Below are 219,870 nucleotides of genomic sequence, written 5' to 3' on the forward strand. Positions count from 1 at the left end.
TGCAAGCACTGAGGTCGTGAGCTTTTATTGCCTCTAGACCCCACCTCGTGAGTAGCTGCGAGGTCTTCTCACCAGCACTTTGTCCAAATATTTTGAAGACAGTGGTGCTCCTGGAGGAGCCGGCTGCAGTTTTGTCAGAAGCCCTGTATAGATGCTACTTCTGCTATCAACCAACATCAACAAAACATCTGGATCATAGGTTAGATAGGAACAAAAAAGGGACGATTAGTATCTTCTCTCATTTATATAGTTCATGACCTCACTCACTGCTACATATACGTTTTAAAATACATATATTTTAAAATATTTTTAATTTAAACCCCATGAAAAAACTAGAGGCAGGTATAAAGTGCTTCATGATCTAAAGATGCTCAACTTCATTCCATATTTAAATTGATATTATTTGTGGGCTTCCTGCCCCATAAATCATGGTTGTGTGGAAAGCCTGCAAGTGGATATGCCTTCCCCCTTGTTAGTCAGATGTTTGTTCTCCACCCAACTCATACCGTCTACACCCCTACACCAAGTGACCCATTTCTCTTGCAGTAGCTCCCAAATCCCTCCACATCTATCAAGCTTTGGCCCCCTGTCATTTTGCCTTACCAGGGCACTACACATCATCTCCTCCAAGGCAGGGAGCAGAACCTCCAAAACAAAGTGGGCATTCAACTGCTGGCTCCTTTCTTAGTTTACATTACTCACCACTGAGAGGGTACTTTTGAGTTCTTTGGAGAAGGTTATGAAAAATATTTAATAGGTAACAGTTTTTAGCAGCTGTTTAAAACCTTTTGAGGGTCTCCAAAGCCTTTGCCCGAGCTCCCCTGGGTGACATACCAGGCCCTCCATCCACCATCAGGCCTTCGTTTCCTGAGTCCATCCCTGGCTTTTGCTACCTGTCTCTCCACTCCTGCTGCATTAAGCACCTTGCAGTTATCCCAGTAAGGGCTTGTGGCTTCACATTTTTTCGTCTATGCCAGGGACTTGATAACCACACAGCCTGCACCTTCACACCAGCATCTATTATAGCAGCTACTACACTAAGACACTCACCTATTATGTCTGCCCTACCCTACTGGCATGTAATCTACAGCACACCTTTCTTGTATCACTGTTCTGTACCCTTCACTCCCTTCAAGGTTAAGTCCCATAATCTTAGTGGCTTAGACTGAACCACTAAGAATAACCATAACATCGGCCCGGTAAAATGAATTACACCAACTTCTTCCTATAACCATCTCTTCCATTTTTTTTCTTTTTAGAAACTCCCATCACCTTAATAATTTAAACCTTTGAAAATAATTTTAAATACGTGTGTAGACTACATTACTATTGGCACCACATATTCCAATGTGGACTTATTCCCCTCTTTTCTAATGTTAAACTATAGATTAGCAGTTTTATTTAATAAAAGCTCTTGCATTGAAATCTAGGAGCTGGCTATACATAATAGGTTCCCTCATTCCCTTAGTTTTCCAATCAGACAAAAACTGTTACATTAAAGAGATCAAAAGTAATCCAAATTTGTACCAACAAACTAGCAACAGGAATTGTCAAGTACAGGTGCTGTACTGGTGCAGCTAATAAAATCCGGGGAGAAAAGAACCAAAGCGGTTGATGAGGGTTTAAATAACTAGTTAAAACTGGGGATGGAAAAAGTACAAACAGATCAGGAGAAATTAACCCCTGACTGTGACACAGCACAATAAAAAGAATCCCTTCCGTTGGTACAGAAGAGCCACTTTCAGTGTGATCCCTGTATGTAGTACCTGCTCCACAGGTTGGAGAGATGACATACCCATGTTAGTCACAGCAATGGGACCCCAACCCTGAGACGGCTGCCGGGCTAAAAATAAGAAACCCTTTCATGGCTTGTATAAAATGTAAGTCGACCCTATCAGTTTCTCAGGATGGTTCTAGGATAACATATCTGAAACGCCTTTGAAAAAATAAGTACTAGACAAAAGCAATCTATTATCAATCAAGATAACGACAGGCATGGGCTGGTGTGGGGTTTAAGTATAGGATAGAGCTCGTATGGGAAAAAATGTCAAAAAATGATACAAAAGAGAAAAATCACTTAAAAAGAGACAACCCTTATTTGTTAATATTCTTTCAACTTCCTATACACTTTTTTTTTTCAAAATACAAAGTTGGGGGGAATCTCAAATTTTAAATGCTTCAATTCAGGGGTCAGCAAACCATGGCCCACTGTGGTGGCTGTCACATTGGAACATGCCCGCACGGCCATACTTACTAGTCAGTACTGCCTGCTGCCGCGGCCACACAGCTGCAGCAAAGAGCACATGGTGCTCGAAGCCTCAAACGTTTCCTATTTGGCCCTTTGCAGAAGAAGGCCTGCTGACCCCTGCTTTATCCAAGTGTGGAAAGCTATCAGTAATCTCTGCATATGCATGCCAGTAGTAATGGGTTATCCCTTACTCTTGGTTCACCTGTTTCAAAAAGGAAAGAAAGAAAGGATTCAAGGGGAGTACATTTAACTTTTTATTACTTCTTAAAAATCCAACTTCAGTTAAACAGACTAGATTAGAACCTCAAATGAATTTGATACATTATATACTGGACTCTATTACTAAAAAGCCAGTTGGAATATGACCTACACAAACCAAGGGTATGTACAAAATGGAAGTAATTACCAACAGTAACTATTTCCTTCCAACTCTGTTACTAATTACCTGTGCTCTGTGGGGATTTATAGACTCAACTTTGACAGAGTTGAAAAGCCCAAGTGAAACTGCGTTTTCCAGGTGTGCTCTGTTGGCATTCAAACAGAATTCCGTGTTATTTCTTCCTTGCCCTAAGCTCTATTTAAAATGTTTAAGACTTCAAATGACTTAAACTGATAAACTGAGGTAAACACACAGAATGCTGCTTTATCAGTAATTATTAGCAATCCTAGTTCATCAATACTTCAATATAAGCAGCTTTCACAACAGTTCTTTATTCCACTTCCTAGCACAGTGAAATAACTTAGTTTTTATTTTTGTCTCTGCACCATTCCTGCCTAGGGCTCCAGTAAGAATGTCAAATCAGGCAGCTTTTAGAAAATGTGCACAGGAGGGCCTAGGCATTCCTCACGCTCAATTCAAATCTTACAAAATTCCTGCAGCTGTACGTTAACTTTCTGATCTGCCCTACCTCGCAATCTAGTCTATTTCTGAATGCACTTCCAAACAATCTTAAATTGTCCTTTCTCTTATCTCTAACATCTTGATCGCTAAACTATAGCTTCATAACTGAAATTTTATGAAGATATAAAACATTAATAAATACTTGTATTTTCATACATCATTATTCCTATTTATTATGTGTTCCAATAAATCAATAAACTGAAGCACAAAGACACACGAAAATCTAAACTTAACACCCAGATGGAACCACAAGCACAGTGTACAGATGACAGAAGGCTTTTCTTTCCTGGACTTCATATACAGAAAGAAGCCCTTAAGTATGTGGTTTTTCCTGAACCAATTACATTAATGCATCTTTCCTTTTACATTTTGTAAAAATTCAGGAAACTTTAAAGTAACATTTATTTGCAAGACATTCGGCATAAGGTAGACAGTACACATTTAAGAAGTAAAAGTTTTATCAAAATGAATACAATTGGTGAATGAACCCTAAATAAAGTGGCTTTTGGAAGAACTGGATTTTGTGGCAACCACCTTTATAAAGAGGTCCATCCACTCCCAATGGAAAACACCCAAGCATACCATTTGCTTGGAGAATATACCATTCACCACTCAGGTACCACCACAGAATAATGGGTTCTAAGAGTATGGGGCTTGGTTTATGGGCAAATCCAGTACAATCTAGGAGCCCAACACAATCTACTAGAGAACATTTTACCATCCCTCCAGCCATTACATTTCCACCTAATCCTACTCTTGTAGGATTGTCAATTACTGATGTAGCTAAATTTTAGGAGAAATATGCTTATAGGTACAAGAGGAAAGTTTCTTTAGTTTTTTATAGTATTCACAAAGCATCAGTTGGGAAGTTGAGCAAATAATGTTAACAAATGAAAGACAGGTACTCAGCATTAATAAAGTAGAAAAACCCCACCCTTTAATTAACTTTAAATAGTACTTTATTTTACTAGTCTACAACTGAGAACTAGGGAGCCAAACCATTTGTGAATTACATCTCCTTCAAGACACACCACATCCAGCCATCATATGAAGCCATAAATCAATAAATATTTTCTAAAGGACTTTACAAGGTGATTTATATTCATTTTAATGGAGCTTTTTATATGGAAATTAGAAAATTATTTTTCACTGAAAATTCCAGGATTTCAAACAGAGCTCAATTTAATAGAAAATGGTGTACCTGAAAGCAGCTAAACCACTCCTTCTCTAAAAACCCTACATCTTACCTGCAAGACTCATGAAAAACAAATTTCATTTTATTACAACAAAAGTTTGCTGTCCAACTTACACTCCATCAGACAGACTATATACCGTTATATATACTTTACACGTAGTTAGAAATATAAGCCATTCAATACTGACTTTTAGTTTTCCTTGTAAGATCTTAAAGGCAGGTAAGAAGAAAAAATGGAAGAACCAGTGTATTATATTTAATAGAATATTTTGGCATGAAGATTTACCTACAGCTTCTGACTAAATTTGTCAGCCACACATACGTGGTTAAGAAATCAAACTTTTCACTCATTATAGTCCTTACATACCACATGATTGAATGCAGAGTCCATTAATTTATAAACATATTTTGTAATGAAAACATCTTATGTAACTATCAATGGCATGAGTTTCACAATAAGGTTTAAATATAGCTGTTTTGACTCTTTCTAAAAATACCAATATACAGTATTATTAGGTGGTCATTTGCATAGCAAACTATTAAACTAGAAACTCAACGGTTCTAGGAAAACTTCACATTATGAATAGTTCCAGAAAGATGCGTTCAAAATTAAAATCACTTCTCTTAGAAAAACTGTGACCTTTATTTGCCCACCCGATAGTAAGCTAACCACTCCTACCCCTTTCCCACTTCACACAGGACACCAACCTGGACAGATCTGTGTGCCACAGTTTCATGCAAAGGGTTTGTCACTCGGTCTGTGACGGTACTGGATAACCTATCAATAGGTGTGAGCAAGTTTGAGGACTTGAAAGTGTGGGTTCCCTGTATTAGAAAAGCATAATTTATAATATACTCAAAAAATGTATTCAGTAATACTGCCTTTTGAAAAGATAGCTTTAAATTGCAAACACATCTATTTTCACAAAACAATTTGGTCAGGAAATTTTATTTTAACACTCTAAAGCAGTAATGCTTTAGATGTTACTTAAGTGCCCCAGACAGGATTAACAAAATTAAATGTTTCTAAATTACAAATTTAGCTCCTGTAGGAGTCTCAGAAAAGAAACAGAAGAAAACAACCCCCCCAAAAAGAAGACACACACATTTTGAGGAAACCCCAATGTTTCATGCAGTGGTAGGCAAGATGTAAAAAGCCGCCCAAATTCACAAATTTCTACACCAATCATCATCAGAAAAAAGTACTCCGAAGTCGATCTGTACATCCAAATGCTTTGGGAATCTACACCTACATTACATTATTTAATGTTATATACATTTATTAACCAACCCCCTTGTTTTTAATAATTTCTTATGTAAAACCTTCATTCAAACCCAAAAAAGATGTAAGACTAACTTGGGGAAGAGGGAGAAAAAAATAATCATTTTAGACATTCAGTTAAAATGTAGTTTATCTAAATCTCAAAATGTTTAATAAAAACAAATATCTTCTCCATTTAACACTTTGCTTTCTAACTGTACAGTAAATTGCATTGTAGAGAGTACACCTCTATCTTCAGACTGTATCTTCTTTGGATGGAATTAAGATGTAACTAGTTAGTTTTAAGATAAATAAATGGGAAGTTGGTCCAACTGTGATGACAGCAGATATATTACATGCAGAATTTAATATTTTTAATTCTCTTTTAAAAAAAGGATGCAGTTGAATAAAAAAAAAAAAACACAACCAGGTCAAAAGCAAACCCCGATTCAGTATATAAAAGTGTCCCACAATAGGCTGATGATAGCAGTAAAAATAAGAGACAAAAGTAATCTTTCTGGAACATCATTTTTCAGTAACGTAGAAACACTAAGTGCCAGGAAGATTTCTATTTATGTAATTTTAGCATCCAAGTCTCCCTCTGTTTATTTTATTGGAACAAATGCTTTAAATAAACTATTTGTCCTCTTCATTGAAGAGAGCTGGTCTATCATCTTTAATGAGCTAGTTTTGGGGAAGATCAGCCGTGTACTGTAGTAATGCCTACTGCATAAAATCCAAGCATTTGCTGTGAACAGTTGGAGAAAGCAGTCAGTAAGAACCTAGGATCAATGGAAATAGATGTTACGCCGTCCATGAAAGACAGACCCACAAAGTACCCAGTGTTAACGCCCAAATCTCTTCTTGCGCTTTTTTTTTGCTGTGCAAGTTCCACCCCTGTGAAAGAGAAACTGATCCAAAGTTCCAGGTTTTCTTGGGTTGCTAGTCAATTTTCACATTAGTATAGATTTTTCGGACAAAGGCACTTGTTCCCATGTAACCAATTGCTCCTGTAAAGAGAAAATAAGATGTTTTGAAACAAATACATACAGTACAGTATCATTTAGAAACACTAATTGCCCACTGCTTTGGAAAGTTATTTATTTTTTAAGATGTCTTTAAGGTTAATATTCTCTCTGAACTTATTAAAATGATACCGTTTGTTTGGGAAATTGCCTGTTAATGACATACACCAAGTGTGGCCTAATATATTTTTAGAATTGAGTATCTATTACATATGTAATCAATAAATATATCAATTAAATTGCATCTCATAAAACAGGAATAATTTGATATTGAAAAAACCTGTTAATAAAAAATACATGTCTTTTTTTAAAGTTGAGCATATATTATTCTAGGTCATTAAACCAATATTAACATGTTCCCTAAACCATATGAAACCTTACAGGTAAGAAGTGACCGAAAATTCTCTTAGGGAAGGTCTGAAGACCATGGCTCAGTGGCATTTGCAGCTCTAGAGAAGAAGCATATTCTGAGGGTTTCTTTTTTATGTTAAAATTGTAGAAGCTGTGTAGTTTGCAGAATGGAAGACATATTTGAGCAAATGGGCACAAGACACACATAAGTAGGTGGGAAGTTTTGAAATGTTGTTTTTGAATATTCAGCCTCAGATTGGGGCTCAAAACACCAGGAAGCAGGGGTACTTTTCTGTTTTGTTAATTAAGTACACATTTCCAACGCTGCAGTGCTTGGCACATGATAAAGTACCCCCAAAATATTTGTTGAATGAATAAATGAACTGAATAGTTCTTTACTGCAAATACTAAGGGATCTTTATCTTTAGTGTAAGACAGCTGGTCATTTAAGTCATAGAGAAGATTCTCCTTGGATTTAGGAATTTAGCATCTAGCCCAGTATTATTGAAAGCTTAAAAGTAAGTCTTCCATGAGTTAATAATGATACACACACACACACGTGCCTAAATGGCTGCCTTTGAACTAACTTTTACAGCAAATGTATATGCAAGGAAACACACAAGTCTATTCTGCCTTTCCTACATATAACTGGACCTCAAGGTAACCAAGCGGTTGATGGAAGAAGTTTCTCCTCACAGAATTATCCCAGATAATAAGTATAAAAAGAACAACAAAATTAAAATATTATAATCACTAATGAGCTACTCCAGCTAGCAATAGTTACCAATGCTGCTAACCTCACAGAGAGAGACAGCCAGACATCAAGTGCCTCAAAAGTTTAAAAACCACAAAATACTCTTAGGTAAGTATTCTTTAGTATGATCAAGCCGACAAATCACTTTAAAGGAAATATGAAGAGAATCAGATGGAGAAACATTAAACGGCACCTCAGGGCTACCACCAGCAACCCAGAGTGTGAAAAACTCTACAGGAATTAAAGCAAACAAACCCCAAAACCCCAAGTTTCTTAAATAAATTGGAGGGGAAAAGAAAAGGAATGTCAATAGATTAAAAGAGCCTCAGACATGTTAACCAGGCACTGCATGGACCATAACCTGATCTTGACCACAATGAGCTGAATGAGAAGAGAAATGGGGATAGGTCAGGTAAATTCTAATACTGAATATCTGAGCATATTAAGGAATTATATTTATATGTATACATTGAAATATTACTATATGTAAAAGTATACTTCAAGTATATTTTATTCATATATCAGAATGTAATATAATAATATTTTAGAATTATACATAATATATTCTTATACATAGAAATGTTTACAGTTGAAATGACATGATGTTCGAGATTCATGTCAGAATAAAAGAGAGGTAATGTGGAAATATAAACAAGATGAGAGGGCTGGGAGATATTACTGACACTAGGTGTGTTAGGTACAGAGGGACTCATTATAGATATACAGATACATAGACAGATAAATTATCCCTCTTTTTGTATATATTTGAAAATTTCCCACAATTAAATATTAAAATTTCAAAAAGAAACCCTCATCTAAACAAAGCAAACCTACTTCCAACTACTTTTGCAATGAATAGACATTTATTTATATGAATTATTACACTTCATGATCACAAATTCTTAGAACATAAAAGTATCTGTAAGATTTTAACTAGAATCAAAAATTTAACTGGCATAATGTAACACTAGTCCAATAATCAAATCTAATTTCCTAGACTTACAAAACATTTTTCCCCTTTGAGCAGATATGCTTAAAACCAAAACAGTATCAAATTAAGAGAATCATTTCGCATAATCTTATGGGAGTACTTCAAGAATAAGCTTATAAAAATATGACTTTATAAGAAAAAGATACTGAATATGCTCTGTAGAGAAGTAAATGTCTTGGGAATAATATATAGAGATACACTTTTAAAGTTAATTTCTTTAACACTAAAAGGCTATGCTCAAAATATAAAGACTGTAACAATCTTCTTCCCACCTTAACAGATACATCTATTTCCTTTTCTACATTAAAAAAATCAACAAATATTTTTCTTTCAATTACTGATACACACATAACCTGATGAGTATGTGTAATTCTGTATTGTGATGACATGTGAGTCAGTCACGGCCTGACTGTACCTCCTCTGCCCCCAAACTGATCAGCACTGAAGGCATACACACCCATTCAAGAATAAAGACGGAGACACTGCCAGAACACCAGGGAACTGTACATGTGCCAAGATCTCCAGGCAGCCAAATGAAATTTCAAAAGGAAAAGCACTAAAACATTTTAGCTAAATTCATTCCATTTTCTTTGTAAACGTCAAGATATTACCTCTCTAGTTCACAGATCACATATCAAGTCAAGAAAAAAATTTAACCCTCTGTCTAATCCCATAATTCTATACCTCACTGCATGGTGTGATAATCAAGAAACATCTAAGATTACATCAAGAGGCACTCAATGAGCAATCTTCTGAAGGAAGGATGGCCAATAATACTAAAGGAACCTTCTAATTGCCTAAAGATACACCAGGGTGTTCCCCCAGTGACACAAATCTAGTTGTAACCTTCAAGTCCCACTCATCTTTCCCCCAAAGCTGGCTAACTATCACAGAAAAAGGTTATCACAACAGCTGTAAATAAAACATGTGATTGTAACAGAGAGAGCTGTCTTCCCTTACAGCCTATGTATGGAATGAATTTTACTACTTGACAATAAAGCACATCTTTATTGATTTTAGAGAGAGGAAGGGAGAGAGAGAAAGAGAAACATCAATGTGACAGAGAAACAGCGACTGGTTGCCTCCCATCTGCACCCTGACAGGAAAGGGACTGAACCTGTAACCTAGGTACGTGCCCTGACCAAGGATGGAACCCTCCACTTTTTGGTGTACAGGACGATGCTCCAGCCAAATGAGCCACGCAGGCCAGGGCAGAACAGATTCTTTCTGTTAACTGACATAAAACATACTAGTTTCAGGTGATATATCACATACCAGTTATGTGATATAAGAATATACTGTGAAATGACTACCACAACACTTCAAGTTACTCTCCATCACCATACAGTTAAAACTGTTTTTCTTATGAGAACTTTTAAGATCTAATCTCGTAGCAACTCTCAAACATACAATACAGTATTACTAACTAGAGTCACCATGCTGTGCATTACATCCCCAGGACTTATTCATCATATTACTGCAAGTTTGTACCTTTTGACCACCTTCACCCATTTTGCCTACAGCCACACCTCACATCTCTGAAAACCACCAATCTGCAGAAGAGATTCTTCTGATGGAAGGAAAAAATGCAATCCTGGTATACTTAAAGGGTCCACAAATGTCATACCAGGACCTAGCTTTTAACAAGATGATCACATCTGCCTTATTCTATTACCCACCCCATAGCTAAAGGCAGAACTCAAAAAGAAAAAGAAAAATGTCCTGGCTGGTGTGGCTCAATGGATTGAGTGCTGGCCTGTGAACCAAAGGGTCGTGGGTTCAATTCCCAGTCAGGGCACATGCCTGGGTTGTGAGCCAGGTCCCCAGTAGGGGGCATGCAAGATACAACCAACACTGGTGTTTCTTTCCCTCTCTCCTCCCTTACCCTCCCCTCTAAAAATAAATAAATGAAATGTTAAAAAAAAAAAGTCAGTCAGACTCTGGAATTTATTTTGGTGTTCCTAATCAAACAACAGAATGTCATTTCTTAATTCCTCATTACTGTGTTTTTCTGATCCTGAAACACTCAAAGATTTACTCACGATATTCTAAGAATTTCAGAACTTACCACACATTATCCCCAAGGCTGTGCTAAATACCGCCATATATCCAAAGTAAAATGATGTTTGAAATAAGCCATACATCCTGAAATAAAACAAAATAACTACATATATCAATTTTTACTTTCAACATAAGGCCTTAAATTCTAGTATTTAAATGACAAGTGCAGTTTCCTAAATACAAACAAAAATGTGTCAACTTACTTTGTTTTGAAAAAATAGTAGTAAAAGGAATACATGTAAACATAGATTGCAGTTGATGCAGCAGAGAGAAAACTTGTCCATTGCCTGGGGGGAAAAATACAGCTCTTTTGAATGAATGGCACTGAAATGAGGATTTTAAAATGCAAAGAATTTTATTTTAAAAAATCCTTTAAAACTTTGTATCTTTAAAAACAAATGCATGTATTTTGCATTTAAATATATCAACAGGGAGAGAACCTAAGAACTGAAAGAAGAGATCCTCAATTTTGTCAGATTCCCTAGTATAAGTGACTTTAAATAACCATTTCCTTTTCAGACCTATCTCCTTCTGTTTAATTAACACAGAGCAATACTTCCTCATAAAGCTCTTTTCACATTAAGCACTTTGTAAAAATATTTCTAACATAGTGATCCTCATTAATACAAAAGAAAATGATACTACTTTTCATCATTTTATAACAGAAAATCATCTTTATCTTCATCATTTTTACAACTGAAAAAAATTCCCTATTCTGTCTTAAGTAACAAAGCTCCTATATGTATCTTTTACTTCACTTGATATACTTCAAAAGGAAACTTATTTTAAAATATTAGGGTCCCCCGAGGTTCTCCTCAGAAATAAGCACTCACCACCTATAATCCTCTGCGTTTAGCAGGAAGTACGTGCACACGATGGTCACACAGACGGTCACAATGCACAGGATGACCAGCACCAGCATCATGAAGCCATAGACATAATAGATCTTATATGCCCAGAAAGATGTGAAGATGAAATACCTAAAAAAAATGCAAAAAAGACAGTTTTCTAGTCTCTACCTTGAAGTTCACCTTGCTCTTGCTAAGTTTCACATCTTAGTTCTCACTTAAATTTCAACATTTTTCTTTTGAGTAACTTCCAACAATTTCCCTCACCTTTTTTCATCTATTAAATAGTCTAAAATGCTCTAAAAATATTCTTGGATAATCTTTCAAGAACAATCGCTTTAGTGGGGCACTTATATCTAAGGAAACTGAATAAATTAGAAGCTTAAAGAAGTAAAATATGGAAAAACAAATGAAAATAGCAAAAAATTCGTGTTTATAAAATAAAGTCAATTCCCTCATTCTTTCACTTTTTCTCTAGATACAACACTACTCAAGCAATGCACTTTGTATTTTAAACAAAATCCTATTAAATAAAACACTAGGTTTGATAGGGTAATGATGTACATACAATCAGGTGGGACAAAACTAGGACAAGAAAGGCTGAAGAAACTTCACGCTCTCTTCAAAGGGCAGTAAGGAAAAGAGTGAAAGGATTTTACACTAAGATCCAGAGTGAGAAGAGAACACCGTCTCCGCCCAGCAACTCCCCTCGTGCCTCTGTAACGGCCTCCACCTTTTACACAGAGTGGTCCCCACTCTGCCACTTAAGCCCACAACCCTCAACACTACACTATAGTTCTGCCTGTGTTTTGTATTTATATTAAAGAAATCACACAATAGGAATTAAAAAAAAATTTTTACACTAAGAAAAAGGCCATTCTAATTCTATTACCCAAACCATCATTCAATTAGAAAGGGTCTTCTAGCTTCTTTCTCCTGTTCTCTAGATGTTCGCTGGTTGATCTGTTCATCGTTCATTCTTTCAGGATACTTACAGAGTCCCCACCACATATCAGGGAAGCAGTGAGAATACAACTGTGAAGACGACATGGTCTCTACCCTCAAGGAGATTACTGTTTGGCAGGGAACACCAGTAAAGGGGCAATCACGATGCACTGTGACATGTGCTCTACCAATGCATGTAAGAAGTGCATCTTACTGGTTTGGCTGGGTGAGATTTGGGGGGGGGGGGGGCAGCAGGGTGAGAAAGATATGTCAGGGACAGGGTGTGAGGGGCAGGAGATAGAGGGAGCTAGAAGAATGTTCCAGGCATAGAAACAGCAAAGGCAAGGGCTCACAAATAAGAGAATTCTCTGTATTTTGAAAAAAATCAAAGGTCAGTATGGTCAGAACCTCAAATGAATGGTGAGTGCCAAGAGATGAGTTTGGAGATGTGAACAGGGCCATGTGGTAGAGTTTGGACTTACCTCAGTGAAAATAAGAAGTCTTTAGCAAAGAAATGATATGATCAGATTGATACCTTAAAAAGATTAGTTTGACTACCAAGAGGAGACTGGGTGTGAAGGAGGTCAAAACAGAAGTTAAAGATAAGCAGAAAGACTATCTAACAGAACAGAACAGAGGACCTGCAAAGCATGAAGAGATGTGAATCGGAAGGAAGAGAGGATGGGAGCAGAATGGCAAAAATAGTCAGGGGCCAAATCAGGGCGAGGACTCACAGCAGCACCGGACTGAAAGGGCAGAAGCTGTTCCTGAACTAGCTTTCTTAAACCACGGGCTGAAGTGACACACACCCCGTCCTATCCCTCTCCAAGGTACTGACTAACTCCCACGGCGGGTGGGTGGCCACCCACAGTTTGCCCAAATCTATGTTGGCTGTACTTGTTAGTGTAATTAGACAATTTAATTACATCTCATAGAAACCAAGAAACACACATAAGACCAAAAAGGATATGTGATTTCTATAAAAATTATTTTGAATGCTTTGGAAAACTTCAGTAAGGTGAACTGCTAAAAAAAAAAAAAAGAAAAAAGTTCCAAGACAAGGTGTGGGTGAGATGGCTATAAAAGACTGAAGGGCAAGTGTTCCAATCTAGAAGGACTTCAGACAGGACTTTATGTTCTTGTCCCACTTTAAAATGACTAGAAAACACAGAAGATGTATAATGAATGTTAAAGGAAAAATGATGGAAACAGCAACTAGATACAAATCAAAGACCTGGGGTTTACATTTTAAAAAAAAATCAGTGAAGAATGTACCTTGAGTTGTTTTGTAAAATAAAATGTTAAAAAATGTTATGTGTGTATCTTTTTTAATTGCTTTACACGAGCCAATTTTTTCAATTAACCAACTATCAGATCCATTCATGTCTGTTAAGGAGGCATCCACTGTACAGGAGAGAATCAGCAGTGGGGCACCTGGAAGGAAACGTGTAGAGGAATTTTGAGCAGTTACAATGACTGGCATTTCATGGGCAAGGGCCAGAGATGTATGGCTGCAGTTCTGGACAAAGTCCCACACAAAGAACTGTCTTGCCTAAGATATCAGAGCATTCCCATCAAGAAGCACCAGAACACAGGCTGAGAAAAGAAAGGCTGACATTTGCAGTGGTAACCAAGGATGCAGTTGTGAAGCATGGTAAACTGGGCACACGGTGGCATACCTCTCACCCCCAAACACATACATATTTCCCAGTGCTCCTGCAAGTCTCTATGGAGGGAAACTAGGAATGGCTATGCATTCAAAGACATCAGAATAGTCTGACAGGTAGGAAATGGTTTACCTAGTTCTCTGAACCCTCAGAAAATTTAAAAAATACAATAAAAGCCAGTAATTCCTTATATAATTCATGTGATCAAAAGGTGGTGGGGTCTAGCATTCTCTACAATGCATGCTTTGATTTCTACGAATTCCTGTAAAATGACAGAGATCTAGAACATAATACAAAAAAGTATAAAATTCACCTGAATATTTAAGAACAGAGCAGAAAACTACTTTTAGAAAGACATACAGACCCCCTTTCTGGAAGCCAGGAACTAGCAGACTAACTCTGTTAGATGCTTTCCTATCCTACTCCAACTCCTAAATTCTCTAATTACAATTAAACCCCTCAAAGCATAAATACATTGCCAAAACTTACATTTCAATGAAGATTGAGCCAAAAGGTAAAATTCCTCCCAGGCAAACAATAACTGCCGGCTCCATAAACCTGGAAAATATTAAAATTAACAGTAAAGTTCTAGCATGATTTGATTTTATGTTATACCATATAAATCCTGATATACAAAGCAGATGCTTGACACTTAAAAACAATTTAAAGGATAGAAACAAATCGGTAAGAGAAATTAAAATCCAAGGAGGCACAACACAGAGGAGCGACTTCAAATTAGTCCTAGAATATAGTCAGAATTCTTTCCAGCATTAAAGGCTGTGTTAAGAATTTGGGGAATACCAATTCTTGCCGGCAGAATTCAAAAAAGACTCTTAAGTGTCTGCTTATTTCTATATCTCTCAGTAACTTCTAAGAACTTTACAGGCATTTACTTTACAGAAAGCAAGAGAGAAATAAAGTCTTGAGACCCCTATCTGAATAATGTTTCCCAGACTGTGGCCTTGCCATTTCTTTGCTCACTCTCTCATTGGTTCAGGAATTCCTTTTGCTATGGATTACACAATTAGGATAGTATGAGTTCTGAGTTACAATGGAGCCAAAGAATCAAATAAATAAATTTCAAACCTTATTCATTAAACTCAACAAACATGTACTAATTGCAACTGGTAATTCTCTACCTGGAATGCCTTATCTTGTCTCATACTTCTCTGCAAGTGCCAGCTCAAGTGTCTCCCTGTAAAGCCTTTTCTAAGTCTCCCAGGAAGAGGTGGGTTGTTCCCCCATTCTTCCATTACCCTCTGAACCCTAGTCCATCATGACACTTACCAGGCTACACTGTAACTGTTTGATTACATGCATACCACACTTCACTGGATCATAAACACTGGCAGGCAGAAGCTATTCATCCAGCTACATCCAGGGCCCAGCACTGTGTCTGGCACATAAAAGGAAGGTACTAAACTACTACCTCTGGAATGAATAGACTAAAGGACTGAGAAAAAAATCAAAGAATTTAAGAATTCTTTGGGAAATTCTGGGGAAAAAACCTTAAAAATCATTTTAGTCTTCCTCATTTTATAGAAAGTCAAGACCTACAGAGGTTAAAAATGATCTGCCCTATGTGACACAGTGAGAGCCAGATCCAGTAATCAATGCTGGTTCCCATGTGTTCATATAAAGCAAATGAAGATACGGGCCTCCCTACACCTAAATGCAAGACATGGTTGTTCCTTCCTCCCCTTTTCGAGCCCTGGTGACCGAGAGGAACTTCGGTTATTTCTGACTATGCTTTTCCCATCAACTTATTCTCCTCAGTAATAGGTGAAGATCAGGATAGCCACAGGCCTTAACAATCAAATTTGAAAAATATAGTTGAATTAAAAAAAAAGACTACAAAATTCTCGTAAGACCAATCTAAGAAAAGAATATGAACAATTTCTAAGACTAGAATAGATTATTCTCCTTTCAACTACAGAGGGTATTTTATTCAGCCTCAATTTCTATAAGTGTCTATATACCTCCAAGTCTACAAAAGACTATATTAGTATCTGAACAGAAGCTATATTTACAATGTGGTTAAATATCTGAGAACAGAGGCCTCAATATATATCCTTTGTTATGAACATGTATAATCTGTATAGCTATTCTTATGAGATGGAGAATGTAGGAGATGTATAGTAAGACTGTTCTATTTCTGTTTGCAAGGAAGGGCTAGGAAAAAAATGCAGAATAGAATGAATCAATGTAATAAATTTTACATTTGATACTGTTATTAAATATAATATTCAACTTACTACTTTTAAGACACACTATATATATACATTGAGTTCCTGTTCTGCTCAAATTTGAATTACAAACCTATTAATGACATCTTTTATTTCCAAAATTTGAAAAAAATGCAAATCATCTCAAATTAAAAACCCATCAAGAATCATAAATTAAAAGCTGAATGGCCAAATAAACTGTAAACTATGTTTACATGGTGGCAATAGAAGAGTCTCTTCGCCTGTTAAACAGAAGTACTTGTCATCCTTTGACAGGATTAATCTTGAGTTACAGCAGGTCCTCAAGAACGTATTTCGTACATACAATGTGACAATGTATTTATTCTATACTATCCCAAAAGTGAAGATAAAGATGGCAAGTTAGCAAATTACAACTGGTCTCATACCTAATTAATCTCTCAAATGGTAGGATATATATGACTATAAATGTGTGTCAGCATTGTTTAGACTAATAAAATATCTGGAAAGGAAAATCAAATTATAAATGAGGGACTGTCAAACTTTTTCTGTAAAGGTTCAGACAGTAAATACTTCAGATTTTGCAGGTGACATGGTCTCAGATATAACTACTCAATTCCAATGCTGCACTGCAGAAGCAATCATGGAAAATGTGTGAACACACAGGCATGTTCCAACAAAACTTTTTTTAGTAAGAACAGCAGCAGGTCAAACTTGGCCTATATGCTGCAGTTATAAACTGAATGCAGCTTTAGTTCTCACCCACCTCTATACACAAGTGTACTTATCAAAGCATTTGACTTATCTGTATGGCACCAATATTCAGAAAGTGAAGTCAGGATAAAATTTATTACCACTTCTAAAAATACAAGATGAAAAATACCAAAAGACAAATTCTTAAGTTAAAACTTAAGAGAGTCATTCTTACAAATATATGATAATTCTAAAAGTTAGGTATATATAACAGCCTTAAGAAATTCTACATTGTGAGAAACAATCACGTGAGATTCGCGTTCTCTTTACCATTTTTTCTCCGGTATGGGACGAGGCACAGCATTGACACGACAAGGGAAGTTGGGCTGACCTGACAGATTTCGGCCAAGTATTGTACCAACGAGGTTTAGAGGAAGAATAACAAAAAAACAGATGCAACAAACGGCCACCTGTAAATTAAATTAAAATGTGTGTGATTACTCAGAACGATAACAATAATAAAAATAAATAAAAGGGACACTTAAAAATTTAAACACAATTGGATCACAAAAGAAAACATTTAGGTTCAATATGGGTTAAAATTATACAAAATATACACTAATAAAAATAAGAAAAGAATGTGTTTTAAAATATTGGTATCAAACTAAACATAAGTTGAAGTGTTTCTACTTCATTTTCCCTATTCTTCCATACGGTCTCTGCTATAGTCCTTTTCTCTCTTCCTTCACTTTTCAGCTGTCATTCTTATAACATATCCTTTATCTTTCCTCATTATAACCAACTTATTTACTTGGCTATACTTTATTGAGCTCCTAATATGCACAAAGAGCTTCACATACATTTCACTAGTTTACAAATGAAGAAAATGAGGCTTAGAGAGACTAAGTAACAGCCATGATATCACAGGCTAGCAGGCAGCCAGACGAAAATTTCAGTTCAGATCTGCCTGTCTCAAAGACCATGCTCATCTCTACTCTAGACTACCTTAGGTTCTTAACAACAGACGCGTAGCTCTATTTCTTACATGTGTGTCATTACTAAAATAGTATGAATATTTTTCTCTTAGTAATTCCAAGTCTAAAGTTATAAGGAAGGCCATGTCAAGATTCTGGAACCAAAGTTGTCAATTGAGAAAATACTTATTTTTGTGGCTTTTTTTCTCTATATAAATCTGGGTACAGAAGGACACAAACTCAAATGCTTTGCAAGCCAGCATTTGGTTAAGATCATTTCACTCTGAACTTCTGAAAAATGAAGTAGGATCCTATCACCTCTAAGATCTCTTTCAATTATACATTTTGGGGTTCTAATAAATAGAAAGTAAAAGTAAGAAAAAAAGTGTAATGAAAACCGAAGAAAGAAATGAAGAACAGTTAATACAAGAACCTATAAACAGCCTCATCAAGATATTATTAACTGTTTATCATGTGTTTTTTCCCTTTTTCTTATCTGACTTTTTAAATATAAGATTAAAAAAATATGAGCAGTTTGTTAAAACTGTTAGTGATTGAACTGTGAAAGCAATTTTCTACTTCTTTATGCTCAAGTTTTGGATGAGTTTACTTGAAGAATACTCTGAAATTGCAAGGGAAGCTGTTTTACAAAATGTCACAGGGAACTAAATCATCCATGAAGTCAGAATTTCTCTCAATACTGATATTCAACCAAATAAACTGGTTACTGACGAAGAGAGGACTGGACTATTATACTCCTTGATATTAGATTTGTATTCATCACAACTTTATTGCTCTCAGAAACTTAAAATGTTAAAATACTCAATTTATAAAACTTATTTATGCTAATAGAATCACGCTTGTATCTCTTCTGTATTTTGCTTCCATATTAAGATTTTATTTTAAAATTAAATTTAGCAGCTAAGAGTTAAAAAAACATTAGTCCAATGCACTGGTGAAAACTCTGGAACACAAACCAATACGGGCCCTCCCCTAGCCTGCAGGTCTCCCACTGTTCATGAACCAGTGGAGAGTGAAAACAGGCAGGGGGGAGACGAAAGACGGAGTCCAGGTCGAGGGCCTCTCACATCTACATAAGACCCAGTTACCAACAAGCACTGCCCAGCAGTACTCAAAAACCCACAGAGGTACCAACTGGCCGACTCGTCTCAGTCTCAGTCACAAACCAACAATGTGGCTATTACTCATTCTTTTGCTTCCAGACTGGCCTTTTGGGAAATCTGTAGTGTGCATAGGGCAGAAAGGGTTAGCCTGAAATTGACTATTTTAGACTTAGCCTAATGCTAAGGATATAAATTTTATTTAGTGTTATAGAGGCAGTAATTGTTCATAAGTAAGGTGAGTCTCAGGAAATAGAGTCTTGTTAGCCATTATGCTTATACATTTCTTCAATACCTGCTCAGAGTAGACAATTTTATCATCCATATCTAGCTCATACATTTTTATGACTTTATATCTATATAAAAATGATTTAGCTTCAATTTAATTGACAGTAGTATCTAGTAATCACGGCACCGCCAACTCAAGCACAAATACATATAAGAAACCTACTTTATCAGATATTTTCGACATGCTAATAAATAACTCGCATTCTGTTTCTTGGGTCATTTTAGTACTATAATAGAACAAACGCTGGATTTGAAGTTAAAAACTTATTCTAGGCTTTCATTTTCTTTGAATAAATACCCAGGAGTGGAACTGCTGGATCATATGACAGTGCTATTTTTAATTTCTTGAGGAACCTCCATACTGTTTTCCATAGTGGGTGAAGCTAGTATTATCCTGATATCAACACCAGCAATAAAGATATTATAAGAAAAATATAGACTCTCATAAATATTCTCTCATAATATAGATTAAAAAAAACCCCAACAAAATTTAACAAATAAAATCCAACAATATATAAAATGAATAACATATCAAAACAAATTGAGGATTATCAAAGGAATGAATGCAAGATTGAGTTAAGATTAAAAAATCAATGCAATTCACATTACCAGAATGCGCCCCCCCAAAAAATCATAGAACACTTCAAAAGATGCAGAAAAAGCCATTCACAATTTTAAAAACCTCAGCAAGCTAGGATTAGAAGGGAACTTTCATGAAGGGCATCTGAAAAACAAAACCACCTCTTACTTGAGGACACAAGCCTGAATACTACCCCCTAAGGTAGGGAGTAAGTCAAGGATGCATGTTCTCACTGCTTCTATCCAACACTGTATGGAAGGAGGTTCTAGCCAGTGCAATAAAGAAAAAGAAGCAAGAGGCATACACAGGTGGGGAGGGGAGAGTGGGGGTGTATGTCTGTGTGTGTGTGGGGGGGTAAAAATGGAGATAGCTGTACTTGAACAACAATGAAAAAATAATAATACAAAAAATTTTATAAATGATCATTAATATTAAAAAAGATTTGAAAGGCAGAAGAAGCAAAAGCGTTTTTATTCACAAATAACATAATTTATATAAAAAGATCTTTAGGAATCTACAAAAAATTAGAATAAGTGAGTTCAGCTAAGTTGTAGGGTGCAAAGCCAATATACAAAAATCAACTGTTTTTCTATACATTAGCAACAATCAGAATTTGAAATTTAAAAAATACCATTTACAAAAGGCATAAAAATATGAAATTCTTAAAGTTGACAAAAGATATACAAAACCTAAACACTAAAATCTATAAAACATTACAGAGAAGTTGTGTTCATTAATCAAAAGACTTTCAATATTATTAAGATGTCAATTCTTCCCAAATTAACCTATAGATTCAACACAATCCCAATTAAAATCCCAGCAGGCTTGTTGTAGAAATTAACGATTTGATTCTAAACTCTATATGGAAATGCAAAGAACCTAAAAAAAAATCCAAACAACTCTGCAAAAGAAGAACTGAGTTCAAGACTTACAACTATAAACAGGACAGTGTGGTACTGGCGAAAAAACAGAACAAATCATTCAACAAAATAGAACAGAATCCAGAAATTGATCCACACATGCGGTCAACTGATTATCAACAAAAGTGCTAAGGCAATTCAGTGAAGAAAAGGTAATTTTTTTAACAAATGGTGCTGGAACAGCTGAACAGCCATAAACAAAATAAAATCCTTGGCCCTTCACTCACACTATATACAAAATTAACCAAAAATGGATCAAAGACCTATCACCATAAAATTTCCAACAGAAAACATACAAAGAAAGCTTACTGATCTTTGGTTTAGCAAAAGATTTCTTAAATAGAACAGAAAAGTAAGAACTATAAAATAATCAATAAATCAGACCTCAAAATTAATAATTTGTTCTTCATGCCCTGGCTAATGTGGCTCAGTGGATTGAGAGCTGGACTGCGAAGTAAAGGGTCACTGGTTCGATTCCCAGTCAGGGCACATGCCTGGGTTGCCAGCCAGGTCCCCAGTGAGGGGCGTGTGAGAGACAACCACACACTGATGGTTCTCTCCCTCCCTTTCCCTGTCTCTAATAATAAAGAAATAAAATCTAAAAAAAATTCACTTAAAAAAAATAATTTTTTCTCCAAAGGACACACAAGGGAATAAAAGGACAAGCCACAAAATAGGAGAATATACTTGCAAAATATGTGTAAGACAAAGGACTTACATCTACAATATACTAAAAACTCTTATTACTCAACAAGATAATCTATTAAAATACCTGCAAAAGTTTGAACATTCAATAAATATATGGATGACAAATCAGCAAACAAAAATATGTTCAATGTGATTAGTCATAAGGGGAATGCAAATTAAAACCACAATGAGACACCACTACACATCCACCAGAATGGCTCGAATTAAAAAGACTGAAGGATATAAATAGCACCATTATCAAGTACTAGCAACATTATCAAGAGATAATGGAGCAACTAGAACTCTTATACAGTGCTAGTGCAAATGTAAAATAACAAAATCACTTTAGAAAAACATGGCAGTTTCTTGAAAAGTTAAACTATCATATGACTCAACCATTCCACTGTGCTGTTTATCCAAGAGAACTCAAACATGTGTCCACACAAAAACCTGTACATGATACTCACAGCAGGATGGTGTAATAGCTCAAAACTGGAAACACCCCAAATGTGCATTACTGAGTTATATCCACACAACAGAATACTAATGAGCAATACAAATGAACAAACTATTAATACATGCAACATCACCAATAAATCTTAAAATAATTATCTGAGTGAAAAAAGAACTTATTGTGTGTTTCTACTTATATGAAATTCTAGGTAATGCAAACTAATCTATAGTGACAGAGAGCAGATTGGTGGTTACCAGAGAATGGGGAAGGGAAGGACAGAGGAGGAAAAAAGGGATGATTCACTTCAAAGGTAAAAAATGAAACCTCTGGATTTGATAAATACCTTTTTTTATTGTGATGATGGTTTCCCAAATATACACATATCTCAAAACTCATCAAATTGCACACTTTAAATAATGTACCATATGTTAATTATACTTCAAACTTCAATACATACAAACAAAACATACAGATGGAAAAAAAAGGGGGGGGGCATCAAATGCTCTCCAAAGGCTGTCTGTCACTCTCAGAATAAAGCTAGAAGTACTTTTGGCACAAGGGAAAGAAAAAAGATTAAAAAAAAAAAAAAAAGTCCACCAGTACCATAACAAAGAAAATGTGATTTTTCTTAATTACTACTAAGTCCTGGTTTTCTCCTCTACAAAACAGGGATGATGCATTTATCACTAGCTCTGCCTACTTCTTTGGGTTTTGTAAACTACAAAGTACTATGCAAATGTATCTGCCCTTATAATTCATCTTGTTAGATCTGGCACATCACTTCAGTCAGCTAAGTCTGTTTTAGATGCTGTCTTCACCATTCCATATTGCTAGCTTCCTCCCCGGTCCCCTGTCCTTTCAACTTAATCATCAGATCATTATGCCTTTAGTCATTAACTATTACTTGAATAGGTGAAAGTCAAGAATATCTGTCACATTCTACTAAAAAATAGTATGCAACATATTATGGGTAACATCATCCCAATATTTTAATTCTGTAATTATTTATTACATGTCCATCTTGTCCAACAAGATTAATTATCTATAACTCTTCGTTCTTCCAGCCTACGAAAGCCTACGAAAAAGGAGAAATTAAGTTGTCCTAGCATTTTTACTTCACCAAATCTGTAATGCCCATGTATAATGCACACATTTTTTTGCCTAAATTTTTTAGAGAAAAATAAGGATGTACATTATATATGGGTAGTACCTGAAATAATCTGTATCCATTCCTGTGTTTTGTAATTATTTGTTACATAAAATTTCTCATATCATATTAAAAAATAAATGCTAAAATTCCTTTATAATACAAAAATCAAGTATCTAAATATATGTGAATAAGAAATTAAGTTAAAAAATTAAAACAGCCCTGGCTGGTGTGGCTGAGTGGATTGAGTGCTGGCCTGCAAACCGAAAGGTTGCCGGTTCGATTTCTGGTCAGGGCACACGCCTGGGTTGTGGGCCAGGTCCCCAGCTGGGGGTGTCTGAGAGGCAATGGATCAATATATCTTGCACACTGATGTTTCTCTCCCTCTCTTTCTCCCTCCCTTCCTCTCTCTCTAAAAGTATTTTTAAAAAATTAAAACAAAAGATTTTCCCCCCTGAAAATTTGGGCCAAAAATGTGGCTGCGCTTTATACACAGCAAAATACAGTAATTTTCAAAAACATTCCTCACCAAAAGTTATTAAAGACTTAGTAAAAGTGTATATGCAGATGCCTATAGAAAACCTGGCCTGGACTATAAAACAACCAAAATCATATGGAATGTCTGTGAACTATTCAGTAACTCCCATACAATAGAAAGAAAACCCAAACAAGATTAAGATTCAGAAAGAGATATGGGCTCCAGCTGCAGTTCTGCCATTAACTATCTCGATGACCCTGAGCAAGTTCTTTAGCCTGTCTGAGTAGCAGTAACCACCCTGCAACCGGTATACGTGTGGGGACATGTGTGCATGTGTGCACAAGTCTACATTAAGGCTACAGTCTACTCCATACCTAAAATTCTGTTTCTTGTAAAAAGGTTAACAACAGAAAGAATTTGGAGACTGTGGGTTAAATCTGTAAAGCACCAGTACATCTGTGTTTTAGTTTTAATATATTTAAATAACTCAAAAAATTTCAGTCTGCGACTACAGATATGTGAAAAGATGTTAATATCTACAGCAACATATATTACTGATATCAATACATAAATGATTAATGAGATTCTAAAAATAATACAGTTTCTGGGGAAAAAAACAAAGTGCTGTGGAGAAACTTCACTTCCTACCACTGCACTCACCTATTCCTTTAAAACATCCAAGTTTCTTGCTATGTCATTATTCTTTCTCTAAAATATATTCATCAAGTTTTTTCATCTCTTTAAAAAATTACAGTGTTCTCTTCTGTCATACTCACAAGACAGACTTTTTTCACTTTATTGGCTCACAGAATCAAGAAAAAAAAGGTGCAAATGTAGAGTTGTGAAGGCTAACAAGAACTTTCTGCTTCACCTAACTTTCTAGTACTGGGTAAGCACTGGCTGCAACTATCAAAACTCAGGAAGAAGTATGCCCTGGCTGGTGTGGCTCAGCAGACTGAGTGCTGGCTTGCAAACCAGAGGGTTGCCTGTTTGACTCCCAATTAAGGGCACGTGCCTGGGTCGAGGGCCAGGTCCCCAATTGGGGGTGTGCGAGAGGCAACCACACACTGCTGTTTCTTTCCCTCTCTTTCTCCCTCCTTTCACCTCTCTCTAAAATAAAATCTTAAAAAAAAAAAAAATCAACTCAATAAGAAGCAGTTGGGAGACAGCAGGCCTCGTATTAAAATACTTATACTTTTTCAGTTTAAAAGTATGACTCAAGCAACGTACCATTGTACCAAAAGGAATGGCTCTTGAAGCATGGTAATAAATGGCTATAAAATTGATGAAGAAGGCAGTGCCACACACCATAGCTGGGATAAGGAATGCCCCAATGAACATCTGCTTTATCCATCTCCTTCCTGGAAAAGAAGGAAAACAGTGAAAATCAGAGAAATAGACAGACAGGCATATATTAATATTTAAAAGCTGATTATTTAGTTCCAAATTATTTATCTAAAATTTTAATGTAAAAAACTTGAAATCTGACCTCCTAATAACTATTACAAAACGATAGCTAGTTAAGACCAGTCTAGCTGGTAAAGCATGTCTAATGGAAACACAGGTTCTGAAGTGGGTGTACTGAGTAAAATATTCTAATGGTTTGTCCCCATTCTGCCACTGAACTGCTGTGAACTTGGGTAAGCCTCTCAATCTTTCTGGACTACAAGATGCTTGGAGTTCTGAAGCTTCTTGGAGGTGCCCATGGAGCCACTGGAGAAGGAAGAGTCCACATCCCCAAGCACAGCTTCAACCAGAACAAGTCCATTTTCAATAGTTTTACACATTGGGGTTTCACGGAAGCTTCACTGGAAGAGAGGTTTCACCACTTAAAAAAAAGTTTAAAACACCCTGGGTGAAATGGTCCCTAAATTTACTGTTTGTTCTCTGATTATGATTATAAATAAATGTTTAAATTTATTTCTGTGTCTTAAAAGGAAAAGGTAATGGCATATGCTTCCTGAGCTCTCTCAGCAATAAGAACTATAGATTTATAAAGTTTTATTATTTCTTTACACCTCTTTGGATTGCTAAAATTCTATGTGGTGAGAACCTATTATTTAAATAATAAAGGGAAGGCATTTTTAAACTATGTAATCGAAAAGTTTAAGTCACGTTCAGTGACTAACAAAGCACCAAGGAGCTCATTCCAACACAGCAGAGTGCACAAGCAAGTGCACTGCTGCGGAAGCACCTTCACAGCGCTCAGGAACGCACTATGAGGACTGAACATGGGATCACTGCCCAGTTCAGCCCCGCAACCACACACAATAGTGGCCCAAACACACAATGCTACAGGAAAAACAAGTGATAACCTAACTTTTTTTTAAATATAGAAAGCTGTTTTTAAATATCTGTCTCATGGAGTTACTGTTCCAAATCTTGACATTTCTCCAGAAAAACTCCTTGATTCTGATCTCTCTCCTTTATTTAGTTTCTTTCTCAGGTAAGTTTCAAGAACCCCTCCTTTCCAAACTAATATCCAGAATTTGAATACCACCAAAAGGGTAGCAACTGATTAATGTTATGTATTATTTCTCCTATTTAATTCCAAGTCTTTCCTAGCATTCTCTTTCCTATACTATTATTTTCTCAGATTCAAGCAAGTATTAGTAATTTCCATATTCACCTCTATCTCTTTCCCTCCAAAGGTCACGAAGAATCCCACCTACATTCCACTGGGTATAATTGGTGGCCCAGGAATCTGCACTGCAGTACTTCCTACCACTCCCCACCGAGACTCTGCTCAAATTCCAGGCTACCTGGGCTTCAACCTTGGTCTAGAGCATTACCCAGTGACTAAGGACAGTGTGAAGACCCTGGGCCTTGTTGTAGTTCAAATCCTGAGATAACTCTGAAAATTCTTGCTTCTCTGGGCTGACCTCTAAATTAACCTGGTTTTTAGGGATAGTTCAGATCAAATATCAGGACATGATCAGACCTCCTCAGGGCACTGTCAGTCAGACAAGAACCTTTAGATTATTCTTTGTAAGATATGATTCCCCTGGGGCTTTAGTCTGAACTCTGTCAGCTTTTAAATATAAGTATAGCCAAGTTTGGCTGTGTGTTCTTAATTTACAATCAGATTAAAAGAAAATTTTTGTCCAAGTAGAAATAAATCTCCTGTTTTAAATAAACCTGTTTCTGCTGTGGAGACTTTTCTGGGGCTCATAAACTGTAAACTTCTCAGCCTAGCTAGTTTCCATGTCAAATTCAAAGTAGAAGCTGCCTTAGGCATCCTTATTTCCTTAGGATGGTAGTCCTGTAGGATAAGTCTCTCGTTTCTCCCGACCTGAAATGTAGAATATAGAGACTGAACACCTCACTAAAATACTCAGGAATTCATAATGATACTGCCTCAGGCAAGTCAAAGCATTACCTATACTGAAGGTACAGACCACATTAAGTCTAGAAGGAGCAATAAAAAGAAAGTAGTAAACCAGGATACCCCGGAGGAATTTTTAATGATCCTGTGCTCTGAGCTTCTATAACCTGTAAGTCTGGTGTACTAAAACAAGACAGGATCCCCTAGTGCTGACATTGCTTAGGATAGGCTGGGAAAATCACATTAGGAATGTGAATTTAAGGTCTTACAACAACCCTTCATTCATAACCTGAAATTGCAAATCTACTACTACTTTCAGCACTTTACTGACCCCAGACAATTACAAGGAGAACAACTTAAGAATAACTTCAATGCCATCTATCACAGAAAGAAATAGCAAGAAACAAGTACCCTGGTATCATCCATGTACCCTTCATCATTCTAGGTCCCATTAGTAGAAAAGCAAGGGAGCATTTAAGATGAAGCGCTCTTAGCAAGAGTTTGTGACACAGAATAAAAGAAATCTTTCTGCAGAGTCCTTTGATAAATATTTAAGAGTCAACAGAAATAAAGAGCTCTCCTTCCTATTCTCCTTCCACTGTTCAGAAACTTTATACATAAACCATAAACATGCCTTTATATTCAACTCTAAAGCTATACACTCTATGAGGTGGTCTCCCATGGAGCACATGGGGGGAGATAGGTACCTCAGAGCAAAATAATATCAATGACTTAAATATATTCTCCTACATGTTCCTCAGGCCTAAATGCACAGTGGACAATAATCTATCAATTGTTCACAATTTTAGGAAATAAAATGCAGGGGTTCTATAAAAGCAAGATAAAACATAATAGGTTTTGTGGAGATTATGTGAAATGAGATGGCAAAGGATTTTCCAATGCCTGTACTACCCACTTTAAATTCCAAATACCTCACCACAAAACATTAGCAATATAATTAAAAATACACAGTGATTAACTTGTAAGTTACCTCCTTGTCTAGCATACAGACTTCCTCCAAAGTAACCATTCACTGGAGACGTAGCAGCATAGACAAATATGGCCGTACTGAGCATTGATCCCCTCCTGAAAAAGGCAAAAAGACGTGTAAGATAAATTAAAACCAACAACTTAAAGAACATATCATATAGTCTATCATATTAACATTAGCTTAACTTCGAAGATAAATTTAACAGGAACACACACACACAAAATATTCTTTTAAAGACAAGTTACAAGAGCATTGCCCTAATGTGTGCACTGGGAGGATATACAATTTTCATACACTAACCACCTTCTGGGCAATAATTATTACTCCTCTGCCCAAACACCTATACTTAATTTCTTAAAAGTGGATGTATAATAGTTGCATCGCAACATTTAATTTCCATCAATACACAACTAAATATAAATGCGGTAGTAAATAATGTGTCATTCCCATCTTTAAAAGATCATGGGTCTCGGAGTCAGTTTAAAATCCAAGTTCATTTTTTCAAGAACCCAGTTAAACAATGCAAGTGTTCACTTATTCCTTCCAGACTATCATTAACAATTTCAACCCATTTTCTATTTATAACTGGGACTGTGAGGCTGACATAGACTTAACAATGCTGAAAACTGAAAGGCTGCTTTAGTCTAAGACCAGTCCAATACCAGCCAGAAGTCTTGCTATTAGCAGAGAGGGTTCAGAAAGGCTGCTCATGTGACTGAGAGACCAAAATGACCACCAGGAATTCAAGTTTGCAGTCCCCAGAGACATTTCCACTAAATGGAAGTATATCAGTCACAGCTTTAAAAACTCAGACATACTCTCAACCTCTTCATTCATAAACATTCTATGGACATTTCCTACCCAAAACAGACCATTTTCATCTACACTGAAACATCCACTAAGGTAGATAGGACAATGCCCTCCTTGTTCATGTCTCCAAGGCTAGAAGGAGAAACACCTGAGGAGGTGCTTTACCTCCACTTGCTACTTCCCCACACCACAGAAACTTTCCGAACAGTGGCAGTGGTGGAATTCTACCGACTTCCCCACACCTTCTCACACACTATGCCTTCGCAAGAGTTAGTATCACACTAATCGGCCTCACACTGATGCTGAACCTCTACCTAACTAAATATTTTTTTCTTCTCTGATTGCTATGGTCATCACTGAGACCAAGTAATTTTCTTTTACATAATCTACTTTTAATCCTTTAGAATCAATCCTATATTTTATATGCAAGTTTTTCATGTTCTCACCACTCTGTATTCTTATCACTGGATCTCTATTTTAATTTCCAAAGCATAGCAAATTAAGAGACAAATTCTAGAGTAAGAATACCTAGAGTCAAACACCCCATACAAAGAGCTGTGTAACCTCAGTCAAATTATTAACCTTTACAATATTTACTCTTCTCATCTGCAGAATAAAGACAATAGTCTCTTCACAGGGCTCATATGAAGATTAAAGGAGTTTACGTGCATAAAGCACTTGACATGGGGTCTCAATAATGTTAGTTATTTGACAGCATAATAATACTCACAGCTTTAGTACTTATCATGTAAGTAACTGAGTACGTTCATATCAAATAAGCACAACATAGAACACCCATCAATACTAATAACAGGCTAAAATACCAATGCATGCTTTTTCTGCTAATACCATCTACACAGAGGCAGTTTCTTATTTCCCTATAAGCAGAAGAGCTGCCATATTAAAAAATGAATTGCCAAAATGTAACACTAACATCTGAGAAGAAACAAAGCAAAAACTTGGTTTCTGGGGAAGGTTACCCACTAGTAGGTCCTAAAATTGTGACTGTGCAGTCAGTGTCAATTCAGCAGCGACGAATTTAACCCAGTGTTTAATGTAAAGTGTGACTTCTTGGTAGATTTGAAATGCGTTCCTTGTATTTGGGATTTAGTTAATCTGAAATATTATATTCTAAAATATGAACTAACTAGAACACTGAAGTTTAGGTTTTGGTCAATTAGCTTAAAATGCTTATATGGTAAATAAACTGCAAAGGTTACATTAAAGAAATACAAGAGCAACTACTACAGGGAAATAGCTTTGTTGATTAATACATGTTTACTTTAGTTCAATAAGCATTGATTGAGTACTTTCCACATGCCAAGTTTTTCAAGCAGGTACTTTGAGAATTCAAAGATAAGTTAAAACCTAGTCACTGCTCTCAGAGAACTTACCGTCTAGTGGGGAAAAAACGGCTATTTAGTTAAATAATTAACATAGAACCATAAAGAGCCATTCTGTGGACAATAATTTATTGTTTGTCTAGCAAATGCCAGGCATACGTAAGAAAGAACGCAGTATGAACTGAAATAGAGGAGTAAAGTAGAACTGGAGGCGAGTGTCGTTCTGACTGAGGACTTCACGGGGCATCATCCGAAGAGCCTGCATGATGACCTCTGCCGCTCGGGCTCAGAGTGCGCCTGCCCCGCTGGGGCCCTGGTGCTCTGAGCACAGCGTTACGTAACAACTCTACAGAGACCTGAGATGATGGTAAATGTACTTTTTTTTATAATCCAAAAACCTCGAATCAGAGTTTCCTGCAGTTGGTTTTGTTTACAAAGAAAAATGTACCATAAACCATGTAAAGATAGGATAAGAAATTATCCACTTATTTTTCTAACCTCATATGCCTTCTCCATCATTCTTTTAACTATTACTTATACTACTTTCTTCTGTTCTATAGTCTCCCAGTTTGGGAGGTAAAAATGAAGAACTTAGTTAACTGTGAAAGCCTTGTGCTTCTAATGAAGTCCTAATTGGATCTTTGGCTTTCAAAAAAAGTGCCTATTCACTTTGTCAAAGAGTTCTGAACTATAAGAAACTCTGCTCATACCACTAAGGGACGTAACCTTTATAACCGAACAAAATGTTCACTAAGGCTACTAAGTTTTAGCATGTGACAAAATACACTTATACCTGAGGATTACTGTTCATTATTTAATTTGTCTGCCATAATGACATTTATGCTATTTAAATTCTAACTATTAAAATAAGCAAATATTTAATTATGATTGACTTAAAAGGTTCAAATGATTTAAACTATTCAAAAACAACAAAACTGTAATAAAGTACCAAGCACTTACTCTGTATATAAGTCTTCTATCATTGCAACAACAATAACAATGAGAGACACAGCAAATATCTGACATCCAGAACCAATGAGAGAGGAAAATATCAGTGGGTGACTTGATGGTCTGAACACATCTCCGTGCACCTGCTTCCATCCATACTCATCTCCTAGGTCTCTATCCTATATACATAAATACGTAACGAGAAGAGAAAATCATTAAAAAAAAAATTGAAGTACAGAAAATAGTGGATTATAATTTTACACTTCCTCTCTCCAAACATAGCTATTTTAAAGGGTTCAAAATGCCAAGAAAAGAAATTTCAAATTTAAAATAATCACTGCCTTAGTAATTTTTACCAAGGCCCAGGAAGTTGGTTCCCCATTGTGCTCAGAAAATCTCTCAAGAATGAAAAAAAAAGAAATGGTTTACAAACAAAAAGAAATGGTCAAATTGGAGAATAGTGCACTGATACTTTGAAGATACTTTCAGACACTATTCTTGCCATTTGACTACATCATGACTGTGGCTCCTACAGCACCAGGGCCAGGTGGAGAAGAAATGAGTGTCAACAACAGGACCAGATGCCCTGATAATACAGAAATGTCCTTTAGAGCCTGGAACCTAAGAAAACATATGGGGAAAAAATCAAATGGTTAAATAATAGTATTTTCAAATAAACGGTATTTTTTAAAAAGGATTCAGTTTTTCCTTTCCTTTTTTTAAAAAAAAGGTTTTATTTATTTATATTTTAGAGCAGGGAAAGTAGGGAGAAAGAGAGGGAGAGAAATATCAACACTGGTTGCCTCTTGTGCGCCCCTCCACTGGGGACCAGGCAGCAACCCAAGCATGTGCTCTAGACTGGGAATCAAACCCACAACCCTTTGCTTTGCAGGCTGGTGCTTAATCCACTGCACCACAACAGCCAGGGCAAGTTTTTCCTTTTCAACGTGAAGTACCTAAAACAGTGTTTTTAAAGAATTATCAGTCCCCTGGTATAATGTATTTTTTGGGGTGGGGGGGGAGATCCTGGTCAGATATGTTTGAGAAGCACCAAACAGTTTATCTATCCTCTGATACTTCACAATGCATATCAGCATATTAAAATTTAAATCTGTTTAAGTGTTTCCCAGCTTATTTAGTGATGGAGCACATGAACATGGAATAACCATTAACATTCTAAAGAGTACTTTCTCCCACAACATTGTTCTACAATTTTTTTTTTAAAAACTTAAAAAACAAGCTCCCATCCCAAACTATTAAACTAAACCCTTCTACCCATTTCCTGAATTTTATGCAATATTTAACAATATTAGAAAGATACCAACACAGGTATACAACCTCCTAGCTGAAATTTTGAAATCAAAAGCTCTAAAAACTGAAAGTCTGTTTCGTAAGTTTGACATATTCATTTTGTGGCAAACCTTGGACTGAACTAACAACAGCTTATTTATCTGTTTAATCCCACTTGTGGTAAACATTCATATGTCTTCCTGAAAAAAATTATTAAGATTTGATTCGAGACCCTCCGACAGTTTTATACCTTTATAAAACCTGAAAATTCTAATTTCTGAAACTCATCTGATCTCAAGGCTGTGGACCTATTATTCCAACATTCAAAATAATACTGACTTAAATTGTTTTTATAAATAATATATAAATGTTTACTCACCATGTCATCCATTTCTTCTTCTTTACTGTACCGGGCATAATCTTTTCTTAAAGTTCTCATTAAAATCATTGAAACTAAGCCCACCAAAAAGATAACCATCATGAAGGAGTTGAAAATTGAGAACCAATGAATCTAAAATAACAGAAAATAAATTATTACCTACATAAAATATCAGTCACAAAATTCACAGGTTCTATGATAACCATAGGATGTTAATGCAAAAAAAAACCCTTTAAAATTGTGCCATAAAAATCCAAGCTTCAGACACACTGGGGATGAGTATTCACTATACAAAGTGATAGGCTTTCTTTACAGTAAGCTTCAGGTGCCTAAAAAACATGCTGTTTTATAGACATTACAGGGGAAGGACATGGTGCTTTAAAGTCTTTAAAGTCAAAAAGGCCTCGGTACCACAGGCTCTGCCAATTTCTAGCTATGTAACCCCAATTTTCCTACATTAAAAAATAAAGGAAAGAATGGTATGTTGTGGTATGTATGGTTTAATAACATACATAAAACATACAGCACCAGGCTTGGCACAGAGCAGTAAATAATTAAGTGTTAGCTTCCTTCCCTCTAACTGAGCAACAACTTGAAGATCTCCTTAGACTAAACCATCACAGTTGGCTGCCACGGCCTAGGCCACCTTCTGGAATGATCTGCTTCACTTCCAGTTCGTCCTCCTCCACTCTGTACCATCACTGTTCACTCTTTTCCAAACTGGCCATCCATGTGCAGAGAACGCTGAGGCACCCCACAGTTTCGTAATGCTCCCAATGCTCCTGACTTTGATTTCACCCACACATGTCACAAAATTATGTCCAGATTCTGGTTCATATAACCACAAGGTACTACTGTATCTGTGTGTATCTCAGAACCGAGTGCATCTGGCTTCAACTAAGTCTGCAGCACTGTCCAGTAATTCCTTTGTATTTTAATTCCCCAAAGTCCCTCAGGAATAGATCCAAACTTAATCTTCTTTCTTTAAGGCACCATGTTCACTTATTTTTCTATATTTATCTTATCTCCTAGAAGTTGTTTTTCCTCTTAAATCAATCCTCCTAGTAGCCTCTAATCTCTTCCACTCCTCAAGGTGTCTTCCCCTCGTTTTACACCCCTGAACTTACACACTTCTCCAGCATCAGCAACCTCCACAGGTCCCTGCCTAAACAGTACCTACTCCCTGGGGCTGTTATATGGTTTAAGCAAGATAATGAATCTAAAGCATATAGCATATGGCCTGACATATAATAAAACACTAAAAAAAATGAAAACTTACTAGTTTTTAAAGTGTTTGCTTGATCTTTTGTCCACTCACTCTTTCAATCTTCTTAACTCCTTCCTTTCAATGCCAACATTTTTCAAATGAGGAGACTATAGGTTCTACTTCCCTCACTTATTCCTAAACACAGTATCATCTCACCCTGCCTCCCAAAGGCCTGCAATGAACTTCTAAATGGATTCAGAAGTCAATTAGCTGCCCTCATTCTCCTCTTTCCCTGTCATGTTTGACCTTTGCTGACACTCTGCCACCCGAATCACTGACTGCTGCTTCTCCTCATTCATCCTCGCTGCCTGCTCCTCCCACCCTTTGTGAACTTTTCCAAAAGCTCAGTCTTGGTACTCTGCAGAGACTTCCCCTGGCTCTCAGAACTTTTAACTAGCATTCCAATGATGACAGTAACACCCTCTTCCACCTACCCCCACCCTGGCCCAAATCTCTGTCCCTCTCTCTCATTCATGGGTCAGACTTTTGCTAACCATGGTCACTGCCACCTGAACGTCTTTCTGGAATTTCAGACTGCCCTAAAGTAAACTACTACTCTTTGGCCTCACATATACCAACTCGCTTCTGATTTCTAAGTTCTCTTAATGGTTCTAAGTTTTGGCTTTGAAAATTTGAAATTACCTCTGGTTCCTTCTACTCCTTAATCCTACCTTGGTAATAATTACTAGGCTTTTATTTTCCCTTGATGTCTCTTATATTATCCCTTCCTCTCCATTCTCTTGCCATCACCTCACACCCTGGTAATTCTAATAGCTTCCTATTTGGCCTTCTTTATTTCTGGTCTTTCCCCTTCCTTCAGTCTGTCCTGTAAAATGTTACCAGTGAATCTTTCTGAAGCATCATGCTCATATGTCACTACTCTAAAACCTAGTGACATTCCGTTTTCTCACACAACAAATCTAAACTGTTTTCCCTAATATTCTGTACACTTTGTGATACGACCACCTCACTTTATCTAGCCAGCCTTTCTTTCCATTGTACCCTACATTCCATTCCGGCTGATGCTTCTTCAGTGACCCACAAGCACAGCATCCCCACTTCCACCTGTGTGTCCTTCTCATGATTCCTTCTCACATGGGACCTACTTCTTTATGCCTTTGCCAATTCTATCGACTGTTAAAAACCCAACTCAAAAACCCTCTCTTTCATGAAACCTCTCACTGACAAATTCCAGTTATTCACAGGTACAATCCTGCTCTGCCCTTCTGTTAAGTACATACATAGAATGTTTAACATGAAGGATGTCCTGTACAATTAGGAGAGATTCTAACTTGGGCTAACATGCCGAGTTGTGCACTAGGGGAAAGGACAGTCCTGGCTGTTACCCACTCTGAGGATTCAGACAAGTGACAGAAGCTATGGCTCTCCCTGAAAAACAGGAGACAGCTGCCTCTGCCTCTTCATAAGACCATTTCTTTCTTCAGTCAACAATTTACTGAATACTTACTGATATTATAAAGAAAATAATAAATGCGTATTTTGAAAATTTTGCAAACAAGTTATATAAATTTATCATTAAAGTATCATTCAAAATTCAAAATCATTCAAAAGCAGTCTATAAGTGCAGGTTTTCCCCAAGATTTCATTTTGTTCCCACCGTGGGAAATCAATGACCCAAAAAGAGGACAAGGGAGAAAAAATTATTTATGACTCATTTCTGCTTTCAGTTAATTTATCAAATTTTTTAAGAGAAAAAACGTTTCACATAGGTACTATTTAGTAATAAGGAAGATTTCCTTATTATATTAAAATGTTTAACAAACTCTCTACTCTTTTCTAATTGAAGATATGAACTTTAAACCAATACCTACTATAATGTACTATTAATAACCTGACATTTTATAATGTCCCTTTATTCAAAAATTTATAAACTGTGTGATTTTTAAATTATACCAAGGAAAATATTTCTTTTTTTAAAAGATGCTAACTCTTTTTTCTTTTTTAAGGATTTTATTTATTTTTAGAGAGAGGGGAAGGGAGAGAGAGAGGGAGAGAAACATCAGTGTGTGAGATATACCTTGCCTCTTGCAAGCCCCAACTGGGGACCTGACCTGCAACCCAGGCACATGCCCTGACTGGGAATCAAACCAGCCACCCTTCAGTTCACAAGCCACTACCTAATCCACTGAGCCATGCCAGCCAGGGCCAAGGAAAATATTTCTTAAAAATAGTAAATCAGATGTCACCCTGGCTGGTATAGCTCAGTGGATTGAGCACGGCTGCGAACCAAAGGGTTGCTAGTTCGATTCCCAGTCAGGGCACATGGCTGGGTTGTAGGTCAGGTCCCCAGTGGGGGCCGCGTGAGAAGAAACCACACACTGATGCTTCTTTCCTTCTCTTTCTCCCTCCCTTCTCCTCTTTCTAAAAATAAATAAATAAAATCAATAAAATCTTAAAAAAAAAAAAGAGGAAGAAATCAGATGTCACAAAGGGGTTACTAGCCCCACAAACTACTGACTCCAGGACCCGCCCCCCCCCCCCCCAGTGTTACTAATCTTAATGCAGCACCCCAGGTTTGTCATGGATTTTAGAATACTGGAGATAAATAGCAAACTACAGCACTTGTGCTACCTCTTAGTGAGCATCTACTGTATGTCAAATGCTGAACTACGTATTCTATACACACTATCAAATGGATTTTCACAGCAGCTCTACAAAGTATTATAATCTTTGCTTCACTACTAAGGAGACAGAAGCTAAAGAACTGAGTAATTTGACCAAAGTTACAGTAAGTGGCAGAGACACACTGTATTCAGCTAGAGCTCCTAAACCTGTACTTGTAGTCACTGCATTAGAACTAATCCCTGAATTTGTGCAATAGATCCTACCCAATCCTGCTACTTAAGGAAAATCTGTAGTAATTCTCCTCCTGTTCTCCTTCATTGTCCATTTTCGACTGTCTACTGAACCCCATGCAACATACAAACAAGTTTTTCTTACCTCTCAAAAAACACAATCTCCTGATTCCATCTTTTCCACTTGCTACTGCACCATTCCTTTGCCCCTTAGCAGCCAAGCTTGCTATCTCCAATTCCTCTCCTCCCATTCCCTCTCCCATCGGCTCTGTTCAGATTCTGCCCCACTACCGCACCAAAAGCACTTTGTCAAGTTCACCAGTGACTCTAGAGGAATTCAGTAGTCACTTTCAGAACACATCCTACTTGACCCATCAGCAACAATTCAGAACCAATCTCTCTTTCTCTCCTTCATTACATACTTTCTTGACTTCCAGAACCATATAATCTTTCCCACCTACTTTACTGGTATCTTCTCAGAGCCCTTAGCTGGTATCTCTTTTCTCTGTTTTCCCCAAACTTTTATTATTGCTGCCCCCACAGCTCAGTCCTTGGTCCTCTTCTATTTCTACATACTCTTCCCTGGAAACTGCACCCAATCTCATAGCTTTAAATACTATTGGCATGCCAATGGCTGCAAAATTTTATCTCTAGCCCAGATCTCTCTCCTGAACTCCGGAGTGATATGTCCAAATAGCTAGTCAGTAACACTATCTGGATGTCTTATAGACACTGCAAACTAACATGTCCTAAGCTGTATCTGACCTTCCCCTCCAAAGCTCCTCTCATCACCCTTATGATACTGAGGTCATCAGTTAAATCTTTGAAATCCACAGCCCTAACACAGTGCCCTACATATGGGAGATGCTCATTAAAGTTTGTTAAACTGATTGGAGCACATACTGAACATCTTAACACACACAGTTTACCTACCCTGTGTTGGAAAAAGGATGGATCAAGATATTTGTCGAATCGATCTTCAAATTTCACATCTGACTTTTTCCATTTTACCTGAAAAAAAGTTTTCACTTGAAAATCAAGGCCAGTAAACATATTAATAATCTTCCGACAAAATTCTGAGCAAAATTTGAAAAGATTGACACACAGAATAAAAAACTAGAGAAATGGTGGAAAATTACTACAAACTTCAGAAGTTGAAACATGTATGATAAACTAACCAACTTTCCTCTCTGTAATAACAAAACTTACAACTTTACTTGGAGGGACCCTTTCAGTTTATAAGAATTATTAACTATTGCTGACTTATATACTCTATAAATGGGATAAGAACTCAATTAAACTAATAAAATAAGAATCTGTACATCATTATCTTTAGATTACAATAGTTTTATTACAATGATCAAATTTCTTCATTAGTTCAGTTGTGCAAATATTATTTGCACTGGGTACATATGTACAAAGCTTAAAAAACTTTCAAAATTGTCTATTAGCAATTGACTCATTCCAGGTACCAGGAAAAAAACACTCAGAGAAGAGCTACCTACATTGGATTTCTCTTCTTTCCACTATTTTTAATCTTAAAGGAACAGAATTAACTTGACAGTTACAAGGGACTCTGACAAGCTGTTACTCTGCAGGAGTATCTTATTCCAACTGATAAAGCAAAATATGATAAACTACACCCATCCAGTACTTTTCAATACAACAATAGTAAAGAGGAAAGAAAATAAGGAATGCTGCAATCTAAAACCATAACCATGTTCAGGGCGAGGGGTGGGATGGAGGTGGAAGAGGGTATAAGGAAGATAAAAGGTAATAGAAAGAATACAATAAAAATAAACTACTAAAAAAATATATTGCCACCTGATCGTTAACCCAGACTATTAGATCAGAAGCTACGGGGCTGGAGTCCACTAGACCCTGGTAGTTTTTAAAAGCTCCCCAAGTGAGTCTAATGTGTAGGCAGGACTGAAAACTAATGCCCATATCATAAAACTTATCAAGTGTGGTATCAGGAATAAGCATGGTCTCCTGTCTCCCACAGAGAGATCACGCTGGCACATGAGGATGGTGCCTAGGAAACAGTGTCAGTGACAGCAAACAGTGACACCCAATGGGAGTTAAGTATCAGGCCCAGCTGCTTGGGTAGGAAGTATGAGGCACCTACCTCTTTGCCTAGTGCAGGGGTGTCAAACTCATTTTCACTGGGGGCCACATTGGCCTCGAGGTTGCCTTCAAAGGGCCAAATGTAATTTCAACTCCTTAAGAGTTAAGGAGTAGTTAGTTACATTTATTCAGTTCTAAAATTACTTCAGCCCTTTGAAGGCAACCACAAGGCTGATGTGGCGCCTGGTAAAAATGAGTTTGACACCCCTGGTCTAGTGGCTCTGTCATTCTGTCTCATGCAAAACACAACCTAGTTTTTTGGCATTTCTTGCCTGACAACCAACCATTCCTGGTCCCAGAGCCCCACTAACATTCTTAAAACTAGTCGGTTGAAATGTTCACGTTTACCAATGTAACAAAAGCTCCTTTCATCAAGAAGTGACTGTGAATTCAGGAGTTATTCCAAGACAAGAAGAGGTAGAGACAGTTTCTATGGTAAATTTTAAGAGGCTTTTAAATATTGTAAACTCTTTACTTTAATCAAGAAACTCACTGGGGTAGTTGGAAAAAAAAAAAGGTAACCATGTTAACTAGCTGCCCAGTTACAGCGGTACATGGTAGCAAATGGAAGGTGCTGCAGATACATAACTTGTATATAATACTATAGACCTGAAGCAAATCTTCTCCGTGTTTTTAAGAAGCTTACTTATATACATCGAGGAAATACAGTTTTAATAATAGTACTTGTCATCCCGTTTCAAACTGTATTCTCATTTACTAAAGCTACAAAACAATTTTTGATATTAGGTCACAAACACTTCTCCCTGTATACAATTATTTTAATACTTACTGAATATGACATCTGGATTTTAGTATTGGGAACCAATTTCACCTTTCCTTCACTAGTTAGATTAACATCAACAATTCGATTTCCATTAAACCCTATTTCAAGTTTTTTGTAGGTCCAAAGATAGTAATCTTCTCCATTTTCATCTGCTTCACCAACAATACCTACAAAAGAAATAACACTTTATATAAGGTAATTTCATTTAATGTTTAAAATACATTAGAACAAAATGTCTTGAAATGTTTTTATAAAAAAGTAAAATTATTATTCTGCATGGTTAGAATGCGGCAAAAGTGCAGGCTGGACGTCTACTCTTTGTTAACTACTTGGCAAACACAAATCATGGTCACACCATGGTTTTAAAAAAAGTGATGACATAATCTATCATTAATTTGATCCTTGAAGTTCATGCTTTTTCATTAGTATGACCTTCAATGTAGTATTTATCACCTTATCTGTGTATACTCCCTAATTCAAAATTTCAGCTAAGTGCTATATCACCATGTGGCAAGGTCATCTATTGATTTAGCAGTCGTAAACTAAAATTAAAACTAAGGTCCCCAGAGGCCCACTCCAGTACTTTCTCTACTAACCTACAATTTATCATTCCTAGTAAGCTGCACATATGTGCATATTAGTACCAAAACTTAAAATGCCTCCTTTCTTTATTCTTGAAGTTCTGGATCTATCCCTGGGAAGACATAAAATGAAAGAAGACCTGAAACCATAAAAATCCTAGAAGAAAACATAGATAGTAAGCTTTTTTAAACATCACTCTTACCAGTATTTTTTTGGATATGTCTCCTCAGGCAAGGGCAACAAAAGCAAAAATAAACAAGTGGGAATATACAAAATTGAAAAGCTTATGAAGAGCAAAGGAAACTATCAACAAAACAAAAAGGCAACCTACTGACCTGGAGAAGATATGTGCAAATGATTTATCCAGTAAGGGGTTACTATCCAAAGTATATAAAGAACTCATGCATCCAGATGTATCAAAACACAAACAATCCAATTAAAAAATGGGCAGAGGACCTGAACAGACATTTTCCCAAAGACACACAGATGACCAACAGGCACGTGAAAAGATCACTAAGCATCAGAGAAATGCAAATCAAAACCACAAGATACCACCTCACACCTGTCAGAATGACTACTATCAAAAAGATAGGAAATAATAAGTATTGGTGAGGATGAAGACAAAAAGGAATTCTCATACATTGTTGGAGGGAATGTATGTAAACTGGTGCAGCCACTATAAAAAACAGCATGAAGTTTCCTCAAAAAATTAAAAACAGAACTACCACAAAACCTAGCAATTCCACTTCTGGTATTTATTCAAAGAAAACAAAAACACTAATTCAAACACACGCACTCCTATGTTCATTGCAGCATTATTTACAATGGCCAAGACATGGAAACATCTGAAGGGTCCACTGATGGATGGACGAATGGATAGAGAAGTGGTACGTATCTATAATGGAATACTATTCAGCCATATAAAACAATGGAATCTTACCACTTGCAACAATATAAATGGACTTGGAGAGTATCATGCTAGGTAAAATAAGTCAGATAGAGAAGATTTTACTTATATGAGGAATCTAACAAACAAGACAGATGAACAAGTAACACAGAAACAGACTCACTGATACACAGAACAAACTCGTAGTTACCAGAGGGACAAGGGGGGGAACATGGGCAAAATAGGAGCAGGAAATTAAGGAGTACGAACTTCGTCCAGTTATAAAATAGTAAATCATGGGAAATATACCACATAGAGAAACTGTCAATAATACTGTAATAACTCTGCATGGTGACAGAAGATAACTGGACTTATGGTGATCACTGCATGATGTATATAAATATTGAATCACTACACTGTACACCTGAAATGAATATATAATAAGTCAATTATACTTCAATAAAAAAATGAAAAAAGCGTTGAAGATAAAATGTAATGAGGCAATAGCTTAAAATAATCATTTTGATCACAACTTGCGATGCTGGAAGGGGAAGACCAAACAATATGAGGGCAACAGATGGTAGCTGAAGACCTATCTCTTATGCTCATATACTGTCAACTATTTACCCAGTGTTTCCTACCCAAGCCTGTATTCTTCCCAAAAGCCTTATATTCTAAAAGTTAATCCTTAAGGCCTTCTATGATCAGCGCATTTCGTTCAAGTATTACAGGGGGGAAAAAGGTTATTTCTTATTAAAGATTGTTTATTAACTAAACTTGTTCTCTCTAATTGGTACAAATTCAAGGAATATAGTTTTGTTTTATTTGGGGTTGTAGAGAAATAATGAAATCCTTCTAATAATTTCATCAAGGTTTATTCAGCTACCTACTCTGAAAATTCTGGGGGTGGAGAGACAATTACATGAAGTGAGAACCTATTCTCAAAGGGGTTCTCAAGCCTTGGCCAGGTGGCTCAGTGGGTCAGAGCATTGTCCTGCTATGTTGAGGTTGTGGGTTTGGTCCCCAGTCAGGGCACATACGAGAAGCAACCAATGAAAGCATAAATGAGTGAAACAACAAATCAATATTTCTCTCCCAAATAAATAAAATTTTAAAAAATTTTTAAAGCACACTTTTAAAAATGAATACAAATAGAAAGTAAAATAAAAGATTCTCAAACCTTACCCTAAGAAAAAACAAATACAATGTTTCTTTGGACAAGGATTCCTATGGTTCAGACATTCTAGAACACCCAAAAACATCTCCCTAAACATTGCAAACCCTATAATCCCAAAGCTAAAAAAGATTTAAAAAAAGAAAGCACAATTCCCACATTTTAAGGAGGCCCACAGAAATGACTGAAAGAAACCTAAGGTCCCAGACAAGAAACCCATGAGCAACTGAAAACACCAGGAGAAGGGCCTGCTCTCTCATCAAAAACAACAACAATAAAAAGGAAACCTAGGCTAATGGGTTGGTTCTCCTGAACTACAGGCTCAGAAATCACCAGCAAATGTTGAACATATCTTCTTGCTGCCCTCAGAACTGATCACAGAAATGTCTGTTAATGTAATACTAATTACAGTCATTTATATGAAATGCTTACTATTTATCCTAATTAACATGCAACACAGTAACAATGATGCATATATCTTGAGATGAACTTCCTTGTAAATTTCATCTTAGTACCACACTAAACTCTGATCTTATGTATTCAGTCTTTGCGTTTGCTGCTAATGAATAATATAGTAGTCTGCTAAGAATTTTAAGAATCAGAATATTAATTTTACATAAGAACAGGTGTCCAACCCTCCACCCACCAAAAAAAAAAAAGGCTAACATAAAAACCACTAAGAAAAATGTGATCGAACATGCTGAGTATAATAGCTGGTTGTGCTTTGCACTTTGAATAACTTAAGTCTAACACAAATAATGTTTGGATTATGCATAAGGTTGTATTAACTATGCCATAGCTCTTCTCCATTAAAAGGGATAAACAAACTAAACATAAAAAGTTAAACATAAAAACTAAAAAGCTAAAAATTTAAAAACATTTTAAACATAGAGTTCTGTAAAATAACACAGAAACTAGCAAAACAAGTCATTTAAAACCTACCATATCGAAAACCCATCTACCACAGTTTCATATGAGAGAAAACCAGAACAAAACTTCAAAGTCCTATTTCATTCCTTTAACTGCACTTGTTAATACAAGTCAAAACAAGGTATGAGAAAAATGGGGGAAGGGGGAATAGTTCGAATCGTTCAAAGCACCTTTTAATCCCTTAAATATTGAAATTTATACTACATAAAAACTGTATTTTAAGGGAGTTTCATGTAAGGTTTGGCTATGTCAAAAACCTTTCGAGTAACAAGGGACCATAAAACCGGTATTAAAATCCTTCTATGGAAAGTAATGAAAATATATTTACTGATTCAGTATAAAATCACCTTAACAGAGCTATTACATAAATCTTATTTATTATGCAAATATTCCCAAACTTGAAATACAACATACAATACTTACCCCATATTGGTAAGTCATCTATGTACATCTGGTACCAGTAGTGATTTTTGATAGCATACACAAATGCATCTCTCTTTTCTTTATCTAAGTCAATTTCACAGTAAGTGGCTGGCATTACATCATCTGCATAAAATAAGAATGGCAAATTAACACACTGGTTTGCAAAATAGTTATAGGAAAAATAACAAGAAAAAAATCAACATTTCCGAAGCTATACTTTCTATTTATAATAGTTGAATATGAGTGATAAATAGTGGGGGTTCAGTACACAGTTCTTTCTTTTAGGTGTGTATGTTTAAGACTGTTAGGAGGGACAAAGGGGGAAAAACTGGGACAACTGTAACAGCATAATCAATAAAATATTAAAAAAAGACTTTTTACAATAAAATACTTTTAATCATTTTTATTTTCAAAGATTATCTTACGAAGTGAAGAAATCATTCCTTACGTAGAGACAATTATACAAAAACATTTACAAAGCAACTTAAAAATGAATAAATTGTTTTAAAGAACAAAAATTTGAAAGCTTAAATACACAGGGAAATTTTCATTTACATATACAAAAACCTAAGAACATAATCTCACAGAGAATTAATGATTTCTAACTGTAAGAACTCTGACATAAATATTCATTTGAACATTCTTAGAAATGAAAGTCACTGGAAGCCACAAATTCTATGAGGAATCACAGTAATTCTTCATAATCAGCAAGATTAAAAGGCAAACCTCTATCTAGCAGGCAGCACTGTTTATAAATTACCCGAAAGTTCCCTGGAGATGAGTCACTTCTACTCCCCAGTGCTTTAAAATACTGCTACCATAATACTGCTCATATGGTCTTTAACATAAACCTTTCAAAAATGTGCTTATGATTGTTAGTTTCTAAACAAAACAAAATCTGAAAATACCTCAAATACCCTAGATGTTCATCAAAAAGATTGAATTGGTTTTGTACATTACTTAAGCAATTGGGAAAAAAATCAATCTTGACAACAACAAAAGAACAGTTGTTTGTTAAGTTTCCTTGTACTGTTAACATTGGTTACTCAGAACTTGAAATGCAATTTCCCACAAGAAACTCAGCTAAATAAATTTTTCTTTCTTTCTTTTTCTCTCTTATTTATTTAATATATTTTTAGAGACAGGAGAAGGGAGGAAGAAAGAGAGGGAGGAAAACCTTAATGTGCAAGAGAAACACCCATCAATCAGTTGCTTCTTGCCCACCCACAACTGGGGACCTAGCCTGCAACCCAGGCACATGCCCTGAGAGAAAGCTGAACCAGTGACCCTTCAGTTCACAGACTGCCGCTCAATCCACTGAGTCACACCAGCTAGGGTGACAGTTGTTCAATTTCTTAAATGTTGACTAAAACTTCTTACACATAAATTAATAGCCACCTATAATATTATTTCTAAAAGAAACAGCAATCTGCACTGTAACTCCAGACACCAGCAACAAGAGAACAGCTCCGCCTCAATACAGCTCAGCCCAGAGAGGGCCCGCCAAGACCACAACACAGAAGATGGCAGGAAACACTGAAGTCCCACAAAAGACAAACATAAAAATACTCTCATTCTTAAAGTGGGGAAAGAAAATTGCTTTATCTCCAACAACAATAGGTCCCACACAGATTTTCTTTCTACCCAGGCCCTCTGAGGCACCAAGGAATTTAGGACTTTCATTATGGAAAAAACTGAGGGCAAGCGGAGAAGGAAGGAAGGGTGAGGACACAGACTGCAACAGAGGGTTCCTACAGGAGCTGGGAGAACTGGCAGCCAGAGGACCCCGAATGGGATTTCCATGGACTGTGAAAGGCACAAAGGGCAGCAGGCAACAACAGCTACAGTGGGGAGGGTGCAAACCAAAGGAAGGTCCAAGTTTGAGCAGTAACAAATGCCCACAGAGGCCGTGGGAAACCTCATAGCAACCTCTCTGGAAAGCAACCGAACTCCTTGCAGTTACAAGCGACATTCACTGATAACTGTCCTTAACAACGACAATATGTAGTTTTACATATGAAGTTCTGAGACCCACAATATGACATTTACCTATAAAGCCTTTAAAAGATTCCTCCTCACAGGGTGAATTTAAGTTCAACTCTCTCTTCCTAAATTTCTACCATCCCCTCTCCCCATTCACTCTACCTAAACTCAACTGCCTCAAGTGCTCACACACCTGTGCTCTCTTGGCCTCTGGACTTTTTTGCTTATGCTGTAAACTCCACCTCAAATGTCCAATCTTAATATCTTTCCCATTCCCTACACTCTCCCCTCCACAGAGTAATCCCTGACTCCCCACCCCTCACACCTCCCCAACCCCACAGCCTGCCCCCTTCTCTGAAGTCCCAAGGCTTTCTCTCCACACCTCCCCACGGCAACTAGGCCTGCAGTACTTACCACCTCTTCTAGAATCTCTGCTCCTCAAAACCACTACCAGGTAGTGAGAGCTATGTTTACAACTGATTATATCCTTTTTGCCCCCAGCTATGCCTGTTGCAGTACCCTTCACAAAGCAGGTACTAAAACAAAAAATTTTAACAAATTTTAAGAGCATGATATTCTATTTATTTGGCAAAGGAAATCACTAAGTATACTAAGTATGCACATTATATGCACCTGTGTGTGAATGGCGTCTGTGTGTATAAGGAGAAAACGAGCAGAGCATTGCAAAAGGACAAGAAGTCTGGAAGAGTCACTCTCACTGATGTGAAGCCTAGAAATGTGGTGCAAGGAAAACCTACCATGATGCCAGGCTGTAGAAAGGGCCTTGGTTAGTCATGTTTTAATGAAATTCCTCTTGCAGGCATGCAGGCAAATACAAACACCAGAAATAATTGAAGAGGCTGGCTGCTCAAGGGAATAGCACTTCTCTCTGGGGGGAGTCACTTACAGATAAGAAGACAACGTGTCTGAATGTGCCAAATCATCATCCAGCATTCTACGTAACTGAAAACAAGCTGAAACATCTATCATCATAAATCAGTGCTTTAACATTGTAATAGGCTCTACCTTTCTCAGATGAGATACACACCTATGAACTTTGAAGAGAATGCAATTAAGATTTTACTAAAGTAAATACTTTTTATGTGGAAAAAAACAAAACCAAAGTTATAAAGTGGAAAATGTTAATACTGATTTTTCAAACAGAGAGGAAGGGTAGATTATGGAAGCTACATACCAGTAAGTCTGTCGTCAATTCCCAGCAACACTCCATACTAACAGTTGAATTGATAGTGAAAACATTGAGAAACGAATGTGACTGTTTATGAGTTCTCTAAGAACATTATCATGCCTTACTTTGTTTGCTCTCTCTTGATGTCATTACTAAATTGGAAAAATCACAAACACTCTACCTCAAATTCAGCAGTTTCTCTTGAAGTCAATATAGAGAAATTTACTAGTTATGTGATTAAAAACAAGTCATTTTAACCTCAAAGCAGAGATAACGTCTATGATATCTCTTTCCCATAGTAGTACTAAGAATTAAAAGTACCAATGTATTCAGCGTTAAGTTTCCTTGGGGCACACATTTCTTTAGAATCCAACGAAAGCACCATCTTCCTGGCCCCCATCCCAAAATTCACACAAAACTATGTGTACAATTTCAGAGGGCCCATGGACCCCTGAAGCCAGAGCTTCTGATTCAACTTTATATACCCAGAGCCTTCCATGGTGCTGAAATGCACTAAGCACTCGAAAACGGCTAAACAGATTTTTTCAAAGGGGAGAGGGGCCCTGGCCAGAGGCTCAGTTGCTTGGAGCATAGTCCTGTACACCAAAAAGGTTACGGGGTTTGATTCCTGGTCAGGGCACATACCTAGGTTGTGGGTTCGATACCCAGTTGGGACATGTACTGAAGGCGACTGATGGATGTTTCTCTCACATCGATGTTTCTGTCTGTGTGTCTCTGTCTCTCTTTCGCTCCCTCTCCCCCTAAAATAATCAGTGAGCATATCCCCAGGTGAGGATTAAAAAAAAGGGCAGGGAGGGACTAGGAAAACTGGTATATTCACAGTTAATTAACCAAACATATATAAAGAGTATTAATTAGGTAACTGACCAACCTGAATGGCAGTATAAACTGTACAATTTTGTCTAGATGGCTATTTGGCAACATGTCAAGAACTGCCTTCCAAGGCTGGCCAACAATGGCCCGTGGGCCGCGTGTGGCCCAGGATGGCTACAAATGCGGTCCAACACAAAATTGCAAATTTACTTAAAACATTATGAGGTTTTTTTGTGTGATTACATGTCACAATATATTTCATGTGTGGCCCACAGACACCAAAAGGTTGGACATTCCTGGTACCCTTTGATTCACTAATTCCACATCTAAGAATTCATCATAATAATAGATTCAAGATGCATTAAAATACTTATGTTCTAGGACAGCCAAAAGCATTGTTATTTCTAATAGAAAAAAAAAAACCAACAAGAAAAGCAAGGAAGGGCATAAGTCAGAATATCTTGTAATCAGAAAATGAGGGAATTTACAACACTCAAGCTATAGAATACTACATAAACACATTTTTAAAAGAGTAGCCCTGGCCAGTGTGACTCAGTGGACTGAGTGCCAGCCTACAAACCAAAGGGTCGCCAGTTCACTTCACAGTCAGGGCACATGCCTGGGTTGTGGACAAGGTCCCCAGTTGGGGACATACAAAAGGCAACCACACACTGATGTTTCTCTCCCTCTTTCACCCTCCCCCTCTCTCCAAAAATAAAATAAATAAAATCTTTAAAAAAAAAGAGTAATTAACAATATGAGGACAATCTTATAAGATGTTGAGAAAAGAGTAGAAACTAATTTATATAGAACTTAAATGAGTTAGTAAGGTGCTTAGATCAATATATAATCACATAATAAATACTACATAAGAGCTAAACAAATTTTTAAACTATATATATAACATAAACCCAATTTTTAAAGATTTTAAATAATGTGGATGAATATAAAGAAACAAGGATGAAAGAAATGTTAATGGTAATTATAACCAGGTGACTTTTATTTTCTTTATATTTCTCTGTAGTTTCTAAAATTTGTATACTGATCCCTACATCATTGTTAAAATAAGAAAATATATATACACATACATTCCTTTGAAAACAACAAACAAAAAAATGGCTGACCTCAATCTGGAAGAGAATAATGTTTTCCATGGTTTAAATATGAACTTATAAAAAGTCCACGCTATATAAATTTACAGTTGGTACAAAGTTTAAGGAATTGCTAATACCAAAAATTTAAAATACCTAGACTCAAGATTCAATACAATATTCAAATTATATGGTGTGGCTAAAACACTTTGGTTGAAACCAACAGGACAAAACATTGCTTTAAGTTCCCATGCTTCCAATTAAACAAGAAAGATTAACCACAAATGTCTTTTCTATCTTGAAACCCCATTAAAATGTCAATACAGGAATAAAAAGAAAAGATTTCAACAAATTTTTGAAAAATGGAAAACAAACAGAAGAGGGCAAATGACTAATAAGCAGAGGAAACCGTAACAGAAGGGAGGCAATTGGTGTCACAGAACACAAGAGGCATTCAGGACTTGGAGACACCCAGATGTCAAGAGGTAGAGGACAGATGTAGGACTGAACACATGGGGCAACTGTATGAAAGTATGTTTACAATGGACTGAATGCCTGGGTCCCCTTCTCTGCCATCACACAGCTAAATGAATAATAATAGCAGCCTGCGGCAGACCAGAGGCCCTTTCTAGAGGAAAAGTCTTTCCAGACCAGAGTGGCTCCAGAATCAGGGAGTAGAATCTAGGGACTGAAAGCAGGGTGGAGGGATTACCTAAAGTAAAAATCTTCAGGTTGGATGAAAAGGACCTGCCACCCTCCCAAGCCCTTTCCCCACCCTTTAGCAACCAGGCCTTTCCACCCAGGCAGAGAGCTAGAGGAAAATACCACACTGTGGTTAAAAGCTCAAACTCCAGTGTTGAGCTGCCTGGGTTCAAATCCTCACTCTGCCACTTTCCCCTTCTGAGAATCCTTGGATACCTTACTTCACCTCTGGGCTGCAACTTCCTCATCTGAAAAATAGGGATAAAATACCTCATATATTTATTTTGAGAATGAAAACAGTCAAGATTGAGAATCATTGAACTAGAGCCATATAAGACTCTAAGGAGCCCTTGGCATTTCTCTGTCTCTGCAGTACTCTCAACTTAACCGTTCCACTCTAGAGAAACAGAAGAAATACTTGTAAAATAATTTCATCCTTCTGTTAAGTTGGGTTATTCACAGAAAATTCAAGGGAAAGGCAATAAAAAAAAATGGGAGTAAGGAATCCTCTAGAAGTCATAATTCATTATACAGCAAGAATTCTCAAATGAGGGAGAAGGGAAGTGGGTAGCGATCTCCCTTTGTACAAATTAGTATTTCAAAAAACTCTAATAATCACAGTGAACCAATTATCATAAAAAAAGAAGTAGGCACAAACTGCCTAGGTGCTAGACAATTTATTGGGAGCTTACTATGTCTTAACAGCTAAGGATGCAACAGTGAACCCCAATGCCACTGTCCTGCCCTAGCAGAACTAACTAAACTACCCAGAAAGCTACTGCAATAACTCAAAGATACATCAAATCCTATAATCAATAAACTAATGTAACATAATTGCTTATACAAAATCAAGTTGGAACTACAGACCCATACTATGCGCTATTAGTATTCATATCAATGACCACTTTTTGAATGTAAACTATGTGTCAGGAACTTTCCTAAATGTTCTACATACATTACCTCATATAAATCTGATGGTTCTATCAAGTGGATATTATTTCCCTCATTTCACAGACGGGGAAAATGACATCAAAGAGTTCAATAATTTGCTCACAACTACACAGGCAGGCAGAGGCAGAGTTTAGATGCATTATGTCTCTCTGACTCCAAAGCATGTGTTCTTTCCACTCCACAATGGCAAGGTTCCATCAGGTACCCTCTAAAAGTAGGGTGTGAATTCAGGCCTGGTTCAAAGATTTAATTTACGTCTGCCCTTCTCTTTCTAATTATCTCTAAAGGGTCTGAATTTAACATTTTGCCTAATGATAGTATATAAGACTATTAGGAAGAAAAAAGCAAAGTTGTACATAAAATTTCAGTGAGAGGCATCCTACATTACATTTAAAATTATCACTAAGTCCCTAAAATAGTCTATATAGTGACTATAATCTTATGAAATAATACCAATCCACTTAGCTGACAAAATCTACTAGGTTAAAAAAACTGTGGGTATATATGTGTGTATGCACACTGAAGTGTTTATACATACCACATATGTGTATATAGAGAGAGTTCTTTCTAGTTTCTCAATATTTCCAAAATTTTTTCTTACTTGAAAATACTTTCAGAAGAACCTTTAAAAATCAAATACTTGAGGGATAAAGTATCAGCAATAACGTAAATATTTCTACAGTTCATACAGGGACAGAAAGTTCATGCTTCCATGACTTTATTAGTATGCTGTGATGTACCTTAGACAAATCATTTCATCTCTGGGCCTCCCCAATAGGAAATCAAATGACACAACTCTAAGGTGCAGCCTTAAATAATCAGGAAACCTTATAAAACAGTTTTCAAAGAAGGATCAACTTTATCTTTGAATGAGGCAAGCAAGGGGCTACAGTAGAAAGACAAATCTAATCAACATTTACTACTTCAGCAGGACCACTTAATTTAGCAGCTCCCTCACTGCATATCCATGCTGGAGGTACAGAGTTGACAAGACTCCAAGGAACTGCCAACTCTCAGGGAGTAACACCTGGCCAATGCTTGTTCTTTTAATCTATAAGTGCTTAGTCTGAAAGGAAAATAAATCCCACTTTGACAGCCCATGAAAACGGGTCCCATCTATCTAAATAATCTTTCCATCTCAGTCTCAAGGAACTAATGAAAGAAAGGTTAAGACGGCTGAATGAGTACTCTTCTTCAAGTAAACAAGGGTAAGACTATCAAAAAGTGATGAAATTTGTCCATCACAGCGAAGTAGGACTTGGGGTTTTTGCCTATTCTCTCTCTGTTTCCTCTTCAATAAACTAGAAATATGTGCCAAAATAGAAAAGGAGAAAGTATGTGAATAAATGCAAAATTGAGTTTCTCAAAGATCACACATTCTAGTCTATTTTCTCCATATTTGTGATCAGATATTTAAGTTACCTGATTAAATTAAAACATAAGCCTCAGGGGATGCTATAATTCATGAACTTACAAGATAAGTGACTGTGGTTTCAATTTACAACTTAATTTTATAATTAAGCCCCACGGAATACAATGGGGGAGTGCAAATATGTATACCTGTTTTCAACAATAACAATAAATATTCTAAAAACAAAAATAAAATTTAACAAAGTTAAACATCACCTTTAAATTATTTTCTTAAAATATACCTCATTTCATACCATCCTCCCCAAAGTGCTAAAAATACCAGAAGTCAGTTACTGTTCATTTCACAAATGTAGGCAATACAGTCAATTCTGGAGTACAACTTTACTGAAATTAATACAGTAAAAGAAACAGGATTAAAATTCAAAGCTCCTGATTAAAAGATCTATGCTCTATTCAAAAATCAAGACACCTAATCGAATATCCTGCAAAAATTCAATTATTCAAGCTTTTGCTCACTGGATTAAAAATGTCTGTGCTGAGAATACACTGTCTGACAAACTTCACAGAGAAAAACAAGAAGTATAAAACACACTCAAAGAACCTGACAAAACAAATACCTGCATAATAAATAAGGAGGCTCTTTTTCAATTTTAGTATGTCTTTGACTTATTTAAAACCATACTATCCTAGGCCCTGGCCAGTTGGTTAGAGCATTGTTCCACTATACCAAGGTTTAGAGTTTAATCCTCAGTCAGGACACATACAAGAAGCAACCACTGAGTGCATAAATAAGTGGAACAACGAATTGATGTTTCCCTCTCCCCCACATCTCTCAACTTAACACATTTTTAAAAAGCATACTATCCTATAAGTACTGAGAGTAAATTTATACAACACTTTTCAATACATTCTAAGCCAATGGTACAAGTTTAAAACTGAGGATTTACACAAATAGTTAAGTATCCGTACACCCCATTACAGCCCCACACCTCCAGAAATTACTCCATTATTAATCTCTGAAGGCCTTCTCCAACCACCTACATCCAATCACTAGAGGGTTTAGCAGAAAACACTTTTGAGAGAAATATTCTAGGAAAATGTAATTTTATTAACATTTATTTTATTATTTTAAAAATATTCAAAATAGATCTGTGTTGGTTACTAACATACTTTTCTAAATGCAATACACTTAAGTCATAGATTAAAACATTTCTTAGAATCTAGAGCAGTCGTACTCAACTAAGAGTGATGAGCAACACGTGAGGACTTTCTGGTTGTCACAACTGGAGAGTGCTACTGGCACCTAGCAGGCAGGAGAAGCCGGGGACTCTGGTGACATTCCACAATGCACAGGGCAGCCCTCACAAAACGAATGATCCAGCCTCAATGTCTACAGTTCCAAAAGCTGAGAAACCTTGGTCTACTATCTAACTTGTATTAGAAGGATTACGAAGGTTTACCTACCTTTGAATTTAATATCCAGCCCACTAAATTCCAATTCGACTCCTTGAAGTGCTTCTCCCAGAGTTTCATGGTAATGACTGATGCTTTTTTTTGACCCCACACAAAATGGAAGTGAAAAGTACTTATACGTCTCTTGGCGATTATGGTAGGGCCCAACAGTATTCATCCATAAAACAACTTCCTCTTTATCTTGATACTGAAACAAAAAAAAAGCAAAAAAAAAAAATTTTTAAATGTAATTCAAATTAAGGGAATATTTTTTATTTGTTCTAAGCAAAAAATGTACTGTCTCTGTTTAGGAAGCTTCAAAATAAAATACTGGAAGTTTATTTTAATCTGATGATTAATGACCATACCTTAAAAGTGAAACTTGGTGAATTTTAAATTATATCCTTTGATTGTGATCTCAGGCAGATCCACCTTTTCCAAACTTTGTTTTGCAGGTGGTATTGTCTAAACTGAGTCTACTAACTCATACGAATATGTTTATAATTATTACTTATACTTTCAAATAATGGTAAACCTATGACCAACATGATTCACCATGCCAACACAAACGAGGAAAGACGAAACAAAATCAACAGCTTATCCAAACCTTGTGTTAATCATTAGAAACTCCAAAAACCTGCTGCCAGCAAAGAGCGTTTCATCTCCTTTCCAAACTTTCCCGTGGCACTGGTCACTTTATGGAGAGGAGAGAAATGACTGAACAAGAGAAAGAGAGAACCATACTATGAAATCACCAGTCTATTCAAACCATCATTCTATCTTCCTCTTTATCAGCCTGAAAGACCATGTATGATATTTATACTTCTTTGATTAAATAACTATTCACCCATCAGTTACCATACAGAATACCATACTGAAGCGTGGTTTAGTAACTCTGGGTAGATGACCTCACCTTTCCAGGGTTCAACTGGGGGATTTGCCAAAGATTTCTAAGACTTCCCACTTAAATGTCCAATGATTCTATGAAAAGCAATTTACCAAGTAAATTAAAAATTAGTAACCCTAATTAGCAATATAAAGTCAACATAGGATATAATTTAAATCAGCTCATAGTGCACAAGTAAATCACTGAACAATTATTTACCAAGTGCCTACCATGGGTCACACAGTAACTGTGTTTGTAACTGAGGATACAGCTTTAAATAAGCAAGTTCCCTGCCCTACTGGAGCTTAGAGCCTAAAGGGAAAGACGGACATTGAACAAGCAATTGTAATCAGGTAAGGTGCTATGAAACATTTAACAGAGGAAGCTCTCCAACTAGCCCAACTACCAAATCCTTAGCTCTGATCCTCCATCTGACACTAATAAACAAACATTTTCAATCAAAACCCAACACCTCCAAAACTGAACTCATCCCACCCAAACCTACCCGCTTTTGTTTTTCTAACGGTACCACCAATCTCTCAGACATGGAGCTCAAACACCAGGTCCCTCTGCTTTCCAAAAAACACTGACTTGTCTACTCCGAAGTCCAAATCATTTGCCTCTTCCTTTTAATTTACAGTATCATCATCCTAGAACTTAGGTCTAATCCCCTCATCTTCAAAAATAATACATTTCTCATTGCTTATGTAAGACATCATCCACGTCATCAAGGAAATAACCATCTCACTTTTTGGCTACATGAGACATGTACCAACACAGCGTTAGGTGTTAAGGACATACTGTCCTTACTGTCCTAAGATCAATTAAATACTTTCCTTTCCTTCAATATCACAATCCATAGAGAAGCCAGACAGGAAATGATTAACAATGAAAAAGTAAGTGTTATAATTAAGATAATAAAGGGCTAACGTAGCAACAATAAAGGAATAATTAACTCTTTTGTGACAAAAAAAAGGTCAGGAGGAGTAACAGTATGGAAAATCATAAACTGTTTCAAGTGAATTCAGAAAAACAGCTGATGATCTTCATGTATGAAGAAATGAATCCCCATTCAGTTGACAAATATATGTATGCCACGACTCTCCCATCAATGCTTATGGTCACATAGCACCAATCAATGAAGGTAATCCTTTCTGCTAAACACAGACACAGACATTATATGGATATAGTGTCAGAATTCTCTAAACAGTACTCTAAACCAATCACTATCAACTGACTGAGTTGGTATTAGAACTGAAACCTGTGCAGTAGGCAGGACACTCTCTCCATAATACAATGTATACAGAAAGTATTTAATAAATATGATGGAAAAATGCTGAAATGTGAAGTTTCTTAACAACTTAGTAAAAGAAGTTTGAAGAATGTGCACTGGCTGACATGTGCAATGGCTGCACTAGTACCCTTTCAGAGAAGTAACAAAGGGGAGGTAACAAAATACATCCATTTAAGATTAGAATGCTGAACGAGAAGACCTATTAATAAGGACCTTGCCATTAATCCTGCTGAGTGTGCAAAAAGGTTTAAATGTAACTCATAAGAATTAGCACAACACACTTTCCCTATAAATCCTAATACTCATATTCTTTAAAAAGACAAATATTTGAATAAAGAGATGATTGCGGAAGTAGGGTGTCTAATTATGTTATTCAAACTGAAACACAGGGCTGAAATAATTTAAGGGTCGCAGTGTGTGTTTAACTACACATTCTGAGATCGCTCATTCTAAACATTCATAAAACCGATTAAGAGAGTAGAGTTGTGATGACATGATGCAAACTGTAAGAGAATATATCCCATTTTGTAGTCTAGGATTCCATCTGGAAAGAGGACTGAAAACAGTAATTTAAAATATGCATATAGTATATATACAACAGCGGACCCTAATAAAACAAGAGTTTATTAAAAATGTGTATTTATTCTTACACGTTTAAACTTCAGCCAACTTCAAAGTATTCTTCATTTCATGCAATACACCTATCAAGATGTTTTTTCCACTGCTCAAAACAGTTTTTGAAATCATAGATTTTGATGCCTTTTAGTGTTTCTGCCATTTTTTGTTTCACCTCTTCCATATCAGAAAAACATTTCCCTTTGAGGACTTTTTTCATTCAGGAAAACAACAACAAAAGAAAGTCACACGGATGCAAGAGCAGGTGATTACGGAGAGTGGGGCACAGGAAGGGGGCAGTCATGCCATTTTTTGGTCAAAAACTGCTGAATCCTCAGTGCTTATAAATCATTCATCATGAAATGGGCAAACTCTAGTCTTCAAAAAAAAAAAAAATCACTGAAGCCAAATGCAGCCTCTCACACCACCATCAGCTAGTACACTGATAAAGATGGGTTCCTAGAACACTCACCTGGGGGGGGGGGGAGCCTGTATTACAATGGGCCCGCTCTCCAGAAGATAATTCTGGTTTTTGGGGGGGTCCCTCCTCATATATGTAATATATTCACACATTTATACACATATAATAACACCATATACACGTACATACACACACAAAGGTTAGCGTAAATATTAAAGCAAAAGTGTTTCTTTTACAATGCTCCTTATGCAGACCATGATCAGATAGGAACTTAAAATGTTTACTTTTCTTTACAGTTCTTGATTGTCCCTAAGAATAAGCACTCTCAAGACAAGGTCAAAACAAGAATTCTTTTTCAAAAGAGAATATGTATCTTAAAGTATCTTGAAATTAGAAAATACCACCCTGACTGGTGAGGCTCAGTTGCTTGGACATCATCCCACAAGGCGAAAGAGCACCAGTTCGATTCTGTCAGGGAACATGCCTGGGTTGCAAGTTCAGTCCCTGGAGGCAACCAATAGGTGTTTCTCTCTCACATCAATGTTTTTTCCCTGTCTTCCCCTCTCTCTAAAAATAAATAAAATCTTAAAAAAAAATACCAAAAGGAAGACTTCACACAATTTTTTAAGGAGAAAAAACCTTTCCTTTCCCCACAACTGCTGAGGAAGCCCCTGAGCCCCACAATTCTGTGGGAAGAAAGCCACAGGTAGGAACTCTTCCCTCTATCCTGAGGAGTGTTAACCAGGAGACAGGGAGGAAAAAAGTCAAGGAAGCACAGCGGTGGGATCGGGGTCCCTAACCTAAGCACGTCTGTAATTCCTTCCAGGAAGCCTCGCAGGGAGTAGCTTAGAGAGGCCAGTTCAGGCCACCTGCATTCTTCATCTCACCGTTCTATTCATTTTCCATCTCTCAGAAGTTCCACTATTACACCCCATTTTTGAGCTGTCTACTCCAACCACAAGGGTCTCTAATGCTGTTTCTCCTTCCTTTCCTGCCCTACGTACCTTTTTTCTCATACTGTTCCCCCAAATCTATAATGCCCTCCCCTTCTCTCCACCTAGCCAACTTCTACTTATCCTTCAGAACTGTTCAAATCCTTTCTCCAATCCTCCAATCCTCAAGCCAATCCCTAATTTGCATGATCTCATCATCTTTTCTAATACTATCAGTCGATAACACTTAATAAGCACATACCATAAGCTAGACATAGTTCTAAGGCTTTTATATGAACATGTAATTCTCTCATAACTTTAAGATAGGTCCTATTATTTTCCCCATTTTACAGATGAAAATAAACCAAAGAACAGAGGTGTTAGGTAATTTGTCCAAGATCATATAACTAGAACCTAGTTTACAACTTTAGGACTACACTTTTGCTAATCCCTGCTCAGCTTCACTAACTAAAGAGCAAAACCTACATGAAGGGAATATGAACAACATACAGTTGTACAAAGCAACTAAAGACATACTAAATACTGAACAACTTTTTTTATCTGAGCCTTTAATCTGCCCTAATGAAAAAAAAATCTTCCTAAGAAGCTACTTGTGCTCTCCAAAGGACTGACTTTGTTCTCCAGGTGTCACCGAAGTTGGGCCTTATTTAAATACTGTTTATGTGCTGGGGAAAGAGAGATACTGAAGTTTCCCTACTTGAAGGAGATCATGAATTAATTTTTCTCAGAAAGAACACTTTAGGAGATGTTACTGATGTACTTATGTAAAATCTGAACAATGGTATCAGAATGTATATAGATAGGCAAAGAACTGAGGGCTCAGAATACACACCCATACACCATCATTTTCATGGGATGAGTGTTTGCTTTAAAACAGGTATCTGAGGAAGCAAAATCCCGTTCTGAAAATGTTTCAGAAATCATAATTTCAATGCTTTTTAATTATTTATTTAAAACACATACATCAGATTTCAAATACAAATCAGAAGGCTATTTTTAGATAAGTCTCGAAATAACTGCGATCGCTCTCTCTCCCCAACAGCTTTGTACCTAAATAAACTTTTAGTCTATCACAGAGTACAGCTGAAAATAGGACAATGAATTATGGCATTTCCTAAAATTAGATCTATATTAGAGCACTCACAAATTCACTTGTAGTAAACAATTTATTCTCTTTATAAAATCTTAACATAAGTTTTAAGAGTTGCCATACTCCCAACAAAGACAAAAACAAAAGGCTGCCATTTGTGAAAGTAATGCAAACAAATAGTTTCTGAAAACACTCGATGGTACAGTAAGTGTTTATGGCAGAGGCTAAGAGCAGGCTATCCTAGACACAGATCAGGTCCTTCCAACGCCACCTACCAGGAGTATAATGGGCCACAAAGAAATGTGGTTTTAGCCTAGGTAAGGCCCCCAAAGCACAACAGGAATCCTCCAGACTATGCATCTTAAATGAACAATGGTCTGGGTTTGTTCACAGTGCTTGAAGCAACAGGATTCCATGCTTCCAACATTGCATGTTCTTGTCCCTAGTAGCTCCTAATTACTTGAGTCACTCAATAAGCACTAATTAAATACCATTTCTTGTGCCAAGCACAGAGCCTCGATATGTAAGACAAAAATTTTTTAAATTGACTTTACAGCCTTGAAGAAACAGAACCCATAAAAACTCAAGACTACAGTACAAATCATAAAATGCTTTAACATTTCTGTGCCCTTGATCTTTTTTCTTTTCTTTTTCCTTTTTTGTTTTTTTAGTGCTGACATCTTTACATAGCATTACTGTGAAAATTACACAGACAAAACAAGGACAACAGAGATCAGGAAGCTCAGATTCTTTGTGTCCTTGAGCCAGTTGCTGGGCCTCTTCACACCATTAGAAAAATGAGTGTGTTGGACACAATGGTCTTGAGTCTTTCCAGTTCTAAAATTCTATGATTCTCAATTTGAAATATTTTTAATGGAGTACTCTGGAATCTTAGGAGACATGATAATCTAACTACGCATTTCCAAGTGCCCTGAGTTTCAGAAAACCAAATAAGCATAAACCACATCCTATATAGCTTTCACTCATTCTAAAGAGTCCTTTTTATGACCCTTCAATCACATATTAAGAACCTGTCTTTCATCAAAGTGTTTTTTAATTTTTATTTCAGACAATGTCCTGTAATTCACATGATTCAACTTTCAAAAAATGAAGGGAACACATCTTTATATATTCTAGATGTACGTGTACTCTGTAAGTCAACACACATTTTCTTCTCATTACTCTTATGAGACTATTAAAAGGGCTCTGGATAAATAAGCACATAAAAATACCACATAAATCTCAATGGTCATATAAGTCAAATCCCCATTCAGTATGTAAAGTAAGAGAAATAAGGGGCTTTGTGGAACTGAATAAAATAAGTATTCCTTGTTAGGACCAGCTACATAATTTGTGGAGGACAATACAAATAAAAATGCAGGACTCTGTGCTCAAAATTATCATGAATTCCAACACAGTAACAGCAGAGCATTAAACCAAGCAGTCCTTGCGTGCCTGCACATATCTTATGACTGCCCGAGTGACATGCCCATTAAGTTGGCACTACCCCTCTTTAAGGCTAACCCAAATATTTTATCAGTAACGACCCATATGGATCTAGAATTATCCAAACATTTCTTTAAGCACTTAAAAACACTATCAATACAGAGAAGTACTCAATTTAATACCAAATGTTTTACTGGCCTGTTTTTAGCATAAAGGACTGTAGAGAAGCACATCTTTTGAGAGTGTAGAAGACTATTAATTCAAATCGCCTGAGTTCAAATCCTACCCTCTACCCCTACTGCCTGTGTGGCTTTGGGCAAGTAACAACCTCTCTGGCATTGGTTTCCTCGTTAATAAAAAGGGCGTATCACCCTTTTAAATACGTGTATTAATGTATGTTTAAGGCTATTAATATGTTTAAAATATGAGTTAGTATATATAAAGTACTTAGAACAATGCCTAGCACATATTGCTTACAAAAGCCCTTTTAGTTATTATTCTAAATGGAAACTGTCTTAACAGAAAGTTAATCTAAAGGGTAAACTTAAACTTTTGAAAACTGTTCTTTATTAATAATTCAATTCCACAAGAATTTTTAAACACCTACTCAGCAACCTTCCCTTGGCAATTTTTCCTCCTCCTTTGGTATCATTCTTTCTTCAATGGCTACTTCTGCCTTCCTGATGGGAAAAAAAATTCACTTGACCATAGCCTTTTCAGCACTGTGATCTGGCTAGGATGAACCACCTCATTTCCAAAATATATTTTCAAGAAATTTGGAAGTAAAATATTAGACAAAAAAATGTGAATGACACTTAAATTTTATACTTATATCTTAATGCTATTCTTCCTATAACTTTTTTTCTTTTTTTTAAATAATTAACAGCTAACCAACTGAGAGCAGTCCAATGGAGACACGAATGAAACGTATTCCAAATTTTTTGTCTAGCAATTACCTCATACATATATTCTCTCAAAAATCTTTCATTAGCCCTCACTGGTGTGGCTCGAGTGGATTGAGTGTTGGCCTGAGAACCAAAGGGTCGCTGGTCTGATTCCCAGTCAGGGCACAAGCCTGGGGAGCAGCCAGGTCCCCAGCTGGGTGCACGGGAGAAGAAACCACACATTAATGTTTCTCTCCCTCTCTTTCTTCCTCCCTTCCCTTCTCTCTAAAAATAAATAAATAAAATCTTAAACAAACACCAAAAAACCTTTTATCAGCCTTAGCTGGTGCAGCTCAGTGGACTGAGTGCCAGACTGAGAAGCAAAGGGTCACCAGTTTGATTTCCAGTCAGGGCACATGGGCCAGGTCTCCAGTTGGGGATGCCCAAGAGGCAACCACACACTGATATTTCTCTCCCTCTTTTTCCCTCCCTTCCCCTCTCTCTAAAAATAAATAAAATCTTTGGTGGGGGGGGACCTTTTATCCAGTATTTTATATTCAAAATTAAAAATGTTCCTGGCGCCCTGGCTGGCATAGCTCAGTGGATTGAGCGCGGGCTGGGAACCAAAGTGTCCCAGGTTCGACTCCCAGCCAGGGTACATGCCTGGGTTGCAGGCCATAACCCCCAGCAACCGCACATTGATGTTTCTTTCTCTCTCTCTTTCTCTCTCTCCTTCTCTCTCTCTCTCTCTCTCTCTCTCTCCTCTCTCTCTCTCCCCCCTTCCCTCCCTAAAAATAAATAAAATCTTTAAAAAAATAGTCACAAATATTTAAAAAAAAATGGTCCTGGCAATAAAATTTCAGGAAAATTAGCATTTACATTGTAATTATGTAAATTAATCTAAGGCCATTCTATATACCTCCAATTTTTGAAATTTTAATTGTTTTCCCTATTTATAGCAGTTCATTATACACACAAGATAAAAAGCATAATACTACTTTTAAGCTTATAAGCCTATATGATGGAACTACAGTTAAGAATTCTTAGTTTTACATGGTAGCTTTCCTTAAGTGTTCAAAAATTAGAAAAATAGCTGTAGCCTTACCGCTGACTAAAAGATTGACCATTGGAAAGGAACAGTTCTTACACTTTGAAACAAGTTACCTGACAGAACAGGAAATCATTTTTTCATTTAACTGTTTAACCACTGAACAAAATCATCTTGAGGTAAAAACTCCCAAATATAGCACAAAACCATGTCATTGACATGGGATTTATCTCTTAAAATAAAATAGAGGTAAGAAGTTTCTGACTGTGATTCAAAGTAAAGTAGCCAAAAGTTTAGAGCTTTTATTAGCTAAAATGAGAGCCCAGCTAACCCTGGGAGTGGAGAAACGAAATCTGGTTATGATAAATAAAACCTAAACTAGGATGCATTGAATAAGTAAGATGATTGCTTCATTGCCTCGCTTATCAGGACAGGAGACACCGCCAAATCTTTCAGATTTAGTACATAAACAACGTTCATGCAAAATCAAACCAGTAATGAGTTAAGATATAAAAAACAATTATTCGCCAAGCAACCTGTCCATTTATGACTTTCCTGTCTTGCTCATGTCTACCATCCTGAAAACCTCCGAATTATAGCGCAAAGTGAGTCACCTGAAAGAGTCGTTAATATCTATGACAACTAAACAGCCAATGAACTTTAGTATAAATGCAAAAGGGACTGCTCCCAACAGACAAGACGACTGGGAAACTCAAGATCCCTTAGTCAGTCAGAAGCTGCCCTAGTTAGAGACCACTGGGATAGAAGCTTCATCTACAGGCTGGCTGGAAAGGGTACAGAGAAAGTTACCAAAAAAAGGCTCAGAAGTGAGTGCGTGTAGGCTGACAGCATGTACACATGTACACCGCTCTTCACCCCAAGTTCGTCAATGCTGTAGCTACGCCAGCATTTTCGTCCTGTTTGGGGTGGGATGGGGTAAGAATATAGGCCAGTGCGGACCATACAGCGGTGGATATTTCCTGGTTGGGTATGACGGGTAATCGTGCTGCATCCATCTTCCGCTGCGTCGTAGCCCCCAGTAGCCAGAGTGCAGCTCCCTTCCCACGGGCCACTAACCCCGAACTAGGCATGTCTACAGCCCCAACCCCAGCGGTGAAGTGAGCGCCATCCTGGACCACACGCCTTCCCCGGACTCCAGGGCCCCCAGACCCAGGGGTGGGGCGCCATTTAGGTCCGGCTTGGGGAAAGAGGCCCAAGCACTCGCGGCGCGCAGTCCTGTCCCAGGAGCGCAAGGAAATGCCTCCTCCCAGTTCCCGGGGTTCCTGCTCCGCCAGGCCCAACCGGAAGGCGCCTCCGAGGGCCGCGCGGCGCGACCGGGCTGCCGGGCTTTGCAGGCCGCACCGGGCCTGCCGGGGTGGTGATCCGGAGAGCGGGCCTGGGACTGCCGTGTGGGACCGGAACGCCCCTCACCGTGTGCTCGTGCTCGTCCGCCCGGGCCCGAGGCAGCAGTAGCAGCAACAGCGCGGCGGCCGCCGCCACGCCGGGAACGCCCGGCAGCGGCCTCATCCTCCGCGCTCCCACCAACTCCTCCTCCTCCGCCGCCGCCGCCGCAGCCGATTCGCATCCACCGGGCGCGGACAGACGCACGGAGCCCGGGGCCCAGCCGCTGGCTCCTCGGCGCCGCCGCCGACACCGCCCGCTCCGTAGCCTCCCCCGCCCCCCGGCACCTCCTCGGCCTCTTCCTCTGACTCAGCCACGTCATCCGGCCACCCCGGCACACGCCGGAAGTGCCTCGCGACGCGGGGCCGCAACTGCCGCCAGGCGCCCCGCCCGGGACGCGCGAGTCTACGCTCCCGAGGGCCGGGCTGCGGCGGGCCGTGCTCCGCAGCATTCCCAGGCAAGTTCTGCCGGCCACCCGGAGGCTCCGGCGCGCAGACACGGCACGACCACGGCGTGGGTGACTAAGCTTGATCCTCAGGGCCCGAGCCGCTTTCCCGCGGAGCTCGGAGTTGTGTGACATTGGCCAAAACGCTTAACTTTTCTTGGCCTCCTTTTCCTAGACTATAAAATGGGGTCTGACCTGCCGCCTCTCAAGCTTGGGAATTCAGATCAAATGACCCTTTCCAGGCACCTGTCGCTGTGAACGAATCACGAGATCGTATAATCATCATTATGGGAGATTGTTAAATTTGTGCAGAGTTGAGTAAGTATTTTAAAATAGCCAACTACTTAGTGGACCGCTAGTATTCAATCTTGTTCGAATTCTTGTTCACTTATTTATTATGTGCTGGTCTCCTGTCCACAAGCATAAATATCTCCTGGAATCTAAGCTCCTCCCCTAAGCCGAGGTCCTGTCCTCAGCCTTGTTTCCTGTGCCTAGAGCAGTGCCAGTCTAAGAGTAGGAACTCAAAAAATGTCAAATAAATACATTAATATGGCACCTCCATCTACACTGTCCTCTAAGCCAAAAATCTGGAACTTGCAGACAGATTGCCAGTTATCTCTCAGCCATCAGCAGTCAACAGTTCCAGCACTAGGTCTCTTAGAAACACTTCAGGAGTTAATTTTTCTTCTTTCTTCTGCCAAGAGCAGCCAGTCTCTGCCTCCCTATATATTTTAACAGTCTCCAGCAAGATCCCTGCCACCAGTCTCTCCCTGTTTATTCTCTCCAACATGTGCCAGAGGAATTTACTGAAAAGAAACCTGATGATAACACTCTTGCTTAAAACGCCCCTTGAATATTGTTTAAATATATGAAATCACAACTAAGATTTTCATCTTCCAGGCACTGTTCTGAGCCCTTTGCATGTATTGATTCATTTAATCCTCACAAAAACCTTAGGGGGCAGTACTGTCAGTATGTTCATTTTACAGATATGATAACTCAGTCACAGAGTCATTAAGTGGCATGCTAATAGACAAAACCCAAGCTGTCAGTTTCCAGAATCCATCTTACTACTAATGGATTATCATCCATACAGCCGTTTTAAAAAATGAAATAGCCCTGTATGCCATGGCATGGAATGATACCTAATACTTTTAAATGGGAAAAGTTGAAAAAATAGAGCATAACTCCATTTTAGTGTACCCATGGAAAACAGTCTGGGAGATTATGACTCAACTCTCAACTTTGTATGTGCCTAGGAATATTCGGATGTTTTGTACAATGAGCATGTGCTACATATGTAATGTGAAAAAAAAATCCTTGCTAAAGGACAGTCCTGTTAGCATGCAGCTGCACAAGCAGATCCTGATTTATCTCTCCAACTTTATATCTCACTGGTATCCATCCTGTATTCTCCAAATACACCATATTCTTTTATACCTTCGTGCCTTTGTGCTCAATAGTCCTTCTGCCTAGAATGCAAATAAATGGACAGCCATTAGATGGTCTCTTTCCAGGCCTACCTGAATCACCACCTCTCAGTGAAACCTTGCATGACATCCTCAGGAAGTTGAACATCTCTTCGTCAGGATTCCGATAGCATTTGGCATGTTACATTACGATTACCATCTAGTCCCACTTCCTCTTCTGTACTATATCCTGACCTTTTCTGAAGGTGTGCATGTACCATCATTTGCTTATATCTGTCCCAGCTGCAGGGACAGTGCTTGTCACATCATAAACATTCCGTAACTATTTGGAGAATGAATGAAAACAGTGAGCGAAAGTCAAATAGCATACACGTATTTAAAGAACGCTTTCTAGCTAGTCTAAGAGATATTACAAGGCAGTACATGATCAATTACTGAATGAATCATATGCCACTAATTGCTATAGAAATCAGAGGAGGCTTCTTATACATCTTTGTATATCCCCCTGAGCACCTCATGTAGTGACTTGCTCATGGTGGAAGTTCAGTAAATACTCTGTGAATGAATAATCACTGCTTTTGAATCAAGTGATGATGGGCATTTGAAGAATAAGCCATGTAAGTGCTGATTAAGATAGATGAGTTTTTTCTTGCTTAAACATCCATCACCAGCCCCACATATTCAAGTCAGTAAGCTTTGCTAGGTGTGGGAATCACTGGATTGGTAATTGCTTGGGGATGGGGAGGACACAAGAAAAGCTATATTCATTTAACTTAAAACCAGGAAACATTACATATACAACACAAAATAGGCATAACAGTATACCAAAAAAAAAAAACAAAAACCCACAAATGTGACCAACTGTGCAAATGTTCCACTGGGGAAAGAGCAGCGGGCAAGGAGAGAAGAGGAAACCCTGTTTTGGTGGAATAGATGGGAAAGTTTAAAGGTGTGAAGAGCATGTAGGGTAATTAATTCAATGACTATTTAATAAGCATCTACTATATGCCAGGAACTCTAGTAGGTACCAGGAAATAATCATGATAAATGGATTTAAATGATAAAAGTCTGATAACAGTGTGAGAAAGGGGAATGGGGGATAACGTAATTGATTAGAGGAAAAGGAGTGTAGCTTCGAAGATCTTTGGTATCTGATGATCTCATGGCTCAAAAAAACAGAACTCAGGAGCACCATCAACATCAGGGCTGTTCCTTCAAACTCAGGAGTGGAAAGCATTGATATATCTTATTTCACCAGTTTCTTCATCTAACAAGGTCATTCCCTAATACCAAAAAGGGTGGCAAGAAATGACCATGAAACCTACACCCCAGCTGTACAGCCTTTTTTATGGTAGTTATGATATAGAGCCTATTGCCAGCAAATGATCCAAACACCCACAGTTTTAATATGTTCTTCTCATTCTTGATAAACATGATCATCAAAATCTTGGTCTGTAGATGACAATATATCTTCTGATTTCCATCCCCCACTACCTTTTCTTGGAAATTCTATTCATTCTTCTTACTTTGTTACGTTCATCTTGCTGGGTACCCTACCTCTGGGCTGAGCGGTCCTTCTATTGCTATTACCACCTTTCACCTCTACCTTTTCTGCTCTAGCTGAAATGTCATAGGCACCAAAGAACACTGTCATTGGTCTGAGCTCTTTTCTTTAGGAAGCAACCACTTACAACATCGGGTTCTTAGACTGAAGAGCAACTAAGGCTATGAATTTCTTTGTACAGTTCCCACTTCACTGTTTCTCACACATTTTAAAAAACTGATCTTTTCTAACAATTATACAGGGCAAGAAACAGCAGCTGCCTCCCACATAATAAGATCCCTTGCCAATTAAGCAGCAGTAAGGCTGCCTCCCTGCTTCTTCAGTTTGAGGGATTCCCCACCCCTTGCCTTAAACTTGGACTTAGAGAGTTGAAGGGACCTGGAATATAACTGAACACAAAACTCTTCATAGATGTTGAAGTGGACCAGGGTAGTCAATTTATGTGAACTCCAGGCTTCCCGACTTCCAAGCCGACGTTCTCTTGCTACACCATACGAAGTCTTATGCATAGCTAGCTAAGACATTTTCTCCTACATGTTGTGTGTGTGTGGTTATGTGTGTGGAGGGGTGTGTTAAATGGGCTTTGGCGGGCTAGCCTGAGAATCTACTATTTATTACAGTGTCTCTAAGAAAACGAATTCTGAGTTATGCCTCAGAATGCAGAACATACCTTCCAGCCTCCTACTCTTCTGTTCACCACCCTGGGGAACAGAGTATCTGGCCATTAGGAATAGATGAAGAAGGCCACGTTATATTCTTAACTCACTTGGAAATAAACAGAACACAATCTAGTTATAAAACTGAAGAAAATATTTATATAGGCAGATTCCTCAGAATTGAGGTTTGATTGATTGTTAGGACGAATCTTTTAGAGTTGTCCAAATTAGTCACTTGTCTCTCCTAGAAAGAAATCTGTTACTAATGCTTACTCAGCCAGCCAGCTGCAAAACCACACATTATTCTTTGAAAGAGGAGCACAGAAAACCGACTTCCCAGGGCCTTTGGGAGAGGAATCTAAAAATCCCAGCTATTGCGGTGATACAGGACAGACCAGGACCTCTCAATATTAATAACAAAGCAACACAAAGGGGTGGGGCATGGGTAGATAATTTAGATTGACTTGAAAAAATACTCATTGATGTCATTTACACTTTGCCTAATTATGGCAAAGCATTGGGGATTACTCACATCATTAAATATGTCAAGTGAAATTATTTGAATGCAACACCAACCTCCTGTTCATAGTCTCTCAGTCTTCACACTTTGTTGCTTATACAGTTGAGTTATGTGCTCCCATGTTTTAATGTAAGACGAGGAAACAATGCTCGCCTAGAAACCGGAAGTCAATGGACCTCGTACAGTTAGAGGCAAAGGCAACGGCAGTGCATATGACTAATAATTCACTTTCTATTGAGCCAGCTTGTAAAATCTTGGGGAAAGATGGTGATAGCAGAGCTGTCTCCCAAAGCACCTTATAAAAAGCTTTTTAGTGGCCTCTTTGGACACCTTGTTACAATTTAGTTTCTGATCCCCATTGTATTGATACCCATGGTTTTGTTCATAATGTATTCCTTAAAATGTATACAAAAGTTGGGTATGTGGAAGTTGAATAAATTTGTTATAATGGGCGGTTTTGTGTCTACAAAATGAATTTTTTTTTACCTCATCATTAGAGACATTTGATAACACAGTACCAGTGTTTCATCCAATTTTTTTTTCATTTTGTTCTTTTACTTTTACACATGGCCAACCATTTGCGATGTTCAATGAGTACCTAGTGAGGGTTTGAGACTTGTCACCTTTGACTTGACACTCTGGGTCATCTCCATCCATGTCTCAGGTGTATCACATTAATGAGTCCCAGGTTTTTCACCACTTTCAATTTTATGTTTTCCATATATTTTCACACATGAATAAAATGCAGTAAGATATTCCAATATAGCACAAACACTGATGTTCATACAAAGACACTAACACTATTGACTGGCAGTAGGTTTCACCATGTTATTGATCTAAATGTTTGTCAATCAAGGAATGTACAAAAATATAAATCTGGCATCCAAAATGGGGATTAGAGGTACTGAGTACTTTAAAAGTGTAGCTTTTATCAAAATCAAGTGTGCTGAATATGGGGACTATCTATAAAGAACAGGAAGAGCAGCCTTATCAACATTACAATTTCTTGTTCTCTTTCATCTTGCATTACTCCATTTCTTCCAAGTAAGTGACAAGGAGAATAAGGGGGCCATTGCAGAAAGGCTACTATGTGCCAGGCATTGTGGTGGGTAATTTGCATAAACACTCCCTTGTCAGCCATGGCCAATAGTGTATTTTATGTCCGAAAAAAAAACCCAATATCTCAGAAGCTATTAAGTCCAGTAAGAGTTCTGATTCACTGGACTGAGGAATGAGATTGCAAAAGCACTTTTAATCATTAGGAAAGGACCCAATAAAACTGTACTTAAATGATCATTAATAGTGTGCCTTTTACATACCTGTGTGGGATGGAGAATAATTTCCTGGAAAACCGTAAGATTTCTGATATTTTTTAAAGAAATAGGTCCAATACTAATTTATCATATGTTTATTTTTAAATTATTTATTAAGAGAGAGGAGAGGGGAGGGAGAGAAACATCGATGTAAGAGAGAAACACAGACTCATTGCCTCTCGCAAATGCCTTAACTGGGGACCAAGCCCACAACCTAGGCATGTACCCCAACCAGGAATCGAACCAGCGACCTTTAGCTTCATGAGACAAAGCCCAACCAACTGAGCCACACTGGCCAGAGCTTATTAGACATTTAAACATCATATTAAGGACTTGGGTTCTGAAGGTAGATTTATGTGCCAGGGAGTCAAAATTAATGACATACATTAGGCTCTATGTTCTCTGCACAAACACATTTCCCAAGCTCAGTGGTAGTAGTAACAGGTATATAAGGAAATAGATAAATATTTTTATTTTAGGTTTTTTCTTCCTTTTCTGAGCCCTTAGCAGAGAAAATGTCAAGGATTCTCCTCTCTTTTTATAGCCAGAACTAAAATCTATGAAGACTGCAGAGCAATAAATAGGGTCCCTGGCATCCCAAGCTTCTGGTTCCAACCATTTATAAATGTTCTTTGGCAGCATCACTGTTTTGAAAGCATTCTCAAGTACTGATGCCCAAATTGGGGGAAAAAAAAACCCAAAACACCAACATGATACTGTAGTTCCATATCTGAAAGATAATGGAAGAAGGAAATTTCCAGAAGACCAATGGTCAGTCACTGACGGAATTTCTACACCTGGGCATTTCTTGAAGGGGAGAGCTTGGCTACTTGTAGCTGGAAAGTGTGGAATCAGCAGGCCCAGATTCTAAACCTGCCTCTTCCTCTTAGCAACCAAATACTCTCAGTCCCAGACTTCCCTGGAACCTCAGATGTGACCTCCTTTTAAGGGGAGTTAGGACTAATCCCCTTTTAAAGTCTTTCTCAGATTGTTGTCTGTAACCAGCCCTGGCATTTAAACAACCTCCTGCATTTGACTGCAATGCTAACCTCCTGTTCACAGTCTCCCAGTCTTCATACTTTGCTACTTACATACTTTTGTTACATGCTCACAGGTTTTAATATAAGATGAAGGAACAGTATTGGCCCATTCAACAGAAAAGTTGAAGAATCATTTAAAAATTAGGATGTGTCTTCTTACTCGAATACTGTAAGTACTAAATCATAACCACTTGTAGAAATTAGTCTGGACGAACAAATAAGTAAGGCCTAATATAAGTGCATTTTAGTAAAATCTCCTGTAAAGTACATTTCTAATCAATCTTTCAGGCTTCTGATGTGTTAAATTAGAGGTAAGTTATTTCAATTAAGTCTTCACCTTTTTGGCAAACAAGGATAGGGATCAATGTGCTTGGCGATGGTGAATAAAGTCCTCAGGTTTTCACTTCTTCGTGCCTTAATAATCTCTTCTTCAAGGGAAGCCCAAACCAGCAGGGCCACAGCAATATCAGCAATAAGGGTAGGTCTTAATGCCAGCACCCATGCCATCAAATGCACACGAAGACATCATTACCAGGCTGAAAATCGCTAGTCTCTAAGTCCTGAAGTAGGCAGTGTTCAGGAGGTGGAATCAACGACCCCTGCGTGGAACAGGTGGAGGAGGAGGGAAGGTCTCCCTGGTCAGAGGCCTGAAATGAAAGACAAAGCAAGAACATGACCTTACAGATCAATATGTCAACAGGCTTTCCTGGGTCAAACACTGTGAACGGGAAAGTACTTGTCCTTCCAATTTGCAAATGCACTGCATTTCCTGTGCTATTTATTGGAGTCATTCTTCCAAGGTACTCCGTTGTGTGTGTAATTATTTAAACAGCTATTTTTATTTGAGATGGAAGAGTCTTTAACCTTTTTAATTACTGCATAATAAATGTTTTAAAGAGAAAGATAAAGCAACTATTTTATAATGAATCTGACTAACTAGTTCTGAGTCATCCATTATTTTCTGCAAATGTGGTCTCCTGTACAAAGGATATGTCCCTCAGTTAATGAAACTGGCCACACACAGGGACAGCCATGCTGGCTGTGGCTCACAACCCTCCTTGCATGTTAGAATCACCATTGACCTTTGAAAAATACCAATCCCGAGGCTCTATCCCAGACGCATTCTATCATAATTTCTAGACGATGGGGCTCAAGCTTCACAGCTTTTTAACAGCATCTGTCTTCCAACCAGTCATATTAACCAAGTCTTTTCTGATGCTTTGACATCCGAGCTTTGCTAATCTTGGCCTGGAGAGGCTGCCCCTCCCAGGGTAAGCTAATTCCTAGGGATAGCAAACAACTGTGTCTGCGAGCACACCTTCCATATGCAAACCAACCAACCCAGAGCCCACATCCCAGCCACCTTCTTTATGGGGCTGCCACATGTGCTCACACACGCACACATGCGCACACGGGGTGGCAGGGACGATCCATTGGCTCTAATCACCTTGGGGCCACGTGACAAACAAACAGAGCCAGCCCCTTTGCTCCTGGTCTGCTGAAATTATTCAAAACAGTCCATTCTAAATCAGTTACCCCTGCCTCACTTGTTCCTTTTTGTGGGAACCCCTACTCTTGTCCACATTTTCTCCTCCGCTTTCTCCTAACTAACCCCGGGTGCCCCATCCTCTTGGGATCTAAGGGTATAACAAACTGTCTTTTCAATGGCAGTCATCTTCTGTTCTGGGGACCTCAACATACCTGAATAATGATAAAACCTGTATTTTAAAACACCCAGGATTCAAATGTGCAGCCAGGCAGGAGACACACACTGCAGCAGGAAGGCCCCTTGAGAGAGGAACTGAGAATCTCTGGTCTGCTTCTCGCAACTACTTCCTCATGGGATTCCGAAGTGCGTTATTCCCAACTCCATGTTTGCTTTTCTAAGAAGCAACCCCCTTCATGTTATCTGGATGGTTTTTGAATTGTCTTGAATGACACTCCAGATAGACCTGGGTGACTCTATTTAAAGACAGGTTCAATGACTACAGGTGGTAGTTCCACATGTGTGCTGCAAAACCAATATTAATTCCCTCGGAAGCAAGTCAGTAAGTCAAGAAAGAGAGCTTTGTCAGGTGCTGTAATCTAACTGTGTTACCCTGGAGTTGCGTACTTGAGGATTAAATGAATCAATGAGTAAATGTTTACTAAATGTCTCTTGAATGCAAGCTTTGTATAGGTCAAGGAAATGACAAAAATGGTAAAGGAGGGGGTGTCTCAGGAACAAGAGAGGGAGGCAGAAGTAGGGAAGAATAACCACAGGGATCCTCAGGAGGTCCCACTATGGCCCCTAGAGGAAATGGTTTTATGTGGTTGTCTCTTTATCCAGAGAAAACAAATGGACAGTCTCCTTCATCTCCCCAGTCTGCCCTGTGAACTGTGGCCTTATAGGAGAAAGCCAGAGGTCAGTCAGATGATACAACTTCCTCTCTCCCTCTCTCCTTCCCTCCCTCTGTCCCTCTTATCCCTTCCTTCCTTCCTTCCTTCCTTCCTTCCTTCCTTCCTTCCTTCCTTCCTTCCTTCCTTCCTTCCTTCCTTCTTTCCTTCCTCCCTTCCTGAACAGATAAGACAAACATTTATCTATTATCTGGCTACTCCTGGTGTAGGATGAAATAACAGCAAGTAAAATGGGCAGAGACCCCACCCTCAAGATGCTGAGGACATAATGGATGACAGTCAATAGGGAAAATCAGTCAACTGTACCGAGTCTTTTCACCAGGGAAGTCATAACCGATGGGAACATATAGTACAGACATTTACGCACAAGTCTGAAGGCAAGTTCAACTTCTCTGAACCTACCGAACAGAGGTAATGATACCCACATTTTGTGAGGCTTGGAGATGACTGTTGGAAAGTGGCTAGCACAGTTTCTGGCTTAGAACAGGCACTCAAGAAGTAAAGGTAATAATTTCATCAATATAATTAAGGGTTTATCCTTAGACCTTTTTCCAATGTATGCCCCACGAGCCTTACATTTTATCTTCCACCACAAAGATCATCATGATTCCCTCCAGGCCCCTCTTCCTCCCTCTGCTGCCCCACACCACAGCTGGGGTGGGTCTACAAACAAACCATCTCTAAATTTCATTCTGATGAACAACCACAGCTAAGGATTAGCAGTCCCATCTCAGGGAAACGGATTTGTGATTATAGACACCTCAGAACCATGAGAGCAAAGGGTGATACACCAGAACCAAAGGGTGGCCTGTGGGAGACAGCGTCTGCAGGACACGGGTGTGGGGGCTGGAGACCTCCAGGCACTGGCTGCTTTCTCCTCCCTGTCAAGGGTGAGGTCTTCCTGATGATGAGTTTAGTTCAAGAGCCCAAAAATTGGATGTTGGTTAATGGTCTTTGAAAACAGGACTGTTGTTTAGCTGGTAGGCTTTTGTGTAGTCATAAAATTGGATTTAAAAAATCTTATTAAGCTTCTCTATTAGTTAATAAATAGCCTCAGTCCCAAGTCCCCTCATTCCTGGCCACTCCAGCCCCTCCTAGAAACGCCACAGACTTCTTTACTAGTCAGCAGCTGACGGGTTAACCCTGTTACTGCAGGAGGCTTCCAGAAGCCTGTTCTGATTAGGCCATACCTAGGCTACGCCTTAAAGGGGAGTACATAGATTGTTAGTGACTGGCAAATTGCTAGTAAATGGCAAAATAAGTTCAAAAAACAAAGGGGGGACTGGGCAAGACTACGCTGCAATCACGCAGCAATTCTTGCCTGGGCAAGAATTGGCTTTTTTCCCCCTCAACCTGCAGGACCTTACCTATGAAGAGGATGACATTGCCAGATGCCCACCCTCCAGGGACTAAGGAACAAGAGAAACACTATGCAAAGATAGAGTGCATCTGCTCCTGTTCTTGTCACCACCTGCCTTCCCTGGGAACTTACAGCAGGAGGGAGGGTAAAGCCCCTTCCTAATCCACGACCCACTTGCACTGCGGCAGATGACTTGACAGCTGTTTAACAGGTAGGTAGGCAAACCGAGCAGTACCAATCCATCCAACCATCCATTCAGGCATTTACATGGTGAATATAAATATTTGCTAAATTGCTAATATGTTTCAGTTATAGTGCTAAGCACTGGGGATAATAGCAAAAAAATATTTTTTCTTTTTTAAAAAATTGTATTTATTTATTTTTAGAGAGGGGAAAGGAGAGAGAAAGAATCATCAATGTGTGGTTGCCTCTCACATGGCCCCTACTGGGGACCTGGCCCACAACCCAGGCATGTGCCCTGACTGGGAATCAAACCTGGGAGCTTTTAGTTTGCAGGCCGGCACTTAATACACTGAGCCACATCAGTCAGGGCAAATAAATTTTTTAATCGAAACAGTTTCTATTCTCTTGAGGTTCACCATCCACTTGAGGAGGCAGAAATATAAATAAGAGCCACAATGCGGAATGGATTATAACAGAGGTGTCTGGGGGATCAAAAGAAGATTCACCCAAGAACATCAGGGAAGGCTTCACAGAGGAGGTGATATTTGGACTGAGTCCTAACAGTTGTGTAGGAGTTTTCTAAGCAGAGATTGAAAGTGAATAGGAAGATGGCATTTCATGCAAAAGGAACAGATTGAGCAAAGACACAGTACAAACTGGCACAGCTCTCTGGGGATTCTTAAGAGGTGGGGCACTGGTGCATACAGGAGGGAGGCGGGATCTGAGGCTAGATGGGGCCAGAGCATGCTAAAAATACAGAATTAAATTTGAAGGCTTTTATTTCAGGAAGTGACATCATCAGATATTTCTGCACTCTGGTTGCAGTGTGGGGGAGGGACTGAGTGGAGGCAGGAGGTAAATATGAGCCTGTGTGGATGAACTTGGAGACTGGCAGATGGAGGGGGGGTGCATGTGAGAGCTGAAAGGGCAGCAGGATGGACAGGGCCTGGAGACACACTGGGTGTGGGAGCTGCAAGGAGGCAGGGGTGGAGTTAAACTCAGCTGAGGCACATGAATGTTAAATAATTCATCTACGTTCACAAGTGACTGCCAGTGACTTGTCCCCAGGTAGTGTGGTGCCAGGGCCATGTTCCTCACTCAGCACCATACCATGCTGCCTCTCACCTTAATTTTCATTCCCAATTCCTTCTGGTCTCCTGGTCCCCAAAGGCACTGCCCCCACAATACAGCCAAGGGAATTACTTAGTAGGGAGCCAGGTTCTAACCAAATAGATAAAAATTATTCAACAAGTTGATGTTTGCCAATGTATTTCATTGATGAAATATTTCATTTGCTATTAAGAGTGTATGCAACTGAATAAAGTATCACTTAAATGAATGCAGAGTCCCCACTGAAATATGTCAAAAGTAGGCATTTCCGTTAGCGCTGCACGCATCCTTAGGTCATCTTAGATGTCCCCAAAACCTACTCTCTCCTGAAATTTAGAGAGTGAGGAAAACTTTCCAACCAGCGTCAATGTTACCTCTGTGAGGCAGCTCGGGGAGGCACCCTGGGGGGCCTCTCGATGGGCGGCGGGGGTGCTGCGTCCACTTGTGGGGGGGCTGGACTCCGACTTCGGGGAACCTCAGGGACTTCATTATCCTACAGCAACACATGAGAGCAGGACAGGTGAAAATCGCGTCGAGCAACCAGCACAGATGGACACCACCTTCCCCAAAGCCCCTCCGCCCTCCTCAGGCTGTGGCTGAAGGTTTTATTCACAAACTGATCATTAACCGACCAAAACCAGGGCAGCTTTCCATCTGCTCCCGGAGCCTCAAAGGAAACAATCAAGCCACGTTATTGTTAATGGTCCTCACTACTCAGAGCACGGTCTGTGGGCCGTCAAGGTCGGTGTTACTTGTGAGCTTGTGAAACATACAGGCTCTCGGGTTCCTCCTCAGACCTGCTCAGTCAGAACCTGCATTTTAACAAGATCCTAGGTAATTCTGATGTATATTAAAGTTTGAGAAGCGCTGCTCTATGGAACTAGACAGAGCTGGAGAAATCTTAGTTTTAAACAAAAGTCCCTTTTGGGGACAACAGAACCGTGAGTGGTTGTCAGTCACAGGGCAATATAAAGTGTGCACTGGAGGGGCAGCCCACCCCTAGGACCTTCTCCCAGGGAGTCTCCTGGGTGATCCCCTCCCATGTGCCCCCTCCCACTCCTCCCTGCCCCTGGTCCCTGGGTCAGGATAGAACCATAATCCAAATCGGGCCTCAGCCTGAGGCAGCCAGCCACCCTCTACTGGGAGGCCTCGTGGCTCTCAGGGGACTGTTTGCCACGGTACACACGGAGAGGCAGGAAAGGCCAGGGTAGTTTGAGAACAGAGAGCAGATGTGCACCGAGAAGCGCAGACAAAGGAGCTTACGGCCCCAAGAAACACAGACCAGGGCGTCGGCTCTGGCACGTCTCCCCACTCCCGACCCAGGCCCGAACTGTGATCGCTGTCCCCGGACTCCCCGAGACTCACCCAGCTCCTCCTCATAGATGCCCCTTTGGCTAAAACTAGCCTGGGTGGATTTCTATTCCTCCCTCCTCCCCTCCCTTCCTTCCTAACTCCCTCTCTCTTTTTATTGAGATAAAATTCATATGACATCGATGTAACCATTACAAAGCTAACGGCTCAGTGGCACTTGGTACACTCACAATATTGTGCTACCACTAACTGTCTCTATCTAGTCCCAAATCATTTTCATTGTCCCAAAAAGAAACACTGTACCCATTGAGCCGTTTCTCCTCATTTCCTCCTCTCCCCACCCAGTCCCTGGCAACCATCAATTTGCTTTCTGTCTCCGTGGATCTACCTGTTCTGGACATTTCATGTAAATGGAGTCCCACAGTGTGTGACCCTTTGTGCCTGGCTTCTTTCACCTGGATTTCACTTTCTTGCAATGAAATGACCTCTAGGAGAGGACTGATGGGGGGCAGGGTCCCGGCTCTCACCTCATTGTCCCCCTCCATCCCGCTGCTCACACTGAGGAGGCTCCGGGTGCTGGATCGGTTACTCGCGCTGCCTGAAGGGAACAAGGAAAATCAGCAAGACTGGAGACTCTCTCAGGCTAAAATACAACGCACAACTCTAGCTCTTAATTTTACCAATAGAACCAACACATAAGCTGTGAATCTGGGAGTCTTCAAAATGCTGCTGTCTCATACCATTTTATTAGAGGCCGATTTTTCTTTCAGTAGAAAACAAAATGGTTCACCTTTTTATTATATACTTTGCTCTACAGCTACTATTTACTGAGGGCTTCCCACATACTATGTGCTTTAAAAACATGATCATCCAACCCCTTTGAAAATCCTGTCTGACATTAGTGCTCTGATGTGACAGACGGACAAGAAGAGACGCTTTGTTTCTCAGTTTGTTTCTCACTCCTTCGGGGCTGTTTCTAAGAGCCGCAGACAAGGCACCTCGTTAGCACAGTAGGGAGCCCGCCAGTCTGGAAAAAGCCGCACATTTTGAGGGTGAAGTTTTTTACTTATTTAGAAATTATATCAGATATGTGCGTGTATCACACATGTATATACGCCTCCTCATGAGGGGCCAGTTTGACACACAACAAAATACAAAGCACAAGTTCAAAAATGTACTTTATGCTCATGTTAGAAACTGTGACTGTGTGTTTAGGTACTCGAGGCTTTTGAACTGGGGATTTATCACCTATATCGTCAGAGCAGCACTATCCGATGGAACTTTCTGGAAATGTTCTATTGTATGCTGTCCAATATGGGAGGTAGTGTGAAATGTGGCTAGTGCACTGGAGGAACTAAATTTGACCTTTTCCTTATTTTTAATTAACTTAAATATAAATAGCCGCATGTGGCCAGTGGCTACCATATTGGACAGCATAGCATGGCACAAGCTTAAGCACATGGTGATCTAGCAGTGAAGAGGGAGCAATAGCTGTTAACCAGGTCACACAAGGACATTTTAACTTTAATTTACCAATATTTCCATTAACACTATTGCCAGGTCTCAGGTTTGCTAAATTTCCACTTAAACAGCTCCTCATCCAATTAGTTTATAGGTAAATAGTCTTGAGTTTTGACTTCCATATGGTATCGACTTTGATGTAATTTAGATGTTCACTTAAATAGAGCACATTTAATCCTATAACCCAATAATCATCCAATAATTTTGGATTATTTCTCAGGGGTAGATTTTACAAGTTAAAATAATATGTCAAAATGTTTCTAGAAAGCAGGGGATTTAGAATTTGTTTATTAAGGAGCATGTGACCCTGTCCCTTCCTATTCAGTTACCCACTATAACACTGTCCACTCTGCCAGAAGGCCCCCTAGCCCACCCCGCATCCACAAGTCTAAAACCTCCTCAGTCTCCAGTACTCAGGACAAATGCTATCGAAACCTTTCCAGATTCCCCCACATGGAGGTAACCCCGCCCACCATGGGCTCCCATCCCTGCACGGCGAAGCCTCCCAGGTCATTCATCGTTGCTCATCCCACTTCCTCACCATGAACCATCTTTGTGCTGAAGGTTACCCACTAGGAGGAAGCAAAAAGCTGGCCAGGCACTGGCTCCAGACCCTGAAAATTCACACCCCCCCAGGTCCTATCGTCCCTTCCCTTGGTGTTCTTAAATCTTTACCCCCTAGTGTTTGGTGTTGAACCTTGGCTCCCTGAATTGGCTGCCCTGGCCTCTCCCCTGTCCAGGCTGACCACTTGCAACCCTTCTGGACTGTGTAGTTGGTAGAGACCTCAGCCTCCCTCATCTGCAGTCTTGCCAGTGGGGAAAAGGGCAATGCCCACCCTTACCAGGCTTCTGCCACCAGGGAAGAAGGATAAGACAAGCATCTAACTTGTGCTGTTTTTGTACTTTCTCTCCTCCATTACTGTCACCCTGAAGACAGGACCCATTTCTTCTTCATTGTTATGTCTCCAGTATACAGTCTAGCTCAGTGTGTACAGGGTGGTCTTCAGTGTTTGGTGGAGGAATGAATGACAGCCAAAAATGACCAAACATATAATCCTTAAGAAGCTAGGATCAGCCTTGGCCAGTGTAGTTCAGTGGATTGAGTGCCGGCCTGTGAACCAAAGGGTCACCAGTTTGATTCCCAGTCAGGGCACATGCCTGGGTTCTGGACCAGGTCCCCAGTAGGAGGGGCATGAGAGGCAATAACACATTGATGTTTCCCTCTCCTCTTTTCTTCCCCTCTCTCTAAAAATAAATAAATAAAATCTTTTGGGAAAAAAAAAGAAATTTGGATCAGACAATCTAAGAAAAGTCAACGGTCTTTCTGTGATGCAATTCCTGTTCTCTTAAGCATAACATCACTATTCTGGAGCTTAAAATTTTAGCTATAACCAGATTTAACCTACAAGTGTTTGTCTGTGGTTCCCAAGACATGACAGCTACATTATAATAGAAATAGTGCTGTTTTCAGGGGTGACTTTGAGGGCTGAAAGGCAGTGGAGTGTCAGAGCTAGGTCATTCTCACTCTCCCTCCTTGCTCAATAAGTACTGGTACATTGGGGCTTGTCCTTCTGGAATGTTCCCTTTATGGATCTGGTTGCTGTATAAGAAGTTTAGGCTGTGGATAGAGGCCATACACAGAGAGGCTCTGAAGGACGACAGGCCATCTTGGATGTTCCAGCCCAAGCCAAGGGTGCTGAACACAGCACCTTGAGTGACCCCAGCTAACCCACATGGAGCGGAGAAAAACCATCCCCAGTAAGTTTACAATCAGACATAGATGAATGGTGGTTCCAAGCCTCCCCATTTGGGGTGGTTTGTTAGACAGCAACACATAACTAAAACCGTGTAACAGGGATGAGATGCAGTCTATAGCCACAGGGCAGGGTGAAACCCACTGTTCTGCCATTTAATAACATTTTCTAACCAGATGAACTAGAACTGAATGGAAAGTTCATGCTTTCCATTCAGTTCTCACCCCGAGCTAACTCAAGGTAAAACACACGCACAAAGCCTTTGAAATCAGTCCGCTCTGAAATGAGGACTTTGCATTTGCTTTGTTAAAATCCCCTCCTCCAAACCTGGAACACACTGCCCGCACCCTCAGAGGGTGTATACCACTCCTCTCCTCCATGCAACGTCTGAGAGACGGGCCACGTGTCCCTTGCCTCCTCAGTCACTTAGGATTGCTGGAAAAACCTTTCCCATTTCTAAACATGTCAGAATTCTCTAAATTGCCTCAAGGGGATTTTTAGCTATTCATTGTCGCCCTATCACGTAAGGGGGAGTTTTCTCCTCTGTCCAGACTAGATTTCCCATGTGGCTGTGTGGCATGCTTTGGGTCTGTTCTGACAGGAAATAGAGGCTGGAATGTTATAACTGAGAGGTGCTGGATTCTACTCCCACTGGCTGTGTGACCTGGAGCAAAACTCCTTCCCTTTCTGGGTTTACAAATACTCTCTGTATAAAGTAAGGACGGAGGCAAGTTCAGAGGTTCTTGGCCTAAGTCCACGGATGAGCTGAAGAGTGTGTGTATATATGTACACAAACGTGGATGTGCATTTTTTCAGGAAAGTGCATCCAGCACATATATCAGATTCTCAAAGGCTGGTCTGGGACGCAGAAAAGACTAAGAATCCTTGGGTTGGATGCCCTCCCTGTTCCAACATCCGAAGCCTGACATTTAAGGAAACGCGTCCTGAAATTCAGCTTGTCTCTTGCTTTTTTATGGCACTCCTGTTTTGATAACACTAAAATGCATGAAAGGGAGGAAACTCAGCCGACGTGGGTGGTGCAGCCAGCTAACACCGCGGTGGATGCGGAAACAGAGTCCCCAGCTCCCGCCTGCACATCAGTGAGTATTGTCTGCTGCAATCAGATTCCTATTCAAGCCTTCAAGCCAAAAGGAAGACATTTCCTAATTAAATCCTCAACCTACATTGTTGGAATTCTCAAATTTGAGTCCATTGTTTTCTGAGCTTTCTGACTTTGTGCACTTTCCCTCTCCTTAACACAGCTGAGGAAGCAGAAAGAATAATGGTCAAAGTCTTGGCCCTGGATCCAGTCTACCTGAGTTCAAATCCCAGGTCTACCACTTATGAGCTATTTAATGAGGGCAAGGCACTTAGTCTCCAGTACGCTCCCATAGAGTCACTGTGACAATTAAATCAGAGGATCTATAGGAGACACTTAGCATGTAGTAAATGCTCAATAAATGTGAACCAGTATGATGACTAGGTGTTTCTACTTGTGAAAGAGATAGAGTAATAATTATCAAGCAATCTGCCTTCAAGGGATTTTTGTGTCATGGATCTTTGGTCCCTGAAAAAAGGCAAAACTCACAGGTTAAATGTTCCCCATTTCTTACACCGCCCAAACCCAAATCAGACTGCAGCTGAGATGGGCTGGACTCATAACAGCATGTTTCCAAGGTCCATAGGCTCAGCCAGCTGGAGTCCAGCTGTGATGGCACCACACGCCCCAGCCTGTCAGCCTGCTCACTTGCTGTGCTGGAGGTACTGTCTGTCTTCCAGTCTCCTCGTCTTAGCTCCGTCCTTGGGGGGAAGACGCTTTTCCTGGGGCCACTCTCATAGACTCCAAACTCCACTTTCCCCGGCAGGTGCTGTGAGTGCCGGATCGGCACGGTGATCTCCAAGGCTGAAATTAGATGAAAAAAAGATAAGCTTCAAGGCACTAGGGACTGCCATCTACCAAACTTCTTCCCTGCTCCCTCTCCACCTGCCTCCCTCATCAGAACCTGGGGGGTACCAGGAGGAAAGGGAAGGGCATGAGAGGGGAGAGGAGAGAGAAAAGAGGAAGGAAAGAGGAGAGAGAAAGGACAGGGGCCTGCCCAATTCAGCACCGAAACTCCCCAGAATCCTGTGAGACATGTGTTGGGGGACAGAAGCGAGGGATGGGGGAGGCCAGAAAGAGCAGAGAAATGTTCCCCTGCCAGGTGGTGGAAAGAACGCTGGATTAGGGAGAGGTGTGGGGCTCCAGCTGCTGCAGGGAGGCATTCCGTCAGCCTCTCTGAATTACGTCCCTTTCTGAGGAGGAGGCGTGAGCATCACTGTTCCTAGTAATAGGTTATCTGGTGAAGCAGGCAGAGTTCTAAGAGCAGCCATACTTTTAGTTCCCTGAAAGCTCCCAACATCATGAAACAAATACTATTGTCATCATTCCCAACAGAAACTAAGGTGCAGAGAAGTAACGCAGCATGCCTTTATTATACACCTGGTAAGCGGGACAGCTGGGATTCAAACCAGGCTCCAAAGTCCAGGCTCTTCACCACCACTCACACTACCTCTCAGTCCCTTAATAAATGATGGATGATAGGGGGGTGGTCCACAACCAACAACAACGACCCAGAGGGTCATGAAAGGAGGTCCATTGGGCCTGTGAAAGATTTTCTGACTTGCAAAACTGATGGGTGGCATTAGGCCCCACAGATTCGGTGCCTTGCAAAGCACTGACCTGATCTCTTTGTTGACTTAGCCCTGCCCAGTGGTTGGTCTTTTCCCTCCCTAGATTTTCACCCCTCGGTTCTATGGCCAGAAAACTCCTGCTATAAACAGAATAACTTATCTGTGGGTGGCACATCAGCTTCCTCCCCGGAGGAGTGTGAAAGCCAGGTGAGCTCCCCTAGCTGCCCCAAGACAGAGAGCCTCTGGGAAGAGGTATCAACTCTGGTATATGTGGCCTTTATCTTCAAGGTACCACTTCCTCCTCCACCCTGCTTTTCCATGGATGGGCACAGCAGGAAGTTCAGGGAGTCCAGGAGTAGAGGTAGCTCTGCTTATGGAAGCCAGAAGTCTGCCAATAAGGGTAAATGTAAAAGCTAGGGCGGTGTGAAGGAGCAGGGGTGAAAACAGCGTACACCAGGTGTATGGTAAACATTCTGCACAGAGAATGACAAAAGGGTGCATCGCTGGCTTGTGCAGGCACAAGCTCTCCTCATTCTAGAGACTCCAGTTCCAAGTGCAGCGTATGGTCCTAGGGCCAAACCAGCTTTTGAGGCCTCTGTGTGACACTGGTGTTTTTCCCGTCCTCAGGGGCTCTCTGTTACAACTGAGCAGTGGGAGCGCCTACTCACCCTTGGAGCTACAAGAGCAGAGACTAGCAGGTGTATGTACCTGCACATGGGTGTGAGCCCACAGGTTCTCAGAACCCCAAAAACCATCATACTTTTTTACCCTTCAGCTTTGACCTAGCATGTTTTTTAAACAACAACATTTTAAAGAGAAACTCCTGTCTACTTCACTCACTTCGGTGAGGCAATAGTTTCCTCTCGACCAGTTCGAGGAGGAAGAAAAGTAAAATACAAAGGGAAAAAAGGGAGTCAAAAGTTCAAGAAAATCAAGTAGAGCCAGTCTAAATGTCTACAAAATCCTGATAGTCTTTGAATAAAGGAACAGTTCCAGGAATAATCGTTATCGTTATTGGATTGTGTAGGACTTTTCCTAAAGTGTGTTCATACGTGTTGTTGTATCTCCTTTGAACTTCACTACTTCTCCATTCAGGAAATAAGTCAGGTGGAACCATGGATGAGGAACTGGAGGAACAGACTGGCTCCAGGAATTGCCGTGCATTACAAAGGCAGTCAGTGACAAAGCAGGAGATCAGAAATGAGGTTTCCGGGGAACCAGCCTGCTGTTCTCGATCCTGCCCCAGACTGGCCACAGACACACCCAGAACACAAATATTGGTTGTGTTCTCTGTGGGGCCGACGTGTTCGACAGGGCAGGGGCCACGCCAGCCCTCCTCTGATTTCCCACACCGTCAACACTCTGCACCATCCCAGCAAGAGCAAAACGGCTCCCTGCACCTGAAGAAAGACTGGCAAGTTATATGAATAGATTCTTATTTTTAAATTATCCTTAGTGTGCGAACCCAAATTAAAGAAAAAGAATCATTGCTTTTCTTTTCTAAAGCAAAGGAGGTTTCTAAATGAATAGAGGCAATCCTCATGTTAGAATGAGTTCTATTTCTTGAAAATGTCCTTTAAAGAGAAATGCCACTCATCAACTCTAATTTTCCCATAGATCAATATCATCTTATGCCAGCGGTTTTCAAATGTTTTGTTTTGTTGTGAAGCAGAATTCTTTCCTCTAGTGAAAGCAGAAGCTCAGTGTACAAAACAGATACTTTTAAAGGAGCTGTGATGGCCAAGATAGAGTCAACAGCCTCAAACCCTGTCCCAATGCTAATCCACTCCCCCATGCCCCACCCTATTCCCCGGTCCAGCCCCGGACCCCCACAAGTACACACACAGCAGTTCTGCTGCACCCCGTGTGAAAATCCCCGGAATAGGAAATTACAAGTTAGTGTGTCACTAAATATACATACAATTAAGTTTTATGGAGTTAACTAATAGGTCATATTTACTCAATGATACATAATGCCTTCTCCTTGACAGGTGCTCTGAAGCCCTGGGGCCATGCTGTCAAGTGCAGGGTCCAACTTCCAACCACTGAGGCTTTCTCTGGGAGCCAGAGTACAAGCACCCCTCCACAAGCACCCCTCCCCAGCAGGCTCCACCAAAGACCTGGGAGCTGGTGTCTAAATGCCCAGCTCTCTTATCCCTCCTGCATCACCATGTGCATCACCAAACTGCAGCTTTCTGGAAGCTGCCTATATTTAAAAGCATGAACATTTTATTTAATTAAGGCTTCTTTCTTTGGGTCCATGTGCTCAAGTTTTAAGAAGCACTTCAGTCTTTTTATACTTGTAGCCCTATTGTCCAATCCAAGGTTGACTTGCAGATCTTGAACCTGATTTTCCGCATTTTCTTCCTTCTCTTCCTCTCAACCAGGAGGGCAGACAAGTGTGAACTTGACTAAGGGCAGCATACATTTAAAACCTAGTCACTCATGCACACATCTAAGGGTGCCCTCTCTGACCTGCTGCCTCTTTACCCCTCTTCTCCCAAACAGTCAAAATCATTAATATTCACTAGGCTACTACTATATGCAAAACATTGTGCTAGGCATTGTGGGACAGGCTCTAGTTGGGGAAAATGGATCTTCACAAATAAAAGACTAACTTGTAAGCTACCAGATGGTGAAGATTGCATCTTAGGGATCTCTGTATTTGGCAGGGTGCCTGGTGCTTACTAAGTATTTGTGCAATGAGTAAATGACGTCGCCAAGCATTTCCCTGAGATCAGCCATGCCCACAAAGGTTTCCTGAGCTCCAACAATGTCCTGTGCTTCACACATGGGATTCAGCTGACTGCAGTCTGTGATATGTGAAAAGAGGGGTAAGCAGTGGCATAGGAGGCGACTCTGGAGGAGGCTTCTCTGAGGAGGAGGGAGAACTTACAGCGAGCACTAAAGGTGAAAGGAGCCTGCCAGTGAAGATGTGGGAAAAGAAGCAGAGGAGGGGCAGCAAGTGCAAAGGCCCTGGGGAGAATGCTCCTGGCTTGGCAGAGCAACGAAAAACAGTCCATTGTGACTAGAGAGCGCAGGGTGGAGGGAAAAGTAGGGGAAAGCTCAGAGGTCAGAGCACGTGGGACCTTGCAGGCCACCGTGAGGAGTATGGTTTTCCTCTAGGTGGGACGAGAGGCCCTGGAGGGTTTTGAGCAAGGGTTTTGAACAAGAGCCCCTGGAGGGACTGTTTATTTTTGAAAGGGCTTTGGCTGTAGTGTGTAGAATTGACCATAGAAGAGCTCAAATGGGCTTGGGGAGGTGACTGAAGAGGGTCCTGCATTAATCCAGGGAAAGGTGATGGCAGGGTGGCTGCAGCTGCGGTGTGAGAGATGGTCAGAAAGGAGCAGATTTAAGTTGTATTCGGGAGCCGCTGATGGTATGAATAAAGGAAAGAAGTAACAGCGAGATCAGAGGCAGCAAGAAAAAGAAGTATCAGATGAATGGAGAGGTAGTAGTTCTATAGATGCTGAAACGAGGGGGGAACACAATGGGCTGGAGTGTTCCAGGAAGGCTCCACTGGGAAGGGGTTGCCAGGCTGGGTTTGCAGCACAGTCGTGTCCATACAGGTGAGAAGGGAGATGAGCAAGGTGTGTGGCAGGAAGATGTCTTGTTTGAAGACTAGGGTGTTACCAGCCTGACCAGGTTCATGGGAAGTTGGGCCATTGATGGCGGTTGGCGACAGACTACGGAACTTATGCACAAACTTAACTCTTTATGTAATAAGGCTCCATTCCAGATCTGAAAGCTTTTTTCCCCAGCTCCTCTTGGTATAAGGCTGATCAGCATAAACCAGAGACCCACCATGCCACAGCTTCTCACTGGGAATATGCAGGGTGAGCAAATGTCCCCTCGTCACTTAGGGATGACAGTGCCACATGGGTAGATACCTGAGGGCGGATGGGTCAAGGGGGATGGAGGGGCACCACTGGAATTCATGGCCCTGCTATTGAACCCCCACAACACAGGGCAGGAGCCCTGCTAGGCCTAGGTCCTGGGCTTCTGAAGGAATATATGGTGTGGATACTGATGACACAATTCCCTGCTTGAATCAAAACAGATACTCTGCACATGGGATTTTCTCCTTTTTCTGCTCAAAAAAACATATCTTCCTAAATGCGCTGGGGAGAGCTGGTGCCTGGGGAGAAAGCATGACCATCCTCTTTGAGTGGGAGAGTAGAGGGATGCAGAGTTCAAGTCATTCATTCATTCTCTTGATGATATGTCTTACGTTCCAGGTACAAGACATACAGAATTAACAAGACAAAGCTGTGGCCCCAAAGGACCTCAGAGTCTGGTGGGGGACCCAGATATATAAACAGGGTGACAGGTGCTGGACAAACAGTCTGCCCACTCAGGCCCCAGCAGCAAGGAGAGTCAAGGACAACAGCTGACAGCAAAGTCCCTCACAAGGTAGCACCCCAGGGAGCCACATACCTGTCTGCTTTCCTGATTTTTGCTTTTCTCTCTGTCTTCGGGTGATGCTATCTCTTAGCCGCTTCAGATTTTCCTGGAAAAAAATTAGTTTGTCTTTAAAGTATGCATCAGAATTATACCCTCTAGGCACTAGAGCTTCTTTCTGGTTTTATGCTATTTGTAAGACACACCACAATGCAATAACATCTCCAACATGCAAATGAGGCTGAGTTCCTTTGCATTTGACTCCCAGAGAAATCCAAATACTTTTAGAAGTTGTGCCCGAAGAAAAGATAGAGACACCTTGTCCACAACAAAGTGTCTTCCCTCCCTGCTGGGTCCCAGCTCCTTCCCAGCCTTATACTCACTGCCCTCCTCCTTGTGTGCCCCTTAGCCAAGCTAGTCTGTTACCTGCTCATGAACATTCCTTGCACATTCCTGCCTTTGAAATTGTGTTCTCACACCATTTTCCTGACCTTGAAGGACATTGATTGCACTCCATAAATCTGTTGCAGGCCTGGGTCAAGGTTCACCTTCTCCCTAAAGCCTCCCCGCACTGCCCCAGTCCTTAGTGCTGCCCACGCCATCTGGCACTGGGCTATGCTGCCTCTCTCTCTCTCTCTTTCTGTGTGTTTATGCGCATGCTCTTCAGAGGTACTGTGAACCCTTGAAGGGCAAGAGACCAGGTCATGCGTCTGTCTGTAATCCTGCAGTCCTGCCTATGACAGGCATTTGATAAATGTTGAATAGACGTGTGAGGGTTGAAATGTGTTGCTCTTTTAGTCCATAAACAACAACCACCTGGAAGTGAAGCGCCTGAACACTCTGAGGAAAATGCCCCTGGAACTCACATCCAGATGTGCAGAAGGTCCACCTGAGAGAGCTCAGACTGGAGGGGCTGACTGGGTTGTGACTGAGAGACTGAGCCTGGCCCAGGAAGCGGTAGGGAAACACTGGAAGCACTGTGTGTGTGTTTTAAGTTCAGTGGTTTTACATCTATGACTTGTTTTGTTCATTTAATCATATTTCTTGGGAGTTTTCCAAGTTCTGTTTGAGTTCTGAAGTATGATAGTTCTGTAGGAGTCTTGCCACTAGGAGTACAGAGAGGGACTCTGAAAAAAAAAGCTAGAAAGCAAAAGTACACAACCACAGAACTTGGGCTCACAGTTGAGTCTTTGTTCCTGACCTCCAGCCTCTCAGTAACCAGCAAAGCCGTCCAGCTCTCAGCCAGAGAGCCATGGTGGTTACAGACTACAGGTGACAGAGGCACTGACTCACAGTAACACTCAGATTAACATTCACAGTCCCAGCCACTGCTCAGTTACAGCCATACAGAAAACAGCCGTGGGCTTGGCTCTCCACTCCTGTCTAGGAGAAACAGACATGAAACAGATCCACCCCCAGCCAGTTACCTGCTGGAAGCGAAAAGATTCAGACCGCCTCTTCTGGTTGAGCTGCCACTCTTTGAAGTGGAGCACAGCTTCGTCCACGTTGACAATGCCCAGCTTCACCTGCTCCTGGAGAGTAATAAGCTGCCGCTGGCCTGGCGTTTTCATCCCAGCAAAAGGGTCATATATACTTGACTGGGGCCTGTCTCTCCACGGTCTGACGGCAGGCTCTGGAAAAAATGGCAAAATTTATCTAGACAGCTCCCCCACCAGGAGGCAACTGGATGGGTGGGGTTGACAAGGCTGGTCGGGGGCTCAAGAGAACATGTCTCAAAAGCACAATTACATGGGAACCAAGAACGGGGACAGATGACATGGAACCAGAGAGAGGGAAGCAGCTAATAATTTCAAAGCGTATTACACTAAAGTAGACAAGGCCACAACACTTTAGGGAGGTCAGAAATCTGCTGATGAGTAAATAAAATCCTTGAAGCCTGAATCACAGAGATACCATTAGACCAGCATCTCCCAACCTAGGACCACTGACATTTAGGACCAGATGGTTCTTTGTTGTTGGGGGGCTGCCTTGTGCACTGCAGGTTGTTTAGCACTGTCCCCGTCCCCTACCTACTAGATGCTAATAACACCCCCTTCCTCAGCTGTGACAACCAAAAATGTCCCAGATGTTGCCAAATGTCCTGGGTGGCTGGGGGAGAAGAAATCACCCAACTGAGAACCACTGCTTGAGGCTGAAATCCACTCCCAGAAGAGACTAAACAGGAAAGTCCCACCAAGATGCCTCAGGCCTTTCATGCCCATGGGTCTCACCCTCCCGGCTCTCCCTACCCTCCCTGCCTCCGAGCAGCGTGGAGCACAGTGATGGTGGACCCATGGGCATGAAGGGCCTGAGGAGACCAGAATGCCCATGGAATTATGACACAGGTCCAACGTCACCAGGTGCAAATTAGGCGCTGGGTCCCAACTGGCTCTCCTTGGTCGGTGCCAAGCTCTCCTCCACATTACAATTCATAGTTCCCTGCTTTGGAGGTTGGAGGGAAATAGGAAGCCCACCCCCCTCTCTCCCCAGGCTGTGACTCCACTAAATTCCGTGGGGAACAAGCTACATGCAGAGCTGATGGGCCCCTGGAACATGGGAAGGCAACTCGACATTTCACTGCTCAAAATCATGCTGGGCTATCTTTGAGTCTACATTTCTCCAGTAGGACCCAACTTGGGCATGATGATTCAGGGATATGGCAAGAAGGGAAAAGAGAGGTGGCTTCCTCAGTGGGTATTAAAAAAGACTCAAAGAAGCTTATCTATCAGTCTTCCCAACTATTCACTCATCTGTCTGCCCTCGCTCACCTGCCTTTCACCCAGGTTTGCCCTCTTGAAGTGTATTGGGAGATGAAGTGTAGGGAGAAAATAAAATGTCCAAGCCAACCAATTCCCATCTATAACCAAAGTCCCTTGGGAGGCCTCCCAATGCTTAGATGGTATTATTGCTCTTTTTTCAAAAGAATCATCAATGGGATGATACCGAACACCTCTGTTCAGCACGAGGAAATTAACCAAGAAGAAAAGAGCACTCATCTCCTCAAACTTCCTTAAAAAGTCTTTTGGAAATAAAAGAAAAATGTTACCTAATGGCAAGCAAAGTGTCTTTTTTTTAAAGATTTTATTTATTTATTTTTAGAGAGGGAAGGGAAGGAGAAAGAGAGAGAGAAACATCAATATGCTGTTGCTGGGGGCCATGGCCTGCAACCCAGGCATGTGCCCTGACTGGGCAAAGTGTCTTTTAAATAATAGTTGAATTCATGTACAGCTTAGTGAGAACAGAGAGGGTAAGTAGGAAGCATGGTGGGCCTGGGTAAAGGCTGGGGGCTGGGCCACCCACGTTCGTCCTGATCAGTGTTCAGACTGTACTTCTGTCTGTGGTGACAGACATTTTCCAGTGTATTAATATCCTTGGTGTGATCAATTTGTACAACAGTCATGGGCACCCTGATCTCCTCCTCTTCCTTTCCTGTCAGCACAGGATTCTCAGACAGCCCCACACAAAGCACCTCTTGGACCTCTCTGTTTGTCTGTGCCAACTGAGGAGTTGCTGCGACACCTGGAAATCACCGAAACGTGAACACTGCTACCCCCGGAAGTTCAGGTCCTACGAAGGGAAGCCGAGGACGTCTGGCTTACCTTTCTTGATGCTCTCAGAGGAAACATAGAAATTCCCAGGCCGTTCTTGGCTTTTTTCTGCAAAAACTGTGAGATAAAGAGTATTTTAGGTAAAAGCCAAATCAGATCTCTTTCTAAAGGGCTTTAAAATATCCTGCACATTTACCCCAAATTACCAAAACCTTGGACAAAAGTAATAATCATAATGACTGCACACCTTGGAGCGCTGTATGCAAACTCTCACAGGGGCAGCTAATGGGCCGAAGCTGCAGGGGTTATAAAATGAGGACCGACCACACAGGCAAAGCCAGCCAGAGGACGCGATGGGCGTGTTTTAGATCATTATGGAGAAGGGAGCTTTGAACCACGATGTGTACTGGATCCCGAATGCCTGAGGCTAGCTGTGGAACACCTTAAAGCTCGAAAAATAAAAGGAAGTGCCATGTAACATGTCAACAAGCACCATAAGACAGAACTTGGAGTGGTGGGACAGGTACAATGTGTGCACAGCTCCGAAGGAATTCAGTTAAAGTCGCTCATGAGCGGCAGACCCTTAAAGGCTAATAAGGAAAACTGGGAACTGACCAGTATCCAGTTAGTGGTAGGACTGAATAGTGGTTAAAGCTCCCTGGGCTCTGCATTTATTCTCCCTGGATTCAAAATCTGGCTCTGCCACTTTTGAGCAAGAGGCTTGGCCTCTTCTGGACTCAGTTTTCCTAACTGTATAGTGAGGATGACAATAGTAGCTTCCTCATTGAGTTGTTGTGGGGATAGCATGAGTTAGTAAGTGGAAATTACTTAGAAAAGTGTCTGGCATGTGTAAGCTTGTAATTGTACCTTTGATTATCATGATTGACACCTAAACCAATAGGACGGCAATACCTTGGCATGCTAATTACCACAAGTTTGGTCAGTACAGTGCTTTAAAGTTTATAAAGCAGCTCCCCATGTATTATTTCAGCTGACTCTCACAATAAGGCTATGGGAGATTATTATTATGTATTATTATAATGTAGGCATCAATGCATACATATATTATTATGATATTCATTTTATAGATGAGGAAGCTAAAGAGGAGGAAATGACTTACCCAATGTTCCATGCTGTACAGATAGAAAGTGCAAAAAGTAGGACAGAACTCAGGTTTTTGGGCTTCCAAACCATTGCCCTGTTTGTCATCTCCTGCCTCTCTCCCTTCTTTTGCTTCCCACAGTTTCTTAGCACCATCGGAGCTCTTTAGGAGTCACCTGTCCCAAGTGCTTCCCCACAATGAGCTGTGCCATCGACACCCCCTCCTTCATCCCTCTACCATTTAGGCATATTTGCATGCCTCTTCATTGGGGTTCCCTTAGAAGCATCCCAGGGACAAGGACCCAAGTGCAGGTAGTGTATGTGGGAAGTGATGGAGGTGAGACAGGGAAGTAGACAAAGCAGTAAATGGTAAGTTACCATGGTAGGCAAGCTGGGGGATTCTGGAGAGCAGTTCTGAGGGTGCACTTTGGCATTCTCCCAGGAGAGGTGCAAGTAAGTTGGGGTACTCATCCACCAACCCACATCAGGCATTGGTTGAGGGCTATATCTAGGGCTGTTAACCCTCCCACTCTTCCAGCCTGTCCTGCAAGGGATCAGGAGGCTGTGGCTGCCAAAGAAAGCCATCAAACTAAGAGACACAGGTCCTGACGGGCAGGGTCCAGCCAGTGGACACAGAAATGTAAAGAGCTAGGAGGATGTGGGAAGGGCACCAATAGTATCCGCTGTACATGCCAAGGAAGGAGTTTCCCAAGGGGATGGCAAACCAGGAGCACTGACAGTGCTGGGCAATGCAGAGTATCCCTCAGCTGCATTTCTACCCAGTTTAGGGTTGCCTGATTAACAAGCCAAACCAAAGCCAAAAAAATGAGTGCAATATTTGGGATATTCTTATAGTAAAAATTATTTGCTGTTTGTCTAAAGTTTATACTTAACTGAGCATCCTGTACTTTATCTGACAACCCCAGCCAAAGACCTGTGGTGGAGGGCTCCCTCCCCCAGGATGTGATCTCCTTCTGCCACATCTTCCACACCCTGCCTACACTATTAAAAATGGAATGAACACCAGGTTCATGGATCCAGTCATTCTTGTATTCTTACAGTACTTGTAATCATATTAATACCATCATGTCCCAAAAGACAGTGAAACTGACAAGACTATAAGCATCTGATGTCACAGGGACTATTATGAAGAACTCAAAACCCAACTCTCACCAATTTTTACTAATGTAGATAGGTAGACAGCCTAGCATAATGGCTGAAAGTCTGTGAAGACAGCCTTCTTGCGTTCAAATCTTGGCTCTGCCAAATGGTAATCAAGTGACCTCTGTAAGCCTCAATCTTCCTCATCCATAAAATGGGGATGATACTGGTCCTAGATTGTTGTAAAGATTAAATGACATGTTCTGGATAGGGTACTCTTGGTGTATTGCAATAAGTGTTATCTATTAAAAATTAAAAAGAATAACAAGAAGAAGAGTTTTAGGAGATAAAAATTTAGCAGCATTCTTATAATGTGGAATAGAGGAAAATCTTGTATCCCCTCTGTCTTCATACTGTGTATATAAATGCCTCCAGGAAGGTGAGATCATTGCCCCTAGCCTGGTGCTCGAATCTGCCCCGAGCTCCGACCCTGTCTCCTGGGGCTGGTTGGAGACCACTCAGACCGTCCTCAATGATGACGGTTCAGAAGCTGAGGTATCCAGGGAATTCCTCCTGAGAAGCTCTGAATACCCCACTCGGCATCATTCACTGCCACACTTGCCTTTAGAAATGTACGGTTCATTGTCGGGCAGATGGTGAGCACCAGAAGCACTGGCCTCTGGCCTGGGCACTGGGACGGGGGGCCTGTTGGCTAGGTCCATGGAAAAGGCCTCGTCGTCATCCACTGTGTGATAAACATCTTCCGAATCATGACGGTACGGCTCCCTCTCCAAACTGGGAATTTCCATGTTGTTGCCTAGAAACATGGGAAAAGGTAACTGAAAGCGGCGACTGAGAACCTCACGCAAAGCAACCGAGACAACACGGTGTCACCTTCCTTTGCCCCCATCAGTGCAGCCAAAGGAAGTGTTAGGCTCTGTCTTCTCGGTTTTACTGCTGAGATCCAGTTATTCATCCCATCAGAACTAGGGGAAAGGGGGTACAGCCCCAAAAGCCCAGGGACACTTAGAACCTACCCCTGGGCCTGGGCAGCACTGTGAGGGTGGCCCCGAGTCCTCACCACCAACAGCTCCAGCTGAGGACCCTCATCCTCAGCATCAAAAGGACTATAGCAAACCCTTCCTGAGGACTTCCTCTACGCCCAGTGCTGCTCCAAGTGTTGTACCTACACTATTTCCTTTGATTGTGTAATGACACTGTGGAGTAACTACAATCATTATTCTTATTTTGCAAATAAAAAAACTGGGGCCTTGAGGATTTAAATCACTCGCTCAGAGTCACGTGGAGCCAGATCAGGGCCCAGGAAAGCTGGTTCCACAGCTTGTGTTCCTAGCCAGCACTCTCTACTGCTTCCCTTGCAAGGTTTTCACCACTCTGCTCCCCATGGACCAAAAGATTTAGGGCTGAGGCTTGCCTCCCATTCTCCGTCCCTGGAGTCTCACAGCCCTCGGATTTTCTCTGCTTCCTTCCTGGTGAGAGGCTGAAATGCTCTGAGCTGGGACCCGCACACAAGGTCCTCTTGGCTTTGAGAATCTCAGCAGACCTATGCCTCTCATACACAAGAGCTGTGTGACCTTGAACATGCTATATAACCTCTCTGAGCCAGATCTCCCTCTGAGAGCTCACAAGAGCACTGTGAGGACAAAAATGAGATAAGAAAAGAGAAACACCCAGCACAGTGTATACACATAGTAGGTGCTTTCCTCTACCTTCCCTCTCCTCCCTAGCACCATTCAGCCAACAAATCTTTATTAAATCCCTGCCTGAGATACAGAAAAGAATAAAGCTTAGGCCTTCTTTCTATGGGATTTCTAATCCAATATTTATTAGGAATTTTTCATTGCATCTTCTAAGCTGGGGGGAGACTGCTCTTGGTGTCCCTGTGGTTTGTCTACTACTGCTTACAACTTGTCTTTGCTCTTTACTGTCAAAATTACTTCTCCCATCCTGAGTCGTATCCTCTTAGCACCCCTCTTTCTATACCTATTTGCTCAATAGACCCCACCATAATTTATAAATGATTGAACAGAGTTATAGAATTACTCATATAACACCTTCCACCTTTGTCATTTCCAATAATGGTGAGAAGAACAATAGCAATAATTATAAACCTCTATTACTTGTTCTGTGTCTGGCCCTGCTCTGAGGCCTAATGTACAATAACTCACTTAGTTCTCGCACCATTTATCTCAGTGTACAACTGGGGAAACTGAGATCCAGCAGAGCTGAGGAACTCGCCCATGGTTCTCCAGCTAACGGAAGGAGGAACTGAGTCTGCATCCTTAGCCACTACGCAGTGCAGCCTCCACTTAAGAACGTGGTCTGTATCCCCCATACTCCCCTCCTTCCCCAGAAAGTAAAGTCTCTTGAAGCACTAATCAGATCTCATATTTCTTTGTGTCCCCAGCCCAATGTCCTCAATAGTGCTTTGCTCATCTTAGGCACTCAGTGAATTTTGGTTAAAAATAATAAACATGTGCATTTAAAAAAAGGTCCACCCAAATGAGTGGCTGCAGTGGTGGAAACTTCTGGCCCCTCTGTCACAGGCTGCTGGGGCAGCTCATGGGGATGAGTGCCTCCAGTCACCCCCACATCACGTGCGTGACAGCTCACTCCCTGCATGGGGCGGCCTTCACATGGAACCAGGCAATGTCTGACATGTGTTTTTCTTTCTTGCTTTTGCTTCCCTGCTCACAGCTGTAACTTACCTTCTAGAAACTTGCGGATCATAGAGTCCTTAGTGGCCTGAGAGAAACCCTGTGCGGCAATTGGGTTGGATGTGCTGGCCTGAAGCATTTCGACATCTAGAAGGAAAAGGAGACTGAGAGGTTAAAAGTCGCTCTTCCACACAAGCAAGGAGACTTTGCAGATGGCTATATAAGGCTTAACAAATGAAGGGATCTGTACCAAGCAATTCAAGAATTCGTCCACCCATCCACCCATCCACCCACTCAGTAACCACACAGAGTGAGTGTGGAGTGTAAAGGAAAGCACCATTTACAATCCTCAGGCCCTTTCCTGGACCACGGGAATCCAAAGGTATGAATGTGGTTTGAAGTTAAACAGTATACAATCTGATGAGTTTATATTCTTGGGAAATGTGATATAAAAAGTTGTAAAGAATTCCTCATACAAATCCACTAGATTGTATTTAACTGGTCCCCAAAGATCAAAGTAGTAAGGAAATAGTATATTTGTGTATAATAATTAAATTCAAACCATTTTTTCTCAAAGTATACTATTCAACTTCAAACTATGTATTTTGCTTAAGTGAGTCCCCAGTAATTGTATGATATGACGTAGTGAGTGCAACCTCTCGATAATATCAAAGCTCTACTTTCAACACAAGGCTCAAATTCTGCTCCCAAAACACCTACTTCAGAATCATAAACACACACACACACTTGAGAGTCATAAAGTAACAGGGCACCGCTGGCTACTCGGGTCTCAGCAGAATCTGCCGAGGCAACCGAATGGTTTTTGTACAGTTCTAACCTCAATGGGCTTATGCTTCACAGTAAAAGCCAAAGGTCAATGTGCTCCCTCCTAGCAAATGACCAATTACATGGTGACCTAAAAATTGAGTTCTTGTTACATTTTTGAGGCAGTATTATGATTTTGAGGTGGTACTATATTGACAGAAGTGGCTTTAACACATTCTTTCCAACTGTTGCATAACGTTCTATTGTTTAAATAAACCACAATTTATCTACTCTTTGTCGTTCCTGATTCCATTTGTTTACTGTTAAAACAATGCCATGGTTGTATGTTTTAAAATTAAGCCTATTCTCTCAAATGCAAATGCCTTTTGAGTCTTGTGGTCCAGAAAAGGGCCAGAGGGTTGTGAAGGAGGCATGGACTTGGGTATCCTGGAGACTGAGGTTCAAGCCCTGGCTCTGACTCCTATTAGCTCTGCATCCTTGGGCAAGGTACTTGATATCACTGAACTTCTATATCTCCGTCTGTAAAGTGGGGATGAATAACGGTACCTATCTCAAAGGAAGACTATGTGTGCCAGTTGAGACAATGCCTATAAATGCTTAGCAACAGTACCAGGGACTAAATGTGAGTGGCTATCATGATGGTTATATTGAGATAACCTTGATGGTGTATTGATTTCTTGCTACTTTAATAAATTAGCACAAACACAGTGGCTCAAAACATCAAAAGTATATTATTTTATAGTTTTGTAGTTTGGAAGTCTGAAATGGGTCTCACTGGGCTAAAATCAAGATTTTGGCCAGGCTATACTTCTTTGCAGGGATGCTAGCAACTGTCTCGTTGACCTCTCCAGCTTCTAGAGGCTGCCTTCCTTCCCTGGCACCAGGCCCTCTCCCTCCATCTTTAAAGCTGGCAGTGCTGGGTGGCAACCTTAGCTGAGCTGAGTCCTTCTCATGGTGCTGTCTCTGATTTCTTCTACTTGTCAGCACCCCTGTGGTTACACTGGGCCCACCCAATAATCCAAAACATTCCCTTTATCTTAAGGCCACCTGATTAGCCAACTCAATTCCACCTGCAATTTCATGTATTATTTTTACCCTCATCCAAGGACACTTTTTCATTGCTTTTAGAGGGAGACAAAGGGGGAAGGAGGGAGAGAGAGAGATCAATGAGAGAAAGAAACATCGACTGGTTGCCTCTCATATGCTCCCTGACCAGAGATTGAACTCACAACCTAGGTATCTGCCCTGACTGAGAATCAAACCAACAGCCTTTCAGAGTACAGGATGATGTTCCAACCAAGCGAGCCACACCAGCCAGGGCTCCACCTGCAATTTTAATTCCCTATTTGCCATGTAATCTAGCACGTTCACAGATTCAGGGACGTTATTCTGCTTGCCACACATGGGACCAATATCAGCAGAGTCAGCCTGGGAGCAGGGCACAGGGATGAGGGCACATCCAAGTCAGGCGAGGCCACTGTGTCCACACGGGACTCAGCAGCCCCGGCCGGATATGGGCGCCGGCCTTGTTGAGTCTCTGGATGTGCACTGCCTTAAATAGAGTTGCCTCAAAGTGATTTCATTTACATTTGTATTTTAAACAGAATGATTCTTTTTATGCTGAACTGAACATAAATGTCTTTGAAGTAGACCAAGAACAGCAAACATGTACATTGGCCTCCATGTCCCCATTCAATACTCAAGGCAAACATTACTAATCAATCGAAGCATTGTTCCTGGCCTAAGAATTCTCCTCGGCACAGCTCCCCAGGCACTGGATGTCAGCTGACATGAAATTATTATTTTTTTAATTTTAATCTTCAACCCAGGATAGGTTTATTAATTTTAGAGGGAGAGGAAGGGAAGGAGGGCTGGGGTGGGGAGAGAGAAAAGGAGAGAGACAGAGACAGACAGACAGACAGACAAACAGACTAATCTTGATGTGAAAGGAAAACATTGATCAGTTGCTTCCCATATACACCCCAACCGGCGATTGAACCCACAACCTTCTGGTGTACGGGATGATGCTCCCAACAACCGAGCCACTCAGCCAGGGCTGAAATTATTTTAAAAACACTACTGCTATGCCTACCTCAGTCGGTGGTTAGTCCTAATAGTAGCACATACTACCTTTGTACAAACGCGACAGCCCCTCGTGCACACACGGCCGAGGCGCACAGTGAGTAACACAAGTGACCGAAACACAGAAAATTCCAGAGGGGAAGGAACAAAGGATATTTTGTAAAGGAAAGCAGCCTAATAAATCCCTGCGTTCCTGGATGCTCAGGGTTTGTACTTCAGGTTCCAAGCACTTAACCTTTACCACTTGTCAGTTAAAACTGAACTGAAACGCGCTGAAACCTGCTATCTGTCTAAGGAGAAAGTGCAAAGTCCTTTGACTTTGCTGGAGAGAAAACGAGAGAGAATCTGGGAGCACAGTCTCCTCTGGGAAGAGGCAGCTGCAGAGTTATATTATACTTTTTTTAGGGAGTCAATCAGAAATAACCCATTCCTGGGAAGAAAGAAGCTTGAACAGAGGAGAGGAGGCTGGGCAGGCACTTACTTAGGGAGTCAGTGAAGAGCGATAATGAATTTGCAAAGAAGCCCACAGGATACTCCCCATGGGACATAAATCTAGATCACTTAGGAGCGGTAGAAACTCCATCCAGATTACGTGTTGTAAATTTAATATAAAACCTAATCTGAGTACCTAATACAGTAAAATGTCAAATACTGAGAAACTATTCTTCTGGAAAGGCTCTCAAACCCTGGAAGCAGGCCAAAAGAATTTTTCCCCCACTGCTAAGTATTTTTGTGGCCAAAAAAAAGGCCTCAGGTCTGAGCGGCATGCTCTCGCCTTTGAAGGTAACCCGAAACCTGATTGGTTCCACTTGTACCCAGGTGGGGTAGATGCTTTGACTGACTGTGTCAATGAGAAAGTCCAACCTTCCCACACCCGAGTGGAGCAGTAATGAGAAGGAGACAGAGAGAGAGAGAGAGTCACACACATACGGAAGAGAGAAAGTGGTGGAGGGTGGGGGGAGTTGGAGTGGGAAGAAACAGAGACACAGACAGGCAGAGAGAAGCAGAGACCGAGAAGAGAATGACAGTCTGAAATTCGAGGGGCTAAGGAGCGAATGGCAATGAAAAAGAAGGGGCTAAGAATGAGAGGGCTAGGAGAAGCAACAAGTTAAGATTTCTTATGCAGACAAGCGCTTCCCATACAGCCCTCCTGGGAAGCACACAGACTCTCGGCCATGCAGAAATCAGCCTAGGGAATGAGTTCATGGCGGGGTGCAGTGGGTACCCTGACTTATTAAGTCATCGTCTCCTTCTCCACCTCCATAGCTGGCCTCTCGGGGTACTGTGTCACAGTGTGTAGTTATGCATTCAGTTATGTGGTATTTTTGTTTAACATCCAGCGCTCCCACTGCAAGGGAAGCTGTGGAAGGCAGGGATCACTCGGCCTGTGTACTGACTATACTCATCACCTGGCCAGGGGCTGAAACACGGGAAGAGTTCAACAAATGCTGTCAAATGAATGAATGAATGTGTGAATGCACAAACTGATGAGGAGGAAATAAATGAATACCTGCGCAAGAGCTTTGTGAAGGAACCTGGGCACCTCCAAGCTGAGAAAAGACAAGGGCAACTCACACAGCAGGAACAGCACAAGCAAAAGTACAGAGACATGAAGGAGGAGGCCGCCTGGAGCGGCCGAGGAGTTGCTGCCACCCTGAGACGTCCCATCTCGGGGACATCTCACAGATGTCTCACTACCGCCTTTGGGGCAAGTGAAGTCTTCGCACTGGAATGTCTACAAACTATTCTACACCACAAAGTCTAGGATTACTTCTCATTTGCTGGTACTCTCAAATTCGAGAAACAGCTGAGTAACTACTGTGTATGGCACTGTGGATAATACTCAACCTGCTCATGAGGTAGGAGCAGGTGACCAGAGAAGCGGGCGCAGAAGCTGAGTGCATGGTGATTAGCACACAGTGCCCCGAGGAAGCGAGACCCGCAGCTGTGCAGGTCCAGAGGGGAGCAAGTTCCCTGCTGCTGGCGGGGATTTTATCGTATTAACTTTAAAACATGCAATCTAGTATGCTTGCATGTCCCCATGTCCCCCACCCAATTCTTTGTGCATTTGGAGGCTCAAAAAGCAATAGAAGTCAGGAAGTGCCCTGAGCCTTCCTTTGCACCTCTGGGTCAGTTTCAGCCCTGGACAGGGACAGGAATAATGAGATCCTTGCTGGTAAAAACTCATGCACTGCACCCAACCCCACTGCCCATGAAGCATTTCTTGGGTCTACTAGCCAGGGTCTTCCCAAGATGGGAAGCAGAAGGATGACAGAGCCTCAGTGGCCGACGGAAGGAAGACTCCTGGGAGAAAAGGGTGCAGATGGGGAAGGCAGCATGCCACTTAACAGTTTTGCTTGTAAATACTCCTTCAGCTGGGCTTAGACCTGACATGGCTGGTCTGCGAAGCCCTTTATTGTGCTCAACTGTGTCCCCAGCTCCGAGGGGCCCCAGCTGGCAGAGAGGGGCTGTAATCAGAGGGCTCAGGTAAAGAAAACACTGCTGGAGATGATCTGTTACAAAGATGCCAGTTACCAAGGAGGTTGTTAAGGGCTAAGTCAGCTCTCTACCACACAAAAATTTGAGCTACAGAACTGGGTGGAGGGAGCAAGGGTACAAAAATAAAAGTTCAAGGTGAAGGAAGAAAGAAGGAAGGAAGGGAGGGAGGGAGGGAGGAAGGAAGTTGAAGACAGGAGCCACACGAAGAAGAACACCCTTGGGGATGGGTCAGGCTGGCTCTTGTGAGTTTACAGTTTCTAGTAGCGGATATTACACGTTTCACCCTTTGCTCCTTTCTCCTTTGGGAGGAAGACAAGCTTCTGAGATATTTAAGCAAAGCTAAACCCATAAGCAGGTTACCTTGGAAGCAGCTGGACAGGGCCTCCCTGAAATGTCTCCCAAGGCATTAGCACCCAGAGCCTCAGGGAAGGGGCCATTGCGTGAGGCTTCCCACAAGGAATGCGTGACCTGAGTCAAAGGGTCACCAGGACCAACGTGTTGTTCTCTGACGGCAAGGACAAGGGCACAAGAACTAAATTGAAAAAAAAAATCTAGAGATAGTGAAAACACCCAAAGAGATGTGTGCCTTGGTTTTTATTAGTGTTTGCATAGCCTAACCTTAATAAAGACATTTATTTCTTATATAGTTAAATGAGGGCATTGATGATTTAAATCTGTGGGATCTTGAACAGAAAATTCTCAAGGGAATTGGGAGCAAACTTGAAGGTTTGATAGCAGAGACTTGCAGTTGCCACTTGGGGGCAGCATATCTAAACTAAAGACCCTGAGTGTGAGGGGGTGTGTGTGTGTGTGTGTGTGTGTGTATACGCACGCACCCACGCAAGTTCAGGGGGAAGGAAAGATTAGAGTGGAGTCATAAAATCTCAGGGTCCTGGCCTTGCTCCTCAGCCCCCCTTCACTCAACAGGGTGAGTTTCCCTGGCAACCTTCCTACTTAGTGGTTGTTCTGAATTCCCTTTGCAGAAGAGGGCCTGGTTACCATCCCCTTTCCAAAACTCAAGCCAGAAGGGGCAGATTGAAGGTGTCAGTGGTGAGGAGCTGGCCTGAAGCCAGCACTCCCTGGTTGCCCTGAGAGTGAGTGAGTGAATGAACGAGCGAATGAACACTACTTTCCTTACCCTTACTTCCAGTCCCTGGGGGTTGAATGCTAACAAAGGTGGCACTGATAAACTCGGGTACATTTAGAAACAGCTCCTGTCTAAGTGTTTGCCCCAGAGCTGGCAAATGCAGACCCCAGAAAGACAGGCCATGAGGGTCCTCTGTCCCAGTAGGGGAACAGACAGATTTGTGCCCTGGGAGTCTGCAGACCCCAATTCCTAACCCAGTTCTCCTGAGAGATATAAGTGAGTTACTGAATCTTGGACTCTTCATTTTCTCCCTGGTAAAAATTAAGATAATTCTATCTGCCAAGCTCAAGGACAGTCAGGTGAAATAACAGAGATGAAAACTGTCTGTTGACTTCACAGCTGGCAGGTATTTCAAGTTATTAATGGGCTGGGTCGTGCTGAAAATATGGATCTTATGTTTGTCAGTTTGTCCTCCTCACTTATGAACTAAACTACCTTCTCCCCTAGAGAGTCACTGGCAGTAAAATGAATGTTGTCCCTCTCTGGGTTACAAGTTGCTGCTTCTGACCAGCCAGTGGGTGAGTGGTCATGCTCAAGGTTAACCCACAGAGACAGAACACAGATAAAATCATGTCAAGAATCAGAAAATCCAGAGTTTATGTGATCAGGCAAATGAAACATGCAGTGTGTTTCCTGTCCCCATGCCCAAAGCTGCCAAATTCTACAGCCTGCCCATGAGTGGCCTCCTTCCAGTTCTGTGGCAGCCAGAATTGCCCTGACCCTAGGCAACTTTACAAACCACCAACTGGGCACAAACCAGGCCAGCCGTGGCACCCGGCCACCTTCGGAAGCACGGGAGAGACTCACTGTTCCCGCCTCGAGGAGTAATGGAGTGGTTGCCCTTAGCACTCCCCACAGTTTCCACTCATGTGGTGGGGGAGTTTCCCACAGTGGCGCACCCGGGGGATCACAGCTGTGAAGTCTCTGTCCACACTAAACTGCCAGTAAAGTGGGGGATTCTTTCACTGTTTAAGTGCCTCCCAGTAAGGACCCAGGGCAGAGTTTTGCATGGGCGTGGTCTCTGGCTTCCCAAGTGGGCAGCGTTTGTTCTCCCAATGCTCTTTTGTGAAGGGGTCTCTGTCCCAGACTGGGAAAGACTGTGTCTTGGCTCCCTTGTCCCCAATGCTTGCCGGGTAACAGAGCTGGGTAGGTGTGCAAGGGCAGAGGCACCAGAGGCTGCTGTGTGAGCTCAGGTCTGGGCTGCAGAAAGAGAGAGCAGGGCTGCAGCGATGTCATGGGTTTTCTAAGAGAAACCAGCACTAAAATTTGTGGTGGTAGATGGACATTTGTGGCACAGAATAAAGAATATGGCCCTAGAGACAGAGAGACCTGGGTTCAAATCTGGGCTGTATCATCTATTAACTGTGAGACTTTGGGAAATTTGTATAATGTCTCTGTGCATCAGTTTCCTTGTTTGTAAGCTACAGGTTAACAAAAACATCTTCGTACTGCTGCTTTAAGGATTTGGCAGGGTAGAGGATTTGGACAGTGTCGATGCTGCTCTCTCTCCTCACCTCCCTGCCAGGTCATCAGGTCTCCGAGCTAGGTGCTGGAAGGGAGCTCCTGCTGCCCTTTCCCTCTTTCCTCTCACTCCCTCAGAGGAGCAGCCAATATCCGACTGGCAAGCTCCTAACAACCAGCAGACCACACCTTCCAGGTGCGGGGCTGGCAAGGCTGATGGGCTGCTAGTGTCAGGGTCCGCCTCTGGCCCCCTTACTGCCCACACCTCTGTTCCAAGGCACCCTCCTGGTGACTCCTTCCCGTTCACAGATGGGAAACCAGGCCCACTGCCCTGTGGGCCCAGGGTCCTGCTGTCTTCTTCCCAGGCTGCAAGTTGGCAATATGCAACCTAGCCCATTCAGAAAACGTCTCATCAATAAAGCTATGTTGGTGGGTATTTTGTCTTATCTTAGTTAAATCTATTAAGTAGACCAGAGGGAAGGAGAGCTAAATCTTAGGCAGGGTTTCGGAGTGCTTAGCACTGGAGAGCAACAGTGGTAACACACCGAAAGAGCCCTTAGCCAGGCCGCAGCACAGCCCTGCTGCTTCAGCCCTGGCGCACACACGGGATCTGCCTGACTCAGCCCAGTGGGTCTCAAGGGGAGCGGCACTGCCCTCTAGAGGGGGTTTGGAAATATCCGTAAGAGTGTTCAGGTTGTCACCAGGGTTGAGGGACACTGCTGGCATTTAGCAGCACAAGGGAGAAAGATACCAAACACCTTGCAGTGTGCGGGGCAGCCCTGCACAAGGAAGTGTTTCACGTCCCTTGTGGCTTTTAAATATTTCCCCACGCATACAGATAGGTTCAAAACTGCTTATGATATGTATTTCTACACATGTATGTGTTTGTACATATCTCTCTCTATATATGTGTATATTTTTATCTAATATTAGAAGGCATAAGGAAAAGCATGGAAAAAATGGGCAAATATACACCAAGTTATTACAAGTGCTGTACCGGTTGGTTGGGTGGAGTCATGTGGACTTTTTAGTAACAACTCAGTTATATATTTCTATTTTGTTTCCAGTTTTTGCAAGGATGTATTACTTTTACTAAGGGAATAAAACAAATAATACAACAAAAAATGGGGAAAATTTGTTAAGCAGTTTACCCCAAGTCATGTCCTGGAGATACGATATTTTGAAAATAAGTTTATTATATATTAAGCCAATAAAATCAGGTTACCATAAAAAATACCTGCTCATAATTTTCTGAGTCCTGAAACCAAACTACTTTGTATATAAATACGACTTGTGTTTTTGCAGGGTATTAACATGCACTGAATTTTCTAGGAGTTTAATTATTATGACATGGAGAGAAGGGAGTGCAGAATTGTTCACCGTTTAGGAAAACACAGGCTCTGAGGCCAATGCCACGGGCAGCACCAGAGTCCCCAATACAACAGACACGTGTGGGTCGGCATTTGCAGCCATGACATTGGCAGTGATTCTGAGCACAGGTGTCTGGATCTAACTGTTTCATTACATCCTCCTGTGCAGGCACGCCTGGAAATTTCCTCTCCTTTTTAATATTAGTTCTATTTTATATTTATAGTTCTCTTTTACATTTCAATTAGGGTGTGTATTTGATTTCTAGAAGTTTCTTACATTCTAGAGGAAGCTCACATCAGGGCAGTGACGGGGGCGTTCACTGCAATTGTTTGCTACGAAAAGGGCCCGTGGGCACAGACAGGGGTGAAAACCACTGATCTCGCTTCTCGGGTCACAAGGCAATGCCTGTCTCAGCTCCGACTTCCAGGCCCTTGCTTAAACTTTCCAGTCACACAGCAGTCACAGCAGAGGAAGTCTGGAGAAGGATTCTGTTTGTCTCAACACATGATGACAGCTCTAACTTTGTGTAAAACAGGATCTTCATCTCTCTGGGGCAAGGTGGCAGTAAGCAGGGACTTCCCCCTCCACCCCCCACTGTCAGAATGAAGAAAGCTTCTGGTCAGCACAACGACGTAAGCAGAAGTGGGCTGCGCTACTTACAGAGGTCTTCGGTGGTAGCCGGGACGAAGGCGGCCATGGACTCGTACAGGTCGTCGTCGCAGCCGGGGTTGAGGGAGCACTTCATGAGCAGGTCTGTGGAAAGGTGGGCCATGGACTCGTACACGGAGTCAGCCTCCTCCCCTTGCATCAGTTCCTCTTTAATGTGGCTCTTCAGCATGTCCACAGTTTCCTGAAAGAGAACACGGGCCCCACAGGCACACTGAGACACCCTGAGTGGGCTGGCGACCCGTGAAGGAAAGGCTCCTGTGGGTCAGGGAGGCCACTGTGCATGCCCCTCTGTTTCCCAGCAGACTGAAAGCTCCTTGAGGCCAGGCTACAAATCTGTTTTTTTGTTTGTTTTGTGTTTTTTGTTTTCATCTTTGTTTCTTCCCCCAGTACTAAGCACAGAGTGTTGCACACAGGAGACACTCATTAAATGTCCAATGACCAGATGATGCAGATTCATGCCTTCATCATGAGCACCTCCTACATGTCGGGTATGGCTCTAGGCATCTGGTTGTACGTTATACGCCACTTTTTTCACCACTGCTTGAGAAAGATGTACCGCCCCTCTAGTTCACAGATGAGAAAACCAAAGCTCCGAAAAACCCAACACCTTACCTTATACACGGGCCTGAAAACCTGGCTTCTGACCTTTCCCCTACACCCTAGTGGATCCTCAGAAGGTAACCAGTGACACGCAAGGATGTGACCCTCACTGACCAGTCACAAGGAAGTTAAAATGGGACCAGCGGGGCTGTGGCTACCATGTGCTCGCCTTGCGTGCAGGCAGAGGCCCCTCGGGAACCCTGTTTGCTAGCCCCCACTCCTTCCAACAGGCTGCTGCAGGGGCCTGATAGTGCACTTCTCCAAAGTGCCCCCCTCGGCTTCGTATCCCGTGTGCCAAAGAGGAGAGACCGTCTTGGATGAAGGGCCCCGAAGTCAGGCCAGCTGCCCTCCATCATCCTGTCTCCAGGTGATTGTGAAGCCAGAGAACTGGCTTCTCTGAAACCTCTGCACAACTTTCCTGGTAAGAAACTTTGGCGTTTCACAATCCTTATTTCATCATCAACCGACAAAAAATACTCATTTTCATCATCGCTGCCCCAAGAGAGCTAATCTGCTATTGACACCCCTGTTGGTGTCCTTATGAGACCCAAGGAGGAGACCAGGTGGCAAGTGAAGTGCTGGAGACTCAAGGTCTGGCATTTAGTTTTGAGGCGGCGGAAAGAGGAAATGGGACATTTCTTAGAGGTCCTCAACAACACGTAGGGATGACGCTAAAGGTACACTGGTTGAAGGGGATTACAGTCAGAGAACAAAGATATGAGAAATGTGAGCCAAGTTCACCTCAGGGCAAGCTGGAGGCGCACCTTTAACCCTCCCTGTTACCTACAGTGAGGACAACAAGCCCCAGCTTTAAGAGCAAACTGGATCAAACCCCATGTCCACCCTTACTAGTGTGTGACTCAAGACACAGTTACTCCACCCATCTAAGCCTTTTTCCTCATCTGTTAAAGGGAAATAACAATACCATCAACTTCAAAGGATTGTGGTGAGGATCAATTGAGATGATGCATTTGGCAATCAAATAAATTCAATAGATAGCAGTGATTGCTATGAACATAGAATTGTCTTTAATAAAAACTTCTGGCATGAAATGAAAGACTGCATCATATACATTTGTTACTTTAAAGTAAAGCTGAGTAAATACTCCCAGACTGGGAGCACCTTGAGCCTCATTTATGTCAATAACGCCCAAAACAGGCACTCAAGCTATTCTATTCATTCAACATACTTAACCACCCCCCCAAACTTTGGGAAGACCCCCTCTATGTGCAACATGGAGTCAAATACAGAACAGAGAGTTAAGTTGCTGGGCCAGTGTCAGGCTCACTCCTTTCTGGACGTAGAGAGCAAGACAGGATTGCATTTATTGTTCCTTTTGAGGTCAGCGCCCTGTTCCTGAGGCTGAGCTATTCCCACATCCCCACTGTGAAGTGTGAAGATGAAGGAAAACCAAAAGCAGGTAGAACAGAGTCTGGAAGAGCTGCTGCCTCCAAGACAATGGAAGCAACACTGGGGCATGGAATAAAGCCTGGCTAGGGGTCAGATCACACTCAAAGAAGGACCGGAAGTCATGATGAAATAGAGTGTGGAGTCCAAAACCAGATGAGAAGACAAATCTTATCATATCTACAGATGAGCAGATATCCCCAGATAAACTGGGGATATCTATCTTAAGACAGCCAAAGTCTCTGAAAGAGACAGACTGTCAGCAGGTGGGACTTCACAGTCAGGCCCCCTGAAACCTCAGGTGCAGAGCTTTATCGTGTCTTCTGCTAAGGGAGGAACCAATCCTACACAGTTCGCCTGGGCCTGATGGTGGGCGAGGTAGCTGGAAGCATCCCACTGAGGTGCCTGGGAAATGGGTGGGAAGGTGACTGGGGAAGAGGAATCAGCATCAAACCTGCAGCAGATTCGTTCCATAAACACCTCTTTAAATTCTTTGCAGGTGGACCTCAGTGTTTTACCTACATTGTTTTCTTTCATCCTCAAAAGAGCCTATAGGTAGAACTATTATTATCTGCCTTCTGCATACCAGGAAACTGAGAGAGAAGAGAGGACACACAATTTGCCCAAAATCATGTGGCTGACAGGCATTGGTGCAGGAACTTGGACCCAGGTCCTTGTGACTCCAGGGCTCATTTCTTTAGCCCACACATCCCAGCACCACTGGAAGGGGCACACAAGGACATGCTAGAGGTGAAATCCACCCACATCTTTGGTGAAAAGTCCGCCCTAGGACCACACAACACATTCCCAGTCCCAGGGCCTGTCCCGCCGCCTTGGCCTTACCACATACTCGTCGATGAACTGCCGCAGGTCCCTGAAGCCGTGCTTCTCAGCAATGGTGTTGGGGTAGTGGCCGTGCTTGTTGGCCACACTGTATGCTTGTAGGGCTCCTGGGCAGGTGAGCAGCAAGGCAGTGAGGTTCTTCAGTCCATACTTTGCAGCAAAATGCAACAAGGTGGGCAGCTCTTCACTCCTCTGATCTGAAAAATCAACAAGGAAACCTTAGTGGACAGATAACAGTGAAGGCAGAGGGCAGCCTTGTTCCAGGAGACAAAGCTGGCAAGCCTCGCACAGCAGCCAGCAGGCACTCAGTCAGCATCTCTTGGTGGATTGACCCAACATCTGACAGCTTCCTCAGGGCATCACTGAAGATTATGCCCTCACATGACAGAAGAAATGATATGCTAACTAATTAGCAAATCTAGTAGTTAATATTCTATCTTCTTTCTCTAAAAGGACCGGAGATCCCTGAGAAATAATACTAATTCAAAATGTACTGATTTTTCTAAAGACTTAAATAGCAGCCACGAAGTATAATGTGTTTTGACCTTCTCTGCATATTTCAGTGTACTTTAAAGCAATTGCTTTGTGCTGATTAAAAGAAAGAAGTCCATCTTCATAGCTCTTATTCCCAATTTCATAAAGTATGTCAGGTAATCCTGAGTATGTTACTTAGCCTTTCTACAGACAGGTCTTAGTTTTGAACCAGAAAGTACTTCTAGACAATCTCAAAGGGACTTGGGAGGATTAATATGATGGTATTCAGTAAGTGCCTTGTTTAAAACAGGCTTTAACATTGGTGTTAATGCACATGAACCCTGGGAGGTGTGCTAACCTCTGGTTTGTGAAAGACAAAGTTGGCTTGAGAATCACTGGTTCCCCGTGACCTCCTCTACCTACTAACATCTGAATGCAGCAAGTTAAATTTGACCAAGAAAATAGACATGTTTGTTGTACAGTGGAGGCAAATATTTTGTCTTATTTTTATAAAAGTTGATTTCTAAACCCGAGTGATACATATACATATAGAAAGATAAATACATATATGTATTGATACATACATGTATAGTTTCTATACAAACATTTTATATGTGTATATATGTATGTACACACATATTTGTGTATAAATATATATTAATATATTTTATATTATATTTTATAATATACATTTATGTATAAATATATATTTTTTTAATAGGACAAACCCAGCTCCTTGGGAAGAAGGGTCCGAAAATATCCCCAGGACCTCGCATCGTCAGGCTGACAGACTCCCTCCTGAGCCCCAAGTTGAAGAACAGAGAACATTAACACCTGCTGAAAGTGATGCAAGGACATTCCACAGCAGGAAAATGGGGACAGGCAACAGGAGACTGGCCCCAGGAGAAGGATTTGAAGGTAGTATAACGTCATCCTATGGCTCTCTTAGGCTATGAAAGGATGGAACCCAGGCAGAGGAAATCAGGAAGCAGGTCCCACCATGCAGTGTAACTACGGCACAAAAGAAGAGTGGTGTCCACAGAAGCAAATAACAGGCATCCTGTCCAGCATGCCAAGCACCATCCCCATGCAAACGGTTCTCCTAGTTCCAGCCATGTCGCATGCACACACGAATCTGCTCCTCCCTCACCAAACAAATATTTATTTCAAGCCTACAGTGAACCACTCAGCTATAGCCTCAGCCCTCACTGAGCTAGCAAAGAACACAGACACAGCTGAGGAGCCCTAGGGCAGTGGGTACCCAACATGCTGGGGAGTCTGCAGCATGTAGGCGGAATCAACTAAAGGTTGGAGATAATCTTCCAAAGAAAGTGCAAATGAAGCACTTGCTGCAGAGGAGCAAAGAGAAGTTAACCAGGTACATGGCAACCAAGAAAGGGAGGCAGAACTGTACTCCCAAGAGTCCAGGTGGCAAGAGGCAGGGTGGAATTTTCATCAGGCGACAGGAGTCCATACCTGCTGCAGAGCAGAGCACAGAAGCCAAGGGAGAGAGTGGAGAGAGACGAGAGCAGAAAGGCAGCAGGAGCCCTTGGGAAGAACTCTGCAAACAGGTTAAGGAGTTTGGACTTTACAAAGGGTTTTTAGTAAGGGGGTGAGGTACTCAGATTTATAATTGAGAAAAACCTCTGGCTAGCCAGTAAAGAATGATTCCTTTTCAAAGGAAGGGCTGTGGAGCAGGAACCAGGAGCAGCATGTAGGGGTTGACTGGACGCTGAAGCGGCAACCTGGAACCCACCCACGGATGGCCTCCTGAGGCGGGGGCTCCTGACTCACTTGTCATCATGTCTTCCTCTTCCAGCTGGTTGATCCCGAAGAGGTGCAGCCCACTTGCAGGGATGTTGTTCTTCAGGGACTCAGTCAGCAGTTTATCGAGGGTTTCTGTGTTGTAGGGCACAATTTTAAAGGCCTGAACACAAAAGTGAAGATAGTCAGATTTTAAAACCAACCTGTCTCCCACCCAGCAGATCAACCATGGGCAGGAATTCCATGCCCAGAACACCCAGGTTTCCTTTCAAATCCTCACCTGACACATGAACTCCACAGGGTTCGCGGCACTGGACAATAAATTCCCAATTTCTTCCATGTCGGTGTAATAGCTTACAGTGGCTTCGCACACCACTAAATCCCCGGAATATATTTTGAGAAAGACATTCCCAGAGGAAAGGTCTGGAAGAACAAGTGTCCAGGGAAAAGTGTTTATGGACTAATCTTAATGGTGAAGAAATTCATTGAGGGCTGGAAGAAAGATCTTGAAGGTGAGCTGGCGATGGGGAAGCGAGGGAAAGGGCAGAAATAGAAGATGAGCAGACTAAGCAGCATGTGGCAGAGCTCTGAGTCAGAGGAATTGTTCTCATTGGGTCTGAAATTTGATTTTTGAATATTTTTCATGTTTTGTGACTAGGGCTGCCATAAACAAGGAGAAGAGTTGAATTTAAAGCACTTTCTACAGAGGCCAGTGGTTGCCAGAAGGTGGACCCTGGCAGGCGCAACCCCGCACTCCCACCACATCAGGCCAGTAGAACTGATTCACTACTCTGCTGTTATTACGTTGCACTCTCTCTGCATGCTCTCTTCTATACCACAGGAAGGGGTTTTGAGGGGAAAAGAAAAAATTAAAAATATACCAACCACAAAGATTCGATTCACAAAAGAGGAAATGCAACAAGTAGAGAACATGGAAAAATATTCAACCTCACTAGTAATCAAAGAAATGCAAATTAAAACAATGGGTTACTTTTAAAAACATCAAATGAGCAAAAATATTTAAAATGCTAACACCTAGTGTTGGCCTTGTGTTGGCAATGGAATAGCAAACAAACTTGACAGTAGCAGTATTTCAGAGAGCAATTAAGCACCATTTTCCAGGATCCTTAAAAATACCTATTGTTTCAGGAATTCCATCTTGAAGAAATAATCCTAAATACAAAAGGGGGAAAAAAACCCCTGCTAGCATAAGGATGCTCAATATATCATGATTTAAAATAATAAGAAATCAGAAATTACATAAATATGCAACAATGAGGAAATGAAAAATTAAAAGATAAGACTTCTTTTCAACTGAATATCATGCAGCTTTAAAAATTATAGTTATAAGATACAAGTCCAACACAAGGAACTGGTTTTATGAACTGTGGTACATCTATACAATGGATCACCTTGCAACCAGTAAGCATCATTTTGTAAAAGAATATTTATTCATGTGAGAAAACACTCAGAGGTATTTTCTAGGCAATGAAAGTGGGCTATGAGACAGGATGAAGCCATGTACACAGATGTGGAAAAATACAGAAACCAGTGATTTCCCATGGGTTGGGCATATGGGTAACTTTCTATTTACTTTCATTTATGGGTATTCTATTCTTTAAATTTTCTGTACTGAACATACATTACTTTCGTAATGTAATGTATGTAAACAGAAAAAAATGTGTTATAAAAAATGAAAAGAAAAAATGTGTTATAAAATGCAAAGTTACAAATCCCACATAACACCATGGGGGTAAAGGTGTGGAGAGAGAATAAATATAAGATTACATGAAGAGAAACAGACTATCAAGTCATAGATACTAGAGAAAAAACTATGTTTCCAAGAATTGTGAGCAAAGGCCCAAAAGACTGAATGGTAGTCTGATGACTTTTTTCTTGGCTTTCCTCTAATATCCAGAATTTTTTAATATATGAATTTTATAATAATATAGCCATTTTCTCCCATCATGCATAGATGCTTCTATCATTCCTTTCCAAATCCAAATCGCGGCTGTCACTTTGCTCATTGCTGCGTCAAGGCAGGACACGTAGAAGAAAGCAGGAGGGGCCTCCACCCTAGCAGGATGCGGACTTCCTGGAGGGGCCTGGGGCTACTCACTGGGTGCCTTCACGGACACGGTGTACTCATTCTCCAGCCTGGCTTCCACCCTTACTGAGGGAGAATCCTCCGGGAAAAACTCTGCTTCCGTCGTCACTCTCTCGTCCAGCTTACATCTTGCAATGACGTAGACCGTGGTCTCCACCTGGAAAGGACACCAGTCATCATCCCCGCCCCCTGCTGCGGCTCCTGCCAGGGGGCTGAGTCAGAGAGGCTCCGGCTCCCTCGGCCCCAGCCTTATTAAGGGAAGCTGTTCTAGAGTGGGGCTGGGTGGGGGTGGGGAGGGGGCGCTGTAGTCCAGGGCCGGGCAGCCACTGTTTGCTGCAGGTCCTGATGACACCAGTTACAAAAACCAGGAGTAAATATATATAAACCATTACGATAATTTGATGGAGTAATCTTATATACGTTGAACCTAATAGTAATACTTTTTAAAACTAGGTCTTATATTTTACCAGTCTTATTATTTCATTTGTATAGCATTCCTTTTTTATTGTATTTGATAAAAGCATCAGTCCATCAGCCCCCCCCCACCCCTGCCCCCGGACCCACTGAAGCAGAATCTGCATTTCACGGAGACCCCGGCTGACCCGTACCCCTTACAGCGTGAGAGACACCAGCCTAGAGCAGCTCTCTTGTTCTGTAGCTGAATGCTGTTCTCAGAAGGACAAAAATAACTTTCTGGAGGGTTAATTTTCCAAAGGCACTGAGCAACCTGCATAGCTCTTTTGCCTTGCTTTAAGATCTCTTGCCAAGCTGGCCAAATGGAATTCTCTTGTTTTACTGTGCTGGGGAATGGTCCTCCAAGGCAATGCACTGGTAAAGATATAGGCCTCCTCAAAAAAACATGAAAAGATGTTTCTGGCCAAAGCTAATCCCCATATGTTCACCCTAAGATTCTGCTATAAAGTCCTCATACTGCCCTTCATGACAATGGCTGTAATTTCACAGCAGATGAGGGAGGGGCACGATCCTGGCTCCTGGGGGCCTCTGAGGCTGAATATGAATGTGTTTGTGGTTAACCTGACTCTTGCTGCAAGCCCAGCCCTGTCCCACCTGCTCCTTCTCGCAGGGAGCACGGGGAGCCGACAGAACGAGTGTGTCTCTTCAATGGACAGTCAGGATCCAATCCCAGCCCCACTGCCCCAGGACCCAGAGACCTCGGGTAGACAACACAGAGTATCCCAGGTGAGTGGAAGCCAGAATGGGAGAAGGAATGAAAGCCTGGAGGATCAGGGAGGCATGGGAAAGGCATTGTTTTTTAGTTCCAGCCCTCCCTGCCACCCCGACAGGCACCCACCAGCCCCATCATCCCACCAGGATGAGAGGCAGGAGGGAGTATGGAGCGGACTGGGAGATGCATGCTCCGTCTAAGGGCTGCCTGGCCCAGCCAGCATCTCAGGCTTAGCCTGCATCTCAGGCTTGGCATTACCAGATTCTGATTCAAAGAAAGTTGGAAACACAGATTCTCAGGCCTAACTTTTATAACACTGAGCGGTCCAAAACAAACGTGTCTGGGTTCAATCCAGCCCAAAGCAGCAGTGTGTTGGCCTCATGTAGGGAGTCCTTGCCTTGACTTCAGGCAGCACAAGAAACCACTCTATAGGTCAGAGAAATTAGTTGTTCCCATTGCCACAGCCCTTCTACCCTCTTGTCTCAAGGGGCCCGGAGTGGCAAACTTAGCAAAGGGCTGTGTCTGCAGGAAAGCATTTTGCTTCTCTAAACTAATATCACACGTTCATCATGTTATTTGTGAGAAACCATGGGAGGATTTAAATGACAGTGGCCCTCCCCACAGGCAAGTCGCCTGTTAACTTAAGTCTCACTACAATATGAATATCACCATAAAATGATATTCATATTATGCTTAGGCATCAATCTTATTCCTTTAGCAAGCAATGTTTGCCAGCAAGTTGAAGCCGTCAAGCTCCATAGCACTCCTTTAGGCCATGCCAGTGGCCAGTGGACAGAAAAGCAAGCTCTCAAAACACCTCGAGTTTCCTTCCCCCGAGCACTACGCAGGAACAGAGCTGGGCCTCTGACTCCACGGGTGGCACGAGTGAATAGTGAAGCTCATGTCTGCTGGTCTCCCACATGTTCTAAGTGTTGGATCCATGAACTAAAGGTCTTACATTGATAGCACATACATTCCTGGGCTTGTCTCTCTTTGATGAAAAGAAGTGAGGTGTGCCCGAGACCCAGATACTGGGATTCCCAGGGCAGCTACTGTACAGGAGAAACCCCACAAGAAGTCTGGGATTACACCGAGGTGCCATGGGAGAACCCGGCTCCCTCTACTCTGACAAATGCATCTGCTGAGAAGCCTGAAAGCCCTTGCTCTGGCATCGGTCCACCACCCCAGAAGTGCCTACCCCACAGCGAATGCGGTCTGGCTGCACCACCATCAGGTTCCCAGGTGAAGTCTCCAGTGGCAGGCTCTGCTGCTTCGAGTAGGGCAGGACCTTCTCGTCCTCAGTCTCAGTGTCGGTGACCGAGTCACAGCCAGAATCTATGAAGCAGAGAATGCCGTTGAATGGGACAGAAGGAAAGAGAACTGATGGGTATGTTCCATACCATGAAAACCCCAAATATTACCAAATAGGAAATGGCTCTGAATGTTAAACAAATACAAACTGACGGGAGTGACTCAGGAAATCATGAAAGAGGACCTAATGGGGAAAAGCCAACCACCATGTAGGCCACAGGGTAGGGTGACAGTAAGAGGGTGATGTGGAGGAAAGTCTGAGGCAGGCTGCTGTCTGAGGCTGGCACATCTAGTCTCAGCCAATAGGCTTCTGGCAGCCTCACCTCTGCACTTCTTGCAGGGCTGGCCTTGGCAGTTGTGAAGAAAAGAGGTGCCTTCTTCTTGGGCAGGGCCAAGAACGAGCGGTCCACTTACAGGTCATCTTTTGAACATCAAGTAAAACCTGTGCTGTCCTGGAAGCCATGATTCCTCAGGGTCATGGTTAGGCCAATGTACCCCCTCCAGAGCAACAGTGAAAAGCAATCATTGTCAGCAAATCCGAGATCAGTGTAACCGAGTTCCAGATCAGTACCACAGCCAACACCTCTATTGTAGAAAGACCAGAGCATGCACAGCTTCAGAACAGGTGAGCAGGGTGTGTAGATGTGTGGGCCGTGGCACCATGAGGTGATGCTGAGATGGTGTAAGTGAAACCTGCCAGAACTGTAAGGCAGGGGCTCTTCGCCAGGATCCATCCACTGCTAGGCTACCTGTGTGCAAGATTCTGTGTGTGCATGTGTGTTTGTGTTTGCCTAGACTTCTCCGGAGGTAGTTCAAAGATTTAATCAGATCCTCAAAGAGAGACAAATGGTCAAGAATGGTTAAGAGGAGAGGGGAGGTTCATTGTCCCTTTCCTGGGCTTGCTCTTCTGCATTCCTGAACCACTTAGAGAGCCAGCCAAGTGTATTAGGCACTGAGAGGATATGAGGATGAGTCAGATATCACTCCTTCCTTCATAGACCCTGCAATCTTAAAGGGTGGCTGGGTGAGAGGTCAGGGTTGGCTTGGCTGATTCTTACAGGGCAGCCTCCCAGGGAAGGAGCTGACTTCCTATGGAGCTCATGGTGATCAGTCCTGGTAGAAGGCTAGAACAGCTGGTGGATCAGTTCACTGAAATGTCCCCACAGAAAGCTGTAACCACAGGCTTACACCCTAGACCCCAGTTCATGCCAGCAGAGAGGCTGTGCTCCCATAGTCTTGAAGGCTGAGGTGGTGGGGAGCAGAGCTAGGGACAAGGTCCTAGGCAAGGATGCCTAAGACCTGCTTAGGCTGGGGGAGGGGCTGAGGCTTCCCATTCCTGTCCTAGGAAAAAAGCTGTGCTGACAGATGTCTACTCACGACCCCAGAGCATGATGGGCACTGAGACACGCAGTCCTGCTGCTCCTCCCTCTCTGTGTTTACTCCCAAGATGCATTATTCCAGAAGGCCAGGCTGAGTGAGTCTGGTCTCTGATCTTATTTGTGCAAAAAGAATCCAGGCAGAATTCAGGGCTAAGAGATGGGGCAAAGGACCCTGGGATTTCCAAGGTGGGTAATACTGTTTTTTTGCTAGGCATCAGAGCCATTGTTTTCCTACATCTCTCCTTTCCTTTCCATTCCCACTGGCTCCCCTCACTCAGTGCTAATGGCCCCTGCAAAGGCTAAATGCAGACCTCTCCCACCTCCCTGCTCTCTAAGCCAAGTCAACTGAAGGCTGCCATTCTCTCTGCTGGATCTGCCCTTTCCCACACCCTTCTCTCCTTGATCAGTTACTTTTAAAACGTTTAGGGCCCATCCCCAGGGACTGAGCCACACATGCTGCCCAAGCAACCCCCACTCGTCATGGAGCCTGTGAATGAAAGAGCCAAAAGATCAGGGATAATGAATATCTTTCTTCATAATAATTACATACTATCACATCAAGCTTCAATTTTTTATTATTAGATGCCTGAACATCCCATTTTTCCTTTCTGAGGTTCTTCCCGAATGGGAAAATAACCCCACTGATTTAAAACATTCAATCAGTTACTTTAAAACTGCAAAAAAGCTGCCCCAAATTATTTATTTGTCCAGAATTATTAACTCGCTCTCTTGCCGACTACCTACTCTAATTTATTATACAGGCATCCTCTCCTTGGGATAGACCCACGGGACAATCTGCCATTGCTTCAAAAAAGAAAAACCTCCTAATTTCTTCCAAATTGCTGACCCATTCATCTGCTGGCCGCAGAGTGAAAGCTCTAGTAAATATAATTAATAAAAGGATAGAGAAAACATAAATAAGCCAAATGAGAAAAAGATGAAAATGACAGATATGATGAATTTCTAGAAACACACTGAGGTGAACCCTCTGTGCTAAGATTTTGAAAATTTCAATATAATTTTTATAGATAAATATACATTACCAATATTATCTCAAAATACATAGAAAACCTAACTAAATCAACAATTATGAAAAAAACTTCCTCAATTTTCAAATAAAGCTACACACCCTTCCTTGCATTTTTTTAAAATTGTCATTGCAAACATGTTCTTCTTTATGATATTCAATTTTCCTATATAAGGAAATTCTATTTATGTAGGTATTATGTCTCCAACTAAAGTTTAAAAAACAATCCAGGTAGTCCTACATTATATTGAAGCCATAAAAACTTAAACAGAGCAGTTAAATACAATGAACAGCCCACAAACCAAGCTTCATTCTCATAAAAGCAATAGTGTGTGATGAAGAAAGCACTAAAAACCAGCACAGGATAAAGAAAATGTTTGGTGAGAAGGACAACTCAGCCGATGGTGCTGCGGAAACTTGAGCTACTTGGGTTGGGAGTGGATGGGATGGAACGGGCGGAGGGACTAGTTAGAGCCTTCCTAAATCTCATGAACTCCAAAGTTAAATTGAGATGAATTATAGATTAACATAAAAATAAAATTTAAAAATTTTAAATTTTAAATAAAATAAATTTTAAAAATTGAAAAGATGAAAATGTAGATGAAACATTTATCATTGGTTTGGGAAAATATTTGTTAATCTTAAACAAATGAAGAAATACAACCCAAACAAGAAATAGAGTTGATGGCATGAATTTAAAATTTCAGTAAATAAAAACTTAAAAACTAAATCGTAATGCTTATAGAAGCATTAGGCATAACCACCAAAAGGTGGGAACAACCCAGATGTCCACCAACTGATGAAATGTATTATTCAGCCATAAAAAGGAAGAAAATATTGAAACATGCTACGACAGGGGTGAATACTGTACACACGGTGCGGAGTGAAAGAAGCCAGCCACAGAAAAACACACGTCATATGACCCCGAACACATGAAACGTCTGGAACAGGCCAGTCTACAGGGACGGAAAGCAGGTTAGCAGCTGCTGAGGGCTGGGGGACTTGGGGGCAGGCGGGGGTTGGGGGGGGGCGGCAAGGCCAGGGAGGGAAAGCTGAAGAACATGGAGTTTCTTCTGAGGTGATGAAAATATTCTAGACTTAACTGTGGCAATAGTTGCACAAGCCTGTGACTGTACAAAAAAAAATCATTGAACTGTATACTTTAAATGGGTAAATTGTATGTTATATAAATTATACCTCAGTACAGCTGTTACCCAAAAAATGCTACGGCAAATCAGAAACTGGGTAACATCTGAGACAAATATGCCAACGGGCTGATCTCCTTTATATTAAGGAGTTGGGGAAATCTCTGTAGAAACACCTAAAGCCCAATAAGGAGATAATCCACAAAGGAAGAAATATAATTACCTCCCATCAAAGAAAATGTACACATATCATTCATTATCACCAACCACCATGGAATTACAAGTAAATAAAAATAACATACTCCTGGCTGGCGTAGCTCAGTGGATTGAGCATGGGCTGGGAACCAAAGTGTCGCAGGTTCGATTCCCAGCCAGGGTACATTCCTGGGTTGCAGGCCATAACCCCCAGCAACCGCACATTGATGTTTCTCTCTCGCGCGCTCTCTCTCTCTCTCTCTCTCTCCCTCCCTCCCTTCCCTCTCTAAAAATAAATAAATAAAATCTTAAAAAAAACCCATACTGTTATTTTACCTTTTCAAATAGGAAATGTTTGAAGCTGAGGGAGGACAGATACCCTTATTTGCTGTTGAGGAAAGCAGAAACTCGCATGACCTTTCTGGAAAGCCACGTGTCTATATACTGAGAAAGAGAAAGCCTTTAAAATGTTCATACCTTTGGCCACATAATTCAACTTCTAAAAATCTCTCTTAAGGACAAAAATAAATGTTCAAAATGTAGACAAAGGTAATGAACCAAGATATCTGCTAAATCATTCTTTGCATCAGTGAAAATCAGAAAATAACCTAACTGATGAAAAAAAATTAAAAATATTATTTTCAAAGAGTTTTAGGTAAAAGCTTATGACATTAATGTGAAACAAAAAATTAGGATATAAAATCACACACGTTAGAGCATAGGATCTCAATGATATAAAGAAAACTTGCATTTTAAGAGGCCAGAAGAAAATGTGCAGTTGGATGGTGCATGGCCCTTCCCTCCCTCCCTCCCTCTCTTCTTCCTCCCTTCCAACCTTTCATGTGTTTTCATATTTTCCCCAGTGAGAAAGCACTTTGATAATGAGGGTGGGGTGAGGAGAAAGAGAGTAACTGAATGTTGGCTAATTATTTCACCAGCTTGGCATAAATGAGATCGATCCTAATAGTGCAGCCCTTGACAGATACTCCCCAGAGCTCTGATGGTCTGTGTAAACACTGCCTTGTAGCAGGTCTGTTCTTTCAGTGCCCTTAGGTGGCCACCAGCAGCTAATGCACTTCAGAAAGCCAGGCAGAATGCCACTCACTCTGCGGGGTGGTTCTGGTGGTGCTGATTGACAACACCATCACTTCCGCTCCTCCCAGCCGCATCGGCCTCTTCGACAGCACACCGCAGACTGGGCTGGGGTCCAACCACTTCAGCAGATTCAGTTTCCTCCGAAGGAAATGCCAGCCCAGACATAAGCGAAACTCATCTGACAGAGTGAGGTGGCCCCAGACTCTCTTACTTAAACATGTACGCCCCTCTTCACCCCCTCGCCACCTTGAAGATAACACCACCTTTGCTGTCCTGAGACTCAAAAAGTAACTGTTTGAGTGAAGGCACTCTGAAAACCCCAAGGATTCTCCCCAATATCAGGTATTATTAAGACACCAATAGTATACTCACTGCTTTAAAATTTAACAATATACCCTTGGCCTTAATGAGGTCTAGAAACACTGTGAAGAAATTATAGAAAAAGACTTTCTTTGTGCATTTGGCTCCCCAGAATGTCATCTGTAAAGGACCCCTAGAATTCAGAGGCAGAAAAAGTTTGTCTCTTCAGAGAAGTTGGCTGCTTTCTTTCGACAATAAGAATACATTAACATGGTGTGTTTCGCCTTTTGCCCCTGCTGCCAGGCAGCTCAGTGACAATTTGGTTCTTAACTGCTATTACACTCTCATCCGGGTCCTTGGTCTTGCTTATTTCTCTTTTTTTTTAATATTATGTTTAATATTGGAGCCTGGTGCAAATACTTTGGGGATCTAGGCAGGATGTGAATCATTATTTCTCAAACTGGCCAAAGGTCCTCAGAAATAGTCCATATGAGAATCTGTGCTTGGGTTTTTCATTAGATAATAAGACCATTAAAGTGGGGTGCAAGGGCAAAGATAGTTCAGACTGTCTGGGTGACCACGTCACAACTGGGTCCTGCCCCAGGACTGTGGTGCCTGTGTGTGCGTGCGATCATTTTGCAGCTAAGGCCACGCTGTGCTCGATGTCAGGGACCAATGAGGAAAGAAGAGGGGGCAGGGTGATATCTGGATGAGGCATGTGTGACAAGTGAATTCAAGGTCTCCCCGCACACTACTTCATACAGGGAACTGTGGGGGGAGAGCCAAGTCCCCAAACACGACCCCTGCGCCCGACCGAAGGTGTGAGCACTACAGCCCGTGCCACGTTCCGATGCCGCGTGGATAAGCCAGCATCGTCTAGGACATGGATGTGGTCAGTTTGCCTTTTATTTTATGCCTGTATCTGTATCTTGCTTGTTTTGCTTTCAGAGTTGGGAAGGAACAATAAGCATAAGAAGTTGAATATGTGTATACATAGTAAACAACGTCATAAGAATCTGTCAACAACTGAAGGATATTTTGTTTTCCTTTACAAAGAAGTCTACATTATTTGGATCTCAAAAAAACTATGAATTTTAAATAAAATGAGTATATGTATGCACTTGGATTCACAGCCAGACACATGAAGCCAGCATACTAGGTAAGGGGACTGGCGACAAACTCCTTATATTACTAATAATGATAGCAATAAAAGTTACCATTTATTGAATATTGTGATGACTGCTTAATAGTCTTAATCTCATTTAATCCTCACAACATCCCTGTGATATAGAAATCAACATCCTATTCCCATTTCATAGAAAGAAACACTGTGCCTGAAGGATCAAAGTAACCTGGTCAAGGTCATGTACCAAGTAACAAGGGAAAGAGCAGGAACTTGCCCCACGTGTCTGTGACCAGCCTCCTTGGTGGATGCGGTCCAGGGCAGGAAGCAGAGTCACTTGCTATTCCTGGTCTGCTGGGGTTGTGACTGCAGTTCATGAGATGCGTGGGTTTTCACTAACCAACGCCTGGTGCTGCTGCCTTGTTCTGAGCAAAGCCACCTTGGTTAGGGATACTGGGACCCACCACCAGGGCCAATGAGCATATCCCAACAATGGGGTTTAAGTCAAGAGACACGGAATGCCAACTGGTCCAGCTAGGGTCTCACATGCTGGAGGGGTCTCTGACCCAAGGCCGCACTTTCTTACTTTCCAATCACCTTGTCAGACTACAGTGCTTCCTGTCTCTGTCCCACAGGCTGCACTAGGGTGTTCTGACAGCCTGTGGGAGGCGTAAGGTAAGGAGAACAAGAGAATGGCATGTGCTGATTTTGGACAGCTTTTTTCAGAGTACACAAGCTAACTTCTCTTTTAAGGGTATGCTAAGCTTTGGGGAAAGTATAAACAAGGAATGTTCTTAAAAACAACCACATTTGCCATTTGCTGAGCAATGCAAAATCCTTAACATATATGATTCCATGTTATCACAACTGAGAGACTAGTAATTCTGCCCATTTCACAGATGAGAAAACTATGGCACTAAAATTTAGGTAAGTTACCTAAGTCATACGGTACACGCTGTACGGAAATTTCACCTCCAAATCCACGCTCTCATGAACTCTGACAGTATTTCCCACACTGTGGGCCATGCACCCTCGTGGTACAGGAAGTGATTCGAAAGTGTACAGCAAACATTCAGTGACACTGAGCCACACTGTGAAAAAGCAGTTCCCTTTCGTTTCTTTTGATCCCACTTATATCAAGAAAAAAGACTCCACTTGAGGAGGGTGCTTTTAACACCTCTTTAACGACCGACCGTACCTCCCTTCGCACCACAGAGAGAACACGGCCAGCAAGCCCACAGGCTTCTGTAGGCTTGAGTATCTAATGAAAATTACAATAATACACTGTTTAGTTTCCATTGTTTTATTTTTATAGTTACCTTCTTTCTATATCAAGAGATGCTGGTGTTTCATTTATAGTGCCAGTTTCCTTTTAAAATAAATTTATTTAAATAAAAAACACAAGTTGACTTAATGGAAATATTATAAATAGTATAACGGAAAAATTATAGAAATAGTGGTGCTCATTGTACAACATTGTGAATATAATTAATGTCACTGACTAGTATACTTAAAATTGTTTACAATGGCAAGTATTATATTTGGCCATAATTTTTAAAAATTGATAATGTAATAGACTCCCCCCAAATCCACTGAGCTATATACTTTAAATGGGTAAATTTCATGGCATATAAATTATATGTCAATAAAGCTGTTTTAAAATGTAAGCCAAAACTATGTTGATAATTTTCATATGACTGAAGTTTGAGAAAACCTGAACCATGCTATACTGCTGTGTTTTGGTGAGCTAAATTTATTAGTGATTTTTAAAAATAGGGTAAAGTGAAGGTGGAAAGGGGGAAAAAAGCCTGTATCATAAACATGTCGATTTATTTTCTCTGAACTTCAAATGCCAAGGAAAAAGGAAGTAAACAGAGAAGAAAATTAAGGAGGTAAATTTCAACAGAGAATTAAGAATTTTTCACCAATTTAGCCCCAAATGGAATGAAACGGAAATGGTCATTGGGATCAGACAGCAAAACATGGTGTCTCTTGGCTGGAATGAAGTAGGAAGGGGTCACTATTTTGTGTCCAGAATTTCTAGGGTGGCCGATAAGAGAGAGTGAAGAAGAGCTGAGATTCCCTGGGAGAATGCAGAAATGCACTGACAGGCAACCTAGGCAGTGAGGCCCACAGAAGAAAGGGGCCGTGTGCCCTCCCCATTCGCATCCCGGGTCCAGGACCTACATTGAACATTTAACAGCTGGGACAGGAATATAGAAAGTTTTGAGGTCTGAGAAACTTCCACAGGCTGATCCACTCAGGATAAAATTTCTCCTCTACTGATTCCCACCTTTATCTAGGCCACAAGGATGAAATCATAAAACACTTTCTCAAAGCCCAACATATAATGTGCTGAAATGAGCTTTCTCATCGCCTAGCAAGTGTCTGTTGAACGACATGCATCCCACAGGGGATCCCAAGAGTGTGCCCACTTTAGTCTTGGCCTTATGGAGGTTACAAATGAACTGGAAAGATGAGGCCCCACTTTAAAGGACTGAGAGCTATAGCCCCGGCCAGAGTGGCTCAGTGGTTGGAGCATCGCCCCATAACCAAAAGGTTGTGGGTTCGATTCCTGGTCCCAGCACAGATCCCTAGTCTAGGTGTGTGCGAAGGCAACCAGCTGATGCTTCTCTTGCATCAATGTTTCTCTCTCTCCCTTCAAAAAAACAAATGAAAATGTCCTCAGGTGAGTATAAGAAAAGTAAAATAAAATAAAATTTAAAAACTAAGAACTATGTGATACCTTCCCCACAAGCACTAACCTGTGTGATGAGACCATAAATGCCACTATTTATGGAGTGAGTTATGTTTTAAGTATTTAGAAAGTGCCGGCATAGAGGTTTTGAGAAATTGAGAAAGACTTCCTCAAGGATAAAGAAGACAAGTTAACTTACTTTAATTAAGTTAAACTGCATTTGGGTACTGAGGTTAGTTACCCTTTTGTGAAAAAGGTATCTTTTTCATTTAAGTTAATAAAATAGTCCATAATTTTTTTTTATTTTTCCATCGCCATTTATCCCCCCATACCCTCTTCCACCTCCACCCAATCCCCTCCCCTCTATGCATTTCTTTATTCCCTCAACAAATATTTGTTGCCTATCAATAAATAACAAACTGCCTAGCTGCCCCCCCAAAGAAATGTTAGGGTAAGAAAATTCCTGGTCTCACTAATTTGGGGGGACCACACAAGAGAGAAATAGCTTCTTTCCAACTTCCAGAAACAAATAAGGACAGAAACAAGTTTAAAACAAGACCTGATGGGAAATCAGCAGAGATTTATAAAACGTAGTTTATGGCCACCAGAAAATCAAAGAAGGAAGGCCATCCCACAGCAGCGACAAGCAAGACCTGGACAGGCACAGAGAACACCGACATGGGGTCAGGAAGGCTGGGCCGGCAGAGGTACAGGCATGATTAAGGGCACAGGGGCATTTGGGCAAATGATCTGCTTGGGCTACTGGCAGCCAAGTGGGGGGCACCTTCTACATTGGGGGGCGGGTCAGAGGGGCAGGAGAGTCTCAGTATCAGAAGAACCCTGAATACCATTCAAGGAGTTTGGACTTTTTATTGAAGACCTGTCAGCAAAGAGGATTCATGAGAACAGGAAAGTCTATAAAATATAAATTAAAAGGTATTTTTATTTTTTAAAGGTTGAAGAATTTTCTTTGCTTGTTTTTGAAATAATTCCAGACATACAAATAGAATACCTCAGCTCTTTTATAAATCTGAGTCAGAATTGAGAAGGGGAGCAGCTGACCACCTGTCACAACCTGAGCGAGCAGTGTCTCTGAATATCTAGAACAACATAAACTAGCGGCTAACAAAGTGTTACCAAGCCAACATCCTGCTCTCTCTGCTTTCATGAGTAAACAAGAAGCTATAATTAACCCGATGTCCGAAACTGTACCACGAGCATGGTCCACAAAATGCTTAGAAAAATGGTTCTTAAGTAGATTAAATATTTCTCCTACCACATATCTTGTTTACACCAGCTAGTAGTGAAGAAAATCAGTGTCATGTCCATTGCTGTGTGCTTGGACGCACACAGGGAGACCTCAGACCTGACCTTGTCCCCAGATTCCAAAAGTGCAGATCCAGTGGAGGAGCTTTTGCTCCACTGCACAAGCACGTAGGACCGAGCAGGGAGCGGACAGGCTTGCAATGGTGGGACTCAGATCTTGAGTTTCAATACCCCCCACCTCCTGCCAGCTTCCTGGCAAACATCAAGACTGCTTTTTCATTTTAGTCATCACCCATAGGTCTTTTTTCTTCCTTGTTCACTTGCCTTGGTTAATGGGTGTCGCATTTCCCGTCCATTTAAAAAGTTCCCGTCCTCTCATTTAAAAAGTTCCCGACACAGTGACAAGTGTACCCGACCTACAAGCTACCAGCTGCCCCCAAAGCCACAGACAGTTATCAGTCAGGATGATGTCAACAGAGTCAGTAGAATGCCGGACTCTTACCCACCACATTCCCACAGGTGTCAAAGCCAAGGGAGGAAGGGGGTGGCGATTATTTAGTGACATTAGTGGTGAGTTCATTAAAGTGACATCAGTCATTGTCCTTGTCACTTTTATCATCATTAACATCCTCATGATGCCAAAAAGGTAAGGAAGAGAGTCCTATGGACAGATCCCCTTCGGGCTTTAGATAAACTTATGGTGGCCACTCTGCCTTCATAGAGTGGCCAACAAGAAGGAAGGAAGAGAAAGGAGGAGGAAAACTGAATCCACTCCTCCCACAAGGCCACGCTGACTTCCTTTCCCACTCCCGGCTGGCTCACCTCTCACATCCAACCTGCTTTGCCATCCAGATGTTCCATGCCAGCTGCAGATTCCTGAGGCTGCCCCGCTGCACTACACATCAGTGGGTTTGCAGTGCTGGGTAGAGGATTCTGGATCAAGCATCTACCCCAGTCTTTTCCCGCTTACATACACAAGGAGCTATTTTTCCTTTATTTACCAGGTAATTCCCTTGACCTTCCTTGAGACACTTAAAGTTCAGGAAAAGGGAGCAAGGCGGGAGGAAAGCAGACCTCAGGCCACTGAGATCTTTATCCAGCACCCATCTGGTTGCTACAAATGAACTAGTCAAAGTGTTAGTTTTGTTTTGTTTTTTTTTTTAAAGCAAAGGATGTCTGTTCTCCCCTTCCCCTCCCCAACTCACCCTACTTGCTCTTCAGCTTGAATAAAAATAGTCCCACAGCTGAGGCTGCCATGACAACCAGTATGAGATGGTTGTCCACCAGTGATAAAATCTGTCTGCAGCCCCATTACCCTCCCAGCTGGGGCTGCAGCCCTCCAACCCTCTCCTGAGAACTGGAGCCATCTTCATTCAAGACGCCAAGGGCCAAGGGGAGTTCTCGCACTGCCCAGTATCTCAAAACTTTTTAATTTGTTCTCATTTGTTCCTTCCAGTGTCCCCAGGCACATGCGACAGACGTGACTATCTCCCTTTTACAGGGAAAACTGGGAGCTTGGGATGTGAGCCGATGAGCCATAAGTCATCACCTGCTGGTTTAATGATAGAGCCACATTTAGAATTCAAAGTTCCTATCCTCTGACCGGTTCCCAGACAGAAAGAGGAGCTGATCTCAGGAAACATGACCCCAGCGGAGAAATAATTCTCCTGTGTAACTTCCTGGCCGCAAACGGAAGTTCCTTTCAACCAATCTCTGGGATCAATCTGGGAAGGAGTGTGCAAAACCTGCTGCCCCATCATGGGAATGGGTTGCACAGAAACCCACCTCTCTCCCGGGCCCCGCACCTCTGGGACTGCCCTAACCAAGCAAGCTTCACGGGCCAAGACTGTCAAGATCCTTCAGAAGCACTGTCCATACCTGCATTCCACTGGGGAGGAAGTGCTCCACTAGGACTCTCGGGGCTGGAGGCCCGCAGGCCCCTGTTTCATCGATCAGGAAACCCCAGTGTTGCTAATAAAGCTGTAGATACCACAGCTCCGGTGAAGGCTTCCTCTTTCTTCATCTCTTTCCGACACTTATAAATGTGCTTCCTCTCTCTATGTAAATTTCGTTCAAATGGCGTGGCACAGGCTTGTAATGAGGCCATTAATAACAAGTCTTTAAACAGCCTCTTCTTGGTTTCCTGGTTCAGGAATCAATTCTAATCTAAACAGACACTGGTGTCTGGGTTTACTGGTGTCAGGACAGACAAATGGGCTTTGTTTAGGGAAGGCCACGAGAATGCGATTCATTTTCACCCAACCAAGGACTGAGAGGTCAAAGGCAACTCTTCATAATAGAACCGACCTTAGGAAATTGCGAAGAAAACTCCCTTCTTTTTGTTTCTACCACTCAGCCCTGAAAATTGCAGGAAAGGCTGGGGGGGGGTGGTTCTTGCCTGCCCTCCCCCCTTCCCGCCTTGTGCTGACCGTTAGCATGAAATTATGAAACTATGAAATTGGACTGGTCAGTTTCACTTTCCATTTTTATTGTAGGAAAGGTAACTTTCTCTCACTCTTCACCCTGAAAGCTGTGTCTGACTTCACAGTGTGGTCAAGTTGGGGTTGGGGGTATGATCCTCCCGGGTGATGGGCTTAAAGAAATACAAAACAATAAGATGGCACTCCAAATTTTGCTTAAACAATTTTGGACCAAAATAAAATCTCTTTTAACTCTGGGCTGCTGATTACCCCCATAATTAAAAACTGAGTTATCAATACTAAAGGCAAGGCTCTAAAGATATTGTAAAATATTTCCTAGCAACAGAAATGCAGCTATGGAGGGGTTCTGGAAGAGTGCAGCCAGCAAAGTCACAGAAGGCATGGACTCAAGCCCCACATCTACCGTTTAGTGGTGATCACGAATTCTAAGCTTCAGTTCTCTCTCCTTCAAAATGAGAAGACTGCCCCGGCCAGTGTGGCTCAGTTCGTTGGTGCATCATCCCATAAACCGAAAGGTCACGGGTGGGAGTCCCAATCAGGGCACATGCCTGGGCTGGGCATGCAGGAGGCAGCCTATTGGTGTTTTTCCCTCACATCAGTGTTTTCCTACCTCCCTTCTCCTCTCTCTAAAAATCAGTGAGCATGTCCTTGGGTGAGGATAAAAACATTTTTTTAAATAAATAAAATGAGAACATTTATTCCTGCCTAGCCTGCTGCAAGCTTGTTGGGAGTAAATGTTAAACACACAAAGGTCCTTTGAAAACTGAAAAGTATTAGAAAAAGTTAAGTGTTAGTTATTGTTGTTATTATTCATTTGCCAAACGGTCAGTTCCTACGAAATTATTTTCTCCATGTAGAAAGGGGCAGGCACATACCCCTGCATCTGGCCATCCAGAGCCAGACAATACAGTGTGGCCCAGGGATGTTCCAGGTAGCCAAGGAGACAGGAAAGAGCCGAAATCCAGGCACCTCCATGTAGGAGCAGCGAGCCATGATTCCCCACAACATAATAGGTGTTCTGTACCTAACAGATGACCCAGCGAGACTGTTCTCGCTATGGTAGCCAGTGAGGGAACCAAGGGCTGTGGGCTCAGTGCTTCTGTTGCCGTGGAAGCCTGCACTCCCTGCGCACAGCCACATTATCTCAGAACAGGCAGCACAGCACGTGGCAGCGTAGCAGAGCAGTAAGCCCCTCTGCCTGTGTGCAACCCCAGCTCGGCCACTTTCTATCTGCCACTTACTAATGTCTCAGTTTCCTCGTGTGCAAATGGAGATACTAATACCACCTACCTCACGCAATAGCTGTAAGTATAAAATGAGTTGATTCTTATAAAATGCTTAAAAGAGTACCAGGCAGAGAGGAAGCGCTGAAGAGTCATTAGCAATTAGTGTTATTTATCTGTTGACCAAACTGTTCTTCCACCAGACAGTGATTTCCCTGAGGGCAGATTCCCTAACATTCATCTTTGGATCCCCAGAGCCTAGAACACGGTGCGAAGTCAATAAATGCTTCTTGCATGGATAGATGAGTGATGGATGAGATAAGACCAACCACCTAACTGACTAACAGGAGAAAGCACAGCACAAGAGAGGGCCACAGCAGGGCTTTGTGCCTGGAGGATTGTAGGGTGGAATCTGGAGAGAAACAGGAAAGTGACTTCCCAATTCACACCAGCAGGCTGAACTCGGCTGCCCTGAAAATTCGTCATGGTACGCTGTGTTCGTCCAGGCCTCTGAGAAGCAAACGAATGCTAAAACGGGGTGAAACATGCAAGGATTTTACTAGGAAAAATGCAGAAAATGGGGAGGGAGGCTGGGAGATCCATGACATGGTCTGGGCCCAGATGAAGGAGGGGGGAAGGAAGGGTGGATGGAAGGGTCCTAGACCACTGAGCTGTCTATGGAAAGTTCTGCAAGTCTGTCAGGGAATCCTTGAGCTGAAGCTGACCCTTGGGAGACCAGTGCCTCCCAGGAGCCGGCCTGCTCCAGTGTCCCTGCTGTGCCCACTCATGGGATGGGAGCACCCCGTGAGAAGCGTGGCCTTGGTCCAATCTGTGATGGTTTCAGAGCACAGCCCTGGGGGCCTGGGTAGGTTCCACTTCCAGCGGCTAGAGTTCTGCCAGGGGCATTCTCACCATGGCCGCATACAGGGTAATCCTTAACAGCAAGGGATTCGGGGTACAGACAATGTAGGTTGGATCTTGGCTCTTACTAGCTGGTCATCCTAGGCAAGTTACTCAACTTCTCAGGGCCTCGTTTTCCTTTTTTTGTGAAATGGAAATTATAATTCCAACCTCTCAGAATTGTTGTTGTCCAACATTCTCTAATACAATATAAGGGCTCTATAAAAGGCAGTTGCCAAGTCCCTGACCATTATGATTAATAACAAAATACTTCTATTAGCAACCAGGACATGGGAGCCACTCCCACTGCTGTATCATGTGTTTGAGTTTTGTAAGTCTACCCCCAGGACATGGATCATAAAGCTGGAACCACGGTTTGGCAGTATCACAATTCAAACAACCAAACCAGTTTGTCTACAAATACAAGGTCACAGGGGCTTTCCTAGTTGCCTGTTTCCTGGAGGGGAGGCCAAGGTGGGTTGTACTGTGTCAGAATCCATCTATAGCCACAGACCCCTCTCCTTTCTTCTGTTTGCAGTGGTGTGTCTGCAGGATCCTCAGCCTGTCCCCTGGCCGCGCTCTGCTTCCCAGGAAAGTATGGTCAGGAAACCCTCCCCCAGGAAGAGGCTCACCACTGGGCTCTTTGCTACACGGCATGTTTTCTGAGCACCTGCTTTGGAATTCTGCTTGCTTTTTGTCTCTGTGGCCTTCATTTCTTTTTAAACCTTGGCCAATGTTCTGGTAGTGTCCATTGCCTAGCTATTGCAGCCTTCTGACAAGTATATCTGCCTGGAGTCACAGACTTGTCCACTTGTTAGTCTGGCTGTGACCTGAGGAAATTACAGCTTTCGTGGCCTCAGGTCAGCTGGCTCAGACCTCTCCCAGCCTTGCTGACCCTTGTGCCTTGGCAGCAGTAACAACTAAGAACCTGCAAGGAAAGGAAAGGAGGCCCCAGACAAACCAAAAACCACACTGTCACCTCTTCCTCTAGCACCTCAGAGGCCATTTCTGTAGGCCCCATTTCCCAGAAAGCCACCAAAAATACACATTAGGATTTCTGGTGGGGTTCTTTTGTTGTTGCTTTTGAAGAAATGACCTTCAGTTTTTCTAACTGAAAAGAGTAAAAATTAAACTGAAAAATATTGATTTTGCTTAATAATTAACAGCTTAAGAAAGCTGATCAAACTAATACTTCTAGAATGATATTCTCCACTTTACAGGGACTTTTCCAGGGAATTTTAAGTTTCCACGTTGGCACCAGAATCTAACCCTTGAGCTGCTTCTTTTCAGCCTGAGTTTGGAAAGCAGAAGGCAGAAAATACAGGAACTGGTCGAGTCCTCCCAGCCACGCTGAACTGGGCTTTCCCATCTGAGGGGCAAGAACGTCACTCTCTGAAGTGGAAGTAAATCCACAAAGCAGAACAGGCCAGCCGCTTGCTTATCGTCCTTCACCATGAACAGTGAGGCCGTATCTGAACAGTGGCTTGTTTTTCTCCATCCATCCTCCCAGCCAGAGCTGGCGAAGCGCTGGGCCAACCTGACACCAGGCATGTGCAGTGTCTGAGACAGAATCCCTGTCACCAGAGACAAGCACTGGTTGGGTCACCTGCCCCATTTATACACAAAAAACATTTTACAAGTGATCAGCCTCTCGACACCACCTTTGCCTCTTACTTGCATTCATTCTCCTCAATAATTTCAAAAAAAAAAAATCAGTCAGATGTTGTATCCTTCAAAATCCAAATTCTTACAAAAAATGATACCCTGAGATGAAACTAGGCCTTGATTGTCACACTCCTACCTGCGCAGGTCAACGGTCCCTTAGCCACTTGAGGCCAGGTGAGTCACTTCTCTGTTCCCAGTTGTCCTCCTCTGTGTTAACAGAGTGGACAATACAATTTGATTTCACAGGCCCTGTCCAGCCCTGCCACTCTGTGAGTGACACCCCACCACACGCAGAAATGCAGTCCTTTGACCTTCTGTGAACGTTTCTCCCGGACAAACCCAGTCTGGCTGTGCATAGCATGAGATACTCAGCTCGAGAGCAAACTTTCTGGTCCAGATCCACAGCATCAGGACAAAACATCATCTTCGCTGTTATTTTACATTAATTACATGAACCCCTTGAAACCTGATCAACACTGGGGTCGGAACCAAGAAAAATCTGTTCCAGTGATTTGCATCTTCTCAGAGGGGAGGTGGGAATGTTTGCAAATGTCCTGCCAGCGTGATGAATTAGAGTGGACAAATTGTATAGCTTTCAAAGTTTAATCAATATTCTAATATGATTTTGTATTTTTAATTTTTTTAAACTATGATTTTTTTATAATATGAGCCATGGATGGGGACATTTTGAAAAGAGAGCATGAGTTCAGACAGGTGGGAAACTCTTCCCTGTCATCCTTGCAACCTTGCGTCTACCTGTCTGCCACTCCCCTCGGCATCTGTGCCCCTCCCACTAACACGCACAGCCTGCAGGACCCTGCTCTGTTGCACTCTTCCTTCCCATGATAGCGCAGTCCCTTTGTTGTGTGTTTCAAATCCAGCAGTCACAACATGGTTGACTTCCCCTTTGGTCAGGGTTCAGCAACCCTCCAAACGTGGGAGTGCCGGGCACAGACCCCCGTGTGGGAAGAAGAGAGCGCTTCACTGGTATGAAGTGGGCAGTGAGCACCTGGGAGGCTCTCAGGCTCAGAAACCTCCCCCACCTCCACATTCTACTAATAAAAGCTTCAGCAGAGTTATCACACGGGGGATAATGCAAATGTCCTGGGGAAAGGTTCAGCTTCATGGTCACTTACACCTTAGAAGAAATTATTTTTGAATGTTAGGTCATCAGGGCTTGAAAGACACTTAAGAACCATTTAGAGCAAAATTCCACTCAATGCAGGATTTTTAAAATCATAGTCAACCTCTATTTGAACACTCCTTTCTTCAAAGGGTCTGTGCCACTGATGGGCGTTTGGAATTTTCTGTGAAAACTCATCTTTATCTTCAGCACAATCCTATAGAATCTGTTCAAATGATTCTTCCACAAGCAAAGGAAGTTCTAACTTAATGTTAAGGACACTCATCTCTCATAACAGAAAGTATAGCAATTGGGTAGGTTTTGGGGTTGCCTAATATGAGTTCAATGATGTCATCTAGGCCCCAGGTTCTTTCCATTTCTCTATTCCAGATTCTCAACCTGTGTGCTGCAAGAATTTTTAAAACATGCAGTGCCTGACTATATTATAGTCAGGGAGACTGACCTCTTTTCCCTTAGATTGTCAAATAACAAAGTGACAATAGCCAACACAATAGCCATACAGTGTGAATGCCCTGTCTTGGACCACAAATACATAGGTCATACAATAGAGTTTCATCTTACTGGTCATATCACATAATAAGGTTGTGTCTGATTGGTTAATTCATGGTCTCAGAAATCCTTATGCACAGTATAGACCCCTGATGTTTTTAAAAGTCACTTTGGAGCAACAAGGATAGGTAATTACTATTATTATTTTTTTGGTAAATCAATAAAAATTATACCTATTTTTTGTTAGATCAGCAAAAAATAGAGGTTTCAGTGTGTTGCAGAATTTGAGTAATTGGTTTATGGGTGCCAGGTGATGAACAGGTAGAAACTTGCTGCTCTATCCCATCCTCTTCAGCATGAGTTTCATTCTCAGATTCGTACTAGCAATCTGCAGGTTCATGTTAGACACAAAACAAGGACTAGAGGAAAACGTGAAGACTATCCCCCAAGCATGAAATATAAACTCTTTCCTTCACTCTGACTGTTCCAACTTCTGTCCCATGCACAATAACTATCACCAGGGGGTCATGCAATCATTGACTCCGCCAATCATCCAGGCTGGAAAGAATGTTGGTACTTCCACCACAGTATCTGGCAGTGCTGCCTTCCAGGAAGCTCTGCCTCGAACACAGTTCTCCCTTACCCCACAACTCTCCCTTACCCCACAGTTCTCCCTTACCCCACAACTCTCCCTTAGCCCTTTCCGCAGAACAGCTCATACAACATGTTTCCCAGCATCCTGGTGGTCTTTCTGTGGGCATATACTAGGTGGTCAGTTTTCTACTAAAAAGGTGGCACTCAAAAGGAAACACCATACTTGGTAGAATGCAGTGAAATTACAATATCCTTAGACTAGGGATTTATATTTTTATTAATGTAGCTTAATATTGTAATGCTTTCAGTGCTGACATCATCCAGTTGGCTCCTTATGAATCAAGTAGTCATCCATAACCTGCAGTTCCTTTTCACAAGTTAACGCCACAGGGGATTTCTGTCATGCTGTTCTAGTTGAATGGCCTTTATGAACTTAGAAGCAGAACTTGGGATCATCCCAATTGAACTAGATCAAGATAATTCTAAATAATGCTTCTGCCACTCAGTGTAATAGCTACCCAGCCACCTACAGATGTAATCCACTTATAAATCTGTGTTAGTTTGCCAAAACTAAGTAACACAGACTCGATGGCCTAAACACCAGAAATCTATTTTATCATAGTTCTGGAGGCTAGAAGTCCAAGATCAACATGTTGGCAGGTTTGGTTTCTTCTGAGGCCTCTTTCCTTGGCTTGCAGATGGCTGGCTGCCTTCTCGCTGTGTCTTCAAATGGTCTTTCCTCTGTGCACACACAGGTCTAGGTCCTAATCTCTTCTAATAAGGACACCAGTCATATTGGATTAGGGCTTGTCCTAATGACCTCACTTTAACCTTAGTTCCCTTAAAAGACCTTATCTCCAAATACAGTCTTATTTTGAGGTACTAGGGATTAAGATTTCAACATAATTCAGCCCAAACAAATTTGAAATCTGACTTTTGTATTTGCCTCAAAGTCACAGAAAAACTGGACAGGAAATCTGAGGCCAGAGTCCCTTGCACTCTACTAAGCAATCCTTCATGGACAACCATTAAAGGACAGCGATTAATCCAATTACCTCTTGTGTTAGGCTGAGATTAGCGTCTCTGGAAGGGGGATTTTGACTGAGTTTAGAAGAGTGTTGAAGAGAAAGATCATCCTGGGAACTGGGGTATTTCTAGCTAAGCAAAATGAGGGTTCTGTCAGGGTGTTTCCACAGTCAGGGTGGTTGACTTTGGACGTGATGGATAAGCAGTGAATCGTAATGGAAAAGGTTGAAGGAAAAAGCGCTAGAAGGTTACCAAATTCAGTTACCTCTCAATTTCACTTAGGACATGGGCAGTGGCAACTGAAATCGAGACACTGATAAATACTATGAGTGTTCATAGCATTGACTGACTATGCCCATCTCCATTACTCTGGTCTGCAATTAGCCGGGTAGGAATAGATGACTTGGCATTTTGCCAAGTCACCATACATATACTTGAAGACTTATGTTTCTATAGACATGATGATGGAAAGCAATTGGTACGCTGTCTTAATCTCATCCTCTTTAGAAAGGAAGGGCAGATAAAGTCCTTCCCAGATAAGGTCAAGTTAAAGGAGTTCATTATCACCAAACCCTTATATGACATGTTAAAGGAACTTATCTAAGAAACAGAAGATGATTGAAAATATGAACAGTAAAATGACAACAAACTCACAACTATCAACAATTGAACCTAAAAAAAAAAAGACTGACCTAACAACTAGAACAGAAAGATAGTCACAGAAATGGAGATCACATGGAGGGTTACCAGCAGGGAGGGGGAGAGGGAGAATGGGGGAAAAGGTACAGGGAATAAGAAGCACAAATGGTAGGTACAAAATAGACAGGGGGAGGTTAAGAATAGTATAGGAAATGGAGAAGCCAAAGAACTTATAGGTACAGCCCATGGACATGAACTAAAGGAGGAGGGGGAATGCTGATGGAAAGGGGGTGCAGGGTGGAGGGGAATAAAGGGGAAAACTTTAATAGCATAATCAATAAAATGTATTTTTAAAAAGAGAAAAAATATGCACACACAAATATAAATAATAAATACATATATGGGGGAGTACTATTAGAGCAACTACACAGAAATACTAAAAATTAGGTAGGTAGCACTAAAGAGTAGGATTTAGATAAACACCTGTTCTTTCATAGTTAGCTCAGTTACTCACTGATCCTTAACTGTTCCTTCTTAGATGAAATTGATTAATTTAAGATGCAAAAAACCTGCTCTCCAGGTGGATTTACAATTCTAATGTCTCAAGCTTTAGTGATGTTACTAACCCCTCTGCCAGGGTCTGTTTGTTTGTTTGTTTCCTCCTTGCTGGTTTGAGAAAGAATTCAAAAGATGATAAATCCAGGTTGGATGGCCTTCAAAGGTCACTCAGCCCGGCTCCTGTACCAGATGCTTGAAATCTCCTCTCCCACTCCTAACGCCCACTGAAAGCCAATGGTACTGCACTTGGGAGCTCACCTGAGCAAGACCTGCCTCCTCTGGAGGAAGCTCTGTCATCTTCAATTTCCTCGAAGACAAAATTGTCAAGGGAGAAGAGAAGCTCCATTTTTCATTCCCTGCTCTAATTTGTGTTGCCTTGGTCACCATTATGAAATTAGTCTGCGATAACATGATACCTGTGTGGAGAGAGAGCTGTGTGACCCCTTCCCTTTTTGGGGGTGGGGTGCTCATTAACAGATGCTTTTTAGCCACTTTACCAGTGACACCAAGCCTTGTCTCTGGTCTCTAATCAAACCCTTAACAGGGTTTTATATAAACTAAAATTTACATTCAATCATTGCCATAGCAACCATCACACAGAATTAGATACAACTCCTTCCCCTCTGACATAATCTACTTTTTTAAAAGAGCTGCTTTTCTCTTCGGTTGAAAATCCAAGCTATTCAGAAGATAACCATTAAAAATCTATTTTGAAAAACTACATTTAAACAGAATGTAACAAGGTTCTAAAAACAGGCATTTGAAGTGGTTTCTAGACACTTAGTACAATACACTTTCTCTCTCCACTGGTTGGCCATAAATTGCTGAAATCTCAAGGACTGGGTCTTGTGCTGGAAATTGTTTAAATCAAAACAAGGCTTTGCCCTGAAGTCTGACAACCATCTCTTGAAAGATGCTCCAAAATAATGACCCCGAGCTGGGCAGAAAATCCTAATTTCAAAAGGACATTCACACCCCTCTCATCACTCCTGTACATCTCATGCCCTTGCTATGTCCAGTCCCAGAAATCGGGCAATTCCATTGTACTGAAAATTGAGACAATCAAATAAAGTCATTTTTCATAAGCCAAATAATTTGATCTTATTTATTTAAAGCCAAATAATAAAGTACCAATGCCCTAATCATTCATTTATTCATTTGTCAAATATTTATTGAGCACTAGATGCTACCTTATGCTGACAGAGGAATCTCGTAAAGATAAGGAAGACTTCATCCAAACCTCAAGATCTTTACCTTTCCAATTCTACAGTATTCCAGATGTTTTATACCCAAATGTCAGAGAAATCATAACACATTTTCTCTGAATGAACACCCAAGGTTGCGTCTACATATGTAGGAAATGAAGGCCACCTCGATCTGAATGTCACAAACTAGACTGACAGCTAATGGTTCACTTGTATCACTGAGACCCCATAGACCTCACCAGAGGACACTCACTTTGAGATTTCTGAAAATGTCCTGAATTGCTCCCAGTACAACTCTGCCACTTAGGACTTTTGGCTAAATTTCACCCCGAATGATAAAGGCTCCCCCAAATGCTCCTAATAATCAGGTGTTGTGAAAGGCAATGAAAGATAGCTTTGTAAGGTTCTCAGTCATTCTTTCCCATTCAAGACCATTGACAGAGCTAGTAGGCAAGGTGGGGTGGGGAGGGGCAGTGGAAAGAGGGGTATTTACAAATAGTTGCCAAAATATCTCATATGCCCAGAAATAAGAAATCTTATATATCAAGTGAAATAACATATGTGGGCAAAGTGCTAGACCAGGAAGAGAAAACTGGCTTTATCTCAACTGCCAACACCAGCAGAGTGGGGTAGATGCCTAGAACCCTAAGTGAGACAATTGCTGAGGTCCAATCCCAGCTCAGTGAGAACAGGTGCCTTGACCCATCAACGAAGTTTAGTCTGGGAGCAGGCAAGCTGCACCCTACAACACGACCCACTATTCCAGACCATGGGAGGAGGAGCCCAAGCCATGCTGGATGGGAGGGGGGATGCAGGGGAAGTGGGGAAATACATGCCACTGAATTAGTTATTGGGAGTTAGTTATTGCTGAGTGTGTAGCAATAATCAAAAAGAAAATCCCAATGCATTCACAGACCAATGAACCTGTGTCAGCAATCTTAAGAAAAACTTTTGAAAGGCACGACTGGCAGAATTTAAGGCAGAATGGGTAACTTCCAAGTGTCTGAAAAACAGCCAACCAAACACATTCCATATTAGAGAAAATGCAGTGAGAAGCACAACAAAATAGAAAACCTAAATATGATCACAGAAATCAGAGACTAGAACATTTGAGGTAACACCCCCTAACAAATACGTCCTGTTGCCAATTAAGAAGACAAGCTGAGGATAAGATTTAAGTCCTTTTATGAGAGATAAAGAATCTCACCAATAAATGCATGCAACCAATAGGAGTTCTTGGCTTTTTGTTTGTTTTTGCTTTTTTAAAGATTAGTAGGAAGGTTGCAATCTCCTGAACACAGCCTCTGGATTAACGATGCAGATGTGTGGCTTTTGTAGTCAAAAAAAGCAAAGAATGCCGTTTTTCGTATGTTAGGGCTGTAGGCTTACTGCTTTTGAAAAATATAAATAAGTTTATTCACAGAAGCCACAAAATTCATCCTGTGAATTATTTATGTCTTCATTTTTTTCAGTTTCTTAAATGACCAATATGCAATCTAAAGTGATCCCCGCGTGGTTTTTTGTGTGGTCAATCCAGTGGTCATCAAGTTCAAGATGCACAAACCTATTACTGGTGTGAATTAAGCAAAGAGAGAGCACCCACTCCTAAGTCTCCTCAATTCTGTTCAGTCCCATGAAGGTCAGAGTAGAGGCAGCCAGGTTGTGTAGTTCAGCAAGAAAGGATGCTGACCATCCTCACCTGCATCTGGCCCCTAGTACCCCTTCCAAAGCTAAATTTGGAACCAATGATGGGCTTCGTATCTTCTGCAATGGGAATACATTACTGCATCTCCTCACCCTCCTTGTGGAGGGAAGTGTCATACTGACACACATTCTGGGAATGAAAACTTTATTGAGAATTTACTATGTGCCAGGCAGTGAGCTAGATACATGGATGATCCAGCTAGATATGTTTCCTTTTGCAGCTTGCTTTCTATCTTAGCTCATGGATAGTTGTCCTCTAATTGGTCTTCTTGCTTCAGTTCTCAAGGACCTCACTGTCTCTGGGTCATGAGATCTAAACATAAAAACTCCAGAGCAAAGAGAAAGCGTGAACAATAGGAGAACGCTTAATATGTTCACCCTGAAAAAAGACAGAGAAGTAACAAGGATGAGCTCTCCAAATCTCCACGTCTGAGAGAGGACCTCTTAGAGTCATTCACGTATGTGAAGAAAAACTTCTGAAATTCATTTTCCTCCAGGAAAGAAGGTTGACAAAAAGTTTCCAGAGGCTTTTCTTTTTTAAGTACCAGGTTGCAGGCCCATAATGAATAATGAGTGATTGAGAAGGTTTGTTATATCTTTGACTTTTTGAGGCTGATCTCAAGAAGGACCAATATTCCCTAAGACAGAAAAATGCTACAAGATAAAGAATTGGGCTTGGGTGACAGGGGAGGGTGCCTGAGCCGGCTGAGGTCTAGAGGCCCCACGTATATACACTGAAGCCCCAAGAGCTCCATGTTTACCTGTTTGATACATGGGGGGTATACACAGGTTTTGTGCAGAATACGAAAAGCTTCTGCTGCTAAATATATATATATTTTAATTTATAAAAAGAAGTATTCCAAGAAAACTGCAGAAGTCAGCAGGGCCCAGATGGTAGAGAGCTTTGACCTATCCTATGGTCAATGGTTCCCCAACTGGGTTTTTGGAAAACTAATCTGGCAGTTTGGTGGAGGAAGGGCTGGAGAGGTGCGAGATGAGAAGACCAATGAGAAAGCAGGTGTTGATGAGCTAAGGTAAAAAGCAAGGTACATAATAAAAGGTATACAATAATCTATTTAAAAATTCCCATATGCGCATATATTATAAATTCACAGAAAAAAATTAATTGAAAAAATGAAGTTGCAGGGCAATATGTACAGAATGACTCTGTTTACAGTGAAAAATGCCTGTGTGCATGTTTTTATAAATTCATGAAAATGGTCTAGTGAGACGCACACCAAATTGTTCATGGTAGTTAGCCATTACCAAACAGAATAAAGATTTGGGGAAACGAACAAATATTTTTACTCTTTCCTCTAGTGACTTCTGATAGTTAGAAAAAAAATGTATAACGAGCATGTATTGCTTGTTTTATAATTTTAAGAGATTTTTAAAACTTAAAAAAGAAAAGATTACCATAACATAAAAGACACAGTTTCTGTGACAAGAAATGATCAGGGCTTAAAACCAAGCCAGTAGCCACGAGAAAGTGGAGAAGAAAGCCGGCAGGCAGATGCTGACAGAGAGCAGAGATGAGCCTGGGGGAGGCTGGAGTCAGTTTCACTTCCCGACAGCCCCAGAAGGTGGGCATCTCCACCTCACTTTACAGATAATGAAATGGGGTCTTGGAGAGCCTTGCCCCCAAGCCCAGAACTGGTTACCAAAGCCAGACTAGAACCTTGGCCTACCCGACTCCAAATCTTAGATTTCCTGCCTTGGCCAGCTGATTTCCTTCATCCCCAGGGCCCTCTGAACTTCCTTTTCCGTGCTCACTGCCAATCCCATGCAGCAGTAGGAAACTAGGGAGCTAGTTCTGAAAGCACAGGGTAGGCCCTGGGGAAAATGGTAAGGCTGAAACATGCTCCCACCTCCCCAGGGGGCGGTAAGTCCCAGATGTTAATATGGGCCATCAACAGACCATCTTAGCTCACGAGGATTCCTGAGTGCATATTTCTACAGAATCTGAAATGCCTCTGCAGCATCTCATACAGCACTGAGTCCTCGCTGAATTCACTGAGTGGGTGTTTAATAAATATATATTAACAGGAGGGCAGCAGGATCACCTGAAGCAAATACGAAATTGCATTTGATTCCTTATTTAGATCATGAGTGTTCTGAGAGCATTTTTTTCTCAATAATTCAGGATGTAGGCAGTCAGTGCACAATTGTGACAGATAATGGCTGCGATCCTGCCGAGAGAGTAATTTAACCACTCTGTTATAAAGCTGCTTCAGTAGAAAAGTAGCAATAATATCTGTGCTCCAAGACTTCAGTCAAACAGCCAACCAAGCAGGTAGCATTTACTAACATCTCTGTGTGCGCACACTGTTCCTAGGCTCAACGGACAACCCTGCAGAATGATAGTGCACGGCCCTCTCCCTACAGCATTTAACACTCCAGGGGGAACCAATGACAAATTCAGAAAATGATTAGATAAATGCCTGTTACCTCTGGATGTCCAGCAAGTGAGTTCCCTAGAACTCTAGAGAGAGGAGAAACCATGGATTCTAGAATCTAAAGAAGAGGGACTTGGGTGGTAGGGTCAAGAATGAAGACAAAAAAGACAGGGCTTCTCCCCAGCTTCTTAGGAGCATAACGGAATTTCACAGTATTCAGAAAAGCACCCATAGCTTTCAGGCTATTCCCCTTCCACCCCCCAGCGTGGCATGGCTGCTTGGCCAGAACTGCTGAATGCCCTGACCACCACTCTGTATATTTACGTGCCAACAGGCTATTGCAGATACAGGAACAAACAACCCCACGCCACCCGAACACCCCTTGGCTTTTCCACTGTTTATTCCATAGGCAACACTGAACGTCAGAGTTTTGTCATTCCAGCCAACCATCGTTCCCCACCCACACCACAAAGCAGAGGAAACCTTGTGCAAATACACTGCCTAAGATCTTGAGGGTAAATAACTACTGATAGTAAGGGGGGTTGGTGATAAGAATCAAAGGGCAAGGATATGTCAGAGGAACTTCGCAATTGATGCTATCTCCACAAAATACACTAGCCCATGGAAACTTACTATGACATCTGATCAGAAAATCTGTGTGCAAGATGAGCTCCATTTCTCATTTCAGCAGGGTCTATATATGGATTCCTCTCTACGTCCAACTGACATCGGGGAAAAGGCTGCCTCAGAACCTAGGGTCAGCCTGTGGCTGGGCGGAAACCACCTCCCCAGAAATGTTTTTAGTTATATCACTGTACCAGCCAACAAAAAGCCCTCTGAGAAAAGAGGGCCAAAGCACGCTTAAATTTTTTTAATTTTTCAGTTACACTTGACATACAATATTATATTCATTTCAGGTATACAACATAGTGTTTAGATACTTATGTAACTTACAAAGTGATCATTCTGCCAAGTCTAGGATTCATTGGGAGATTGGGGGAAAGCTCTTTATCCCAATAAAGGTCCTTATTCCACTAACTCGAGTTGCTCTTTATAATGTTTTTCCTCACTGTCCCTCCCAAACCACTTCTTGGCCCCAGTTCAAACACATTCTGTGCTTCCTTAGCCCCCTGCCCAGTCTATGGAGCCCCCTCATCCCAGGACGTCATTCCCTCCCATTCTCCCCAATGCCTCTTAAATCCAACCCCCTACTCCAGTGCTGTCTCCTCCATGAAGTTTCCAACTGACCACCCTGTTGAAAGTGCCTTCTTGTTTTCTGAATTCTACATGCATGCCAGTCCCACGGGAGGCACCTCTCACTCTTATGGTCTGAACTCACCCACTAGGCTACATCTTCTTTCTCCACCCTACAATCTAGCACCATGTCCTGCTGGCTCTGCTTGCATTTCATCTCTCCAAAGTGTCTCTTTCTCTCCACTTTCACTGCCTCTGTTAAGTTCAGGCCCACCTCACCTCTCCCCTGAAAAATGCAATAGCCTCTCCCCAACCTCCAATCTCCAGCCCTGCCCAAGAGCCATGGGACTGAACTTACTGAAAATCAGTTCTGATGATGTCGACCCTGACTCTCAGCCCTTCAGTGTCTCCCTGTGGCCTTCAGAGCAGTATGAGCTGCTTAGATAAATAAGAGGCTTTTTAGGATCTGATCTTCCCTCTAACCTTCCCATGAAAGCATTAGACCCCTTCTAAAACTTTAGTGCCCAGCAGAATCTCCCAGGAGATTGTTGAAAAATACATGTGCCCAGTCCACTTCACACAGACAGTCTGGTTCATTAAATAACTGGGAGAGCCCAGGAACATGAATATTGGGGGGGGGGGGAGGCATGTGGGGTTCATATATTCATGGGAAGCATGAATATTTACAAAAATATAAGGTTCACATATTAGTTCTTCATCAATACCAAAAACACATGGTTTTGATGGCAGCGTTGTGAGGGCCACACTTTGGAAACACCTGATAGAGACGTCATGCAAATGGGACTGGAAACAACTTTTGAGACACCAGTGAAGGCAGTGGTTAAGGTTAAAGGCTTGGGGCAAACCTGAAGTTCCCATGAGCCATTGGGAAAGTAACTTACTGATTCTGTGTCTCATCTGCAAAACAGAGATAATAACAGTATTTATCTTACAGGTTAAGATGAAATAAAACCATCATTATAAAATGGCAAGCACAGCGTTTAGCACTGTAAATATCCTACAATTGGTGGAAGCTGAAGGAAACCAGTAAAAGGCAACAATGTCCAGGTTTTTATTCTGCAGTGCCTCTGGGTTGGAAAAGACTTTAGAAATTCCTTCTTCAGTATCACTGGCAATGTCTATCCAACTTCAGCGTGAAGACTTCCAATGACCCAGTCTCTGGCCACGACCTCCTGAGGCAGCCTCTCCATTGTTAAGCCATTCCAGATGTTACGTTAACTTCTTCCTTAAATCTACTAGAATTATATTTGTCAGTTACCACTGTCCATGAATCCTAATCTGTTCTCTGGAGCATCATCAAACACTGTTCTCATTTCCATAAGAGTCCTTCAAATGTTTGAAGGTCATTATCATGGCTTTCCTCAGTATTTCCTTCTTTAGGAAGGCAAAAGGATAGGAGGTGAAACTGAGTTCAGAGTCAGAGTCCTGGGCTTTTGTCTCGCGCCAGCTGGGTGTCCTTGGGCAAGTCCCTTGACAGTGCTGGGCATCACTTTCACCGTAACCCAAAATTCTATGATTCTACAATTTCTTCTATTTTTCTCTTCCTCGGACACAGACATGTTTCCAGACCCCTCACTGTAGCAATTGCCTTTGCACTGTTTGACAAGAACAGAACAGCAGCCCCACTTAGGGAAAATTCTTGATCTGTCATTCTTACCAAGTGGTTTGAAAGGAAGATGCCCAGTTTTTAGAAACCTCGCACCCCAGGCTATCACCATGGGCCATTCATAGTCCGCCCACCCCCTGGCCACAGTCAATCAGCCTAGAGTTAGGCAACTTACCCAAGTTTAACTAATTAGACCAGAGAGAACAAGTATTAATTCCTCTCTGGAGTTGGACTTGGAAGGAGGTAAAAGCTCCTAGGAGTTGTAATTCTCCTTCTTGGAGATGACTTAACCAGAGAACGACACCCACATGCAGAGAAACACAAAAGAGAGAGGTGGAGAGGCAACCTTGTGAAGCTGAAATCCTTGGTTCCAGATTATCTCTGAGGACCAACAGCACCCCTGCCCTTCCCATACTTTGGTTAATCCCCCTTTTGACCAAGCTGGGGTTCTCTCCTTACAAACAAACAAGTCCAGAGTAATAACACTCACCTTTCTAAGCAGGCATCAACAGGAGATAGCTCTGATTTATCCTTCCCCACTCCCAACCCCTCCACCTAATTCTCCACTCCCCCAACCTTCTCCCAACGGCTATTCCAGATGGGTAACTAGAATCCATGTATATAACCCAAAAAGGGCTGTCACTCCTTCCAGCCTGGCCACTGTTCAGAAGGGCATTTGAAGGCTTCATCTTAGAGCAGTCATGCCACTTTGCTGATTCATCTCGAGCATGTGGTCCCCTCACACTCCCAGCTCTTTTTCCATAAACCATGGAAGCCAGGACTTTGCCTTTGCTATGCCACAATTGTACAGTTCAGTTCATTTTGTTTTGTTTTGTAGCGGGGGGCTGGGAGGGGATGAGGTTTGAGTCTTAATTGCACACAAACACTTAGCCTTGTTAAATATTACATGTTGGATTGGGGTCAGTGTTCCAGCCTGCTGAGATGGTTTTGACTCAAGATTTCATCATTGGTGACAAAGCTTCCCGACTGGCCTACCAAATGCACTGGGTCACGGATGTGCCAGGATAGCCACTCCCTCAGTTCTCTGCTTCACGGCATGAAGTATGGGGCTCTGCACCCATGTTAGCAGCTTCTGACTCTGTCAGCCCCATCATTTTCTGAGTATTCCTATTGCAGGTCTCCATAGTTATAGTAACATAAGGAAGTTAAATTTTGTATAACATAAAAGTATCTGTGTCACTCACAAGTAAAGCCACTGTCTGCTGGAAAGGTTACCAGCTGAATGGGAGACAGTTCACAGAGACGCTGCCCAAAAATCAAAAGCCAATGATAGGAATACATAATGATTGAGAGATGGCCTTGAAAACTGTAAAAGTCAAATGTGTTGTAAAATATACTTCAACACAGCCATTTTTAAAGCTTTATTTATTTTTAGAGAGAGAGGAAGGGAATGAGAAAGAGAAGGAGAGAAATATTGATGTGCAAGAGAAGCACTGATCGGTTGCCTCTCACATGCCACCAACTGGGGGCCTGGCCAGCAACCCAGGCATGTGCCCTGACAGCCATTTTTAAAAAGTCAAATGTGAACTAAGGAATGTTATCTTGTGCAAGCATAAAATTGTGTTAAAAAATGGGCTCAACCTTTTTTGCATACAATCCAACAATAGTTGATTCAGTCTCTGGGTGGTTTACTTAAAATAGCATATGGCCCTGACCAGTGTGGCTCAGTTGGTTGGATATTTTTCCACAAAGTGAAAGGTCACCCATTTGATTCCCAGTCAGGGCACATGCCTGGGTTACGGCTTTGGTGCCTGATCAGAGTGCATGTGAGAGGATGTTTCTCTCTCAGATCAATGTTTCTTTCACTCTCTTTCTCCCTCCCTTCCCCTCTCTCTAAAAATAAATAAATAAAATCTCTTTTTTAAAAAAAGAAATAACATACAGCTGAAATTATGATCAAACTGCTAATATGGTCAAATCAATTTACTTTCTTAATTTTCAGTTTTACTTTTCAAAATAAAGCCCCAGTGAATTGTTTCCCAGGATCAGTATGTCTTTGGATTATGAGGGCATTCTAAACCTGAGTTGTTGCCATTGTTGCAACTTTTGTGCACTGTCCTTTGTCCTCAGAAAAGCCCTGCCCCTCTGCTTTGCCACGTGACGAATCTTTGACACTCAGAAGACAGTTTCCATGATTCCAGAGGAACTTCTTTTCTCCACAACAAGGTTTATTTTTTTCAAACATCTATCATCTGACAGAATTTAAAATCCCCCTATTCATTCTAGTCATTCAATAATTTACTAAAGGTCAACTATGTGTGAAGCTCTGTCCTAGGCACTGGGGACACAGCAGTGAAAAAAATCACCACTCTCTTGAGGTTTACATTCTATTGAAGGGACACTAAATAAAAGAAAGTGATTCAATGGATGAGTAGATGAATGAATGAGTGGATGGATGGAAGGATGGATGGATGGATGGAAGGATAGAAGGAAGGAAGGAAGGAAGGAAGGAAGGAAGGAAGGAAAGAAGGAAGGAAGTCTGTATGTGCCCACCATTGAAAGAGGGGACACTTCATGTATGCTGACCAGTGCAGGGCAGAGGAGGAGCCTCTTCTCTGACACCAGTACTTCTGTTCATAAAACCTCGATGTGGCATTTCCTTTTTTTGGAGGTGACTCTGCTCTGCTGACCACATCTAACTCATCTTCAACAAAACCCACCAGACCTTCTTACAAATGCTGCTCTTACACTATACATCCCTTCATCCTGTTCTCACACAACAACAGTTTCATAATTTTTTTGGATCCTGAGCAGGATTTTTATTGATTGTTATTAATTTTAACTTATCTTTAGCCCATCTTTCTAACCACCACACACTTAGATGAACTAGAAAGTGAAACTTTCAAATTGTGGGACTATATTAATATACACACCTCTACAACACTGCTGTCTACAAACTTAAAGAAAAAAGAAAAATGTTCATTTTAGAATTGAATGCTTGAATAAAACTGAACTACTCTAAAATTTTAGACAGTCCAAATTATGACCCTGAGAAAATGGCTGCCCTTCCTGAAAGCCATGGTTAACTTGGGCTCCATGTTACCATTAGATTATCACGTACCGTAACTACAGGCCATGCCTTTTCTTCTCTTTCCCAAGATGGGTGCCCAGGAAACTCATTCTTTCCTCAATGGATGCTGTAAGGAACTGTTGGAGGGGCCTTCAGGATACCTCAAGTCCCTATTATTATTCAAAGGAAGATCCCTAACTTCTGTTTCAAAGCACTGCACACTCCTGGCATTGAGTAATTAATGGGACAACTGCTGTTTGTGGGCCCCTCCCTCTAGGACACACAAACTCTGCGAGAGCAGGAACTAGGTGTAGCTTTTTCATCCAGTCTTCCCACGACCTTGCAGAGTATCATCCCCGTGGCAGCCACAGCATAAGCTCAATAAATATTTGTTGACTATGAATATAAGTTAACAGTCTCATCTCTGCCACTAATTGTGTCACATTGGGCAAATTCTCTAGCCCCTCTGGGTCCTAACTTTGTTTCCAGAGCACTGGCAAATTTTGATCACGTGAACATCATAGACCACAGAAAGAGGGATGTTGAAGGATTTCTGTGACCTATGGAACTCTGAATTCTTAGTGACTACAAAATAAAAATAAACATTTAGGCTGCCAAATCACCGTATGATTATCTCGGCATTACATTCTCCTGAAAAACATTTAACACATAAATCTATAATCACAGTCAGAGACCTCCTTTGGCAACAAAGCAAGCCTTTGAGAAATGATATTTATGAAGTTTTGTAAAATGAAAGGGGGAATCTATTTCAGAATGAGTAACAGGTTGACTCCGTTTGGAATGCTAAATGCCACATCCTGCCACAGAAATGGTCTCCCACATTTTACATGCTCAAAAAAAAAATGAGTCAAAAGCTAACTCTAATATTCTATTTGCAAGCTTTAACTATAGCCACAGCCTCAAACATTATCTGTATATGTAAAAGGAAACTTATTTTAGTCCACTTTAGAAGTAGAGCATTTTCATTTCATCATCAGCCTCCCCTCCATTTCCTGTGTTATCAGATGTTAGAGAGAGAGAGCCAGCAGTCTGTTTGTGAAACTGGCAACTTCGCAGACAAAACATGCACATTCAACGAGCATTCTTTTCCACAAGAATGTGGTATGGATCTAAACTTGCAAGAGTCATAGGAAAGATGCACATATGCAGAAGGCATAAACCCAGAACAAAGAACAAAAAGGTACCGAGGAATTCCTGAACCAACTGAGCCAATTCTAGAGGTCTCCTCTGAACCTTACGGATTTCTTCAATTCAATGCTCTCCCTCAAACAGGACACACCCAGTCTAACCTTGGCTCCTAACAGACCCGCACACCCCCCATGGAGCTAACAAGTCCAACTGTTAACTAGCTTCCATGATGGCACACCTGATTCTTTCGTGGGACCAGCTGTCCTGTCCGGTACATTTTAAGTACAGAGACAATAAGAAGGATGCTCTCCATGGACCCGGTCTTGCTCTGAATTAACTTGAAGGGTTTCTGTTTAGTCACATCCTGACTATGTGGCCACAAGACAAACCTGCCATGGAAATAGCTGATGATCCAAGTGGCACCTGCAGCACAGGCCACTAAGAAGGACGCTCATGGGAAAACAGCTTTCTCTTTCCCCACCTGGGACATTCAAAATGGGCTCAAAGGTAAGGAAAACAGACAAGAATCCAGGGGTGCACCTACCCAATGAGTAGCATAGGGTCATCCACCCATCCGCCATTTACTAAGCACCGACCACACATAAACACTGTCAGTAGGGACCAGCATTTTCTTTAGAAACATAAACATGGTGAAAATGAAATAGTCTCCAAATGTTTTTCCCCCACAGAAAAGACAATTTTTCCAATTACTGATTTTGTCCATTTCTCTGTCTTAGAAAACCAATTGACCACTGTTTGTGTTTCCATGTTACCAAATTTTGTCTAAATTAGGAAGTTTTCTGCTCATAAGTCCATATGACAAGTCTTTTGTGGCTTCAATAATTTCTCCAATGAGCAGATACAAAGTCATTTACAGCACAAATCATCCTATTGCCTTGGCCACCTGACACACTCTTCGTCATGTGAATGGCACTGGAAACAAATTAAAAAGCTGTCAAAACATCCTGTAATATAGGGAAACTAACAGACCCATTCTGTCATGCATATTTGCCCCCATTTCCCCGTTACCTTCCTGTGAACCCATAAATCTACATGCAGACCCTAACAAACAGTATGGGGAAGAAGTTAGACACGTGCGCGCTGTCATTCTCACACGAGTACCAGCATCGCGTTATATTCCCCTAAGACTGCATTTGGGCTCATGTACACAAACAGAAAGCTATTATTATGCCGTTTAAGGTCCAATTTAAAAATTATGCTGTGAAAGATAATCTGTTAGCTGAAATATAACACACTCTATCTTGATGGGATTTTGAAAACTATCAGATTGAGACCCAACAAAGCAAAGTAACATATGTAAACATCACACATAATTAAAATGAAATATCATGGCTGTAAAGGTTTAAGATGTTCACCTGTGCTCTTCCCAGCATTTTAAAAAGGAGAAGAACAGATCCAGGGCGGCCACATGACTTGCCCAAGGTGGCAAAACCAGTCAGCGTCAGAGTCTGTGAAATATACACCCCTATTCTCTCACTTTTTATCGTAAAGACTGTAGTAACGCAAGAGACATCAATCCAGATTTGACTGGACAAGAGTAAAAACAGGACTCAAACACAAGCAGCTGTCCCTTCCTTGGAGTCATTAGCCCACACCAGTCGGTGACGGTGACGACCATGCAGCAATCACACACACCGATATCACGCCACTTCCCCTCCCCCGGAAGAGCAGCCTGATGAAGTGGAGAAAGAGGCTAAGGCGTTTACGCAGAGGAGCTTCACCTGAAGCTTGGCCTTTTTGGACTAGCTGGGTGCGAGCCTCACTCCTTCCTCTAGATCCACAAAACCCTCAAGACTCCATCATCTTTCTCTGTTAAAATTCCTAACTGAAAGTCAAGCATGAGCACAGTAGAAAAATTAGAACAATGGAGAAATGTCCAAAACAAAAAGTTCAAAATGTTCTTCATTCATCCAAAAGCAACCACTACCAAAAATTTCTTGTGTATCCTTTCAGGAAAAAAAGTCACACACACATAGTTTTAAAAAGTTGTATGTGTGTGGTGACATCCTGACTTGATTCTGTCTTGACATAGGTTGCCAAGAGATCAGTCCCACTACCTCAGATGATAAGCTGGTCATTTCAAGGACAGAAAGAGACCCTGTTGTTAATCAAAGCTAATTTTGTCTTAATTGCCACTGTATTTGTGGAACTTGGGAAGGTAGTTAAACAGCTGACAAAATATCAAAAGGGACAAAGAAAGGGGAAGTATAAAGAGGAAGCAAAGGACAGAGGAGATTAGTGAGAAAAGGAAAGAAAAAGATAAGGAGAGATTACATACGGACCAGCACCTGGCAGATGCTCATTCAGTTCTTTCTGAATGACTGACTGACCATATAAATGAATGAACAAAGAAATCAGGACAGGAATATTTTTACACATGCCATTTAACATATTAACTGATATGGCCCCAATCCTCTGAAAAGTAAGCATCCTTCTTGATCTACACTGTCTATCATGGTAGCCACTGGCCACACGTGGCTATTGAACATTTGACATGAAATACACATCAGATTTCAAAGACTAAGTATTTTTAAAGGATGTAAAATATCTCATTAATAATTATATATTGATTAGATATTGAAATGATATTTTATTTTTTGGATATATTGGGTTAAGTAAGCCATATTTTAAAATCAATACACCTGTTTCTCTCTCTCTCTCTCTCTCTCTCTCTCTCTCTCTCTATTACTGCAGCTACCAGAAAACTTTAAATTTCCTATGTAACTCACCTTACACATTTTTTGGATAGCAGTGGTCTGGACTGTAGATATTATTACAGCACTGACTATGTCTGTCTTTCCCTGATCTATCCCAGCCCCTAGTACAGGGCCTTGAGAATAGTCAATGCCCAATAAACATGTACCAGATTAAAGGCTGTCTGGGGTACCTACACAAGGCAATAACTAAGCTTCAGACTGCAAGGCAGGAGGCCCTGACCCTGATCCTAGCTCTAACTTAAAAGCAGCTATGTGACCTTGGACAAGTCATTGAACCTGGCTAAGCCTTGTTTTTCTCATTTTTGAGTTGGAGATAACTTCTGCCTTTTAGAAAAATTGCATGGACCAAATGAAATAATGTCCATATAAGGGCTTTGAAATAGGAAAACAGATGTCCAGTCCCTTCGAAGTTCTAGTAGTCTCTTCGAGCAACAGTACCAGGAAAAGCAAGATGCAGAAAATACTGAAACTAACCGATTAAATTCCTATAGCTCATGTTTCCATTCTGGCACATGTTAGACAGTTTAGATCAGGACACGTGCAAACTTGAGAATTCTCATACCAGTGGAAACTTCAGCATTCATCACTCCCTTTTCACTGCATCTCACCAACCACAGGTGGCAAAGGGACTTGCAAATACTTTCCTTGAGGGGCCACAGAAAGACTAATAAACTGGAAGGAGAAGGCTGTCTCTGGGCAGCTGACTGAAGCAGCAGGATGGCCAATTTCACTATGCCATCTGGGGCTCACAGCCTTATAGGAAATTGATAACCCCAGGAGACTCTCAGGCCTCAGTGGAAAAGTCCCATAGGCACAAAAATCTACTGTGGGCATTTGTCTTTAACAGTTCCAGGCACAGCTAGGAGAATGGAGGCGTCTCATTCTACAAGGCAATCAGGGTACCTGGCGAGGGAAATCCAAGGGACACTTGGACAGACTTGGACAGGCTATAGCTTTTTAGCGACAGTCAGATAGATTTTACCATCTCAGTTGAGCATCTTCCCCATCGTCAAAGATCACTTCAAAAGAGAAGGCTGTGTAAAGAAAGCATCCTTCAGCAGGAAGCACTTAAGGAGGAGCTTAGGGGAGCCAACTGCAGACTCACCCACAGCAGAGAAAAAGCAGACCTAACAACCCACAGCCACAAGGCAAGGGGACAGCAGAGCAAAAATAGTCCATTTCGAGGGGCCCATGGTCAGATTCTTTCATTATTCTCTGCAAGGCCCCACAGAAGCCCCAGAAGTCAATGGCTTACCATCAGTGAGGCTACCACACCAAGGACAGCAAGGAGGGTGCAGTGACTTCCCCTTTGCTGTGAAGTTCTGACTCTCTTCCCCTCTCTAAAGGCTGCTGCCTGTGACGTGGAAGTGAGTTGTGCCATGGGCAAGCTCTGAACCCATGGGACCAGTGCCCCGTGACCTGCATCCTAACAGCCCATAGGGCCCGGGCTGCTGCCGGCTCGTCCAACCAGAACACCAAGGACGTCACAGCAGGCATAGAGCAGAGCCTGGAATAGGGCTTCACAGCAGAACCAGCTGTGGAGCCTTTTTGAAATTCATATTCTCGGGACTAATGCCCCGAAATCTGGTTCAGTAGGTCTGAGGTGGGGCCCAGGAACCTGCACTTTAAACAAAGTGCAGGGCAATGCCAATGCCCAAACTGACTTGGGAACCTGAGGTGTAAAGAAACTTTATTGTCCCTAATCCTTTCTCTTCCCTGAAGTTTTTCCGTCCTTCTTATCTGTACAAGGAAGAGGTGAGTTGGGGGAGGACTCAGAGGAAAGCAAGGTCAGGTGGAGAGCATTCTGGAGTCTGAGGGCCCTAGGTTCCAAAGTGAGCTGTTCCTGGTCCTTATGCAAGTCATTTAACCTCTCTGAACCTCAGTTTCCTCATCTGAGGAATGCTGGGAAAACCACCTACCCACTCAGGACTGTAGGGGAAGTAAATGCATATGAAATGCCCAATGCATTACTCATAGTCACTGTCATAAAAAGACTTATCTGAGTATTAGCTCTCTCTGTGAAGGGACAGATGGTTGCAGGGCTGTTCTCCATCGGAGGATCTTTGCAAGAGGTGCTGCAAATGTGAGTAACTGACATAGGCATAAAGGGAAAGAAAAATGAAATGAACTGCAAAAGAAAGAACTCTAGTGGGAGGGGCCATGGATTCAGGTTATTCAGGGAGGGTGAAGAGATCCCCAGAGGCAAGGGGGGGGGAGGGGGCGGGGGCGGGGTGGGGGGGTGGTCCTGTCTCTGGGAGGCTGGAAAGGTATGGTTGGGAGGAAGTCGACAGAGATGCACAAAGATTTAGGCACAAACCGGCATGAAGATTTACTGCAACATTATTTATTTATTAAAAAACGGAAATAACCTAAAGGTATTTTTTCTTTCTTAAAACATTATTACTTTCTTAAAACATAATATTACTTTATTTCAGAAACAAAATATTCCTTTTTAAATTTAAGGAAAGATTTTGGAATCCATGGGTTAGCAGAAAGCATTTTTAAATATTTTAATTGTTTTTCTCTTAAACTCCAGTTTAACATTCAGGTTAGAACATTTATATTAACAAAGGAAGGTCAGATGAGGGCATATCCCTTTAAATTTTCCCCATAAGAACATAAGGAAAATACATTATGATTTGAGATACCATCTGAACTTCTAAAGCACAAAGGCCACAAGGAAGGATGAGGGAGGCGAAGAGAAAACAATCCATGTGAAGAAGCAAACAAGATCCCTAGTGTCTCTGGTGAGATCTAGCGTCTCCCAATTCTGTAGGAGAATTGGGTGTAGTGCTTCCCTTCCCCCTCACACATACAACACAGCGATGCACACACACACACACACACACACACACACGGACAATGATGAGAACTTTTGAAATAAAACCCAATATCACCCACCCAGTCCTTTCCCACACAGGCTAAACAGAATCTATTTTTGCATTCAAATGAGGTTTGCAGCAAAGAATAGCACTCTGGTAAAGAGGAAATAATTTCTGTGCTGTAACTGGGTTTTTCTCACTTCCTTGTTTTAAAGTAAGTCCGAAAAGTTCAGAACAATAGCACAGTCTTCCACGTACTGAATATATATCCCTGCAGACATCTTGGAAGGAAACTGCATCATTAAAAGGTTCTGGGTAATTTGCCGTCTCCTTAGCAAACTTATAATGATATATTACAGCTGGAGGCAACCTTCCAAATCATCTGGCCCAGCCCATCATTTTACAGATGAGAACCCTGAGAAACAAAACGGCTGCTCCAACACACCGAAGACTCTAATTAAAACACCTGCCCGATTCTAAGGTCGCTGATAAATTTGGAGAGGGGGGTGGAAAATAAAACCTCTAAAACATTTTTTAAGTGGAGTAGTAATTATGATCAACGGGTCTGTTAAGTGAAGAAGCCATAAGGGTCATGATGAACGTGTACTCCCGCTCCAACGTCAGGACCACTGACTTGCATCTGGAAAACTACGAGATTAAAAGTTGCCAGAGCTAACTCATGGAATCTCGAGTAGCGGCACAGGAAGAGAACCAGGAGCTCTACCCTGAAATCTGTCAGCATAAGCACCAACACTGGCCTAATTACACACCTCAACCGACGGGTGTGCGGGAGTCACCCTGATGTGATGACGCCCCCATTTCCAGAAAAGTAGGAAAATGGTCGGTGCACAGCAGAGGTACTTGACCACTGACCTGACAAAGGGAGGGTGGCGTAGACACTCACTCGATGTGGACCCCTGACCAGCAGCAGCAGCAGCAGCAGCAGCAGAAGCAGCAGCAGCAGCATGAGCTGGTTGCCTGTTAGAAATGCAGAATCTTGGGCCCCACCCAGACCTACAGACGCAGAGCTGAAGATTCCCCAGGGCCTCCTGAACACAGTCAGCGTTGGGAAGCCCCTGTGGAGGTAACACAGCAGCAAGAGAAAGTATAACCGACATCCTGTAACTACACTTAACCTAAGTGTCTGGAATAATTACCTCCATGACCAGTTCTACTCTCTAAAGCTTTTGATCCTTAAGCTTTATTTTAAATTTTAAGTGGTCTCAAGTTTAGCCTACATTTTAAATGGTCTCAGCGAAGATCTCATTAAGTAGTCATGTTTTTTCACAAACTATCTCAAAGTTAAGAAAAAATATATACATAAATACCCTGGGGACTTTACCATTTTCAAGGGTTACATGGGTTAAAAATTGAGGTCTTTTTGTTCACTGCTATTTTCTGCTGGGGTCATAATAGGGGCACAACCAATCCGTCTTCAGTTTTGAGCTAGAAAGCTCAGGGAGCTGTGGTGAGGGAGGAAGACTGAAGTCAGAACAGAAATGTGCTCCTGGTGAAAAGAGAAACCTCACATAAGGGAATTTTATAATCAAAAGGCTATGAAGGTCCCATGCGCCAACCATGGTTCCAAAGGTGAGTTGCTTTAGACTAGTCTCCACTCACATACCCCCTGGGTCGTGGAACTCACCACCTCCACGGGCCATCCATTCCATCTCTGTGTGCTCTCACTGTTCCTACACTTTCCTGAAATTTGTCTCCCTGTAGCTTTCAACAGCCCTATAATCAGTAACTCCATGATTACTGTCCTTACCATTAGTTTTTCCCCATTTTAAATCCAGAAAGTCAAAGAAACACATTTTGTGTATTTTTTTTTCCTCATAGGTCTGGGGCAGCTTATAGAGGTGAAATGCATGATATTTCTATTTTTCCCTTTTATTTTAAGGTCCCTTAGGAAAACTTCATGTATATAAGAGGAATACTCAAATAAACCATCACAAGTTATAGAGAACGTAACCAAGGACAATTCTACCAGACACCTAGTATTGGGATACTACTGTTTTTAAACACTATTAGCCTGAAACTTCCTAGGAGTCAAAGCAGGTATGAAATAGGGCAAGAAGATGGTGCTTCAAAAATATCTGAGACTCTTAGGCCTGGGAGAGTTGTAGGCTATTAGCCCTGTAAAGTGTCTTAGATCAAGCCTAATTCTACCTCTGACAGAGAAGACTGAAACCAAAAGAAGCTAAGTGACTTGCCCGAAATTGGGCATCTATTTTGCAGCAGAGACAGGCCACTGAGTGTCTCTACCGATGCTCAGAGATCTTTTTGCTACACTGCCTGACTCTGAGTCTTGTTTGTTTTTTAAAATTCATTCATTCATTCATTATTTTCAAAGAGAGGGGAGGGGAGGGAGAAAGAGAGGGAGAGAAACATCAGTTGGCTGCCTCTTGCATGACCCCAACTAGGGACCTGGCCTGCAAACCAGGCATGTGCCCTGACTGGGAATCGAACCTGGGACCTTTCAGTTGACAGGTCCGTGCTCAATTCACTGAACCACATCAGCCAGGGCTGAGTCTTAAGTTTGTTAAGAAAGCTTGTCTAGAATAAAAAGTCAGAGCTACAGCACATAACTGGGCTGACCAAGGGTGATGGCTATGGACACCCCAAAAGCAAACCCAAGCCATCCTGTCACATACAGAGAGCTTAAACCCCCAAACTCACAAACCTAACCCCAGATAAGAAAGTTGCACTGAAGCGTGAGCCACCTTTCCTCCTCCTCCTCCTCTTTCCTAGAATTCCATTTGTTCCCACATATCCATTGGTTTTGAACTGCAGAGATTTTCCATTAAGCAGCTCATTTTAATCCCCCACTAAAATAATCTTTCTGATGAAAGGCTATTTGCTCTCAGAACACAAACAGCACTGCAAAACACTTCATTCTTTCTGAAACACTCAAAACTAAAGGCCCACAGCATACAGAGCCAGAGTTGTTAGCAAAAAGTAAAATATTATAGGCCATCCATTTATCCCGACATCTAAACATTAGATGTATCCAAACAATATTTTAAAAATCCTTTTTAGCATCTATTTTTTAAAACCACACCAGTGTAATGTTGTAAAGAAAACCTGTTAGAGCACGCAGCATAAGGTGCCAGCACAGGGACAATCCACCCGTGGAGCTCTGCACTGGTGGGTGGGTCACGGCGGCCGGCCCACAAGATCCTAATGGACCTTTGCCGCGACATAAGCTAGTCCGCAGAAACAACGCGGTGTCTCAGGTCTTTGTAAATTTAGGCAGATCACAGCTACCTCGAAGCAATGAAGTGCGATCAAGCAAGTATGGAGTGTGTGCTTTTTCTATCATTGTGTCCTTCTGAAGTAAAAATAAGCAAATCCAGAAAAAATTACTAATCCAGGTCCCAAGCATTTCAGGTGAGATCCTCAGGCTAACACTAGTCATTCATATTTCAAAATGAGCTGGGATCCCACTACATTACATGACCTGTTTGTATTTATTGTTTTAAAGCAAAGTATTCCTAATATAAAAGCATCTAGAAAGCTATGTTAGCTTCTTAAGGTCACTAAAAATTTGTGAATTCTTGATTCAGTTCATCAAATGAGATGGGTGGATGAACCAGATTAATACCCAAGTCACACCTGGGAAAACTGAACATAATTACAGCACTCCGGAGTTCTCCAGGTTTCTTTGTTGGCATCAGGTTTATAAGATCTTAAATGGTAAGAGGACAGAAGAAAACACACAGCCTGCTCGTGCCCAGAGTGAGACAAAAACAGAAAACAAAAAGAGGAAGAAAAGCTGTGACATGTGTCCATCCAAGAGCACATCTTCCGTTACTGTTAATCAGAGTGTATGTCACACTTCCTGGGGCCACTGAAGTCATCAACCCTGGCAGAGAGGGGCGGAATTTTCCCACTTTAAAGGGAGAAAATGGGCAAAAAAACGGAAGCTAGCTGATGGGAAATAGAGGGGTGTTTCTCTATAAATATCCAGAAGCAATCCTTTTTCAACAAAAATCTTATGGCCCCATGATGGTAAAATGGAAAGGGCTTCCAGGCAGGAAGGCAGGCAGTCCTGTTCCTCACACGCCCACCAAACTAGGTCCCAGCCTCCCACCCCCACTGCCTTCTTACTGGGCTGGAACCTGTGTCCTGTACCTTCCAAGGTGTAGAAAACTCTAGAAAGGCTTTTGTCCTGGCACAGAACCCAAGGGAAAGTGTCATCTCCCTCTCCCGCATTGCAGACCTATCTTCTCGTTATTCCATCCCAGGAATGCACTGCTCTACATCCACAGATATGACTGGGGCTCTTAGCATAGTGAGATGCATGCCCATTTTGTAATATAAATGACTAGTGTTAAAGTGACAGTGTCTCACCTGGAATGCCTGGGCCTTCATCAGTCATTTTTCTAGGGCTTGTTCATCTTTACCTCAGAAGAGATCCTTACCTTCAGAAATGGCCTTCTTCACGACTGCCACATAAGTCTCAGGCTCGTCGTCACACGTGAACTCCTGCCAGTGTGCCCAATCTGGAAAGAAGTCCAGGAACTCCTTGCTGTCCCGCACCCCGCAGAGCAGCCGGACCATGCGGTGCGGAGGGTGGAAGGCTCTCTGCAGCAGGGGCAGCAGGGCCGGCTGGCTGAAGCACTGCACCAGCTCTGTAGACAGCAGCACCACGATGCAGCGTGGGCTGAGAAAGAAGGTCAAGTCTTCAGCCGAGAAGGAGGTCTCGGGGCCCAGCCTGTAAGTCAGCGTCTTCTGGGTGCGGACCTGCCGGCTGGCCAGGAAAAGGTCCTGGAGATACTGGCACCATTCCTCAGCATCTGAGCTATAGAAGAGGAGGATGTCACACCTTCGGAACACCCCTAAGCAAGAAACAAGACACAGAAGTGTGTTAACACACCTGCTCCTTCTAAGCCCTGACCTGCAAGATATACCAACCAGACAAGGAGCCAGGCACCCACAATCTTCCAAGATCTGCCTCCAGCATACCTGCCTGACCTCTTCCCTCACTTACAATTGGTGTTACAACCTTACCAGACTCTCGGTTTTTGCCTAAATATACAAAGCCATTTCCAATGTTTACATTAGCTATTGCTTCTGCAGGCATACTCTTCCCCCCACAGCTGGCACAACACAGGACAGAGATGATAGTGATGATGATGGTCACCATTGTTGTCATAACAGCAAGCATTTCTGTATGCTCCAGACACTCTCCCAAGCCCGTTGCCTAGTAAACTAGGGGGAAGCAATCATCATAGGGACCTTCTAAGGTGGGCACTACCATCGGCCCCATTTTAAAGATGATAAAGCAGAAGTGGTGGTTAAGCAGCTTACCCAAGATCCATAGTGGCAGAGTCAGAATCTGAACTCAGAGAGCCTGGCCCCAGAACCTGGCTCTTCCCCCAATGCAGTGGTGACGAGCACAGGTCTGAAATCAGGCAGCCGGAGTTAGTACCTTGGCTCTGTGAAGTATTAGCTGTGCAACCTTGGGCAAGTTACTTAAATATTCTAAACCTCAGTTTACTCATTTGCAAATGGAAATACAACAGAAATATTTATCAGTGAGAATTAAATCAGAATTTTATGTAAAGTGCTAAGCAACGTGTTTGGCATGTAGTAATCCCTCAGCAATTGGCACCTGCTATCATTATCATCACATTATTATACACAGTGCATTAATACAAACAGTAACCGTGGTTGAATTAATGCCTACGCAGTACCATCCGTCAGGTGTCCCTCACCACACATGGTCCGTGATGTGGGCCTTCTTCTTCTAGTAAAGCATACATGCCAGAAACCATCAAAAGCTTCAGAGAAATACTGAGTTAGAAAGGGTTTTGGGGGATCATTTGGCTCAATACCTCCTTTAAAGATGAAAAAAAAACCCCACTTCAGTTGTGAAGATAAATTCACACTCAGTAATTAGTCACAAAGCTAGGACTAAATGGATTAGAAGAAGAATAAGATCTCAGAAAGGGTGTGGTCCCATACATTAGTGAGGAAGAAGCCATCGACAAGGTCTTCAATGGGTTGACAAGCAATGGCGAGGAAGGGAAGAAGAGACTTCCTAGAGCATAAGAAGCGCCCTTAAGAAGGCAGTGTGTGTCCTGGAGCAGTGACTGACCTAGCAGGAAACCAGCGACTTTACATGGCCCCGACCACAAGGCCACGAGCGATGTATGCCACGTCTATGAGGAGACAGTGACCGAAAAGCAAAACAGCATTTTGAAGACTGACGGGTTCTGAGACATTGAGGGAGTAAGCATTCAGTTCACCATGGGTCCTGCCTCGCCACTCCTTGCTTTCCTGTTAACAGACATCACAAAACCTGTTGTTCAGTACAGACCTCTAGTCATTGAGGGAAGTTTAAATGTTAATAATAGGAGACATGGAATGTGGAGTATACGGAATTCTCTCCTGTCTTCACAGTTTTTCTAGAAATGTAAAACTTCTAAAATAAAAGTTTAAATATAAAATTGAAATATGAAAAATGCATTTAAAATGTCTCATTCCAGGGGTTCTAGTGTTAAATCCAACTGCTCTTTGAGCAACAGTACCTGAGAAGGAAGTGGTTAGCACCTCAGCCCAGTTGGCATCACAACCCACTTGGCCACCACCCATCTGGAGTGTGACTTCAGACCAGTACACTAAATCGAAGCAAATTTTGCCTCAACATAAGTGAGGACAATGAAACCTATCAACTTCCTGAACTCTGCTCTGCTGCTGAAACTGAAAGCTGGGAAAGTTGTAAGAAAGTCCAAAGTTGAAGTTAAAGTCCCTCCATAACATGCTGGGCAATGACACAGGACTAAATGCTTTGTCAGCAACTCTGTCTTATGTAGGGGACACCCCTTTTGTCAAAAATCTTCCTCTAGCCATAAGTCATTTTTTCACATGTGCCAAATCAATTCTCTCATTTTTGGATGTTTGTTTATTAAAAGAAATGAAATACATGAACCAACAAGGAGTTCATCAATCCCAGACAGCAATGAAGAAGGGTCTTTGTAGAGCTTAAAGGAGGCTCTTGAAGGAGAAAGGAATGGGTATAGAAGGTTTGGCTATAGGAGGAAGGAATGGGTATAGAGAGTTTGGCTATAGGAGGAAACAGGAATGGGTAACAGTAGAGCAGGGGCTGGCTGGTGGCAATAGAAAGTGATGATGATGGCAAGAAACACACTGACAGAGAGAGAGGTTCCTTTGAAAGATTCAGAATCCTGCTGAGAAGAGAACAAAGAGGAAGTGCTTCTCAAGCTACCCAGCCCAGACCATTTCTTTAATCTGTAGGTGACACTGGCATACAACTCATCTGTCCAGGGGCCCTGTGTTTGAACCCGCACCATACTGAAAAGGGATGCAGCAAAGGGAAGGTGACCAGGATAGGAAGAGATCTGCAAACAGTTCATGTGAGGAGTTTCCAGAAATTTCAAGTTTTGAGGCTTGTTAGGAACATTGAGGGACCTCAAGGATCAGATGGAAGTTAAGATCATGAACAAGTAAAGGTCCTTTCAAACCCTATTCCCCTGAAAGTACAAGGATAGTAGAAGGATCTGGAGATAAGAGATACTCATGAGAACTTTCTTCGAGGGTATGAGGCTGACATATAGAGAAAGTCATTCTAGTTTTCACCAACCAGACTTGGCCACTTGGGAAAGTTATGAATGGCCTCCGTCTCCTCTCTCTCATGTGTAAATACAAGAGATGCCATCAGAGGCCTAGAGAATATTCCGGGATAGGCTAATTCTACTCCATTTTATTTTGCTTCTCAAGTTCCTTCAAGGACAGGAACCAAGATTCTCCTTGATTTCAACAGGCAAATATGCCTTTCAAAAGCAAAAGACAAATGATTATTACCCTTCAGTAGAAGGGAATTTAAGGAGACCACATGATTCAGCCATAAGAAGAATGATGATAGCTGTTAAACTTGGGTGAATCTTATTATTGAAATTATTATGCTATGTGAAGAAAGCCAGTCACAAAAGACCACATACTATATATCCCACTTATATGAAAGTGCAGAGTAGGGAAATCTATGGAGACAGAGAGTAGAACTCAGGGGTGGGGAGGAAGAGGGAATAAGGGGATGATAGCCGAAGCAGACAAAGTTTCTTTTTGAGGTGATGAAAATGTTATGAAATTGACTATAGTGATAATTGTACATATGTGTGAAGATACTAAAAACCACTGACCTGTACACTTGAAATGGGTGAACTGTATTGTATGTGAATTATATGTCAATAAAGCTGTTTAAAAGAAGAAGGAGGATGAGGAGGAGAAGACCACATGGAAGAGTGGCCTGGATGACTCCAGAGCCCACAGCATCTTGGCAAGAGATACTGTCACCACCATGACATGCCACCATGGTTCATTGTATCTCCAGATCTCAGGGAGCCCCAGGGACCCCAGAGATGCAACTCCCACTTGCAGCACCCTGAGCGGCATCTCACCACAGAGGATGCTGACAGATCTCACCGTTGGAGATGTCTACGGAAGCCACTGCAGAGCCCACATGCCCCAGATTTGGCCACTGGGTCTGAGTCCCCATCTGATGAGACCACACCATCTAGCCCTCTAGCCCCTTTGTCCACACCCACTTAAAGATGCACTCAGGACACTAAAGGAGGGCTTCCTCTGCCTCATCGGACCACCCCCCACCTTCTGTTTCCTAGACATAACTGCCCAGAGCACGTTCCCAGCCACAGAAGGAGGTAGAAGTTTCACTCACTTCATCTCCTACTTCTCCCCAGTTACCCACCTATTCTGGACACCTCCTTAAATACACCACATACACCCATTTACTCTTCTTCTACCTGGAGCCCTCCTCTCCTAAATGTTGCCCTCCCCCACCCCCAAACTTCAGGTTATTGCTCATATGTCCCTTTCTCCATGAGGCCTAACCTAGCTGCCTCATTTAAAATTATAACCCTAACTAACCTCCTTTACCCCTCTCTATTGTTTTTCTTTTTCTTATTTCTTTTTACTTTTCTTTCATTCAGTTTTATTGTTATTACACTTTATTAATTATCCTATTACAGTTGTCCCAATTTTCCACCTTTGCCCCCCACCGCCCAGAACCCCCACTCCCTCAGTCTATTGCTTTTCCATGCACTTCTCATATCTATGCTCCTTATTCAGTGTGTTGCCTGCCTTCCCCCACTGCCCCGTAAACTCCATGGGGACATCACTTACGTCTGTTTTGTTTACTGAATATATACCTGACACCTAGAACAGGGTCTAGACACAGTGGTCATGCAGTAAGGATTTGTTGTGTGAGTGAATTCCCTCTAGATAACTGCCTCAGCTTTCAGATGGGATGTGTGAACTGTGAACCTGCTATCACCAAGGGCTCCTCATTCACCATGCAGCCTCTTCCAACCTCCAGAGCCCAACTAGGGCACCATGAGGCTAACTTTAACTACCTTTCCACTCTCCTTAAGGAGGAAGCCCGTATCCCCAAATCTAATAGAACTGTCACCATTGGCCTTTTTTTTCTACCCCTGCCTTTGAAGCACCTTTAGAAGGCTAGACCTCAGGGGATATAGCATCTGCCTGCATTCACCAAGAACAGTCAGTACTTTCTCCCAGCCAGCTAGAATTTATTCTTCAAGAGGCTTTTACATCCTGTTTTCATGTGTTATCTCTACTAAAACGTCCTAAGATGGGAAGGGAAAACACAGGTAAAAACACTTGCAAACTGTAAACATGGCAACTGTAATATCTGCATCTAGTAATTCTTTGGTCACTTATGCTTTCCTTCGCAAGACTATAAACTCCTGAAGAGCAGAGACCAGGCGTGTCCTGATCACCGCTGAGACCGTATTTAAGGTGCGCATCATCCCTCAGCGTGCACAGTGAGTGTTCATCAGTTTCCTCTATGATCATCATTATGTGATTCGTCCTGGATCTCAGTGAGGGAGTGAACTGAAGTGTGCACACCCCAGGAACCAAGAAGTGAACCCAAAGACTAATCAGAAAAGCCTCCATACCTTTTGATAGGTAGAAACCCAGTGGCCTCCACCTCTCCCCCACTCCCCAAAGTGGTGCAAAAGACATAGGAAAAGTAAAGCGAAAGGAATGAAGTTCCTACATTCCTACCGAAATTCCAGGCGAAAAACAAAGCCAGGATGGGCAGAGGAAGTGGGCTTGGGAAGGTGGCCCAAGGGTCGCCTTGGATCTTCTAGTGCCAACGTAGGACTCTCTGAGCGCCCCCTATCGGTCTGAGAAGCGTTTCGCCCGCGCAGACAAGTTGGCTCTGGCTACTTTCAACTCAGACTCTGGGTTCACAGAGTTGGAAGAGCAGGAGAAACGACCCTCAGAGGCTCCGAGGGCTAGAAATAGAAGGGGAAAAGAAATTTAGAAGGCGAGGACAGAGGACGGTCAGGCAGGGGCTGCAGAGAACCGCGCAACAGGCTGGGAAGGAGAATCTGGGGAAGTCGAAGTGGGGGAGCTTTGCCACCGAGAACTGGGGGAAAGAACAGAAAGAGAACAGATCCCTCACGAAGAAGGCCGACAGCGTTGTGAGCGGGAGGGCGCTCAGAGGGCTGCAAGGGTCCAGAGAGCGCCCGGAGAGAGGAAGGAGCACGCCATCTGGGAGGATCCCAGATGGGCCAGGCGCCCTGCCTACGCACCTGAGGCTGCCATGCCGCGGGGGGCAACTCTCACACCTGGCTCGCTGCGCGCGTGGGGCCTGGTGCACGGAGCAGGGGGCCGGCGGCGTCCCTGGGCGCGGGCCGGAGGGGACACCGGCTCCGCGCAGGACTAGCCGCGGCTCTGACGCTTCCTCCCTGCAGGCTGCGAGGACTCGCCGAGAGGGCGTGTCCACAGGGCCGGCCCCGCCTGCGCCTGCGGGGCTCAGCCCCGCGGCACCTGCACCCCTAGCCGTTGCGGAGGGGAAGTGAGAACCCCTGTCCCGCCTGCCAGCCAGCTCCCCGCACAGCCTCCGCTCCCCCCACACCCTTCCACCGTCGCTCGGGGTAGGGAACAGGCTGGGGGCTTCACTCCACGTGCTCCCACTCCCCACGAAACCAGCCTGGTCTTGTCGCCACGAAAGGCAGCCCGAAGTGGAGAGGGTGTTGAGAGGGGAGGGAGGAAGAAAGTTGAGCGGCATGTCAGACCCCTGTGACCTGGGGCTGGTTGGGGGTTTATGAGCACAGCTGGCCGAGCCTTCTCCCCATCCCCTGGGGCTTTCTCCCTGAGTCGCTGCCCCGGCAGGAAGGGGGTGGGGGCAGGAAGGGGAAGAAGTACCTTCCCTGGCACCTGGCCCTGGGTGCCAGACGTTGCCCTTGACTACCCTTCAGTAACTCCTTGGACTTGGTCTCCTGGTGGCACACGAACATTAACGATCATCTCACATGATGAACACATAATGCAGTTATCTTTTTAAGTCTGATGCACTTGAGGTAGCCCTCATCACGATCTTCATGTTAGAGCTAAAGAAACATGTGAAATACTCCAAATACTGTATCTTGCTCAGACTCCCGTGGGGAGAAAACGCTCCCGAGGTTCCATACGAGTCCGGAGATAGAGCTCTCACTTAACTCTTGCACTCACCTGCCAGCTTCTTGTCCTCCTTCCTTTGCCTGCTCTGGTAACTGATATGAGTAGCGCTGTCCTTTGGGATCCTCAGCAACGCAGGGTCCAAGAAGATGGATCCAGAGAGCAGAGATGAGGGAAGCATAGGGTTAGGCAAAGGTGGAAATAAATGGATTTACGACTGGAAATGCCAGTGTTGAGGCTGAAAATTCATTTTCTTCTGTTGCCATAACAAAATGGCTTAAAAGAACACAAATTTATTAACTTATGGTTCTGCATTTCAGAAGTTCCAACACGAGTGGCCCTGGGCTGAAATCAAGGGTCAGCAGGGTTGGGTTCCTTTCTGGAGGCTCTAGAAGAGAACCCATTTCCTTGTCCTTTTCAACTTCTAGAGACAGCACACAGTGGCTCATGGCCTCCGTCATCTTCCAAGCCAGCAACATAACATCTCTCTGACCCTGCTTCTGGGTTGTTGCATCTCTCTCCAATTCTCATCTGCCTCCCTCTTCCACTTTTAAGGATCCTAGCAATCACACTGATCCCGCCCAGAGAGTCCAGGAAAATCTCCCTGTTTAAGGTCAGCTGACTAGCAACTTTAATATCATCTACAACTGTAATTCTCTTTTGCCAAGTAACATAACATATGCACAGGTTCTAAGAGTTAGGACGTAGGCATCTTTGGGGTTGGGGGGAGGGTGTTACTCTGCCTACCACAGTCCTGAATTCCAAAAGGGGAGATAAGCTTGCCATCCACGATACCTTACACTAGGGGTGTCAAACTCATTTTCAGGGAGGAGGCAGGGCGAGGCCACATCAGCTTCACAGTTGCCTTCAAAAGGCTGAATGTAACTTTAGGACTGTATAACTGTAACTACCCTTAACAGTTAAGCAAGAGCTTGGTGCTGCCGCCAGGTAGAAACAAAGTGCCAGGTGGGATAAAACAAGGTGGAGGGCTGGATGCAGCCTGTGGGCCTTGTGTTTGCCACCTGTGCCTTACACCTACACCTTACATTTAGGACTTCTCTGCCCTCCAGACCAGGTTAGACACACATACACACACCCATTGTATACTTTCACAGCCCTATATTGTTATTTAGTAAAAATTGCATAGATATTTTTGGGCACTTATTTAAATTTATGTCTCCTCCATTCAACCCTAAGCCCCTCAGAGGCAGGATCCAAGCCTGCCTTTTTCACCGTAGAACCTCCAGCACTCAGAGCCAACTGTGACACAGGGAGTATGCTCAAAGCATTTGAATGAGTGAATGAATGAATGTGGCCAGGAAATCCTTAAATTTAAGATAGCTTGGAATTTTCAGATGCTGAAAATCTCGGAACTCTAAGCTTGGAGGAGGGGAAAATAAGATGTCAAAAAATAGGTTATACATAATAAAAGCCATCCAAGTAAGGAAAATGGTGAGCTAAAAATTGGAAATGTTGAGTTTGAGGTACCCCTGGGATATCCTGGGCGCTATGTCATTGTGGAAGAGAGAAACAGGGCTTAATGTCCTGTCTGGGATGTCACCCTTGGAATTAAAGCTGCACGAGTGAATGAGGAAGAGGGAATAGAGAGCAAGCACCTGGCCTCAAAGGCAGGACCACGGGGAAGGGCCATGCTCAGGGGCCATGGAAAGAAGAGTCTGCAAAGGATTGCTGAGTAACTGGAGAGGTGGGACAAGAGGCAGGCCAGAAAAACCAGGAAGCCAAGGAAGGAGGGTTTTGAGAAGAAGGCAAGAGGGTAGATCACAGCAGGGTGGTCAGGGAGAATAAAATTTGATATGGAAGCAATAGGTCACGGAGGTCACCAGTAACATCCGGGAGTGCAACCTGGAACAGCAGAACCTGGGCTGCTGGAAGACAAAGAGATGGAGTGGGTGGTGAGCAAGGCAGTTGGGACAGGGACACAGATCTGAATGGAAAGACAGGGGCCCTGAACTCTTACATCAGCCCTCTAAATCCTCTCCAAGCCCACTTTGGGACTTGGAGCAAGCTATAAACTCCAAAATCTTGTTTCCTTATGTGTACAGAAGGCATTCCAGCTCAGAAAACACTAGGACTGTGTGCAATGCTCCACTTGGAGAACTGTGCTCGAACACTGGTCTTCCAGACTCTACCCTCTCCCGCACCCTCTCTCCCTCTCTTTGGCAGCCTGTGGGCCTGGCAGGTCTATATTCCTTGTCAGAATATAGATGAATGTACTGAGGGTATATTCATGTATTTGAGGTTGTCTCCCCTGATCACACACTCCCCACCTCACCGTCCAAATTCATGGTCCTCCTTCTAGCTCCAGATGTTAGGGAGTGAAGACCCTTTTCTGCTTCCAAGAGAGTCTGGACAACTTTGAAACCAAAGCATACTTCTGTTCATTCCATGCAAATACTTGTTAGGACTGTTACAGGGTGTCTGCTAGCTGTGGGTAAGGTCCTGGGGCTGGACCACCTGTCCAAACCCTGAACGCTCCCACTGCCACACCACACTGACCTCTGGAATCTGGCCAGGAAGGGTATTCAGAGGCCAACATTCCCTTAGGGAAATGGCATAACTTGTCCTTGACACTGGCAGTCCCACCCCGTCTCTTTGCAGAGCAGGTGGGGTTAGGGGAAGTGGTGTCTGTCTCTACATCTCCATTGGGTGGTTTTCACAGAACGTGGAAGGGAGGGTGACTGCCCCTCTGAAGGACCCTGCTCTGCCCCTGTGCCTGGCTCTTGGGACAGGGTCTGCACTCAATCCCTCCAGCACCAGATGGCCCGAGGATGGGTGCTAGGCAGGATGGAAAACCTGGACCAGGCTGCTGCCCAATGGTCTTGTTGGCTTGGTGAACAGGAAAGGCCAGAGAGATGAACACATGTCATCCAAGGGACAGAGGGGTGAGGAAGGGGGAGAAATCCCTGCTTTTCACATCTTCAAGACATTATTTCATAATCTCTCAGGCCTGGGGACCAGACACTGTTTCCTAGTTATAAAGACCTCACTTGCTAGGATAAAAGGTAGAGGTGGAGGAGCATGCCATCGTGGTTGTTCTTAATTCATCTTAATTTTCTTGACTATCCTATGAGGAAGGTACAAATAGCATACACATTTTACAGACACCAAAGTTAATTAACTTGCTCAAGGACACACAGCTAGTAAGTTGCAGAGCTGAGTTTTAAACCCAGATGGTCTGGCTCCTGAGTCCACGCTCCTGCCCACTACAGTAGGTAGTAAGTGCTTGAAGCAGACCCCGCTGTGATCTGAAGGTACACACAAATCACCACTGGCCTGTGCTGGCTTCACCTCCCATTGCAGGTAAGCAGGACAATAGCTCTCTGTCACCTAAGAGTTCCCCCTGCTCTGCCAGGAGTACCTTCCCCTCATGAAACATGAGCATCAGGAAAGGGCCTCCCTCAGAGTTCCCCCAGCATCCCCACCTCTGCCCACCTCCCTGTCAGTGTCCCATAAGACAATCAGCATCTTTCACCAGTGCATCTGCAGTGCCTAGCACTAAGGCCGGCACATAGTAGATGTCCAACAAGCATTAGCTGTTTGTTTTTAAATCATCAAGTTCAACCTGCTCTTTTTTTACAGATAGACACTGGTATGCAGGTGACACCTAGTCTGGCCAAGGACCAACAACCTTCACCTGAGGGCCTTCTTCTTTGCTTTGATCAGGAGATCAGGAGAATCCATGTGTTCACATAGACAGGATGGAGTGGGTGAAGAGTGGGCCACAGGGGATGGGCTGGTGGCCCATCACAGGTGGCAGAGGGAAAGGAGTTCCAGGATTCTAGGTGTCTGGTTTTGCCTTGCAAACACCCTGGATTTATAAAGACTGCTGCTTTTTCTATCGGCTCAGGACAGTTTCAGTCCACCCCAGTGGGGAATCATACTAAAACCCAGAGCAGGCTATTTGGGGACCTGTAGCTTTTCAGGAACAGGTAGCTTTGCAGATGAAGCCTAGCCGTCTTGCAAGAGTGAGGCTTCCTTCCCTACTCACCAAAATGACCAGTCCACATGAAGGTTCTACCGCAGCCCAAAGGCCCCTCCTAGGACCATGTGGAGCAATGGCAGTGCCCATCTCCAGGCCCTGAATCAAGTTCACAGGCACAAACATTGAGCATCAACTGTGTGGCCAGCTCTGCTCAGAGTGCTGTCACTTACTCAGGTTTCTTGAGTCTTTACATCAAACCTGTGAGGTAGGAGTATTATCATCCCATTTTACAGATAAACTGAGGCTTCAATGAGGTAATCCACTGGACCCAAGGTCACTTCATTTTGAAGTCAAAGCTAAATTTTGAATTTAAATCCATTTGTTACACACGAGCTGCCTCTTGTCATGCATTGTGATTCAGAGGCCAGCCCAACTATTCTGTTCTAGTTCCACGATTCCCCAACCCACATGTAACCTTTGTAACCAGAAAATGGAGCGCTGCAGAGATTACTGGTCGCACATCTAATATCTCTTGTCCCCATGCTTCTGAGTAACAAAATTCCAATTTACTGGGGGCATCAATATACTCAGCCAAAAGACTCCATTCCCCAGCATCTCTTGCAACAAAGATGTAAATGGAAGTCATTGGATGGGGCATCAAGAAAGGTTCTTTATAGGAGGCTTAACTCTGCTGGAATATACCCTTCTCTCTTCCTCCCTCCACCACCTGCCTCTGTTCCTGACTGGAACATGAATGAAATGGCTGGAGATTCAATAGCCCTCTTCGATTATGAGGGGACTGTGTGAACAAAGGCCACACACTAAAGACTGTAGAGCAGGAAGATGGACAGTCTGATTCCCTACTGACCATGGAGCCCCCAGTTAAGCTGCAGGTTTCCATCTCTGAATTCTTTTACATGAAATAAATACATCTCTGTCTTGTCTGAGTCATAATTACTTGTTCTGCTGTATGTAGCCAAGCCTAATTCTCTCCTGATATGAGAATGGATGCTAACATTTATTGAGCACCATCTGTTATCCGTGAACTTTCTTATGCTATCTCAGTTAATCCTCACAATGATTCTGAATCATAGGTATTATGTCAGTTTTTATCATAGGTGTCACCATCACTTCCTGGGTGAAAAAGTTGAGATTCAGAGATGTTAGATAAATTTTCCATGGTCATTTAACCGGTAGCAAACTGGGATTCAAACCCAGCTCAGAGCGAGCCCAATGTCCAGGGCCTCTCCATTGTACAGTGGCATAATGGGTGACTTCAAGGAGTTAATTAAAAGTGCTTCGGAGGACACCTGGGTGCCTGCAGGCAGAGGGTCACCACTGAGTCCTCGGCACCTCAAGCTGCATGCAGATGGTGCCTTCATTTGTGCATGAAAGCATATCTTGCACATTTTCTACTTCCGCCTTCTGAGGTGCTGAAGCAGAAAGTCTAGCCAGCTGTGATAGAAATTTTAGGACTTAGTCTCATTGACTCTCAGAATGTTAAAGTTGGAAAACACCCTAAAAGGTCATCATCAGTGGACACATGTAGAAACTAAGGCCAAGACAGCAAAATGACCTTTTGGACACCATACACTGAGTTAGGAACAGAACCAGGATTAGAAATTATGGTCCTGCCTCCTAGTCTAATGTTTCTCAGCTATGTCTGATCACCTATTTTTTTTTGTCTACCAGTAAAAAACAGCAAGTGCAGAAAATTCTTTCCTTGATATGTTGCTTTAATTTTGTAGTTGTTTCCCATAAATCTACCACAAGCTCCCAGAAGGTTAAAATGAACTTGAATATGTGTAGGATAAGCCCCACTTATATATTTTGCTAATTTACTAATACCTTCTTAAGGATTTTTGCATCTGCACTTGTGGGAATATTGGTCTGTAATTGTCTTCTTTATAATGCCTTTATTAGTTTTTGGTATCAGGATTAATCTGGTCTCATCAAATTTGAAAGTGCTTCCTGCTCCATTTTCTATTAGAGAAACATTGGTCTTATTTCTTTCTTAAATGTTTGATAGAATTAACCATCAAATCAATCTAAGCCTAAGCTTTTCTTTGTGTAAAAGTTTTGCTAACAATTTTAATTGTATCAATATTCAGGTTATTCAAATTTTGTATTTCATCTTGTGCTACTATTGGCCAATTGTATTCTTCACAGAATTTGCCCACTTCAACTAAGTTTTTAAAATTTATTAATATGAACTTATTCATAATATTTCCTATTATACTTGTAATGTCTGTAGGATCTGTAATGATAGCCTCTCTTTTATTTCTGTTATTGGCAATTTGTGTCTTCTCTCTCTCTCTCTCAGTCTAAGTAGATGTTTGTCAATTTTATTGAACTTTCCAAAGAAGCTGCTTTTGGTTTTGTTAATTTTTCTATTGCTTGTTCTCTATTTCGTTGGTTTGAGCTCTTTATTACTTCCTTCTCCTTACTTTGGGTTCACTTTGCTCTTGTTTAGCTCCCTAAGGTTCAAACTTTGGTGATTGATTTTATTCATTTCATCTTTTCTAATATAAACATTGAAAGCTCTAACTTCCCCTTAATTGGATGCTTTAGCTGCATCTCCCAAATTCAGTAGGTTGTGTTTTCATTATAATTTAGTTCATAATATTTTTCTAATGTACTCTCATTTCATCTTTGAGCCATGGCTTATTTAAAAGTGAGTTCATCTTCAAATATGGTGGGTTGTTTTTTTTTTAGAGATACCTTGTTACTGACTTCCATTATGGTCAGAATTTAGATTTGATATGATTTAAAATATTTTAATTTATGGCGGCTTGTTTTATGGTCCAGTTATGATCTATCTGAACAATAAAATAGCATGCATTCTGCAGTTGTTGGGCACACTGCTAATTAGCTCAGATGACTAGCGGTGCTCTTCTGAGCTTTGCTAATTTTTGTCCAGTCCTATCAATTGCTGAGAGATGTGTGTACAAATCTCCAACTGTGACTGTAGAATTATCTAACTCTCTCTTTAATTCTGACACTTTTTCTATCATGTTTTTGAATCTCTGTTACTAGGCATTACTAGGCATATACACATTTAGATTGCTATGACTTTCTGATGAGCCTTTTACCTCTAGTAAATACTGTGTAAATACTTTTATTGTTTTATTTATGGTAATTTTTTATTTTTAGAGGGAGGGTGAGGGAGGAAGAAGGAGAGAGAGAGAAACATCAATGTAAGAAAGATCAATCAGTTGTCTCATATATGCCCAGACCCAAGACTGAACCCAAAAGTTAGGTATATGCCCTGACCTGGAATCAAACTGGAGAACTTTTGCTTTGCCCGACAATGCCCAGCCACCAGAGCCACACCAGCCAGGGCTCTTTGTCTTCACATTTACTTGATCTGACCAGCCATCCATTATTCTTATGCTTACTGTTCACATGGCATAATTTTTCCAATCACTTACTTTCAATTTATCTGCATCTTAATACTTCACCTATATCTCCAAGGTAGATAACACATAGTAAGATCTTTCTCTTTATCAATTTTGACAATCTCTCCCTTTCAATTTGGGGCATTTAGTCTATTTATACTTAATATGAGTATTAATATGCTCAGAGTTAGGCCTACCATCTCACCATTTGTTTGTTGTTTATCCTCTCCGTATTTTTCTCCTCTATTCATCTTTTCCTGACCACTTGCTTTAATGTAAGAATTCCATTTTAATTTATTGATTGGCTATTTAGCTATACATTTTTTGAGTTAATTTTTAGTGCTTGTTCTAAGAATTATATATTCTTAATTTGTTGGAGTCTAGAGTTAATGTTTTATTGCTTTTCATAAAAATATAAGAAATTTTTATATTTCTTATATTTTTAGAGCCACTTACTCTTTCCTATCCCTTTACTTTGTGTTACAGTTATACATATAACATCTATATATTCATGATATAAACACCCACAAGACAATGTTATAATTTTTATATCAAGTGTTGTCTTAATACATGTTATTTTAAGTGAATTAAAAGGGAAAATAGTCATTTCCATTTTTATATATATTCCACTTCTGGTGCATGTCCATGTTCTGTCTAAAATCATCTCTTAAACCAACTAATATCATTTTGGTAACTATTCCATGGAATCAGAGGGGTCCTTATGTAGTAATTAGGACCACTGGCTAAATTTAAAAGAGAGAGAGACAGAAGAAGTTTGGGCACAGTTTGCTTTCTTGCTCTCTCCTTTCTGTGATGACTCTCCTCACTTTCCAGCTGCTGTATCCACTGATCCTTCCAGACAGTTGGACTGTGTGTGATCTGTCTGAACTTCAGCTGCCTCACAGGGCACGAACCAGGGCCTGCTATCTGTCAAAAAGCTATAAAATGGAGAAACCCAGCGCTGTTCACTCCCCTCCAGTGCCTGCCTCACCTCCAATGCCTGCTTTTTGTTACCCTCTAGTACTCTAGGCACTCGTTTGTTTTTGTCCAGAGTTCATGGTGCTAGCTGTGAAAGGGTTGGTCCAATAGAAGCCATTCCTCTATTATTAGAATCTAAAACCACTAGCATCTTGCCCGGGCTGGTATGGCTCAGTGAATTGAGCACCAGCCTGTGAACCTAACATTTGCTGGCTCAATTCCCAGTCAGATCACATGCTAGGGTTGCAGGCCAGGTCCCCAGCTGGGGGCATAGGAGAAGCAACTGATCAATGTTTCTCTCACATAGATGTTTCTCTCTCTTCCTCCCTTCCCCCCCTCTAAAAATAAATAAGTAAAATCTTTAAACAATAAAAATAAAATAAATAGAACCACTAACATCTTGAGCCCATGAGCCCAGTGAAGAGATGGATCAGCTGGATGGTTGCTTGAGGGGCCGCACTGTGAGGAATGCTAACACATCACAGAAATAAATCAGAAAGATGGTGCCAATTAACTCAGATTTCCATAGGTCACTCCATATGTAACAGATCAAACTTGAATTATTTCCTCTGTTGCTTAAGTAAACACATCCCTCAAGTGGACATTTAAGAACTAAATCAGTCCATTGATCTAAACATTCCTCTCGGTCAGTACATGTGCATCTAACTCATTCTTTTAAAAAGTTGTGTAATACTCCATAGCATCATAATATACCAACTCTCCTCTACTGATGGAATTTCATGTTAAGTTCTTGTTTTCCTTCAGGTGAGAGTCATCTTTTTGCCCCTACAAAGCCATGGCACAATAAATTTCCTTAAGTGCACTTCTTCATGTACTGCTATAATTCTTTCTGTAGGATGGATTACAAAAAGCGGTATTGCTGGATTGAAGGATTTGTACATTTTTTAATACATAATATTAGAATACTTTCCAGAGAGGCTGTATAAATTCATATTCCACACCCATAATGATGGTCTCACCAGTCTTTTTTATTTTTGCCAATCTAATAGATCAAAATGCTATGCTTTTTAATTGTCCTAATTTGTATTTCCTTGAATAGAACTGAGGTTGAGAATCTTTTCTTATTGCTGATGACTTACAGTTTTTTTTTCTGCAAGTGTCTGTTGATATGCTTTGTCAAATTCTAATTGGATTGTCTTTTATAAAATTGGTTTGCAGGAGCTATGGTACATTAGCAACATTTGTCCTTTGTCATCTATATTTTAAGTATTTAGTCTATCATTTATCTTTTGACTTTGTCTATAGTACCTTTTGCTATTCAAAAATATGTTCATTCTTAAGGGGTGATGTATGACTATTATGTTTAGGTTGTGACCCTTAAGGTATCTAGGGTTAATTTTTTGCTTCAGATGGTCTTCTTTACTTATTATTTTATAAATGATCCCTTATATTTGTTTCTAATATTTTTATATTTCATATTTAGACTTTTAATCCATCTGGCATTTATTTTTACATATGATGTGGGGTAGAAGTGTAACCATGTTTTTTTCCAGTTGGATAGTCTGTTCTGCCAGCACTATATATTAAGTAATTCATCTTTCCCCTCTAAATAAAATGTTATTTTTATTTATATTACATCCTCATTTGAATTTGTTTCTGGACTCTTTATTAGATTCTACTTGCATTATAGTCATGTGCTGTTCAATAGGAAAGATACATCCTTAGGTAAGCAATTTCATGGAGTGCGCTTACACAGACCTAGATGGTGTAGCGCACCACATACCTAGGTTGTATGGTAGAGCCCATTGCTCCCAGGCTACAAACCTGTACAGCATGTTGCTGCACAAAACAACACAAGATCAAATCAAGCACAAGAGAAAACGATGCAGTCAAGAGATGTGGTCAGCACAGGTATATGAGGCTGCTGCTGGCTTAACATGGCATACTGTTGTATAGCAATTTTTGTAAGGAGAAAAAATAACAATATAAAGTGTAATAAATACATAAACCAGTTACATCATGGTATATCATCATTATCAAGAATCATGTACTATGTATAATTGTATGTGCTATACAGTTTGGGTTTTCTCTCGTAAGTTCCAGGTACATATCTCCAGCTACTGGCTAGATATTTAAAACTCAGCATTTCCAAAACTAAAATCTATAAACTAGTTCTGATAGTCTTCATCTTGGTGCAGGGTACTACCAGCCATCGACCTTCCAATGGCCTAAGCTAAAAGCCTGGATCATCCTCTCTTCCTCCATCTCCCTCATCACCCGGATCCAGTCCCCATGTCCAACACATATGATTTCTGCTGCTTTGATTGCATTCTCTTCTCTCCATCCCCACTGACCCATGTCCTAATTCAAGCCCCATCATTTCTTCTCTGGATTCCTGGATCAGCCTCCTAAATTATCTTCCTGCCTGGAGACTTTATCCCTCCAATCTATTCTCCACCAGAATAATCTTTCTAAAGCACAAACTAGCATGTCCTTTGCCTGTTTAAACCCCCTCAATGAATCTTTGTAGTAGGTTTTAATCCCTAAGTACCCCTGTACTATTTTCCTACCCTTCTTTACCATCTTCTTTCTCTGTTCCTCCCTCCCCACCAACCACTCTGTGCTTGAAACATATGTCTGTCCATAAAGTATCCAGCCATGTACTATGAAAAATAGAGACATTTATTGAAGAAGATACAGGAAACATTGTACATGGGGCAATGGCACCTCAGTCCCCTTTAAAGACCTGTGTAGGACTTCACATAATTCTCACAGCATCCCTTCCACTATTCAAAACATTCTGCAAAATCCTTTGTTGGAATTGTTATCAGTTGCCCTGTTGTATTATCCTGAATCTCATTGATAGTCTGAAACGTCTTCCCTTTCAGAGGTGGTTTTAGTTTTGGGAAAAGCCAGAAGCCACAGGGTGCCAAATCTGAGCTAGAGGGGGGCTGAGTCACCTGGGTGATTTGATGTTTCACCAAAAACTTCTGCATGAAACATGATGCATGATCGGGAGCATTGTCATAATGAAGCTGCCAGTCACCAGTTGCCCATAGCTACAGCCATTTTTGATGTAGTACATCTCTTAATTGGTGAAGAAGATTGAGGTAGAACTCCTTATTAATTGTTTGGCCTGGTAGGGCGTACTCACAGTGGACAACACCTTCTCAGTCAAAAACCACAGTTAACATAGTCTTGGTCTTGCTGTGACTTTGCCCACCTTCTCCAGGCCTGGAGACCCAGGCGACTTCCATTGGGATGACTGGGCCTTTGTTTCTAGATCATAGCCACAGACCCATGATTCATCTCCAGTGATGACCTTTTTGAGGAAATCTAGTTCACTGGTAGTGGTTTGAATCAAGTCATTAGCAACTGCAGCACGATGTTCCTTCTGCTGCCACCACACATTTCAGGCCAAGAGCCTGCATCAAAACCTCAGACACAGTAGTTTTTGGAATCCCCAGATCAGCTTCTAGTTCTCATACTGTTAGTCACTGATCTTTGTTGATTGCAGCCCATACACATTCAACATTCTCAGGTGTTCTGCTTGTTGCAGGCCTTCCAGAACGTGGATCACTTTCAACAGATTCTTCGCCATCTTTGAAGCGTTTGTGCCACACTTTTATTTGCACTGCACTCATTGCATCATCCCTTAAAGCCTTCTGAATCATCCGAATAGTTTCCACAGAGGAATGTTCAAGCTTAACACAATATTTGATGCAGATCCATTGCTCTACTTGCGCAGTCATTTTGAATGTGGCAGCCACATAATACACATCTCATTCAATGGCATCTACCACCCCCACTGATTAGTACAGTGAAGTTGTCATTCTTCATGTGCATTCCAATCCAGTTTCCTTGGCTGCCAGGTTACATCAATGTCACACAAACCATTCTCATTATATTAACAATGGCTGGACTTTTTGGGCATAGACCTTGTATTTACAGTTGCTATTAATGGGCCTTATTGTTCCACTTTCACACCTCCACACCTCTGCACATTTTGTTCCCCATGCTGGGACTGCCCTCCCTCTCTCCCTTCCTCAGGACTCAGGTCAGAGAGCCTCTCTCTGGGTAGCTTTCCCAGCTTATCTCCTCTCCCTCTCATTTCCCCTCCTCCACTCCTTGCTACTCCAACTTGCATCACTCTGTGGTGCATTCTATTGTCTCTCTCCGCTATAAGACAGAGAGCCCCCAGGGGCCCAGACTACGTCTTGGGCCCCATTGGACCCCCATTACCTGGCACAGTATAGGTACCCAGAAAATGTCATACAAATAAATGAATAGATACTTGAAGGTCAGGAACAGAAGGACAGAAGAGGCAGAATTTGAGAAAATGACAGTGTTTTTTGCTGTTAGTCATGGGGTGCAGCTGCAGGGCAACCGGTTTTTTTTAATACTCTGAAATATTGATATATTAAATAAGTATGCAGTTTATATACAGACATAGATAAAACCAATAACTATTGTACACTGTTATTATTGATATATTATTAAATTATTATTGATAATTAGCTATTATTAATAAGTGTATCTAATTATATTTATAAGTACATTGATCAGCCTATTTACTACAAAAGAGTCTAGAAGGAAATATATCTAAATATATGGAGGTGAGGTTATGGATGACTTTTCTTTTAATTTTTCTGATACAAAATATATAAATTTTATCATGAGAAATAAGTGACTTTTATTTTATTTTTAAAATATTTTATTTTATTTATTTCATTTTTATTTTTAGACAGAGGGGAGGGGAAGGAGAAAGACAGGGAGAGGAACATCAATGTGTGGTTGCCTCTTGCATACCCCCTACTGGGGACCTGGCCTGCAACCCAGGCATGTGACCCGACTGGGAATCAAACCAGTGACACGTTGGTTCACAGGCCGGCACTCAATCCACTGAACCACACCAGCCAGGGCTAGAAATAAATGACTTTTAAGAAACAGAGCTCATTCTATCTACATATGTAAAAGAGACTTCTTTAGCCGTAGACCACCTAGGACCAGGGTCCTTCACACCTAGTTTAAGAACCACTGCCCTGTCTTGCATCTCATAAACATGCTCAGTGGCCCTTTAATTGGGGCTGCCCTGGCCTTCTTCACTCAGGCTTGTCTGTCCAGCAGTCCTGGGCCCCAAGGGCTGGCCCTCTGTGAGCTATGCTGTTCTTGGTAACTGGTTAAGAAATCTGAGCTTTCTCTCCTGGTCAGTCTGCAGACTTTGCTTGAGAGGGTGGAAGTTGGGTGTCCTCTGTGAGCAATGAAGGGGCTTTGCCTCCTGGAGTTTTCTCTGGAGCGAGGGTTGTCTTCCTCTGGGACTCTTGCTTTTTCACCTCCCTCCACTAGCTGTTGGACGTGGGTCCTGAGACCAATGCTGGGTCAACTGGTTTGAGGTTGTTGGTTTTGTGTGTACACAATGTCTTCCTCATCTGACACTTTCTACCTTTCAATCTCCTTGAAGTCCATACCATGACTTGCCAGTTAAAAGCTTTGTTTCTTATAGATTTCTCTTTAGACTCTACAAGTTCTTCCCATTCATTTCTGTGATTTCCATTGGCTTAGGGCCACTTGCCTTTCTAAGTCTGGCCAAACTTCTGGCAGAAGATCTTCAATAATTGGCCAATCCAATATTATAACATAATATTATATAAATATAAAAATGTTATTTAAAAATCATATGTACATATATCCTTTATAATATGACAAGTTTTCATTCTAAGAACCTCAGCCCCCTAGAAAATTATACATACACACATCAAAATTTCCTCCTGCATTTATAATTTCCCCCCTGAAATTGTTCAGGTGCCCACGGAGCTGAGCAGAAGCGGGCCCCTAGTTTCAGTGCATGTGGAACTCAGCAGGCGACTGCAGACCTCTCGACGTGGACACTTCCCCTCTGGGGCCCTGCACCTCAGCCTGGACTGCAAAGTCAGGCCCCAGAGGCCGCCTCTCGGCTTCACTTGACCACAGCTTTGCTCTAGGACAGCTTCCTGGCTCTTGAAACAGTCGACTCTTCTCTACCTCTCCAACACTGTCCCACTTATCTGCTTCTTTTCTCCCCTGAACACCCTCTCACTTCCTTTCTCACCAGACAGGAGCGGCTGGACAGCAGGAGGGTAGGGTCTCAAGCAAACTCTGCCTCTCTGTTCCTTTCTCCTTCATTCCACTGATGCCATCCACACAGGCTTCTCTCCCTTTCCCCCACATTCTCACCGTTTCTTTTCTGGTTTGTTGTTATTGTTGCTTTACTGTTGAATATAACACTAATATGTACTTATCAGGAAACAGGAGGTAGGGTAACCCCTTACTCAGTTTCCTGGGGGCTTGATATTCCCATACATTGACTATTGGCCTGGAACTGGCTTAAAGACACAAGAAAAGGACTTGGAAAATCCATCCCATCTTCTTAATCATTTCCCTCTTCCCCCAAAATGTTTTCTTAAGGGTGAAAATGAGAAGTGTGACCATGGTGCCAAGATCCCTTTGGGGTCCATGGAGCAATATTCCCCCTGTTCAATTTACCTGAATACATTAAAATTCAGGAAGCTATAGACACAAATAATTAATGAATGCTCATTGCAGAACAAATGAATGCTCATTACAGTACAATATAACCAAGTCAAAAAGCAAGAGTGAAAGTGAGCTGCAGCCTCTTCAACCTGTGCTCATGCCGCAGCAGCGCCACGCTTTCGGGCGCTCCTGTTGCCCTCACAGGGCACGGGGCCTCCCGCCCCTCCACAAGCCCAGAAAAGAAACCTGCTGAAAGCCCAAAGTTCTCGTGTTTTTGCTTTTGTTTTCAATTTTGCCAAATTTATCTGGCTGCACAGCCCAAGCCAAACTGACATGTCTTCACTTACACCACTTAGAGTAAATATTCACGGTTCGGTGCAGAAGCTGTAGTAGGTTTGATTGTGAACTGCTGCCTCAGACACTGAGGGTTTTCTGTACTCATACACCTTTGTAAAATCTGAAAGATTCAGAATTCCAAAGCACCTTTGACCTCTAGGGGTCAAACCTGTGGACCTGAATATTTAGAAAAGGGATACTAACGGGAATCCTGTGTGGCAGCTACATGCTCTAGGAGCTGCTAAGCGCTTTGTATATATTAATTAATTAATCCTCATAACACCCCCGCAAGGTAGTTACTATTATCTTCACCTCCCTTTTAGACATGAGGAAAGGTATTATATTGTAGGTACTGTTTATGGCTTGCTTTCTGCACTTACTAATGTGTCTTGAATACTTTCAAGTGAATGTTAATTACAGCTTTAGTTTTAGTAGCTGCATTAAGTCCTATTAGGTGATTGTGCTGTCATTTAGCCAGTCCTCTGGTACTGGACATTTCGGTTGTTTTCACACTCTTTCTTCTTGACGCATTTCACTTCTCCACGATACTCTTCAGCAGAGGCCTGCCGCTTGTCCTTCCCAGACCTGCGGTTAGGACGGCACATCCCACATTCGTTGGCTCCTTGAAAGGAGGCCCTTCCTGCCTCTTGACCATTTCCTTTTATACTTTTTATTTTTTGTTACTCTAGCAGAAACATGTTCATCCTCCCTATGTCCCTGCCCCATTTCCCAGCATGGGAAAAATCCAGTTTGCCACTGCCGGGGCAGGATCCGCAATGCAAGTGCCTCTCACTTCACACCACGTGTTCTCTTCTGTCTCCTGCCCTTCACTCCTGTTGGTCCTGTTGACCTACTTGCGCCTCTGTGTGACTTTGTTTCAGAAGGTTTGCTGTCTTCTGGTGAGGTCTGCATTCCTACTGCCTTATGCTAAATAGTTCATCAGATGTGTCCTTTTATGACATCTTTTCATTTTGATTCTTTTCCCAGAGTTACCTCTGTAGTAGTCTCATGGCACTTGTATTAGTTCCCTGTGCCTGCTGTGACAAATGATCACAAATGTGGTGGTTTAAAACAACAGAAATGTGTTCTTTCACAGTTCCGATGCCCCCGAGTCTGAGATCAAGATGGGGGAGGGTCTGAATCAAAGTGCTGGCAGGGCCACGCTCCCTCTGAAGGCCTGGGGGAGAATCCTTCCTTGTCTCCTGCAGTATCTGGTGGTTCCACGCATTGTTGGTCGGCTGCATAAACCAAATCTCTGTCCCTGTTTTTGTATGGCCTGTCCTCTTCTCCCCATGTCTCTCCTCTGTGTCTTTTATAAAGGTAATTCAGTATAATCTCATTTTGACATTACATCTGCAAAGACCCTTTTTCCAAACGAGGCCACATTCAAAGATTCCAGGGGTCAAGATTTAGACATACCTTTTGGGGGGCCACCATTGAATCCACTATGGCACCACTCTTCCCAAGTCTAGGAACTGATATATATTTTTTCCTTTCACAGGTAAAGTCTCTTGCTTGCTATTTCACTTTCATCCAGGATAGCTCAACCCCTGAGGTAGCGTTCAGTCACAATTGAGTACGTGGAGGTGAAGCAGTGGTCATGAAGAAAAACATTTGTTTCTTCTCCCAGTCCATGAAAGAATCCCAAGCCAGTCCTTTCACATACATTAAATATATTTTACAACAAATTGAATGCTATTACTTATGCTAAAACTATGGACAGTTTTTCTGTACCTCAAGAACCAAATGTTATATCCCAAGGAAGGTGACATTATTTCTTGAATTTCTAGACATGATAACAACCCTGAGTCTTACAGTCCATTTTCTCTACTTCATAGATAAAAAAACCCTGAGGTTCAGAGAAGTTAATTATCTTGTTAAAAGTCACATAGTAGGTTCTTGTATTTTATGACTTTGAATACTTTTTCCAGCCCCTTCTCGCCTGTAAGGTTTCTTTTGAGAAATCAGCTGATAGTCTTATGGGAATTCCTTTGTAGGTAAACCCTCCTTTTCTCTTGCTGCTTTTAAGATTCTCTCCTTATCTTTAATCTTGGGTAATTTAATTATGTGTTTAATTTGATGTGTTTCTCCTTGGATCCAACTTCTTTGGGACTCACTGAGCTTCCTGGACTTCCATATCTAGTTCCTTCACCAGGTTGGGGAAGTTTTCCTTCATTAGTTTTTCAAATAAGTTTTCAATTTCTTGCTCTTCCTCTTCTCCTTCTGGCACCCCTATGATTTGGATGTTAGAACATTTAAAGTCCTAGAGATTCCTAAGTCTCTCCTTAATTTTTTGAATTCTTGTTTCTTTATTCTGTTCTGGATGAATGTTTATTTCTTCCTTCTCTTCCAAATATTTTATTTGAGTCCTGGTTTCCTTTCCTTCACTGTTGGTTCCCTGCATATTTTTCTTTATTTCATTTTATATAGCTAAAGTGACTTATCTAAGGAAAAGAAGATCAAAACTATGAACAGTAAAATGACAACAAACTCACAAATATCAACAATTGAACCTAAAAAAAACTAACTAAGCAAACTACTAGAACAAGAACAGAATCACAGAAATGGAGATCACATGGCGGGTTATCGATGGGGAGGGTGTGACAGGAGAATAGGGGAAAAATGTACAGGAAGTAAGAAGCAAAATAGACAGGGGGAAGTTAAGAGTAATATAGGAAACGAAGAAGCCAAAGAATTAGCATGTGTGATCCATGGACATGAACTAAGGGGGAAAAAAATACTGGAGGGAGGGGGTTGCAGGGTGGAGGGGGATAAAGGGGAGAAGAAAATGGGACAACTATAATAGCATACTCAATAAAATATACATAAAAAGTCATACAGTAGCTAGCTCTGTCAAACCCCACAGCCCTTTCTTTAATCTTGCCTTGACATGAAACTGCCTTTTAGATTTTTGTAGATAAGCTAAGTGCAGCACAGAGATAATAAATGACTCAAAGATCTCTAATGATAGAAATAGGACCAGAAGCTTGGTCTCAACTGCCAGTTCATTGTCCTTCCCACCATACCACATTTCCACTCGGACCAGAGGGCATCATTTGAGCTGACAGAAAAACTCTCACCCTGACTGAGCTCAGAAAAATCCGCCAATAGATTGGAGCCAGAGCCTGAATCTATTCCAGTTCCACTGCTTGGTGACAGATACTACTGAACTAGTTATTTTGCACCTCTGAAGCTCTCAGCCTTCTCATCTGTAAAATGGGGTGATTATGACACCTGTCTCCCTCCATTGTTGTGAGGATTAGAGAATGCCTGCTAAAGTGCTGGTGAGACTTCTTCTGCATATAGTAGCTATGACAGCTATTTATATTGTGATCTGATCTCTCCTTAAAATTAGAGATTTTTTAAATTATAGCCCTGGCCAGTGTGGTTTCATTGGTTAGGTGTTGTCCTGCAAAGCCAAAGGTTGCAGTTCGTTCCCAGCCAGAACACATGCCTGGGTTGTAGGTTTGGTCCCCTGTTGAGGCATGTAGAAGAGCCAGTCAATAGATGTTTCTCTCACATTGATGTTTCTCTCCCTCTCTTTCTCCCTCCCTCTCGTTCCTTTCCCACCCCCCAGAAAAGAGAGAGAGAGAGATTTTTTCAATTATAAAAGGAAAAATAGCCCTGATTTGTGTGGCTCAGTTGGTTGGGCATGGTCCTGAAAACCAAAGGGTTGCCAGTTTGATTTCCAGTTGGGGCACATGCCTGGGTTGTAGGTTCAGTCCCTGATAGGTGCATGTGTAGGAGGCGACTAATTGGTGTTTCTCCCTCACATCCATGTTTCTCTTTCTCTCTTTCTCCCTCTATTCCCCTCTCTCTGGAATCAATAAACTAAAAGAAAATAAAAGGAAAAAATAATTTATACTTATAATAAAGAGTATAAAGCAACACCTCCTTCCTCCCAAAAGATCCCAGTCCTAGTCCCTGGAGGCAGCCACTGTTGACAGTATCTTCTGTATTGTTCCACAGATTTTCTATGCATTTGGAAGTATAGATTCATTTGTTACACAAATAATCTCATACAAGTTCTCAGACTGTATTCCCCCAGAAGCAGACTCTGAGACCGACTTTACGCAGGATGCTTACAATGACGTGCTCTTGGGAATAACATTTGTGGAAGAGAGGGCTGGAGCAGGAGTGGGCAAAGGGAGAAGTCAAGATACCTGCACAGCCTTGGCCAACCCTATTGGAGCTCCAGAGTCCAGGGACCTTCAGGATTATTCAGTGCCATGTTGGTACCAAAGGCCTGGACCTTCACACCCTTGCTGCTCTAAGTGGCTGGCTAGGGAAGGGCATGCCCCTGGACGAGGAAGCTCTCTGCAGCGTAGGCCATCTCTGAAGGAGATGATAGCTGAAAGCTGTCTGCACTCTCTGACACCACTCGCTGAGATGGACACGTCCTTCCCCAGGGGCTCTGGCAGCACACACTGATGTCCAGTCCCCCTCAATAACATCGTGATGGCAGCAAGACAGAGCCCAGAGCCCCCCACAATGTCACATGAGAACTTTGATGAAATAATGGTACCCACTGCCACAGCCTACTTATCTAATTGCAGGAAAACCCAAGTCCTATAGACCAAGTGAATCTTTCTCTATGGGGTTGTGTTAACTTTAAATTGGTTTTATGTGGATTTTTACTATGCGAGGACAGTCACCATAATCTTGTCTTCCCCTTTTGACAGGAGAACTCTTGGTTCCTCTTTGGCTGGGACATATGGTGAAGGCCTGGGGGTGGGGCACAATTAAGTCCCAAGGCACATCTTCCTGACAAAATGAAAACAGAAAGTGACTGAGAATTCCCGTCCTATAAAAGACCAGCACAAAGTTCATGACAATGGGTCCTTTCTAACACTTCCCCTTTCCATGGTCTTTTAGTATCTGTCTTTGCTCAGCACCTGCTGAATCAAACACCAAAGTGAGACTTTGGGGGCATTGCCCCATTGTCTGAAGAGACACATGCCACTGCCCTGCCCAGGTGACGTCCCACTGGGGCTACTGGGTAACTTGGCACACTCAGGCGGTGGCCTCACAGCTTCCTTGTCCTTCTCTCCTTCATACGCCCTCAAACTTAGGCATCTACTCATCCACTGGGAGGAGGGAGACCAGCTCCATCCTGGGAATGGAGACTTACTAAAAGCAAATATTAGGCTTTAATCAATATTATCAGTGGGAGTGTACCATGTCAAACCATTTTGAAAAAACAGTTGATCAGTTTCTTATAAAGTTAAATAAAACCATGTGAACCAGTCATTTTACAACTAGAAAAATGAAAACCCATTTCCACGCCTGACTGGGAACTGAACCAGCAACCTTTCACTTTGTAGGACAATGCCCAACCAACCGAGCTACACCTGTCAGGGCATGGATAATTACTCTTATAAATGGGTAGGTGATCTAACAAAAGTGGGAGGGAACAAAAAAAAAAGAGAAGAAAAAGAAAAGCAATGTACAACAGTGAACAAAATGGAGAATCCAGAAATAGACTCAGCTAAGTATAAACTCATTAAGTGATACTATAAACTTTTTAAAACTCTGGGATGAGGATACTTTCTTTGTTAAAATAATTAGACAGTAATTTGGGGAGGAAATTAAATCAGATCCATGTCTTACAATATATTGCAGAAAGATACTCCAGATAGATCAAAGTGTTCAATATAAAAATCATATTAAATATAATAACAAAGAAATGAGAATGTTCACCATACCTGAAGAGGATTGGTAGCTTTCTCAACTCTAAATGCCATAGGAAAGTATCACTAAAGCCAGACATTCAAAAACATAATTTTTTTTTCATTTGTATACCTTGACAAGTAAAAGTAAAAGCAAGTGCCTCCAGACTAAAATATTTATTTTAAAAAGACAAAGGTTTAGTAAAAAGGTCTCATTCTAGCTAAGAAAAGAATATATGGTTGGTAAATAAAAAAGGAAAATGACCAGATAATTTGCATTAGGGAATGAATCGTAAACAGACATATATAAAAAGGCTCATAATTGCTAGTAATCAAAGAAATGCAAATTAATGCAACTGCATTCTGAATGCTGGCACTACTACACTAACCTACACGGTTGCCTTGGATTCTGGACCTTTACTTGCTTCAGCAAACAGACCTGGTTTCCCCTTCTCACTTGTGCAGCACTAAATTAGTGCTCAAGTCAGTAAGACTACACAGGGTTAAAATTATCTTCCATTTATTCTCCTTTTTTCCTCTACCTTCATGTCTCATATATTTTCTGGGAAAAAGAAGTGTTCTTTTTCCCAGAAAACATATAACAACACACTGCTTTCAATTCTTCTTCTTTATTTTTAAGTAAGCAAGTTACAAATATATAATGCCTACTTAAACGGATTTTTTAGTCTATAAGTTACCAGGTGTCTCATGATTCCTTCGGACATTATTTCGCAGGCTTTTTAGGCATCTCTGATGGAAGAGACATCCGTCAACACTTACAGCTTTCCCTGACTCCCAGCCCTCCTTTTGCATTCCTCCCCAAGACCCCTGCCATTGTCCCTGCCCAACATTGCTCTATGAAACCCTCACCTTCCTTTAGTGTGTACTTCCAAATTCGCCTCTCACTACGTGGGCAGTGGCTCTCTGAAACAGGCCTTTCAAGCCTGTTGTTTGACTCTTGCCACATATTCTCCCTCTTGCTTACAAGAAAGGGTCTCCATTATTTTATTTTTAAAGTGACGTTGTTAAATTAGCCAAAAAGCAAAACTAGTTTAATTATAATTGTTGATGCCAGTGCACTGGTACAATCTCATGCCACTAATAGCAGTGGGAAGTGATAGAAAGCCATTAAATTGTGCATTCTTTTAGGTTCTGTGAATGTGCGTGTGTGCCTATTCATTATAGTAACATTTATAATGGCAAAAGAAAAATGGTGCTATTTACATGTACAGCAACAGGGAAAGAATTAAATTGTGAGCCTGTCCCTTTGCAAAAACTGATTGGAATAAGGTTGGACACCTCACCCAATCCATCAGCCTTCCGGCGCATTTGTGTAACTTGGCTTTAAAAAAAGATAAACTGAGCCTATTACAATTTTTCTCTCTCTCTCTTTTTTAAGTTTTTTATTTTTTTATTTTCAGAGAGCGAAAAAGGGAGGGCAAAAGAGAGGGAGAGAAACATCAGTTGGTTGCCTCCTGTTTGCCCCCAAATGGGGACCCAGCCCACAACCCCAGCATGCTGCCTGACAGGGAACCAAACCCACAACTTTCTGGCTCACAGGCTGGTGCTCAGTCCACTGAGCCACACCAGCCAGAGCTGAATCTTTCTTTCTCTTAAACTAAGCAATACATATTGCCAACTGAGTGTAGGTATTAGAGCTGGAATGCCATATAGACCAGTGCATGAGAATCTCCTAAAATACAGTTTGTTAAAATAGTTTTCTAGGTCCCACCAGAGTTTCTGATTCTGTAGGTCTTGGGTGGGACTGGAGAATTTGCATTTCTGACAAGCTCCCAGACCATTTTGATGTTACTCTTCCAGGGATCACCCTCTGAGAATCGAAACTTTGTCAGGGAGGTACAACTATTTCTAGACTGTGAGCGAACAGCAGATGTGAAGGGAGAAGGATGGAAATGACCACAGAGGGAAACAGAAACCAGCCGTGGTTCCTGACTGCTCTCCAGTCCAAATACTGCTGAGCCCAGCTATGTTTGGGTTCCTGATTTTAGATTCTCCCTGTCTATCTCCCTCTTCCTTCCCCCACTCTCTCTCTCAAAAAAAAAAGGATATTATGTCCTCCAATGAAGACACAGTTTATTAGTCCCAACTCCATTCCAACCCACCCACTGGGTAACCAAGATTAAGATTGGTCTTTATCTTTCCTTATCTCTCTTTAAGCTCCACAAGCCCCACATACACAAACATGCAATGGTTTTACTATTTCTTCTACAAAAATTAAATTGTTCTGAGTTAGGATTCATATTTTACTCCTCTGGTAGGCTTAAACAAGCTGGACGTTTACTTGTCTCTTGCATAGCAGTCCCGAGGCAGGTGGTCCCAAACTGGCGAGGTGCTTCTGTTCTCTCAGGCCACCTTGCAGCCCTGCCACCCTCGGGGTTGCCTCAGCCACATCTTCCACAGTGGTCCACACCGTGTCTACACTCCAGTCAACAGGAAGGGGAAAGGGTGGGGGCATGGAGGGCCTTCCTTTTCTTTAAGAACAGAATCTCAAAGATTCACAAATCACTTCTAAGCATTTCCCCCTTGGCCATAATGTAGAACCATGCACACAAGGAAATGCAAAGCAGGCTTGGAAATAGTCTTCAGCTAGCCTGTCGCATGGCTGACGGTTAAACACTAGAGTTTCTCGGGGGGGAAATAAAGGAGAAGTGGGGAACATTTAGCAATCTCTGCCACACTGACTATACACACTGCTTGGTAATTTGCTTATTTCATAATGTCCTTCTAAGTCAATAAGTATAGAGCCAACATGGTTTAATAGCTGCCCGCTATTTCATTGTATTGTTAGAATGTGTTCAACTATTCCCGTATTGGTGGATATTCAGATTAAGTCTGTCTTTCTATACTCATAAAGCTTCTCCAATAAACATGCTTGTTCATAGAATCTTGCTTCCTAGAGCTTTTACTTTTTGTATAGTGAATTGCCCAAAATGAGTCAAAGAATATGTGCATTTTTAATTTTTTAAAAAGAGTTTATTTATTTATTTTTAGAGAGAGGGGAAAGGAGGGAGAGGAACATGATATGTGAAAAAAACATCAATTGGTTGCCTCTCTCATGCTCCCAACTGGGGACCTGGCCTGCAAACCAGGCACATGCCCTGACTGAGAATCGAACCAGCAACCTTCCTGTCTGCAGGCTGGCACTCAAACCACTGAGCCACACCAGCCAGGGCTTTAATTTTTTTTTTATCTATATTGCCAAATTACTTTTCTAAAAGGCTAAAATAATGTTCTACATTGACCAGCAATGAATTAGAGACCCCATTTACATATCTTATCATTAATGTTCTTATTTTTTGCCCATATGAATGGGTGAGAATTTCTACCTCATGTTACTTATATTTGAATTTCTCTGGATACAAGCAAGGTTGAGGGTATTGTGATCTTTATTGATGCTTTGCATTTTCTCTTCTGTGTATCCAGAGGTAGATATCTGTATCCATTGGGATCCCAGCAGGAAACAGAATTTATCCTAGATGGTTCAAATGAAGGGATTGTAATAAAAGCACTACTTACAGAGCTGGGGCAGGATTAAGGGAATAAATAAAAGATGAGAAGCTGATGAGGCAGCCAAAGACGAAACAGCAGGAAGCTGTTTCTGCCTCCCAGGGATGAAGGAAAAAGATAGGGAGCTAGTACCCAGTGAGTACTAAACCATGGAGAAAAAGCTGTCCTACGGGAGCTGTTGAGATGGAAACATCCCAGCCTTTCTCTTCTTCAGCCTTCCAGTCTCCTGCTGGTTCTTCCCATTTGTCAAACCCAATGGGCAAGCCCATTAGCAAGAGTTCTAGGTGATGCAATCCACAGGCCAGCTACCCCAGCCACAGATGCAGGTAGAGGGCTGGGAATAGACCTGAGGAACAAACAGGAAAACCAGCTCAGTCTCCCTTACCCATTCTGTCGGGTGTGTGTATCAATTGCCAAGAACTTGTCAAACGCTGGGGATATTAATCCTTTGTCTCTAAGATGTGTGCAAATGATTTCCTCAGTTCATCACTGTCTATTGACTCTTGTCTAAAGTCTATTTTTTCATGTTTATGGTTTTAGATTCTACTTTGCTTAAGAAAATCTCCACCTTTACCTCCAAGGTCTGATAAATGGTTCCCTATATTGTCTTCAGAAGTTTTCTTTATTTTTTTTAACTTTTGTATCTTTTGGTCCCTTTTTAATTTATTTTTGTATAGAGCATACAACAGAGAGTCTTGCTTTTTTTCCTTCCAGATAAAGAGCCAATTATGCTAGCCATGTAAATCATGCTTTCTCCACTGAAATAAAATAATGTTGTCATATAAGCTCGGAATACTCGTATATACTTAGATTTACTTCCAAGCTTGCTGTACCGCCCCTTCACTTTCTTGAGAGGATGGTGGGCTGGGTAATATGAAATAAAAGCATGTGAAATCTGTAAGGAAGAATCAGAGTCTGAGAAGTGAGAGACAGACTGGCTAAGAAATTCATGAAAAAAATTTGAGTAGAGACAAGACATACAAGATGCTAAAAATTTCTGTAACATTGTTCTCATCAAAAGAGTATGGTATTGTCTCAGGAAAAAATGAATAAATAAGTACAAATTAAATTGTAAAGCTTTCAGTTATATTCTCTTAGTCTAATATGGTAGCAATTTTTAATTATTTATCTTATCTTCCACCTTTATTGGTATAACCCAAAGTTAGCCTCCTGATTATCCCAAATTCATCAGCTTTCTAGAGACATATTTTGTTTTGTTTTTTTGTTTGTTAGTTTGGTTTTGCATTTTTTGCCTTTCCCTAGCTTCCTTTTGCACTTCTGCCTCATGGTTGTTTCCAGAACATTCTTATGGGTCATTTCTTCTCCTGAAGTCTCCAGCATCCCATCCTCTTGCCAACCTTTCTTTCTCTGATACCACTTTTCTCCTCTACCAGCTCCTCCCATGCCTGCCCCTTTGCTTGCTCCAGGAAATTAAAAATTTGTCTTTCTTCATTAAAAACTTGTGTCACTCTAACCCAGTCCAGCCCTAAGCTCTAAGTTGCTACAACCATGAAGGTCTGTAAAGTGTCTGGCAAAGCAAACGTGGCTGATCTCTGAGGACTTCTGCCTCAAGCTTGTTAAAAGAACAACTTTTTCTCCGTGCTCTAAATGCATAGTTCTTACAGACTTGTAATCATAGTTTATATACATACAAATTTGTGCTCTACTTTCATTTAATGTTATTTCCTCAAATGTACAAACATATAGTCCTGGCTTCTGTGGCTCAGTGGATTGAGCGCTGGCCTACAAACCATAAAGTCACTGGTCCAATTCCCAGTCTAGGGCATATGCCCGGGTTGCAGGCCAGGTCCTCAGAACAGGGCAAGTGAGAAGCAACCACACATTGATATTTTTCTCCCTCTCTTTCTCCTTTCCTTCTTCTCTCTCTAAAAATAAATAAGTAAAATCTTTTTTTAAAAAATGTATAAATTTCTATTCTATTTTTTCATTTGATGTTGTTTCATAAGTGGACTTTTATCATGAGTCTTGTCTTTAAAAACTGTAATTTCATCACATAGAGATGACATAACTGACCATCATTTGTCTAGTGTTGAACATCTAAGACATTCCTGGGATAAGGCCTTATGGACACCAGCATTGCCTAGGATGGTGGGATCCCCTGAGGATGACTGAGAGCTGCAGGGAAAGTCCTCAAGGAACATGATGCCCAGTGAGGACACTCCCAGCATTGCTCCCACCATGAGACTAAATGAGCAAGAAGAAACTTGGAGAATTGTTGAAATGCACTGTCTAGAAATCTAGCACCTCAGACACCAGATCCAAGAACAAGAGCAGGTCGCAGAGTTACACTCCAATGCATGAATTCAGTTTCCTTCCTTCCTCGGGTCAGAAGTGGACTTTGAGGTGCAAACAAAATGACCCTGTCTGTTGGGTCTTCTCTAGCTACACCAGAAGAAGCACTGTGTATCTTTCCCCAGGCTGACTCTGGGCTGCAGTTTCTACAGCATTGACCATACCAGCCTTTCTCTCTTACCCTGGAGAGTTTGGGATGTGGACAGAAACACACACACTAAAGACATTTTCACCTTTTTGTTATAAAATGTTATAAATATTTTTAAACAAGTTAAGCTCTCTTTCTATCAAATTATTTTCTGAAAGTAAAGCCCTGGGAATATGTAGAATGGGAAAAGAACAGGATATATTTATATTACCCTTGATCTATGCATATTGTTAAATTTTATGCAATACAATGCTACCAGTTTACAATGCCAACAAAAATGAATATTTCTGCAGAGTGTCACTTGTGTTGGATTTTGTGTTTCAAAAAATTGTTCCAAATTTATAGATTTAAGTTGTACTTTGTTATTACTTCCATATCTCAGGCCTTGATTATAAGGATGGTTCAAAATGTTGTCACATTTAAAATTTGTATTTTCTGCCCTGAATGGTGTGGCTCAGTGGATTGAGTGCCAGTCTGCAAACCAAAGAGTCGCAGGTTTGATGCCCAGTCAGGGCACAGGCCTGGGTTGTGGGCTGGGTCCCTGGTGGGGGCGCGCATGAGAGGCACATTGATGCTTTTCTCCCTCTCTTTCTCCTTCCCTTCCCCTCTCTCTAAAAATAAATAAATAAAATCCACCATTCCCATTCTTGCTCTGCCATTGTGGTGACTGAGCAGATCACACCCCCCCGCAGGCCTTTTTCCCACCTGTAAGGGCCTGATAGCACTGGCAATGACACTGAGGTCACAGGGTATTATGAGGATTAAGTGAGATAATGCATAAAGTTCACCTGGTACATAGCAATTGATAAAGGCAGTTTATTATTGTTATTATGATTCTTTTATTCCTTCAATAATTAGAAAAATGATTGTTTCACCATAGCTATGAAAAATGACTATTATATTCATTAGTAGTTTTGCTTTAAATCTGAATAATCCATATATAACTGATTTTGATTAAGTATATAGTGGGTGAGTATGAAGTAAGAGAGGAAGATAGAGTCCCAGCACCAGGCCACTTCCATTAGGGATTCTCACGGGGGTACTTCATGAAGGGGATGGGGAGCATTCTCATGGCAGGAGAAGAGCTTATACATTAAGCCAGAGAGGTTAGTTAATAACTAGTTTGTCCAAATTAACATCTGCCAATAAACAAGAATCAAAATGGCCAGTGAGGGTAATGCATTTGCAAACCTAAATAGATAATAGCTCAGAGTCTGAGGGACAAAACGAGGAAGTACAGCATCAACATGGAACAAGCTGACACGCACAGGCACAGTGAAATGGGTCCATATGCACTACAGGGCCATGCAGTGAGTCACTGAAACACGTTTCTTCCGCTAGAACATGCACTTCTGCAAAAGAATTAGCTCGCTGCAGGAGGACCATTATAATTATCATCAGGAGAGCAAGAAGCCCTCAGCTCAACTGCTACACTGACTGCCTGACAATGAGTACTCATACCGAGCCCTTTTCTCCAGCTTCAGGCCAGGATGTCCTGCCTCCTACACCCACCTGAAACAGCACTCAGAGCCCACTGCCATCTGTACTGGTTTAACACCCACCAGGCCAGTTCTAATTAAAGCATTGCTAGTATTTTCTCACTCTGTCATATGGTAGATTTTAACTATCCATTGTGACAGGCTCTAGCCACACTGAGATGCTTGTTGGGGCAGTCCAAGTTACTTCCTTATGTGCAAACTACTATTTTTATTAGCATTCCACTTATAGGTTTACATAGATTTGCAATGATCTCCCTCTAACCTTATTTTCCCCATAAGTCCTATAATTTGTACTGCTTGATTTTGCAGAATACAAAGTTTTTCAGGAATGCCTAAGTATTGGGCTTCACATCACTGTGCACGGCCTCACATCCCCTTGGTCATAACTTTGATCTTGGCCATTACTTGGGAACACAATTCCACACCGGCTTCACCTGCTTCCTGTGCCCATGACTCACACTTTGAACCCTGCAGGGCTTTTCTGATACAGAGTGGGATGCCTGCAGGAGCACACTTGGCACTTGCTTATGGGCAACCCAGAGGTGCAAGGGCATTACAACCTCTCCAATGCTAGATGGTCATTGATGGATAAAGACTTAGAAACCCTTCTTTTCATCCCTTGAGTGGTCAGTTTGAGGCATATTCTGCATAGCTCCTCAGAAGTTCCTGTTGGCATTGAAGCCCCTTTGCTTACAACAGTGACCAATGTGACTGGCTTGGTTTTCTTTTTTTTCCCCCTGGCCAGCCCCCCTAGTCCTTCCTTCTTGCTCTCTTGGATTACCTTCCACATAAGCCACCTACACACATGTCCTTGTCTTGGCTTTTCATTCTTGGGGAACTAAGACAGCATGTGCTGCATTGATTTGAAAACATCTTTACTTGCTATGGTCAATAATCACTGCCCAATCCAAGGGCCTTTGTCACTCCTTTCTCAGGACATCTGGATTTCTTTAAGATGCCCCACCTGAAAGAGTAATGTCTGGCAGAGCGGGGGGCTGCCGGCTCTCAATTCCAGCACTACAGCAGCATCTGTTCGCACCAATTGGTACATCTGCCAAACCAGCATTAAAGGTTTTAGATAACACCTTGGCAATGAGATATGGTATAGGTGAGTGACTTCTATGGCACACTCTCTGATCCAAGTACTAACCAGGACTGACCCTGCTTAGCTTTGGAGATCAGATGAGATTGAGCATGTATAAGGAGGTATGGCCATAGACTTCTATGGCACACTCTGAATGAACTAGGGACTATTGATAAAGGGAAGGTTAGAGTACTAGGTAGTATGGACTACACAACCACTAAGGATAACCAAAAATTAGCTGGATAAAATATTAAAGAGAATAAGAGACCAGCAAGGAAATAAAGACTTATAAGACCAAGATCTAAGAGAAAAATGGAAATTCGGAGAAGAAAGCCCAGAGTGTGGGCTACTTTTCCCCTGGGAGAAACTGTCAATTAAGAACGGTCTTCACCCTGACTGATGTGGCTCAGTGGATTGAGCATCAGCCTGTGAACCAAAAGGTCACTCATTCGATTATAGGTCAAGGCACATGCCTCAGTTATGGACCAGATCCCCAGTTAGTGGCATGTGAGAGGCAACCAATCAATGTACCTCTTGCACATTGATTTTCTCTCCCTCTTTTTCTCCCTCCCTTCCTTTATCTCTAAAAATAAATATAAAGTCTTTTTTTAAAAAAGAGAGAGGGGTCTTAATATGCTGAGAAATGGAACTGTGCTTCTCAACAGTCTTTGGAGCTCAGGGGATGAAAAGTGACATTAATGGCATGCAACAGGTTGAGGTGTCCTGATAACTACTTCCCCATTTGTTTTGGGGTTAGGATTCCAAAATGTTACCTACAAGAAAAGAGGAATCAGAAATAGGAGACAGCCCTTGAAGGAGCAAAGCCAAGTGTGGAATCATCTCAGGCACTGAAATTGGATTAAGGCAATTCTGGACTGGTGGTACCCCTAGCTCTGCCTCTCTGGAGGCAGATAACATCATCCTAAGCCTCAGAATACTTCTATATTATTTCAGGTACAAGATCCGGTATTCAATTTAAAAAAATCTGAGCTGACAAGACAACATAAATAAAAACTAAAAGAAAACACAGACATAGGAACAGACCCACAGGGAATCTAGATAACAAAATAATCAGATTTATTTATTCATGAATATTATTAATATAATTAATATGCTTGACATGGTTATCAGGCTTAATATGGTCAAAGACAATACTCACAATTCTGGCTGAACACTGTGAACTAGAAAAAAGAACCAATGGAAAATCTATATCATGAAACTTGTAGTCAAGGTGGTCATATAGTCAGACATGGTTCACCCCTTCACACAGCCACATCAAAATTACAACTAAAATATAAAACAACTACCACTCAGAACCATCAGGAATCAAGTTGAATGGAAGTCTGACAACTAGGGAATTAAAGAAACCACACCCATCCAGACTTATAGGAGGGACACAGTTGCAGAACAGGCTGGTCCTATATCCACATGTGGTGGATAAAAATTCCAGAGGGATGTCTTGGGAGTAAGGAGTCCCAGCACCACACCAGCCCTGCCAGCCCAGGGTACCAGTGGCAAGAAGATAAGTTCTCACAACTTCTGGCTGCAAAAAACAGCAGGGATTGAGCTGGTGGGAGAAACTGCTGGAGCCCCAAGAAGTTCCTCTTAAAGAAACTGTACATTGACTGACCTAATCAGATTTACTCCCTCTAAGTAAGCTCCAGCACCAGGGTGGCAGCTTGAAGGGCACCAATGGCATACTGGCAGAGGCTGAAGTGTCTGGCATCAGGGTGAGCAGAAGCCATTGTCCCTTTTCTGAGCCCTCCTGCCCAAAAGCAGTGGAGCTGACAGGTTGGTACCATATCTGAGACTCCATCAACCTGGATAACACTGTTTGACTCTCCTTGGAGATCCCCAGAGACTCCACCCCACCAAACTTACAAGGCCACATAAGCTGCTTCTCCATATGAATGGTTTGTCTCAGCTCATACTGTACAATGTCTTATATCCTCTCAAACAAGAAATAGCTGGCCTCAGAGCCCCAGACACAGCACTAATAGTAGCCAGCCTAGATTCACAGCTTGATTTTGCTGGGGATCCCCAAGCCCACCACAAGTAGCAGGCTTCTCAGATTGCTTCAGAGCTCAGGCAGGGTGGCCCTGGGCAAAACACAGATGGGAGCTGACCTTGGTCTGTACCACCCCAGAAACTCCAGGGCCAGCACACACAGTAGACAGTTATAGACTATCTTGGAGCACCACCACCCTGCCCCTGCACAGATGATCCTCCACAGAGGGCAGAGGTTTTCAGTAAGTGGTCACACCCAATCCTTGTAGCTGACAAGCCTAAGTAAATCCCTCCCATTGATCTACCAACAGCAACCAAGGTTCAACTATAAGAGAAGGGTGTACTCAGCCCACACAACCGGCTCACCTTGAGTACGCAGCTTGGATGATAAGCTGGATGAGTATCTAGCTTGGAGGTTGTGATATTGGACCCTACAGAACAACTGCTACATTAGGCCACACCGCCAAGACATGGAGTCAAAGCAGTTCTACCTAATATCATATTTTGCTGTGCATAATGCACACTTTTTTGTCCAAATTTTTGAGGAAAAAATAAGAATGTGCATGATACATCCTAGTGCTAAGATGTGGTTGTGCATTATAAATGGGAAAATATGGTACATACAAACACAGAGAGGCTGACAAAATGAGAAGACAAAGAAATATGACCCAAATGGAAGAACAGATCAAAACTCCAGAAAAAGAACTAAATGAAATGGATATAAGCAATCTACCAGATGCAGAGCTCAAAACACTGGCTATAAGGATGCTCAAAGAACTCAGTGAGGACCTCAACATCATAAAAAGATCCAGTCAGAAAAAAAATACACTAATTGAAATAACAAACAATTTACAGGGAAACAAAAGTAGAGTAGATGAGGCCAAGAATCAAATCAGTGATTTGGAACATAAGGAAGAAAAAACAACCAGTCAGAACAACAAGAAGAAAAAAGAATTTAAAAAATGGGGATATAATAAGCAGCCTCTGGGACTACTTCAAGAGGTCCAACATTTTCATCATAGGGGTGCCAGAATGAGAAGAGAAAGAGCAAGAAATTGGAAATCTATCTGAAAAAATAGTAAGAGAAAACTTCCCTAATTTGGTAAATGAGATAGACATTCAAGTCCAGGAAGCACAGAGAGTCCCAAACAAGATGGATGCAAAGAAACCCACTCCAAGACACATCATAATTAAAATGCCAAAAGTTAAAGATAAGGAGAGAATCTTAAAAGCAACAAGAGAAAAGCAGGTAATTGCCTACAGGGAGTTCCCATAAGACTGTCAACTGATTTCTCAAAAGAGACTTTGCAGGCTCCAAGGGATTGTCTAGAAGTACTCAAAGTGATGGAAAGCAAGGACCTACAACCAAGGTTACTCTATCTAGCAAAGCTATAATTTAAAATGGAAGAGCAGATAAAGTGCTTCTCAGACAAGGTAAAGCTAAAGGAATTCATCATCACCAAGCCATTATTACATAAAATGTTAAAGGGACTTATTTAAGGAAAAGAAGAAGATCCAAAGTATGAACAATAAAATGGCAAAAATACATATCTACAAACAATTGAATGTAAAAAACAAACTAAGCAAGCAAGAACAGAGACAGAATCATGGATTCGGAGAGCATTTTGATGGTTGTCAAATGGGAGGGGGATGTGAGAGAATGGGTAAAGAGGTGAAGGCAAACAGGTAGTTACAGAATAGCCATGTGGATGTAAAGTACAACATAAAAAATGGAGTAGCCAAAAGAGCTTATACACCTGACCCATGGACTTGAACAATGATGAGGGGATTGCCTGAGGGAGTGGGGTTGCTGGATGTAGGGGGCAAAGGGGGAAAATCAGGACAACTGTAACAGCATAATCAATAAATTATAATTTAAAAAGAAAATCTATATTGCAAAAGTATAATCACCATCACAATGAGATACCACTTTACATTCATTAGAATGGCTATTACCAAAAACACAGAAAAGAAATGTTGGCAAAGGTGCAGAGAAATTAGAACCCTTGTGCATTCTTAATGGGAATATAAATGGTGTGGCCACTGTGGAATACAGAATGGTGATTTCCCAAAAAACTAAACAGAACTGTCATATGATTCAGCAATTCCACTTCTGGTTATATACACAAAGGAATCAAAAGCAAGGACCCAAGCAGATACTTTTACACCAGTGCTCATAATAGCATTATTCACAATAGCTAAAAGGTAGAAACAGCTCAAGTGTCCAGTGGCAGATGAGCAGATAAACAAAATGTTATACATAGCTACAATGGTATATTATTCAACTTTAAAAAGGAAGGATATTCTGACACACGCTGCAACATAGATGAGACTTGAAGACATTATGCTAAGTGAAATAAGCCAGATAAAAAAGGACAAACACTGTATGGTCCACTTATACGAGGGACCTAGAGTAGTCAAATTCATAGAGACAGAAAGTAAAACATGGTCATGTTTGGAGGCCAGGGTAGCAGAGTTGGTGTTTAATGGGTAAGGTGTTTCAGTTGGGGAAGATGAAATAATCTGGAGACAGATGGTAGTGATGTTTGCACAGCAATGTGAATATACTTAAATGTCCTGTGAACTGTACACTTAAAATGGTAAATTTTATGTTATACATATCTTAACCCAATAAAAAAGTATAACAACAAAACCTCTAAATTCAATGGATAGGCTTGACACAGCTGAACTAACCAGTGAATGGAAGATGAGTCTGAAGAAAATGTCCAGATGAAGCACAAGGAAATAGAGGTTATTCCTGTAGTATCATTCTAGCATGATGAATGATACTACAATTTGTCTTCTAGTCCCTAGCACTGGTTTTTACTAGGCCTCTTCTGGGGCTTCCTCTTTCACAGAAGTTAGGTATAACACGAGCTAGATTAAGTACTCACCTGGAGGAAAAGGGATGCCAGCTTTGAGACAGGTACTTCTACACATTGTTTCATTTAATTCCCCCAACAATTCTAAGAGGTGGGAACTGTAAAAGTCCCCCATTTTAAAGGTTAGATACTCAAGACAAGTGACTTTCTCAAGGCCACACACCCAAAAGCCAAGGTTCAACACAGGTAATTCAGCTCTGAGCCTGTATTCTCTCTAGTACACCAGACCACTCCTCAAATGTTTATTCACTCATTCAGTCAATAAGGGATTCTTGTGTACCAATGATAAGTCAGGACTGTTCTAGGAGTCATTAGTCCAGTGGTGAACAAAGCAGACGTGGTACCTGTCCCCAGGGAGCTTGCGTCCTAGGGGTGGAAGATATAACAAATATCTTCCAAATAATCAAAATGTAAGGTGAAAGAGATTGACAGCAGGAGGGTGTGCTGTTTCATACAAAGTGCTTAGGAAATATAGCTCTGGTAAGATGACATTTGAGCAGAACACCTGAGGGAAATGAGGGTGTGAACCCTGTGGATTTTGGGAGCAGAGGAATAGCAAATGCAAAGACTCTGGGGAGTTAGCTTACTTGAAATGTTCGAGATATTGGTGAGGGGAAGTATGGGTAGGGTTGAGAGAGGGAGTAGAAATGGACAGAAATAAAATCAAAGATGTGGCAGACAGGACAGGAAAACAGATGGCATAAGGTCTTATAGACCCTATGCATTTGTATCCTGTTGCTGCTGTAACAAAGAACCACAAACTTTGTGGCTCGAGACCAATATAAAGGTATTATCTTATAGTTCTGTAGGTCAGAAATTTGACATGGATTTTACTAGGCTAAACTAAAGTGTTAGTAAGGCTATGTTCCTTCTGGAGGCTGTAGGGGAGAATTTATTTAATTTTTCAGCTTTCAGGCTGTTTGCATTCCTTGACCCATGGCTCCTTCCTCTCTCTTCAAAGGCATCGTCATGGTATCGTCAAACCTCTCTCAATCTCTTTCTCTCTGCTCTCTCTCTCTCTCACAAACACACATGCACACACATCTCTGCTCCTATTAACATGTCTTTCCCTGACTCTCTTGCCTTCTTCTATCTCTTATAAAGATCCTATGGTTACATTAGGCCTAGCAGACAATCCAGGGACATCTGCCCACCTCAAAATTCCTAACTTAATCACATCTGCAAAGTCATTTTTCCCTGTAGGTAACATATTCACAGGCTCTAAGGATTAGGGTATGAACATCTTTGGAAGGCTATTATTCTGCCTACCACACCATGGGAAGAACCTTGCGGGAGAGTGGGCTATAAGAGGAGTGGGTAATCGAAAAAAAAAATACAATAAAGATTAAATTAAAAAAGAACTTTGGACTTTACTTTGAATAGCAAGTTATTTGGAAGTTCTGAATAGAGAAATACTGCTTATGATTTCATTTACATTGAAATTTTTCAAAGGAACTAGGCATTACAAGCACCAGATGTACTGTTAGAATACTGAGTGAATCTGGAAGACTCTGATAAATGTATCGTGAGTTCCCACTTAATCAGCAGCCCACTCTCCATGCTTTTCAGTGTGCAGAGTTCAGAAGCGCAATGAACAGGGGATGGGAAAGGAAAACAACTCTACAATTCTCTCCAGTGCTTCCTCTTCTCCCCTGACCTGGTTTGCTGTTAAGAATTTTCAGTTTCAATATATATCTCACTGTATACACACACATAAAACAAAACCTTCATGAAACAAAGAAAGATGAAAAAATGACCTGTGAAACTTCTGCAAAAGTAGAGACTAAATAGGCTTCTTTTGTTTGCAAGCTAGTGCTGCTTAAAAAATACTTCCCCAAGATTTATAGTAAAAAGAAGAAATTACAGAGAATGTTCAATGTAAATGTTGTGTGTATGAACAGGTTCACATAAGAGTGTTTGGATTTGCTTCATAACACTTGGATGCAAGAAACATCACATTTCTTTATTTTTTAAATCAAATTAAACAAACTCAACCCCTCAATTTCTCCTATGGTTGATAGAAATTCACCCTCAATTATTTCCACAGGCTTCTATATCCCCAAGAACCCAGGGGGCTTGTAGGCACCAGCAAAGGCATTCCCTTGCTTGCATCACAGCCCCTAGCCCAGACAGCTGTGGTCTGTGGGAGAATGGGCTGCCTCACAGGTGATGTCCATTCCCTCCTAGCTAACTTTACTGCAGTTCCCTAAGCTGGAATGCCCAAACATCCACATGGCTACCATATCAGTTATCTATTACTGCAGAACAAACCACCCCAGCAGGTAAGTGCTTAAAACAACCATTGTATTGCTCATGCTCCTATGGGCCAGAAATTTTGACAGAGTTACGTGAAGCCAAGTCATCTCTGTTCCTCATGGTGAACTCTGGACTCACCCCTGTGGCTATAGTCAACTGTGTCTGGTCTGAGCGTGAAGATTCATGAAGGCCCATGTCAGTTGAGACATCTCGATTCTCCCGCTCCAGCAGAATGGCCTAGGCCTCTTTACAGGGCAACCAGGATATCTAAGCAAAGGCAGAAGCTAAGCTACAAGACTTCACAAGGCCTGAGCTCAGAATTTCCAGCACAGAGAGCTTCAAGTCAAGATGGTGGTATAGGCAGACATGGCTCACCTCTTCACACAGCCACATCAAAATTACAACTAAAATATAAACAACCATCACTCAGAGCCATCAGAAATCTAATTGAATGAAAGTCTGACAAGTACAGAATTAAAAAAAAATAAAATAACACATCCATCCAGGCTGGTAGGAGGGGCGCAGACGTGGAATGGGCTGGACACACATCCACATGTGGTGAATAAAACTTCGGGAGGGATACCTCAGGCGTGAGCAGACCCAACCCCACAGCGTGCCCTCCAGCCCAGGGTTCCAGTGCCAGGAATATAAATCCCCACAGCTCTGGCTGCAAAAACTAGTAGGGATTCAGTCAGTGAAAGAAAATGTTGGAGCCCCAAGCAGTTCCTCTTAAAGAACCCATTCATGGACTCACCTATACAGACTCACCCCCTCTAGCTCCAGCCCCAGTGTGGCAGCTTGAAGGGCACAAGTGGCATACTGGGAGAGACTGAAGTGTCTGACATAGGCAAGCTGAAGCCATTGTCCCTTTTCTGAGCCCTCCCCCTCCACCTTCACCACCAGCCCCCTTCCACCGCAGAGCCATGGGAACCAGCAAGCTGTTGCCATATCTGAGACTCCATCAACCTGGATAACACTGTTTGACTCTCCTTGGAGATCCCCAGAGACACTGCCCCACCGATCTTAGGGGCCCACCCAAGCTACTTGACAACTTCCTAAATCCTATCAAATAAGCAACAGTTGGTCTCAGTGAACTCCAAGCCTAGCTCTAGCAGCAGCCAGATTAGTTTCACAGCTTGGTTTTGCTGGGAATCTCCAAGCCCAGCACAAGTAGCAGCCATCTAAGATTGCTTTATAGCTCAGGCAGGGTGGCCCCAGGCAAAACACAGGTGGGGGCTGACCTTGGCCTGTACCACCTGGGAAACCCCAGGGCCAATGCACCCAGTGGAAAGGTACAGACAATGTCAGAGCGTCACCACCCTGCCCCTGCACAGCTGATCCTCCACAGAGGGTCACCCACAGAGGGACCACCCACAGAGGGTGGAGGCTGGTGGTAAGTGGTCACAGCCAATCCCTGAAGCTGACTGGGTAAATCCCTCCCATTGATCTACCAACAGCAACCAAGGCATAAGTGCAAGAGGAGAGTGTACTCAGTCTACCCAAAGGGTGCACCTGGAGTACCCAGCTTCGGTGATAAGGGGAGGCCATACCACTGCATCCTACAGGACACCTACTACATTAGGCCACACTACAAAGACACAGAGTCAAAGCAGTTCTATCTAATATATACAAACAAACACAGGGAGTCTGCCAAAATGAGGAGACAGAGAAACATGGCCCAAATAAAAGAGCAGATTAAAAATCCAGAAAAAGAGCTAAACAAAATGTACATAAACAATCTATCAAGAAGCAGAGTTCAAAACACTTGTTATAAGGATACTCAAGGAATTCAGTCAGGACCTCAGCAGCTTATAGAAAGACCCAGTCAGAAACAAAGGATACACTAATTAAAACAAAGAATAATTTACAGGGAAACAATAGTAGAGTAGATGAAGCCAAGAATCAAATCAATGATTTGGAACATAAGGAAAAAAAAAACACGACTAATCAGAACAAGAAGAAAAAAGAATCCGAAAAATGAGGACAGCATAAGCAGCCTTTGGGACAACTTCAAGAGGTCCAACATTTTCATTATAGCAGTGCCAGAAGAAGAGGAAGAGCAAGAAATCGGAAGTCTATTTGAAAACACAATGAGAGAAAACTTCCCTAATCTGGCAAAGGAAATGGGCATGCAAATCCAGGAAACACAGAGAGTTGCAATCAAGTTGGACCCAAAGAGGACCACACCAAGACATATCATAATTAAAATGTCAAAGGTTAAATATAATGAGAGAATCTTACAGCAGCAAGAGAAGAGCAGAGTAACCTACAAAGGAGTGCCCATAAGTCTGTCAGCTGATTTCTCAAAAGAAACTTTGCAGGCAAGAAGGGGCTGGACAGGAGTATTCAAAGTGATGGAAAGCAAGTACCTACAACCCAGATTGCTCTATCCAGTAAAGCTATCATTCAGAATGGAAGAGCAGATAAAGTGCTTTGCAGACAAGGTAAAGCTAAAGGAGTTCATCATCACCAAGTCCTTAATATATTAAATGTTAAAGGGACTTAGTCAAGAAAAAGAACTATCAACATTGTCTATGAATATTAAAATGACAACATACGCATAACTATCAACAGCTGAAACTAAAAAATAAAAACAAAAACAAATGAAGATAATAGCCAGAACAGGAACAGAATCACAGGCATGGGGATCATGTGGAGGGTTATCAGCTGGGAGGGGGAATGGAGGGGAGGGGAGAGAATGGGGGAAATGGTACAGGGATCAAGTAGCAAATTGGTAGGGACAAAATAGATAGGGGGTGTTAGAAATAGTATGGGAAAGAGAGAAGCCAAAGAACTTACATGCATGATCCATGGATGTGAACTAAGGTGGGGACGATTGCTGGAGGGAAGGGCAGTACCGGCCAGAGGAGGGGAAAGGGGAAATAAATTGGAACAAGTATAACAGCATAATCAATAAAATATACTTTTTAAAAAAGGGAGTGGATGATTTACACACAGGGGTTGTCTATACTCTTCTTTCTTGTAATGTTCATTAAACTACATTCTATTGTTTAAAAAAATTGTTCTGGTACATTACTTCCACTGCATTCTATTGGTCCAAGCAAGTCATAAGCCCAGACTAGATTCATGGGTCAGGGAAACATACTCTACTTGAAAGGAGGAGTGGCAATGTTGCACCCAAACAGAGTGACACATTGGAGACCATTTCTAACATTATACCACAGCCTCCTCCCAAGATTTAGTCACCTCCTGTAAGCCACCAGTATCTGGGAATCCTGTTAAAGAGGGGCTTTATGTCCTCCACCCTCTGGGGTGATCCAGCTTACCTCTGTGGACCTGCCACACCTAGCTGTGGTGGCAGCCCCTAAAACACACATACACACCCATACACACAGCCTCTTAACTGCTTCTCCAACCTTGAAATGGGCTCAGAATAGAAGAATGAAGTCTCCTTTGCCTGAAGAAGAGGAAGGAAGAGGAAGGCTAATAATACCATTGTGCCCTGGCTGGTGTGGCTCAGTGGATTGAGCGCTGTCCTGTGAACCAAAGGGTCACTGATTCCCAGTTAGGGTACATGCCTGGGTTGCTGGCCAGGTCCCTGGTTGGGGGCATACAAGAAGCAACTGGTTGATGTATCTCTCGTACATCAATGTATCTCTGCCTCTCTTTCTCTCTCCCTTACCATCTCTCTAAAATTAAATAAATAAATAGAACCTTAAAAAATTAAATCATCATGAGAGGCTGCATTGCTCGCCAGGCCCAGCACAGGGTTGGTCACTGGGCTCACCGCGCCTGGGTCTGGGTGCCCAGAGCAAAGGCAGCAGTAATGCTGATGCTGACCAGCAAGTTGAAGTGGGATGACTGTCTTGAAGTGTCCAGACTTTAGTGTGACTCACCTCAGAATGTTTCTGTGATGGATAAGCTGCTTATCAAAGAAGTTGCAGAACTTGAAGTTAATTTACCTTGAATGTGTAAGGTGCATTTCCTTTATCCAAACGAGCTTCATTACTTTCAGCCAACTGTAACTCCAGATGAGAGTTACTACCAGGGTAAAAATTTTCAGTTTGAACTTGGATTTCCCACTACGTACAACATGGCACCTCCCAAAGCGAATGTTTGACCAGGATCTGGTGCCAGGGTCCAGCCTCGGTGGGGTCTCAGGGTCCCCGAAGGATGCATGGCTAAGGCAAAGCAAATAAAGCGAGACACCCGGTGAGGTGCCAGAGGACAACCAGGCTTTTTGGGCTCAACTGACTCACCGAAAAAATTCAATCTTTATTTCTATAGGAGAGGTTATACAACATTCAATGCATAGTGTGATTATTAAAACAGAAACAGTTACCATAGAAATAATTTCAAAAAATACAGAAGGTGTTATAGATCACTCATGTTAAACAAAGAAATAATCAAAAAGTACAGGAAGTCCCACAGAGCAACCATATTAAACAAAAGTTATTTTGACCAAGAGGGTCATTAATCAGATAGCCAACGAAGCTGTACAGGCACAAACTTTCAGGTGCCAATTAGTAACTAGGTGTCTATTAAAATTCTAGGGATTGGTCTAAATTAAAAGCGTGCACTGGGTGATTTATAGGTTATATAGAAATTAGCTATTGTCCATTGAGGTTAGGTTTGTCTCTATTAGGTAACTGTTTTTTTGCCTAGGTTTTTTGATTTATACATCTTGGGGGACCATGTTTTGTGTTTGTTTCCATGTATTGAGATTATTATTTTCAACTAGAACTCCTTGCTTCTATACACTCCTGTCCAGGGTATGGGAGGGGTAATGACTCTAATAAATCTTAAGCTTTTGAGTTGTGACTCCTTAAGAAACATTCCTAGCAACAGCTTCCTTCAGCGTTCTGGCAGTTGGTCTGCCCATAGTTTAATTTTGTTCTTAACTTCCCAGGTGGGGGAAGTAAGCAGCATTTGGGTTGTTAGGGGTTTCTATTCTGTGGTCAACAAATCATTTCATACAGAATCAGAGGCATCGTGCAGATTTTTTGTTATAACGCACAGGTATCCCAAAACCCCACCACCTATTGCTAGCAGGGACAGGCATACAGGAGGAGATAGACAGGAGATCCGGCCACAGTCACCTCTGCTGTGCAGATGTGTCTCATTCGACCTGTGTCAAAAGTCAGCTGTTGGTTGGCTCCCGACAATCTGGCACTTCAACATCACCAATACAGGTGAGGTAGATAGAAGTTCACCGGGAAAAAAATTTGATTGATGGCGCTGGCTGGGCTCCCACCGGAGAACAATGAAGGAGTTTGTTCAAGAATTAAACTCTTAGCCCTGGCTGGAGTAGCTCAGTGGATTGAGCACGGACTGCAAACCAAAGTGTCGCAGGTTCGATTCCCAGTTAGGGTATATGCCTGGGTTGCAGGCCATGACCCCCAGCAACCACACATTGATGTTTCTCTCTCTCTCTCTCCCCCTCCCTTCCCTCTCTAAAAATAAATAAATAAAAATTTAAAAAAAAGAACTAAACTCTTAGCCCTGGCTGGTGTAGCTCAGTGGATTGAGCGCGGGCTGGGAACTAAAGTGTCACAGGTTCGATTCCCAGTCAGGGTACATGCCTGGGTTGCAGGCCATGACCCCCAGCAACCACACATTGATGTTTCTCTCTCGCTCTCTCTCTCTCTATCTATCTCCCTCATAAATAAATTTTAAAAATCTTAAAAAAAAGAATTAAACTCTCTATTGACCGATCCTTTGAACTGTGATGATCCATCGAATACTGAAGCTATATATAGAACACACTTGCAGGACAAGGAGGACTTCCAGAATAAAGCTGAAGCCTTCATTAAAGCGGCATGCCAGATGACAGAAAGAAAAGATAGGAGAAGATGGCAGGAGCATGGGTTGTATGTTATAAGTTTGTCTCTCTAAAGTGAAACAACAAAATGACACAAGCCTCTTGTCTCCCCAGTCCTCATACTCACTCTCAGTCCCATTGGGTTGTCCAAGTCCCGGGGCCATGTTGCCCTGAAGAAGGACATCTTCATGACTGTCCATGTTTACTCTTTGCAACCATACTGTGTAAGATGTTAACAAAATTCTCGAGAAGTTTTAATGAATGCAAAGGTGAAGCTAGAGTTTGCCTCCCCTCTTCTTAAACAAATCAATTTCCTGCACAAGTGATTGTGATGATGTGTTCAGTGCAACTCGCAGATTGGCAGTAAAAAAACCTGCCACAGACTGTGATCGGATGCAAATTCTCTTAGCTTCTTCCTCAAATGTTGGCTCTGCCTAGATGTTGCAACGTTTCCCAGAATGCATGGAATCATTTACTGTACAACTCTTGGTGAAAAGCTGGTTTTATTTAACGTGAGTCTATTTTGAAACAGATACATAATTTGTACAATCGAATGTTTCAATGACTTTTTCTATTCTTATTTATTTCATATTTTCATTGCATCAAGCAGACAGAAGCATGTTGGGTAGGACCATTTGAGATCTTGCTGTGCATCACCTGTCGTCAGTTTGGCTCAAATTAACTCTTACAAAAATATTTTTTTAAAAGATGTTGAATCAAGCAACTATTAAAGGGAGCTTCAAAGGAAATGTGAAAGACACTGTTCAAATGCAATAAGAATCTGACTTTTAAAAATCAGCTCTTGTTTCCAGGAACAGATGTGGAAAGGAAGTTTTGGAACCCTTTGAAGCTACACCTGGATGATTAAAATAAAAACAAAAGCAGGGGTCATTTCTCACCGGCTGACCTGGCTGGAGCCAAGGTAGGGAGTTTGGTGTTTCTGAGCTAGTGGGGAAGATCATGAGCCAGCCAGCAATGACTGTGTAGCTACCGATCAGAAAGCCAGGTCCTTGTTTACCTGAGAAAGAGATGAGATACCTTGGGAATATCCCAAACAATGCTGGATACCACTGAGATGGTACCTGTGCCCTTCTTCTGCATTTGCTATGTGATTCCAGGCACTGTGTGGGGGGTTAGCATCCCAGACATTGGTGGACCAGGCACCAGCACTGGAATATAGCCACACTCAGCTGCGTTAACAGAATTCAGGGGAAGAGCACTGAAGAGAGGCAACTGAATTAATCCCAGCACTTAGATATTTGAATCAGTGAAAGCAAATACAAAAATAACTTTCAATTAGCAGCAGCGGGGAAAAGAGGTGATAGAACTTTCTTTTCACCATTATTTATCATGATAACTAACATATTTTAAAACTATGTGCCAGATATGTGCTAAAATCACAAAAACCATCTTTGTGGGTCATTAACAAAATCCTTACAAAACACTATGGATTTAAAAAACAAACTATGACCCTAGCTGTTGTGGCTCAATGGATTGAGCACTAGCCTACAAACCAAAGGGTCACCAGTTCAATTCCCAGTCTAGGGCACATGTGGGAGTTGCAGGCCAGGTCCCCCATAGGGGGTGCATGAGAGGCAATCACACATTAATGTTTCCCTCTCTCCTTCCCTTCCCCTCTGTCTAAAAAAATGAATAAATAAAATCTTTAAAAGAAAACAAAACAAACTATGTGAGGTAGTGGATGTGTTAACTACCCTTATTATGATCATCATTTTGCAATATATACATCAATAAAATCACTATGTTTTTACACCTTAAGCTTACACAATGTTTTATGTCAATTATGTCTCTATAATGATGGGAAAAAGAGGGGAGTACTTCTGGCTATTACAGTTTATGTCAGACTGCTAAACAATGAAAGTTCAACAGAGTAAATTTGAAGATGTAACTGGCTTTATGAAGTGATTCATGAATCCGACAGCATTCCGTCTAGCAACTAGAAGGACCTCTGAGGGGTTGTGCAAAATGGAAGGTTTCACAGGCAGAATGGTATGGCAAGGAAACCAACAGCAAAAGAAAAGCAAGAATTATTGTTAGGCCAGGTCATCTTCTTTGTGGAGGAAGGGAATGGCAAGGTCTTTTTCATACAGATTATAGAATTTCACTGATATGGATCAGGAAATTCCAGACCAATTAGTTTAAAATTCCACTCCTGGGAGAGGCTGAAATTCCTATTACGGTAGTTATTAAGTTCTGGGTTGGTGATGTGGCTTAGCAAAAGTGATTCATTTTAGCCTGTTGTTGGTGGTATTGCTGTTGTTTTAACAAGACCAAACGTCACACTGAGAATAACAATAAGCATCAAATTAACCAAAACAAACAAACAAACAAACAAACATGAAAACTATGACTGAGCACACTTGTTAAGTCCATTTTGCAGTTGAGGAAACTAAGGTTCAGAGAGAGAAAGTGATTTGCCCAAGATCACAGCTGACAGATTAAAGGACACGGGTTCCACCCAGGTACCGCTGAGCCCAGAACCTGCTTGCTGGTTTATCTACTGTGCCCCAGCGCCTCTTAAAAAGGTATTATTGGTGTTAGGCCACCCATGGTCTTTCCTTAAAAGGTCAGTCCTTTACTCTAAGATTATATCCTTTGTACTTTTTTCCAAAGATTTTATTTATTTATTTTTAGAGAGAGGGTAAGGGAAGGAGAAAGAGAGAGAGAAACATCAATGTGTGGGTGTCTCTCATGCACCCCCTAATGTGGACCTGACCCACAACACAGGCATGTGCCCTGACTGGAAATTGAACTGGCAAACCTCTGGTTCACAGGCCCACACTCAATCCACTGAGCCACACCAGCCAGGGCCCCTTTGTACTTTCTTAAATTGTTGTTAAAGGTCCTCTTTAAAAGTAAAGTGATCATGATATTAAAGGTTATTTTCCTATTAATCTCTACTCAGCAAACTTAAAATGGCTAAATTTAAGACAGTTTTTCAATTTTAAAACATGTGTTTCTTTTAATTTACTGCTCTGTGAAGTCCCAGAGCCTGAAAATTGTGACCTAGATTTTAGGACACAAAGAATGCAGAGAACATGAAAACAAAATCAGGCCAGCACATGTGTGCGCGCACACACACACACACACACACCCAAGTGTCAGTGTCTAAGAAGGGAGTGCCGCAGTGGAAAGCACAGGTCTTGGTAATAGTCTTGATTCCACCCATCTGAGCTCATCTTGAATGTGACAAGGGAAAGGCAGAGACTCATAAACCCAGTGTTTACCCCACAGACAGTGTTACAGAATCATGGTATATAACTGAGAGCTAAAGCTATGGGAATCCATATCTGTTTGTGGGTTCACACCAGCCCTTGATACAGAGGAGCCACTGGGACAGATGCTGAAAATTTGGTTCCTTCTAGCCAAATCAAACAAGATTATTGATGGAGTTCTGTTCTTCAGCCTGGTTTATTCTGGTTGGTAAATGAACAAATGATGCCCTTGGTAATGGAAAACAAGTGAAAACAGCACCATTGAACTTGAAAATTTGTCCTTAGCTTTAATTCACACAGAGATGATCTTATTCATTTTACTGTGATGGCCATAGAATACCATAAGTTTATTGTGCAAATTTACAAAAGGCAAACCACAGCCTTTTGAGTATAAGGACTCTGGAGGTTTTTTAAAACTGTCCAAGTTCCTAAGAATAGGATACTATTTTGTAAATTACCACTTTGACTGCCCAAATTGTATTACACTAAACTGAAGTCAAAGTAATTCCTCAAATGCCTGCATAATTTGATGGCAAAATTCTATGCCAGGTATGTCCAATAACTCATAACCCACTCCACAGTTAGAATTTAAAAGGAATTTGATCTTGCAAACTAGAAAATATTTCTGCAAATGTTTCCAGGAAAGGTCATCAGTTAAGAGTTATTTATAAAAATAGCCACAGGGACGTAAAGTACAGCATAGGGAATATAGTCAAACATGTTATAACAAGCATGTATGATGTCAGAAGGGTGTTAGACTTACCTGGGGTGATCAGTTGGTAAGGTAAATAAATGTTTAATCACTATGTTGTACTCCCAAAACTAATATAATATTGCATGCCAACTGTAATTGGAAAATAAATTAATTTTTAAAAAATAAAAAAAGCCCTGGATGGAGTAGCTCAGTGGACTGAGTGTGGGCTGTGAACCACGCATCACATGTTCGATTCCCAGTCAGGGCACATTCCTAGGTTGCAGGCCATGGCCCCCAGCAACTGCACATTGATGTTTCTCTCTCTCTCTTTCTCCCTCCCTTCCCTCTCAAAAAAAAAACTAAGTAAAATCTTTAAAAAATAATAAAAATAAAAATAAATAATGAAAGCTATTTAATTTTCCACTAACAGGTAAACTGAGAGTCAATGTATACACTTTAACAGAATATATTATAGCAGTGGTTCTCAAACTTTGGCCTGATCAGAATCGCCTGGGAAGGTCATTAAATGACAAACTGATGGCCCCTTTCCTCAGACTTTCGGATTCAGTAGGTCTCGAATGGGATATGAGAATCTGCATACCTAACAAGCTCTCCGCTGATGCTGAGACATGCTGACTGTATTACAGAGATGTGGAAATACTGGTTATTAGGCTAACTATTAAATGGACATAAGTTCTTTTTTATCCAAGGACAGAAGGGGCTCAAAATGCAGCTCTGGCCTAGAAAACAAACCAAGGTAATCTATGGGGTTTTTTTATTTGGGGTTTGTGCTTGTCAACAGTGCTGGGGTCGGGGTAGATTCCAGCAGATTAAGAGGATGTTGATGTCATATTTAAATATGTGAAACTAGGTTGCTGGAGCTACCAGTTTATGAGTGTGGTGGCTATCACAGGCATTAAAATCTCACCTTGTTCTAGCATCTGTGCCCTGGCTTCCCTGCAACCTTAAAAACATTAAAAAAAATTATCTTTACTCTCTATTTTCTATTCTCTCAAGGCCCAAGGTGTGAACTAGGTCATCTAGAGATGAAACTTACAAACGTTTTACATGTAATAAAAAACAGAAAAAAAAACTTTACATGTTATTTGCCATCAACAGGATGTAAAACATATAAGTGTATTGATAGTCTTGAATCTTCTCTTCTGGTCAAGATGGCAGCATAGGCAGACATGGCTAGCCTCTTCACAAAACCACAATAAAATTACAACTAAAATACAGAACAACCATTGCTCAGAACCAACAGAAATTGAGTTGAATGGAAGTCTGACAACTACAGAATTTAAGAAACCACATTCATCCAGACTAGTAGGAGGGGTGCAGACACAATGGGCTGGCCACACATCCTGTGGATAAAAATTTGGGAGGGACATCTCAGGAGCAAGGACAACCATTCCCATACCAGGCCCCCCAGCCCAGGGTTCCAGTGCCAGGAACATAAGTCCCCACAACTTCTGGCTGCAAAAACCTGCAGAGACTGAGTCGGTGGAAGAAACTTCTGGAGCCCCAAGCAGTTCCTCTTAAAGAACCCACACACAGACTCAGCTACTCAGACTCACTCCTTCTGAGCTCCAGGCCCAGGGCAGCAGCATGAAGGACACCAATGGCATACAGGGAGAGGCTGAAGTGTCTGACATCAGGGCAAGCAGAGACCATCGCCCCTTTTCTGGGCCCTCCCCCTATAGAGCCTGCAGACTGGTACAGTATCTGAAATTCTATCAACCTGGCTAACACAGTTTGACCTGCCTTGGAGATTCCCAAAGACTCCATCCCACCCAGTTTATGGCCCCACCCAAGCTGCCTTTCTATATGAATGGCAGGTCTTGGCTCATTCTTCACAACTTCCTAAATCCTCTCAAACAAGCAGCAGCTGGCCTCACTGAGCCCAAGGCCTGGAACTAGCAGCCTAGATTCACAACTGGGCTTTGGAATCTCCAAGCCCAGCAAAAGCAGCAGCCATCTCAGATTGCTTTACAGATCAGGAAAGGCGGCCCCAGGTAAAACACAGGTAGGGGTTGACCTTGGCCTGCACTACCTGGGAAACCCCAGAGCCAATGCACCCAGTGGACTGCTATAAAGGAGAATCACCACTCAGCCTCTGTACAGCTGACCCTCCACAGAGGGTGGAAGCTGGTGGTCAGTGGTCACAGACAGTTCTTACAACTGACTGGCCTGGGTAAATCCCTCCCATTGATCTGCCAACAGCAACCAAGGCACATCTACAAAAGGAGGGAGTACTCAGCCCACAGGAAGGGAGCACCTGGAGTACCCAGCTTTGGTGATAAGGGGAGGCCATACCACTGCATCCTACAGGACACCTACTACATTAGGCCACACTACGAAGACACAGAGTCAAAGCAGCTCTACGTAATACATAGAAACAAACACAGGGAGTCTGCCAAAATGAAGAGACAAAGAAACATGGCCCAAATGAAAGAACGGATCAAAAATCCAGAAAAAGAGCTAAACAAAAGGGACATAAGCACTCTATCAGATGTGAGTTCAAAACACTGATCATAAGGATGCTCAAGGAACTCAGTGGGGACCTCAGGAACATAAAAACCCAGTCAGAAATGAAGGATATACTAATTGAAATAAAGAACAATTTACAGGGAAACAACAGTAGAGTGAATGAAGCTGAGAATCAGATCAATGATTTGGAACATAAGGAAGCAAAAAAACAACCAAACAGAACAACAAGAAGAAAAAAAGAAACAAAAAAAAGAGAATAGTATAAACAGCCTCTGGGACAAACTTAAGAGATCCAACATCTGCTTCATAGGGTAGCCAGAAGGAGAAGAGAAAGAGCAAGAAATTGGAAATCTATCTGAAAAAATAACGAAAGAGGACTTTTGACCAAGATAGAAGCATAGGTAGATACACTTTGCCTCCTCACACAACCAAAAGAAGGAAAACAACAAATTTTAAAACAAAAAGTAACCAGAACTGCCAGAAAATTGAACTGTATAGGAGTCCAACAACCAAGGAATTAAAGAAAAAACATTCATCAAAACCAGTAGGAGGGATGGAGATGGGCAACTGAGGAGCAAGACAGACCACACAACCCACTGTTCCAGTGCGGGGAAATAAAGTCTCAAAACCTCTGACTGAGAAAACCTGTGGGGGTTGCGGCAGAGGGAGAAACTCCCAGCCTCACATGAACGTTCACTAGAGAGACTCAAAGGGTCCTAGAACGTACACAAACCTACCCACTCAGGAATCAGCACCAGAAGGACCCAATTTGCTTGTTGGTAGGGAGGGAAGTGACTGAAAGCCCACCGAGAGCCCACCAAGCAGCATTATCCCCTCTCTGACACCTCCCCTACATACAGCACCACAACACAGTCACGTGGGTTGCCCCACCCTGGCGAATACCTAAGGCTTTACCCCTTACTATGTAACAGGTGTGCAGAGACAAAAATTTATGGTCGAAATGAAAGAACAGATCAAAGCTCCAGAAAAAATACAACTAAGTGATGAAGAGATAGCCATCCTATCGAATGCAGAGTTCAAAACACTGGTAATCTGGATGCTCACAGAAATGGTTGAGTATAGTCACAAAATAGAGGAGGAAGTGAAGGCTATGCAAAGTGAAATCAAGGAAAAGGAAGGGGAACCAACGGTGACGGAAAGGAAACCAGGACTCAAATCAACTGTTTGTATCAGAAGGAAGAAATAAACATTCAACCAGAACAGAATGAAGAAACAAGAATTCAACAAAATTAGGAGAGGCTTAAGAGCCTCAGAAACAACTTTAAATGTTCCAACATCCAAATCATAGGAGTGACAGAAGGAAAAAGGAAGAGCAAGAAACTGAAAACTTATTTGAACAAATAATGAAGGAAAACTTCCCCAATTTGGCAAAGGAACTAGATATGCAAGTCCAGGAAGCTCAGAGAGTCCCAAAGAACTTGGACCCAAGGAAGCACACACCAAGGGACACTTTAATTGCATTACTTGAGATTAAAGATAAGGAGAGAATCTTACAAGCAGTAAGAGAAAAGAAGACAGTTACCTACAAAGGAGTTCCCATAAGACTATCAGCTGATTTCTCAAAAGAAACCTTTCAGGAAGAAGGAGCTGGAAAGAAGTATTCAAAATCATTAAAGGCAAGGACCTACATCCAAGATTACTCTATCCAGCAAAGCTCTCATTTAGAATGGAAGGGCAGATAAAGTGCTTCCCAGATAAGGTCAAGTTAAAGGAGTTCATCATTACCAAGCCCTTATCATATGAAATGTTAAAGGAACTTATCTAAAGAAAAGAAGAAGATTAAATATATGAACAGTAAAACAACAACAAACTCACAACCATCAACAATCAAACTTGAAATAACAAAAACAAAAACGAACTAAGGAAACAACTAAAACAGGAACAGATTCACAGACATGGAGATCACAAAAAGGGTTATCAGTGGGAAGAATTGGGGAAAAGGTACATGGAATAAGAAGTATGAATGGTAAGTATAAAATAGACAGGGGGAGGTTAAGAATAGTATGGGAAATGGAGAAGCCAAAGAATTTATATGTACAACTCATGGACATGAACTAAGGTAGGGGATGTGGGTGGGAGGTAGAGTGCAGGGTAGAGGGGAATAAAGGAGAGGAAAAAAATGGGACAACTGTAACAGCATAATCAATAAAATATATTGAAAAATAATGAAAGAAAACTGTCTTAATTTAGTGAAGGAAGTAGACATACACAAAGAGTCCCAAACAAGATGGATGCAAAGAGGCCCACTCCAAGACACATCATAATTTAAATGGGAAAGGTTAAAGACAAAGAGAGAATCTTAAAAGCAGTAAGAGAAAAGCAATTAATTACCTGCAAGGGATCTCTCATAAGACTGTCAGCTTATTTCTCAACGGAAACTCTGCCAGAAAGGATTAACATAAAATATTCCAAGTGATGAAAAGCAAGGACTTACAACCAAGATTACTCTATCCACAAAACTGTCATTTAGAAATGAAGGATAGATGAAGAGCTTCCCAGACAAACCAGTATTATAAGAAATGTTAAAGAGTCAAGAAAAAGAAGAAGACCAAAAATATGAATAATAAAATGGCAATAAATACATATCTATCAATAATTACTTTATATGCAGATGGATTGAATGTTCTAATCAAAAGTCATAAGGTGGTTGAATGCATAAGAAAATAAGACTGTTATATATGCTGTCTACCATACACTCACTCCAGATTGAAAGACACACACAGACTGAAAGTCTGTGACTTTCATTTCATGACAATGGAAACAAACAAACAAAAACTGGAGTAGCAATACTTATACCAGACAAAATAGACTTTAAAATAAAGGCTGTAACAAGAGAGAAAAAAGGACCTAGCAAATCCATTTCTGGGTATTTATCTGAAGAAACTCAAAATACTAAATCAAAAAGATATATGCACCATATATTTGTTGCAGCATTATTTGTAATGGCCAAAATATGGCAGCAACTTAAGTGTCCATCAATAGATGAATAGATGAAAAAGAAGTGGTGCTTATATACAATGCAGTATAACTGAGCCATAAAAAGGAATGAAATCATGCCATCTGCAACAACATGGATGGACCTACAATGATAAATTCATTGTGCTGAGTGAAATAAGTTAGACAGAGAAAGAAAAATGCCATATGATTTCACTTATATGTGGGCCTAAAAAACAAAATAAATGAATGAGCAGAATAGAAACAGTCTCATAGATACCGAGAATATTTTGGTGGTTGCCAGATGTGAGGGGAGTTGACGGGGAATAAGTGAAAAGGGTGAAGGGATAAGAAGTACAAATTGGTAGTTACAGAATAGCCATGGGATGTAAAGCACAGCCTAGGAAATATAGTCAATAATATAATAATTACGTATGGTGTCAGATGGGTACTAGTTTTATCAGAATGATCACTTAGTAAGTTAGATAAATGTATACCTGAAACTAGTATAATATCAACTGTAATTTAAGCATTTTAAATTATTTTTTAAAAAAACACCTAATACTGTGAAGACCCAACAATCTCTAAATTCACCTGCAGAACCAACAGAGTCCCTATCCAAGTTCCAAAGGGATTCTTTGCAAAAATTGATAAGCTGATCCTAAAATCCATATGAAATTTCCAGTCTTGAAATAAAAAAGAACAAATTGGGAGGACTCATACTTCCTGATTCCAAACCTTAACTACAATGTTTCAAAATTTACATAGCACATTAATGCTTCTGACACATTAATTGAAAGGGCCCTTGTATGTATGGCTTTTATTGTGTTGAAGTATTTGACTTTTTTTCCTAGTTTGTTGAGAGTTTTTATCATAAAAAAAGTTGAATTTTGTCAAAATGGTTTTTCTGCATCTATTGATATGAACATGTGATTTTAATCTTTTATTCTATTAATTATGCTGTATCACGCTCATTGATTTTCATATGTTGAACCGTCCTTGCATCTCAGGGATAAATCTCACTTGGTCATGGCATGTGATCCTTTCAATGTGCCGTTGGATTCAGTTTGCTAGTATTTGGTTGAGGATTTTTACACCTGCTTTCCTCAAGAGTAGTGGCCTATTGTTTCTTTTCCTGCAGTGTCTTTGTCTGGCTTTGGCATCAGGGTGATGCTGGCTTCATAAAATGAGTTTAGAAGTGTTCCTTCCTCTTCTCTTTTATGGAAGAGTTTGAGAAGGATTTCCATTACTTTTTCTTAAATCTTTGGTACAATTCACCGATGAAGTCATCTGATACAGGCCTTTTCTTTGTTGGGAGGATTTTGACTACCGATTCAATAACCATACCTGTTATAGACCTCTTGCCTCACACTACAAACAACAATAAATTTCACAAAGATTAAAAACAGGAACACAAAAACAAAGAACTATTAAAATAGGAGAAAATAAAAGATAATGTGTTTAACCTCAGGATGGGGTTGTCCCTTTTAAGAAAGACTGGAAACTTAGAATACATAAAGATAAAATTAATGGATTTTCAATCACATAAACATTTAAAGTACCATAAAGCTAAAAAATAAATTAATATACTCAAAGGCAAATTCGCAAACTATGACAAAGTGTAATATTACTAACATGTAAATAACTCCTTCAAATTAATACAAAAGAAATATATGAACATCTCATAGAAAAATGGACAAAGAACAGGAACAAAAACTCACGGAAAGAGAACTACAGTATAAAGAGCCAATAGACTTATGAAATGGTCATCCTCAGAGGTAGTACAAGAAATGCACATTCAAACAACTAGTTATCATTACTGCCCATGAAATAGGCAGAAATGTAAAATATTGGTAATATCTAAGGCTCTTGAGTAATGGGCACTCTCAGTCACTCTAACGAAGAAAACATTTTAAGTAATCAATTAGTCAATTGTACTTCCATACCTTACTTCTCTTGCTTGATTGCCTGTATTTCCAAGCAAATAGTATTCTATCGCCAGCTGCAGGAGAGAACACCGGAATGAGGTGTGAAACAACCCGAACCAGGAGCTGTAGCACGTGGAAGTCCACTCGCAGAGCTGGATGACGGAGTGATGCTCCTCCTCCCACTTTCCCAATATTCTGTAATGTGGTTTTCACAATGCAGGTAGAAAAGCAGGAAAAAAAATTAATATTCTCATATTGTTTCCTAAGCATACTGCTTGTTTTAGAGCCTCATTATACAGTCCCTATGAAACTTACCGTTTTGCTAAATGAACTCTCTAAAAGCATGAGTTATGTAAGAACAAAATGTTCATTTTCAAATAAAGCTTTTTGTTTTGTTTTCTTTACTTGCAGTTAGATAAAGAGGAAGTGTCAGCAAAGGTTTAGGAGGGGATTTTGGTGCATATAAAGAAGCACAATCCAGAAAGGGAACCTCAGGTTCATTTGGTGGCCCTTATTGTTCAGAAGAGGAAATTGTAAGCAAAGAGAGGCAAGATCTCGAAAAACATAGAGGATGTAGATGTCTAGCAGCTGCCACTGGCCTTTATTATAGATCAGCAATTTTTAACTGGTGTGCCTCAAGAAATTTTAAAACATACAATAGCTGACTGTTTAGTCAGGGGCACTGACTTCTTCTCCCTTAGATTGCCAGATAAAATCTGACGACAGCCAACACAACAAT

The 219,870-nt window shown here is 41.8% G+C and overlaps 2 protein-coding genes across 3 annotated transcripts; both read right to left on the reverse strand.

Annotated features, from left to right (window-relative positions):
• Positions 1-3,509: 3,509 nt before the first annotated feature.
• Positions 3,510-63,769, reverse strand: TM9SF3 (transmembrane 9 superfamily member 3). Its single transcript, XM_045854503.1, has 15 exons — positions 63,510-63,769; positions 53,454-53,649; positions 43,869-43,991; positions 39,880-40,040; positions 37,896-37,973; positions 32,880-33,011; positions 31,223-31,389; positions 28,110-28,204; positions 25,024-25,154; positions 17,475-17,614; positions 14,737-14,805; positions 11,621-11,767; positions 10,991-11,074; positions 10,795-10,871; positions 3,510-6,615 (listed from the first exon to the last, which is right to left on the reverse strand). The coding sequence occupies exons 1-15, from the start codon at positions 63,603-63,605 to the stop codon at positions 6,548-6,550; spliced, it is 1,764 nt and encodes a 587-aa protein (XP_045710459.1). The 5' UTR covers positions 63,606-63,769; the 3' UTR covers positions 3,510-6,547.
• A 5,717-nt stretch (positions 63,770-69,486) lies between these two features.
• Positions 69,487-219,566, reverse strand: PIK3AP1 (phosphoinositide-3-kinase adaptor protein 1). 2 transcript variants are annotated; one of them, XM_045854501.1, is made up of 19 exons: positions 219,447-219,566; positions 219,150-219,326; positions 165,589-165,649; positions 158,487-158,903; positions 115,177-115,313; positions 112,805-112,949; positions 110,966-111,108; positions 110,716-110,848; positions 108,448-108,644; positions 105,589-105,778; positions 95,634-95,729; positions 93,527-93,721; positions 90,754-90,819; positions 88,582-88,787; positions 87,191-87,263; positions 81,831-81,986; positions 77,336-77,406; positions 75,872-75,990; positions 69,487-71,094 (listed from the first exon to the last, which is right to left on the reverse strand). In XM_045854501.1, the coding sequence occupies exons 1-19, from the start codon at positions 219,474-219,476 to the stop codon at positions 71,037-71,039; spliced, it is 2,670 nt and encodes an 889-aa protein (XP_045710457.1). In that variant the 5' UTR covers positions 219,477-219,566; the 3' UTR covers positions 69,487-71,036. The 2 variants fall into 2 exon arrangements, with proteins under 2 accessions (XP_045710457.1, XP_045710458.1); XM_045854502.1 differs by lacking the exons at positions 165,589-165,649; positions 219,150-219,326; positions 219,447-219,566 and adding an exon at positions 164,667-164,835.
• Positions 219,567-219,870: the final 304 nt, after the last annotated feature.

This window comes from Phyllostomus hastatus, unplaced genomic scaffold (assembly GCF_019186645.2).
Source record: "Phyllostomus hastatus isolate PE091 unplaced genomic scaffold, TTU_PhHast_1.1 phas_scaffold_1066, whole genome shotgun sequence".
Lineage (NCBI taxonomy): Eukaryota > Metazoa > Chordata > Mammalia > Chiroptera > Phyllostomidae > Phyllostomus > Phyllostomus hastatus.

What these genes read in the sequence shown, in the direction of transcription:
- PIK3AP1 (XM_045854501.1), bottom strand. Translation starts at nt 219,476, where the DNA reads ATGCTTTTAGAGAGTTCATTTAGCAAAACG. An exon ending in CGTGTCCGTGAAGGCACCCA is followed by an intron (nt 111,109 to 112,804) that starts GTGAGTAGCCCC and finishes TTGTTCTTCCAG; the next exon opens with ACCTTTCCTCTGGGAATGTC. An exon ending in AGAGGAAGACATGATGACAA is followed by an intron (nt 108,645 to 110,715) that starts GTGAGTCAGGAG and finishes TTGATTTTTCAG; the next exon opens with ATCAGAGGAGTGAAGAGCTG.
- TM9SF3 (XM_045854503.1), bottom strand. Translation starts at nt 63,605, where the DNA reads ATGAGGCCGCTGCCGGGCGTTCCCGGCGTGGCGGCGGCCGCCGCGCTG. An exon ending in CGGACGAGCACGAGCACACG is followed by an intron (nt 53,650 to 63,509) that starts GTGAGGGGCGTT and finishes TTTTTGTTTCAG; the next exon opens with TATCAAGATAAAGAGGAAGT. An exon ending in CATCCTTTTTCCAACACAGG is followed by an intron (nt 33,012 to 37,895) that starts GTAGGTAAACTG and finishes CTGTTATTTTAG; the next exon opens with ATTCATTGGTTCTCAATTTT.